This window comes from Pinus tabuliformis, chromosome 5_2 (genome assembly GCF_031772625.1).
Source record: "Pinus tabuliformis cultivar Carrire ecotype Pingquan chromosome 5_2, CPIR1, whole genome shotgun sequence".
Lineage (NCBI taxonomy): Eukaryota > Viridiplantae > Streptophyta > Pinopsida > Pinales > Pinaceae > Pinus > Pinus tabuliformis.
The window spans coordinates 818,207,547-818,495,904 of NC_142306.1; the positions used below are offsets into that span (position 1 = coordinate 818,207,547).

General features: G+C 38.3%; 1 pseudogene; it reads left to right on the top strand.

Annotated features, from left to right (window-relative positions):
• The first annotated feature begins 58,944 nt into the window (after positions 1–58,944).
• Positions 58,945–221,566, top strand: LOC149161816 (uncharacterized; annotated as a pseudogene).
• Positions 221,567–288,358: the final 66,792 nt, after the last annotated feature.

Here is a 288,358-nt window from a genome sequence, read left to right on the forward strand (position 1 = left end):
CACACACTCGGGTTCATTCTATGAGCTTGTGTGAGTCTTTACATTCACCTTGCTTGTTTATTACACTCAAGTCTCTACATGTTGATGTCTAAGTCATGCTTGTGACCGTGTTCTAGGTATGCTCAAAGTCTTTGCTTCGTATGTGTTTGTTGTGTTCGCCATGAAGTCATCTGTCGCACTCACACACGGAGTCATATTCATTGTCGCGCAAGCGTCATCTTGATCATGAACGATCAATCATGAGTGTTGTGCTTGTCGCTTGCATCGTCGGTCAGTCATGTTGAACATGTGTGTCCTGATGTTTTGGTCGTTTCATCGTCAAGTCATGCGAGTGTGTGTATGTATGATCACCTATGCATCTATCGATTTTTCACACACTTAGTCATTTTTGCTGAAATTCTGATGACCAGACTCCTCTTGGATAGCTAGACCACACCCTTGCTTTCGACTTGATCGACTGTCAACCAGAACAATGCAGAAGCACCAAGCTAGTTCTTTCAATCTGTGCCGCCCGCAGGCAATTCAATCAACACTCATGTTGGCCACCCGAACAGTCGACCAACTATTCATCTCAGAAATTTCATAGTGCTCATGAGTTGGCCTCCCGTTGCCCATCAATCAGCTCAACTCATAAATTGCATAGAGATGATCAGCAGGCCAGCCTCCCGGCCTTAATGCAATTTTCCTAGCCAGCAGCTCCCAACAACAAACTGCCTGTTCCCTCTAGGAATTGTGCAGTTTCTACTGCCAGTGACTGAGCATCCAACTATCAGTTCCCTTTGGGAATTGTGCAGATCTGGCTGCCAGTGACCCTAGCAGCCAACTGGCAGTTCCATCTGGGAATTGCGCAAGTCTGGCTGCTAATGACCCCAACAGCCAATTGGCATTTCCCTCTGGGAATTACGCAAGTCTGGCTACCAGTGACCCCAACAGCCAACTAGTAGTTTCCTCTGGGAATTGCATAGTTCTGGGTGCCAGTGACTCCAATAGCCAACTTGCAGTTCCCTCTGGCAATTGAACAGTTCTGGCTTCTAGTCTCTCAGGAAATTCCTCAGAAAAATTGCACAATCCCTGCCTGCTAACCCCTCATGCAGCTCGACCCATTCCTCTGGAAAATTGTGCAAATTTGGCTGTCCAGCCCCTTCTGACTATTCATTCCGGAAAATACACAGATCATGCCTACCCTGCCCTCCTGCAACCCAGACTGCCCCTCCTAAAATTTGTGAAATTTTTCCTCCCAGCCGACCCAAACCTTATAGACAATCACTGTCGATTGAGATCATCTGTCTCCATCCCTTAGTGACTATTGCACAATTTTCATCAACAGTTGGCCAGAGCCATCATCCCACATCACAGCCCTGCTACCTCTCCTGGTCACCTGCATTCGAATGATCATGTGTCATGGTAGACTAGGAGGTTTTAGATTTGATGTCGTCTCGTCATGAGTGACTGCAGGTACAGGTACGCCCACAAACATGTCAAGACAATGAATGAGATGAAAGAAGGGAGCACATGCAGATGGACAGGTTCACCAACAGATGAACGAACAAAGCACGTGAAGCGGACGAATGCGATGAACATATTCCTTTGCGAATAGGTGAGCGTGTCAAGCCTTCAAACATGAAAGCAAGGAACAACACGTTAGAGCTTCATCAAGCGAACAAAGGACCATCGAAGACTCCACGCACTTCGCCATGCAGAGGTGAAGCTGTGATACACCATGAAGACATCCATTACCTAGTAGCACTTTAGCTCAACATGCACTCCAGCAGTAGCACAAATGTACCAGCATTGTCTTGTCAAGTCATGTCGAGTCAAGTCATGAGTCATGTTACCCACATCTCCACTATGGGCTTGTTGTCAATCAATGTGATGTAACGTGGAAGTCCAAGAGACCCACTTGTTGAACCTAGAGTCATGTAAGTCGGAAATTCATGGAATTCGAATGGTCATGAGGTTAGTCGAATAGCCACAAGGGTCAGTTTCACCCTTGGCTATAAATACCCCCCGCATTTGTACATTAAGGGACTTTTCACCTCATCTCCTCCAGCATAGCCAAGAGAGTTTGTAATCTTTTCTTTGAGGAGTAAGTAGTGGCTCCAATGCCCCGCTGACGGGGTTAGTGATGTATGGTGTAACGATGTGTCTTGGAACTTTTGCTTAATTCAGAAGTTTGTCAACAAGCCAGCACATTTTCACACATGTATTGTATTTGTTGTGATACTGATCTTTAACACTTGTAATGCATGTTGTTTTAACCATGTGTTCTACATCTGAACTGATTCATTTGTTGTAATGCATAATCTATTAATGGAAATGTGTTGTATATGCTGTTAATGTTGTCTCGTTCGTGTCAACTACTCTGCCGGACATCAGACAGACCTTTCACATGAACCTTGTTGTAACAATTGTTGCACTTATCTCAGACTAATCTGTGAGTGATGTATGTGTTATCTTTCCTTGTATGTTGTGATTGTCGCATTCAAGTGGACTGCTCCACCAAAAGTTGTGTATGTCCTTTGTGTTGTGTGTTCCTAGCCGAGTTGGGATTGATCCCTTTCAACCTGGAACTCATCTTCAACTTTTTCCCCTCATAGTGAAAGAACCATTGGCACAAGTACACTTACACTCACTAGGGACGTGAACCTTACTACTCGAAGACAAAGCGAACCACTCTCTTATGCTGACAAACAAGAGTTGAGGCAAATCCTTAAGACAATGGAAACTAGGCCATCATATTGAATGGAACTCCCACACCAAATGGTGTGAGGTCTAGTTGGGACTTCATATCGGGGTGATCGCCTAAATGTTGGCAGGTCCGGCACCGTCAACAGGAACACAAAGTGATAATGCCCATACCTAGTCCAAAAAGTTGTCTTGTAGATGTCCTCTTCTTTAATTCGTACTTGATGATATATGGATATCATATCAATCTTCAAGAACATTGTTGCTCCCTTCAGTTAATCGAACAAGTCATAAATTCTTGGTAATAGATACCTATTCTTAATGGTCACTTTGTTCAATTTCCTATAGTCAATGCATAATCTAAGGGTACCGTCTTTCTTCTTCACAAACAGTACTAATGCACCCCATGGTGATACACTTGGCCTAATGTATCCCTTGTCCAAAATTTCCTTCAACTGCAACTTCAACTCTACCAACTCATATGTACTCATCCTGTAAGGTGCTTTTGATGCTAGAGCTACCCCTAGCACTAACTCAATAGAAACATATTCTTCCCTTTGAGGTGGAAACTCTGAAATCTCTGCGGCAAACAAATCCTAAAACTGTTGTAGAACCGGGTACATGCTTAAAACACCTACATCCTCAACTTCCTTACCTTTGTCACTAGATATATGTAGGCAAGATAACACACACCCTTTTTTTCGACTATGCTTTGCCTGCATAGCTGTCACCATACTAACTAATGTCGCTTTCTTCTTACCTCACAAAACTCTTTGCTCCCCATTTTCATCCAAGGAATCAATGACTTTGTCATAACAATCCACCTTGGTTCTATGAAGGAACAACCAATCCATGCCCAACAACATATTGCATGATCCCTACAGTAATACATTCAAATGTGTTGAGGTAGGTATAACATTCAAATCAAATGCACAAGCTCTTACCCAATGGTGAACTCACTTCTTTGTACATATAGCTAGCTGCACTAACCAATACTGTGCATGTACTTCTTTATTCAAACCACACTTATCCACGAGGTCAAGACTAACATAAATATAATTAGATATAGGGTCAATCAAAATAGAAACAACTTGATCACAAAGCTTATCATCTATCTCAATGATAGATGCCTGATGGTCTACCTGTTTGTTATCTAGTGTTGCATAGATAAGAGGAACAGTATGACCAACATCCCCAATAGTCTACACCTCCTGCACACTATATATCTAAGGCCTACCACCCTGATTTCGCGGATAATCTCTCCTGTGATGATCTTTGCCACAAGTCCAACACTATGTAGGCTTCCAGTCTGCATCCTTTTTCTTCTCCTCAGATCGATGTCCATGTCCTCTGTCAGATGCATTCAACTTCCTAGATGGTGAGAATTCTCTTTATTACCTAAATCATGAGGTCTTGCTCGCTTGTTTTCCCAGTTTCCTTTGTTCTTTGCATTACCTTTCCAATCCAGTTTAGTCTTAGATCTGCACTTCGATTTCTCATAGCAATGCTTTAGCTTTCAGATGGCCTCCTCCAATGATCTAGGCTCATCAAACTCAATCTCGTCTTTAAATGAAATCGATAAACCACTAGTGAATCTCTAAATCTTGGTCTTCTCCTCCTTGAGGTAAGGCACATACCTCAGTAGCTCTAAGAACTTGCTAGTGTACTCTTCATCTGTCATCGATCCCATCTTTAGCTCATTGAATTCATTTTCCTTTTCATCAAAGTATCTCTCTGATAGGTACTTCTTCTTGAATAGTCTCTCGAACTCACTCCAAGTCAAGTCCTCCTCATGAATACCTATGACATTCTTCACATATTCCAACCAAATATATGTTTTACCTTTAATACTGAATGTATCTATTATGGCTTTCATGTTCTCTAAATAATCATGCAACCCGAAGAACTTCCTCATACCAAGCAACCATGCCTCTAAGTCCTATGATTTCTTCATTTCTCGATCAAATGTAGGTGGCTTTGCTTCCTTAAACTCATACAGAAAATATCCCCTTTTGCTCCTCCTCTAAGGATGATAATGATGTCGACCATCATGCTTGTCAGAAGCAAAACTAGAATAATTCTTGTGTCTATCAACTCTCTTATCTGGAGTATCCAACAATTTTCCATCTCTAACCATGTCATCTCTATCTGACCTATGACCACCATGAGACCTACTGCCATATGCGCCATTAGTTTTGTCCTCCTACTCATGATTGATCTGAAGTGGTCCCTGTCGCTACAATTATGACAAACTCTGAAGTATCTTTGCATTTACCTCTGCTTGTTTCTCCTATGCCTGTATGAGTCTGTCATTGTATGCTTTACAACTTCTTATTTCTTCCTTTAATCTTATTAGTGTGTCTACCAAATAAGAAGTGTACCTAACACCACACTGCTGATCTGATCCATAGGGAGAGTCTCAGGAAATGTAGTCTACCATCTTGATAGTCATCTTTGATATTCTTCCTGCATGGTATATCATGTCAGCTAAACAAAATCACAATAAACCAACGTACCTTAACATAATTTGAGGAGGATAAGTTGTCTGCAAGATCAACCAATCAGTGTAATACATGTATAACATATTCATGACATCATGTAGAAATATAACACATAAGCATATAACCATATAACCACTATTCTAGCTAAAGCCCAATCATCAATGCATGACCTTATCAACAACACATACCACGACCTCATGCATGACAACAACCACCAAATCACTGTACACTTGACCACATATGAATACTATCATGCTCAAGCAATGCATAATCAACCATACACTCACGATGACACACTCCAAAACAACACCATCAACTTCCCATGGCAACATCACTACAACCATGACCCATACCATACAAATGCAACAAGCACATGGTCTTACAATACAAGAAACACATATGCAACTGACATGAATGCATGACCAACACACACCCCATCTAGTCCAAGGGATGAACCATGCTCTGACACCACTCTGTAACACCCTCATCCCACATCTACCCAACTAACTGCCAATCGGGGTAAACATGTGACAATAAGTTACTATGATATGATTCGACATCCTAAGTCACCTTAAGGAAATGGAACAAATGGAAACACACCATATAGACCTTCCATATCAAGACATGACTCCCAGGAACCATCCCAACATCTCTAAGAAGCAGCCCCTGGGTCCCACCATATTTTTAGACCAATTAACCCCCGGACGCTCCCATGATATGGGCATGCATGCGTCCAGAGGGCTCTAGACGCTCCCATAGCATGGCTTGCCAGCGTCCAGGGACTTTTCTGCCCATTATTGTGCTAGCGTCCCTAGGATTTGAGCCACTTTTTAAGGCCCAGAGTCCAAGTCACTGCCCAGAATTAAATGATACCTTCAGAACAAAAAATATAACAATAGAATGATGATACAAATGCAATTACTTAAATAAGCCCTTCACTGGACCCCTACTAGCCATTACAATAATTCCGTCAAAAATATAAAAAATATGTAATCTACAAGTGTAAACAACAAATATAAGAATAAGGGTCTCACACTTATCTGAGAATCGCTAAGAAGCATTGATGCCTCAACACATTAGCTGCAGTTTCATTCATTACGCCATAAATACATTGTTCATTCATTTACAAGTAAAAACATGATGAGATCCATACATATCCACTATCATAATACATGTTCATAATCAACCTAATAACAACAAAAATGCTAAAGAAACAACAATCATATGATCTACATATAAATAAATACAATACTCATAAAATAACAAGGGGAAATAACCTCGTATTAATGATGTAAAGGCCAACCAGTTGTGGGATTTCCACGAACCACTCGACCGTAGACATGGCTATGCCAAACTCTCTTCAGCTAGTCACCCCGTGCCATATTCTAATCATGAATGTGGGATCTCATAAAACACATCAATCCAAAACCATCCAAGGCTTCCAGAGACCAACCACCTCAACCCATCAATAATGATTCCACCTCAGAGTTGGACATCACAAAACCATCATCAGATTGGTCTCTTCCCAATCCTTCCAGGGCTCTAGAACATTTGTTCCAACCAAGGCTTCCAAGACTAGTAACTCAACCCACCAAGGGCTTCCAAAGCATTTTTCCAACCAAGGATTCCAGGACTAGTGACTCAACCCAATCTGTTACAAGGCTTCAAGAGAGTTTTTCCAACTAGGGCTTCCAGGAACTAGTAACTCAACCCAAGCTAAAGGAAACATGAGAATCAACCAAAAAACAAAGAAATAGACCCACAACACCATGGTTATCTAGGAAACGACAAGGCTAGGAAAATCCACTGTCAATCAAGGCAATCCTCCATTCCAATGATAGATCATAACCAATAAACCACATGCATATTCCATGCATGCCAAAACTAGTGAGGGAAACATACATACAACTTGGTACTTGCAAGCGAAACCCACTGTAGATGTTGATCCCGATGTCCTCTTGCACTTTCCTGCTCTTCCTTTGCCTTCTTGCTCCAAAACTCTAAGTATGCCACACTCTCCAAGAGTGCTCCAAGAAAAATCTAAGTGTCCAAGAGTATGAGAGAGAGAGAATAGAGAGAGAGCTCCAAAACTGAATTGGAAAAAGTCCGTGAACTGATCCTCATAAGCCTTTTTATTAATGAGGCCTCTATTTTCTTCATTTTCCATTATTTTCCTTGATTTTCCTCCTCACATGCAACCTATGACCTTTCACCTCCCTTTTCTCCTAATTTCCATTATTTTCATAAATAAATGTGCCAAAATGCCATTTTTCCTTTCCAAAGCCTTTGCCATTGCCTTTGCCAATTTCCTTAGCCATTAATCAACCACAAGTGATCCCCATCACTATGTTTTTTCCCAACATTCAGCTTGGAATAAGTTTCCCATCAACCGTGGTTATTATTTTTCCTTTATTAACTTTTATTACATGGAATTTTCACCAAGGTTGTTACACTATTTTGATTGACCCTAGATTGAATTATAGTTATGTTAATCCTGACCTGGTGGATAAGTGTGGTTTGAGAAAAGAAGTGCACACAAAGTCTTTGTTGGTGAAGTTGGCTACAGGTACTAAGAAGAGAGTTCATCATTGGGTAAGAACTTGTGCATTTGAGCTGAATGGTATGCCTACAACAATACATCTCAATGTGCTTCCATTGGGATCATATAATATGCTTTTGGGTATGGATCAACTGTACTTCCATAAGACCAAAGAAGATTGTTACGGCAAGGCTATTGAGTGCCTAGATGATAATGGTGACGATGGTTACAACTATGCAGGCTAAGTGTAGTCACAAGAAGGGGTGTGTACTATTTGCAATCCATATTTCCATTGACAAGGGTAGGGATGTTGAGGATGTGGAAGTCCTCAAGGGGTACCCTATATTGCAGCAGTTTCAAGATGTATTTCCAACAGATATTTCATAGTTGTCTCCCCACAGGGAGGTGGACTTTTCTATTGAGTTGGTACTAGGAGAGACACCGATATCAAAGGCACCTTACAAGATGAGCACTCCCGAGTTAGTGGAATTAAAGTTGCAGTTGAAGGAAATTCTTGATAAGGGATACATTAGGCCAAGTGTATCACCATGGGGTACACCAATGTTGTTCGTGAAGAAGAAGGATGGTATTCTTAAATTGTGCATTGATTACAGACAAATGAACAAAGTGATGATCAAGAACATGTATATGTTGCTGAGGATCGATGAATTGTTTGACCAATTGAAGGGAGAAACAGCGTTCTCAAAGATTGATCTGAGATCGGGATACCATCAGGTGCACATTAAAGAAGAGGATATCTATAAGACTACTTTCGAACCAAGTACAGGCATTATGAGTTTGTTGTGATTCCTTTTGGTTTGAATCATGCACCAACTACTTTCATGTGCTTAATGAATAGTGTGTTGCATCCTTATCTAGACAATTTTGTGATAATATTAATTGATGATATACTCATATATTCTAAGAATGAGGAAGATAATGCAAAACACCTGGCAGTAGTGTTGAGATTGCTAAGAGAGCACCAGTTATATGCCAAGCTTAGTAATTGTAGTTTATTTCAGATATAGGTACATTACTTGGGATACGTTGTCTCCAAGGAAGGCATAACAATGGACCCATAAAAGATAAGAGCTATATTGGAATGGGCAACTCCTAGTAATGTGGATGAGATCAAATAATTCATGGGGCTAACAGGTTACTACAAGTGGTTCATCAAGAACTTCTCACGGATTACATATCATATTACATCATTAAAAAGGAAAGGACAGGCATTTGAATGGATAGAGGTATGTGCAACAAGTTCTGAGCAGTTGAAGCAGTTGCTTACAAATGCTCCAGTTCTAAAGATTGCAGATCTAGATAAAGAGTTTGTGGTGTGTACAGATTCTTGGAAGAGAGGACTTGGTGGAGTCCTGATGCAGGAGGGACAGGTGGTGTGCTACAAGTCAAGGAAACTAAATGAGCATGAGAAAAACTATATGACTCATGACCTTGAATTGGGCCTTGAAGATGTGGAGGCATTATCTTCTTAGCAGGAGGTTTATTTTTATAGGTGACCATAATGGACTGAGGTATCTATTTGAATAACCTAATTTGAATTTCAGGCAATCTAGATGGTTGGCTACCCTCATTGAGTTTGACTTTGAGATTAGATACATTAAAGGAAAGGAGAACAAGGTTATAGATGCTCTCAGTAGGAGAGTGCATGTAAACCATGTTGCAGTTGTGAGCTCTTATGGGACAAATTTACAGGATCAAATCTTACAGGTAGGACAACAGGATGATAGGTATCAGCAACCTAAGCACAGGTTACAGAAGTGGGGTACAGGTAATCAGGATGTGGATTATCATCTCACAACAGATGGCTTGGTGAGATTTAGGGAAAATGATCTATGTGTCAGATGACAGTGAGCTCAAGAAGCTTATCTTGCGGGAGTTTCACGTCAAGCCATATTCAGGTCACCCATTATACTCTAAGATGTTGACAACTATGAAGAAGTTCTATTATTGGCCAAATTTGAAGAAGGAAGTGGAATAGTTTGTTACTAGATGTTTGGACTGTCAACAAGTGAAAGCTCAGTGTAAGAACCCAGCTGGTTTGTTACGGCCTATTCCCATTCTGTAGTGGAAATAGGAGGCTATTTCCATGGATTTCATTACAGTTTTGTTGAGGACATCGAAGCAACATGATTCCATCATGGTTGTGATTGATAGGTTGAGCAAGGTAGCTCATTTCATTCCAGTGAAGACTACCAATTCAACCAGCGAGGTAGCTCAGATCTTCATCAGGGAGATAGTGAGATTGCATGGTATTCCTGAGAATTTCATATCAGATAAAGATGCCAAGTTCACTTCCAGGTTTTGGAAGGAGTTGTTTATAGGTTTGGGTACAAAGTTGGCCTTCAATACAACTTATCATCCACATACAAATGGATAGACAGAGAGGGTCAACAAGATATTGGAGGATATTCTGAGGCTGTATGTCATGCATTAACAGAGGAGGTGAGAGGAGTATCTTTTGCTGGTGGAGTTTTCTTACAACAATGGTTATCAGGAGTCACTGAGGATGAGTCTGTTTGAGGCACTCTATGGGCGGAGTTGCAATACTCCCACCAATTGGAGTGATCCAGTGAATAGGGTATTAATTGGACCAAACATGGAACAAGAAATGTAGGTTATCAAGAAGCATCTAAAGGCAACATAGGATAGACATAATATTTGTGCAAATCAACACATAGCATTCAAGGAGTTTCACGTTGGGGAGCATGTGTACTTTCACATCAAGCCCAAGAAGAGCTCCTTGAGGATTGGGTCATGTGCGGAGTTGGCACCTTGGTATTGCAGGCCTTTCAAGATCTTTGAGAGGATTGGATGAGTGACCTACAGACTTGCACTACCTCTGATAGTGAAATCCCATGATGTTTTCCATGTTTCATTCCTTAAAAGATATGTGAAATATGTTGATCATGTTATTGATTGGTATGTATTGCAGGTGGAGATAGAAAGAGAATTATAGTCAGAACCTTAGTGCATAATGCAGCGGAAACAACTCATGCATCAGAACTGAGCAATCAAGTAGGTTATAGTGCAGTGGAAGCACTTTGGGCCCAATGAAACTACATGGGAGATGGTTGATCAAATGTAGGATATGTATCCTTCATTATTTGTCAGTGTAGGCAAATGAGTTTTGGTATATGTACATATTTATGTATGGTTGTTATTGTAAATACCAAAATGAGTTGTGTTATAAAGCTCCAATAAGTGGTATGGTTTTCAAATTTTCATGTTTGTTGTGGTGGTTTTGCTTTTTAGTAGGTTGTTCAATGTAAATACTACAACAAGCTAGGTTATAAATCTCCATGGGTAGTATGTTTTTCTTTTCAGCGGTCTTGTTGGTCATAGGTGCTATAGAACATCAAGGGTAGTGTTCCCTTAAGGGGGAGGGGTCTGTAACAACCCTGGGTTAAAAGTTCATGTAATAAAGTCGATAAAGGAAAAATAAGACCAAGGTCACGGGACACGTATTCCAAGCTTAACGTTGCGCAAAACATCCTAGTGGGCATCAATTGTTGTTTATTATGGCTAGGGAAATTGGCAAAGGCTTTGAAAAGGAAAAAAGGCATTATTGGCATTTTATTTATGAAAACAATGGAAAATAGGAAAAAAGGGAGGTGAAAGGTCACATGTTTCATGTGAGGAGGAAATTAAAGAAAAATAGAGGAAATTGAAGAAAATAGAGGTATTAATAATAAAAAAGTCTTCTGAGGATCAGTTCACATCTTGTCAACCTTTTGTAAGTTGAGTTTTGGAATTTCCCTCAGAGAGGAGATGAGCACCAAGAGGATAAAGAAAGAAAGTAAGCAAAGGAAGGATAAGGAAAGCAAAGGAAGGACAAGAAATCAAAGGAATGCAAGGATCAAACAAGGAAGAGTTGGATCAAGCGACTTCAATCGGAATACTTGTAGATAACAGGTTGCATATATGATTTCCTAGCTGGTTTTAGCATGGTACATGTATGTGTGTATTTGGTTCATTTGTTGTCATTGCCATGGGTTTTGTCTAGTTTAAAAATGGTTTCAGCCTTGCCTTGTGTTACACTAAAAAATGTCACCTTGACTACTTACAGTTAGTATGGCTCAAATCAACAGTCATGCTACCCTCTTAGGCAAGTCTCATGCCTCTGTTATCCATCTCAAACTCAAAGAAGAGAGAAAGTCTTGTAAAAACTATGTTTATCTCTGGGGTCGCAGGTTCTCTCTAGCCTTACCTGCGGGGACGCTGACCATGTTCACAAAATCTGCGTCCATGGACGCTCTGTATGTTAAGGGACAGGTGCGTCCCTCTGTAAAAGGCAAAATGCGCGAGTTTTATCTTGAAAAAGTTACTTGTGGTTACTTCTAGAACATTCTAGAGGTCGGTTTGATGAAATGGATGCGCCTCCAGTTGGTTCATGTATCTCTATTAAGGGGGAACTTATCCCATCAATAAGGGAGCTATCCCACCCATAGAGGGGGATGATCCCATTGATAGTGGACCTGAATAACCTCTTTACAGCACTATAAATAAAGGCATTGAGCCAGAAGGAGAGGAGGTTGGAGCTATACATTTTCTTTGGGTAAATGCTGCAGGATTTAGGTCTTCCATTAGAGCCTTTGTGAGGAGAGATTGTCTTCACTTGATTCTACTTGGGAGAGGGTGAGCTTTGTCAAAGTAGAGGAAAACCCTTGATGGACCCTGGGAGGAACTTGCACAACACCAAGGCCAGGTTGTAAGAGTTTCTTTGTTTCGTTATTAATACAAACTGGTTTATTTTTCTCAATAGCTTGTGTTAATGAGTTATTTCATGTGTTCCTTGGTCTGCATGTTGAATATATGTTTTATTATATGAAATGCAAGTGCTTGGTAATTGTTTGATTGTTTGTGGTTGCAGGAATTGACTTGAAGGAGGAGCTCATCCGGATCGTCAAGAACGGACTTCAACAACAGCGTTTTGGAATAAGGTAAGCCTAAACACTTGTAGTTTTCATGTTGTAAAAGGTGTATTTAGAGAAAGATCACTCCATTTTGTCTTGTTTGTCATTAGAATGTCTTAGACTTCTAGGAAGGTCAGTCGTGTCCGCACCCTTGACAGATTCCGTGTGACAAATTGGCGACTCCGCTGGGGAATCCATTAATGAGAGAGTCTTTTCCTTTATATGAACTTTGCTTTGAGAAAATCATTTTTATTTTCTGGTTTTTGACTGTGAGAATTAGTATTTGGGTGGCTTAGCTTTAGATTTAGTTAGATTTGGTTTTTCTTCATTTTCCCAGAAGGACGCAGTCTCTGAGTACTGCACAGTGCGTCTTTGGACGCGCTGTTGCCGTCTGCACAGAGCGGGGCCGCACCTGTGACAACGGGTTGCCTGCGTCTTCCTGTAAAACTTAAGAAAATTCCATTTTTGCTTTAAATTACTTTTAGATTTTGTTTTTCCTTAGTGTTTTCTGCCCAGATCCTTTAGTACCCTGTCAAGAATTTTCACCTGAACTTGTTTTGTGAGCTTTGAGTGTTTTAGTGGTTTTCAACGAAGTTTAGACCTAGGGTTTGATTTTTGGAAAGGCTTTGTAGTGACTTTGATAGTAGAAAGTTGTCCAGCCTTAGATCTCTCTGGTTAGTCAACCTTCTTAGAAGTCGGGCCTGTCGTAAAGTCTCCTTTTGTGAGCAACTTGCCATTTGAGTTGTTTTGGGTCAAATTTCGAATTACTTGTTTATAAAGTATTGATTTCCATTTTACAAAAAGAACAAAAAGATTAGAGTTTTGTTTTGGCTAGTTTTTGATTCTGCAATAAGCTAGTCCTTGATTTGATTGTGATCAAGTAAAACACCTTAGAAATAATCATTGTTAGTTTTGGCCTCGTTAAGATTGCTTAGAGTAAATTTGCCTTTAGTTTGCTTATGAGTGCATTTTCATAGATTTTAAGAGTTGTTAAGATTGATTTTTTGGTTACATTAGATTTACTTGCTTTATTAAAAGAAAAATACAAAAACATCTTCTTAAAAAGTCTTGTTTCAAGTAGCTTTTTGTTTTCAAAAGAAGAAAAGAGTTTTTTCGTGCATGTAAAGAGAAGTTATGTTTTTATGCTTGGAAAAGAAAAACGAATTGTTTCTTTGATTGTCTTCAATTAAGAAGTTGCTTTTATAAAGATTGCATTCTCTCAACTTTTTAGTTAAGCAATTCATCGAAAAAGTAAAGTAGTGGATAAATCATTCTAGGTGCATTTTGTAGTGGTTTCGAGTCGAGTCAACACACCACTGGTTTCACTTCCATCACCTTTTGACTTAAGAAACAACCTTAAAAGTAACGCTTAAATTAAAATCAATCTAGTAATCTTTATTTTTCTAGGGCTCTGAAGCACCAACATAGCTTAGGCTAGGGTCTTGGAGTAGGTGAGTACTTAACTCTCCAAGACTACAAAACCAAACAGATAGTCTATCTTGAGTAGAACAAATCCAATTGTTTCAGTTACATTCTGGGAAAGCTCCTCTTAAAGGAGAAGCACGAGCTCGTGTCCGAACCAGTGAGGGGATCATTCCTCCCTCGTTGGGAACGACGCCAGGCAGTACGTATTACAAACGGTAAACCTCGGATTAACCATTGTCGAGGAGCCAGGGGTCACTTATCGGTAAACCTTGGATTGTTGTCAAGGAGCCGGTAAGGGGATTGGAGCTTGCTACTCTGCCCTTGCGTGCTGTCGGAGTTTAGACTGTTCCCCCAGGTGTAATTGTTGTGATTGGTAACCTTAGTGGCCATAATATCTAGGATTCTACCCAAGGTGACGGTGGAGGGAAGGTCCCACTGTACCTGGAGCAGACGTCGGTTATACTCACTTGGATTTTCTGGGGGGTTCGCTTCACTTCGAGACGGTTAAAGTGGAGGAACTTGGTCCAGTCTATTCATTAAGCAGGTTGCCGGGGTAACTGTTCCACCCACTATTTCTGTACTGAATCCTGCGAGGTTGGGCCTAATCACCAACTAGCGTTTTTGGTCCGGAAGACTACTGTTTGTGTGTGGTTTGACGCTCTAGATTATTTAGGCGTGTGCTTCAAATTTGATTGGTTCTTTAGAAGACTTTAGGTGGTTTGATTTGAAATTTTTTACTTTGTTTTCGTGTGTTGTAGTTAAAATCTTTAATTGTGGCGGAATTACCGAGAAGGTCCCGTCGAATTGCGGGCCAGTCTCCTGAAGTTGTTTCTGTGGCCGAATTGTTGAGAAGATCCCGTAGACTTAGGGGATCCCCTCCTCGAGACGACCCAGGTAATTTAGAAGGGTTAAAGGTCCTTGTAACTCCTCCTAGTGGCAGTAGAGTAGGATCACCTGAAGAAGGAGAATTTCCTTGGTAGTCCATCCAGATTACCAAAGTTTAGAAACAGGTTACAATCCCGAAGCTGTTACAGTTTCCGAGCTTGCTGGTAGTTTTTCATCTGCCAGTGAAACAGGCGAAGAACCTGAAATTTCAGAACCTGTTACTCCAACTCCTAGTGTTCCTGATTCACCAAGAATAGAAAGAATTATCACCGAAAATCTTCCTGTTGGATTAATTGCTATAGAAGAACTTGTTCCAGAGGAAGAAATAGGCGTTTCTGATTCTGAAGATCTAATTACCCTTGATCTAAGGGAGCGTGAATCCATCTTTTACAGTCCTCCTAGAAGTGAATCTTGGTACCTTGCATTAACCAATTTTTTAGACAACTCAGTAGGTTTTTCTACACCTCGTACTCCGGTTCCACCTAGAGGAATTCATTCTCCTGTAAATATGTCTGGTCAGTCATCTGTGTTTTCACAAAGTCCTGAATCATTTTTACATGGCGGTCCTTCTGTTCCTACTGGGTATCAATCACTTTCTGGTACCTTTGCGGGAGCATCTCCTCAACCCATTGATCATGGGTTATTAGTTGGAAACAGTGGTAATGTACCATTGAGTATAGGTGAAGTTTATATGATGTCAGGTTCAACTCCCATTAACCAACCTCAAGGTGGCCAATTACCGCCTGGGGGGCAACCTCAAGGTACTTCATTTGTGACTGGGGGGCAACCTCAAGGGTATCAACCCCAAGGGTATCAACCCCAGCCTCAATATGTACCCCAAAGTCAACCTCAGTATCAGTATCAACCTCAAGGATGGCAACCCCAAGGGTATCAACCCCAAGGGTATCAACCTCAAGGATACCAACCTCAAGGTCAAGGTCAACCCCAGTATTCGTATTTACCTCAAGGTTATCAACCTACGGGTCAATACCCTGGTCAAGGTTATCAACCACCTCAAGGGCAATCATATGGGACTGCACCTTACAGTTATCAACCCTATCCTCAATACGGCTATGGATCTCAGTATCCTCAACCTGTTACGAGTCAATACCCTGGAATGTTAACATGGGATCCGTCACAGGGTCAACAGATGTCGCAACCAAGTATACAGTCGGTACCTCAAGCAGGACAACCTGCAGTTCCTGGTCCACCCCAGCAACCGCAACCTGTCCAGTCAAGTGTTCAGACCCCTGTAACTTCTGTAGTTACTCAGCCGCCAATTGCACCTGGTACTCCACCTCACACGGCTGCAGCAACTACCGCTTCATCTACCATGCTTACTTCTGGAGTATCGGCAGCTCCGGTTTCTACTGTCCCTGTAACCACTCCTCAGACATCTGTACCGTTGTCTGGACCCACGGTTCAAACCACAGTCCAGATGCCTGCAGGCCAACCTGGTACAAGTACGGTTGTTACTACTCAACCTCAATTTGTTCAACCTCCGTACCAGGGACAGTATCAACCTGGGCAAGCTGCCCAACAACCGGTTTACCAGTATCAACCGTATCCTGGGTACACTTATCAACCACCTCAGCAACCCCAGTACGGTCCGGTTAATCCTGGTTTTCCAGGAGGATATAATATCCCAAATGCGACTCCTGTTCCTAGTTATCCTGGATATCCTCCTCCTGGGGCTGGTATTGTGACTCAGAGTTTTAGAGATCCTAACCGGCAGTTACCGTTTATTGCGACTTTAGATTTACCCGACTTGACGCGCCTAACGAACGATCCAATTCAATATCTTCCGTTCTGGCCGCCAATGCCAAATAAGTTGCCCAGCGATATACCCAAGTTCGAAGGTAAGTCTGGAGAGGATCCGTCTAATCACGTGATGACTTACCACCTCTGGTGTGCATCAAATTCCATCTCAGATGATTCCATCCGCTTACGTCTTTTCCAGCGTACACTCATTGGTCTCGCAGCCAAGTGGTACATTGAGTTACCACGGGCCTCTTTTTACAACTTTAGCCAGTTAGCTACCTCGTTCTTAACTCATTTTCAGTTACCAGTCAGATACGATAATGGTACAGAATTATTAACTTCGCTAAAACAATCGACATCCACGTACATTTCTGATCACATCCATGAGTGGAGACGTCGAAGAAGATTAGTGAAAGTTTTTATCCCGGACCAAATCTTAGCTGAATGGTTTGTCAAATCATTATTACCAAGAATTACTGAAGATGTAGCTAAGGCCGGAGTAGTTACTGAGGAGCAAGTCATTGCTCAGGCACAATACCTTGACTTAGTTTACACTCAGTCGGGTACGTTACACGAGAAAATTCCGGATCTTCCAAAGTCAAACCAAATCGCTGCTGCTCCTTCGGGATCTCATGCCGCTGATGGTATGATCGGTATCGTGACTACGAAGAGTAAGAAGAAGTCTTCCAAGACCTCCAATACTCCAATTATCACTTTGCCTGATTCTCCGACAGGAGAGTCTTCTCCTCCTGAACTTACCGCCGACATTCACGCTGTAGAGTCATCTACGGCCAAATCCAAAAACGGTGGAAAGAAGAAGGCTAAAGCAGACAAGGCTCCAAAGGAGAAAACGGAAAAGTCGGAAACCAATGACGAAAAGCGCAAACCTCGATATCCTTGTCTTATTTGTGAAGAAGATCATTTTACGAGAGACTGCCCTCATCGGGCCGAGGTAGTGAAAATAGTCAAAGGTTCTCCCACTCCTGCTGTGTTAAAAAATCCATTTCCAGAGCAGGAGAATAAGATGATAGGTTCTTCTTCGAATGCCAGTGAAGAACCCATTTTGATGATGTCTCATGTCAGGATTGCGACTCGATCGCAAGATTATGGTAGTAAGGCTCCTGTTGATGGTAAGGAAGCAGAATCTTCTCACTCTAACCCATCAACCTCAGCTCCTGGTTCCGATCCACTACAGATCGAAAAACCTAACCCAGACTTAGTGATTAAGCCGCCCGCCAAGGGTGTACTTCGAAGGTCTGCTTTCAATCCACATGCGAGAGCAGCCCAGAATTACAACATTGTTGAAGACTTAGCTGTTTCACCTTCAGCAATGTCGGCACTCGAAGTGCTGCAATCATGTCCAGCGCAACGAAAATTGCTTTTGTCGGCTATTGGAGCTGTCGATGTTCAGGACCCGAACCTAATGATCTTTGATCTAGAAAGTAGTACACCGCGTCTCCCCCATCAAATGGCTTTCCAAATTCCAGTGATAGTCAAAAACAGGCCTATTCATCGGACTGTGATTGATGAGGGAGCTTCTACGTGTATTATGTCGATTCAATGTTGGAGATCGCTTGGTTCTCCTTCGTTGAACCAATCCCCCACCATCCTTAAGGCCTTTGATGGCCGTGGGTTCCGTCCGTTTGGTATTCTACAAGAATTGCCTATAGGGGTCGAAGGTAAAACCGTTAGTCTGGATGTGGAAGTGGTTGATGCCCCTCTAGACTACAACCTTCTTTTGGGTCGAAGTTGGTCATATGCTATGACAGCGGTCGTTTCATCGGTCTTCAGAGTCATTAAGTTTCCACATAACGGTAAGATCGTGACTATTGATCAGCTGACATACTTTTCATCCGACCCAACCTCTTTAGAAACTATCCAGCATGTTGGTAAAACGACAATCCCTTATAGGGACATTGGTGTAGGTTTAGTTAAGGATTCCGGTTTACTGGGAACTTTTCCTCTCCCTCCACTCAATGCAGACCCTTCGTTCGCAACAATTCATATGATCACGTCAGAAAACATTATTTATGATGATCCTTGGTATGTTCCCTCTGACTCTGAGCTAGACTCACTCGGTGATGTTATGCCGTTGAGTCCGTATGAGATTGCTTATGAAGCTCTTATGTCTTTTACCGACTTTCATTCAACCGACCAAATGAATGTGGTCAGTGAAGAGTCACTTTTCACCTCACCCTTAGAACGGATAACGTTTCCCGAAGAAGTGTCATCTGACGAACAACTTCGCGAAATCCTAAGTGTAGATGATCTACCATGGGAAGATCTCCATCACAGATCTTCGTTTTTACCTAAGGATGATGCATTTGAAAATGATTTTTCATCTATCTTTACCGCTGAATATGTCAAAGACGCTCAGGATCCAACGAAACATTCTGATTCAGAGCTGAATTTAGGGAATATTTCTCGTACTATTCCCATTGATATTTCAGTGAAGCCCGGAATCGAGGAGAACATTCATATAGGTGCCGCATGTACTGAAGAAGAAATCCAAACTTACAAGGCCCTATTCCAAGAATTCCGCGACGTGTTTGCCTGGTCTTACGAGGAAATGCCGGGAATTGATCCTGCCATTGTTGTTCATGAAATCAAAACCTACCCGGATGCTAAACCCATTCGGCAACGGTTGCGTCAGATTCACCCTCGAAAAGCGGCTGCGATTAAAGCAGAAGTCGAAAAGCTGTTGAAAGCAGGTTTCATTTATCCGATCCCGTTAACGGATTGGGTATCGAATATTGTTCCCGTCAATAAAAAACAAGGAACAATAAGAATCTGTATCGACTATAGGGATATCAATCGAGCTTGTCCAAAAGACAACTATCCTACGCCTTATATCGATCAAATTATTGATGATTGTGCCGGAAGTGAGATGTTTTCCTTCATGGATGGTTTCTCAGGCTATAATCAAATCAATATTCTACCTGCCGATCAACCAAAAACGGCATTCATTTGTCCATGGGGGACATTTGCTTATTGCAAATTACCTTTTGGACTTAAGAATGCCGGGGCCACTTTTCAACGGGCGATGTCTTATGCATTTCATGACATCAAGCACATTGTGCAACCCTATCTCGATGATTTGCCTGCTCATTCTTTACAACGAGCTGATCACCTTGTCCACCTACGAGCAATCTTTATGAGGTGTAGGCATTATCGAATTCGGTTGAATCCCCACAAGTGTGTTTTCTGTATAGAAACAGGTCGATTGCTGGGATTTGTTGTTTCAAAAGCCGGCATTCGCGTCGATCCCTCGAAAGTCGAGGCTATCATCAAATTGCCTCCTCCTTCGAGTTTGCGCCAACTCCAAAGTTTGCAAGGGAAAGCGAACTTTTTACGCCGATTCATCCCAAACTACGCCGAGGTCACTAAAGGTTTTACACGGTTGTTGAAACAGAACGCACAATTCTTTTGGGACGAGATTGCCCAACAATCTTTTGATGCACTGAAACACGCGTTGACCCATGCACCGTTATTGCATCCTCCCAACTACAACCAGGACTACTTCTTATACCTCGCAGCTTCGCATTCCACCATTGGAATGGTGTTAGTTCAAGAAGATGAATTCAAAGCAGAGCATGTGATATATTATCTTAGTAGAACCTTAAATCCCACTGAGTTAAAATATTCGCATGTGGAGAAATTGGCCCTGGCAGCCGTTCAAGCTGTCCAGCGTTTTCGTCACTACATTCTTCTCCGCAAGACTACAGTTATTTCGGATTGCAACCCTATGATTTATATTTTGACAAAACAACTGCTAGGGGGCAAGTACTCTAAATGGATTGTTATCCTGCAAGAGTTCGACTTGGAGTTCGAGAAGTCCAAGTCTAAGAAATCTTTAGTTTTTGCGGAATTGATGTGTGATTTCCCGAGTGCTGACACAGAGACTGTGGCAGAGGAGTCCATTGTGGACGAATCTTTGTTTCTTATTAGCACTTTAGATCCGTGGTATGGGGATATAATCATCTATCTCCAAACCCAAACCTTTCGGCCTGAAGCTTCCAAGGAAGACCGTCGAAAAATTCGGTTTCGATCCCAGCAATACAGAATTATTGGAGATACACTTTATCGCCGGGGGCAGACTTAGTTTTTCGACGTTGTTTAACTCACGAAGAGGCTGAGAGAGTTTTGAATGATTGTCACTCTGGAGCATGTGGCGGTCATATGTCTGGGTATGCCACAGCTCAGAAGGTGTTGCGCGCTGGCTATTTCTGGCCGTCTATGTTTAAAGATTGTATCCTTGCTGTCAGAACATGCCACAACTGTCAAGTGTTTGATCGAAAGATGCGCGCTCCACCTGCTCCTCTCCACCCTATAATTGCCGCTGGTCCATTCGCCAAATGGGGCATTGACTTTATTACTTGTAACCCTCACTCGGCCGGGGGGCATGCGTATATCATCCTCGCGGTTGATTATTTTACAAAATGGGCCGAGGCGATGCCTACATTCGACGCAAGCGGCAAGACAGCTGCAGTTTTCGTATTCAATCATATCATAACTAGGTTTGGTGTCCCACAAGCAATCATTACTGACCATGGGAGCCATTTTCGAAACGTCATGATGACTGAGCTTACAAGCCAGCTTGGTTTGCGCCACGATAGCTCTACTCCTTATTATCCGCAAGCCAACGGTTTGGTTGAGTCAATCAACAAAGTTCTAGTCATCATGATTCGACGGATCATTGGTATCCATCGAACGAATTGGCATAACATGTTATTTTCGGCGCTATGGGCATATCGAACTTCAGTGAAAAATTCAACAGGTTTCACCCCTTTCCAGCTAGTTTATGGCTTAGAAGCTGTGTTACCTATTGAATGCGAAATCCCATCACTTCAAATGGCTGTCGAATTACTTCCAGCTACTTCCGAAGAGGAGAAACGGTTATTATACTTGGCTAAATTAGATGAGACTCGACGTGACGCTACTTTAGCTATCGAGACTCACGCGAAACGAATGAAAGCTCAGTACGATAAAAATGTAACCCCTCGAAGTTTTTCGGAAGGAGACCTAGTACTATTATATGATCAAGCTAACGATAAGCTAGGTGCCGGAAAATTCGTTCCCATGTGGCATGGGCCCTACATTGTAAAGCGAAAGCTAGCAAAAGGGGCTTATGAGTTAGTTGATTTTGATGGGGACTCTTTGGGTAAACCCAGAAATGGACTTTACCTAAAGAGGTATTATGCTTAAAATGATGGGTATGGAGAAATTTTTAGATAGGTTAGATTTTCTTTCTAGCTAGCAAGTGTGTTAGTTTAGTCAGTGTGCTTAGCTTAGCAAGTGTGGTTTTTCGTCATTATTCTGGCTTATCTTGGTTTTACTCTTGATATTGTAGATGTCGACGCCTCTCCAAACATACATTGGATTTGCTGATGGTGCTTGTCGTAATACACGGAATATCTCTTCCGCAGCTTGGGTTATCTATTCGCCCTCTGACGAGTTAGTTTCTATGCATGGGGTAAGCCTCGGTCAAACAACGAATAACATTGCAGAATACAGTGCAGTGGTTGAATTATTATCCGAATCTATTTCATTTGGAATTCGACGTTTGATAGTGAGGTTAGATTCTGAACTTGTTGTATTACAGCTTAATAGAGTTTATGCCATTAGAAATCCTGTGTTATTAAGGTTGTTTTTGAGAGTGCGTCTCTTGGAACGTGAATTTGATTACATTGAATATCAACATATTCCAAGGTCTTTGAATACATTAGCAGATGCAATTGCTTCTCGAATGTTGGACAGACATTTACAATAATCATGCAAGTAAATTTAAAAACATTTCATCACATATGTTAAACAAGATAAGCCGGTAATAGTGATATATATAGATAGAAGTGTGTCAAAAAATATATACATCGTCTTCGATCATAGGTTTAAAACACCTTATGATCGGCAAAATGATAGTACAAAAAGTCAAAAATGTCACATGTGACTACAAAAGTGACTAGTCAATCACTGGTGGTGCTCTCTGTACGACACCACTGCGCGGGCTACCTTACGCAAAAATCTCCTAAACGGTCCAGGGACCGCGACTACGAAGCGCTGAAGCCTGATAGGAATGTCGTCCATAGTAGTCTCAGGTATATCTGCCGTGAGACGCTCTAGATCATGCTCCAACTCAGCTAGTACTTCTGCTGTCGCATCCTGTGGGGCCGGTACCGGTGCAGCTGGATGTAGTCTATCATAAGGCCGGAGGTTGGCTGGACGCTGTGGACCAACATCTGCATTTTAAAAGATTTACTATTAGTTTTGAGACGATATATATAAAAAATACAAAAAATACATAACTAGAAAACTTGTGAAAATAAAAAGTACCTCTGTCGTCCCATTGTTCTCCCTGTGGAAGAACCATGTCCGGATCACCTCTGAAATCCATTCCGGCATACGGAAAGTCCTGTATCACAAAAAGCTGGCCCTCTAACCAGTCAAAATAACTATCTGAGAATCGAACTACTGTCGCGCCCTCGTCAGGATGCCGGGCCATCACCGCAACCCATCGTATCAGCTTTGGCTGCTGAGGACCCAAGATATCAACAGTGAGTTGCTGAGGGATCAGCATTGGAATTCTCTCCAAGGCAAAGCTCACGACTATAGGCCCATATCCAAAAGTCTTTAGTCGTCCGTTCTTTGCCTTGGTCAGTTGGCTCTTCATATGAGCCGACACAGCTTCACACCAGTTGAAAATGGTGCCTTGGTAACAGTCAATTGCCATCCGCATTTGGGATCCGGAAGCAATGTGTAAAGCGGCCGCGCCGCAAATTCTGGTAACCGTGAACGCTATGACTTTGAGTTCCGGTAGAGTGATGTGTTTTATCTCTATGCCTTTTGAATGGTGAGCCCCAGGTGTGCACCAATTCTCGCGGAGACTATCAAGGGATTGGCCACCCGGCCTAGTCCCCGCAAGACTGAGTTGCTCACCTCTGTTTGGCAAGCCAGTGAGAAAGTATACATCCGAGGGCTCTATCTCGAGCTGGTGCCCTCCTATGTAAAAGCATTGTTCTTGTACGTTCCATCGCTCAACCAGCCATTCCAAGAATCTTACCTGGCCCCTCATGCCCGGTATGGTCCAATATTTGTATAATCCGCATGCTCTTAGGGCATCCAGGGAAGGTTGATGATTTATTGCAGCTTCATCTTCCTCTACATGCTCTCTTTCTCTCCAGTCTAACATGATTAATGCCCTGCATATCAAAAATAGCAATTAGAAATTAATTTGGGAATTTTTGGTGGTTTTTTGAGAGAGTTGGGGTTTTGAAATGCGCGTTTCTCGGAGGACGCACCCCGGCTTTGTAGCACAGGGCGCCCGGACGCAGCTGGCCTGAAGGCGGGCTGCGTCTTCCGACCGTTTTCCCGTATGAGAAAAAGTCGGGGGACGCAGGTCACCCGAAGGGCACCTGCGTCCGCCGAGAGGCGCATTCCAAAACCAAAACCCCCCCAAAAAATGAAACTAAAACCTAAAAATTGATTCTAAACGGATAGAAATGCAGAGTAGGATGTGTAAAATACCTGGATGAGACGGCGTTCGATTCCAACGGTCAGATTTTCCGCAGCGACCACGGGAAGTTTCTTGTCAAAAGCTCCTTTTTCAACCTCAACAGTGAAACGGTAAAAATGACATGGTAAAAGGTCTTTTTATAGGTTTTTTGGATGAATTAGTTCATTTTTTACCATGAAAAGATGTTTTTGAATGTATTTTTGCCTATTTTAAACAGGTATGAGTAATGTGTCGCTTTTGTGCAGGACAAAGGGATTTCGAGGGAAATTGTAATTTTTCACAAACAAAATTTCAGAGTCATCTTTTAAGCCCTTTTCTGACTCCTAAAACATGAAAAGATCGCCGAGTGTTTCTTTTTCACTCGTTAAAACGGAATTAAAAGACGGTCCCCTTTTAGCTCTTTTCTGACCGCAAAATCAGGAAAAGATTGCCGGGTTTTTGTCGTTTCGAACTCGATAAGGAAATAAAACGACGTGTCCTTGATCGCTTTTTACTTTTCAGGTTAACGACACTATTATGAAAGTACTCCTTGGTCGCAAGATCAAGCGGTTCCCCCAGGTATTATTTTATACTTTTTCGGGCTTGAGGGACACAAATATACGAAAAAGTTCAACGTGGAGTCTCCTTTAGTTTTTTCAGACTCTCTAAAATTGAAAAACGCCGAGTTTCTCCTATACTGGGCTCGTTAAACTTTTACAGTAGAGGACCTGTTCAATTACAAACAGGAACGAACCACTCCTTCCTAGGGTTCGAATTTAAACTAGGTTGGACTCGTCCGAAGGATGAGCTTATAATCAAGCATATGTTATCCTCCTCAAGCTTGTTAAAAATAAAGAGGTACTTGCCAGAAATGGTGGGGGAAAAAAGAGAAGAATGAACCTATTTGTCACCTTTTGTCTCAGAAGAAACTTTATTACCGCTCTTGAACACGACACTTTTCATTCACCTGGGTTGGGAAATCTTTTACCTCACAGTTGACCAAATCACTTTGAAAGTCTTTAACCGGGTTCCAGGGGTTAACTTTGAGTTATACGTCACCAAGCCATCTGTTGTGTCGTTATGTGTTCAAGAGGTCTGCAAGAAAAAACTTTCATCTGCAAAATACTTGTCATCCATTTGACCATCCCTGAGTCAGTCCTTACAGCAACATTTCTTCAACTTGAACAATGATTTCGTGTTGCGGGCTTGCCTGCAACGGGTCGCTTTCTATCGACATCGACACATTATCTAGAAAGATGACTTAGGAATCGACAGTACCTTGAAGTCTGCATGCATCAATGGCAGGTTTCTCGCCTTTGACGTCAGTTTACATCATTGACTTTCGATCAGAGGATTCCGTGAAGTGTTCGACATCAAAACATCTATTCACATTTCACGGGTTGTGCTTGGTACTTTGAGAACCATTGACATTACTGGTGGTTTCTCTCACGCTTGTTAACAGTTTACATCATTGACTGGTAATCAAGTGGTTTCTACCATGTTCGACATCGAATCATTTAATCACATGGCTAGAATCGTACCAATTCGGGAAGTAGAAGTGAAGACCCTGGATCTAGTTTCTACCATCCAGGCTGCGAGGAGTTTTGTATTCATTATCTATGTAGACTAATCATAAACAGATGGCTGCGTCCATACTGTGTCTACAAAAGTCTATAAAAATGATGTACTGCAAGATCATTCCTGTATCAGAATAGTTAGTCCATTAGTTAAAGTTTTGAATCTGAGTATGGGAATGCCTACCTCAGTGATGATATAATCTTATCCATGTATTTTGTGTTGAAAATTGCAGGTTCCAACCAGGCCATCCACAAGGCAATCCTTGAAATGATAAAGCGCTTCACCCTTCCTAGAATTACAAAACCCTATTCTATTCCAGGCTTCGCACTTTAGGGGGCAATCTGTTACACTAAAAAATGTCACCTTGACTACTTACAGTTAGTATGGCTCAAATCAACAGTCATGCTACCCTCTTAGGCAAGTCTCATGCCTCTGTTATCCATCTCAAACTCAAAGAAGAGAGAAAGTCTTGTAAAAACTATGTTTATCTCTGGGGTCGCAGGTTCTCTCTAGCCTTACCTGCGGGGACGCTGACCATGTTCACAAAATCTGCGTCCATGGACGCTCTGTATGTTAAGGGACAGGTGCGTCCCTCTGTAAAAGGCAAAATGCGCGAGTTTTATCTTGAAAAAGTTACTTGTGGTTACTTCTAGAACATTCTAGAGGTCGGTTTGATGAAATGGATGCGCCTCCAGTTGGTTCATGTATCTCTATTAAGGGGGAACTTATCCCATCAATAAGGGAGCTATCCCACCCATAGAGGGGGATGATCCCATTGATAGTGGACCTGAATAACCTCTTTACAGCACTATAAATAAAGGCATTGAGCCAGAAGGAGAGGAGGTTGGAGCTATACATTTTCTTTGGGTAAATGCTGCAGGATTTAGGTCTTCCATTAGAGCCTTTGTGAGGAGAGATTGTCTTCACTTGATTCTACTTGGGAGAGGGTGAGCTTTGTCAAAGTAGAGGAAAACCCTTGATGGACCCTGGGAGGAACTTGCACAACACCAAGGCCAGGTTGTAAGAGTTTCTTTGTTTCGTTATTAATACAAACTGGTTTATTTTTCTCAATAGCTTGTGTTAATGAGTTATTTCATGTGTTCCTTGGTCTGCATGTTGAATATATGTTTTATTATATGAAATGCAAGTGCTTGGTAATTGTTTGATTGTTTGTGGTTGCAGGAATTGACTTGAAGGAGGAGCTCATCCGGATCGTCAAGAACGGACTTCAACAACAGCGTTTTGGAATAAGGTAAGCCTAAACACTTGTAGTTTTCATGTTGTAAAAGGTGTATTTAGAGAAAGATCACTCCATTTTGTCTTGTTTGTCATTAGAATGTCTTAGACTTCTAGGAAGGTCAGTCGTGTCCGCACCCTTGACAGATTCCGTGTGACACCTTGCCATTTCTAGATAGCCATGGTGTGATGGGTTTCATTCTTGGTTGAGCTTTGGATTGCGAAAAAGTTTTGGATTCGGGTGAGGCAGTCTTAGGAAAATCCCGAGGGTTGGGGTTGGATATGGTTTTCTCCGGGAAGCCATCAATAGGTGGGTGGAGACAGGAAAATTCCTCAAGGGATGGTGAAGGAATTATGATGCATCCAAGCTTGGTTTGGTTTTGTGATCTCGGGACCAGTTTAGGAGGTTGGTTTAGGAGAGATCATGGTAGTGTGAGGGTGAACATGGTTTAACCTCTTGATTCCATTGGTTTTTTATGTATTTGTTTATCCCATGAGATCCCACATTCATGCTTAGAATATGGCACGAGGGTGATTGGTTGAAAGAAAGATTTGGTTCAACCCAATCTATGGTCGAGTGGTACGTGGAGGTTCCTAACTTGGTTGGCTTTTGCATATGTTAATAAGAGCTATTTTCCTCTTGTATTTTATGAGTAAATGTACTGGTTATGCTTTGAATTTGATGGATGTTCTATCATTGTTATTTATCTGGTTATATGTTGGTTATAACCATGGTTTTATGACAGATTCCAGTTATGGCTCTTATCATGTTTTGATTGGTAAATGAATGGTTATTGAATGCATGACTTAATAGAGGTTATTTTAGGTATTGTGAGAGGGCATTAGGCGTTCTTGATGATTTTCATATAAGTTTCAGATCTCTATGTTCAAATATGCATTTATGACCTAGAGATTTAATGTTCTCAATGTGTTTGACGAAATTACTATCATTGTTAGGCCAATTTAAGTCAATTCCTTGATCATGTTTTGTGTTAAAGAATTTTTCATAGTGTCATTTATCATTTCTAAAAGTCTCATTAAGTTATGGGTAGTGGTTGGGGGTCAGGCCCTAAAAAGGTGGCTCAAATTTCGGGGTTGCAAGCTCAAAACTAGGAAAATCTAGATTACAGTAGCTGGGAGGTAGGCTTATCAGAGTGACTGGGGGTTAGAGTCACTGGATTTCCTTTTCATTAGAGTGACTGGGGCTCCAGATCACTAAAAAAGAGAGTTAACTCAGGGTTTGGGCACCTAGAGTTGTTGTTTAGCTCTTGGGGTTCATGTAGCACTTGAGGGAAGTCAGTAAAGTTTCATATTGTCGAGTCCACTTCCTTAACTATACTAAGGGAGTTGAGTCATGTCACAATAGCCCTAAGATCATGTTGACCCTAGCAGCCTGGTGAAAGTGGGTAAATGTGGAAGGGATGGTTACAGGGTCCTCTAGATATGATCGAAAGAAATATGTGTGAAAAAAAGTTACTTTTTTTAGTAATCTTTTGAAATAGAGGGAGACATGTGAAATTCTTGATAGTTGTAGATCCCTTCATCCAAATTATGACATTTAGGGAATCACCATATGTGTGAAGAGAGTGAACGTCATATTTCTAAGCCAAAAGTAGGGTGACATATAAAACAAAGAATTATGCATAATTGTTTGAAGCATGATCAATGTTTGTAGAGAAAGAGAGATTGTGAGAGGCTGAGATGTGTAGAATCCCCCCCACCCCTCCCATAGAGGGGATTCCCTAGGTTTCTCTATCAAATAAGACCCCATGATGTGTCTATTAGGATTTTAGTTGCAGAAGAAGAAGTGGCAGGTCTAATGGTGGAAATATGGTGTAAAAGAATTTGCAGTGGCCAAGCAAGTCATGGACATCTTTGTAGTATTTAGAGGTCTATTTTAAAAAATGGATGTGTATCTCTCTAGCTAAATACCCCAATAGATGCATAGCAGGAGATATTTTAGATGTTTAGGGAGAGGATAAGAGACCCAATATTATAAACAAATGTTTATGTCTTTTGCTTCCCAACAGGTGGAAAGATTTCTAATCTTTTTGGTACTAGCCCAAACTGCCTGAATGAAAGGGAAAGTAATGTAGAGGTGGGAGACACATTTTGATTCCTTCCAGCATTGAGGATAGATGCTAGGACCTTGGAAGGATTTTTTATAAAGATTGTCCCAAGTATAAAATATGCTCTCAGGCATAAGCCACATGAATAACATAACTTTTGGAGGGCAACTGAGTTTCCATATTTTTTCCCCCCACCATGGGGGGTCATCTATATGTGTAATTTGTGAGAGATATCCATAATTTGGAGCATAAACACCATGTGGCATGAGAGTCCAGATTAGTTGATCTTCCAAGTCTGAGAGAGTGACATTTGAAAATTTGAGAGCATGAATTCATTGATCCTAGGCTTTTGCCACTTATCCTAGCAAGAGAAGGTCATCTGAGGATATTCGAGCTTGGGATCCATTTGGAGGTTGATTTAGGGGAACTTTATTCATAGTAGTAAAACCTACTTCAAATAATAGTTGGATAAGCGGGTCGAGAAGATGATATTCGTGTTGACTGCAAATCCATGGATCTTTACTTAAGGGAATATTCATGTCATTTCCAATTTTTTAGGAGAGGTGATTACCAATGACAGAAAAATCCTTTATGATCCCTTAAGATGGATCTAATCCATTCAAGAGTTGACAAGGGTCACATGTATTTATGTTGCATCAGGTGAGACCAAAGGCCTTCCCCTTGAATGATTTTCCATGCACCCTTAGTTGCAAGGGCCTTGGAAAATTGAGTCAAACATTTAATTCCCTAGCCACCTTTTGATTTTGGGAGAGCAATTGAATTTGACGCAGTCAGGGAAATTTATTTTTTTTGCTTTTCATAGACCATAAGAAGCGGATAGGAAATTCCTTTATCTTATGGAGGATTACCATAGGAATCCATGCCAAGGAAGCCCAATAGATACGAATGGCTTCAACCATTGATTTTGTTAGGTCCCTATAATACTAGTGATTACCCCATTACTATTGTAGTTGTATCCCTTATTAATATTTTTGTGCCCCTATTGTCCCCATATTGTTATTACAATGCCCCATAGAATCCCTCTATTGTTATTTTTGTGCATTTATATTATTATTGTTAGGTCGACTAGGTTATATTGTGACTCCTTAGACTCCTATATATAGAAAGGAGGTTTTGTCATTTGAATCATCAAAGAATCATTTGTTTGTGTAATTTAAAGGAGATGCCCCCTCGAAGAGGCTGAATTCTAGGGCGTTGATCTATCTTTTCTATCTTTTTGTGCACTGGTTTCATAACATTTGGTATCAGAGCTTTTGGATTCTAGGGTTTCACTGCTCCAAATATGTCATCGTGTAATTTTCGCTATAACTTTTTTCCTGTGATATTTCAGAAGAAAAAAAAACAACCCATTTGAGATGAAATCACACTGAACCTCGGATCCAAATTTAAGAGATTTTCACACTATATTTGCGAAGATATGATCTGAGGAAGTTGGTCTTTTTGCAGACTCCTAAATTACATTCCAAACAGGTGACCTAGGGAAAATCGTCACAACTTTCTCTATGAGCATAAAATTGAAATTTCGTAAGAAGGTACAGAAAGAGGATGGACTATAGTTTCTTGCATATATTTTTCAGAGCTAAAGGTCGAAACAGGGACACGTGGCACATCGTACAAGTTTTCTCTACTGAACTAGTCTATAATCAGGTCATTGTGGGAGATTTGGCATAACTCTTCCTTGAAGAATCCAATTTGGATCAGACTGGTGGCATTGGAAAGAGGACACAGAGGGATATCGCAGGTAACAATTTTAGAATTGGATGATCCAAAATTACAGAGATACATTAGAGGCAATATCGAGCTCCTACAAAGTGAAAAACGGTGTGTAGATTTTTTTAAATTTTTGCGTAAGCTTGGTTTGAAAAATTATTTTGAAGGAATTCAAAGGGCATAGTAGAGCATTATTATCGGTAATTGATGCCCTGAGGAAAGAAAATGCAAACACATAGTAAGAAACCTGAAATCTCTAGCATGACTCATGAAGAAGAGGAAGAAATGCTACATGATATATCAAAATTACAAGACCAAGTGCAACAAATGTCACTCTCACAAAAGCTAACAGAAGCTAAGATAAATGGTGTGGAAGCTAATATAATGGAATGGAAGCTAAGATGGACAATTTGAAGATAGATTTGAACACAAATTTGAAGACAGGCATGGCAGATTTGAAGACAGATTTGACAAATTTTCTACAAGAAATACTTACTAATGGTGAAAGGGTAGTAAAGGAAACTCATGATGCAAACAAAAGAAATGTTAATCATGATTTCATAGACTTTAATGTTGGATTGAAGACCCACCATATTCCAAAAATTGATATGAGGAAGTTTGATGGCAAGGATCCCGCAACATGGATATTACAGATGGAGCAATTTTTCGATCTCAATAATGTGCAAAACACACAAAAGGTACGTATTGCAACTTTATATTTGGAATCAAATTAGTTTGTATCGTATCAATGGCTTTGCTCTCGTAAACAAATTATCACTTGGGCAATCTTTACGGAAGAATTGACAGCACATTATGAGGATACAAAAAGCAACACTTTTTTTAGCCAATTGATTAGTCTCAAACAAAAGGGTTCAATAATGGAGCACATTGAGGAGTTCCAAAAATTGAACATAAGGGTAAAAAATATTCCAGAGGAGCATAGGATTGATGTGTTCATAGGGACTTTAAAGGATAATATCCAACATGATGTTCGCCTTTGGGAACCTGATTCATTAGAGAAGGCATTTAGGTTAGCAAGAAAAATTGAAAGCAAAATTATGGCAACCAGGAAGCATACCACTCACAACTATAAAGATGGAAGTGTTGTTGCCCCTAGTCTTCCACAACCTATAAGGCTGACACCACAACAATTGGAAGAAAAAAGAGCAAAAGGGCTTTTTTATAGTTGAGATAGCAAATACACTAAAGGTCATAAGTGTTCTGAGAAGAAATTATTCGACATAGATTGTGAAGAGGAAAAAGAAAAGGAGCAAGAAAGGTCAAAAGAAGAGGATATACTCCAAGAACAAAGCCTAGATAAAGAAGAAATTAATCCAACCATATCTTGTAATGCATTGGCTGGAATTACCACTCCTCAAACCATCAAGATAGAAGGACAAATCAAGAAGAAAAAGGTAATAGTGTTGATTGATTCAGGAAGTACCCACAATTTTATTCATTGTAAGGTAGCAAAAGAATTGAATTGCTTCCTATATCTAGCACCAGAGTGTCAAGTGATGGTTGCAAATGGAGGAACAATAAATTGCTCTGGAAAGTGCCATAATATCAAGCTATCCATGGGAGAATATGTATTGACTAGCCCAATGCTTTCCATTCCAATGGGAGGTGTTGATGTTGTACTAGGAGTCCAATGGATACAATCCTTAGGTACAATAGCTTTTAATTTTCATGAAATTTTCTACGGAAGGAAATGAAGTTGAATTAAGGGGTATTGTAGGGAAACCGGGAAAGATAATCAGCTCTAATGATATGACCAAGCTTCTAAAAAAGGAACAAAGAGGTGTAATTGCACAATTATGTTCGCTAGATGTTTCCACATCGAAATCATCTATTTCTCTAGATCTCCAAAAAGTCTTGGACAATCATTCCAAGGTATTTGAGACTCCCAAAGGTCTCCCACCTATTCGTGATCATGATCATGTTGTTCATCTGATTCCAGGAAGTGTTCCTCCAAACATCAGGCCATACAGATATCCCTATGCCCAAAAGAGTGAAATTGAACGTATGGTTGCAGAAATGCTAGAGGCTAGTATAATTCAACCTAGTCAAAGTTCTTTCTCTGCTCCAGTAGTATTGGTGCACAAGAAGGATGGATCATGGTGCATGTGTCTGGATTATAGGGAGCTCAACAAGCTCGCTATTAAAGATAAGTTTCCCATTCCTGTCATTGATGAAGTACTGGATGAATTGCATGGATCAATTTACTTCACCAAGTTGGATCTTCGTTCAGGATATCATCAAATCAGAATGAAGACTGAAGACATTCCAAAAACAACATTTAGAACTCATGAGGGTCATTATTAATTTTTGGTCATGCCTTTTGTCCTTACCAATGCACCTTCTACATTTCAAGGTTTGATGAATTCCATTTTCAAACCCTTCCTTAGAAAATTTTCGTTAGTATTTTTTGATGATATACTAATCTACAACAAGTCTTGGAAAGATCATGTTAAACATGTTGACAGGGTGCTACAACTATTGGAGGAGAAACAATTATATGCAAAAATGTCCAAATGTTTCTTTGGAGTACAAGAGGTGGAATATCTGGGTCATATTGTATCTCATGAAGGAGTTAAGGTAGACCCTAGCAAAATTAAAGCCATTTAGGAATGGAAAATCTCCACATCCATAAAGCATCTACAAGGATTTCTGGAGTTGACAGGGTATTATCGCAAGTTTGTTAAGAATTATGGGAGAATAGCAGCACCTCTAACAACATTATTGAAGAAAGATGCATTTTCATGGACTTTAGAAGCAACAAAGGCCTTCGAACATCTTAAAGAGGCAATGTGCCAAGCACTGGTCTTAGCTACACCGGACTTCACAAAAACCCTTATTGTGGAATGTGATGCTTCAGGAAATGGAATTGGTGCTGTTTTAATGCAAGATAAAAGACCCGTTGCTTTTGAAAGTCGTCCAATCAAGGGAAAGTTTTTACACAAAGCTATTTATGAGAAGGAAATGTTCGCAATACTACATGCACTTAAGAAATGGTGACCCTACCTAATGGGAAGACACTTCAAGGTAAAAACGGATCATGATAGCCTTAAATACTTTTTGAGAACAAAGATTATCCTCTGAAGAGAAACAAAAGTGGGTCACAAAGATGTTGGGTTATGACTTTGAAATCATCTACAAAAAAGGGAAGCAAAATGTGGTGGCTGATGCATTCTCAAGAAAGGATGAGGATGTGGAAGCATTGTTGTGCGCCATTTCTATTATCCAACCAAATTGGATATACGAAGCAAGGGAGGAATGGAAGAATGATGAAGAACTGTGGGCACTTATTCGAAAGTTACAACAAGATTCCAGTACATCTGATACATTTAGCTGGAAAAATGATTTGTTATGGTACAAAGATCGCTTATACCTCTGTAAGAATTCCCAACTCAAGCAAAAGATTCTTATGGAATTGCACACCTCCCTTAGGAGGGCACTTGGGATTTTTTAAAACTTACCACAGGGTTAAGAAGGAATTTTTTTGGGATGGCCTTAAATCGGATATTCAAAAGTTTGTGGCGGAATGTTTGGTTTGCCAACAAAATAAAGTTGAAACAATTAAGACCCCGGGTCTATTACAACCTTTATCCATTCCAAGCCAATGTTGGGAGGAGGTTTCAATGGATTTTATCACAGGTTTACCCAAGTCTAAGGGAAAGAGTGTCATCATGGTGGTAGTTGACAGACTTACCAAGTATGCACACTTTTGTGCATTATCACATCCAATTAAATCCAGTACAGTTTCTACTGCATTTATGGAAACAATTCAAAAGCTACACGGAAACCCAAAGATTATTGTAAGTGATAGAGATCCCATTTTCACTGGAAATTTTTGGACAAAATTATTTTCTTGTCTCGATACTCAGTTAGCTCATAGCTCATCTTATCATCCTCAATCTGATGGGAAAACTGAGATAGTAAACAAATGTTTGGAAGGATATCTTCGTTGCTTTGTATCTGATAAACAGACACAATGGTCAAATGGTTGCCTCTGGTTGAATGGTGGTATAACACTTCCTTCCATACAGCAACAAAAATGACCCCATTTATGGCACGTTATGGATATCAGCCACCATCCATCACATCAAATTAAGAGAAAATTCTAAGGTTCAAGCAGTGGAACATCACATCGAGCATCAACAACAAGTCCTACAACTCTTAAAGGATAACCTCGTGTTGGCACAGGATAGAATGAAACAACAGGCAGATCAACATCACAGTGAAAGAAGTTTTTATGTAGGTGATTGGGTATTCCTACGGCTACAACCATATAAAAAAATGTCCCTCAAGCAAGCTAAGAAGGATAATAAATTATCACCGAAGTATTATGGTCCGTACAAGGTGTTGCAAAATATTGGTACTATGGCATACAAATTGGAGCTTCCTGCAGCTTCTCGAGTGCACCCAGTTTTCCATGTTTCATGTTTAAAGAAGGTTATAGGAGAAAAGCTCCCAGTTCAGACAATATTGCCAAAACTTGACGAGGAAGGAAAAATTATATTGGAACCGGAAGCAGTCACAGAAACAAGAACTTGACAGCTACGAAATCGATCAATTTCGGAGTATCTCATCAAGTGGAAGAACTTATCCGCTGAAGATTCCGCATGGGAGGATAAGAATTTTATACAAAAGCATACAGAACTACTCAAGCGTTGAGAACAACACTTTTTTGAAGGAGAGGGGCATGTTAGTTCCCTCTAATACTAGTGATTACCCCATTACTATTGTAGTTGTATCCCTTATTAATATTGTTGTGCCCCTATTGTCCCCATATTGTTATTACTGTGCCCCATAGAATCCCTTTATTGTTATTTTTGTGCCTTTATATTATTATTGTTAGGTCGGCTGGGTTATATTGTGACTCCTTAGACTCCTATATATAGAAAGGAGGTTTTGTCATTTGAATCATCAAAGAATCATTCATTTGTGTAATGTAAAGGAGGTTTCCCCCTCGAAGAGGCTGAATTCTAAGGCATTGATCTATATTTTCTATCTTTTTGTGAGCTGGTTTCATAACAGATTTGCAAAGAACTAATATCCTTACTATGTATGGAGAGCCATATGTTGGCCCAGAGTCTGATTCTTTTTTCAAAATTTTCCAATAACTAGGACCGATCTAAATTTTTATAGTTACAGTCTTTAAAATAAGTCCCAATTATTTTATGTTATGGCTTATTTCCGAGACAAAAGAAGAGAAAATTGTTTCAACTGTGCTTTTCTCATCTCCTAAAAAGCCTCAATTGATAATAGAATATTTCATGTCTTTTATTTGCATTCTTATGGCCTGACAAAATAGGTTCAATATTTCTTTAAAACACAGAGGTGTGAGTAGAGGCCATCAGATAAAATAAGGACATCATCCACAAAGAGGACGTGAGTTGGGGAATAATGGGGGGGTAATGTTAATACCCTTAAACCTACCCCTTTAAACTATTATTTAAATGAGCTTTCTTAAGCCTTCTGCACCTAAAATTAAGAGGATAAGGGTTAGTGGATAGCCTATCTCACAATGAAAGAAAAGGGTGGGGGTGTGGGGGGTTGCCCCCTTAGTTAAGATGGTGAAAGAGGATTTGGTGATATAGTTCATAAGCAAGAGATAAAGGAATGATAGAACCCAAAATGGATCAACAAAAGTTTGAGGTATAACCATTGCACCCTATCAAAGGCTTTTTAAATTTTCACTTTGAAGACTAATGCTTTTTTACGCTTGGTACGAACAAAGTGTAAACCTTCGTGGGAAAACCCAATAAATTTATGCTGATAAGAACCCAAATTGTTCAAGGGAAATGTTTACAGAAAGGACCTCCTTTAATATGAGGATTATTATATTTGAGATTTTTTAATAGATGGAATTGTAGAAGGACATGGGTTTGAATAAGTCAAATGAATAAAAAAGTCATCTTTTGGGATGAGGGAAATGAAGGTCGAATTGAAATGGGCAAGCATTTGACTAGTGGTCCTTAAGTATTCAATAACCGAGAAGAGGTCATCACCAATAAAATCCAATCAATTGGCATAAAATTCAAAAGGGAGTCTGTCCAAACTAGGGATTTTTCCCTTTTGAAAGCTATGGAGAAATCTTTCAAGCTCCTGTGTTGAAACCTTTGCCATTAGGGTGTCATTTCTCTCTTGATCAACAAACTTGAGGAACAACCTAGCTATAGCCAAGAATTTTTCTGTTGTGACAATATTTTCTTAGCGGAAGAAATCTTTGAAATACGAGCAACCCTCTATCGTAGAAAGATGTATCTAAGGAACCCTCTAAGTTTTCAATTCCTTAGATTGTATTGATGGATTTTCTATGTTTTTCCACTCAATGCAGGAACTTTATATTTCCATCACCCACTTGTATCCAAAGGGCACAAATTTTCATTTTCCATTCCTTTTTGTTTAGGAGGATCTTCCTTCTGGTCTTTTCAAGGTTTGAAATTCTATCCTTTAGGTTCTCAAACACTTTTAGAGACAGTTGTAGTTCAAAATAGGATTGTAAATTTGATTCAATGTCTGAGAGGGATCTATAATCTGCCTCCCTTTTTCATTTTTCCCATTTGATGATGATGCCCTTAGATCTCTTGAGATTTCATTAGAACAAAATGGTAGGGGATTCTTGGAGATCTGAGCAGTAGTGTGACCAATTTTTTTAGCAATTCTAAAAGGGATGGTTCTTCAAGCTAAGAATGATTTAATTTGAAAGTATTGGGAGGTTTTATTGGGAAGGGATCCAATTCCAAGAATATTGGGGAATGATTTGAGCCTTCCACCCACTGAGTTCCATTCTTTGACATTAACACTGGTGTCGAATAAAGTATCCGAGATAAGGAAATAGTCCAAACATTTGGAAATTATAGTTGATTTGTATCTATTGTTTATCTAAGTTGGAAGAAATTTGGGGTGGGGGGAGGATGTCACCGAGACCTAGATAAAGAAAATACAAGAGGGGATTAGGTCTAGCTGAGGGACCCCAAAATTAAGAATTTCCCAGAGTGAAATTTAAATCCCCTCCAAATCAGAACCTTCCCTAAGTTAAATTTAGGAAGAGAAGAGAAAGCAATGCAAAACCCCTTCCACTCACCATTTGGTCCATAGAGATTGATAAACAAAAAATACATGTCCAAATGAGAGCATAAAAGTCCAATGCTAGACCCAACCTAATAGACCAGGAAGAGGAGATTCAGTTTTGACGGGTGTTCGAACCTAAGACGAGACCTCTCGATTTGCCAACAACATCCATTGCCATAAAATCCTAATCCAAAAGAAGTGGTTTAAGGATGTTTATGACCCTATCGCCTTCCTGCATAATTTATTGTAAGAGAATGACATATGGAGAGTAAAGGTCAATAAGTCCTTTGATTTCTAGTTTCCTTGACAGGTTCACAATACCCTTGTAGTTTAGAGAGAGTAGCTTCATTTGAAAACAAAGAGAGGGATTGATACTCTAAGTGCCCTAAGAATCAAGGATTGCTTGCCTAATTGGATTTCAAAATAGGTGTGGCTCTCTGCTTGGGAGTGAATGGATTTGTATCCTCTATAACATTTTGGATGAGAGGGTTCCACTAGGAAACCTAAGCTCTCATCAAGATCTAGAACTGAGAGGTCGGAGGAAGCAAAATAAGGGTGGGGGGGTGAGGGAGTGGAACAACTCTAGGAATGAAGATTATAATGTGGCAAGGAAGGGGGATCCATGGGAGCATAAAAGGGGAAGGATGAGAGCAGAGGGAGAGGGAGTCAATGAGGTAAAATACAGGGGAGGGGAAGTAAGGGAGAAGAGGGGAAAGGAATGGGGGAAGAGATACCTGTAAGAAGTTTCAGGATTCCATATGAGATGTTCTCAACAATTGTACAAGGAATTGAGCCAATATGAAAAGAACCATTCAATAGAGAATAAAAAATGGAGAGAAACTCAGGAATTTGTTTAATCTTACCTAAGGAGGGAGGTTGTTTGAGAGGGTTTTTGCTACACGTTTCGCAGAAGAAGTCCGTTTGAGAGAAACCTATATAAGCACTAGTTCCTTTGGCCCTAAAGAAAAAGGAGGTGGCTAAGCATTGCTTCCTTCAACCCTAAAGAAAAGGGATGTGCCTAAGCACTGCTTCCTTCAACCCTAAAGAAAAAGGAGGTGGCTAAGACTCCTTACAAGTTTTGGCTTCCAACAAATTCAAGCTCGAAGAAGCATCCAAATTCAACGGACTAGGGGCTGCTTGGGGGGATTCTAGAGAGGTCCGAGAAATGGGAGGTCATGGTGGAGGAATTGAGTACAAAGAGCCTTTGTGCAACCATATTTTCCTTTCACTTCAACCAATTTCACAATCCTTGATTAGGTGACCATGGACATGGTAGCGAGCACACTTAAAAGGAATTCCTTCATAGTTAATGTTCCGGTGATGTGTAATGTTTCCCAATCTAATATAAATGGACTCCAAAATCCCTAGGGTAAAATCAAGGCTAACCAGTATGTGGGAGATAACCATATAACTAGTTTGTTGAAATGAGAAATATGCATCATAATAGAAACCCAATGTATTGCCTACCTCCTTTAAAAAATCCTCCAACTAGAAAATGGAAGGTAGTCTTGGAAGTTGGACCTATGTATGAACTATGTCAAGCTTCTTTGAGTGAGCATCAAAACGAATAGACCATTTTTTCATGAACAAGGAATGAGAGCCCTAGGAACATTTTGCGTTTAATAGTTTTTCTGCATCCTCTTTTGAAGAAGTGATCCAACCCATCTAGCCCTTCACTAAAATCATACATCTAGGCATGTAACTTAGCAGCCTCTAGACATTTTTCTCTATCCATTTTCAAAGCACTTCCATGGACATGCACTTACCAACAAAATTCCCACCACTACTAATTTATCCATCTTGTGAATGTCATTTAGTTGGATGTTCTTACCTAGCACCAGTTGCGACTCCTCGATCTTTCTTTTAATGCACTTACGGTTATGTTTCTATGGCTAGTTGACATGGGAGCTAAGGGGTTAGGCAGTTATTGAGAGAGCCCTATGCCGCTAAACATTTCCAACGTAAGGAAAATGTTAAGGAAATAAGAAGGTGGGGGAGGCATAAAATATAGGAAAATGCAAGGGAGAGAAACCAACTAGACTTGGCAAGGGCCCTGAGCATGGTATCTTAACCAGAGTTTGTGACAATGTGGAAAGGTCAGGGAAGGGGGGAGGCAAACAAGTAAGGAAGGAAAAAGGGTTTGGGGAAGAATAACAGGGAGGCACGTCATAAACCATAACATATATCATTTCAAGGTAAGGGTCTAATGTCATGGAGAGAGCCTATAGGGGGGCTTGTGATGGCCAGACTGACATCAACATGGTCTGTGCCACCACCACTAAGCATTGATCCATGTCAATTGAATAAGACAATGAGAGAATAAGACAATAGGCTTGGTCTAGATAGTCATGCCTTCCCATGGGTCTGGGAAAGAGCCAATCAAATCCTCATACATTTTGAAACTGTTGATGTAGGGATGGGTTCTCACTAGCTATTGACAAAGGGCCTCATGGTTGTAATCATGTCAAGCCTGCAAACCTTACCTAAAACAAAACACTAGCCATTTGAGAATTATCCCTTCCATTCATATGATTATAGTAGCACAATATTAATACTTACATCAATAGATGTATTTCAAAACATGCATGCTAGTCATCTAACATTATCAATATTAATTACATATCACAAAAATTGCGGATTAAAAGGGGGTGTTACAAAAATTTGCAAAAAGTTTTGTGACATCAACTAGACCTTTTTATGTCTTCTATGAAAAGCATAAGATGAAGAGACATCTATTTTCACATAGATTGTCTAAGCACCACGACAACGCTCAGACCGGGGGCTGTCACCCTGATCCCCGATCTCTCCATTTAAGTCGTCTCCCTATAGAAGGCTAAGGGGGGTAGACCCTATGGGATAAAGGAGAACCAACTGGCAATTAGCCGGTTCGGGAGACATAGCGAAGCAATCGAATACTTGATTAAGGCTTAGCAAGACTTAGAACTTGGCTAAATTTCGAATTGATTACAACCAGTGCCTTATGGAGTCAATGATCTAAGGTAATCAATTAGCTACTGCTGCTTATGAAATAATTAATGATTGCTTTGAAAAATTTGAAAAATATCTTATATGTAACGAGTATTAAATAATCCAAGCAATAACGAATGATTTTCTATAGAAACACAATGTCTAGCAATTAAATTTCAAGAAATGCAAATGTTTTAAATAACCACAAAATTTAAATGCTAACCAGCTAGTACTTAAAATGATTATGCTTGAAATTCCAAATCTAGGAAATTTATCATTTTCCAATAGTTAAACTCCAGATAAAAAATTAAGCACATTTAACCATAGTAAAATGATGAATATTGATACCACAATAGAAAAAAGACATCAAAAGGAATTTCCAATTTTTAATTAGTCTTATTCAAAAAAAAAAAATTATAATTTTTTATTTACTCAAAAAAAAAGAAAAAAAAAAGGAAAGATTTTTTACCTTTTTTATTTTTTATTTTTATGTATTATAAATGATCTATCAACAAAACATAAATTCATAAGCTAAAAGAATATATATATATATATACAAAACCTAACTAGAAGAAAATAAAAATGAAAATTGGTCCTAATCATAAAATAGACCAATGTCTAAATAAAAATCGAACTTAAATGTATATATTTATTAACCAAAAAATTAAACGAATATACATGAAAAAGAAAAGAACTATCTATAGATATACCTGATATACAGCCTAACGTAAATCAAAAGACTTTCGATTATTTTATGTTTCATTGTTTGATATGCAGGTGAACGCAGGGTTGACGGAAGGGAGGAGCTCGAGCAAGGGGACAACATTGGATAGTAGCAGCAGCTCAAGTTAGATGCAAGTTGGAAAGGTTCCGGATTGAGGAAGCCACAGACTGGATGGGAAAAAATCGTGGGTGAGAGTGCAGGTTTGGAGCAGCGAATGAGAGATAGGACCGCGTGAGAGCTGTGTGAGGTAATACGCAGGTAAAAAAGAAGACAACGCAGAGGGAGAACCTTAGTTGAGCAATGAGGAAGAGGATGTTGCATGCTGATAGAGCGATGGAGCTGAGTGAAGGAGAAAAGCGTGGAAGAGCAATTTGAAGCTATGTGGAGAGGGTTTGATGGTACAACAATTGGAAGGAGACTATGGGTTGAAGGCGTTGAAGAGAGTTGAATTGACAGTGTGGAGGCTGCGTGGAGGGAAGGAGAGTATGCAGGTAGGAAGATAGCATGAGCAATGTGTGAAAAATTGATGAGGAGGCAAAGTGAGGGAGGGGAAGACACGGACAGTGGAAATGAGGGTCGAGGAAGAGCAGCGTAGAAGAAAGAAGCTGGCCGAAAAATGTGTTTGGAGGTAGCAAATGAGGAGCGGATGTGGGGCTTGTATGGTTGTGTAGGGAGATTGAGAATGAAGCGTGAAATATATGGAGAGTCTGTTGCATGCCCAGGGAAGCATTCACCCTTAAAAAAATTTCGAAATTTTCTTGCAAAAATGAAACCCCAGGCAACAGTAGACAAATGGCTTAGAAAACCCTCAAATTCCTGCAAAAAAACCCTGCAAGAGCTGATCTTGAGGCCAGATCTTACCCTCCAGGGCCTAGATCTGGCTTCAAACAAGATATCCTCTTCAGACCTGCAACCTGCAATGGCAAAAGCAAAATGCCCAGAAATAATATTGTTAGAAAATTATATATTACGGAGCAATGGAACACATAAAATATTGCAAAAATATAAACACAGAAAATGCACAAAACAAGAGAGACACAGATATACGTGGTTCACCCAGTTTGGGCTACGTCCACCCCGAACAGCCAGTCCTTCCTTTCTATTATCAGCAAAAATGAAGAGACACAACCTACAGCAAATCCGCTGTAATATCCTTTGTTTTCTCTCACAGTCTCACCTCTCTGTTTCTCGCTCACAGAATACACATCTATATCTCAGCCTCCAATACAATGCCCTCATACAAAGAGAGGGGTTGCCTTCTAGGGAAAAAATACCCTAAACTAAACATAAGTTCTACCGTCAGATCATCCACCTAATGAACGGCTCAGATTGACTAGAAATGACTATACTTTTACAAGGCAATTTTACATTTGTTTTTAGTTTCGGGGGCGCTGCCCACGAGCCCCCGCCGGGGGACCGCTGGCCCCTGGACCCCCCAGCCAAGGGGGATCGGCGACCCCCGCGGGGGGGACAAGTCCCCCTCGCACCCCCCCCCCCCCCCCCCCCCCGCGTGGAGGGGTGTACAAACTTCCTGGGGTATACATCCGGCTGAAACAAAGACCTCTGAACAATCACGCTCCACACACAACAATCTCCCACTTGGAGAATGATTGTAGAAACTCCACCGTTGCTTCATTTGCTGGACAATGACTCCTCTTTGGACTTGGTTGTTTCTCATCTTCATCGTCATCCTTGAAGACCAATTGAAACTGAGCATATTCTTAGTTTCTCCCTGGTTACAACTTTTGTTAGCATATCTGCAGGATTCTGGCTAGTGTGTATCTTTTCCAGCTTCAACTCTCCATCTTCCAACACTGATCGTATGAAATGGTACTTGAGCTGTATGTGTTTAGTCCTAGAATGAAATGCTGAGTTCTTTGCAAGATGAATGGCACTTTGGCTATCACTGTATAACGTGCCCATATCATGCTCCTTACCCAATTCACCCATAAACCTTTGTAACCAAATCATTTCTTTACTAGCCTCTGTAGCAGCAACATACTATGCTTCTGTTGTTGAAAGTGCAACAACACTTTGGATTTTTGAAATCCAACTGACAGCTATTCCACCAACAGTAAATACATATCCTGTAGTGCTCCTCCTGTTGTCCCTGTCACCTGCCATATTTGCATCAACATATCCGTGTAGAGAAATGTTTGCACCACCAAAGCATAATGCTTGATTTGTGGTACCTTTCAAATATCTGAGAATCCATTTCACTGCCATCCAATGTTCCTTTCCTGGATTGTTCATGTACCTGCTTACAACTCCCACTGCATGTGCAATATCAGGCCTTGTGCAGACCATTGCATACATTAAGCTTCCAACTGCTGATGCATATGGAACTTTAGACATATAATCCATGTCTTCTTGCGTCTTTGGGCACATTTCCTTACTAAGTTTGAAATGGCTAGCAAAAGGTGTACTAACTGGTTTTGCATTGTGCATATTAAATCTTTTCAACACCTTTTGTATGTACTCATTCTGAGACAATGTTAATTTGCGATTTTTCCTGTCTCTAGTGATTCTCATACCAAGGATTTGTTTTGCAGCTCCCAAATCCTTCATTGCGAATGAATTTGCCAATTTTCTTTTGAGTACATTTATTTCCTACATGTTAGATCCTACAACAAGCATGTCATCCACATACAATAACAATAAAATATAGCTACCATCATTTTGCTTTTTCAGATAAACACAATGATCAGAGTGACATCTAGTATAACCTTGTTTAGACATAAACTTGTCAAATTTTAGATACCACTGCCTTGGAGCCTGTTTTAAACCATACAAGCTCTTCTTCAACCTGCACACTAGTTTCTCCTTCCCTTTCACCTCATATCCTTGTGGCTACTGCATATATATCTCTTCCTCCAAATCCCCATGGAGAAAGGCTCTCTTTACATCTAAATGCTCAAGATGCAAATCTTCATCTACTACAAGACTTAAAATAGTTCTGATTGAAGTCATTTTAGCAACAGGAGAAAATATTTCATCAAAATAAATACCTTTCTTCTATGCAAACCCCTTCACCACAAGTCTAGCTTTGTACCTCTGTTTTCCTCCATCTTCTTCCTTCAGCCTGTAAACCCATTTATTCTTCAATGTAGTTTTTCCTGCAGGCAACCTGACTAAAACCCAAGTCTGGTTATGCATTAAGGATTCCATCTCTTCTTCCATGGCTACCTCCCACTTCTTCCTGCTTTCAACCTGCATTGCTTCTTCATAACATTCGGGTTCACCAGAATCATTCAACAATAAATAACATAATGAAGGAGAGTATCGTTCAGGGGGTCTACTTATCCTGGTAGATCTTCTAACACCACTTTCAAGTGTTTGGGGTGCCTGTTGTTGTTGTAGTGGTTGCTGTTGTTGTGGTTGTTGATTATTATTATTTTTAGGTACCTTTCCTTTTTCAGTGATTTTATCAAGAACTGCGTATTCCTTGTTTTCTTTTTCGTGTTTCCTTTCCTGCAACTGATTCTTATACAAGACCTTTTCATTGAATATTACATCTCTGCTCCTAATGATTTTGTGATTTTCGTAATCATATAAGCGATAACCAAAATCATTAACACCATATCCAATAAAGGTACATTTCTTTGACTTTGCCTCAAGCTTTGTTCTATTTTCTTTATCAATATGGACAAAGGCCTCACAACCAAAAGGCTTTAAAAAGGAGTAGTTTACCTTTTTACCTGTCCATGCTTCCTCCGGAACACCACCATCCAAGGAACTTGAAGGCCCTTTGTTTATTAGATAAACAGCAGTATCTACAGCATCTGCCCAAAACTATAAAGGCAATCCTGCATGCAATCTCATGCACCTTGCACGCTCCATGATTGTTCTGTTCATCCTTTCTGATACACCATTTTCTTGTGGTGTTCTTGGAACTGTCTTCTCTCTGCGAATTCCATGCTCTGAACAGTACCTATGAAACTCTTTGCTGCAATATTCACCTCCATTGTCTGATCTAAGACACTTCAATTTCTTTCTTGTCTCAATCTCAACCAAAGCTTTCCATTTCTTGAAAGTATCAAATACATCAGATTTATTCTTAATACAATAAATCCAAGTTTTTCTAGTTGCATCATCAATGAAAGTAACATAATAACGAGAGCCGCCGAGAGATGATACCTGAGCAGGTCCCCATACATTTGTATGCACAAGTTCTAATTTTTCATTCTTCTTTTCTTTCCCAACTCTGAGAAATCTGACTCTCTTCTGTTTTCCATAAATGCAATTCTCACAGAAGTCCAAATCAACATTCTTCAAACCCGGCAACAAATTCCTTGAGTGAAGAATCTTCATCCCCTTTTCACTCATGTGTCCGAGCCTATGATGCCATAATGCTGCATCTGCTCCTTTGGAAGTTAAAGCATTAACAGAGTTAGAAATACCATTGCATAAATACAATGTACCAACCTTTTCGTCTTTTGCTATTACCAAGGCTCCTTTGGTGACCTTCCAAGCTTTATCTGTGAAAGTTTTCACACAACCTTCACCGCCTAACTGCCCTGTTGAAATCAGATTTTTATTTAGATCTGGAACATGCCTTACCTCCTTTAATAGCCATTGGTTTCCATTCTACTGTTTTACAAGAACCTTACCCATTCCAACGATTTTACAGGGTTTATCATCACCCAGACGAACTTGTCCAAAATATCCTTGAACATAGTCATGAAAGTATTTCTTATCAGGTGTGGCATGGAATGAAGCCCCTGAATCTACCACCTAGGAATCAGTAATATTTTCTAAAGAAAGAATCAAAACATCTTGTAACACCTCACCTGTCACATTTGCTTCATGATTGTTTTCTTGTTGTGCATCTCCTTCTTTTCCCTTCCGAGATCTACAGTCTTTCTTTAGGTGTCCTTTCTTTCCACATTTCCAGCACACTATCCGTGATCTGGACTTGGATCTGCCTTTCCTTGATTTACTGCGATATCCTGAGCTCTTTCCTCTTTCCATTTTTCTTCCTCTAGACTCTGCACTCAAAGCATTTCCTGATGTCTCACCAGAGCTTTTCCATCGCATTTCCTCGCTAAGGATAGCACCGACAACATCATCAAACTTTAAAGTACTAGATCCAAAAACGGAGTTACTAATGGCCATTACCAAACCATTCCAACTTTCTGGTAATGAGCACAAGAATAACAGAGCTCTAACTTCATCATCAAAGTTTACCCCTACAGAACTTAACTGACTTGTAACTATATTAAAATCATTTAAATGTTTTGCAACAGATCCACCTTCCGACATATTCATATTAAATAAGCGTTTCATAAGAAATACCTTGTTTGAGGCCGAGGGTTTTTCATATAGTTTCGATAACGTCTGCATCAAACCCTTTGTCGTGGTTTCCTTCGAAATGTTGAAGGTGACTGACGCAGCAAGGCACAACTGTATTGTTCCGAGTGCCTTTCTATCGAGAAGGTTCCATTCTTCGTCTTTCATACCCGTCGGCATCTTTGTTTTTCCGCCCAATGGTAGGTACAGATATTTCTGATACAGATAATCTTCCATCTGCATCTTCCACAGCGAGAAGTTTCGATGGTTAAATTTCTCGACCCTAAACTTACCATCTTTCGCCATTGCTCCCACTCGAACCAGGAACCCTTCTTTCCTGCGCGTTTATCAGCCAAATAGACCTTCGGATCTGATACCAGTTGTTAGAAAATTATATATTACGGAACAATGGAACACATAAAATATTGCAGAAATATAAACACAGAAAACGCACAAAACAAGAGAGACATAGATATACGTGGTTCACCCAGTTTGGGCTACGTCCACCTCGAACAGCCACTCCTTCCTTTCTATTATCAGCAAAAATGAAGAGACACAACCTACAGCAAATCCGCTGTAATATCCTATGTTTTCTCTCACAGTCTCACCTCTCTGTTTCTCGCTCACAGAATACACATCTATATCTCAGCCACCAATACAATGCCCTCATACAAAGAGAGGGGTTTCCTTCTAGGGCAAAAAAACCCTAAACTAAACATAAGTTCTACCGTCAGATCATCCGCCTAATGAACGGCTCAGATTGACTAGAAATTACTATACTTTTACAAGGCAATTTTACATTTGTTTTTAGCTTCGGGGGCGCTGCCCCCGAGCCCATGCCGGGGGACCGCTAGCCCCGGGACCCCCCAGCAGGGGGGGATCGGGGACCCCCGCAGGGGGGACAAGTCCCCCCCGCACCCCCCCGCGTGGAGGGGTGTACAAACTTCCTGGGGTATACATCCGGCTGAAACAAAGACCTCTGAACAATCATGCTCCACACACAACAAATACATGCAAGGATGAAACCTAAAAGACCCAAAAATCAGCTAAATAATTACAATATACACAGGTTAAAGACTCTAAGCAGCCAGATTTGTCATTATGCCACACATATATTTTTAAATTATGAATTTAAGATGAAGTGCTTCAAAAAACCCTTCATGCATCCACAACGAAAGTTCTAATGATATGCCCGGAATCAAAACCAGCTGGGCTCTTCAGAAAATGTTATCCAAGAGTTGGCTGGTCCAACTGAATACTTCTCTGAATGCTCGGTAATCTCAAAATCAAGGATTTCCTGCACAACTTAATTCAACCATTAAAATAGAGAGAGAAAACGATAATAAAATTCATATCTAATGGCGATACCTGCCATTATATTCAAAAATTAGACTATCATTCAAACCCGAGTGACCAAACAAGATACTTGTGTTTAAATCACTCTTCATAAAGCTATCATCAATGGCTGAAATTAAATCTATGCATGAAAATAAAACATCTTACAACATTTTCCCGAAGAGTAACACCAGCAGAGATTAACCCCAAAGTCTTTCTTTATTGCACATGAAAAACGATTACAAGAGAGCTTTCCTTGGCACACGAATCAAAGGTCGAATGATCTCAACTGACCACTGACCTCCTATTTAAAGAAAAAATTCCCAATGGATAGTTCAAGTGATCCTTGTCAAAGTGATCTCGACCATTGATGAGGATCAAAAATCTTTTAATTTCATCCGTCGAAATTAAAATAATGAGGAAATTCGAAATTATCATTTAAAAGAATTTTAATTAATTCAAAAATTTAATTTTTGAATTAATTTCCTCTAAATTTTGACTTTGACTTAACCCTAGGGACCAAGGTCATAAAATTTAGCAAAATAATCATTTAACCTTAGTCCCTGGACCTCTTAAAAATTTTTTTTTTTTAAGGACCCTCAAACTTAGCCTTTGGAAAATTTAAAATTACCTAGGACCTAGGACTTAGGACTTGGGACTTAGGACTTATGAGGGGATAAATTCTTTTTCTAACCCTCAATACATTTTACATCATGATTTTTACATTTTTACATCTCAAGGGGGAAAACCCATTTGATATAGACTCCCACAGACTACCCAGTTCTGTGATACAAACATAACCTAGCAGATCAAGCAATTTGTAATAAAATAACCTAACCAAATAGTTAGGATTAATCCCAAATCACTTTTACATAGATTCGATCTAGCACGCTAGGACTCCCCTAACATTCTAATGACAAAACCCATTCCGGCTTTGGGGTTAGGCTGAAGGAAAACTCTGCCGATCATGGATCGGTGAGACAAAAAACCCTCCGGAATTTAGATCATCACTAGAAACTTAGGCTTACCTAAGCAATTACATGCATGACACAGATCTACCAAGATTATTTACAATTTACACATGCAGACTAGGTTTACAAAATAACATGATCAGGCTGATGATGATAGTCGGACAGCATAGACACATTGATCAAGCGCTATCCCTTTTGCGAAAAAAAGGGGGTGTACTGCTATGGGTCGTTGACATGTAGTGGTCAACATCTGGCTCTACTTGGGGACACGGTGCTGCACTGTAGGAATGTGAGAATCCAGAATCTGCATCCATGCAACACACAACAAAACATAAGTAGCGCCCATCCAAAAATCATCATATAACATTAAGCACAGGAAAGATAGAAGCTCTTCATTTATTAACTATCTAGTAACATGAAAACTAAATTTAATCCTAAAACAGAAATGCAATGCTGAAAAGACAAGGAGTAGGGTTAGAAATACAGAGGATGCCCCATAGCATCAGATACATTCAATATAGTTATACTGAGCATTTTCCTACTTTTAGGCAAATCTGTCGGCTGCTTCTCAGATGTGCCATGTCCAATCTTGCATATGGTAGGACTTTTTCCTATCTGAAAATCAAGTTGCTTACGACTATCTAATGCATCAAATCACTTTCTCGTTCTCTTTCTCTTGATTTTTTTCTTTGTGGCAGGGTGTATCACTGATGCCATGGAACCTTCTACTTCAGAACTCTCAGATGAAGTATGTAAGATATGCGTGACATGTCTTTCGTCATCTTGCATCTGATTTTTATCGTTTTCAATTTTATCCGGGTCACCTTCAATTAACCACTTTTCAGTGGAACAAATGACCTTCTCATAATAAGATGGAGCTTGTTGCAGCAAATAAGGAGGTTTCTAATCTATTGACGTCTCCTTGTTTCTTTCATCCTCTGATCGATGTTGTACCTGTATTGTAATAGCATCCATCTGGCTAGAGTGTTCAAGCTTCATAGCACTGACTTCCTTGGCATGGTCTTCCTCCATGCTCAATAACTTATTCTGAAGACATATCTGACTAGCTTCCATATCTTTTATTACTTTATCGTTCTTTTCCTTTATGGTCATCAAGCAATGTTGCATAGAGTTTATCTCTTTCTTATGATTTGCTTGCATGGTAGCCAACTGATTATTATAATCGAATGTCATGATAGTCATTTCTTCATCCATAGTTAATAACTTGTTTTGCATAGAATTAATTTCCCTATCATGATTAGCTTTCATGGTTTCTATCTCCTTTTCTTTCTTTTCTAGGTGGGTGTATAAAGTTCTCATATGATTGACATAATCAGTTGCCAAATTTTCTTGATTAATCTCCATATTTTTTACCAACCGCATTAGTTCTTCTATAATTTGCTTCTGATTTTCCCTTTCATTGTCGACACTGATTTGACAATTTGTCCCTGCTTTTCCACTATCATGGATTTGATCTGCAATGGTACAGGTGGATGGCACATTCTTATATGGAGAATTGTCTTGAAATATTTCATCAACAGTTGAATCCTTCACAAAATCACTTTCATTTTGTTGCATAATTTTAGGGGCATAAGGCGAGCCATCTTGAAAACCATATCTATCATTAAAAGCATGACTGATATCTTGTAAAGAAGTGAAAGAATCTTCAGGACAATTATTAAACCAATTCAAAGCATCTCCCTCTAAAGAAAAGACAAATAAATTCATTTTGACATCTTCATGATCATACTGGGGAGAACTACAATATATGAGCATTATACGAGAAAACCTGCATAGATGCTTTCTAACAGCAATTGAATCACCACCCGAAAACAAAGACAATTTATGAATGGCCACTTCCGGAATATCATGGAGAACATCAGTAAAATGTCACGGGGTAAATGAATAATCCATGATGAATAATGAGGGACCAAATGGATGATAGAGAGAGACCTCTGGTCAAGAAATTCAAGAGATGGAAGAAGTGGAGTCGCCACTTGTACATGAATCAACTCTCATATCCAAAAGACAACAAACAACCGGATATAAGGGGGGCTTCTTGTCTCAGAAAAAATAAATGAAAAGAAATGGAGTTGCCACCCAAACAAGAAACGAACCAAGGTTTCTAGGTGCTAAAAGTACAGATGAAACGATTAACGAGATGACGAAAGATAGGACAATGAAAAGAACAAATGATGCCAGGAAATGTTGGCCATTTGATAGGGTAATGAATGGTGGAAAAGATGAGATGTGCCAAAAAATGTTGACTTTGCCAGCTCGAATGAGAGATGAGAAAGATGAAAGATGAATGTCGAGTAAATAAAGGACAGAACAAACTCTATCCCCGGCAATGGCGCCAAAAAATGTTGTCGTTGCCGGCTGAAATGAAAAGATGAGAAGTGAGAAGAATGATGAGGAAATGAAAAGTCGTTGAAACACCAAGAATAAAATATCCCTGGCAACGGCGCCTCGACAACGCTCAGACCGAGGGCTGTCACCCTGATCCCCGATCTCTCTGTTTAAGCCATCTCCCTATAGTAGGCTAAGTGGGGTAGACCCTATGGGATAAAGGAGAACCAGTTGGGAATCAACCAGTTCGGGAGACACATCGAAGTAATCGAATACTTGATTAAGGCTTAGCGAGGCTTAAAACTTGGCTAATTTTGAATAGATTACAACTAGTGTCTTATGGAGTCAATGATCCAAGGTAATCAATTAGTTGTTGCTACTTATGAAATAATTAATGATTTCTTTGAAAAAATTGCAAAATATCTTATATGTAACGAGCATTAAATAATCCAAGCAATAACGAAAGATTTTCTATAGAAGCACAATGTCTTAGCAATTAAATTTCAAGAAATGCAAATGCTTTAAATAACCACAAAATTTAAATGCTAACTAGCTAGAATTTAAAATGATTATGCTTGAAATTCCAAATCTAGGAAATTTATCACTTTCCAATAGTTAAACTACAAATAAAAATTTAAGCACATTTAACTATAGTAAAATGATGAATACTGATACCACAACAGAAAAAAGACATCAAAAGGAATTTCCAATTTTTAATTAGTCTTATTCAAAAAAAAAAAATTATTTTTTTATTTTTTATAATTTTTTATTTATTAAAAGAAAAAAGAAGATAGATTTTTGACCTTTTTTATTTTTTTTATTTTTATGTATTATAAATGATCTATCAACAAAACATAAATTCATAAATTAAAAGAATATATATATATGTATATATACAAAACCTAACTAGAAGAAAATAAAAATGAAAATCGGTCCTAATCATAAAATAGACCAATGTCTAAATAAAAACTGAACTTAAATGTGTGTGTGTGTGTGTCTATATATATATATATATATATTAACCAAAACCCTAAATGAATATACATGGAAAAGAAAAGAACTATCTATAGATATACTTGATATACAGCGTAACGTAAATCAGAAGACTTTCCATTATTTTATGTTTTGTTGTTTGATATGCAGGTGAACGGAGGGTTGACGGAAGGGAGGAGCTCAAGCGAGGGGACGGCGTGGGTAGTGGCAGCAGCTTGAGCTAGCTGCAAGTTGGAAAGGTTCCGAACTGAGGAAGCCGCGGACCAAATGGGAAAAAATCATGGCTGAGAGTGCAGGTTTGGAGCAACGAATGAGAGATAGGACCGCGTGAGAGGCGTGTGAGGTAATACGCAGGTAACAAAGAAGACACGCAGAGGGAGAACCTTAGTTGAGCAGTGAGGAAGAGGACGTTGCATGCTGATGGAGCGATGGAGCTGAGTGAAGGAGAAAAGCGTGGAAGAGTAATCCGAAGCTGCGTGGAGAGGGTTCGATGGTACAACAATTGGTAGGAGACTATGGGCTGAAGGCGTTGAAGAGAGCTGCGTTTGACAGTGTGGAGGCTACGTGGAGGGAAGGAGAGCACGCAGGTAGGAAGATAGCATGAGCAATGCGTGAAAAATTGATGAGGAGCTGCAGTGAGGGAGGGGAAGACACCGACAGTGGAAATGAGGGTCGAGGAAGAGCAGCGTAGGAGAAAGAAGCTGGCCGAAAATGTGTTTGGAGGCAGCAGATGAGGAGCAGATGTGGGGCTTGTATGGCTGCGTAGGGAGATTGAGAATGAAGCGTGAAATGGATGGAGAGTCTATTGCATGCCCAGGGCAGCGTTCACCCTTAATTTTTTTTTGAAATTTTCCTGCAAAAATGAAACCCCAGGCAAAAACAGACAAATAGCCTGTAAAGCCCTCAAATTCCTTTAGAAAAACCCTGCAAGAGCTGATCCTAAGGCCAGATCTTACCCTCCAGGGCCTAGATCTGGCTTCAAACAAAATATCCTCTTTATACCTGCAACCTGCAATGGCAAAAGCAAAATGTCCAGAAACAATACATGCAAGGATGAAACCTAAAAAACCCAAAAATCACCTAAATAATTACAATATTCACAGGTTAAAGACTCTAAGCAGCCAGATCTATCATTATGCCACACATATATTTTTAAAATTTTGAATTTAAGATGAGGTGCTTCAAAAAACACTTCATGCATCAACAACGAAAGTTCTAATGATAAGCCCGGAATCAAAACCAGCTAGGCTCTTCAGAAAATGCTATCCAGGAGTTGGGTGGTCCAACTGAAGACTTCCCCGAATGCCCGGTAATCTCAAAATCAAGGATTTCCTGCACAACTTAATTCAACCATTAACATAGAGAGAGAAAACAATAGTAAAATTCAGATCTAATGGAGATACGTGCCATTATATTTATAAATTAGACTATTATTCAAACCTGAGTGACCAAACAAGATACCTGTGTTTAAATCATTCTTCATAAAGCTATCATCAATGGTTGAAATTAAATCTATGCATTAAAATAAAACATCTTACAGCATTTTCCCGAATAGTAACACCAGCAGAGATTAACCCCAAAGTCTTTCTTTATTACACATGAAAAACAATTACAAGAGAGCTTTCCTTGGCACACGACTCAAAGGTCGAATGATCTCAACTGACTAGTGACCTCCTATTTAAAGAAAAATTTCCCAACGGCTAGTTCGAGTGATCCTTGTCAAAGCGATCTCGACCGTTGATGAGGATCAAAAAATCTTTTAATCTCATCCGTTGAAATTAAAATAATGAGGAAATTCGAAATTATCATTTAAAAACATTTTAATTAATTCAAAATTTTAATTTTTGAATTAATTTCCTCAAAATTTTAACTTTGACTTAATCCTAGGGACCAAGGGCATAAAATTTAGCAAAATAATCATTTAACCTTAGTCCCTGGACCTCTTAAAATTTAATTTTTTTAAAGGACCCTCGAACTTAGCCTTTGGAAAATTTAAAATTACCTAGGACTTAGGACTTATGAGGGGATAAATTCTTTTTCTAACCCTCAAGACATTTTACATCATGATTTTTACATTTTTACATCTCAAGGGGGAAAACCCATTTGATATAGACCCTCACAGACTACCCAGTTCTGTGATACAAACATAATCTAGTAGATCAAGCAATTTGTAATAAAATAACCTAACCAAATAGTTAGGATTAATCCCAAATCACTTTTACATAGATTCGATCTAGCACGCTAGGACTCCCATAAGATTCTAATGACAAAATCCATTCCGGCTTTGGGGTTAGGCTGAAGGAAAACTCTGCCGATCATGGATCGGTGAGAGAGAAAACCTTCCAGAATTTAGATCATCACTAGAAAATTAGGCTTACCTAGGCAATTACATGCATGACACAGATCTACTAAGATTATTTACAATTTACACATGCAGACTGGGTTTATAAAATAACATGATCAGGCTGATGATGATAGTCAGATGGCACAGACACATTGATCAAGCGCTATCCCTTTTGCGAAAAAAGAGGGTTTGTACTGTTATGGGTTGTTGACACGTAGTGGTCAACAACTTCCAAGGGATTAAGAAGAAGAAAATAAAATCCTCTTATGTTGTGAGAGGCATGTAATTTGGTAGCTTCTAGTTGCTCTATCCATTGCAAAACTTGGATGTTGGAGTTGCCTTGGTTGAATTTCTTGTAGCCTCAACTTAGAACCATTATTCCTACTCCCCCTTGGTGGCATCATAACCTAGTTAGAGGGTGGTTTTCTATAGTATAACTACCTACGGTTGGGTGGAGCTTGCTTACCCTACTAGGTTTTCTAATTGTCTTTTTCATATTCAAATTATTTTGAATTTCTACCTCTTTTTGTTTTTTGTTTTTTGTAAGTTCGGCCACAATGAGGCTACATCATGGTCATGTCCAAGAATAAAACCCGAATAGGGTGGGGAATTGAACCAATGACTTAACATTTAGGAGTGCCTTAACAACGCACCCCATCACCATTTATTATCCAAGGCCCTGTAGACAATTTCTACCTCTGTTGATTTGTTATATTATTTAGGTTACAAAATTTGAGTACGCATCTTAAGATTTGAATTTTGGATTGATTTACGTGTGCATTTCTTTGAAGCCCTCCTTTCTAGTTATATCCCAAGACCATGGCTTTTGCTTCTAGGGTGTTGTTGGGCCACCTCCCTCCCCAGTCAAATATTGATACCTTCAATCATCTAGTCTTAACTTTATCACATCTAGCCAAATTCCTTCCTTCTTTATTTATGAGAATATGGCCATCACCAAGAACTTTGAACTTCTATATTGACAAAAACTATTGCCCATTAATGAAAGGGAAGCTCTTGTTCTCATATGGTGGCCAAGGTTTCTTCACCTTCCTTGTTGGAGAAAATGTGCATTATCACTTAATATTCCGAAGTATAACTTATTTCCTTTAAGCCTAGGGCTTGTATCTTAATCGTTGGAACCCTAACTTCAATCCTGAAAAGGACATTCTGTTTGCAATTCTAGTATGGGTTAAATTACTCCATCTTCCTTTGTACTGCTGGAATGAAGACACTTTCGAGAATATTGGCAATTCCTTGGGTAAATATATTGATTATGCAAAACCTCATGATCACATGTTTGTTAGTGCTAGAATTTGTGTTGATGTAAATTTAGAGAAAGGACTCTGTGGAGCAATTCAATTGTCTCTAGATAATTGGAATTTGATAAACCAATCAATTATGACTAGATCATGTTTAAGTGCAAATCCTCCCATGACTATGTTTATTTCGCCAAAATTGCCCTAAATCAAATCAAGAGTAAATTCAAGGAGAATAAAGGGAGCATTCAAGCAACCTAAGAGAAGACAAGGCCTTTCTATATAGGAAGTCCCCCCATGAATCCTATGTTTCCAAATGAGGCCCCACAAAACCCACCCCAACCCACCCCACATGCAGAAGTCTCTCAAACTCATTCCAATAACAAAGATTGTGTAAAAAACCCCTTGAGAAGATAAAAACCACTAGTTGGCTCATAATGTCAAACTTATGAAGAACATAAATGAGGTGGAGAAAATTAGTTGAAATTCCACCGCTTGAAGACATGGATGCTCACACTTAAAAGACAATAATGATCCTAAAGAATAATTCTATCTCTCGATGACTAACACCCAAAACCCAAATCCCTATTTTGAATTTGTTTAGGCAAAAAAATATCATATGGTGAAATAGAAAAATGCATAATGATAGGAATATTGGGGAAAAAGTGAGGGGAAGACCAAATCAAGATCAAATCAGGCCAAAGGAGAGTAGTCTTACAAAGATATTTTTTAATTAACATAATACACTATTATTGTCCGTTCCTAAACATTGTTGAAAGGATTCCAAAGGTATGAATTTTTCTTACCAACCCTTTAGATATTATTAAATAAAATTAATATTGAATCAACTAACCTAGTGAAGAAGCTATATTCTTTCTAATTTAATTATTTTCCATTTAGGTTGGATTCCTTATAGTTAGTTTGAGGTCATTATTTAACTAATTTAATAAGATATCTATTTTAATTTTTCTTATTTCATATAGGTTTTATTCATTTAAATAGTTTTAATAATATTAAATGTATCTATTAATAGGTTATGGTTCTTGGTAATTAAATACAAACATTTATTTTTTAGGGTAATAAATATAATAACTAACCCTTAAATTAATTAACTAACTATTTGTCTATTTAGTTTTAGTAAAAAGGCCCATTAATAGATTATTGCTCATCTTTAAGGTAATAATGATAAGAAACTAACTTACAAATTATTTATTTTCCTCATATGATATATGTTTTATTCATTTAGATGGTTTTAATAATATTTAATGAACCTATTAATAGGTTATGGTTCTAGACAATTTAATAAATATAACAAAATAACCCTTAAATTAATTAACTAACCATTTGTCTATTAAGTGTTAAAAAAAGGCCTTTTAATAGATTATTGATTCATTCATATGATAATAAATATAACTAAAAATTGAATTAACTAATTAATTTTTCCTTTTCCTTGGTCTTGTTGCCCAGTCAATCATAGCCATTAATTACTTAGTAGTTATTGGTCCAGTCTAGTTGCCTAGTGAAATTTAGCCATTGGATGACCTACGCTCCCTATTTAACATGCAGCCTTGATCTGGTTCTTCAACTTGTCCTAATAATGAACCACACTTGTTAAAAGTGTCCGCAATATGAATTATAATGTGATTTTCGCTAAAAAATTATGAAGATAATTTTTTTGGAACGTTAGACACGATGGAAGGAAGGTATAATAGAGAGGCAAGGCCTCCCTCGAATCATAGTGGTTTAAGCAATGAAAGTTGTCGCCTACAATTGCAAGGCAAAACTCTTCTCACCGCAAGTATTTTAAGCACAGGAGTCTTTCCTCAAAATTTTGGCCAACTTTGCCATGCAGAACATACAACTACTTTTTTTTGAATTTGCCGAACTGACACTTCTATGGGTTCTGTTCTTGTTAGAGGGTGAGGATGAACACAGGATCAGATTTTCCTAAGGGTTGCAAAGTAAGTTTTTCGTGAGGAAAAGAAACCCCTTTATTGCTTAGATTTTCCTTGTTCCGTTCACTGGCTGGGGTTCTGAGATGTTTGAGGTCACATCTGCAACGATTCGAAACCGGTTTTCATTCTCATACTGGTCCTCCGAAGGTACTAACTGGTGGTTGAACACACCCTCTCTCTGTGATAACTTTCTTTCAAGCATACCTCCAGGTAGAAGTAGGTTCGATGTGGAGGAGGTATCGCGGAAGCAGTAATGAGGCAATCTAGAGCAGCGAAGAGTTGTGGTACAATAGGCCCATAGAACTGCAGAGACACGTTCATCCCTATCATCTAAGTTAGCAGGTCGTAAATAACTCTAGCTAGCTCTATAGTTGTTGATCTCCAATCGAGGACTAGTGTGTGTTTGAGCTGGTTTGGATTTGTGCTTCCGGTCTTGTTACAGAGAATTGGGGGTTCCAAGCAATTGCTCTATAAAGTAAGGATAATTGATAGTTTATTGAGAGAGTTGTTATTTCCTAATAGATGTGAGAAGCCTGTAGGATCCTTCCCACAACAGTGGATTTCCCAGCAAATAGGAGGTCCTTATTTTGAAGGGTTTCTCGAAATTTTTGGTCAGCCATTAGCCACCGGTCTTGTCTTTTTGGAAACCCTAGAGAAAGTTATGGATTGTAAACTCGTTATCAGTTTTGATTGGATAGTAAATGAGAGATAGTAAAGCTGCCCATTTGGAAGACAGAGAAAAATCTTTTATTCCAAACACAAAAACTCTCTCTGCAGAAGGGGTAATTCCTCTAAATAATTTAGGTGGAAAAACTAACAATCAACCCAGATGCTGCAAACAAAAAACAATGTCTGCAACAAAACTTATAGAATGTGATGTTTCAAATAGAGATGCAGGTGATGTTGGGCAACCCTTGAAGGATCAAGAACTGAACGAAAATGTTAAAGATAAAAAGATACAAACAAAAAAGGGAACATCAAAAAGTGGGAAGTCTTTGGATGCTGCAAAGAAGAGGTTCTCTCAGAGTACGACAAGACATCGTAAGCGTGGTAAGTCATGTGGTGATATATTTGGTGAACAGTTTTTTGCTATTTCTAAATTTTAGTCTTTAATTGTATCTTTTAAACATAATTTACTCTTGACTGTTCCTATTGCTTGAATGGAAAATTCTCTAAAAATATATATTCCTTGCAGTTCAAAAGCATTTTCTTGACATCCCTAAAGGTGATCTTCACTATTCAAAGCTGGCCGTGAAGGATTTAATCTGTCTTGCAGAAGAAAAAGAAAAGGAATTGGTATTATTTTCAACTGTTGTTCAATACCTTTTTCTATGTGGAATTGAATAGAGCATAGGAAGTCTCTCCCTGCGTTTCCTTTCGTTATTTTCCTCCTCAAACCTTCCTGCACCATTGATTTTGCGAAGGGGATAACTTTCACGCAGATCCATCTCTATTCAGTATTGCAAACAAATAGACCATGTTAGTATTAGCTTAGATTGTTGCATGATTTAACATGCAGAACTTGTTCCTGTACTATATTCAGTCAATAGTAGCTTCATTGGAAATCATACAATTCAAGATGATTCCCATAAACTTTGTTTATAGTAGCTTTGTTGACAATCATATAATTCAAGAGAACAATGTTCATTCCATTTCAAAGAGAACAGTACACTTGCTTGAAATCTGAATGCTCTGGTCAAGATCCTGGGTCTCTTATTTCCTATAGAAGCTCGAGTGTCATAAGTTCTTTTAGATGCTTTTGTTTTGCCAATTTATAAATTTATAAATATTAGAATAATTCTGTATATCCTCATATTTGCCACGATTCCTTTCAATACCATGCAAGCATGGAAGGTAACCAACTCTAATGCTAGTTGATTTTTATACTTATTTGTGTTGCCTATAATTATCTGTGGAAAATCTTCGTGCATAATCGAGTAATTTATCTTTTGTTTTATGCAGAACAAGAAAAAAGCAACAAACAAGAAGTCATGTTTATCCAAAACAACTCTCAATTCCAATGCAAAAGAACCTGGCAAAGAATCACAGGAAGATGAAGGGTAATAAAAAGTTTCTGCTACTATGTTTGATTTAGTTTTCATTTTGTTGCCTGTCTTTTCCTTAATCTAGTCTAGTTTGTTCTATGTTGGAAGTTTAAAACAACATCCGAACAATTGTGCAAAATACAATTTATTTTTTTAAGAATCTCTAAGCAAAATCTGAAACAACGTTGTTGTGGTAAGACACAAGAAATCTGTGATTAATGAAGTGAAACATCTATAAAAACAAGGCACTAAGAGCAATGATCATGCAGCCTTGATCTAAGACAAGGTGTTTGGTCAATTTAGTGTGTTCTAAATTGCTAATTTAAATGTCAATCCGGGATTCGTAAACTGACGAAGTGAGGTGCACTATATGTACAAGATAACCATTTTCTTAGTCTTTTGTCGTTTTTGAGTTTTTTAGTTTGTTTTTGGGTTTATCTTCTATGGATTCCCTAGTGTGTGATGGCGAAATTGAAAGTTAAGTATGGATGGTAATGGTGATTTCTACAGTGATTTTCCAAACTTAAAAGTTTTCAAAAAGAAAGCTCTAAACTGACTGTAATGAAATCAATTCTCAAAAGGAAGTAAATGTACCAAAATAGTGAACTAGTGACAATGGCCCAGTATCCTTACTGCTGTATGAAAAAGAAAGTAAAAACTGAACTTAAAGCAACTCAAAGACTAAAAGCAAAGCAACTAAATCACACTACTTCAACCCCTGTTCTGATCCTTCACCTTTCAACTCAATCTGTCTATAGGAAGTAATCATAAACAAGCTGAGTAATATGATATCTAAATTGCAGGAAATTAAATTGCATAAAAGGAAACTAAGATTTAACTACTCATTCATATTTCAATTCTTGAAAATGACATAAGTAATTCAATCTCTAACTTGCAGGAAAGCAAACCAAATCATACTACAATAAGTAATATCCTGATTCCTTACTAATAGAGTCACTTGATTATAGAAAGGAAATCATAAACAAATGAGTAATATGATGTCTAAGTAGCAGAAAAGTAAATAAGCAAAACGCAATTTGAAAAATGACAGTGCTGGAATTAAACTCAGGAAATGAAAATCAGCAGAAAGGACAAGATGATCTCATGTCAGTAGTTATCAAAAAAAATATGTAAATCTGCCCAGGCTACCTACAACAAAACCTGTAAAAGAAGCACTGATCAGCTAACAGTTATAAAAGAAAACATAAAGGAAATATAGACAGCAATGAACATCAGAACAGCACAATATATATACAAACAATGATTTAAAAATAGTAAATGAAAGCAAGTAAGAAACTATACAAAGCTTTGGTGTACAGGTGCCCTCTACAACCTCGGCCAGTCAATCACTTAGTCACAAATCAGATTCAGAAAAGCTGTCTTCTCATGTATTTAAAGTGCAGTAATAGAACAAAGTGAAACACAGTACAGTGGGCGGATGACAACAGTCAAAATTACACTTCCAAAAGCTAACTATTCATCGTATATCAACGCGTTATTTATAAGAAAAGGTGCTGCAACTAATTCCTAGATTTATGTTGCCAAGAGACACGTAAATCTCCTTGACCCAAGATCTAGCGTGATGGTCATCATGACAGTTGAATTCATGGAGTGGTGGCTGCTCGATTCAGTTCACGGGCTGCTCTCCAAGTGTACCATTACCTCCGAAAACTAAGGATCGTGCCACGCAAACCTTCACATGGGAAAAACAGAGTCGTGCCATCGTAAAACTCCTCATTTGGCCCTTCCTTTGACCATCGTTGACCGCGACCATTTATGAGTGATTTGGCTGATCTGAGGGGACACACTCCATGTACACGTCACTTGCAGCTTACCCATGTGGCCGATTTCTCCATTGGACACCTGTAGCATAGCCTTTAACAAAATGGCTGCGGAAACTTGGGTTGGCTGCGGAAAGTGACAAGTTTCCGCAGCTGCTTGAACAAAAATCTAAATCAAACAACAATCATAAACATAGTTAGGAAACCATTTCATAAGCTCTTTTTAGACTAATATGCAACAATTTGACAACTTGGTGGATGAAGTAAATGGAAAAAGAAGGCTGAAAGGGTATATAGGGAAGTGCAGGTTTGGGACTCAACATACCCCCACTGTGAAGGTGTTGCATGTCCTCATGCAACCAAAATTTAGTCACCCCTCTCTAATCCATATGTTCTGATGCTTCTGCTAGGACATCTAGCCCTCTTTTCTTCTTCTTTGGTGCTACCACCATTCTTGGTTTCCTTATTAGACATCTGAACTTGAGATTGATCAATGCTCTGCTCAACTTTTTGCACTTTTTCTTCAGTTTCTTGTTTTTCTTTTGCAATAGTCCTAAATGGAGCATAGTGTTATCATGAATAATTTTATCTACTTAGCATAGTGTTATCATGAATAATTTTATCTACTTTGCTCTGCTCTTTGAGTGCTTCATTTTCCTACTTGATATGCCTGTTTAGGACCTCTAATTCAAATACCTCCTGTTTTAAGGACTGAACTTGTGCATCTAGTGGCAGAGTGGTACTTGGACCTGTAGCTGATTTTTCTAATGATTCCAAGTAGTCATATACTTCCTGTTAATTGGGGTCTACTTCAGGTGTCTTTCTTGGATTGGGTTCAAAATCTGGTGGAGGAGGAGGACTGCTCTCTAGCTCTGGCCGAGAAGGGCTTTCATCATGTGGAGGACTGGTTTCAATGCTTGGCTGAGGATGAGGTGGACTACGGCCAGCTGGAGTTTTCTCAGGTGTCTCTCCACCCAAGTCAATGAAGTGGGGCTGTTTTATTTGTGTTTTACTCCCTTTTCCTCTTAACCTTGTGCTTCTCCTTAAGTATGGTGGACTAGTACTCTTTTCTTGTATACTCTGTTTTCCTTTTGCCTTTTTCTTTGCTATAGCAGTAGCCTGAAGATGTACTAATCTTTCTGACAGTGGTTGATAATCCTCCTCTATGGATTGCTCAGGTGATTGGTAGACTTCTTGGATGGTCCTTTTTCCTTTTTCTTTCTTCTGTTTCTTGTCTTTAGTTTTGTCTTCTTCTTCTTTTTGACCAATTTCTTGAGTTTCTATAGTAGGGGAGTCTTGGACTGTAGTGCTCTTTTCTCTTCTCCTACTTTTTCTTGGTGTCTTTGGTGTGCTACTTTCAGAGGCCTCAGATGGCTCTTGGAAGTAGTTTCTTATCAAGAATTGCTCCCATGTATCTTTGTTTTTCTTTAAGTGGTCTTCAATAAGAATTTTTATAAGTCCATGATGGTATAGATGAGGGTCTATATTGCCTATGTGTTTTTGGACTGTAATGCTCATCTTCTTCAAACTCAAGAGTAAGAAATAAGGCAAATTAAGAGTCTGATTTTCTAAGAAATTCATCAACAGTCTAGCATGGTACATGTACATCGAACCAAAGCGTCCTTCACAAGTGACAAATTTTTGGATAACTAACAGCAGACTAGCCCATTCTTCCTTCAATGCATGAACAGGAATTCCTTTAGTAAACACGGTGGTGTCCATACCTGGGTTTCTTAGCATAATTCTCCATGCCTGTTCATCCACGCTTTTATTTTTGAACCACCTCTCACCTTCCTGAGGTAAGCCTGTGGCAGCTGCTACTGTTGTTTCGGTCACCGTGAGCTTCAAATCTCCAATCTCCACTTTCTGACCATCAAATGACCGTGCAAAAGCCTTGGTTACTTCTTTGTTATAGCCTTTAAACCTTTGAATGAACCGTAACCATTTGGATTTCTTTAGTAAATTTGGCTTGAGGGTAACCTTCTAGATATTTCGGTCCTTCTGGCTCTGCCCTTAGTAGTTTTCCCATTCCTTTCTCTGTTTTAAATTTCAACTGAGGATGCAATTGCGTATGAGGATTTTAGCAGAGGAAAGTAGCTCGGTTGCAGGGTTTATGGTAAAAGGAAATGGTTGCAATCGATAGCAGGTAACGGGAATGCTTCAGATTATAGGCGGAACAGAGGATAAACAGTAGTGAATGGGTTTACAAATTGAAATGTGTGTGTATGAAAAGGAAGGTCTTAAATGAAATGGTAAGTGAACGGTAGTGGAGGCGAGATATTTTTTTGAATTAATGGCTGCGTACGGGAGATCACACGTTTTAATAGATGGCTGCAGAAAATACGGTGAAGAAGAGCCGTAAAGAGATTGGTCACATCTTATGAGCGCAGGTGGCAAATGAAAGTGCAGTCAACTTGAGTTTAAACCCGAAAACCCATCATGAGACCGTTAAGAAATGAATGCATGGTGTATGGAGTAATATCGTGGGATAGGAGTGGGTAATGGAGCTATCATATCGAATCATTGCACATAGTAGAACTTTTCATGGTTTGATAACTATGCATAATCATGACTTTAATTGCTATTTGATAAAAAAAATTGCTCATAACTTTGGAAAATTTGTCATTTCTTACCCATAGCTTTTAACCAACTATTCTTTCTTGATGTCTTGGAGATGCTCCATGTCTTCATGGCATTTTCTCACTTACACCTGCATTTTCATGATTTTTGTACTAACATTTTCACTATGAATTTGAAAAACAGAGTGGTGGTAGCTGCGGAAACCGTTTCTGGCTGCGGAAACTGTTTCTGGCTGCGGAAACTGTTTCTGGCTGCGGAAACTACTTCCAGCTGTGGAAACTGGGACAACACCCACTTAGCTGAACAAATATGGTTAGAAAAGAACTAACTGAGTAAAAATAGTCCTGAAAGGAACTTTTATTGATGAAATGAAAATGAAATGAGTGGAATGGAATGAAAATGAAGCGGAGTGAATTGAAGAGAACAAGGATAATTTTAGGGGCGAATGTTCGCCCTTTGGCTAAATTAAGGGGTTTTAAATTTTTAGTGGGCGAATATTTTGTATCATAGTACATTTTTACAAATCACCTCAAATAGCCCACCTTATTTTAAGGGAGAGGGTAAAAAAGGTAAATTTAGCCCTTGAAATTAGGACTTACAACCTTCCATTCGCCCATTTTCAAGAATAGGTTTTATTTAAGTGAATCCATTCGCCCATTTTCAAGAATAGGTTTTATTTAAGTGAATCCTATGGGCCAAATACCATATTTATAAAAGAGGTATGGTAAATTAATAAAAATATAAATAAATGAGAGGTATGGTAAATAAATAAAACATTTTTTATATTTACTCCATAAGTCACCTTATATACATGTAAGGGTGTAAACAAATAAAAATATAAGTAAAGTGGAGGTATGGTAAATAAATAAAACGTCTTTTTATACTTACTCAAAAGGTATGGTAAATAAATAAAAATATAAATAAACTAGACGTATCGTAAATAAATAAAACCTCTTTTTATATTTAGTCCATAACCCTCGTTCTATTTATGAAGGCTCAAGAAAGAGGTTTTATTTAAGTGAATCCTATGGGCCAAATACCATATTTGTAAAAGAGGTATGGTAAATTAATAAAAATATAAATTGTTAGGTAAACTTGACTTGAGATAGAGTCAAAGTTGACCAGGTTAAATAGTGATGGTTTTGGGGCACATGGTATTGTGCACCCATGGTATTCTGCCGTGGTATTATATGTAATGGAGCTTATAAAAAGCTGGAAGGACTTCATTGTAAGGAAAGGCCTGGAGGTGAGTGGTGAAGGCTCACTTGGTCAGATTGGCCAGGGTTTTGGCCACTGCTAATGAGATCTTATTAGGTTGGGTTTTTCCCTGGATTTGGGGTTTTCCCGAATAAACATGCGTGTTTATGTGTTTATGGTTGTTGCTGGTTTTTTCTTATATTTATTCCTCTCAGTAATTATTTATGTCATGCAGTAAATTTCTTAACAACTGGTATCGGACCCAGATATTGGCTTCAAAGGGATTCTTTGATGCCAGGGGTTTATAGTGGCTGATGAGATCAATGCAGCCATTTTACAGATCTAGGTCTAGAAAATAATGGTGGAACAATCGTACGCGGAAGAACCTCGAGGAGAATTTGCGATATTTACTGGTTTGGAACATGCTGACGAATTGTTCGGGATTCATGCGGCTATTTAAAGAAGGTTGAGAAATACCTTTGGTAATATTAAAATTCAAGGCTGATTTTGTTGGGAGCTTTTTCGTAGAGAATCGATAAGGGATATTCCCTATGTGTTCTATGCCGTGTTGAAAGATGGAGTAGGCGTGGGCTGCATGCAGGTCATCAGAAGAAAATTGTTCACGCAACTTCGAAAATTGTTCGTTTTCTGCTACGTTTTTCTGCTACGTGAGGCGCCACCAGTGCTGGAATCTATGAGGTTCTCCCAGTTGGAGTGGTTTGATAGAAGTTTTTGAGCAAATCAAATTGAAAGAGGATGGATCGCAGCATCAATAAACAAAAAAAAAATTAATGAAGTCAAAATTATTGCATGTAAATGGGCATACTACTGTAAGACCTGATAAGGCATGTGTACCCCTCGGTGATCACCGGTAAAGTCTGGGTTAAACCTAGGTGATAGAGGGGATGTCGGGTTAACAATACCCCAGGTAAAAACTCTGAGGGGGGTAAGAGCTAGAGTGAGTAGGATTGTCTCACTTAGCAGGTTTGGCTGGAGTTAGTCAAGGAACCCCAAGTCAAGTTTAAGAGGGGAATATTGTTAGGTAAACTTGACTCAGGATAGAGTCAAAGTTGATTAGGTTAAACAGTGATGGTTTTGGGGCACATGGTATTGTGAACCCATGGAGTTAGTCAAGGAACCCCAAGTCAAGTTTAAGGGGGGAATATTGTTAGGTAAACTTGACTCAGGATAGAGTCAAAGTTGACCAGGTTAAACAGTGATGGTTTTGGGGCACATGGTATTGTGCACCCATGGTATTTTGCCCATGATATTATATGTAATGGAGCTTATAAAAGGCTGGAAGGACTTCATTGTAATGCAAGACCTGGAGGTGAGTGGTGTAGGTTCACTTGGTCGGATTGGCCAGGGTTTTGGCCAATGCTAATGAAATCTTATTAGGTTGGGTTTTACCCCGGATTTGGGTTTTCCTAGATAAACATGTGTATTTATGTGTTTATGGTTATTGCTAGTTAATTTTATATTTATTCCTCTCAGTATTTATTTATGTTATGCAGTAAATTTCTTAAGGTAAACAAATAAAACATTTTTTATATTTACTCCATAAGTCACCTTATATTTAAGAACACTCAAAAAATGGGTTATATTTAGGTGAAACCTATGGTCAAAATACTATGGGACAAATACCATGGACTAGATTGTTATTAATACCATGCAAAAAACCATTATTAACCCTAATATTAGAATTAATAAAAATAAAAATGGCACATGGTATTGACCCATAGTATTCACCAAAATGGCACATGGTATTGACCCATGGTATTCACCTGGAGTGTAGCCTATTTAAATGGGGGAATTAAACCAGCATGTAGCCTATGCTAAGATTCACTAGGACTTTTACAAAGTTTTATTATTTAGTGAAAGACTCGCCAAGATCTTACAAGATTTTATAATCGAGTAAAATATTCGCCATGCCTGGTGAGAGATTCGCCAAAAAATTATATATACATATTATATTATTGATAAAATCGCCTTTCATTTTTCCTATATACCATAGAGATTCGCCCATTTATTATATTTATAAATTTAGGGGGGGTTCTTAAAATTTTCCCTGGAAGAGAAAATGTGAATGAGATGGAGATGGAGTGGAATAGCAAATGAGGTGGAGTGAAGATGGAAAGAGAAGGAGAGGAGATTTTTTTGGAAAATATAGAGTGTCAAGTGTCCTTGATTTTCACTCTATATTTTTTGTATAAGACTGCCAATCTATGATTGGTTTTCAGGCTTATACAATTTTTATTTTTTTTTTAACTGAAATAATTAAAGGCTAGGCTGGCGGGGAAGAAGGATTCTTCTCCACCAGCCTTATTGCAGAATTCTCTTGGAACATCTTGACAAATTCTTCTTTTGAGAGTGGCTTATGATAAATTTTCAATCGGTGGCCATTCACAATAAAAGAAATCTGAAATTCATCAATGGTCTTGATTCTTACCGCTCCATTGTTAAAGACTTTGTCAATTTCATATGGCCCAAGCCAATGGGTCTGAAATTTACCTTTAAAGTCTTTGAACTTGGAATCAAATAGTAATGCCCAATCTCCCTCTTGAAACTTTCTCTCTTTGATGTATCTGTCATGCCACTTAGCTCTTTGATGTTGAACTAGATCAGTCTTTAAAATTGCTTCTTGTCTGATCTCATCTAGCTCGTTCAACTGCTCCATTTTGTGCTTTTGGGCTTCTAATAGATTCATCCCCAACTGGACTGCCATCTTGAAAGTTTTGACTTGAAACTCAATGGGGAGCAGGACTTCTTTCCCATAAACAAGTTCATAGGGAGAATGTCCTGTTGTATTCCTCCATGTAGTTCTGTAGGCCCATAAGGCTTCAGGAAGCCTTTCTGCCCAATCTTTTATGTGTAGATGAACAGTTTTGGTGATGATTCTCTCAAGAACTTTGTTTGTAGACTCCACTTGGCCATTTGCTTGCGGATGGTAAGGAGTAGATTTTCTGTGCTTGATTTTGTATTCTTCCATCAGCTTCTCCATCAAGTTAGATGTAAATTGACTTCCCTGATCTGTCACAATTTCTATTGGGACACCAAAACGAGTAAAAATATCCTCAAAAAGAAATTGAACAACTGAATTTTCAGTGGCAGAAGGCAATGCTTTGGCTTCTACCCATTTAGTGACATAATTAGTGCATACCAATATATACTTTTTCTATTTAGATGGTGGATTAATAGGTCCAATGAAATCTAAAGCCCATTTTTCAAAGGGTTCAATGAGTACCTATGGTTGTAATGGCATTTTATTTGAAAGAGTCGGTCTCCCAACTCTTTGGCAGCTATCACACCTTCTGACATATTGTTTTGCATCTTTGAAAAAGGAAGGCCAATAATATCCTAAAGAAAGGATTTTATAGGCCGTCCTTTTGTCAGCAAAGTGTCCACCGCATGGTTCATCATGACATGCCTTGAGGATGTCAGGCATTTCATCTTCCCGAACACATCTTCTGATCACACAATCTAGCCCTGTTTTAAACAATTCATTAGAAATCCATGAATAACTTGAACTCTCCTAAATAATTCTTCTTTTTTCACCAGGAAATAAATGTGGAGGTAACTTTCCTGTAACCAAATAGTTAGCAATATCTGCATACCAAGGATTCTTAGTAGTTATTGCAAATAAATACTCATCTGGAAACATATCCTCTACAGGAGAATCTTCATTAGTATTTTGGATTCTAGACAAGAAATCAGCTACTGTATTTTGTTTCCCTGGTCTATCCAACACAGTAATATTGAATTCTTGTAAAAGTAAGAGCCATCTTGTAACTCTGCCATTAGTAACAGGTTTATTCATGATATATCTAATTGCAGAATGATCAATATGGACAAAAGTTTCATAGCATGTTATATAGTGTCTAAACTTATTGATTGCATGAACAACAGCTAAGAACTCTTTTTCAGCCACAGTATAGTTTAACTCAGTGGGAGTCAAATTTTTACTGGTGTAGTAAATGGCATAAGGAACTAAATCCTTTTGTCCCAACACAGCTCCTAGAGCTGTATCTGAAGCATCTGTGGAAATATGGAAAGGAAGTTTCCAATTTGGCCCTCTCAAAATGGGCGCTTTAGATATTCTTGTTTTCAAAGTTTCAAATGCAGATTGACAATCAGGATCCCATTTGAATTCACAGTCTTTTGTAAGTAATTTGAAGAGTGGAGATGCTATTGGTGAAGTTTTCAATAAATCTTCTATAGTATCCAGTAAATCCAAGAAAACTTCTAACATCTTTTTGACAATTTGGAATAGGCAACTTGGAGATGACTTCAACTTTTGATCTATCAACTTTAATCCCATCCCCTGAAATATGATGTCCTAAAAAAATCCCTTCAGTAAACATCATAAAGCATTTTTCATGACTCAATGATAGGTTTGTTTCTTTACATCTTATAAGGACTTTTTCCAAATTCTCTAATGCCTCTTCAAACGAATTACCATAAACTGTAAAATCATCCATATAAACCTCTACACAATCATGGATTAGATCAGAAAAGATTCCTAGTACTGCCCTTTGAAATGTTGCGGGTGCATTACATAATCCAAAAGGAAGTACTCGGTAAGCAAAAGTTCCCCATGGACAGGTAAATGTGGTATTGTCCTGATCTTCAGGTGCTCCCTAAATCTGATTATAGCCACTAAAACCATCCAAAAATGAAAAATACTTTTTGCCTGCTAAAGTATCTAATACCTTATCGATAAAGGGTAAAGGAAAGTGATCCTTCAAAGTTGCTTTGTTCAGTTCCCTGTAATCAATGCATACCCTCCATTTACCATTCTTTTTAGGTACTATAACCAAAGGAGAAACCCATCAGCTATCTGAAATTGGATAAATGAAGTTTACATTGAGTAGTTTTTGGAGTTCTTCTTTCACTATCTCCCTAAGGTTTGGATTCATCCTTCTCTGAGGTTGTCTGATTGGTCTACTGTTTTACTCAATGTAGATGTGATGAATGCAAGTATTAGGGTCAATACCTTTCATATCAGTATATTCCGATGCAAATGTAGTAGAATGTTTTTGCAAGATTTTGGTTAGTTCTTCCTATTGTGATCTTTCCAAATTTTCGTTGATATTCAATGTTTTACCTGGAAATATCTCAATGGCGGAACTACCAAACTCTTCCATAGAGAAAAGAGACATTTGTCTAGATGATAGATACTCAATGTCAGAATCTAACTGAAATTGTGTGTGGTCATATTATGAAGATATTTCAAATTTTTCTAATGTGTTCAGAATTTGACTATCTTCACTGACTTCAGAAATGGTAAAGACAGGTTGTATAGTATCCTCATCATCAATCCACTCATTATCTCCTATTTTTGTAATTGCTTTTGCTGGAGGATACAGATTGAATTTCTTTGTTGAATTACCATCAGAAATATACATATCCCCAGACCTACAACTGATGAAAGCATCAGCTGTGGCTAGCCAAGGTCTTCCTAAGATGAGAGGGTGTCCTCCTAAATTACTCTTGGGAGTTAAAATCATGAAATCTACTGGATATTCCCAAGAGTCTAAGGAGACCGAAATGTCTTCTAATACACCATCTGGTTTGATAATTGATCGATCTGCAAGTTGCAGTAAAGTAGGTGTAAAAAGAAGATTAGGAAGTTTCAGCTGTTCCATAGTCTGTCTACTCATAATGTTGATAGCAGCCCCTAAATCAATCAAAGTATTTGGAATTTCTACCCCATTGATATGTGTTTTGACAATTGGACTACCGGGATCTACATACTTCTGCATAGTAATTTTTCCCATCATGATATCTGCAATTTTTCCTACCAGGTGGATTCTTCTTGTATCTCTAGGTTTCCTTCCTGGTCTTTTAAGACTCAACTCCTTTATTGTTTTTGCTAGAATAGGAATCTCTCTAATGGCTTGTAACAAGGGAATCTTGATATAGACATTCTTCAATTCATCTAGAAAATCATAGTCAGGCAACAAGATTTGTTTTTCCACCCCTTTGTCAATTTGTAATCTTTCAGGAAAAGGAGGTGTGGATGAAGATGCAGGTTGCTCAACTATAGGAGTTGTGGGGGTTAGCTCTTTTTCTTTCTGAGTGCTTGGGTTTTGAAGAGATGCTTCAGAACCTTTATTGGCTTCAAGAGAATCTTCCTTAGAAATGCTTTGCTTTTGGGCATCTATGGAAGGTTTATCTAAAACTCTACTAGATCTGAGTTGTACATCATTGAGAGGAACAATCATATAGGTAGGAAATTGTTGACCTTCTACCATGTAAGCATTTTGAGGGTTTTTATTATTGGGGTTCAGCAATGGCTGGGAAGGAAGTTGATTTGACTTCTGTTGGAATGGAAGCAAGAGTTGAGAATTTGGGTTCTGTTGAGAAGGTTGTTGTTGTTGTTGTTGTTGAAATGGCAATGATAGTTGTGGATTTTGATTTGGAAGTTGTGGAGCTTGTTGGTTTTGAAAAGATGGAGGATATTGATAAAATTGAGCAAATCTCCCATAAGGATTTTGCATGCCTTGTACCCATGATTGAAAAGGATTTTGAGGTTGGGACCAAGGTTGTTGCCAAGGATTCCAATTTGGTGGGGTTTGAAAGTTCATAGAGTTGTTAAACCCTTGGTTTTGTTGCCCTTGCCAAGGTCTCCTTGCAACAAAACAGAGAGACTCGATTGTATTTGGATCTTCTTGGAAGATAGCTTTGAGCCTAGGAATTGAAGGACAATCCTTGGTCTCATGATTCTCTGAACAAATCGGACATGTTTGCACAACTTTTGCATCCAAGGGACATTCCCTGAGAGCATGTTTCTTTCTACATTTTGGGCAAAAGATGGCCAAAGCTTCAGCTTCTGCTTTCCGCTTATTGTGGATCTTAAGAGTGTCTAGTTATTCTCTAAGACTCCCTAAGATATCAGTTTTGAATTCATCAAGCATATTGCCAATCTCAGCCCTACTTACTGATCCAGTTGTAGATTTGTTTGCTCTGATGAGAGAAGGATCTCTAGGCCCTTTTCCAGTTTTAGATTTTCCTCTTGAGAGATGGACACACAGCTCTGCTATATCATGAAGTGGAAGTTGAGATATGTCTCCTTTTCCCATCATGTTCAAAATATCTATCCATTCATCTCTAATGGCTTTTAATAGAAGGGCTTTCAGGGTTTCCTCATCTAAGTTACTCATTTTTGCTCTTTTCAGGTTGTATTGGAATCTTTCAAGTAAATCCTCCAAGTTTTCATCTTCTCTTTGCACCATTTTAAATACTTCATCCTTGTGGTTGGTGGGCATACAATAGTCCAGGTATCTATCCAAAAATGTTTGTTTCATATCATTCCAAGTCCTAATAGATTGAGTGAGTAATCCCATGAACCATTTCAAAGCAGCTCCTTTCAATGTTGAAGGAAACAGTTTGAGTTTTTGAGAGTCTTCCAGATAATCATAAGTTCGACACACGACCTCAAACTCAAATAGAAATGTTTCAGGATCCTCATTTCTTAACCCATGAAAGTTTGGGAGGACAGATGGTGAAATATTTTTCATTGTTGCTCGAGAATCCTCATCGACTATAGGAAATCCGAATGAGTTATCTCCATCCCTATTTCCCCCATTGTTACCTCTACCTCCTCCATTATTTCCTCCTCCCCCTCCTCTACCTCTACCTCTACCAAATCTGTTAACTACCTCCTTTGTCATGATAGCTTCCTCAGAGATTTTAGAGTCCTCTGGTTCCTCTACTAATGGCGAACGAGGAGGAATTTCTCCCTCTTCTTCTCAAGTGATTCTACTTCTTCAATTACAATGTGTCTCCTTGTAGAAGGAAAGAAAGGATCTTTTCCTAATTCAGATTCGATGGATGGTGTGGAAGAGTCTCCTAACTCAACTACTGCCTCTTGAATTCCAGGAATACTAGGGCTAGGAGTGTGGGTTGGAGATGATGGAGGTGTCTCTTGTCTATTCCTTGAAGTAGATGGAGTTGTGAAAATCGAACTCTTGGCTCTAGCTAAAAACCTTCCCCTAGAATCTCTTGCTCTATGCATGCCATTTTTATTTTTCTTCAAGTCAGGCTAATAATTCTCTTTCTGATCTTCCAGATCACTCTAGGTGCAAGAAGAGAGCATATTCAAGAAACTATTAAACCAATAACTTTCTCTTTTCTGATTCTCCAGGTCACACTAAGTGCAAGAGGAGAGCATACTTTGAGAGGTTATCAATTTTCCTTTCTTGAAAAATTTTCTTATTAATTTTTTTTAAGAAATTAGCTACCTAGTTTCACTTCCCCGGCAATGGTGCCAAAATGTTTGGTCAATTTAGTGTGTTCTAAATTTCTAATTTAAATGTCAATCTAGGATTCGTAAACTGACGAAGTGAGGTGTACTATATGTACAAGATAACCATTTTCTTAGTCTTTTGTCCTTTTTGAGTTTTTTAGTTTGTTTTTGGGTTTATCTTCTATGGATTCCCTAGTGTGTGATGGCGAAATTGAAAGTTAAGTATGGATGGTAATGGTGATTTCTACAGTGATTTTCCAAAGTTAAAAGTTTTCAAAAAGAAAGCTCTAAACTGACTGTAATGAAATCAATTCTCAAAAGGAAGTAAATGTACCAAAACAGTGAACTAGTGACAATGGCCTAGTATCCTTACTGCTGTATGAAAAAGAAAGTAAAAACTGAACTTAAAGCAACTCAGAGACTGAAAGCAAAGCAACTAAATCACACTACTTCAACCCCTGTTCTGATCCTTCACCTTTCAACTCAATCTGTCTATAGGAAGTAATCATAAACAAGCTGAGTAATATGATATCTAAATTGCAGGAAATTAAATTGCATAAAAGGAAACTAAGATTTAACTACTCATTCATATTTCAATTCTTGAAAATGACATAAGTAATTGAATCTCTAACTTGCAGGAAAGCAAACTAAATCATACTACAATAAGTAATATTCTGATTCCTTACTAATAGAGTCACTTGACTATAGAAAGGAAATAATAAACAAATGAGTAATATGATGTCTAAGTAGCAGAAAAGTAAATAAGCAAAACACAATTTGAAAAATGATAGTGCTGGAATTAAACTCAGGGAATGAAAATCAGCAGAAAGGACAAGATGATCTCATGTCAGTAGTTATCAAAAAAAATATGTAAATCTGCCCGGGCTACCTACAACAAAACCTGTAAAAGAAGCATTGATCAGCCAACAGTTATAAAAGAAAACATAAATGAAATATAGACAGCAATGAACATCAGAACAACACAATATATATACAAACAATGATTTAAAAACAGTAAATGAAAGCAAGTAAGAAACTATACAAAGCTTTGGTGTACAGGGGCCCTCTGCAACCTCGGCCAGTCAATCACTTAGTCACAAATCAGATTCAGAAAATCTGTCTTCTCATGTATTTAAAGTACAGTAATAGAACAAAGTGAAACACAGTACAGTGGGCGGATGACAACAGTCAAAATTACACTTCCAAAAGCTAACTATTCAGCGTATATCAACGCGTTATTTATAAGAAAAGGTGTTGCAACTAACTCCTAGATTTATGTTGCCAAGAGACACGTAAATCTCCTTGACCCGAGATCTAGCGTGATGGTCATCATGACAGTTGAATTCATGGAGTGGTGGCTGCTCGATTCAGTTCACGGGCTGCTCTCCATGTGTGCCAGTACCTCCGGAAACTAAGGATCGTGCAACACAAACCTTCATGTGGGCAAAACAGAGTCGTGCCACCGTAAAACTCCTCATTTGGCCCTTCCTTTGACCATCGTTGACCGCGACCGTTTATGAGTGATTTGGCTGATCTGAGGGGACACACTCCATGTACACATCACTTGCAGCTTACCCATGTGGCCAGTTTCTCCATTGGACACCTGTAGCATAGCCTTTAACAAAATGGCTACGGAAACTTGGGCTGGCTGTGGAAAGTGACAAGTTTCTGCAGCTGCTTGAACAAAAATCTAAATCAAACAACAGCCATAAACATAGTTAGGAAAGTAAATGGAAAAAGAAGGCTGAAAGGGTATATAGGGAAGTGCGGGTTTGGGACTCAACACAAGGCACTAACTCTGGCTCATGCATTATTACAAGAGTGTTTTAATTATCCGCGCTAGCAAATATTATTGTTGGCATCACATAAAAAGACATCTAGACAGGCATCGTGTCTCTTGCATGTCACAATTACATGTAGCCATAAAACATTTTTGTAGTTCTGACAAGAATTTGTTAAAGCAATCTGCAACAGTGTGACAACACTTTGTGATTTTTTGTTCATGGATCCCATTATAGCCCACAATTTAGATTGTGGCTCCTTAGTTTTGTGGGCTCCTATTGTTTAGGAAGTTCTCCTAATTCCTAGCACAAATTCCACATGGAAATTCTCTCTCTAAAACTACATATAGGATTCTCCTTACACGCTCTCATAGCAAGAAGCTCTTTCTCACACAAATTCGTGCTCAACAATAATTTACAAAGGTGCCTTCATCCTCCTTTTATGCAATTCAATCATGCTATAACTAGAAAATACAATTTTAGAACCACAAGTTGAGTTCGACTTGTTAACTAAGTCAACTCCTAGTTCAACACATCCTTGCTTCAATCAAGATTGAAGCTCATCAACTTGTCTTTTTCTAAATATGAACTCACACTTGGATAGCCACATAACTGACCCTCCATATCTGCGGATGAACAAACCAACTAGTCCACTTCAAGAACTTGTACTTGACAAAAGGAAAACAAATTGAAGTCTTGCATTACTAAGGCACAAGTCAAGAAGACCTTCTTCGCTACTATTTTCAACAAAGTGAAGCCAATTTCAAGACGGTTTCAATCAAGAAGTGAAATGGGGTAAGCCTCAAAGTCTATTAGAATAATGGGTTGGGGAAATTTCTGTTGCATTCGATGATGTGGGGAAGCATGAGGGCCTTAACTCTCTCTGTCATGGCTAGTCCCACTCATGAAAACTGAAGTGCTCTATCAGTGAAAGGAGAACAAGCTCAAAGCAACAAGGTAAATAAACTAACACATTTTTCCATGCTTCAAAAGTTTCTTTTACATAAGCTAGAGATGAGAGAGAGGTTCTATCTTTATCATTTTTTTCAATTATTACTAAAGCACTTATGAGTAACTTAATGCACTATCATTAAGTTAACATAAACTAATTAAATAAAGTGCTAGGATTTGGTGAGAAATGTCCCTAGTTTCTCATGTATGTTACAATATTCTAGTTCAACTTCTTACTCCTTGCAAGTTGATAAATGAAATGACAATATGCCTCTGTATGTTTGGTGTGCTCATGAAATATTGGATTCTTTGCTAATATCAGAACACCTTGATTGACAAAATGATTGGATCTATGGGTGATCCAAAAATCAACAACTTGTTATGTGTTTAGTCTTGGAACATGCGTGGTTTCAAGGGTTAGCTAGAAACAACATGTAGATTCACTTTCTTCCACTAAGGTAAAGTACGTGGTAAGCATTAAAGGGGCATGTGAGGCAGTTTGACTTAGGAGAGCACTTGCATATTTATTGATTAAGTAGACCATGGCAATAATTTTTGTCAACAAAGAGTCAATTGAGGAAGTGCAACTTTTTATCTTGCATATGTACCTTCACATTTCTTTTACTTGCAATTTTCTTTTCTTCTACATGCCAAAAATCATACAATCAGAACCTATCTTATTTGCTACAAACACCAATCCTTTTTGTTAGTGATATATTGTGATGCATCAAAATCAATATACCACTCAACTTTATTCACGTTGGCCTATATTCCTAGTGACAAAAAAGTTAAATTGCTCGTCTTCTTTATGCATAGCTACATTCGCCTGCTTCTTCTTAGTTTGATTTTGGAATTGGACCCTTGACTGCCAATAGTGGGTGCACAGTGTTTAGAAGAAAGTATTTGCTTGCACTTTATTGGTTTCTGCCTCTACAACATGTTGGGGCCTACAATGATTGATTATTGATCTGTCATGGTTGATATTGGAGCACTCTTTGTATGATGTTACATTTCAACATTGTGGTGGCATAGTTGATGTATTAGCTTGTTAGTAGGAGGGGTGTTCCACATGGCCCCCCCTTCTGATTATGATGTTTTAGGCTTTAGCCACTACATGACTAGGCTTAGACATTTTTTTGTTGTAACTTGAAAGTTGATGGTACAATGACTAGGAGATATGTTCCCTAGCACATGGGGGTGAATTTTACATATGGATCACACCTTGGTATGACTGACATTGCACTTAGGGAGTGATTGGCTCATGTACCCATTTTCACATGGATCTAGGCATTTCAAGGTTTTTATTTGGTATGGCATTGCTTGTTTTGAGCTTCCTAGTGTGAGCTTCCTAGCCCATCAATTTTTTTTTGACTCATATCAATTTATTATGACATGGATCATTACCTCTAATAGAGCACTCTTGTTCTTGTAAGTATGGGTTATTTGACCCCCTTTCAACAGCTAGCTTGACCTACCTTTGAATTTATTTGTGGCTTATCTCGTAACCATTATTGGTTATGTGGTTGGTTTTCACACATGGAGTGGTTTGTTATGATGTGGGCCATGATATAGGATGAAGCACTCACACTCATTAGCACACATGTTGTTGCATCTTCTCATATATTGTCTTATGTTATTGGTAGAGATTGGTTCGTCCCCTTCCTCCATGGAGTGAGTTAGTCATTTACACATAGATTGATGATACTGTAAATGGGTTGACTCTACTTATGGGATATGTTGTTGCAAAATCTAGTAGGTCTTATAAAGGGGTGACCATTCAAGGAAAACACTAGACTAAGTGACAACAATGAGGTGTGGCCCACTATCACCACAACCACTATCCCCTTCTCTTTATGGATTTTCGCTAATGGGAGGATTCCTAGTATGTAGGTCACCTACAAGATATATTCTAGGCTTAGGGTTTAAGTTGACACAATAATGGGAGGAGTTCGAATATGCAAGTCACCTACAAGATATATTTTAGGCTTAGGGGTTTAAGTTGACACAATAGGCTTCCAAAGGATGGCTCTGCTTAGGAACACAACACAAACAAGGGGATGAGGCAATTATCATCCTCTAGAGAAGCCTAATTAGGGCACACTAGACCTAGGGATTTCTTGAAATTTGGCAGCTCGGGGAGAAATTCCCTCGTTTGGGAAGCCTTGCGCATAGGGAGAAGACCCTACTAGCCCTTGGAAGAATTTAAGTTGCATAAGGAAAAATATTATTTTCAATGTGAAACCCACTTCTGCACAAAAGTACAAGTCGGCCTTGGCAAGTAAAATCCACCTCATCAACCACATTTAAATAGACCACATGTACCATCACTTGGAGACATCATTCACACATCACATCTTCTCTTGAATGGTTTGTACAACTTTGAAGTTGTAGGTTAGAGCTCACATGTGCGAAGGGAAAGAAGACATTTTTGTTTGCTACGTTGACTTTCAATTTTGGGCCTTTGACCAATGTTGACTTTTGGGATTCTGGGCATGGTTTGACTTTGCTTGATTTGGGATTTTGGATTTGTCTTGGAGGCTAAATTCAAGAGCAAGGAGATCGAACTTTTTTTAGCACTTTGACCTTGTTTGACTACAGACCTGAGGTTTCTCTTTGACCACAAGGTTGGCTTTGATGTTGACTATTTTCAAAGGCGTATTTTGGAACTGTTTTGACTGAGGTAAAGAGGCTGACTTTTTTGTTGCCTTGACCAAAATTTTTGGAGGCTGATTTGACTGTTGACCAGGATTGCTTAAGCGTTGTTGATACTATTGACTTTGACCAAAATTTGCAGATTTAACTTTTGACCAGAGTTGACTTTTTGGGCTCATCTTTGATTGGATATTGGATTGTTATTTTTGGTAGTCAATGCTTTGACTCTTTGTTGATGTACTTGAACATTGTATCTCTCTACTGAACATTTGATGACAATCTAATAGAAGAAGAATTTTGAAAGGGTTTTCCCCTTTGTGAGGTTTTTCCTTGGTCTTTGACCAAATTGCAGTGTCTCTATTGTTCTTGGCTATCTTCTATTGTGCATTTGATCTACTATTCTATCTACAGTTGTTTATTATTGCTGGAAGATATTGAAAATTGATTGTTAATTGAATAAGAATTGGAATAAGTGATTGTGTTAAGCATGGAATTCTGGAAAATTAATAGACTTGAGTGATAGTGTATGAAATGGAATGGCCTAAAGTTAAGGTGATATGAAAAGGTTTCCAACAATGAATGAAATCAAGGAAAAGGTGCATGAAACCTTTGAGAAGTCCCAAGTTGAGGCTTAACCCAAGTAGGGTTTCTCCTAGGGAAAAACATCTAGGGCAAGAGAAATTATGGAGAAAAATATAGAGATTGGCCACCAAGACGAGTGAATTTGAGGCAACCACTTCTACTCTTGATGTTGAAATTTTGAATCCTTCTAATGCCAAAAATTCCCTTCCTAGGCTAATTCGAACTAAGCCCTATATGAGGTTGCTTAGGGTTGAATTCAAAAAGAGAGAGAAGGAAAAATTCAATTTGTGGATAAAATTCAAATTGATCACCAACTAGACATGGCCAGTGCCTAGTCCTTGGGTTTATGGAGTCTATGGATGCTAAAGATTATCTAGATCTTGCAAAAGAGTAAGGATACTTTGATGCCCTAGCAACAAAACCCTAACTATTACCTTTGTGACGGATCCAAGGCACTTGAGAGAGCTACAACAAGATTTCACCAAGGGGGTTACCATTCACATTCCATATAAGAGTAATGCATACAATAAGGCTATTTAGATTCTATATAATTTATCTTCAATAATCAATGGTGCAATAGAAAAATCGTAGATAACCATGACATACCATACAATAGGCATTAAATCAAAATTATTCAACAACAAAGCTCACTTAAAAGATGAAATGCATGAATAATCCATCATGGATCCAAGGTAACTTCTCCAAAGACAAGAAAATAGCTCCAATATACAAAGTACTCCATAGATCACATCTTGCCAAGATACAAAGAGGCTGAAATTCTCCAAGAGAGGCTGAATTAGTCCAAGTGAGGCTTCTAAAGATACCTGTTGAATTTTGGACAAATATGGGACGAATTTCCCATAGAACCCATAAGTCCCAAATAGCAAGCCCTATTGTCCCAATGGAAAACATTATTAAAATGAGAACAATATTAATTGGGCATGAAAAAAAGGATATATATATTTATATTTGAATTAAATTTGAATTCTTCCCTCCAAATTATCTATGTCGGCCAAATTTCAAAAGGCACCCATGCGATTGGAAAACCTCTATATATATTCTCAATTAGTTGATCTCCGAAAATGCACTTGTGAATAGTTCAAATGGCTTATGTGACTCTGAGGTTTCGATGGCAGTTCGAATGGTCTGTTGCTCAAGTTTGGATGGCTCTTGGTATATTTATGATGGCTCATGGTCATAACTCATTTTGGATAAAAGGCACATAAGTATGGCTTGTTGATGGCAACAATTCGAATGGCAATTAGTTTTGATGGGTTCCACAGGTCTCTCACATCTTTAGGATTAATATTACTCACTCTATAAGATTACTCTCAAGCCACAAGATTATGCTCTCAGGAATACACTCTCTTGCATGCTTTGTTTACTCTGTTCCTTTGGCCCACTTACATTGGAATATTGGAAATTGCTCAGATTATGACATCACACTACAATTATTAGTGACATGTTATTTTTTCATCTACGAAACTAGTTTGCATTACGACTTGCATCTTTATTAGATATGGTTTTGTTTCACTGTGATTAGATATAGCACTCACATCTCTATTGGATAAGGTCTCGATATGATTGCACATAGTCTCGCTCTTGGTTACAGTCTTTTTCATATATAACTATCTCATACATACATGTCTATCACATGCATACGTACAAGACTACTCTCTATTATGGCACAACTCTATTATATTCTTTCATATTGGCATCATTCACATTGGCATCTCTGCGATATAGTAGGCATCAATTCACACAGTTCCTCTGATGGTTCCCCTGCGGTCATATGTACAGTTCTTCTCAGTTATATGTATGGCATAATTACAGTAAAGAGCAGTAATGGTATTTATTCATGGCATCACACATATATATTGCAACAGCAGTGGCATCTATGTTTTTCCATCAATATTCAGTTATACATGGACTATTCTTATCTCTGAGACCTTGCCTCCAATACTCCTAAAGAGAAACCCTAATAAAGTTCAAACATATATATAGAGACCCTATTGACTGACATGTTTATAAGATATGATCGATGGCAGGAACCTTGAAGAAGTCTTGGCAATATATCTTTGATAATTGGCAGTACAACTTCCTGAGATGATGTTATGTATGCTGTTAAATCTTTCAGCCCTAGGAAGTCAGATATAATGATGTATGTCTCTCTTTATGTACTTTGTATCTTAGCTGGACAGTTGATGAAATCTAATAGAAGAAGAAGAATTGAATTTTGGGTTTTCCCCCTTGTGGGGTTTTTCCCTGGTCTCCGACCAAATCCCGGTGTCTCTCTATGTGCATGCTTTTCTTCTGATGTTCCTTTTAATGTTCTGCTGCATTACTGTTGATGTTGTTCTTTCTACATAATTGCATATGATGTAATGATGTTATAATGTTGTGGGGTGAATTCAATGTGTAAATGATATAATGCAATTATCTTAAGCAAAGAACAATATAGCCCTAAGAGAAAATTAACATGGTTTCAGAGATGGGTTAGAAGAAAAGTCATTGAGATCACCCCCCTTGAAGACACCGATGATGAAGAAGTGAAGAAGTTGGAGACCTAAAAGATTGTTAGGGTTTGATGGAAATCCTAGGAAACTCTTGATCGTTCAATGGGGGTTAGGGTTTGTGAGAAAACCCTTAGAGCAGTCTTGGATATGGTAAATTTGAATCCCTATAGTGAAATCTCTATGATATGATATGATCCGTGAAAATCCTATGTTCTTACAAGTCGAAGCTAGGGAAACCTAGGTGTGGCATTGATATGAAAAGAGGAGCTTAAGTTTGATTAATATCATGATATTAGGGTTTGGGAGAAACCCTTGTTGCATAACATGAGGTTAGGGTTAGATTAGCTCACACATTCAAAGATTTTTGTTTTGTTTTGTTTATGGCCGCAGGGTTGGAATGCAGAACCCTTGGCTATAACTGCATGCTTCATAGGGTACTTCCTGCGGCCCAAGAGCTACAGCTATACCCTTGGTCACTAGCTCTATGCGATTGTGACCTAAGATATTTTTTTGACTGTTGACTTTGACCATTGATCACAGGCTTGGAAACTGCAATCTGGATCAAATCCATTTATTGGGTTCATCTCTTGGATATTGTTTGGTTGGTTTTGCTGGATGGTCTCTTGAAGACTCAGTGTACCCCTAGATGGGATAGTCCCAGTTCGACCTAGATGCTGATGTAGAAAATATTGAAGTCAACATTGATATATAGCGATTACTCTTGAAGGCTGGTTCAAGAGGGAGCTGATCACCTCTCATTAAAGATAAGTACCTTGCAAGCTTATGCTACTTCTTTATGTCTGCCTTAGAATTTAGATTACAACTTATCCTTTCATCATGAATATTTGAGTATTCGGATGCTTCTAACTTCTTGATGAAGATGTTATAAGCAAATCTTGTTCTATTCTTTCTCTAACCCACACTATTTTGTTTTGGGTTATACAGTACTGCGGTACCTTTCTTGGTTCCAGCTTCCTTGCAGAAGTCTTGAGCTCTTATCCACTTCATGTTCACTCAAGTCATGGGATGCTCAACATCTTCCTCAATCTTGATACAAATGTCTTGGTTCTCACATTCGTCAAACATACCTGTTGATCCTAGAACAAGAGCAAGATCAATAGTAGCAAAGTAAATAAACATAATGAAAGTATACCTGGTGATGAGGCAGGTCTTTCTTTCTTTTTTAGATGTGAGAGTGGCTCCTTCATTATCCTTGCACCAACTTTCTCTTGGAGTTTACTCTTCCCGCACTATTATGTACCCTGATGATCTTTAGGATCTGCTTTTTTTATCGCATCCTCTTCAAGAAGTTAGTGAAAGAATCATTCAAATACTCATTTAGGAAGAATAACCAATGATCTATAAAAATAAATCTAAACAAGAGTAATGACATAAAGAAACAACATAAGACTTGAAAAAATTTATTTTTTAATGGTTATCGAAGGAAGTTGTTAGCTCCCTCTTGACCCAACCTCTATAAGTTACCATTATCCATCAATCATATTTCATTGGTAGAAGAAATGCATTTTCTTGAACACCACTTGGAAAGCTCCATCATGATCCACTCTAATCTCAGGCATTTAAGAAACCATCTTTCTCACATGAGGTAATGCTTTATAGTGAAAATGAGTGAACTTTCGGTGCCAAAGTTTATATTGATGATTATTTATCATGAATTAATGCACGGATAAGTCTTCCATTGATTTTATAAATATCTTCAAATATTTATCTCAAAGTGAATACATGTAATAATAATTATACATATTGACTTCATTGCCTGCAATTATATTAGTTATAATCTTTCTTTGATTGTTGCAAAAGATGTTAGTTTAGAAAACTATCATTACATCTTTTGCAAAAGTCATGATTATTACCTACAACCACTATTTTTAGTAAACTTTAATATCAAAATTACAAAACCCATATGATTATGACCTTTCTCATATAATGTGAGAGAGCCAAAATCCCTCTATCTTCAACATTCAATTTCTATCAGTGATTCTTTCATAACCTCTATGCATTATACTTCTTTTCAAGACAACACTTTATTGCATATGCATAAACATAAGTAAAACTACTCTTTACTTTCGCATGCATCAACAAGTACCAAAACCATAATTATCAATCTCATGTGACACCTTAATTACTATCTGCAAAATTACTATCATATCTTGGGTTCATTGAAATCTTGGAAGAATGGTAGTAGTAAAATTTTAGTATCATAATTTCAACAGTAAAATTCAGCAGTAACTAAAGAAAGAGTGACAACTCTTATCTTCTTGGGCTTGTCTTCACCAAAGATTCGATACTATGTTGAAATTTTGGTGTTCTATGTTGTAACAATCACTTATTACAAAATTTATTTACGCTGCAATATTAGATAAACAATTGTAGATAGAACATTAATCAAATGCACAATAGAAGACAACCAAAAATAACAAAATGAGACTCAGAGAATTAGATTTAATGTCCAAGGCAAAACCCACAAGGGGAAAACTCAACCAAATTCTTCTTCTATTAGAAATCAATTCTTCAACAGAGATACAAAGTACAATGAGAGATCAAGAGAATGAGTAAGTTCACCCAAATCTAAACAAGCTTAGCATGGAGATCACTAGTAGCAACAACAAATGCACACTCTGAATTGACCTTCCCTTCAACTGAATCAACACTAAAACACTAAAGCATTGAATCAACTTTGGCTCAACAAGTTCTGCTCTTACTCTCCAAGTCTCTCTCTCACAATCTTCTTGGAAAGAATGTGACACATATATATAGGAGGAGCAATGAATCCATGCCATGCAATGTTGAAGAATCTAGGGCATTAGTAGTGTTGTGGTGATTCTTCGTTATTTGATAACAATTTGTGGAGTCTTTTTACTTTTCTTGATAGCTTATGCTTCTTCTTTTTCTTATTAATGCATATGTGTGTACTTCATCAAACTGCTACCAAAACAAGATAACAAGAACACAAATTTTGGCTCTCTGTCGGGGACAAACCATCTCCACTCTTGAGAGGAAAACCCTTTGTAATATTTCTCTTATTGAAGCTTCTTATTTGAACAACTGCCAAACCCTAAACCCTTGACTAGGATATCCTCCAAGCATAAGTCAAATCCTTCCTCTTTCTGCACTGTCACTTCCGACACTTCTTCCGGCACTTTCTCTTCCAGCACTTCGTCTTCCAATTAGAGTCTTTTTCCCTTTAGAGAGATGGACTCTTTTACTAGGCTTGTGAGCCTTTGGAGGTTTGATCTCTTATCCAAACAAAGGATGGTTTAGCTTGTTGTCATCCTACTACACCTCGCAAGTGTGACTGTTTCTAACCCTAGAAACAATCCTCTTCTTTCTTGGCTTCCTTCGTTTGTGAGGGTATCTTCTTCGCTCTAGAGGGAGGCCTTGTAGACCTTAAATTCCAACCCAAACAGTGATGATACTTGGACTGTTCTTCTTTGCTGCTATGGTCGCAGTCAAACCTTCATTCCTCCTCATGTGTGATTGTTTGACCCCTATAGACAGTCTCTTAAACCTTCGTTGTTCTTCCTCCTTGCTTCGCTGTCCTAACAAACCCTTTACCTTGGCTTTTCTTTGTCCCTCTTATCTCCTCTTGCTTGCGGATTTCAGAGCTTGTGTTGTACGTTGAATGAGGAGCTTGACAACCTCTATAAATAAACGTTGTCCCTCCTCTTCCAGCTGACATGATTGTCCTTAAAGCTGACTTGACAGTTTGCTTCATAATTCATTTTTATTCACTATTTTATTGCTTGTAGACTTCGTTGGTGCTAGGAGAGGATTCGAACATGCTTGGAGGTGTTCTCATGACCTTGTACGTTGTCATACATGATGTAACATGCCCTCAAAGGGTTTCATCATAATTAAATTTTGACTTTGACTCCCTAGAAGCACTTTAAAATGTGCTTGTCCTATTTTCAATGAGCAAGAAACTCATTGTCAAATAATATCAAAATAAATTCTCTTTTCTTAAATAAGTACAAATATCAAAATTACATTTATGAAGACCAAACCTAGTTACATTTCCTTCAACATACAGGAGGAGTAACTCGCATGGCAAGAGGGAGAGTAACATATGGCCATTTAGGAAATGTAACTCATGCCATTAAGAAGATACACATGCCTTTGTAACTTATGCCATTAAGAAGGAGAGTGTAACATATGCATTAAAGATTGCGTAAGAGGAATCTTTCATGACATGCTTTAATGAGGGCATAAGATGAATCTTTTATGATGAAATTTTATTGTGTAAGAGTGTAAGAGCATTAATAAGAGTGTAAGAGGAATATGCAATGCCAATAATGAGAGTGTAAGAGAACATTATTGAAAGCCATGATTGAGTGATTTTATTTTTTTAATAATAATGACGATGATGATGAGTAAGTTGAAATTGAACTATTAGGATTGATTGATGATAGAGGAATCTTTCATGACATGCTTTAATGAGAGCGCAAGAGGAATCTTTTATGATGAACTTTTTTGAGTGTAAGAGCATAAGAGTATTAATGAGAGTGTAAGAGGAATATGCCATGCCACTAATGAGAGTGTAATAGAACATTATTGAGAGTCATGATTAAGTGATTTGATTTTTTTAATAATATTAATAATAATGATGATGATGATGATTAAGTTGAAATTGAACTATTAGGATTGATTGATGATCAGAAGAGATTTTCCATCAGCAATACTTGATTACAAATTGATGAAAGGTGATTTACTATTTTTGGAAAGTCATGCTTAAGACTTTCTATTTTTAGATTTTCTATTTTTAGAAATTCTATTTTAGACTTTATTTTTAGAAATTCTATTTTTAGACATTCATCCCCGAGCTGCCAAATCTTCAACAAGAAGAAAAGAAAAAGTTATTATTATTAAATCATGTGTTTCATGCTTCTAAATGATGGTCTTCTAGGTAAAAGCATGTTCTTCATGCTTCTAGGGTTTGTTAGGTCTTAGGATTTATTGTCATGAGTCAAAGGAGTCAACATAATGTTTATAAGACCCTTTTGGACAAAATGTAACTAGAAAAAGAATTATTTTTGAGTCTAGAAAGTGCTAGAAACTCAAAAAGTACAAGTTGGCCCTGACAACCTCAAGTCAGCCTAAAGAAGGGAATTCTACCCCTTGGAAAGGTTATATAAAGGAGTTGTTCAACCTCATTTGTGACTCACCCACCAAGAAGTTCGATCTCAAGGAAAAAGTTTGATCTATTGCTGGGAAGCAAGAAGAGAAGAAGAGAAAAGGTCTAGAAGAAGAAAAAGACTTTTTTTGGGTTGTCTCTCTCTCTCACACGTGCAAAAATATATGGTTTTTGTAGATATTAAGGTGGCCAAATTGTAGATCTGAGTTGTAGTAGGACGAAGTATAGTCTCTTGTAACTAGAAGGAAAAATACTCTATCTTGACCTCGTTGACCTTGGGAGGAGCTATCTTGCTCAAGGAAGGTCTTAAGAGGACACTAGATTAGGGTTTTCTACAGTGGCCATAGTGGCCAAAGTTATAGATCGAAGTAGCAGTATTGAAGTTGGTAAGCCAAAGTTGTAGTTTGAAGCTGGTTGATGCTAGATCAAGGAAGGACTTGTTAGAAGGTTTGACTTTGTACTTAGAGAAGGACTTGGTCTATGGTTTGGGTCTTGGTTGTCTCACTGAAAGCAAATTCTAGAAGAAGAGGAGTTTTCCATGATTTCCCCTTGGAGGGGTTTTTCCTTGGCTGAGAGCCTAATTTTTGTGTCCTTTGTTGCTACTATTTTGTTCTTGATATTTGTTTTATGAAAAGATCTAAATAAAGAACATAAGAAGACTAACAAAGTTCACAAGCAAATATTAAGGTTATGGAAAATCAATTTTATAAGTTGCCACTTTGAATTTTCCAGCATGGTATTAGAGCTAAGGTGAGCAAGAAGGCGTCTGGAAGGATGATCTTAGACACAATGAAGGGTTTCCTTGTCAAGGGGAACCATTTGTGGAAGAAAAGAAGTAGAAGACCTATTGATCTGAAAGGAGGGTTTCTACATTGAAGAAGATCAAGACTACATCAAGCTCTCATCAAAGGAAGACTTGAGAGGAAGACTACACGAAAGGTTGTCTCTTGGAGATCTATTGAAAGGCATTTTAAAGGAAACATCAAAAGGATCTTGGTATCATTCATCACTCTTGAAAGTTGTTGTTGGAGGAATTATAGGAAACATCTTTCAAGAACATTGTTAAAGTTTCTTCAAAGGTCTTGAGGGCATCAAGAAAAGATTGGAGACATCATCAAGGAAGAGGAAAATCTTGGTTATCAAGTAAGTATTTCTATGTTTGAATCTACATGTCATATAGGTCCTTTATGCAAGGAGAGCAATAAGCTCGTTGGAGCATCAAATTACCTAGCATGGAAGAAAAGGATTGACTTGGTACTTATAGAACATGAGATAATGGAATATGTTACTGGGGAAATTACTGAACCAAGCAAAGACAAGTCTCAAGAACTAGCGAAGTGCAAGAAAGGGGAAGTAGGGGCACAAAGGATCATAGTTGAATCCATTAAAGATCCTCTTTTTCTATTTGTTGCAAATCTAAAAATATCCAAGGCCATGTTTGACAAGCTAGTACACTTGTACTCTGTAAGTACATTAGGACAAAATATGTCTTTGTGGAATAAACTATACAAGATGAAGAATTCAAAGGATGAGGACTTCACATCTTTTCTAATGAAGATCTCTCAATTAAGAGATCACTTGCAGGGTCTCGGAAAAATGATTTCTGATTCAGAAATAACCATCTGTGTATAAAATTCATTGCCACTAGAATGGAGCAGCTTTGCAACAAGCATCTACTCTAAGAAAGATTCAACTCCTTTTGATGAGTTGTGGGCTCAATGCATTTTGGAATAATCTAGGGTCAAGGTAAAAGATGACAATGGATCAAATGAATAATCTCAATCCTTTCTAACTCGAGTCAAGGATCTGAAGAAGGGAAAGTTTGGGAAGTCCAAGAAGAAAGATATGTCTGAGGTTCCATGCTTTTAGTGCAATGAATATGGACACTATAAGAGGAACTGTCCAAGCCAACAAAACAACAAAAGAAAGGAAATAAGCGAGGCTCACGTAGTTGAGGAGATGGGAGAACCTAAGAAGAAGTTGAAGAAAAAAGATGTGAAAGATATTTACTATTGAAGAAGGCACTCTGGTTATCAGGTTCTCTAGGAAGATTAATCTTTCTTTTAGGATAACATGCATTGTTGTTTACTTTAAAAGGAATCTTGATTTTGCATAACATCATAGAGAGAAGCATGTGGTAGTAGCATATGTAGAGTTTACTTGGTTAAGTTGCTTTGTAGCAATCATCTAGTCTTTTTAAGAATAAATAGATAGACCATTTGGCATATTGTTCATCCTGGCATTATCTAACATTATGTTTGAGGCAGTCATCTTGCTTAGATGGAACATCATGATCCTGGAACAACCATCAATTTGGAAGGTTCATGGGAGAAGCATTATGACAAGGTTAGCATACATTCCATGTAATGTGGGAACAATACTGTTAAAGGGATGAAGGAATGCAATTGGCCTGGATGTAGGCTCTTTATGAGACATATAGCTAGATGATGGAATAAGAGGCATAAGGATACTCATTTGATCCAGGTGGATATTGATGGCCACCTGCCAAGTCCACCTGGACCCCCACCATTGTCTTTCTCAGCATTTTCAGTTTCCTTAATTATAGCACAACTTACTATTTTTAGCAATTTTTCGGGTCCTGAACTTCCGGAGCCGTTTTGAGGCCCTAAACGACGTTTTTTGGGGAATCCGGGGGCAACATGGGGACCGATGTTGCCCGTTCCAACAATGGTAGTGCTCGGATAGATCTTTCTAACGAGCTATTGTACGCGTCCAACGGAGATCGTATGCCAAAGTTACGACCTCGGGAAGTTGATGTACCAATTTACCCCAAACGGGGCCCACAGTTTGGCGTTTCATCTCCTAGGGTTAGGTTTTGGAATGTTAAGGGTTTTCCATTGTTTCTCAACAATAAATAGGCCTTCGAGCCTCATTGTAACACAGTTCAGAGGCATGTAGCCACCACATCTCTTCTCAAAGATAAGCTACCATCGCCCTAACTGGTTTATTTCCATTTCTGGTTGTAAGCATATTTCAGTATTTTCCATTAATGAAATGAAGTATTATTTCCGCTGCATCTTTGTGTATATGGTTATCTCTGTAATTTGTTGCGTTACTGTTTAAATCCGGATCAGTGGTATCAGAGCGGTCTGCTTTTTCTCTGTTTTTCTTTGCATGTCCCCAACAAGGTCGGGATATAAGGAGTTAGGGCTTGAACTGGTTGAACCTTTGCAAGACCAGCCTCGCAAATCCTGACGGCCTCCCATGGCGGATGAGAAGAAAGACGAGGGAGCAGGAGATCCCATCAAAATCTTGCTCGAAGAAGCCCTCGAGCGACAACGGAACGCGATGATGGACAGCTTTGCCCAGATCCTTCAGCGGCTACCCAGAAGCGACGCATCGGCTTCCAGCAGCTACTCTGGAAACGCCACACCCTTTAAGGTACAAGTTAATTTTGAAATCCCCATATTTGAGGGTCAAATAGACGCAGAAGCCGTAGATAAATGGTTAAATCTGCTAGAGGGTTATTTTTCTGTTCATGATTTTTCGAGTCGGGAAAAGATTGTTTTTTCTCTTCTCAAAGCAGCCCCCCACGTCAAGGACTGGTGGGAAACCTACTGCGAGCAGAAGGATGAAAGTACTGGCTCACTATTTTCAGCCGCACCCACCTGGAATTCATTCTGGGATGCCATCAAGGAGCAGTACTACCCTGTTGGAAGCTATGAGGATGAATACATAAAGTGGACCACGCTACGGCAGGGAAGGGACCAAGACGTGCCGGAGTTCACCAATCTTTTCCATACCCTTCACGCAAAGTTGGGTATCAAGGATTCAGAGCAACATTTGATACTCAAATACCGTGGCTGCCTGCACAAGTACATCTAGGAAGAAATATAATTCCTGAACATCTCCTCGCTCGGCGCAGCATACCGATATGCCGTCAAGGTCGAGCAGAAGTTAAACAAAAGAAGCGAGATTTTGGATCTGCGAATCCAAAGCAGGGGAAAGGTGCCCCTAAACCACAGAACAAAGGACAAATCCAAGGCAGGACAGCCCAAGACAACCAGCCGAAGCTGCAAGCAAAGAACAGCGCCGCGAAGCCGAGAAAGGACACTGGAAAATGGTGTGAGTTCCATAAGAGCTCCACTCACAACACAAGTGAGTGTCGGGCCAAGCAGTCACTGGTCGCTGAGCTAAAGGTTTCAGAATCAGATGCATGTTCCGACTCTGAGTCAGAACCCGATAAGGGGAATGAAAAAGGGAAGCAGATCATTGATGCGGATCCCAACGCCACTGTTGCTACCACCAAGATCCAAAAAAATGAACCCGAAGATCCAGAGGAGGAGGAGCGTCTCTTCCACTCCCAGATGTGGGTAAAGGGCTCCCCGATACAGTTCATTGTTGATAGCGGGAGTCAAAAGAACCTCATTTCGGCAGAGGTCATGAAGCGGTTGGGCTTACCGACCACAGCACATCCACAACCATACACCATTGGGTGGCTTCACCAAGGACGAGATCTTCGCGTGAGCCAACAGTGTCGCCTTCCATACAACATCAAGCCCTTCACGGATGAGGTATTGTGTGACATTGCTCCACTTGAAGTTTGTGATGTATTACTAGGACAACCATACTTGTGGAAGCGACATGCTATGTATGAATCAAGGCCCCGTGCTGTTATTATTACATTGGGAAATAAGTTGTACAGGATACCAGAGGTAGCACCACCTACCACCATCTCTTTGATTACTGCAAAACAATACAGTAAGATCATTTCCAAAACCAGGAAATTTGTTTTCCTGATGATACGCCCTCAAGGAAAGAAGAAGACAGTGGCCGCGGCATCCAGACGAGGTCCCTCTGCACGACAACTACAGATGGACAAGGTTGTGGAGGAGTACGAGGACATCTTCACCTCCCCTGCAGGGGTTCCTCTGCACTGTCAAGTCAAGCACTCCATCGATCTGACCCCAGGTGCGCCGCTACCCAATGGACCAATTTATCGGCGCTCCGTTCTGGAGAACAATGAAATCAAGAGGCAGATTCAGGAGCTCCTGCAGAAAGGTCACATCCGTCCGAGTTCATCGCCTTGTGGGAGCCTGATCGTGTTGGTACAGAAGAAGGATGGGACGTGGAGACTCTGTATTGACTATCGGGCGCTGAACAAGATCACTGTCCGTAATAGGTACCCGATCCCGTGGATTGATGACCTCCTAGACCAACTAAAGGGGGCGAAATATTTTAGCAAGATCGATCTGAAGTCAAGATATCACTAGGTACCAATCGAACCCTCTGATGTGTGGAAGACTGCCTTCAAATCCAAGGAGGGCCTTTTCGAATGGTTGGTTATGCCTTTCGGATTGACGAATGCTCCGGCAACCTTCATGAGGCTAATGGATGAAATCCTGTGGCCATTCACCAACTCCTTTGTAGTAGTATACTTGGATGACATTCTGATCTTCAGCCAGAGTTGGGAAGAGCACCTCCACCACATCCGACAGGTTCTCCAAACACTGCGGCAACACAAGCTATGTGCCAATTTGGAGAAATGCACTTTTGGCATGACCCAGGTTCAATATCTGGGATACATCATTGATGAACAGGGGTTGCATGTCGATCCAGCCAAGATCCAAGTCATTCGGGATTGGCCCTCTCCAACCACTCTAACAGAGCTCCGCAGCTTTCTAGGTCTTGCCAACTTCTACCGCAGATTTGTGTTGGGGTTTTCTCATATTTCTTGGCCCTTGAGTCAAGTCACCAAGGGAGGGGTGAAAGCAAAATTCTTTTGGTCTGAATCTCAACAGAAGGCATTCATGGAGTTGAAGGATCGCCTCTGCACGGCACCAGTGCTCGCGTTACCAAATTTACAACAACCATTTGAGGTCGAGACAGATGCCTCTGACTATGCTATTGGGGCAGTCCTTACTCAACATGGACATCCAGTGGCATATCACAGTGAAACACTGTCAGACACAGTCCGGAAGTACCCCACTTATGATAAAGAGATGTATTCCATTGTACAGGCCTGCCGACAATGGAAGCATTACATTTTGGAGAAGGAAACGGTCATCCACACAGACCACCGACCCCTGCAGTTCATACAGACCCAAGGGAAATTGCAGAATGATCGCCATCAGAAGTGGTCTACATACCTGCAACAGTTCCACTTGAATATCAAGTATAAGAAGGGCAACACCAATAATGTTGCAGATTGCCTCAGTCGACCACCGATCATGGCGTTAACCACTGTGCTCAACTCTTGTGGGCACGAGACTTCTGATTGGCCACTTCTCTACAAAAGCGACCCAAAATTCGGCCACACATACCAAACACTCTTGGAGGGTCGGCATGTTCCAGATTTTCACCTCTAGGATGCCCTATTATGCCACCTCGGTCACCTTTGTGTTCCTTCAAGCGAGCGTGCCAAGATGATTTGGGAAGCACACTACAGTCGGGCTGCTGGGCATTTCGGGGTTGAGAAAACAGTGGCAGTACTGCAAAATTATTTCTATTGGCCGAATCTTCGACAGGATGTTGGGAAGTACATCAGATCATGTACTGCCTGTGCCATTGCCAAACCGACCATTAAGAAGCACGGCCTCTATACCCCGTTGCCTACCCCTAGTCGACCTTGGGAATCCATCTCCATGGATTACATGTCAGGCCTTCCTTCCACTAAGCATGGAAATGACTGTGTTTTTGTGGTCGTCGACAGGTTCTCGAAGATGGCCATTATGGTGGCCTGCAAGAAGAATATCACAGCAGAAGCCACTGCTAAACTCTTCTTTGAATGAGTGTGGGTGCACTTTGGGATCCCACAGTCTATCATCTCAGATCGGGACAGTTGGTTTCTCAGCACATTTTGGTCCAGTCTCTGGTCAATGCTGGACACCAAACTCACGAAGTCCACAGCCTTCCATCCTCAAACTGATGGCCAGACAGAGGTTGTCAATAGGATGATTGTGCACATTCTGCGCATGTATAACTCAAAGCATCCACGCACATGGGACGAGAGCCTCCCCTATGTTCAGCACAGCTACAACTGAGCTCTTCACAGCTCCACTGGCCATAGTCCTTTTTAGGTGGGTTTGGGATTCCAGCCACTATGCCCCATTGATGTGGCCATGCCACTTGCAGCTACTCACATAAATTCAGCTCATGTCCAGTCCGAAACAGATAAGGCCACCAGCTTCATTGAGCGCATCCAACATATTCGCCAGCAGGTCCATGACATCCTTAAGAAATCAAATGCCAAGTACAAGCAGCGACATGATCAACATCGGGTGCCACACAAGTTTCAGGTGGGCGAAAAAGTCTGGTTGAATTTGCAAAAGGAACGCCTTACTGGAGCCTATCGGAAATTGAGACCACTCCAATATGGTCCTTACACCATTACTAAGGCTATGGGAGACAATGCATTTGAGCTCAGCATTCCTCCATTCCTTGGCCTGCACCCAGTGTTCAATGTGGACCGCCTTCGGCCATACTTTCCACCATTGCTAGACACATCCGACATTGCAGAACAGCTCAAACCCACAGAATTAAATCCAGATTGCATGGAACAAGCTGCAACTGATCGGATCATGGACACACAGATCAAGAACACTTGCCAGCAGAATATCCAACTGTATCGAGTTGTCAAAGCAGGCCAACTCCTTCAGCAGGGCAAGTGGCTCACTAGGGAACAAGTTCAGCAAAAGTTTCCTCATCTCATGGAGGAGCTCAACGCAATGGGGACCATTGCTTCCTAAGGGGGGAGGAATGATCCAGGTGGATATTGGTGGCCACCTGCGAAGTCCACCTGGACCCCCACCGTTGTCTTTCTCAGCATTTTCAGTTTCCTTAATTATAGCACAACTTACTATTTTTAGCAGTTTTTTGGGTCCTGAACTTTCGGAGCCGTTTTGAGGCCCTAAACGACGTTTTTTGGGGAATCCGAGGGCAACATGGGGACCGATGTTGCCCATTCCAACAATGTTAGTGCTTGGATAGATCTTTCTAACGAGCTATTGTACGCGTCAAACGGAGATCGTATGCCAAAGTTACGACCCCGGGAAGTTGATGTACCAATTTACCCCAAACGGGGCCCACAGTTTGGCGTTTCATCTCCTAGGGTTAGGTTTTGGAATGTTAAGGGTTTTCCATTGTTTCTCAACAATAAATAGGCCTTCGAGCCTCATTGTAACACAGTTCAGAGGCATGTAGCCACCACATCTCTTCTTAGAGATAAGCTACCATCGCCCTAGCTGGTTTATTTCCATTTCTGGTTGTAAGCATATTTCAGTATTTTCCATTAATGAAATGAAGTATTATTTCCGCTGCATCTTTGTGTATATGGTTATCTCTGTAATTTGTTGCGTTCCTGTTTAAATCCGGATCATCATTGGAAGTAACTCTTGAATAAGATTCATATGGATAAAATCTTGTAACATGCTTAGTTTGATTGTATGATGTTTAAAAGAAGAATTTGACTTACTTAAGGATGTATAAAAGATTAAAACTTTCTCTAGAATAGTGATTAAACATCCAGTATAATCTCCAGAAGAAAAGGTTGTAACTTGGTAATCAAGTTCGATCCTTGGGCACTCTGATGCATGAAGGAAGATTCATATGGAGATGGACCATGAGGATGTTGATGGAACGAGAAGATGAGGTAAGTCTCATTTTAATTATTGTTGTTTATTAGGTTAACATCTTATTTTTCTACCTGGAAGAATGTTTCGGGAATACATGATGACAATTAGTTCAACTGTATGAATGAAAATGTATGAAGAATGTTGAGGGAAGCTCAATAGTTGGTACTTGGAAACTATGAAATCAAGATGTGTCCATCTTGGGATTGAAAGGTAACAATGTGAGAAGATAACCTGAAGGTCAAAGGAGATCACTTTCATAAGGAAGCTATGATCAACTTTAAGTTTGGAAAGGCTCAATGCAATGCCTTCATCTATGATGTCGAAGATGAAAATGATAAGCAAAAGGAATGACCTGGACCCTGTCACAAGATTGAAGAGTGAAGATGGCTCCATGATACCTCGAAAGGAAGCAGGCTCGATATGATGAGATGCAAAGAAAAGAGGGAGCCAGGCAACTATGAAGAATTAATAGCTGATACTCTTATCAAGACAAGCTAGAAATCTTGTGGATATGACTTCCCAAATAGAAAGGAGGTTTGGAATATCCTCTCGTTTTGAGGAGCAAAGGGGTCTCCTTCAAAAGGAGCAAGGATCTCTTTCCTGGTCAAAAGGGAATAGGGATATCCTCTCTAGTTGAGAGGGACTGACCTTGGACATCACATGTGCATTCTCTTCTTCGGGTAATAAAAAGAGAATGGTGGAGGATTGGATAATCATATGTGGTTTTCTTGAGGATATAGAATCCAAGAAAGGAAAGTTATCGACACTCTTTGAGGATAGGACAGGTATCCAAGAGAAATGTGGTCGAAGAGGACTGATATCCTTTGAGGACTTAGGATTGGAGATCCAAGATAAGAATAGTCTTAAAAGGACATGCCTTGTGAACATTTGGATGCGGTATGTGCCTTGTAGAGGTAGTGCGGTATCAATTATCACACGTAAAGCCTCCCCACATAATGCTCTCAAATAAAGTTGAGCTCTTCCTTGCTCAACTAGCTCACACACAAAACTTGTGCTCACTATTGTCTTGTCTCGCAACCTTGTGCTCACACAAAACAATGATCCAATTTTGTGCCGTCGTCCTCCTTATAAGCAATTCACATCAGCTAAATCTGGCAAGCTTATTTTGGGAACTCAGACTTGTGATTGTTAAGTTAACTGAGTCTAATTGACTCTTGCAACTCATCCTAGCCACAAATAACGTTTGAGATTTTTTCACTTGTCCTTTTCCAACTCTATCTCGCACTAGGAGACAAACAACTGAGCCTCCAACTATACACATGAGTTAAATTGCTTCATGAACCCATCTTAACTTTTAAGAACTCGTCCTACCTTATATAAACATTGTTTGTTGTCTCTCTGACTAATGCACAAGTCAAATAAGACCTTACTCACTACTATTTTCAACACTCCCTCTTAGCGAGGAAGGTGCTTCTGGAAGAACCTTGTCCACTTGGATTTGTCTCCAACACTATCATGTTCTCCACTGCTGCAACTGCTCCATATGAACTAGAAGAATTCCTTGCTTTATTATGTGGAACCTAGTCTGAAGACCCGTTCTTTCCAACCATGCCTTGTGAGTCCATCACTTAAATCATAAGTGCCATGTACCCTGTGTACCTCTGTGGATGCTTCCTCTGACTGAAGGTCATACTGGAAGATCCAACTCTCTCATGATCTCTCGTAAACAAATCCTCTACCCACTTGGCTCAAACTCTCCCTATACTAGGAGTCACTGACTGAGTGGCTACCTCCACCCACCTTGGGCTCTGCTCCTCAGCATCCTGTTGGTCAACCCAACTGCCAACTAGCTTAGACTCAAACTAAGATACTTGTTGAGGCTCCAACTTGAGTAGCTTCTTCTCCAGTACTCTAATCTGCTTTTGCTCTAAGGACTCCCTTTGAGTTTTCCTCTTGCTCTAAGGACCCCCTCTAAGTTCTGCTCTTGCTCTAAGGACTCCATCTGAGTTTTGCTCTCCTCAATCATCATTTCTCTACTCTAAGCTCTCCCTACCTTGCTGCTCAAGGCTACACCCGTCTCTACCTCATTTCTCATTTCTCTACCTATCTGCTTCTTACATCTAGAAGCTAAGTGTTGGAGGTAAGCCTTACCTTTGCTGAAGATTACGTCATAACCCTTGTTCTCAAGGGTAGCTACCGAAACAAGATTTTTCTTTTAATTTGGGAATATAGAGGACATTTCTAAGATGAAGAGGATTCCCTTAATCCCTCTGAAAACTGGCAATACCAATTCCTCTAGCTGCATATATGTCATAATCTCCTAGCTCAATCTGAAACTGCATGTCCTTCTCCTTTAGGTGGCTGAAAATATTCTTTTTTTCTGGTCAAGTGGAAGGATTCTCCTGAATCAATATACCACACACTGCTGTCTCCTGAGCTTTCCATGCAAGCAATCAATGAGAAATCTTTCTCAAACTAGGCAAAAAATGCATCTACCTCCATTGATGTAACTACATGGTCCTCACTAGACTTCTTCTTCCGCATAGGACATTTAGTGGCATAGTGTACAAACTCATGGCAATGGAAGCACTTGATCTTGCTTAGATCCTTCTTCTTGTCCTTCTAACTGGACTCGGCCAATCCTTGGCCCTCCTTGACCTTGGCCATGCTACTCTTGCTTGCAAACTTCCTAGTATCATTGGTACTCTGATATAGATCTAAAATAGTTTTGAACATCTCAAAAGAAGTCTTCTAATGGATATGAGGAACTATATGACCTCTGACCCCTTATAGAATAATTCTCCTTTCCTTGATTCTTAGTATTCTGGGCCAATTTTTTGGGATCTTGTGGTGGACCGTGGTGGTATAGCCTGCTTCACAAATTCTCGCACGCCATTATCTTCCAACACTATCATAATCAGTGTTGATAATATCGGTATCGGGAAATTATCGGCGAGGGTCCAGAAAATATCTTATTGGCAATATTGGCGAAAATATTGGCAAAATATCGGCAAGCATAAAAATTGCATAATATATTCATTTTTTTCATATTTTTAAACATATAAAGCGATAACAACATGAAATAAACACATTGCCACATAAATATGAAGAAAACATTGATATATATTATGTCAAATAGAAATGATACATCAAAGGTGATACCAAATCCTGCTGATCCCTGATAATTGTCCATTCAAGGACTCAAATGTGGAGAACCAATACAAAATAACATCACATATATAAAAGTATCTCATCATCATGAGTTATATGTAGCATAACAAACAAAACTAGCAACTATCTATCTAAATTCACTGCCCTCTCCCCCTTTTACGGGAAAACATGATGGGCTATTTGCCAGGCCTGCCCCTAGTAGTAGAAGGCCCTAACCCTACCTCTGTACCTAATGTCAAATAATGAGTGCTAGGTATGGGGCTATGCTCTCCTATATCTATAGTAGATGGTGTTGATGCTGATGCTCCTGTAGTGTCCTCCTCCTCCTCCTCCTGCTCCTCCTCTAAATGTTGCTGCTCCTCTGACTCCGAGTCCTCCTCTTGCTGCCCCTGTTCTAATGGATCATCTGCCACTAGCTCTAACCATGAAGGTGACTCCTCCAAGATGGGCTCCTTAGACTCCACCCTCCACGGAGATAATACATCAATATTGTCTAAGGAAATGGCATCTGGATCCATTGGTGATTCTATTTGCCTCACTCGAAGTCAGATGTTGTAATGTACATACACCAAATCATTGAGGCGTGCGAACTCCAACCTGTAAGAGTGTCAAAAAAAGTAATGAGTCTTGACTTTTGACACTTGAAAGTCATAAATTAAAAATTAAAAATTACAATAAGTGTAATTGCTCAACTGAAGGCTTAAGCTCAAAGTTATACATGTTGCGCTTTTTGGCGTGTATTTTCTCAAATACACTCCAATTGCGCTCACACCCTAAAGAGCTACATGTTTGACTCAAGATTCGTATAGCAAATTTCTGCAAATTTGGTGCCCTTGCACCATAGCTTCGCCACCAAATATCTACAACAAAATAATGAAATAAAAAATTCAAAAACTTAAAACATAATTAAACTTTCAAATAAAAGTTACATAATTGAATTAAAAAAAATAGAATTATAAGTAAGGAAATTCTAAATTGAAAATTCTAATTTCTAATGAGTGATGACTTGTCACTTACGTGGCATGAAGAGGGTCATTTCCCTAATAGCATCATCAAAGCCAAATAGGCCAACACAATCCCGATAATACTGTATCTCACGATTGATTTTGCTACGAAGCTCAGGATTAGGTACCATCCTTTGGATACAGGAATGGAGCCCTTCCATCACCTCGCCATCAAAATCAAAGTTGCATTTGTATGAAAATGTGGGGTTGAGGAAGAGTGCTGCTGCATGAATGGGTCGATGAAGCATCCTTGTCCACCGACCATCAATCACATCCCATAACATCATCTGCCTATCAAGGCCAACAAAACCCTTGTCTACATAATAGGAACGAATGGCCTCCTTGGCCCTATCCATGCCCTCATAAAAATAAGCCATTGCAGGCTTCTCCCCATCCACCAATCTAAGAACATTTACTATAGGTTCACTAACTGCACATGCTTCTTCTACTCCATGCCAAAATGTCTCAGAGTACATCATTTTTGCAATGGCTTTCCCGTCATGTCTCCTGCTGTATCTATAATTACGCCAATCATCAGACACAAACATTTGCTTCAACTCGAACTGACATCGAAGCAAACACTGAAGAGTAATAAAGTTTGTGGCAAAACGTGTGATGGCAGGATGCCACAACTCCTTATTTCTAGTGAACCTCCTCATGAGGCTAAGAACAAAAGCATGGTTATAAATAAACTTGGGGATGCTCCTAGCCATATCAACCACCTCCTTGATGAAGGAGAGTTTCCCCATATCCTCATGCAACAAATCGGACAATGTGCTACACACGAAGTCCAAAACAATGTGGGATGCCTCTCCATAAGCATTTTGCCGGAAAACACATAATTAGCTGCATTGTCTGTTATGACTTGCACCACATTCTGCACACTAATCTCCTGAATGAACCCATCTAACAACTCACATATCGTTGCTGCATTTTTGATATGTTCTGATGCATCCAACGATTTAATAAAGATGGTACCTTTAGGACAATGTACTAAGAAATTTAGAAGGGTCCTACCCTTCCTATCTGTCCAACCATCAGACATCACTGTGCATCCAGTAACTTCCCATGTCTTTTTCAATTCCGCCAATCTAGAGTTGATGTCCTGCTTTTCTGCTTGAAGAATTGGCCCCCGCAACTCCTCATATGTGGCCCTTTTGTACCCTGGGCCCACAACAACAATAGCATCACACATTGGCTGCCAAAATGGATTGGTTTTGGTGATGCCGAGAGGTAAGTCGCTCCAGAAAATACACCTCCCCATGACTCTATCTGCTTCTTGCTTCTCCTTCTTTTTAATAAGCGATTTTATGCCAAGTTGTGCTCCAGGTCCTGTTTGTGGAACAAAAAATGATGACCTTGCAGTCGCACTAGCAGTAGAAGATGATGGTGTGCCAGCTGTGGAGCCCCTCCCACTAGGGCCACTACCCTCAACATCAAAATTAGGAGAATATATCCCCAAAGATCTACCTCCACGTTCAGCATTGTTTCTTTCTGTGTGTTCCTTCTTTCTGTCATTTTCATCAATTGCCTCAAGAGCTTTTTGTATAAGCTCCGAACTAGAAACTGTACAAACCCCAACATCATGTCCACTGAGTCTAGCAAGATGGTATTTCAGTCGTGTAACTCCACCTGTCATCCTGGCCCCACACAATTTGCATGTAAAATATGCATGATTTGTCCCACCATCAGGGTTCCCATAATCCCAAAATGGGTCCAAGGCTTTTGGCATATTTGTATTTTGTAGTGGGCTATCTCAAACCTAGGGCATCAAAAAAAAAATTGGAATTAGTAACTTAATAAGTAATACTAATAACCACATCATTTTACAAAACAGTTCTTTTGCTACATTATTTGCAAATTTTCAATTTTGCAATGTGAATTGAAAATTGAAAATTCATAAATTCATTTGAAATTTCATAAATTCATACATAGAATTTATTTTTAGAAATAGGCAAATGGTAAACCTACTTCACTGTTCACAACTTCACATTGCACAATAAGAAACTAATTTCTAAGGTGAAGAAATTTTATAGAGATGAACCCCTAATATATAATAAAATTAATAAATAGCCTCTGCAGCTATGAACTCAAAAAAATGGAGTTTGCTCTCCAAATATGGAGAAAATTTGAAAACTTAAAAACTTAAAACCCTTGCATTTGCTCATGGGCATGAAAATCTTTTCAAATGGAAAAAAAAATCAAGCAAAATGATTGTATGCAAATAGGCAAGCAAAAACAATCCTAAAACTAACAAAAAATTCATTAAAATAGGAGTTTATTTGAACATACCTGTTAATGGAAGAAATGAAATTGTCTCATTGTTCTTGAAGCTTAGATCAATGAAATCTTCGTTGTTGGTGGCGATAATAGCTATGGAACGCTCAAACCCTCCTTGGCAGCAAGCACATAGCTCTCCCCTTTCTTCTCCAACAATCGAAAATGAAAATGATTGAAAAAAAAAACCAGAATCGGACTTTTATAACCCGTGCGGAAATTTTTGATTATCGCTGGACGATATTTTGGATCGTCGCGTGATATTTTGCCGAAATATCAGCGATATTTCGGAAATATCGGCGATATTTCAGAAATATCGCAATATTTTCTCGGCGATATTTCGGCTCGCCAAAAACATCATGATATTTACGAATTCAACACTGATCGTAATTATCCCTTTCCAAGAGACAAAGTTAGAGGCTCCCTCTAAACAATGGTCTGCTCTCAATCCTTGGTACACCATCCTGCTTCCCAGAGAGCTCTCCAACACCTGCCCACTAACAACCTTGTAGTCCTTCACAATAGGCTGAACTTAGGGCACAAATCAGCCACTAACAACCCTCCACAATACTGTACTATGACTGATCTACAAGCTGTCCAACCTGGACACATCAACCTAGCAAAAAAAAAAAACTTGGAAGGACACAATAAACCTCTGTTTGGATGACGATTTCTGCCCTAGAAATCTCCTCGGCCTGTGCACTGTATTCTGAGTTTTTCTTGGCTCTAGTTAGGGCTTCTGACAGTCCACGTCAACCCTAATACTATGCCCTAAAACTCCTCATACAACTGCGCAATTCCTCCACTTCAAGGCTCCTACACGTGTTGTTGTTCTATGTGATTGCGGCCAAGGTTTAGCCACCTTCTAGGCCTCTCGGCCCTCCCAAAAAGGAGATCTGTCCACCTGCAATAACACAGAGCAACCTGCGGCCTGAACAGAGAAAGAGCACCCTAAACTTTCACAGCAAACTTGCCCAGATTTGTCCTCAAACACTTTGGCCTACCCTCTGCCTATCTCGGCCTCCCAAACACAGAAAAGATACTTCAGATTTCGTCCTTTCTTCTCTTGGCAAGACTCCTCTAGGCTGCGGCTCCCTTATCTGTCCTTCACCTTACGATATTTGCACTTGTGACTTGTGTTGGTCTTTATTCTGTTCCTTGCTCTGATACCATGTAGAATTTCCTTGAAATTCTGCTACTGCTTGAATGAACAAATCTGAAACTAATTTGTAACCCATGACACAAAATTTCTCTACCAATTTGCAGTAGAATAGAACATAAATAAAACACAGTTACACGATAGCAAAAACACAAAAATTTCTAGGGAACCCAACTAGGAAAACCCTCTGCTAGCTGTAGAAATTTTATTGACAAATTTTGAGCAAATAGAATTATTACAAGGCAAAATTGTTTCTCTAGAGAACAATCTCGTTCTCTCTGCTAGTACTTAGCTTGAAACCCTGCTTGCAAGAACCCTGTCCTTAGCTCCTAAATCCTTGCGTTGGCCTTGGAAATTCCTCCTATTTCCTAGCACATACCAGCAAGAATTTCCTTTGCCAAAACACTGCGTATAGGCCTCTCCTTCACGCTCTTCCTAGCTCTGCTAGCTCACACACAAAACTCGTGCTCTCTATTGTCTTGTCTCACAACCTTGTGCTCACACAAAACAGTGATCCAATTATGTGCCTTCGTCCTCCTTATAAGCAATTCGCATCAGCTAAATCTGGCAAGTTTATTTTGGGAAGTCGAACTTGTGATTGCTAAGTTAACTGAGTCTAACTGACTCTTGCAACTCGTTGTAGCCACAAATAACTTTTGAGACTTTGTCACTTGTCCTTTTCCAACTCTAACTCGCACTAGGAGACAAACAACTGAGCCTGCAACTATACATATGACTTAAACTGCTTCATGAACCTGTTCTTCCTTATAGGAACTTGTGACTTGTGCATGCTCAAGAAATACTGCTTGTGGTCTCTTTGACCAAGGCACAAGTCAAACAAGGCTTTACTCGCTAGTATTGTCAACATTGCGACATCATTACATGGCTTCTTCTCATGGTGTCACACAGGCTTGTGCTTTGGCAATTTCCTTAGCACTGATGACACATGGCCCTGACAATTTCCTTTATCGAGATGACTCACATAGTGTTCATAGCGTTGTGGGATTTTGAGAATGGCTTTAGCAACTCCTAAGTAGTCATCATCAAGACTTTTCAAAGATTCACTTTTTAATAAAAGTATTCCTCTTATAGTTTTGTGCCGAATTCGTTTCCATCTAATAGTGATATGTGTTGTTGCAGTTCCTCGAACCATCATTTAAGTAACCAGTGCCTATGTCTTCCTTTGTTGCCAACCTCTACTTCTCAAGTGTGACTCTGATACCAATTAGGTTTTCACAAGAGATGAGTGGGCAGAAAAAACAATTCCATATCATTCCATATTATTCAATATCTCAAAAGTTTTGTTTACATTCATGAGAGACGGGGGAGAGAGGTTACATAGTTTCTTTCTTGTTTGTTTCAAATTATTATAAAGTACTTATTAATAACTTATTGCACTTTCTTTAAGTGAACTTAACCTAATTAAATAAAGCACCAACGGACCATTGATTAAGTAATTATGCTAAAGAAAATGAAAAGGAGTAAACTTAGAACATGAAACATCTGGATAGATATCTTATAATTGGAATAGAACTATACTTTAACCAGTTATTTCTTATTTATCTCAGCTTTTAAATTGTAATGCTTCATTGACTTTGTTTGCCACGTTATAGAAGTTATGTTTTGTGAAGTTGTCATGTTCTTTTTTTTTCGCCAGGGTTTCTGTTTAAGACCCTTGTTTGGTCATTTGGGGTGGACCTACACTTACCAGTGCAAAGTTTAAGGTTAAGGTTTTTGTAGGCTAAGTTTTTATTGCTATTTTTATTTTCCAGGGTTGTGCTTGCTCCTCAAGTTCAAGTTATAAATGGTCAGATCATTATCAATGAAGAGAGCCTTGTAGTTTCCCATCGTGAGTTGAATGTGAATGATATTCAAACATATCGCAGAGTTGAAGAAACTAGTTCTAAACTGAACTATCATACCTACATGAATCGGACACCTGTGGAAAGATGGTCCAAGTCAGACACAGAACTATTCTACAAGGTAGAAGAGAAACGACCAGATCTGGGCATGCTAAAACTTTCGTTAGTCACTAAGTATTAGTTTGTTTCAGTATCTGTTTATATAGAAGCCGAATGTAAAGAGACTTTAAAGGGTGCCACTTGTGATTATTTTCTCATTAGTTTTTATATGCTTTACGGAGGAAATATATGAGACTTTCAAAGGGAGTTTAACAACTAAAAAATTATTCACTCAATCCTGTTTAAACTGCTGCATTTTTTGTTTGTTCAGGCTATGCAACAGTTTGGAACAGACTTTGGAATGATTCGGCATCTTTTTCCTGGCAGAACACGCGGTCAAGTTAAAGCAAAATTTAGAATAGAAGAAATGAAACATCCTTTGCAACTTGCTAATGCATTATTTCATAGGCCACAAGGTGGGTGTTTACTGTCATTGGCAAATGATTGTGTGTATGATTGGTATAATGATTTTTTTCTGACCTTTTCCCTTTTCTTAATAATAATAATTAAAACTGAGACTTTATACATTCAAAATAAAGGAATGACATGGAATTCATACAGCCCTTTCTGATTGTTACTTTCACATTTATGCTTTGGTTATGGAATTATAATATATCGACTATCATCTAGTAAAGTTTATGCAACACTGGGTTGAAATAGGGACAGTGATAGGAAGTCTATTTCAAGATTGTCAAATAATTTACTGAATTGCTAGCTGAAATGCTTCCATATTAACTGCAGTTTTAAAAGCTGACAGCAACCATTCTTTAATGGTTGTGGTATAGGTGAAAAAATTAAAAATAGCGCTATCTTGAGCTCTGGTACAACATGATAGTGAAAATTAATATCAACAAATCCTTTCCCTATATCTATATTCATAACTGATTTTTCAATTTTTGTGAGTCTTCCTGCTAAGACATCACGAAAGAAGAAATAATATAACCATAAACTGCTGCATAGACAAGCATTAAAGACATTCTTGAAAATGAAAGTGACATGGAAGATTAAAAATGGAATAATCAACTGAAATAAATAAGAAACGTAATTGAAATATTCAGATTGCCCTAATAAGAAGAGCAAAGCATATTTACATCCCACAGCACCATTAAAACCTCCTTAGCTCTACATGCTCCTTTTTATTTTTATTTTATTTCTTTTTCTCTTGCATGTGAGCAAGAATGAGATATTCCACATGGCTTATGTAGAGTCTCAGTCAACAGTTCGCTCACAAAGAGAGAACATGTCATTAGTGGGAATTTAAATTGGGTGGTAAGGATAACAAGTCCTCCTCTCAACCATTCGGGCTAGACCGAAATGATAGCTCTACATTCCCCTGGTGAAACTGTTGTGGACAATCTTTTCTCAACTCAGCTGTAAATGACACCTCCTTACCCTACTATTATCCCTTGAAGTTTGAACAATTCTGGAAACTGATTGGTCCACAATACAGTTGTGAACTTGGTGGGATGTCATGCTTGATGGTAGGTGGATACTAACCTCATTTTCCATCTGTGTGTGAGGCTTGAGCACTAACCATTATACATGGGAAAGTGCACTGGCATCTATTATGGGCCAGAGTTCTAACACAAACTGTCCTAGTGTGAGGGCACTGATTTTGTGAAAATTTCAAGCCTTAGGTGACTAATGTCCATATGATCTCAATCAAACAAGTAGATTGCTGAATTTAATTAATGTTGAAATTAAATTTCATACCATCACATCAATCACACAATAGCTAGAAATTAAATATTGAAAGTATACAAATTAATTTCACACATACAAGTAATTACTCCTTCAAATTAACTTTTCATTCCTTTGAAAAATTTACAAGGAAACCCCCTCACACTGCCCCAAAAACAACATTGCACATGTTGAAAATAGCATCATCGAAAGTCATTCTCCAATGAAAGGCCTTAAATGGCCACCTTGAGGCTATCCAAGGAAGATTTGGAGAAGTCACTGCAAAAGTCAAGGCGAAGGTAGAAGCCTTGTGAGCTTTGACAAGAGCCAGGATGAAGGAGCTGCTAGTGGATGCCTAGTGAGCCATGTGCAAAATCCAAGGCAATGTCTTGTGAGCTCTTTGAGCAACAATCAAGACTAAGTCTAGCAAGAGTCAAGACGAATGAAGAAGTCCTGAGCTAGTACTGGCATGTGTGATGGACTCCTTGGCTTGTTGTGATGTGACTACCTAGAACCTGGCCCCTCCTAGGCTTACTCCAACAAGTGTCCAAGTTGTAGTACTAAATGATCACATGGAAAAGACCTTCTTCTTATTGTTATCTTGAACATAAGTACTTAAATGTAATTGCAGGTGAATGGACCATGCTGGTTGAGAGAGTGATAAAATGTCTATATAAAATGTCTATGTAAAAGCCTTGAGTCATGTAAAAGTGTTTGTCATGTAAACTCCTAGTCCTAGTGACTAGTTGAGATGTTATAATGTAATGTTATGATGTAAAGGCTAAAAGCCTAAGTTTGCCTAAGTTTATAAAGACATTATTATATTAAAGATGTCAATGTAAAATTAGAAGAGAGGGGGGCGCACTTGTGTCTAGGGAGAACAACTTAAGTTGATAACCCCTCTCCCATGGAGTCTTCTAGAAGGATCATGAAGCTTATCCAATGTCAATTCAAGATTAGATCTAGGCGCTCCATTCTAGCCAAGAGAAATGATAAAAGGACCAAGAGAAAGCAATTCACTATACAAGTTCTTTTTCTGCAGTTTTTCATCTACTCTCCAAGGCGCACCTATCCCTCTTGAGCGCCCAAGGTTTCAAGTTCTCAGTTGTTAGATATAAGCATTCAAAGTTCAACAATCATTTCGCCTAGATCTGGTCTATTTTTTTGCAATGCGCCCAAGTAATCTTCAGATCTACTTCATACAAGCTCAGATCTAGTCTGGGTTGCTTCAGATTTGACATCTTTGGCTCAAGGCGAGTTGATCTAAGTCATTTTCACCTGCATGCAAGAAGTTTCAAGTCAGTTAAGGCTTCATTTGTCTCCAGTCGTCCTCTCTCCCAGCAAACTGTACTGTAGCACCCTCAAGAAGGGTTTTGTACTTGCAAATTTGTTCAAGAGCAATAAAGTAAGAAGGTCTTTGTTGGGGTTTTCTCCCTTATTGGGTTTCCCCAGGGTAAATCTTGTGTATTGATGTGTTTGAGTATTTTAGCAATTTATTTCAATTACCTATGCATGTTGATATTCAGATCTAAAGAATTTAAATTACTTACATTCATATCTAGCAGTTAGATCTAGCAGATCTAAGTGAACAACAAGCAAATCGAAGTGAAAAACAAACAGATCTAGCAAATTTGAGTGTCTAGAAAGCTGAAAACCTCAGTTTTGAGGTGTCCTTATAAGTTCTTTTGATCGTTTACAATAAGCTGATTTGAAGAACAAAATTTAATGTGTACTTGAAAAGTTAGTTTCTGTTGTTTATATTTTCAACTATATATGTGACTGCCACAAGTTCAGAATTTTAATTCTGTTATTGAAGTAATTCGAGATCTAGGTTATTTGATAAAGAAACATAGGACAACAGTCATCTTGAGGTAAGAAAATTTTAACAGCACAAATATCAAAAACACCTTGAAATGAATGAAACAACTGTTGTTTAAATGTACGACATGTCTGTATGAACTATATGGACACATGTACATACTGTCTGGATGACTATATGGAACTGCCGTATGAGACTGTGTGTTGTTGGAAACATCATTTTCATGGCTACTTGTTCCCTCTCCCTCTTTGTGGCTCAAATTTCTCAACTGCTAACTGTGTTTAAAGCCTCTACGTTGCCCTGTCTCTATACTTTTAGCAAAGAATCTATTCTGAAGATAACTCCTAATCTAAATCATGCATGAGATACAATTTTAGACTCAAACTTCTAAATATAGGGCTTAAATTTTTATTTATTTATTAAAGTTAATTACAAAATAGAATTACTTTTTGAAAATATCTCGAACTACTACTTACACGCTCACACTGAACTTGTTTTGAAGTTCCTGTCTAAGTTAAAATTCTGAACACTTCCTCTTAACGAGTAAGGAATTCTACACCAATCCAAGTTTGCCTTTGAATGCCTCAAGCTTCCATTTTGGCCAAGGACCTAGGCAGAATATCAACTAACTACAATCCGTGGGAATATGTTGGAGCTTCACTGGTTCCTTTTAAACCCTGTCTTGTATGAAGCGATATCTAATCTCTATATGCTTGGACCTATCATGAAACACTGGATTTTGAGAGAGTTTGATAAAACTCTATTTATCACAGTAAATGGCAGTAGGCTCCAACCCCTGATCAAACAATCCTATAAGTAACTGTAATGAACAAGGTTTGTTATAGCAAGTTAAATACTCTAGAAGACTTGGAATATGTAGATTCTCTATTCAAGATACAAAAATATATAGTAAAATTGGATGAAATGAGAATTATCATACAAATGAGAGTGAGGGCCTACTTATATACCCTAGGCAGGTACCCTTTCATGTACGGTCATGTCCTTAGTGATATACCTCTTCATTATTTTTTTTGCTGAAGCAAGAGTCGTTCCTTCTTTTTCATTAAGCCAGAAAATAAATTACATAATGTACAACCATCCACAAGGCACTGTGGACCCCTGAAAATTTAAGTGCTAACTGCCAAAGGCATGAACCCCCAACCTTACAAATATAATCTCCAAACCCTTAGAATACAAACAAAGTTCGGGCAAAATGGTCAGAAGAACGTGCAAAAATCCATGAATCCTCCTGCGCATCTGCTCACCAGACTAGCATTTTTAATCATAACCGTCCATTCTCCACGCTCAATCCAACGACAGAGGAAGAAATCGCACCGTGAAGTCATTCGGTGATTAACGACCCAGCCCCACCAAACTGCACGATCATTCCTGTCTGTTGATTCGCCCAACAAAATCCGATGGTTGAGAATAATATCGCTACACGATCATTCCTGTCTGTTGATTCGCCCAACAAAATCCGACGGTTGAGAATAATATCGCACAGTGCAAGGGCTCCGAACATTAGCGTGCGATGAGGGCGGTATTCGTTCCCGCCCCCCTGCCACGTGTAGGTAGATGAGTGGAATCGCTTCCAATTCGCGAAAACCACTTCCCGCTTGAGAGTCATGCGATCAACCGAAAACCACCAGGGGAGCGGTTTTGCATCCCGAAAAGGGAAATCTAGGGTATTACGGCCACCAGAAAAGTCAGGATTCCAGTCCCTCACATCCTTACCTCTACGCCTGAACCTGAAACCATGGAATGTGCTGATCCTTCCCCCTGGTCGACCAACTGAAAAACTAAGAAATCCGAGCAACATACTCCGGGGATTTCTGAAATCGTAATTACCAGGGCTGCTGAAGCCGACAGTGGCCTGCCTCCCACCTAAGACCTGTCTGATAAAAAAATAGTGGATCATAAAGAGATCAAGTCATTAAGAACTTGCCTCCTTGGCTCTGTTTCGAAACACCTCCTTGTCCTCTTCCGCTTGGTCGTAACAAAGTGTTTTTAGTCTGCACTGAGGCAACTCCTACCAACCCATTGAAACCCTGCATTCAGTACAGCTCACACCTTGGTTGGCCAGAATATCCACCAGTTTGTTGGCCTTTCTGCGTACATGGTTGAAACTTACTGTGCGAAGTCCTTGGAGGTGACCCTGAATTCTTTGGAAAACCTGGATTAGCCTCCAGTGTTTTGAGACTTTCTCCGGCACCGTTCCACAACTAATTCTCTTGACCGAGTTAATGATTAACTCAGAGTCAGCTTCTATAATCACATTTAGGCAGTTATCCTGCTTCAGAAAATCTAAACATTGCTCCATAGCCATTAATTCCGCCATGTTGTTAGTGGCTCTACCTAAATGGCAATGGAAGATGAAGAGAATGCTTCCTTCTTCATCCCTTAAAACCCCTCCAAAACCAGCAGTACCTGGGTTGCCTTTTGAAGCCCCATCAATGTTGTATTTCAAAAAACCTTTCGGGGGAGGATGCCAGAAATCCTTCTCAGTTTCCATTATGATTACTTTCCTATCCAGGCCTTGAGGAATAAGCCCCTGCATACCCAGCTGACTGAGAATTCTCATTTCAGCCACTGAGGGTGGATTCTTAGGGTGATTACGCACAGTGGTGCCAACCGTCTCCTTAAGCTGTTTCAAGATCTGCTCAAACAGGCGATGAGAGGGATTCTTTTCATTTTTGAAGATTCTCTTGTTCCTTTCTTTCCAAACATTCCAAATAATGAAGCTTGGCGTTAGAGCCCAAGCAGAGCTAAGAAATTCATAATCCGAAAAGTTTCTTCTCCAATTGTTTAGGGCGGAAAATGTGTCCCATAACCTAGAGGTGAAAATGCAGCTATTGAGTAGATGTTCCATTGTCTCCTCTTGAGCTTCACAGAGCTGGCATCTGGAAGGCCCCAGAACACCCCTCTTCCTAATATTATCCCAAGTCAAAATTTTCTTATGATGAACCAGCCACATGAAGAGTTTGATCTTCATCCACCCTTGGTGCCTCCATAGTTTCTGCCAACTCCTATCCGGAACATGGGAATCCAGCTCAAGGAGAATACCTTTTGCTTCCTTAAGAATAAAGGTGCCCTCTTTATTGTTGCCCCATCTTAGTTGGTCCTACCCCCCTGTTACTAAAATCATCCTTTGTTCCAACATTTTCATGAGTGCCTCTACTTTTGTTTTCAAGGGGCTATCATCCTTGCAATCTATGTTTCTCCAGGTTCTCCACTTTCCTGTATTGTGAGTATGATCCCAAAAATCTTTTACCTTAGTTAATCCTTGGGTGTCTGTCTCGTACTTAAGGCCCAAAAAGTCCTCTTTTAACAGTTTTGGTTCTTGTTGCCATTTGTCCTCCTAGAATAGTGCTAGATCTCCCTCTCTGATTTCCCAGAAGCTATTTTTTTGTACTAAGCCTCTATTCTCCCAGGCCTTATTCCAGATGTATGAGCCCTTTATATTTCTAGACATCCTTATGAGATCATTAGTTTGCCAAGAGCTGGCATATTTTTCTTTCCAGATACTTTCCCATTGAGCCCATGGATTTTTAACCCAACGCCACCATAGTTTGGCCCCTAAAACGTTGCTGAGAATCTCCAGATCATCCAAGCCTAGGCCCCCGTGGTTCTTGGGTCTACAAATTTTTTCCCATGATACTAAGGCCCATTTCTTACTTGTCTCCTCCTTACCCCAAAGAAAGTCTCTTTGGATGGTTCTGAATTGATGTAAGACTCCTTTTGGTGCTGGGAGTGCTGATAGCATGAAAACTGGGATTGATTGAAGCACAACCTTTGTAAGCACCAACCTACCAGCCAGGTTTAAAGATCTGATGGTCCATTTTCTGACTTTATCCTGCATCTTATTAACCAACGGTTCCCAAATGCTCTTGTGCAAAGGTTTAGCAGTTAGAGGAACTCCCAAATATATTGAAGGGAGGGAATCCCTTTGAAAGCCTAGAATTCTGGAGATATTTCTCTAAATAGCAATGTTGGTATTAAAGAAAAAGATTTTTGATTTGGAGAGATTAACTTCCATACCTGTAGCCATGGCAAAGTCATTCAGGATTTGTTTGTACGCTAGAGCTTCTTTGACTGTGGGGATTCCCTGTAACATGGTATCATCTACAAATTGTTGATGAGTCAATGCCTGACCATTCTCAGTTAGTTGTAGGCCCTTAATCTTACCCGTTACTTTAGCATGCTTGATAGATCGACCAAGTCCTTCCATCATGAGGATGAAGAGAAAGGGAGAGAGTGGTCTCCCTGCCTGAGGCCTCTTGAAGGAATAAAAGTCTCGGAGGGAGATCCATTAACCAATATTGAAAAGTTGGAGGAAGTTACCAGGGCCATAACCCATCTGACCCAGTTATGATCAAATCCAAAAGCAATGAGAACTTTCCTGATATAGGTCCAGTTCACCTTATCATAAGCTTTGGCTATGTCCAGTTGCATGATCATTCCAGCCTTCCTCTTGCTAGTCAACGAGTGCACCACCTCGTGAGCTTGAATGATGTTATTTAGAATTTGTCTGCCTTCCACATAACCGGATTGTTCCACAGAAACTAGTGTAGGAAGCAGAGGTTTGAGTCTGTTGGCCACTACCTTGGATATTATCTTGTATACCACATTACATAAAGCTATGGGTCTATACCTGTCTGGTGTTTGAGCGTTGTCCTGTTTAGGGATCAGGGAGATGAAGGAGGTATTGAGCACCTTCAAAATAGTTCTATTCAACCTGGAATCCTCCACTACATTCAAAATATCCTGTTTAACAATATTCCAGCAAGCTTTAAAAAAATCCACATTGAAACCATCAGGGCCTGGAGCTTTGCCATTCTGCATATCTTTGAGGACCTCACTGACCTCCTCTTCAGTTACTGGTCTGTTAAGGTTGAAATTGTCCTCTCTAGACACCAGCTTAGGTATATGTCTAGTTAAGTCCCTGATAAAATGCTCTCTATCTGAATTGGTTTCTTGAGCTATGCCTCGGAAGTGCTGAACTAACACAACTTCTATATCCTCATGGGAGATAAGAAGATTCCCATCCTCGTCCTTGATCGAAGAGATCTTGTTGTGAGCTCTGTTCGCCATGGTGGATCTGTGGAAAAATCTAGTGTTACACTCTCCTTCTTTTAGCCATTGAACTCTAGATTTTTGTCTCCAAAATATTTCCTCTTGTTTACACAAATTCTCCCAATCTTGATGATGTTTATCAACTTGATCACTTTTGACTTTATCAAAGCCTTCCGTGATCAGGGCTTGGTTGAGTTCCTGCATTTTGTTTTCAACAGATTTTTTTCCAGCAAAAATATTGCCAAAATCATTCTTGTTCCAATCTTTAAGCCTGAGCTTGATGTGCTTTAATCTTTTGTGTAGAAGGAACATTCTTGTTCCCTGAATCTGCAAATCTTCTGACCACCATTTTTCAATATTGCTGATGAATTCTGGGTGGGAAAGCCAGATGTTCTCAAATCTGAAAGGTCTATTCCTAGGGGTACCTATGCCCTGGATCTCCAGTTGAACCGGCCAGTGATCTGAGCCTCCAAAGGGGAGAACTCTCGCTATTATTTCCTTGTCTATGAGCATAAGGTCCTCTAAAATAATGAATCTATCTAACTTGGAGGCTACATGAGACTCTCCTCCTCTTTTATTGTTCCAAGTAAAAAGGCCATTGTTCGTATCAGTGTCAACTAACTTCATATTATCTGTAAAGGTTTGAAATGCTAAAGAGTCTTTACTTAGAGCTCTGGTTCCCCCTTTTTTCTCCGAAAGTGATTTGATCATGTTGAAGTCCCCTCCCATGATCCAAGGTATTCCTACATGTCTGTCCCTGAGATCCACAAGGGAATCTAGAAACCTGAGTTTATCATCCAATCTTTGAGGGCCATAAACATTCGTGACTAGGTAGGTATCCCTGTCTCCTACAGGCTGAATAACCACTGATAAATAATTCCTAGATGCCTCAGCATCTATTATGCCAATTTTTTGGGGGTTCCAAAGAGTGAGTATGCCCCCTGCTGTATTCTCTGCTTTGACTTCTAGAAACTCAAATCTACTGAGCCATTTGCTATGTATTTGTCTTAACTTTTGAATGGAACATTTCGTTTCCTGGATAAATATTATATCTGGATCTGCTTGTTTCATTCTATTACTGAGCATTCTCTATTTTCTTTTACTACCTAGACCCCTGATATTCCAAGATGTAAATTTCATAATTAAATATTTGTAAAGGAGTAGCTGGCTAGATCTTTCATCTTACCTGAATCTATCATTAGCTTTCCACATTCCATCAATAGCTCATTCTGCTTTTTCCTGCCTCTTTTCTTTCCTGGGTTTCTAGGTGCTAATCCTGGTGTAGTTTTCATCGTTTTCACACCATCGTTACCCTGCCTGTCAATGTTTTTTTTCCTCTCCAACCCCTTAGCCTGAGTTTTCCATAAAAACAACTGTTGTATTCTATTGAACTCTTCTTGAGGTAACGATTCTACCCCTCCCGTGGTTCCTTGTATCAAGAACCCTTCCAGATCTAGGTGTTCCCTGTCAAGAATCTCCTGTAGCTCGTGGTCCTCCAATTCCATCTCACTCTGGGACATTTCCTGGTCCATCTCCAGTTCTGCATCGCTTATCATAGTCTCTTTTTGTTTATCAATATCTTGTGTGTGTTCACGGTCTTCTTCTTTCTCCTTCTCCCCAGGACTTCCTCCCATTGCTTGATCTTCCTTTGTTATCTCTTCATCCTCTTCAAGAACTTGGAACTTGTTCTGATTGGCCTGTTGCCCTTCATTTTGATGTTGCTTTGGCCCTCTTTTGCCGCCTTTTCCTCTATGTACCACTTTGTGAAAGCTATCAGTGTCTTTCATTGTATTAGCTTTGCTCTTGTTCTCTACTTTACTGAGAGGGCAGTCTCTGAATAGGTGCCCATGTTCATGACATCTACGACATCTGAACGGAATATGCTCATAGTCTACTGTTTGCACCCATTCTTCATCAAAAACTTCCAAGATTACCTCATCCAGAAGAGCTCTGGATAGATCCATCTCCACACATATCCTTGCAAAGGAAGTATATTTTCCCCTTCTTGTGGCTTCAGAAGCTTTGACAAAATGCCCTAATTTATTGCCTATGGCAGCTAACGATTCAGTTTGCCAGTAATCAAGAGGTAGAGAATAGAGTCTTACCCAGACCGGGACCGAAGTAAAAGTCTCACGCTCCGGGACAAAATTCATCATCCATGGCCGCATATAGAGGCCTGCTGCTGCATAGAAGTAGGGCCCTCCTTCAAACACTCTGTCTTTATCTTCAATATTTGTGAAGACCACAGTGAAGAATCCCTTTGACCCAAGATGTAGGTCAATGCTTCCTTTAGGTTTCCAGTGGAATTTAATCCACGTCTGTAAAGCTTTTTCAGTGGGCCATAATCCCATGAATTTACAGATGATAGCATAAGTCTGCATGTGATCCCTGTGCGCCTGCAGAGCAGGATCATTTAATACTACTCTGGGTGTGATCTCAGTTTTGGGTTTACAAGGTCCCTTCTGTCTTTTGTCTTTTGTTCCCTATTTTTTGTCTTCTTCCTCCTTGTCTTTTGTGCTATTATTCTCCCTTGTTTTGGTGCCGTCTATCTCCTCTTCCATATTCCTGTTTCCTTCCTCAGCAGTACCTCTGGCATTTTCTAGAGGTTTCTTGCCTCTTCTGGCCACGGCCTCCTTATAGGAGGGAGTGGAGCTCCCTCCTCTGCGTCCTTCCATGGAGATCAACCCCTGCAACAATCTGAAACCCTAGCTGTTCGCCTGTCGTTCGCCTTCTCTAAAACTAGTATCTGATGGATTGCCTCTTCATTATTAACTACTAGTTAATTAATCATTATTTATGATTATCATTATTTACATTTTATTATTTTTATATAAATTATATTCATAACATTGCCTCCCTTCTCAAAAAGCTTTGTCCTCAAAGCTTGTCACTTGACAAGGTGTGTCATCTGTTCTTTGTCTCTGTAATCTATTTGCATCTTTTTGGAATTCTTCGATTTATCATCTTTTTTGATACAATATGATAAGATCCTTGAAGTGATAAATAAAATTGTTGAATTGAGAAAGGATCCGACCATCCTAAATCAATATTTTGAGGAACTTTTCAATTACTTGATCGCTGAGATAAATTGTTATCATTAAACTGGATTGTACTGAAATCATTATCCTTTAGAACATAAGTCTGTTGTTTCTGTTTTGAGTCATACAAATACGCAGACTGATTGAGTTGTCTGCTCTTGTGATTTTAATGTCGATAAGGAATTCTGTTGGTTTGTCTTCCCCTTATCAAATGTGTGGCAATTTTCTAATTTACTTCACGTATTGAGGTTGTTAAGTTGGCTACTAAGTCATCACATGGAATTTCCATCGTTTGAACTACAACTTCTAAATATGTTTTCCCTTCAACTAGGTTGTCATCTTCTTGAGTTCCAATATTGACTGGCTCGGTATTTGTTCCCTTTTCTTCAACTTGGACGGTTATGTCTGGAGACTTTGATAAATCTTTCGTGTTGAGTTCTTCTAGTTTGTTTTTCAAGGATTTCTTGTCATTTTTAAGTTTTTTAATTTGTGTCAATAACTTCTTGCTGTGGTCCTTGAGGCGAGTAACTTCTTCATTTTTGTCAACAACAACTTTGTCAATTTCCTTTTGCATATTCTGTATCACTTTTTTACTTTCTTGAGAAATTATTTTTGAGATGTCTTTTATGTTTGTTGGTGTTGTTGAATTTGGCTTCATTGTAACATCTTGTAGTGTTATTTTTTTCTTTTTGTATGAAAATGTCGAAAACTTCTTTTTTGTGTCTAGGATGAAAGACCCTAGAGATTCCATCCAAGGTGATCCCAACATAATGTCACCTTGATCATTCCATAGGGATTGAACTGAGAATTGCAACATAAATGTATAATCACCGTTTAACTGTAAATCAGTTATTTTGTATTGTTTTTTGTCCATTAAGTCTAATTTTTCGATTATATTTGACTCAAGAATCACTAATTGATTTGCGATTTTAGGTTTTATATAATTTTTATTTTCAGCGGGTCAGATAGAGATATTAACATCTTTTCCAGTAAAAGACCCTTTTATTTTAAATAGCATTGAAGCACAATTATATGCAGTTTCTAAAAATCTTTTATTACTGCTCTCCATTTTTCTTTCTCGGAATGGGTTTTAGGGTTTTAAAAAATATTCCTCTTTTATACTTTCAAGAATATCCCTTATGACCTTAGAAATAAAATAATTATTTCCTTTAATTTTATAAATAATTTCACAATGTCTCCCTTATCCTTAATACCTTTATATATATACCTTTATATATATAGTACTTATAAATACCTCTCCACTTATAATTATCTTCACTTCAATGTGCTTGAATACTTTTAGTATCTCTTTTTCACCTTTTAACTTAAAAGGGTTTCCCGCTTTTATAAATAATTTTGCTTAAAAAATTTAATATTAATTTTATTTCATTTTAAACTTAGATAATTCCTTAAAATACGCTTTATTTTTTGAAGTATAATTTCCCTAATATAATATAATGGATTTTACTCCTTAAATTTTTTAAACCTTTCAATTATACAACAGATAGGACCATTCTTTAAAATGGTGGCGTTTTAGGGCGGTTGTACGAAATAAGAGTTTTCTTACGAAAACCTTATGGATGTTAATTGGACGGGTGGAATTTCAGGGAGTCGAGCGGTAAAAATGTGCTAATGTATGGACACAGTGGATATTGCACGGACAAATAATTGGTACTATAGATAGTGGTAGTGAATTACGTAAATGAGGGGAAGCAGATGATGACAAAGTTGATGTACAATGGGTCCACAGAGGAGAAGATAGTTGTTGTTGTGGTTGAAACTGTGGCTGGGGACATTAAAAATAGTTGCAGCGCGCAAGGGAATAAGACAACAAGGAATAGCGATAATGGCAGCAGCAACTGTGGTTGTGGTTATGTACGACAACCCGTTGGCCAAGGGTTCTCTTTAATAAATTCTTTTTTTTCTTTCTTTCTTAAATCCCTTGTTTTTAATATAATTTTTTAAATTTTTTATTTTTTTTTTTAAATATTATATTCTTTGTTTCTTTGTTTTTTCCAAATATTTTTGAACTTTTCTTTTATATTTTGATTTTTTATTTGCTTTTTAAATAATTTTATAATTTTTTAAACTTTTTTGTTTTTTTTTTTTAATATTTATTTTTTTGTAACTTTTTTTTTACTTTATTTTTTTCTCAATATATATTGACTTTTTTTTCCTCTTTCTTTTACGGCCAAAGACGTAAAATGGCGAAAACCGATTGAATGGAGAAACTTCAAACTCCTGTCGCGAAACGCTTCAACGACAACAAGTTTGATGAATTTTGACGGCCAAAGACCTGGATTAGAGAACATGACTTTGTGCAGCAGTTCAACCACCAGAGGATCGAACTACTCTAATACCAATGTAACAAACAAGGTTCGTTATAGTAATTTAAATACTCCAGAATACTTGGAATATGTAGATATCTATTGAAGATACAAGAATATATATTAAAATTGTATGAAATGATAATGATCATACAAATGAGATTGAGGGCCTGCTTATATACCCTAGGCAGGTACCCTTTCACGTACTGTCATGTCCTTAGTGACATGCCTCTTCATTATTAACTACTAGTTAATTAATCATTATTTATGATTATTATTATTTTTATAAAAATTATATTCATAACAGTAACTTGCGAATTCAAATAGCTTCACAACTAGCAATATTAGTTGCCATGTATTATGCCTTTACTGAGCTAAGTGCCATGTAACCTAGATCTAATCTAGCAGATCTCGCTGAGATTGGTGCTTGATCTTCTCTATAGATCTAGATCTCCAGTTTCTCTGCACTCCCTCAGTTGTAGCACATTGGTCATTGAGATGCCTCTAATCTTGTGCTATTGTAGTGTGTCTTTCTCCTCTCCTAAGTTAGCCTTCCTTTTATAACCTTACATTGAGCTAAATCCTTAACCCTTACCCTAATCTTCAAAGTGATCAACGACCGAGATTAGATCTTGCCCCACCTGAGATCAATGGTTAGACTTGGGCTAAGTTACATTAGCGACCTTGCTCACACTAGAGCAAGTACCTAAGGAGACTATAGGTGGCTTATGCGCGCCTAGACATAGGGCTTGTTTAGAGGTACTTGTCTTAGCTACAAACATCAACACTCCCTCTTGGAAAGGGAGGTACTTCTACTACCTAGAATTGGCTCCGACCCTGGACCTACATTCGTTGCCATGGCTGCTCCCTTTAATATGGAAGACTTCCCTTCCATCATCCTCGAAGACTCTCTACCTATGAACTTTTTCTTAGTAGCCTCGTGCTCCTGAACATCCTGTAAGGGCATCACATACCAAGAGACCACCTTGATAGATTGGGAGGAATTTGTCGATTGTTCTCCCCTCCTGACCTTGAAGGTTGACCCCCTCTGGGCTACTCAACCTTTGGAGATGCTTGCTTCTTGTTCTTTGTCATGACTATGCTTCGTCCCTTTGCTCAAATAGGTTGGCTCTTTAGCCTATATAAGTTGCTCTCCCTAACTCCAATGACGTGGCCACCGTTTGAGCCAGTTCTCTCGACTCCGATTAGTGCCTATCCTTCCTGGAATGTTATACCAAACCCTTTATTCTCAATCATTAGGACTGCGAGCAAACTACACCTGAGTTATGACACCCATAACATGTCTTTTACTTCTATTTTGCCTCTTGACTCAAGTTGAAATAACAATGTTCCAACCTCTCTAACTGCTTGCTTTGTATGGTGGTCATGATGGTGAACTGCTATCGTGCTCTTGTCATATGTCTTGTGCCTCCACTATCTAGTGACCACACATTCATTGGTAATGTGCTCGAGATAAGGTAGGAAACAAGTGTGAATTTTGACTCAAACTTTCAGGCAAACTCCTCAACTTTTGCCGATGCAGCTACAGGTGGCTGCATACCCTTTCCCCCTTCTTCTTCGGACACTGTGAGGCATATTGTCCCATATTTAACAAGAGAAATACTTGACCTTAGTCAAGTCCTTCTCCGACAGTTAGGCTGATGCTCGAGCCCTTTCCTTTGCCTTTTGCAATTAGAGCCACATTCTCGTCATCTACTTGCTTATTAATCTTTCCCTTTGACTGTAACCTGATTTCCTCTTGTATGCAGTCATCCCTTAGCCTATCAAATGTGGGTAGTTTATCTCTAGTACAAACTCCTTTGATGAATAGATCCCATGCCTTTGAGAACCCGTTCAACGTCACGTTTATTAGTTCTGAGTCCTCTACCTTTTCTCCCAACACTGCAAGTTGATCATGAATCTGCGTGATCTTCATTAGATCATTGAGTCAGATTTGGTCATCTGTGTAGTCTGGAGCATATATTTCAATATCATCTTCCCGATTATTGTCTTTCTCCGGTATAATCCTAACGATGCTTTGAATATATTCTTGGTCGTCTTCTTGTCGATTAAGTGAGTTATCAAATGATCTTGCATGACATCCATAAGTGCCCTCTGCGCTTTTATCTCCTTCTTTGCTAGAAGGGTCTTCTCCTAAGTATCTAATGGCTCGAAGATCTTTGTCTCAATCTCCTAGAGATCGTTTTCCCTGAGTACCAAGGTGACCCTAGCCTTCAAAGGTAGGAAGCTTGAGTCTCTTTCTAGTTTCTCTTCATATGGAAGGCCCACTGTAATGATCTTGACCTAATCTCAACTAAAAAAAACTACCCAATCCTTTAGGCACACCTAGAAATTAGTTTGTTGCCAAAACTTTGACAACTTCAACTTACTCACAACCCGACTGCTATAGTCCACTGCCACTCTGCCCCAACACTCACTATGTTTTTTGCCCTTATTGTTTGTAACAATTCTTTGTTGATCCTATTGCTCATGTGCTAATAGTAGGTTGGCCTTTGCCTATTGTCCCGTGACCTCTGGTCTTTTCACATCAATTTTCCTACGCAGTCTGCTATTGGTGATCCATATCCATTGTCTTAGTGGTTGTTTACTTGATTCTAGCAACCTTTTTGTAGTTTTTCCTACCAACCACTCACCTGGGATGCTACTATCTCCACCACTCTTGTCCCTGGTCAGATGCAGATTGATAACTTTAGTCCCTTGAACCTTGCATGCTGAACATGTTTGCAACTGTTCTGTTGGTCTTGTGCTCCGTTTGTGGCCATGTTATCTACAGTCACCCCTAACGCACTGTTGGGTATGTCTCGTTGCGAGATCGTTCTACTCCAACGATGACGTGGCAAGATGGTGGCTTTTTTTGGCTCGAGCTTCCTCTATTGTTGCCCAATCCTTTGCACACGGGCCCTGGTAAGTCAACTTTAATAGTCGATCAGTTCACTGCCTGTCACACTGTTGGTCTCCTTTGTGGCCTATGACTTGGATCTTCACCACTGTCACTTGCTTTTCCTTGACTTCCCCGTGTAGTTTGTGGTGGCTGGTGTGGCGGTTGGGTGGGTTGTCAAACCTGTCAGCCAACTAGTTGGCCCCCTTCTTTTTATTTTATTTTTTAAATATCTCAAAAAATCAGCCATGCTCTGCTCTTTCTTTTTCTTTTTAAATTTCCCTTGCTAGGCTGTATGGCCGATGCCTTCGACCACTTAATTTTTTTTTCTTGCCTTCGTATGATTGCTACAAGATCTAGCTCTCATGATCCAATTGAACCTAGCTCTTGTGATTCCAAGATAGATTTAGAGTTTATGCTCTGATATCTTGTTACTTTCCATTGAAACTAGCTCCCATTAAATCATTAACCTTGCAAGAAGCAGATCTATGAAATAATTTACATAGCTAGTTTCTTATCTTAGTTAGCGAAAGCAAAAGATAAGCAATCTCATTAAAAAAATACAACGCTTAGGCTCTGCCCAACAAAGTTTTTTATTGTTCATCTAAACTTACGCGGGCTTCCATCTTGGGATAATCGCCCAATTGATAAAATACATAATACAAATAAAGTTGGATCTAATCCAACAAATCTTCCCTAGATTGATGATCAATCTTCTCTGCAGATCTATATCTCTAGCCTTTCTGCTCTCCCTTGGACCCAACACACTGCTCACTAAGATGCCTCTCTCAACCTTGCGTTGTTGTAGTGTGTCTTTCTTCTCTTCTTAGCCTTACTTTTATAACTTTACATTAAGCTAAATCCGTAACCCTAACCCTAATTTCCAAAGTGATTATTGGTCGATATTAGATTTCAGCTCACTTAAGATCAACAGTTAAGTTTAAAACTAATCACTAAAGTAAAATATTTACTTTTCCTAAATTTCTTTTAGCTCAATAAGCCAACATAACAATATATGCTTTTTCTTAAGTTAGACTTAGGCAAAGTTACATTAGCAATCTTGGTGACACTAGAGCATGTACCTAAGGATACTATGGAAAAATTCTGCATGCCTAGACACAAGGCCTGTGCAGAAGTACCAACCCAAGCTACAACCATCAACATAGAAGTGTACTTCTTATTGAACTAGGATACCATCACTGATTCCAATTTAAAGCAACAACCTGAGGTGCTCTTCCTCTTTGTTCCACTACTTTCCCAATCTTTAGTTTGAATAACCTTGCAACTTCACTTCACCATCTCCAAGATATCTCAAATGATACTCCATTGTGCCTCTAAAATACTTGAGCATATGTTTTATTGCTATGCAATACTCTTGCCTCGGCCCTGCCATGAACTGACTCAAGGTTTTATGTAAAATATATATTTGGCCCGGTGTTGACCAAACACATTAAGGAACCTATTAGTTTCCTATACACCTTGGGAGTCACGAACTCTGAGTATGATGTTGTCGCCTTCTTCATATTAGTAATCGTGCCTATTGCTATATTTTCTTATCTTGGTACTTGTTGTCACTCAGATTTTACAAGCATTGTGACAAAGACTCAAGGCAGGGGCTGTCACTTTGATCCCTGCCCTCTCCATTCTAGCTGTCTCCCAACAGCAGGCTATGGGCGGTGGTCCCTATGGAAGATGAGAATGCAAGACTCGTTGGCAACCAACAAGTCTGGGAGACACGACTGAATGGCATAGCCACATGGTTGATTTTAGCAAGATTATAAGGTTTAGATTAGATTTATTTGTGAGACCAATGCCTTGTGGGGTCAAATTCTTGCTTTATATTGATTAGAGACCAAGTAACCGGATGAACAACCGCTGCTTAAGTTAGTATGAGATGCACGATGGTATAAGATAACTTGTAGAAATGGACAATGTACTTCCACCTTAATGAGATAGTGATGCTACAAGATAAGTGACAAGTGCAAGAAAATTACAACTTTGCAAGCATATGAGAAATGACAATGCTTCAACGAAATAACAATGATACCGTAAGCTTCAATAGTCAATCAAAAGATCAAGATCCACTTAAAGCAATAGATGACAGACTTGTAATATGAAGCATGAAATTATACTCAGTGAGGTATTAGGAGACAAGTTGAGACAATTTCATATGCCCTTGTTAGTTATTAGTGCTTATGAAGATAATTTCACCTGTAAGCTAAAGTAGAAAAAATAAACTTTAAATTCTAAGCACTATGAGGTAGATGCCACAAGGACCAAATATTGTTAGCAAGAAAGCAGTAAGATGAAAGGCTGGCAATCGATGGAATTATCAATCTGTTGTCCAATGCCAATAGATGCACAAGATAAACTCACTGTAACCCCTGATTTGTATGTATTAGCTCGCCATAAGTCTAAGATGTTGAACAGTAATTGATGAAGAAAGGAATCACTGACAATAGAGACCGTGTTTGTTAGGAAGTACCTCACTCAGGTAATATGTCAATCATAGCCAACTGAATCTTCAGAATTATATAATTGACTGAATTGTGAGATTACTAACAATGTTTTTTGATGGTTGAAATGCAACAATAAATTAAATGATGTAATGCAACTCAAGACGGAAGAGAAACAAAGAGCAAGGGGTTAGCAATCTAACCAGAAGACAACACTATCCTCAACACTGAGTATGTAATCAAAGGTTCAGAGTTGTTTTTTAGGCCACAATAATGAAAGCACCAGACCTCAAAGATATCACTGTGAATAGACTGTTGTAGCCTTCTTTTAAGTATATATCAGTCCTTAAATGAGCAAGATCAGTCACAAGATTGCCAGGAAATAGAAGCACGTATAATGTTTGATGCCAAACACCTTCAAAAATGTTGTAGCTTACATCAAACTTTCAACATTAAAGGGAGCCATCATTCTTCAATCTAAATCAACTACCAGTTTTCGTAAGATAATAGCCAAAACATTTGTGACTAATATGCACTTGCTATGTGTTAATTCTTTAGTGCTTGGCACTGATTATTGTTAATGTTCCTATTATGTGAAAAATTAGTTAGTATTTAATTTTAGGTTAATTAGACGAAAGGGCACGATCATAAGATCATGCCCTTTCCCCAAAGGGTGCCATGGCGATATATAAGCCATGAACCCCCACAGTAAACAATCATCTTCAGTCAATTAATCATTAATACATATACATATATATATATATATATATATATATATATATATATTTTTTTTTTTTTATTATTTATTTATTTATTTATTTATTTTTTTGCATATCAAGAAGTTTTCACTTCATCTAGTATCGGAGCCAGCCTCTGCTGCAACTTTGTTCGTTGTTCTTTTCCATCAACGTTCCATCTGCCCGTACGTCCACTGCCACTCTGCCTGTGTCCCCATTCTTCCTGACCAGCCATTCGACTGTTGCCCTATCCTGCCAAATCTTCCGCTGCCTGCGTCTACTTTCACTGCTGTCATCCTCTCTGCCATCTGCTGTCATCCTCTCTTCTGCTGCTGCTTGCATCGCCCTTGTAACTGCCCTGTGCGTGTCCACTGTCATCCTCTCTGCCGTCTGCTCGTTGAATCCCCGAACAATGTGCTAGCCATCCGCATTAAACCACCGTTGAATTGGCCGCATCGCTCTTCCGTAGCCACCTATTCTGTGGGTCTCAATTCATTGTGTCATCCAAATCCGTAGCCTGTGGTGATATTCGATAGTTTTTTGAACAGTCAAAGGTTCCCATCAGTCAGACGTGACTGTTCGGGATAGTAATATATAATATATATACTATTTATATCATTAATTTATATATATATATATATATATATATATATATATCTATATATATATATATATATATATATAACTTATAATTAGATTATAACTTAATCTAATTATAAGTTATATATATATATATATATATAACATCAATTTAATTAATTAATTAAAAAAAATAAGCTGGTAGATAAATACACGCCCCCACAAACTCACTCAATGTCGACAATGACAATGGCGGATTTCCAAAAAAAATTGGTTGACGCAGAGCATAAGATAAATAACAACAACGGTGAGGTAAATAAAAGATTAGATGATTTCCAGATCAAGCTTAAGGGGCAGGCTAACAATATCAAAAGTCTTCAGGATATGACAAATTGAATAGAAATAAAGATGGAAAATCACCGTGTCTAATTAGAAGTGGATCACAAAGAGACCTTAACATTGCTGAAACTTCTATGTAAAAAGATGAATTATACACCCGCACAACTACTACAAGGAGATGAATAAAATCAAGAGCACAACTCATTAGATTCAACGAAATCAATAGGCTCTCATGAAAGAGATTAATCCCCAAAAAAAATCAGTGACACCCCACCAAGAAATGAGTAACGCGAATCTTACAAACAAGCAACTCTGGGATACCTTTACCAATCAACACCCCTTTTTCGCTCAACCATTAGTGACATACCAGCGAAGGGCAAAAGTCGAGATGCCTAAATTCGATGGAAACGAAAAAAACAATGTTGCATGGATAAATAAAGCACAAGAATACTTTGAGATATATGACATCAATGATGATGACGAAAAGTTCAGGCACGCATCCATGAAAATGGAAGGGGAAGCATATTATTGGTATATGTGGTGGAAAAAGACAATACACGTCATTAGTTGGAGAAAATTTAAGGATGCATTCTTTAAAAGATTCCAAGGTGTAAAGGAAGAAGAGTTCTTTTCAAAACTCATCAAATTACGACAAAAAGGAAGTGTGGATGAATACACTCAAGAATGGGAGACCTTAGTAACATGAGTACCTGGGTTATCAAAATCTTGTCTAATTCAATCATAAGTCTCGGGACTCGAACCCCATTTACAAGTAGAACTTGAGCTGCATGACATTACATCAATAGAAGTAGCAAGACGAAAAACAAAAACAGCCGAAAAGAAATTCGAACAAATATTTTGGTCAAAATCGGAAAAAACATATTCAAGACGAAGAATACCCCAGTATGTGGACTCAAATAATACAAGATATGTTCCACCACATCGTTGTGAAGATGAAAAATCTAATGTGGAAATGTAAAGGATAAAAGAGGGTAAATGCAAATGTTGTGGTGAGAAGTGGGACCCCAAACATAGATGTGCTAAAGGAAAAGAACCAAAAAACCTATATAATTGTGAAGCAACCAATGATTCAAACAGTGAAGATTCTGACATAGAAGAAACAAAAGATGCCCTTGAATTTTCACCAGAATTAGATGACGAGAGTATTCCGCAAGTGTCACTATCAGCTATGACAGGTATATCACAACCTCAGACCTTAAAGTTAAAAGGACACATAAAGAAGAACAACGTAGTGGTTCTCATCGACTCTGGTAGCACACACAAATTTTTAGATGCAACCATGGCAAAGAGACTCAATATTTTTTCATTTCCCTTACCAAACATGAAAGTAATGGTAGCTAATGGTAAGAAGATTGAAAAGGTGGGGAAATTCCATAAGGTCAAATTGCAGATTCAAGACTTTAATTTAGAGTCTCCGTTCTTCACGGTATCGTTAGGAGGAGTAGATGTAGTCTTAGGTATCCAATGGCTACGAACTTTAGGTACTTATGCCGCCAACCATCAAATACAATTTATAAAATTCAAATGGGGAGGTCAGAAGTACAAATTACACGGATTCCAAGCACCAGAGAATCAAATTGTATCATCATCTCAGATGATGAAGATGAGTCGAAAAGGAGCACCCGCTTATGTAGTACAATGTCACCAATTAGAAATGTTATCTGCAAATATGACCAGTGAAGAGTCACCAGAGATACAAGATCTAATTCAGAAGCATGAAAAAGTATTTCAAGACCTACCTATGAAAATGCCACCTAATAGGGAAATTGAGCATACAATAGAAGTCAAGGCAGGGTCAGACCCCGTCAACATCAAGCCATACCGATATCCACATCACCAAAAAACAGAAATTGAGAGATTAATCCAAGACCTTTTAAAGTGTGGGACCTTGATCATCTTGGAATATTTGATCAAGTGGAAGGACTTACCCGAAGAAGACGCTTTGGGAGAATGAAGCATTTTTCCAACAACATCTGTCGTTACGTATGCTTTGAGGACAACTCATTCTTTCGAGAGGAAGGCAATGTTATGTAAAAAATTAGTTAGTATTTAATTTTAGGTTAATTAGACGAAAGGGCACGATCATAAGATCATGCCCTTTCCCCAAAGGGTGCCCATGGCGATATATAAGCCAGGAACCCCCACTGTAAACAATCATCTTCAGTCAATTAATCATTAATACATATTTATATATATATATATATATATATATATATATATATATATATATATATATATATATATATATATATATATATTTTTCTGCGTATCAAGAAGTTTTCACTTTAGTTCCTATGACTTCAGATTTGATGCTAATGACAGTAGAAGAAACAGGCTCTCAAATAATGGAATGATATCCCTACGGTCACAAATATTAGCTTTTAAGTCATACAAGCAAGGAGTCTCTTAGTGATCAGATACAAGGAGAATTAATCCCAAGTCACAAAATGATGATAAAATCCTTCCAAAAAATAAGATGGGCACCCTGCAACCACAATGTCTTAGCCTGAAGAGAATGAAGCTAAGAAAATGCCATAAACAACCTTGAGGCTGAGCTAGAATTATTTTGCAAAAGATTAGATCGGAGAAGCCTAGTCATTGGTCCAAGAACAAATGACAAAGCTCCTGCAAAAATGGTTATGAGCCTCACATATTTTGCTATTGATAAAACACTTGTACATGCCAAAATTATGCTCAGAAATTTATTTCAAACCCTCTTAAACTTTCTGAGTAGAACCTCTGCAAGACTAATCAAGGGTTAGCATGAAATTTAAATACAAATTAAAAAGGCATAAAAAGCTAGCAAGTAGTAAAGAGGAGCCACAAAACTATGACGAAATCTCTCCAAAACATCCTTAAAGCCTGCGGCTAGCCAAAGGAGGTGATCATTGCAAAACAAGAGGTCAGTTGAAAGATAATGGATGAAAATTGTTTCAGAAAAAACCCTGAATCAAATTATATATGGATACAGCAAAGCCTTGGGAGACAAAAAGGGTCTGCGACCTAGCAAAATTAATTCAAGAGTCCCTGTGAGCTTAAATAAGAATTCATAATTTGGCAAAGGCATGTCAAACGCTATGATTCTCTGAAGATTTTTCTTACTAGGATTCCCTTGTATATCTCTGCAAACAAGGGTTAGGATGAGAAAGGCAAAAGAAAAATAAATTCTCCAAGCCCTGCACTTATACCAGTAGATTTCAGAGAAATTATGGATCTCAACTTTGGAAGGAAAAATAAGCTTTTGGTTTCTTTAAAATATTTCCCTTTATGACCAATATAAAATACCTTTCCCTCCTCGATGGGGGTGAGAAACATAGTAATAAACCCAACGCATGGAGGATGATGCTAGACACTTGGCCGATGATGTGGGGGCCGACAAACCCGACCTCTCACGGTGATCTTCGTATAGGGGATGTTAATGCTAGGCGTGCAAACCATCCATCAACCTTGATGGGAGAGGAAGCGGATGAGTGACGTTGGTATTTGGAAGGTGGCGAACATATGCTTTGGTAAATGTTGTGGCTATTGTGGCGGGTTGATGGTCGAGACTGAAGCTCGGGCTACAGAGGGCACTCCTGTGTTTGGCATCTTGAATGGGACTAGTGGCGATTCTGCCATCAGTGCCTTTTCCTTAGCGTTGGGAATATTGAATTGGCTACTTTCTTTCCTCGTGGGTGGCTACTGGCTTCTCAGAGAAGGCTACGGGTTCGGCTCACTACAACTAAGGCGACTTGTGAGCTTTGCTTGGGTGGTCGGGTATTCGAGCTTTTGGCTCTCTTCTGGCTCTTCAGGGTTGCTGGTTTATCCCTTGAGTATCCATATAGGTCTCTTGTGGTGGGGAGGGGGCAACTCACAGGGTGTTTGGTTAGATTTTCATCTGCGAGGTGTTGGTGTCTGCAATTCGCCAGCTAATAATCTCCTTGTCGGTCTGGGTTCTTTGCGTTCGATACAATGTTGCACGAAGCGGGGACAACGTGGGGATGTTTTTTTGAAGTGGGGACGTGAAAGCGTCATTTTCCAAAAATCTAGGAAGCGAAGCGTCTGCGGAAGCATCTGCTATATATATATATATATTTATATTTTTTTGCATTTATACTCAAAATAAACATCCCAAATACCAAATTAGTTGTAGAAGACGTATGAAAACATGCATATTTTTGCATAAATCAAGATATATATGGCATCCATGATTCCATTGTAGTTACTAGTATGTACATCAACCATCTATATTCTAGCGATTACAAACATACATCAAATTTTTAAGCATATTATAAAACATAAAACATTTAAGCATATTATAAAACATAAAACATAGAGCATATTATGATTTATCTAGCAAGTGAGAAATTGTCAACACTTGTCATGTCCAAAATTCAAATAATAATGTTTACAAAATATGTCACTTGGTCACCGCCAAGACAAAAAAAGTTCAAAATTCAAATTCACAAGCCTACAAGTCTAATGAGTAATCTATGACAAAAGTAGTAAATTGTGAATATATCTACTAATCTCTCCTCCTTCCACCATGAAGAGAACATGGCTTTATTCCCTTCATTCCTCACCCTAACCTCACCCTAACCCAAGGTGGACCCACCCCCTTTATGCCAAATCAGCTAAAATTAAAAAAAAAATTAAAAGAAAATCGCATTTCTTCCCTTCGCGCGGCGCTTTTCCGGAATCGTACAAAATCGTACGCTTCACCCTCCGAAGTGCCACGCTTCGTACGACCGAAGCATGCTTCGGAGGAAAGCTTCAGAAATTTCTAGGAAGCATCCAAAACAGGCAAAACCGCACTTCCAAATTTTGGAAGCGCGCTTCCGGGGACGCTTCCTGTACAAATCCGTATGGGACGCGCTTCGGGCCTTAGAACCGGGGGGGGGGATGCTTCCTGCAACATTGGTCCGATAGTTACCATAGTTGGAGCTAATAGTCTCCTCGTCGGTTTGGGGCCTTGGCATCTAGTAGTTACCATTGTCGGACTGGGTATTGCTCTTAATGTGGGGTTGGGAGGTTTCCCTAGAGTCATAATTCGGGTGTGGGATAGTCTCTGTTTGCTTGTTTTGTCTTTTCCTGGAGAAGGTAGTACTACTGTGACGTGTCTGGAGCCACGCAATGCTCCCTCCCTCCCTCCGACCAAACGAATGTTTGCCAAGCCGGGAGGTTGGGGCTCTTATTTGCAGGTGGCAATGACAGTGAACACATCTCCATCCTTTGGTCGGGGCAGTCGCATCGCTGGCAGAGCGTGTCAGGCAACTTCTGGGGGTCGTGGGGGACGTGGTGGTTCAATGGCTAGTTGCGGTGGTTGTGGTGGTTCTTCGGTTGGTCGTGGAGGGAGAAACCTGTGAACTCCAAAGACAACGCGACGACCTTGGCATGGAGGCATGGCAGAACAACATTGTTATCTGGATACCTGTCGGGATTTGATTCAATCTTTGCTAGAATGTTTGGAAACTTCGGAGAGGGTGTGACAGGAAGAACATGTCGCACTCATTGCCACTTTAAACAAGATGCATTGCTTCCAGTGTCATGTTCGAGAACATATCGTGGTGGTCTGACGTGGCCAAAATTTTATATCAGAGAAGGTGAAGAAGTCGGAGTCATGAATGGCGCACTTTGAGGAGCATATCCATTGTTCCTTCCGCCCTCCTCCTCCTTTAGGGACTGCTTCAGACAATCCTGCCTCAGTTACTTCAGATGACTGATCATGGTTACAGGGGTTTTACTTGTTTTATATGTTTTCTGGTGCTTTTGGCCTTCTAAGTTGTGGATTGTGTCTCTCGTTGTTCTTTTGTTTCTTTTTCATCTGTTGATCGCAGTAATCAACAAACCTAGGTAGGGTGAGACTACCTGCATTTTGAAACTGATGTACTCCTTTTTTGTTGAATGAATAGAACTTTGACATAATATATATATCTATATATATATATATATATATATATATATATATATATATATATATATATATATATATATATATATATATATATATAGATATATATATATATATATAGATATATATATTAAAATAAACTTTATCTTGAGCAAGGAATGAAGACTTGGAAGACTACGACTAATTAATAATTTCAAGTTAATAAGCCTAGCTATATGGAAAATGGAGAGTTTATCCCTCAAAAGAAAACTTAATTTGTTCTTTTTATTTTGATGATAGGCCCACCTACCAAATGAAGCAAAGGAAAAAACCCTATTAAAAGGAAAAAATTTAAATTTAAATAATAGGTACATACACGAGGAAATCAAAATATAGTCGAGGGTTAGTAATAAAACTATTTACAAAATAAAATTTATCTACAAATTATTTGAATTTACAAATAGAACTTTAAAACCCTTCAAGAATATTTAATCTAATGGAAAATATTTTGAAATTTAATTCAAAATGAAATGAAATAATTATATTACATTATAAAAGTACAATAAGAGGGTTAGTATATTTATTTACAAAATAAAAAAAAATAAAAAAAAATAAAACAGAACACAAATGTTAGATAAATCTACAAAATTTATTTACAAATATATTTACAAACATACAAATGTCCATTGCTTAGAAGAATTTTTTAAAATAAAGTTTTTGTGGATGTTGACAATGACTAAATGCATTTCGAATTATAAATGCTAAACCACAACCGTAGCGAAGTTAGAAAACCATATAAAATATTCAGGATCAAGGTTACTTAGCAAGAGCGAAAGCGGGGAGTGGGGAGTGAAATTTTGTATAATATATATTTTTATATATTTTGATGCATATATGTCAACAAAAACATGTAGAATGATGAATTAGATATAAAAAGCATAAAAACATAGATAGAACCGTATAACGTCAATCATCTAGAAGTTATAATCTTCATTAACCACATCCACAAGTTAGTAACATACAACATATCGAGTCTCATGATTCATCAATCTTAAAGTTTCAAGCTTTCAAAATTCAGTGCATAACATTTATCATCATCGATCACGAAAATTATATAAAATTTCTAACATGAAATGAAATGTTATAAAATGAAATGAAATGAAACAACTTTCAACTTTCACGAAGCATCATATTCATAATTCATTACCAATGAGTTATAATTGCCAATTTCAAACTTCAAACTTAAATTGTCATATATTGTTTACAAAAAATATCATAATAAATATGAAAGAGTCAACAATTATAAAAACTACTAGAAACTAGAAAAGACAAGTAAATCTATTATTTATTGCTAATGCTTGGGCCTCTTGCCGCCACGAGAAATGTCTAATTTCTAAGCAGGTCATGGTGGTCTTCTAGGAGTCTCCTCCCACATAGTCGCATGACCAAAACCAAAAGGCACATGCCCTCCATGTGAGGATGTAGATGGAGGTAGCGATGATAAAGGAAAAGTTGTTAGAACTCGAGCACTGCCACTGGATGGTGGGGGTGGCATGGCTCTTGTCGCTTCATCATCATCTTTCAAAAGTTCTGCTTCCAGTTCTTCTAGATGTATAGTGCCATCCTCCAAATTATTGTCCTCTAGGTTGTTGTCCCAAGTTTTATATGATGTAAGCTCATAAGCCCGATTACAATAATGACTCAACAACCTCAAGTTGTAGTGCACATAAACCAAGCTTTCTGCCTAGTTTTCATTGACTCTATTTCTTCTCACATTATGGATGAAACTATGCTCCAACACCTCTTTGCAGAAGAAGTATTTACAACTTGTGAGAGCACTTTTTTGCCAATTTTGGTAGAAGTCCCTGTTATCACCCCAAGAAACTCTCCTAGGTTGTATCTCAGAGATGCTTGGCAACATTACAAACTCAACAAAAATGTTGGAAATAGGTGGATGAATGGAAGGAATGATGCATATTCAAGCCAGATAACCACTTCTACTATGCTTAACCCCAGACATGGGTGAACACCCCCAGACTACAAGGCTTTAGACCACCAATTACTCACAGTTTGAGGATTGAGTGAACATGGAGAATACTGACCACACCAGCAGATGTGCAGGACCCTATGATGGCCGGTTGCAACCAGTAAAGAGGTTTGCAAATCTATTTCCTAATGCACAGATAGGATGATAGCTCTATGGCATTAAAATAACAGAAACCTGCACACAACTTCAATGATACATACTAGATTCTAACACAGAGGTGGGATGACAGCCCCTCTAACGCTAAACATCAAGTGCACATGAAAAATGCATAACAGGCACAACATGGAATAAAGAAGAAGTGGAAAGTAAGCAATTAACAGCAAAAGAAGCTTGTATTAGTTGAAAATGAAGACTAGATGGTGCAGGTATCACAGTAGTTACAGTCTCCAGAAGTTGAACCTTACATCAAAACAATATCCATCAACCCTCATTACATCTTGTTTCTGGGTATATATGGAGGTTGATTACAAAAATATCTGCTATCCTATGCGTGGAGGGGTCATAATGGACCACCAACCACCTTAACTATCTAATATGGGTCTCTGCTACAAACTGTGTGCTTTAATGAACAAATTGACCTTTTCTGGTACTCTGTTGTACTCCTTGAGCAGGTGAAGTGTTGACTGAAAGGAGCTCCATAACTGATTAACGCTTTGATATGCTCGAGGCCGTCCTTTTTCTTCTCGGCCATCCTCTCTTGTTAAATGCAGTTGTTGAGGATTTATTGCGCAGAGAGCTGAAAAACTGGCCACCTTCCTCCCTCGGGTACACTGGACAGGCTATGGACACAGGCAGCATGGCGGAAGGCAAATACCAGCCGTTGGATCGTGCGGATGAACAGCTGAGATTGATTTACAGGGGGTATCGGGAGAAAACGCGGATGGAGAACATGGGCCGTCGGATCGTGGTTGGGCAAATCCGACGGCTATCGAGCGACAGAGATGTGAGAATGTTAACGAGAGGGGGGACGTACGAGTAGGTGGTTAGCGGTTTCCCTGCACCGCTTATGGGAGGCAGTGGTATTTGTACAGAGGGGTCACGATACCACTCAGGTGTTGACATGTGGTGGATGTGACTCGCGGGAAACCACTTTCCCTGCTGGCTAACAAGCATGCAGGTTATGGGAGTGGAAGCTGCGGATGCCGTCTGATCATGGCAGGGGTTGATCGGACGGTGGGGAGATGAACATGGTTTAGGGGGATTGATGTGACAGGGACAGCCGTGGGTAGTGATTTTTGTGAAGGCGCAGTCATATGGGTTTAACGCCATTAGCGCCTGGGGGCCTGGGGAAAATGGGTTTATAGAGGGTTTTGGGAGGAAAAACAGGGATAACGGGGTTATGGGAACGTAGAAAAATGAAGGAGGAGGAGGAAACGGAGGTAGCGGGAGTTATAGAGTTATAAAGAAAATGAAGGAGGGAAGGAAAACCAACTGCTACGACCACCTTTTTTATCATAGACAACTGATCAAGCCTGCGTTTGACCTTAAAATGTTGAAATTAATAGCAGAGCTAACAATCCATGGTTGCCATATGCTTCCCACCGTGTGAGAGCATCAAATCTGTGTCTATCTTCCATTGCATGCAAAGAACAAAACGAACCAGTGTAACTAAAGTATCTGCCTAATTCAAGATGCATATTAGCACACTCCTCCTTGTTAATGACCAACTTGTATAATGCTTCCATATATCCTTTAGATACCTTTAGATCTGTATGGGGTTTGATCCTAACCCCACCCCAGGTGCAGGTTGGCCCAACCAAGATGGAGAGTAGTATTTTGGCATAAGGATATACACCAAGGCATGTAGTGGAACATTAAGTTTATTTCATCGTGCACACAAACAATCGTAAATCATTATATACAAGTTGGGATCATTTTCATGAACAATATCTTTTATTTGCCTCAACATGCTATCCATCTGCTCATACACCTCCCCAATCACTAGTTTATCTGTATCTGCAAAACGAATCATGCTATAAATGGGCTTGGTGAATTGCAAAACTTCCCTCACACGTGCCCAAAACAAACCATCAAGAGCAGTCTCCTCCACCTGTTCAAAACCTTGCCTGTCAATTGCGGTTGGAGCCCTGTCCTTTAATACCTGCCAGTGTTGACTTGATACCATGCTAGCCAATGACTCTCTTACCTTCAAAAGGTGCCTGAAGGTGAGGTAATAGCTAGCAAATCTAGTCTTCGCAATCTTCAACAACTCCAATCTTGAGTGACTACGAGAAAGCCCATGGGTATTTCTATGATTTGTAATAATTTTTATCATTTTTTGCCTCTCTTGTACAAATCACCAATCCATTTGTATTGATGGTTTTTGTTCTTAATAATATCATGCATCAAAAGGTTCATTGTGTGAACCAAACACCCAAACCAAAATATGTTGGGGTATTAATTGCTCCCGCTACCTTACAATTAGAAGCATTATCAGTGATGACTTGGATGACATTGTATGGCCCAATACGTTCAATTGTTTCAAGTAATGATTCTGCAATGTTGATGGCCATCTTGAACTTTTATGAGTAGTCATATGCTGAAAGGAAGATTGCACCATTAATAGACACAACAAGAACACTTATTAATGGCTTCCCTTTTGCATTTGTCCATCCATCAGATACAATGGACACTCCATGCCCATTCCAAGAATTTGTCATTTTACCCAAAGAATGTGCTAATTTTTCTCTTTCATGATCAAGTCCCACGTCTCTAGCCTTGTCATACCCAAGGCTGTTGTATCCTTTGGGGGCATCATTAATGGAAAAAACAATTTCATGCTCAATAAGGTGAGCAAAGCACATTGAATGGTATCCCACATGCATAGAGAAACTTGTAAATTTTTTAATCCACATCATTCCTACACCCTTTGTCAAGGAAATCTAATATGGTTCTACGCCTTAAAGAGATGTGTGTTCTTGTGCCTCCATATCCATTGCCATGGGAGGACGGTGGCAAAGTTATTTGTGCATGTGATTGTGGGTTATCATGTTCAAAGGCACCCTTCGATATTTTAGATCTGTATTGGGCTTCTACCTCTTCCCTTGTGTATTTGGCTCTTTGTGTTGTTGACACATTTAAACAAGTTTTGATTCCTATTTGTTTATATCCATCCCATGGCCTTTTCCCACAGAGGTTCCTTTTGGCACGGGTGTATGAACTTGTGTAAGTGTTTTTTCAATGGAGGCATGTAAATTTAGTGGTTCCACCCCCTTTCCCTCCTTTAGGCCTAGAAACATATTTCCATAATGGGGTTTGGTATGGTTTGGTTTTTGTACCCTCATCATCTCCACTCTCCTCTTCCTCCTCACCAAGGTACTCCTCCTCTCCAGGGTTTTCATCAAATCCACTAAAACCCACTTCTTCATCCTCTTCATCATGATCAACCCTCCTTCTTCTACTCTCCAATGTCGTAATAACAAAAAAAAGAACCAACAACAAGAGAATGCCGAGCCATATAGCGATGATGTTTGAAGTTTTGAGCCTGCAATAAAATGGAGGAATGGGAATGGGAAAGAGAGGAGCATTTTCATTTAGCAATGAACATATTAAAAAACAAATGCTAGATTAGAGTGTAGATCCTACCTCTTTGGCCTTCAATCCCAAGCTCCAATCTCCCTTGCAAGCTCCTCAAGCTCCCAAGCAATCCTCTCAATCTCCCTCCTCAACTTAAGCTCCAAGTCTCCAATTCCAAAAGCCCTCCCCTCTTGCTCTCTCACTGTGGTGAATAATGGGAGGGAAGGAGGGCTTTTTATCTTTTCCCCCTTCCCCTTCTTTGCCCATTTGCTGCCTGCCCGTCACACAGATTTTTTTGCCGGTGGGAGCAATCAGGGAGCGGCCGCTCCTGACTACTAATAGAGAGCGTAATTTTTTTAGGAAGCGCACTCCCAAGGTCGCTCCCTATCTGTTCCTAAGTGAAGGGCGCTCCGGGAGTAGTTTCATGGAGGGCAGGGATGGCTCCCCCGCAACCCTGTTCATGATCCAAACATAGTCAGCCCGTGCCCACAGTTTGTGAACTTGGAGCCCAAGGGTTGGGGAACCTACAAACGCTATATAATTTCTCAAGTATAAACCGTTAGAACAACAATGAATCAGATCACCTAAGATAAGCCCAAAACTTATCAATAAAATGTTCCTATAATCTATAATGAAATGACGATTTAACAAAAAATATTAAAGCATAATATAGGAATGTCGTTCCCAACACATACCACAAATCAGTAGACAAAGACACCATTAATTGCACCCCAAAGACTTTTATTATGATTATTCAAAACGTTCCTAGTGGGATAGTAGCTTTACATCAACTTTTACAAAGTTATCTTAGCCAAAGATCAGATGGCTTGAGACACAAATGACCTCTAATTCATAGATAAATCCTCCAAGTGGAAAATAACGACTATTTTGGCTTGATCCTTGTCAAAATAATCTTGGCCGTTGATAAATCTTTGATGATCTTTTAATCTCTGATGTTGAAATAATTATTTTGGAGGAATTTTGGAATTTCTCATTAAACCCATTTTTTATTAACTCAAAAATAATTATTTTGAGCTAATTTCCTCAAAAAATTGACTTTGACTTAACCATATAGGTCCAAGGTCCAATTTTTCTTGAAATTTCCAATATTCCCTTAGTGGGGGACCTCTAAAAATTAATTTCTTTAAGACACGATTTTTTCCACTTGGAGAATTTAATTTCTCTAGCATTTTAATTTTTGACTCTAATTAATTAATTAAATTTTTTTTTTTTAGAGGAAAAACCTGTGAACAGATTTGAAACCAACGTTTCGGACTAGCTTAGTGAGTCCATCATCAGGGCAATGAGATTTGTTTTTGAGAAGAGAGAGCGTGAAAATTACGGAGCTTATTAATAGTTATTTGAAAAATATTGTTGTTGTCTTCATTAGTAGTCAGCTTATGAATGGTATTTTAATTAATACTTATTTAATTTATTTATTTAGATAGCTATTTATTATATTTATTAATATTTATTTATTTAATTATAATTTTATTATATTATTCTTTATATATATATATATATATATATATATATATATATATATAATTTATTATTTAAATTTCAAATAAATTAACTCTATTATCTGTTTATTATTATTTTTATTATTATTATTATCATTATTATTTATTTATTTATTGATTTATTTTTATTTATTTATTATAAATAAAAAATAATCTAATAAATACCTATTTATTTAGATAAGTATTTATTTTATTTATTATATATTATTATTGTTAATTTATTGGGTTATAATTTTATTATATTATTGTTTATATATATATATATATATATATATATATATAAAATTTATTATTTATATTTTTAATAAAATAAATCTATTACTTATATATTATTATTTTTAATAAGTACATATTTGTTTAGATAGGTATTTATTATATTTATTATATATTATTATTATTTATATATTTAGTTATAATTTTATTATATTATTGTTTATATATATATATATATATATATATATATATATATATATATATATATATATATAGTTTATTATTTAAATTTCAAATAAAATAAATCTATTATTATTATTTTTTATTATTATCATTGTTATTATTTATTAATTTATTGATTATTTTTATTTATTTACTATAAATGAATAAAAATAAATTAATAAATACCTATTTAATTAGATAGGATTTTATTAATTATTAAATAGGTATTTATTATTATTAAATAGGTATTATTATTATTATTATAAAAATCTATCTAATTAAATAGGTATTTATTAATTTATTTTTATTCATTTATAATAAATAAATAAAAATAATTAATAAATTAATAAATAATAACAATGATAATAATAAATAAATAATAGATTTATTTTATTTGAAATTTAAATAATAAACTATATATATATATATATATAAATAAACAATAATATAATAAAATTATAACTAAATATATAAATAATAATAATATATAATAAATATAATAAATACCTATCTAAACAAATATGTACTTATTAAAAATAATAATATATAAGTAATAGATTTATTTTATTAAAAATATAAATAATAAATTATATATATAAATAAACAATAATATAATAAAATTATAACCAAATAAATTAACAATAATAATATATAATAAATAAAATAAATATCTATCTAAATAAATAGGTATTTATTAAATTATTTTTTATTTATAATAAATAAATAAAAATAAATCAATAAATAAATAAATAATAATGATAATAATAATAATAAAAATAATAATAAATAGATAATAGAGTTAATTTATTTGAAATTTAAATAATAAATTTTATATATATATATATATATATATATATATATATATATATATATATAAAATAATATAATAAAATTATAACTAAATAAATAAATATTAATAAATATAATAAATAGCTATCTAAATAAATAAATTAAATAAGTATTAATTAAAATACCATTCATAAGCCGACTACTAATGAAGACAACAACAATATTTTTCAAATAACTATTAATAAGCTCCGTAATTTTCACGCTCTCTCTTCTCAAAAACAAATCTTATTGCCCTGATGATGGACTCACTAAGCTAGTCCAAAAGGTTGGTTTCAAATCTATTCACAGGTTTTTCCTCAAAATAAAAAAAATTCTATCAGCCTGTATGGACTCCCTCTTTAACATAATTAAATTTATGTCTTAGGATTTAATTTTATTTTTGCCAGAAAAATACATTAATTGACACTTGAGGGGATTAATTGTTTTTCCACCCTCAAATATTTTAGCCATGCTATCTAAGTATGAGGGACCATGCACTAAAATAAATTTTTACATAAGATTTTACAAAATTCAATCCTCAAATGGCGAATACCCGTTCGTTATAGACCCTCAAAATACATATCCAATTTTGCGACACAATATGATCTAGTAGACCAAGTGACCTGTAATAAAATAATTTAGCCAATTAGCTTAAATTATTCTCAAATCACTTTTACAGAAGACTCGACTAAAACACTAGGACTCAACTAAGACTTTGACGATAAATTCCACCCTAGCTTTAGGGTGAGGTTGGAGGGAAAAACTCTATCGATCATCTGTGTTTAGAAACACAGATGTATCAATGAGACGAAAACCTCCTAGGATTAAATTCGTCGCCAAAATAATATGCTTACCTAGGTTTTTATATACATACACGGTCTTACTAGCATCATTTACATTACAGATTTTGCATAATGGGTTTACAATGACCCATAAACTGATGGTTGATGATCTTGATCCTTGAAAATTTTTGGTACTACTGCTTCCTTGGAACTTTGACAAAATGTGTGAAACAATACTCAATTAGTTGCAAATTGAGATAGTGAGCACATGTTTGGAAGGATATCTTGATTGCTTTGTATATGATAAACAAACACAATGGTTCAAGTGGTTACCTCTAGCTGAATGGTGGTATAACAGTTCCTTCCATACTGCAGGAAAAATGACCACATTTATGGCACTTTATGGATTGTCGACCTTGGTTGTCATTGATGTCAATATGGCAATATTCTAGATACTAGATGATCCATGAAGGGGAAGCAGAACAAATCCATGAAGAGACAGAAGCAAGGCCATCAAGATAGCCAAGCCATGAGCAAGAGTCTATTAATGGAGGAGTTAACAAAGGAGGCATATCAAAGCTATCGCTTATGCTTAAGAGTATTGCAGAATATCAGAGCAAGAGAGGCATATCGGAAAAGGTAGAAGCCATCAGAGGAGGTCATTGCAAAGCCAAAGGAAGACATTGGAGCAAGAGGAACCACATCGGAGGAGCATTGCATGTAATACATACCCAAGAAGAACCGAGAGGAAGAAGTCATCAAAAGAGGAGTTAACATGCCAGAGGAAGCAAAACAAAGCTTTCAGAGCTACAGGAGGAGCCATATATATATTTCATATATATATATACCAAAGAAAAACATATCGAAGGAGCAAACAGAGCTATCGGAGGAGCAAATAGAGCCATCGGAGCCATATCAGCCTATTGGGAGTAATATATGCAAAGCAGTCTTATCGAGAGTAATACATACGAAAGTGCCAAAGAGTGGAATACATATATACATATGCGGAAGAGTTAAAGGCAGAGGCGAAGCAGCATATAACATATATATGCAATTTACACTATCGGAGGCGGAAAACATAGTTATATCGGAATACACTATCGGAGCGAAAAGATATATATATATATATATATATAGATATATATATATAGATATCGGAGTATAGAGGCGGGGTATATATATATATATATATATATATATATATATATATATATATATATATATATCGGTGATATGATAATCGGCGGGTTCGGTTATGTGCCACTACCCAAAACCCCTGATTGCGATATATGTGTGTGTGTGTGTGTGTGTGTGTGGACCCACGGACCATTACAATGTGATGTAACATAATATTGGCAGAAATCAAGTTATGGGTTAAGTTAAGAGTGGAGGAGTATATACACAGACCCGAACGGGTTATAGCAACAACCCTTAATAACATCGCATCCGCCCATCGGGACTCTCACATCGCAATGTATAAAGGGTTGTCACCCCCGAACCACCGATTGCGATATATATGTATGGACCTGACAGAGGCATTAAAAACAACCTATAATAATATCACATCCGTCATATCGGGAGTTATGTATTGCATATATTGCAAAGCCTTGTCACTCTATAAAGCGTCGATTGCGATATATGCTGCGGACCTCCGGAAGCTGCGACTGCCGATTGCGATTACACTGTGGACTTGATGTAGGTATAGATGCGGGTGTAATAAATTTGAAGTCCCTTTAGCATTTCAGTCGCTTTTTTTCATATATTTCTGTGTATTTCAAAAATTGTATTGTGTGGGGTTTGAAGGCCAAAATGCATAAAAATGCACCCGATAGTTCAGGAGGCCTGAACGACGGTGATTGCGAAATGTGATGGTGATGTGGCAGGTGGGGCTACCTTGTTGGTATTGTCTCTCCAATGAATTCTCTCCGTGAACAATAAAGACCTATGTTTGCATATTCTTACAAAAAAAAGGGGCCTCTGTTACAGTTTTTTATGCAACAGTTTTCTCTGTGTATTCGGTCCTTGCCGTTGAATCAATGTGTCCCAGGAGTGCTGGTGAGCACGAAGAGACTGAGGAAGCTGAAAAGCTGGGAAGCCGAAGGACAAGCTGTGGAGTACTGAAGAAGGTATGTTTTATTGACTATTTTGTCATCTTTTCTTTAGAACTCGTAACATCTTTGCATCATGAACTAGGTATATAATAGGAAATCATGACAAATCTATAAGATTTATATGCAACACAAAAAAACTAATAATTGCCATTTCTTATGCAGGAAAAGGGAAAAACTAAAGATTGCCGCTCCAAAGAAAAAAACAGGGCCAAGCTAATCGTTGTCCCTTTGGCGGGGAACCATATGCAAACAAGACGATCTAAATTAAAACATTTCAGCCAAGGAAAGGAAAAGGAGATATCGATTCGACGCAAGAAAACGACCAGATAACTGAAGATTAACAGCTTGGCGAATCCATCAGGATCCTTTGATCCTGAAGGATCACTGCTTTAAACTATTTTCGCATCCTTGATATCTCCGCTTCAGCTGTTATAAGTGTTATAGACATTTTTGTGCCTTACAGCATTGAGCATGAAATGTCCATAATCTTAGGGATCCAAAGTCCCTAAACATGTTGTTCCTACCCCTAGAGGAACAAGGCTAACAAACCACAGCAATTCACAGAAGTTCTCCACCTGAAACTGCTCAAAAACAAGTCAATTCAGGATCATGTCAACTGCTCCACTGACCATCTGCGCTAAATGTCAATGGCTACACTGGCTACCTGCGCTGAATGTCAACTCCAACACTGGCTACCTGTGCTGAGCAAGATTGGACATGTGGCAGGCTCATTCCTCAAGGTGTCAAAACTCAGGAAGCTTCCAAAATGACACTTGCCGTAGGGAATTCGACTGGTGATGAGTAAGAGGTTCCAAATCTCCAAGTGGAAGCAAGAACCTCCAAGTGGACTCAAGAACTAACAGAGGGAGAGGACACTAGTCAGATCTCAAGCTGACTCATCCTCTCTCCAAACATCTATATATGGATCTCTCCTCCATGAGATCCAGAGGCTGGAATTTTGTTATTGCAAAGAATTGATGTTGGTTTGAGACTGGAATCATTGGGTGCTTAATGCTTTGAAGGGAGGTGAAGATAGGAATTCCATTCTGCTGGGAAGGAGATGCTGGATTGGAGCCCTCTGGGTTGTATCTCTTCCTGAACCTTGTTATTTATCAATAAAGCTATCTTGGTTTTCTCCTATATACTGATGTATCTTTGATGTATGATTGCATTAGTGTATTTGATTTATTTCTAATCCTAAATCATTTATGAATATGAATATTTGCCTTTGTGTTGTGTTCTTCTCTTGTCTCAAGTAGCTGTTCTCTTGTCGCAAGTAGTTGTTCTCTTGTGATCTTGCAGGAAGGCAAGTAGCTGTTCTCTTGTGGTTTTGCGAGGAGGCAAGTAGCTGTGAACATCCAAAGGAGAAGAGGATCTAGATCGAGGGACAAACAGAAGACACCGGTAAGTCCATTGATCTCTCTTCTTTCCCATTTCATAAAGGAAGAAACCAGAATAGCTGTCTCTGTTTGTTGCTAAGGCACTGTCACACCTTAGGTGGATAGGATCGTCCTGCATAGGCATTTTTCCCCACAACAAATTGGCGACTCCACTGGGGAAATTTGTTTTAGTCATTTTATTTGTGTTTCTATCATTGTTTACCTCATAGACTCAACAGCAACAATCGAACTGCTTCTTCTATTCTCAGTTGCAAAGTAGACAGTTGCTGCCTTGATCCTTCACTGGATTTTGTCTATGATCTGAACAATGGACTCACAAATGACTTAATGATCCTTTGTGATAGATCTTAGTACCCTCTCAAAGCATCCTTTGATTATACCTTGCTTGTGTTTCTGATTTGGCCTGAAACCGTTGATTTTTGAGCAATTTGTGACCCAGAACCTGTGAGAAACGAGAGTTTCTCCTTCAGCGCAACTGCTGTGAAGGCATTCTGCATTTCAACGTAGTTCCCGTGAAGGCTTCCTGCATTGAATGTCAAAACCACAGTGTTGAGGTTGCGCTGAACCAGTCTTACCTTGTGTAGCTGGGGTTCTCTGCTCTCTGTTGCCCTGTTTTTGATCTCTGTTTTTTGTAGCCTGTAACCAGCATAGGTACCAGTCTGATAACTCCTTTTCTCTGCTTAAATTCCGCCTCCTTTTGTACAAAAAGACTGTGAGTGTTTTTATGTGTTTGTGGCATCATTTACAGTTTTCCTTTGCATGAGTGAAATAATCATCCTGTAGCCCTTGATTCAGATCTGTTGATTGTGATCTTAGGAGAGAGTTCATTGGCTGTTTGCAGATTGATTATACATTTACTCTTGCTTATTGGTTTGAATTTGTCTCTTTTAAAGTGTCAAAACAAAAGTTTATTTCGAAAATCGTTAAGTGTTGTAATCTCTTCTACCCTTTCTGATTTCGAAAAAGTAAACTTGTTTGTATTTGTCATTTAAAAGCAAATTCAAAGTTGTACAAAAAACTTTCTTTGTAGGCATCAATACTAAGGAAGCAGAAAACAAACACCTGCATTGTGCATTTGCATTTTGATAAGTTTGCATGCTTGATTTAGGAACAGTGCATTAGAGTGTGCTGATTTCTCTTTGAGAAAAGATGGTGTCTTTCTTTTCCCTTAGTAGCTAGGATTTTCAAAGTTGAAAAGATATAAAGCTTGCTTATCATCTTTAGACTGCATTTAGGAATTTGTATCATACATCTCGTGGTGAACCTTGAAAGGCAAACTTCTAAAAAGATCAACTTAAAATAAACTGAATGAACCTAACAACGCTTTGCAACATAACGCACAACATAGAGGTCTAGGCTAGAGACGTGTTCCAGCGTCGTTAAGCCTAGTGACTGTCGATCTCGTGGAAGGTGGGTGATTCCTCCTGAGGGACGATAGCGCTAGTACGGATTGTGCTCCCACGTACTGTCGCGTATATATTGGGAGACCCCTATAGGCATATATCCTTTATCCGTAGGAAGCCGTGTCGGCCGCCCTACTGATCGCAATGCACTGAACACAGCATTCAGGAAGATCGACCGCCCATACCCTAAAAAGTATTCTGCGGTTTTGCGAAAAGTTTGGCACACCCTCTGCCTAGAACTCCAGAGCAGTTCCTTTTGGCCTTTTCAGACTTTATAACAGAAAAAGTCCATCCGAGCATTTGTCACTTCGGGCTCGTTAAAACATCGAAGGAGACTAGAGTCATCTTTTGCTTTTTCTCGACTCTTTAAAATTGAAAAAGCAGGTTGTGTCTAAGCATCGTTAAAATTTATTTTAAACGGAATAATCACCACCATTCCCTTGTTGATCTTCGAAGTTAGTCTCTTTTCATCGTAAGTTCTTGTAGAATCGCTAGAAAATCTTTTGGATAGACTAGATATGTCTGAACAACCGTCGACATCCAGGACTGTATCATCCGACACAGCAGCGGCAGAGCCTCCTGCTGCTAGCCCAACGATGTTCGATGGTATACCATCTGTCCCGGCAAGTTATCAACAACAAGCCGGAGTCCCATCAGGGACTGCTTCGACGACATGGTTAGTTCCAATTTCTTCATCCAGATTATCATCTGGTATTTCTTATGTTGAAACTCAACAAATTGATCCAATGTGTCTTCAAAGGCCAATCTACCCTTTAAGTACTGGATTGCCACCATATGGAGGGCAGTATGCTTTTTCATTGTTTCCCCCCGGAGAACAAACATATGGGAGTTTACAACAAAGTTCAGGTCAAACTGGAATTACATCCAGCGGTTGGGTACCAATACTGCCTCAGCAACCAAGGGTTTTATATTCAACGCAACCAGTCCACCCTGTGTTGAATATTCCCGCTATACCTGCTATGGCGACTGCGTTGCAAGTACAAGCGCTACCTGTTGTATGTCAACCCCAAGTTTCTCAGGTTACAATACAACAGCCTCTTGTCTCAATGACTCAATCACAACCTCAGGTTAGTGACTCCTTATCTGGAACGACTCAAGCTCAAACAAGTACTATGACTCCTCATCTTGGTCAATCATCCAGTATTGGACAACAGCAAATGGTCCAACAACCAGGGCTGGTTCAATCTCAACAACCGCCGTTCAAGCAATCATATCAAGGACCTGAGCAACAAGTCTTTGTAAGTAATGGGCAACCATATTATAGTGGTTATGCCCATCAACCTTGTCAAGGTTGCCAGCATTATGCTGGTATGCAAAGACCCACTGCTAAGACGATTCCATCTTATCCTGGGTATGCTTCGCCTAACCTGAATCAACAGTTGCCCTTTGTAGCAACTCTAGAATTACCAGATCTAAACCGGCTGACGAATGATCCAATTGCTTATGCCCCTTGGTGGCCAGCGATTTCGCATAAACCTCCATCAGATATTCCTAAATTTAATGGAAATCCAGGTGAAGATCCATCGAATCACGTGATGACATTTCATCTATGGTGTTCATCAAACACCCTAAACGATGATTCGATAAGGCTTCGCCTTTTTCAGGGGACGTTAACGGGTCCAGCAGAAAAATGGTATATTGAATTGCCTAGAGCTTCGTTCGACAACTTCAGTACCTTAGCCACGACTTTCTTAACCCATTTTCAATTACCGATAAGGTATGAAACGGGAACAGAACTCCTAACCAACTTCAAACAGACAACGGCCACTCACATATCTGATCATATACATGAGTGGCGACGTCGTCATAGGATGGTAAAAACGTACGTTCCCGATCAGCTATTAGCTGAATGGTTTATCAAGTCGTTACTTCCCGCTATAACGGAAGATGTGGCGAAGGGAGGAGTCGTAACGGAAGAGCAAGTTATCGCTCGTGCACAATATCTAGACTTGGTCTATACTCAGTCTGGCACGCTCTACGACAAAATACCTGACGCCCCTAGACCGGAATTCTCAATTCCTCCTCCTCCTAAATCAAACAATGACTCTCATGCCGGTGATGGCGTGATTGGAAAAACAGATACGAAATCGACAAAGGCTACATCTAAAAAGGCCTGTAAGATTTCTAGTCAAAATGCAAATGAGGAACTTCTTGCCTCAGAAGTAAATGCCATGTCGACCGACAAGGGCAAACAACTGAAGCAACCAGGGGGCAAGAAGAAAAAGAAAGGGAGAAAAAGGAAACCCCCTGCGGGGTGTCATATATGCGATGAGGATCATTGGACGAGAGATTGTCCACATATAGCTGAAGTTAAGAAACTCTTTAAGAATTCAAAAACCCCAGCAGTATTGACTGATCCGTTTCCAAGCCCGGGAACCAAACTAGTTGCTAATCAAAATGCTTCCCGATCCCAAGTGCTTATGTTGTCTACCTCAAAGCAGCAGAATGATGCTTTGACAAGGAATAAAGATTATGGGAATCCACAGCTGTCGAATAACAAGGCTAATGAACAACCTAGTAGTTCGACGACAACTTTGACCGAAGTTGTGCCACCCATCATTCCTGAACCAATGATAAAGTCGCCAAAGGGAGTAGTACACAAATCGACATTTAATCCTCGTGCCAAAGTAGCACAGAATTATAATATAGTAGAGGACCTGGCCCAATCGCCGTCTGCTATGTCGACACTTGAGATACCGCAAAATTGCCCCTCCCAAGAGAAAGCTTTATTATCAGCAATAGGTGGGATTGACCCAATGGATTCCAATCTTGTGGCCTTTGATCATAAAGGATATGACCCTCAGTTACCAGTTCAACTAGCTTTCCTTATTCAAGTGAAAGCCCTCAACAAAACTGTTCATCGAACGATTATTGATGAGGGGGCATCTACATGTATTATGTCGATGAGTTGCTGGAAAAATTTAGGCTCACCACCCTTGTCGAGATCGTCAACGACGTTAAAAGCATTTGATGGACAATCATACACTCCATACGGGATTTTAAGTAACTTGCAAGTTGAACTAGGGGGCAAAACAGTAGAAATTGATGTTGAAGTAATTGATGGAAAACTCGATTACAACATCCTACTGGGAAGGCCCTGGATATATGCCATGGCTGCAGTTGTGTCGACCTACTTCAGGAAGATTGCATTTCCCTTTCAAGGAGGAATTACAGTCGTCGACCAACAAACTTTCCTCCCCGACAGTTCACAAGTTACGAGAAGCATTCCAATGATCCATGGAAGCAATCATTCGCTTCAAAATATTGGAGTAGGTCTCCTAAAAGACCCTCCCTTAATGGGTACTTTTTCCCTACTGCCTGAGAGTAATCTGGCAGAAGTAGCCACAGTGGAAACCTACAATATGAAATCTTCTATATCTAATGGATTCGGAAGATTCCTAAACATTTTGTCAGCATGGATCATCGCCCTAATAGAAATACTGTAAATACAGTGGGCACCGAGGACGGTTCTTATCTCGTGTCAACCTCGTTAAAAAATGAAACAAGGAGTCATGAGGATAGTTCTTCTACTGTGTCAACCTAATAAAAAAATGAAACAAATCCCCTTTCCAAATCTCAAAGGTAAACCTTCATTCCAACCACCGAGTTGAATGCAATGAAGCTTGGGGGGCATGCACCTCGATTTGCGTTATTATGCTGGGGGCATGCAAACTTAAATCGAGCAGTTTTAGCACAAAGTTCATGCTCGTTAAAAAATAAATGCAAGATCCGAGCAGTTTTAGCGCATAGTTCATGCTCGTTAAAAAATAAACATAAGTTTGAGCAGTTTTAACGCAGACTTCATGCTTGTTAAAAAATAAACATAAGCACCACCCGGTAAATAACCACTGTGAATGTAACTCTATCAGACATTAAAGCCTTGGTCGTGTTTGCACCGTCACCTCCACTTTTCATTTGGCCGATCGTTCACCTCCATATGATTGTTTACCCATTTTGAGGAACAACTGCGAAGAGTGATTTCACCTAGCCATCCTTGTGACACTGCCGTGATTGGAAAATTCCAACCTGTACCTGGAATCAACTACTAACCCTGTTTATCACTCGTTCCTCAAAAGACGAGTCTTCTTTAAGCTCTTTTCAACTGACTCGTAAAATATGAAAAGATTGCCAAGTTTTGGCCTTCGAGCTCGTTAAAGCGACCGGAAGTGCTATCCCTCCTCTAGATTTTAATCTTTTTGGACCTGAGGGATTATTGCACAAAAAGATCGAGCGCTTGTTTTGTTCGGCTCGTTAAAATGATCGAAAACTCATCCCTTCTGTATTGTTTTATACTTTTTCGGACTTAAGGGATTAGATGACGAAAAAGGAATTTTGGAGTTAACTTTATGTACCTTTTCAGACTCTCTAAAAATGAAAAGAACCGAGTTATCTTTGTCGTTAGACTCGTTAAAATCATTAAATAGCGACAAACTTGTCTTTAGACGAGAACGAGTTTCACTATCGCTAGGCTCATTAAAACATAGCGATGGGCTTTCCCGAAGGGCAGGTTATAGAACAAGCATATGTTATCCTCCTCAAGCTTGACAAAAATAAAGAGGTACTGGTCAGCAATGACTGGGGAAAAATTGGGAGAAACTAAAGAAAACTTTGATGGTAGCAAGTCGCTCTTGAACATGACACTTTTCCTCCGTACCACAATCGGGTTGGGTTGTTTCATTCACTGGTCACATCACCATGGTCTCGCCATACCATCCATATTTGGGGTAATGCTACCAATCCATCGCATCAGTGTCGCCATATGTTCAAGAGAAGTCGTTCAGAAAGAGTCAACCGGGTCCCATCCACTACCATACATTATCCTTCATCCATTCATGACCGCCACCCTGAATCATATGTCACATATCGTTTTCACCTCCATCAAAATCATTAGCTCCGTTCCGTGTCACTGATGTGGGATTCATTAAGGCCCTCCTTTGACGGATCACTTCTTGTCGACATCAACTCATTATCCAAGAAGTTGATCTAGGAACAACCCCTTCAGTACTTTGAAGCTTGCATGCCTCAGTGGCAAGTTTCTCACTTCCGGCGACAGGTATACATCAATGACCTTCGACCAGAAGATTTTGCGTGGTGTTCGACGCCAAGTCCTTTATTCACACCACGTGAATTGTACTACAGTACCTTGAGGGTCATTATCATTATCGGTGATTCCTCTTGCGCTTGTTAACGGTTTACATCATTGACCGGTAATCAAGCGATGTCTTTCCATGTTCGACTTCAGAACAATTCTCACATGGATCGACTTGTACTTAGAGTGAAGATCGAACGAGTTTGAAGACCCCGGATCTAGTTTCATCCATCCGGGCTGCGATATATGTTCGGGAAAGATAAAGACATTTGACATGTACATCAATGCAGCAGATGATCATCCTACTCAAAGGATGATAATTTCATCAAAATTATCAGTCTACCATCAGACGATTGTCTGTTCTATGTACAGAAAATGAATTTATAAAGCTGAGCATGGGAATGCCCACCTCAGCTAGATCATGAAAGCAGTATGAAAAATAATGTATTGTATTGTATCTTATTACAGGTCTCCTCCCAGCAATTGGATGAACTTCGGACCCTCCTGGATAAAGCATTTCACCCGATAAACGGCCTCATACTTTAGGGGGCAACTGTTATAGACATTTTTGTGCCTTACAGCATTGAGCATGAAATGTCCATAATCTTAGGGATCCAAAGTCCCTAAACATGTTGTTCCTACCCCTAGAGGAACAAGGCTAACAAACCACAGCAATTCACAGAAGTTCTCCACCTGAAACTGCTAAAAAACAAGTCAATTCAGGATCATGTCAACTGCTCCACTGACCATCTGCGTTGAATGTCAATGGCTACACTGGCTACCTGCGCTGAATGTCAACTCCAACACTGGCTACCTGCGCTAAGCGAGATTGGACATGTGGCAGGCTCATTCCTCAAGGTGTCAAAACCCAGGAAGCTTCCAAAATGACACTTGCCTCAGGGAATTCGACTGGTGATGAGTAAGAGGTTCCAAATCTCCAAGTGGAAGCAAGAACCTCCAAGTGGACTCAAGAACTAACAGAGGGAGAGGACACTAGTCAGAACTCAAGCTGACTCATCCTCTCTCCAAACATCTATATATGGATCTCTCCTCCATGAGATCCAGAGGCTGGAATTTTGTTATTGCAAAGAATTGCTGTTGGTTTGAGACTGGAATCATTGGGTGCTTAATGCTTTGAAGGGAGGTGAAGATAGGAATTCCATTCTGCTGGGAAGGAGATGCTGGATTGGAGCCCTCTGGGTTGTATCTCTTCCTGAACCTTGTTATTTATCAAGAAAGCTATCTTGGTTTTCTCCTATATACTGATGTATCTTTGATGTATGATTGCATTAGTGTATTTGATTTATTTCTAATCCTAAATCATTTATGAATATGAATATTTGCCTTTGTGTTGTGTTCTTCTCTTGTCTCAAGTAGCTGTTCTCTTGTCGCAAGTAGCTGTTCTCTTGTGATCTTGCAGGAAGGCAAGTAGCTGTTCTCTTGTGGTTTTGCGAGGAGGCAAGTAGCTGTGAACATCCAAAGGAGAAGAGGATCTAGATCGAGGGACAAATGGAAGACACCGGTAAGTCCATTGATCTCTCTTCTTTCCCATTTCATAAAGGAAGAAACCAGAATAGTTGTCTCTGTTTGTTGCTAAGGCACTGTCACACCTTAGGTGGATAGGATCGTCCTGCATAGGCATTTTTCCCCACAACAATAAGTAGGGGCAGCACTGCTAGCCCGAGGGAGAGGAGAGACTGTTAATTTTTATGTAATCTTGCTTTGTATTTGAAACTTTGATCATTGACTCTCGTTGAGAAGTGATCCACTATAACTCTGTTTTAATGCTTTAATATAAATTTGGTTGCTATTCTATCGTTGATCCTGGAATAATTTCAAGCGGTGTGTCCCTGGAGGCTAAGGGCCTGACCCTGGTGGAACACTTGCTCCTATACCATTACCTTTAGTTCGTGTGTGGTTTGCATTATCAGCTTTAATCGATAATTTGGTGTGTTCTGTTATTTCATATCACAGCTCTGTTATATTTACAATATCGTTCTCTACAACAGGAAAGTCGTATTATTTATTCTGACCTTATAACGTATTGTTATTCCTTTAAAGTCATTAATGTAACATTATTGTTCTTTACAGAATGTTATTGTTGTTCAATTGCAGGGTAATCGAGTTGTAATATCCTTAAGTTAGTATTACTGTATTCGTCTATGGTTTATACTTCATACGATTGTTGTTCAATTGACATTGTTGTTCCATTATGAATTGTGATCGTTATCCTTTCTAATTGAGATCAATATTTGTGGTATTAAACTCAGATTACTGTTTCTCTTAATACCTCTGTGTGCTGTGTGTGTGATATTTATTTCGGTACTATATATTCAAAATTTACTCTAAGCGCTCTTCTATATTTCATTGGTAATTGGTTGTCGTTCCGTTTCTATTTGCTGTACGATTTACCCTTTAAGTAAAGATTTCCATTTGATTTCTGTAGGGTAAGATTACTGCACTTGTTCTTGTAGATTATGGTGTTGCTATTCATCAGACTTAGTTGCTATTACATTTTCTAGTTGTTGTTCCATTTCTTAGTTACTGTTCCATTTCCTGTTATTTTCATTATTGTTGCTTTGTTATGCAGAACAATCTGAAACTGTAGAGGGCGTTGGCATTTGTTGTCTAGTCCCCAGATTGATGATCTATTCCTTGATTACTTTTAGTTACATCAGCTTCCAAAGGGATGAGTTATTGTTACTAGACCTTTGACTGATAAATTGCTTAGTTTTCCGAGTGCATGATTTAGTTTTTGAAGTATTTGGCTATAAGTAGATCTTGTTTCAAGCATCTGTTTACTCTTGTATTTTCTTGAGCTATACTACTAGCATTACTCTGGCAAATGACAGCCTCAAACTGAATACACTCTTTGAGATAACAAATCGTTCCTGTATTGATAAGTTAATGTAAGGTAATTAGAGGTGAAAAAGACCCTTTCTACGACTCGACATTTTGGCGCCGTTGCCGGGGAAGAGTGTAGCCATTTGTTTCTTTTCAGACTAGTGAAAGAACCTGTTAGGAAGGAACTGGGTTTTAAAAACGGAAGGTAAGAACCTGCGTGTGGAGTATGTAATAGCCCTGCTCCCCTGCCCGCTTTCCTGCAAATTTGTTGCTGTTTTGTTTAGATAGAACGTAGCAGTTGATTTGTGTGCATGACTAAGCAGAAAAAGCCAAAAAAGAATCCCAAACCTATATCCAAGCCTGATAAAGCTAAGGGGCGGTGACCCTTGGCCGATCGACCTTTATAGACGAAATCCTTAAGAAAGCAGAATCTCAGCCTTTAGTAGGACCTAGAAAAGTTACTTCTAGACAACCTACTAGTTCCCTTCAGGCCACAGGATCACCATCTGTAGCCTTTGCTGAGGTGCATAGTCAAACCGAAGAACAAGATTTTCAAGAAATTGAAAATTCTAGCCCAAAATCATTGCAGGAAGGGAACCTTAGCAATCTCTGTGAAGGAAGAGGAGAAACAGGAGAAGATGAAGAACCAAAATCTCCTCTTAGGGTAATTCAGCCATTAAGCAACCCAGATAAGGGAAGTGCTAGAAAAATCATTTATAACGAATCCCCCCAGACATTAGGCACTCTCATCATCCCAGATAAAGGAAGTGCTGTCAAGGCCATCCCCATTAGAGCCATTCCCCCTCGACAACCTAGGAATACCCTCCTAGATATCCCAGAAGGCTATTGGCATATATTTGACCAAATGGCCTAGAACCAGCCAAACACCCAAACCTCTACACTGCAATACCCCATTGTGGATACTGCCGCTAATGCACCTATGAAAACAATTCCTCTCCAGCATATCCCTACATTCCATGGCCTTACTTCAGAAGATTCGGATCCATTCCTGTTTGAATTCGATGTGCTGTGTAGAGGATATGACTATACCATCGATCCCCAGAAACTGAAATTATTTCCCTCTACATTAAAAGGAGCTGCTTTAAGATGGTTTATGGGATTAGGTGGTGGTGTTATAAATAATTGGGATCAAATGAAAGAGTCTTTTCTAAAAAAATATCAGGACTATTGCAGGTCTTGAGAGTTAAAAGATGAAATATTTCAGATGGTAGCTAAACCAAATGAAACATTAGAAGAGTATGTTGAACGTTTCTAGTATAATCTTCAAAGATCTCCTTATGCATCATTACCCTTACCTGATAATGTATTAAAAACAACATTAATTAGGGCAATGAAGGAACAATGGATTGAGACATTAAACATTATGGGGAAGGAGATATTTATCAGGAAAAGTTTGCTGACATTATTGATTTATGTATCAGGAGCTCGAGAGGCAACACAAGACTAAAACCAGCAGAGCATGACCGATTTGTAAGAGATAATAGAATTTCAGCAGAACGAGTAACTCGTGTAGAAATTGGAAATTTATTAGAAAATTTTAAAACTGACATATTGGGGACGCTAACAACACAACTTGATATTATGCAGGCCAAACAAAAGCAAGCAGAAGCAGAACAGAATTTGGCAATCTTCTGTCCCAGATGTAGAAAGAAACACAGCCACAAGGAGTGTCCATTAGATGTAGTTCAAGTTTGTGCCATTTGTACAAAAGACCACTCCACAGAGAGCTGCCCCTCACTCCCTAGATTGAAAGCAGTATACAAGGAAGCAGAAGAAGAGCCAGAATCGGTGTATCTACTTAATCAGCGCCGTCAATGGCAGCCGCGACAAACAGGTATGTTTTCAGACCCAGCTTCTTCTTTCCAGCCTCCACAATATCATGCTCAACAATATAATACAATGTGGCAAAATCAACCTCCCTTCCCAAATTGGTCACAACAATCATTCCCTTCATCATCTCCATGGCCGAATCAAGCAAGCCAACCCAATTGGCCAAATTTTCCCTATACCCCACCATATTGGCAAAATAATGTTTTTCCACCACAATGGACTCCTCCTACTTCACAGAGTCAAACCTGGCAGACAAACTGGCAAAGACCGATGAATCAGCCAGTAGGAACTATCCCGCTCCCTCAACCTACACTGCCAGCCCTACAACAAAACCCCCGTCTAATTTAAGGCCGCAACTCCCAACCCAACCCAACCCCAATCCGAATAACAGACCGGTCCAGTCCATTCAAATAATCGAAACACCAGAGATAGGAACCAATCTAAAGGAGTGTAATGACCTTCAATTAAGATCTGGGCGTATCATTGAAACAGAGGGAGATAAAACAGTTCAAGTTGAAAATCAGTTACCTGTAGAACAACCGTTACAGGAAGAGGACATGACCAGACAACAAATTCATGATCCAGCAACCACATCCTCTCCTCCATTCCCAGAACGCTTAATTATACCTCGACCTATACAATATCCTGATTTTGACATTCTGGGAGAATTACAAAACCTGTACATAAAAATCCCACTCCTCCAAGCCATTCAAGACATCCCGATATATGCAAAGACTATCAAAGAACTATGTATAAAGAAACCAAGGAGGACAATAACAAATAACCCAAAAGTCCAAGTAGTTGGCACTTTATCTGACTTATTATCAGGAAAAGAAACACCCGTTAAATACGAAGACCCAGGAAATCCAATAGTAACTGTACAAATCTATGGTCAAACCTTCTCAAATGCCTTAGTTGATCTAGGAGTTGCAATTAACATCTTAACAACCACTACTTGCCAAAAACTGGGCATTACATCAGTAGAACTGACCTCCACTTTATTAGAACTGGTTGATCGATCTGTAGTTAGGCCAGAGGGCACACTACATGATGTTATGGTATCTGTTGACTCCTGGGAGTATCCAGCCGATTTTCTGATAATAAATCCCAAAAACCAACTTGATGGACATCCATTGATCTTAGGTAGACCTTGGCTCGCAACTGTCGATGCTTATATTGGCTGCCGACAAGGTAATATGACCATTACTAGGGGGACAAATATTAAGAATCTAGCTTTATACCCCCCAGTGCAGCCAAGTGTCACAATAATAAAAACTAACAAGCATCCTGTATCATACCTCACCGAAAATATTAGATCTCCATTAACCATACAAGAGGCCCTCGATTTCAAAGACCAAACAAAAGATGATGCCATTAATAATTTCATTAGCCAAGTTGAACCCAGATCCCATGTACAATGTCACATGATAGAAGCAGCATTTGATAATGAATTAGAAGAGGATCTTCTTAAAGATACACATGATCAAACAATACCTACTACCTCTGTTTCGAATAGCAAAATTGTGGAAATTGAGCCAGGAAAGACTTTAAACATTAATGCCAACCTGACTTCCAAACAAGAAAAGAAGCTCATCCAATTATTGAGGAAACATAAAGAAGCATTTGCATGGGACTACCCTGATATGAAAGGAATTGATCCCCAGTTATGTACACACCACATTTATATAGAAAAGGATGCAAGACCTGTTCGCCAACCACAAAGGAGACTTAATCCTCATCTAAAAGACGTTGTAAAAGCTGAACTTCAAAAACTTTTAGATGTTAACTTCATCTACCCTATCTCCGATAGTAAATGGGTCTCTCCACTTGTTGTGGTACCAAAGAAGAATGGAAAGTGGAGGATTTGTGTAGACTATAGAGAATTAAACAAAGCAACACAAAAAGACCACTTTCCCCTTCCATTCATTGATCAAGTATTAGACACTCTAGCAGGAAAGAAATTATTTTCTTTCTTAGATGGCTTCAGTGGATACAATCAGATTTAGATTGCCCCTGAAGACCAAGACAAAACCACTTTTACTTGTCCTTGGGGAACATTTGCCTACAGAGTCCTACCTTTTGGCTTATGCAATGCTCCTGCCACATTTCAAAGAGCTATCCTCAGCATTTTTTCAGATCTAATAAATGAGGGGCTCAAAGTCTACATGGATGATTTTACACCATACGAAGATGATTTTGACCCAGCATTGGACACACTGGAAAAAGTTCTGCAGCGCTGCATTGCCACTAGGCTTTTCTTAAGCGATGAAAAATGCTATATGATGATGACTGAAAGACTTATTCTAGGCCATTATATTTCAGCAGCTGGCATATAAGTAGAACCAACCAAAATTCAAATAATCTTGCTAATTCCCACTCCTATCACTCAAACAGAGGTACGCAGTTTTCTCGGATTCTTTGGTTATTATAGAAGGTTTATAGAACATTTTTCACATATTGTTGCACCTCTATATGCACTGACAGGTAATGTTGACTTTCTTTGGACAGAAAAATGTGACCGTGCTTTTTAGGATCTGAAGAAGTTTGTCCACAGCTCCAGTCCTTCAAGGACCAAATTGGGACCTGCCATTCCAAATTTCATCAGATGCCTCAGATACAACTATTGGAGTAGTCCTTGGGCAGGAAGAAGATAAAAAACCATATGCAATTTATTATATTAGCAAGAACTTATCCCCTGCTGAATTGAATTATACTGTTACTGAAAAGGAATTTCTAGCTGTAATACATGCTGTCAATAAGTTCAGGCATTACATTACTGGATATCCTGTTATTTTGTATACAGATCACTCTGCCATAAAATATTTAGCAAATAAACCAATCACAAATGGTAGAATAACTAGATGGATGATTTTATTGCAGGAATTTGATATTACAATCAAGGACAGACTTGGAAAAGAAAAACCTGTAGCTGACTTTCTCTCGTGAATGCCAAAACCAATGGACGCAGTAACAGTTGAAGATCAATTTCCAGATAAGCATTTGTTTGTTGTCATTGTTAAAACACCCTGGTATGCTTATGTTGCGAATTACTTAGCAGTAGGTAAATTACCAAAACATCTGGCCCCCAATGAACGAAAACAGATTGTCCAACGAAGTGCTCGATTTTCCTGGATTGGGGGCTACTTGTTCCATACAGGAGCAGATATGCACATCAGGAGATGTGTCCAGGAGGATGAAATTTTTGATATTTTGAAATCTCGTCACGACAGACCATGTGGTGGACACTTTTTCGATAAGGGAACTAGACATAAGGTGCTGCAAATAGGGTATTATTGGCCTACGATCTTCAAAGACGCAAAGAAGTTCGTTCAAACTTGTGACAATTGTCAAAGGGTAGGATGCCCTAGCCAGTTCGACAAAATGCCCCTGAACCCACAACTGGTTATTGAACCATTCGAGCGATGGGCACTTGATTTTGTTGGTCCAATTAACCCATCCTCGAACTAGAAAACATATATTTTGGTGGCAACAGAATATGTCACCAAATGGGTTGAAACAGAAGCATTACTGAGAGCTACAGAGGATTCTGTCATACAATTCCTGTTTCATATATTTGTGCGATATGGGCTTCCAAGAGACATAATTACAGATGGTGGACCACAGTTTGCTGGTAATAAGATTGCTGCAACACTTAAAAACTATCATATCCAGCATAAAATTACTACTCCATACCACCCACAAGCAAACAGTCAAGTAGAAAGCAACAACAAAATAATAGAAACAATCTTGACAAAAACCATTACGTCACATAGACGCAATTGGGCTGCAAGACTACCAGAAGCCTTGTGGGCCTACAAAACAACATGGAGAAGCACTACCAGCTATTCACCATACCAATTGGTGTTTGGAAAGCAACCTATTTTCCCCATAGAATTCGAAATCCAAACACTGCGAACAACACAAGAAGTAGGCCTAGATCTAAACGAGGCATAGATTAATAGATTACAACAGATCAATGAGTTAGATGAAATCAGGCTCTCTGCCCTTCAACATACTGCATTAATCCAACAACAGTGAGCTAAATGGCACGACGCTCTCATTAAAAGAAAAGTCTTTTGTGAAGGAGACTAGGCGCTCTTATACGATTCCAGGTTTCAGGATTTTCCCGGGAAACTTCAGACTCGCTGGCTAGGGCCATATGAAATCCAGAAGGTACATGATAATGGCACCCTAACTCTAGTCACTATTGATGGATCTAGACATACCTTTAAAGTAAATGGCCACCGAGTTCGATTATACCGCAAACCACTTACTCGGGAATCCTTCTGTCAGCATCTACGCGAGGACTCCGATATGAAAATTCTACAGGAGGAAGAGCAATCTTCCTCACCTGTGATTCATTAAGTGATTCACCTTTTTATACTTTGTACATAATTTCTTTGTTCTGTATATATTTTTGTATTTGCATTTTTTTCTGCTGTTCCTTTTTCAGAAGAAACAACACTGTCATTTTTGCTGTTCCTTTTTCTGAAGGGACAACATTTGTGTGCACTTTTGTCATTGCTGCTGTTCCTTTTCTAAAGGGACAACATTTTTGTTTGTTGTTCCTTTTTCAAAAGAACAACACCTTTTGTTTCAGCCGTTCTTTTTCATTTTCATTTTTGCTGTTTTGTTGTTCCTTTTCCAAAGGAACGACATTTGACTTTTCTGCTGTTCCTTTTCCAAAGGAACAACATTTTTTATTTTTGCTGTTCCTTTTCCAAAGGAACGACATTTGAGTTTTTGCTGTTCCTTTTCCAAAGGAACAACACTTTTGATTTTTGCTGTTCCTTTTCTAAAGGAACGACATTTGACTTTTCTGCTGTTCCTTTTCCAAAGGAACAACATTTTTTATTTTTGCTGTTCCTTTTCCAAAGGAATGACATTTTAGTTTTTTGTTGTTCCTTTCGAAAAGGAACAACACTTTTGATTTTTGCTGTTCCTTTTCCAAAGGAACAACACTTTTGATTTTCGCTGTTCCTTTTCCAAAGGAACGACATTTGTGTTTTTGCTGTTCCTTTTCCAAAGGAACGACACTTTTAGCACTTGCGTTTCTGTTTTTCCTTTTCCAAAGGAACGACACTTTCGGTTTTTGTTGTTCCTTTTTCAAAAGAACAACACTTGTATTCCTTTGCCCTTCCTTTTTCAAATGACAACATTCTCGTATTCCTTTTACTTACGACTAAAGAAACCTTGTTGTTCCTCTTGTTTCAGGTCTTTTGGAGCACAACTATACACTCATGCGATGGATACAAAGCTAGAGCATACTGAAATCATCAAATTATATAAAATCACTACTTTTACAAGAAATTGCTGTAAATTGATAAAGAGGAACAAGGAAAGGACACAATTGTTCATCACTTTTGCTGTCATTACCCTACTAATACTGACATGATTGGTCATCTTTATCATGCTGGTTCTTTTTAAATTCCCATAATCTTCTTTGATAATTATTAAGGAATAAGAAAAAAGGGTTTATATTTTTCTATTGAGATGTTAAGACTTCTTCCACCATTCCTACTCTTAAGGAGGGCCGAACCACCCTTTGTGTATAAATAGGAAAGCATTTTATAAAAATAGAAAAAAGAAGAATGTTTTGAATTGTCAAATGCAGGATAGGGGGTCTCATCAAGAGCCAGCCTACCATGATCATAAGGAAGAAAGTGAAGTGGCATTCCCACTATGGCCACCACACCAGGGATATGGTCCAAGAGGCACATCAGAAAAAATAAAGAGTCCTTGGAACAAGAGGTCTCATCACAAGCCGGCCTGCCCACCTTTCACTCCTTCCTGGTGAATGGCATTATGATTTAACTGGTTACCAAGCCAGCATAATGACCTCCATTTTGACACTGAACAATACTTCCTAGGCATACACAAAGGATCATGGTTCCATGGGTGAAACAAACAACTCTACCAAGGTTATGGACACTTGTCGGCAGCAGAGCTCTGTTAATGGTATTGAAGTCACATTTCTTATACACCAATAGTAATCATTAATACCCTTCTCTGTCTTATACCTTTGTAATCTGTCAAATAAGATTATGCATATCACTTCCCCGAACCATTAAACACATGAAAATCCATCATAACCAATCATGACGGGAAAAGTAGACAGTGATCGCATTACACTCGTTGTGCATGTCAGTTGTCCTATCCTCCCAGCCTCGCATCATGTAACTGCATTTTCTTATTTATTAAGCGATCCTATTATACACCTCGATTTCGGTAACCTGCTCCTTTTTGTAAACATGGCATCTTGGCATATGTTGTTCCTTTATGACCCTGTACCAGAACAGATCAGCCCGCCGCTCCTTCATTTGACGGCCGAGGATGGCCTATCACATTGCGGGGGGGATGATTTCATAATTTGCTGACATACGTGTCAGGCTATTATTCAGAAAACTATTAGTCAGGAATAACAAGGCTTAATGGTATCTTGTTTTTCAATTTGCATGCCTTGCTGTTCCTAAGATATTTCTGTCTATAACAATTAGTACGATTTGAATGAGCCTTGCGATTTTGCTATTTTCTCTGTGTTTCTAACAGTTTGAACAGCCTGTTGTTCCATTACCGCCTCTGTGTTTTTACAGTGAGCTAAAGCATGGGAGGAAGGTCAATTTGAAGAGAACCATAGGTATTGACAGTTTCTGACACTGCACGAGAAATCCCGACAAGGGCAGGATGGTTAGTCTATCTTAATCGTTTACAAGAATCCAATGAGACGTAGCAATAGAATTCTTGCAGAACTTCCAAGAATACCACTCCACAGTAAGGGAATAACACATAGCAGTTACCAATGATGTAATTGCAGAGGTCTCGGGATTGCTAGCCACTGGACCTGTGTGGACTCTAAAGAAGGAGAGACTGCAAAAGATCATGAAGATCTTCCAGGATGAAGGCCAGAACCTGACAGTCGGAGGAAAGGGAGTCCTATCAGCAGCATTAGGAAATCCATGGGCAGACTTGGCGAGGATCATCCAGAGCTACATCACCTGTGAAGGTAGGAAAGACGTGGTAAGACCACGACACCTTAAACTCTTAGTTGTATTAAAAGAGAAATGCTCTGAGAACCTACCTGCATTTTTAAATTCGTTACTTCATGATGTTGCCTGAAGCATGAAAAAGTCACAACATGTGGAATTGGTAGTAAGTCACCATGGATTGATACGGCTGATAGTTAGCCACAGTCTGGCTCAGCAACAGAGCAGTTGGGAAGAGCTAATTGCTACAATAGATGGGGCACCGACTCTGCCAGCCCCAAAACGCAAACATACTACCAGTACACCAAATAGACCATCAAAACGGAGGAAATTAGTTAGATTGGCATGGATTAGAGGGAGGTTGGAAAATCCCCAAGGGAGTACCAGCCAACCTATGGAGATAGACGACTCAGGGGACGAGCAACCCCCGCAATTGGAAGGAGAAGAGAATGAGAAAGAATTGGGAGGAAATGAGGAAGGAGAAACAGAGGAGGAGACCGAGCAGCCTGAGCAGGTGGAGCCGGAGACAGAGCAACACGAAGAGAGTCCATTGCAGAATCCATTGCAGGAGGACGAATTGGCCAAAATTCTGGCCAATATGGGCGAATATGCCCAACCTCTTAGCCCGCTAGGCCTCCAGATTGAGGAAGAACCAAAAGAGCATTCTGCTCAGGATAAAAACGCACCCGAAGAATTGCACGATGAGGAGGAAAATGAAGAGAATCATTCTGTTCATGATGTAAGCATGACAGGAGAAGGAAATGATGAAGACATAGAAGGGGAACAATCCACTCCTAGCCAGACTACACCAGAAGAATTGCATGTAGAAGAAGGGATGGACAAGGAAGTTACCCAGGAAATAACAGAGCCAGCTAGGGTTTCTACTCCTGAGCAACCTAAACAAAATAGTGAAGGAGCACCCCAAGAGGAAAACCAGGGAATTGGTCAAGATGACAGTTCAGGCCCAAGTAAACAGACAACTATTCCTTCCACGGAAACAGAAGAAATTAAACGATTACAAAAATAATAGCAAAGATTACCAAATGTGATAGCTCGACTTCGACAACAAATCAGGGTTTTGAGAATGAGAAAGAGAGCGAAAAGAAATTTAGGGGGAAGACATGCGGCCACTCCGGCGAGACCCCCCAAGAAAAAGGTTCGAAGGACCCCTGTTCAACCTGTTGTTCAAAACCTTGTCAAAGAATAGTATGTTGTTCAAACCGCTGTTGAAGAACAGTCTGTTGTTCAAACCCCTGTTGAAATGCAGACTACTGTTCAAAAGAAAAAGGAACAACATTCCACTGTTGCCCATGTTGAAGTGAAAACGGATGATATATCGGCCTGTGACAAGGAAGTTCAGACAGAGGCACAGTCCTCTGAAGGAATGCAGATTATAAACATGAGGTGACGCAATAAGAAAATTCAAGTAAATCTTCCACTGGCCACCACTATATGGGACAGCGATCTGAGGACAGTAACCCTATGAGAGGGTTTGATGCAAGCTCAGCAAGCAGTAGAAAAACTCACCGAACAAACGGTTTCTCGAGAGAGGTATGAGAAGTTACAACAACAGCTAAGGAATGTCAATTTATCTGAAAGCCAGGCCTTTGAAGGATGGTGAAAAGAACAAGAAAAAGTCACTAAGGTAACTAATAGATTAGATGTAGTTATCAGACAGATGGATACCTTATGCTCTTGTACACTGATGTCCTAGCATGTAGAGCCCCTGCCAAGAATTATGCCTTGTTTTTAATGGAACGATATTTGCAATTCAAAATTAAGGCCGTCAAAGCATGAGCCCCTATACAAATTAATACCATTGATGATTTTATAAATTGTTGTAAGCACTATGGAGTAAAGGTTCAAAGACTACTATGTGAATTCTATCTGCATAACCTCATACTAGATCAGGACACAGAGCAGAACCCTGGCCCTTTCATTGGGAATATCCAACTGCAGGCATTTATTTCATTTGGAGTTAATCAAATCAAATGGCTTAAAGCCTATAATGCCTTCCAAAGACAAGAAAACGGATTAGACTTATGGGTAAGAGCTGAGCCTAGAGATCCATTACAGTTATGGAACAAACATAGGAGCCTCATGAGGACTCCGGGCATGATTGACACGTTAAAACCCATTCATACAACAATCAATCAACAAGGGATAGAATACTTCTTTACCATTAAGGACCTTGCCATTGCAGCTGCTAAATTTCGATATCAAACCTCTAATCCGAACATCCAACTCAGGGAACCATTTAATTACGAGAACTTTAAGTTAGCCGCTGATCGTTTGAACCTCTATGGCGAAATTATCTTGAGGGCAGGGCCATCTTGGTTAGGATATAGGTTTTGGAGTCCGATTATTTGGCACCCTGCACCTGGATACCAAGCCCTGTATGAAATGCCTGAGGGTCAGACAGGCCATCTTTTTGAACACCTAGTTAGGCATCATGGCTATAGACCACCACATGAGATCCCATCTCCAGCCTACTCTCTCACTGCCTTACATGTCAACTACAATGTTTTCATGAGGGCATGAAAAAGGGTAAGCAGGGGGGTGTGTGGAGTACTAAAGAAGGTATGTTTTATTGACTATTTTGTAATCTTTTCTTTAGAACTCGTAACATATTTGCATCATGAACTAGGTAGATAATAGGAAATCATGACAAATCTATAAGATTTATATGCAACACGAAAACACTAATAATTCCCATTTCTTATGCAGGGGGGTGTGTGGAGTACTAAAGAAGGTATGTTTTATTGACTATTTTGTAATCTTTTCTTTAGAACTCGTAACATATTTGCATCATGAACTAGGTAGATAATAGGAAATCATGACAAATCTATAAGATTTATATGCAACACGAAAACACTAATAATTCCCATTTCTTATGTAGGAAAAGGGAAAAACTAAAGATTGCCGCTCCAAAGAAAAAGACAGGGCCAAGCTAACCGTTGTCCCTTTGGAGGGGAACCATATGAAAACAAGACGATCTAAATTAAAACATTTCAACCAAGGAAAGGAAAAGGAGATATCGAATCGGTGCAAGAAAACGACTAGATAACTGAGGATTAACAGCTTGATGAATCCCTCAGGATCCTTTGATCCTAAGGGATTGCTGCTTTAAACTATTTTCACATCCTTGATATCTCCGCTTCAGCTGTTATAAGTAGGGGTAGCAATGCTAGCCTGAGGGAGAGGAGAGACTGTTAATTTTTATGTAATCTTGCTTTGTATTTGAAACTTTGATCATCGACTCTCGTTGAGAAGTGATCCACTGTAACTCTGTTTTAATGCTTTAATATAAATCTGGTTGTTGTTCTATCGTTGATCCTGGAATAATTTCAAGCGGTGTGTCCCTGGAGGCTAAGGGCCCAGCCCTGGTGGAACACTTGCTCCTGTACCATTACCTTTAGTTTGTGTGTGGTTTGCATTATCAACTTTAATTGGTAATCTGGTGTGTTATGTTATTTCATATCACAACTCTATTATATTTACAATATCATTCTCTACAACAGGAAAGTCGTATTGTTCATTCTGACCTTATAACGTATTGTTGTTCCTTTAAAGTCATTAATGTAACATTACCGTTCTTTACAGAATGTTATTGCTGTTCAATTGTAGGGTAACCGAGCTGTAATATTCTTAAGTTGGTATTACTGTATTCGTCTATGGTTTATACTTCATACGATTGCTGTTCAATTGACATTGCTGTTCCATTATGAATTGTGATCGTTATCCTTTCTAACTGAGATCAATATTTGTGGTATCAAACTCAGATTACTGTTTCTCTTAATATCTCTGTGTGCTATGTGTGTGATATTTATTTCGGTACTGTATATTCACAATTTACTCTAAGCGTTGTTCTATATTTCATTGGTAATTGGTTGTCGTTCCATTTCTATTTGCTGTCCGATTTACCCTTTAAGTAAAGATTTCCATCTGATTTCTGTAGGGTAAGATTACTGCACTTGTTCCTGTAGATTACGATGTTGCTGTTCATCAGACTTAGTTGCTGTTACATTTTCTAGTTGCTGTTCCATTTCCTGTTATTTGCGTTATTGTTGCTTTGGTGTGCAGAACAATCTGAAACTGTAGAGGGCGTTGGCATTTGTTGTCTAGTCCCCAGATTGATGATCTGTTCCTTGATTACTTTTAGTTACATCAGTTTCCAAAGGGATGAGTTATTGTTACTGGACCTTTAACAGATAAATTGCTTAGTTTTTCGAGTGCATGATTTAGTTTTTGAAGTATTTGGCTGTAAGTAGATCTTGTTTCAAGCATCCGTTTACTCTTGTATTTTCTTGAGCTATACTACTAGCATTACTCTGGCAAATGACAACCTCAAACTGAGTACACTCTTTGAGATAACAAATCGTTCCTAGATTGATAAGTTAATGTGAGGTAATTAGAGGTGAAAAAGACCCTTTTTACGGCTCGAGACAAGCTAGCGCAGAGGAAGCCAAAGCGCCGAAGAGGACAAGCTAGTGCAGAGGAAGCTGAAGTGATCTGAATTTGAAACTACTTGAAATTTGTTTGCAAGGTATTCAATTCAGAATTAAACATGTTTAAAAGATTTCCATGTCTTGCAGAAAGAAAACACATGAAATTTTCAGTTGTTCATGACCCATTTAAGCATAGCAGAGTTATTTCCTTTTACTGTTTAACACATTAAAACGAATTTGTTCTGCAAAATAAATCATCCACAAATGCAAAAGAAGTTGATAAAGCAGTTCACCCCCTCCAGGGCTACGTCTGCTGGGTCCAAAGCTCCCAACCGGGCTTGTCCTTGTTTTTATTAAATGCTCAAATTGAAAATACAGCTGAATGGAAGCATCTACAGGAGAAATAGATGGTAGAAATGGATTCAAAACACTTGAATGCTTCAGGATTGACTGTTGGATCACCTCCAATGGGTACTTGCAACCCTGTACAATCTTCCCAATACTGGGCCCTTGTGGCTCCTAGAACTTCCATGGCTTCAAAATGTCTGCAAATGACCTCTGATGGCTGTAAGACCTACACCAATGGCTTCAGAAGGTCGAAAATACCCAAAATCAAAAAAAAAATTCGTCCAAAACCGACTTTCCTAGCCAAAGTTATGGCCATTTAATGATCCCCTCCAGTTTAGCCTAAAAACACTCCAGCTAACTGTAGTGGAGGCCAGTTAGCCCCACCAAATATGGCGGGACCGCCAAATTTGGTGCTCTGCCAATTCCGCCGCCAACTTAACTGCAGTCATATTAAATGCTTGCCTCGGATTGCGTGCCCGACGGTTAGTGTGCTGGCGGTTAAATGGTTGGCCCACGGTTTTGGGGCTGTGGTCACATGGTGTGCGGGGGCTGGCCCCCTTGGTTTCCCGCCCAGCACAATTTTTAACCTTTTAAATAATTACCACCACTTCTCATTCAACAACCGACCATGTGGTGCAATGGTAAGTTAGTTCGCTTGTAATATGGAGGTCGTGGGTTTGATCCCCCATCCGACCAAACTTTTAAACGCACCCAAAAACCTTTTCTGACGTCACCATGGGCCACGTGGCACCCTCCGGGCCTGCCACATGGAAAATTATGATTGGTTGTTGCAGAGGGAATATTCCCTAGAATATTCCAAGGAATATTCTGTGAAATATTCTTTTTTTATTTTTATTTTTTTTAAAATTAAATTTTCTAATGTTTTGGACAAATTATTCTTTTTGCCATATCTTCCTCATACGGCGACCGTTTTTCGAACCGTTTGCGGCGCCGGAATTGGGAGGACGAGCACTTTCTAGTTGTTCAACTTTGAACCAGTTCTGAGCACTTTAAATTTTGAGCTTTTTTACGACACTTAGGACATGAGCACCTGATCACGCCTCCCCATTGGGAAGCTTTTGGACCCCAAAAGCCTTCAACTACCTGTTAAAGAGGTGAGGGTACAGCTCCCTCACTCTGTCCACCTCTATCCACTTTGCCTTGTTCGGTTTGCTGCCTTTGAACCCAACCCGAACATAATCTACACTGCCCCTTCTTGAAGTGCGTGTCCTTCTGTCAAGGATTGTATCTTCTTTCAGCTCATCTAAGAATTCTGGCGAGAAATCTTCTATAGATGGCAGCTGAACAGCACTTTCATGATTAGCAATCAAAGGAGGTTCATACAAACGTAAGTTCTCCACATTGACAACAGAATACATTTGCATGTAGGAAGGCAAATCTAATTGAAAAGCATTATTTCCAACCTTCTTGAGGATTTTGAATGGACCATAATGAATAGGCTTCAGCTTTTTACCTTCTCCTTGCATCCTTTCCTTACTAATGTACAGCCATACCTCATCCCTTCTTGAAACTTGTGATCGACTCTATGCTTGTCGTGTCTTTCCTTGTACTTGCCTTGACTCTTCTCAAGCTGTTCTTGAATTTGCTGATGTATTTGCTGAATTCTCTCAATGAATGAACGAGCTTTGTCAATATCACTATGTCCCTCAATGGCAACATCTTTCTCAAGAATGAAATCAAGAGGTGATTTTGGCAAGTAACCAAAACAAGCTTCAAACGGTGAGGTGTTTGTGGAAGAGTGCTTGGCACGGTTGTAAGCATGCTGTATGTAGTGCAAATGTTCATCCCAAAGCTTGGGATGCTTGCTACAATAACCTCTCAAGAGGTGCACAATGGTTATGTTCACAACTTCGGTTTGTCCATCTGTTTGCGGATGGAAAGCAGTACTTTTCTTCAACTTTGTGTCCATAATCTCCCATAGGTTGGACCAGAAATTCCCCACAAATCTGGAATCCTTGTCACTAATAATGGAAGTAGGCAAACCAAAGTGAATCCATACATGATGAAAAAATAATTCAGCAGTTTGTTCAGCAGTTATAGTTTTCTTACAAGGCATAAGTATACTTGCTGAAACGATCAACTACTACATATAAATAATCATGCTGCTTTCGAGATTTTGGCAAACCTCCTACAAAATCCATAGAGATGCTCTCCCATGGTCTAGAAGGTACCGGCAAAGGAGTATACAAACCAAGCTTCCTATTGCTAGGCTTGCTTGTAGCACATAATGAACAACCTCTTATGAACCTTGAAACAGAATCTACCATGCGAGGCCAATAGCAATACCTCTGTAGATGTGCAACTGTTTTGCTCACACCAAAATGGCCAGCAATAAGAGAAGAATGAGCTTCTCTTATGACATTTATCCTCTCCCCCTGTGGTATACACAACTTGCCCAAATGAAACAGCAAATTGTTATGCATGTGATAATCATTTTCCTCTACATGATTCCCTTTACTCAAGTTAGCATACACATCTTTAAAGTCATCATCAGATGCATATTGTTCTATGTAACTATCATGTACAATGGAATCATTCTTAAGTAAAGTAACATCACCAATAATAGGCCTCGAAAGCATATCAACAACCTTATTCAAAGTACCTTTCTTGTACCTTATTACCAAATGGAACTGTTGCAAGAAGCCCATCCATCTGAAGTGTCGTGACTGTTGTAACTTGCTTTGTGATTGCAAGTACTGTAAGGGCTGATGGTCGGTATGTATAACCGTTTCTTTGCCCATCAAATAGTGTTTCCACTTTTTGACTCTTTGTACCAATGCATACAACTCCTTATCATATGTAGGATAATTTACAACAACACCATTAAAAGTTTCAGAATGAAAAGCAATAGGCTTACCATGCTGTAGAAGAACTGCACCCATAGCATAATCACTAGCATCAGTTTGTATCTCAAATGGCTGTCTCAAATCCGGTAATGCAAGGACTGGAGCTGAACTAATCTTCTCTTTCAAAGATTCGAAAGCTTTTTGCTACTTGCCTCCCCATTGGAAAGCATGCTTCACACTTGTCACTACATGCATAGGAGCTGTTATAGAAGAGAAGTTAGAGATAAACTTCCTCCAATATTGAGCTGCACCCAAAAAACTTCTTACCTCTGTTATGGATTTGGGAGTAGGCCACTTCACAATAGCCTCAATCTTAGCAGGATCAATTCTCAAAGCACCTCCTCCTACTATGTGTCCCAAATAAACCAAAGAAGTCTTTCCAAATTCACACTCTGACATTTTAAGAAATAAATGATTCTTTTTCAAAACATCAAGTACTTTCTTAACATGCATGACATGATCTTCTCTAGACTTGCTGAAAATTAAGATGTCATCTAAGTAGACAATAACGAAATCATCAAGAAAAGGACGCAAGACATCATCCATTACCCGCATGAAAGTTGCAGGTGCATTGCACAAACCAAACGGCATCACAAGCCACTCAAAGAGTCCTTGTTTGGTTTTAAAGGCTGTCTTCCAAATGTCACTTTCTTCAATTCTTACTTGATGATATCCACTGCGCAAGTCTAGCTTAGTGAAATATCGAGCATCTTTCAGCTGGTCTAGCAAATCATCTATCCTTGGGAGTGGGTAACGATTCTTTACCGTTATCTTGTTCAAGGCCCTGAAATCAACACACATACGCCAAGTGCCATCTTTCTTTGGAATCAATACAATCGGTGACCCACATGGCGAAGTACTTGGCCTTATGAAACCCTTGTCCAACAAGTCCTTGATTTGCTTCTTTATTTCAGCATTCTCCATAATAGACATGCGGTACATGCCTATGTTTGGAAGAGGACAATCTGGATGCAAATGGATTTCATGCTGAATCTCCCTCTTAGGAGGCAAACCTGTTGGCTCCTGAAACATCTCATGATATGCATCAACTACATCATATAGATCTGATTTAAGTTTTGGATCACAATTTTCAAATGACTCATGATTCACATCAACCTTGGGCTTAATCATAAGAAGAACAAAATTCTTACTTGAATTGACCAGCCTTTTTACCTGTCCTGCATTCACCATCGCTATATTTGTCTTCTTGCGATGAGTTCTAACAATGAACTCCTTGCCATCTTTGAACAAATGATATTTGTTTTCATGGCGATGAAAGATAGATTTCCTGTCAAACAAGTAAGGACTTCCCAAAACAATTCCTGCTATATCAAAAGGTACCACATCAAGTTCAACTGTGTCAATAAAATGTGCAGTAATTGCAAAGCGCAATGTGCACTTTCTTGAAACTTGTAAATTTGCATCCTTGCAAATCCATCCAAGTGGATATGGCTTCGGATGTGGAACGGTCTCAAGTTTAAGCTGCTTGATCAAGTCCTCTGATATAAGGTTTTCTTGTCACCTACTATAAAAAAGTGTGTCAATTTTAGTATGTTTTGAAATCACCCTCACATGAAACAGTTCAATTCTTTCTTCCTCATTAGGAGCTTGTACATGGCAGTTTGAGGTATTAGTGCTGGCTTGAGTTTCAATTTATTTTCCCTTCAAGTTTTTCAAACCCATGGCTGTAATTTTGGTTTCATCACCTGAATCTTCCCCTAAATCTTGTGGTGTAGATGTAGTAGCAGCAGTTTTCTGTTTCCCTTTGGATTTGTTAAATTGAGGTCTTTTTTCAGGATATAATTTCCAGCAGTTTTTCTCCTCATGACCTGGTTTAGAACAGTGTTTACAAATCACTTTCTCACTCTCCTGTTTGACAGATGCATTCTTTCTTCCCTTTCCCTTGGAGGTTTTCTCTTTGTTTTTCCCCTTGGGGGGCTTGTTTCTACCCTCTTCAAATGTGTTTTTTCCCCTTGCCTCTAAATGGGTAGCTTGGACACAAACCTCGTCCAGGCTAGTAGGGTTAAACATCAAGATGGTGTGTCTAAGGTAGCTATGCAAGCCACTAATGTATTTCAGCAAGGTTTCCTGGGTCTGCAAATCTACCCCTAACAAGAGAGCTCTTCTCCTGAATTCTTGGGTGTAGTCTTGGACACTCTGACCCTTAAGTTGTCTGAAATTTTTCCAATTCATAATGGCCTTCTGCATGTGAGCAAGAGGATAAAACTGTTTTTTAATGGCTAACAGAAATTTAGGCCATGTTAAGGTAACCTTACCAAATTTCTTGATCTCCTCTTTAGTCTTGGCCTCCCACCAGACCAGTGCTGCTCCATCCATTCTCAAAGAAGCCAACTGAATCTTTGTGGCATCATCATGCATATTCTGGATCCTCAAGTAAACTTCCAACTGCCTAATCCAGTTGTCAAGCTTTTTTGCATTTACTTCACCATTAAACATAGGTAATTCGAATTTTACATCAAGCTTCAAAAAAGGACTTTTCCCAGAGGATCTATGCTTATGAACAGAAGAAGACGAGGATGAAGAGGAAGAAGGTGAAGATGGGGGTGGTGGATCACCATTTCCTCCATGTCCTTTCTTGGAATGATCATCATCCTTCTTACCTCCTGAAGAGCCCTCTCCTTCATGTGGATGTTTGGACCCTTCTCCAGCCAATTTCTCATTTCTTTCTTGGTACAATATCCTCACCATTTCAGTGAGATCTAAGAAAGCCTTTCTGAAGACTCTTTCTTCTTCTCTTGGATCTGTCTCTATAGGAATTTCTCCTTCATGTTCAGACATCCTTGAAGCTTCTGCTGAGACTCTTGAGGGTGAAATTGAAGGCGGACGTGATGGATCTTTGGCCTTCCTTGACTGAGGATTCTCTCGTTCTCTAGTCAACTGTCCTTCCCCTCTTTTAAGTTTCAACCTGGTAAGCATCAATACTTTGCAAGACAGTTAGAAGATCTTTGCACAAAACCCTGGGCTCTGATACCAACTTGATCTGAATTTGAAACTACTTGAAATTTGTTTGCAAGGTATTCAATTCAGAATTAAACAAGTTTAAAAGATTTCCATGTCTTGCAGAAAGAAAACACATGAAATTTTCAGCTGTTCATGACCCATTTAAGCATAGCAGAGTTATTTCCTTTTACTGTTTAACACATTAAAACGGATTTGTTCTGCAAAATAAATCATCCACAAATGCAAAAGAAGTTGATAAAGCAATTCACCCCCTCCAGGGCTATGTCTGCTGGGTCCAAAGCTCCCAACCAGGCTTGTCCTTGTTTTTATTACATGCTCAAATTGAAAATACAGCTGAATAGAAGCATCTACAGGAGAAATAGATGGTAGAAATGGATTCAGAACACTTGAATCCTTCAGGATTGACTGTTGGATCACCTCCAATGGGTACCTGCAACCCTGTACAATCTTCCCAATACTGGGCCCTAGTGGCTCCTAGAACTTCCACGGCTTCAAAACGTTTGCAAATGACCTCTGATGGCTGTAAGACCTACACCAATGGCTTCAGAAGGTCGAAAATACCCAAAATCAAAAAAAAAAATTCGTCCAAAACCGACTTTCCTAGCCAAAGTTATGGCCATTTAATGATCCCCTCCAGTTTAGCCTAAAAACACTCCAGCTAACTGTAGTGGAGGCCAGTTAGCCCCGCCAAATATGGCGGGACCGCCAAATTTGGCACTCCGCCAATTCCGCCGCCAACTTAACTGCAGTCATATTAAATGCTTTCCTCGGATTGCGTGCCCGGCGGTTAGTGTGCTGGCGGTTAAATGGTTGGCCCACGGTTTTGGGGCTGTGGTCACATGGTGTGTGGGGGCTGGCCCCCTTGGTTTCCCGCCCAGCACAATTTTTAACCTTTTAAATAATTACCGCCGCTTCTCATTCAACAACCGACCATGTGGTGCAATGCTAAGTTAGTTCGCTTGTAATATGGAGGTCGTGGGTTCGATCCCCCATCCGACCAAACTTTTAAACGCGCCCAACAACCTTTGCTGACGTCATCATGGGCCACGTGGTAGCTTCTGATTGGTTGCTGCAGAGGGAATATTCCCTAGAATATTCCAAGGAATATTCTGTGGAATATTCTTTTTTAATTTAAAAAAAAAAAAAATTAAATTTTCTAATGTTTTGGACAAATTATTCTTTTTGCCATATCTTCCTCATACGGCGACCGTTTTTCGAACCGTTTGCGGCGCCGGAATCGGGAGGACGAGCACTTTCTAGTCGTTCAACTTTGAACCAGTTCTGAGCACTTTAAATTTTGAGCATTTTTACGACACTTAGGACATGAGCACCTGATCATGAAGTGAGTGTTGAGGAAGCCGAAGGGGCAGCGGAAAGAGGAAACCGACGGTCAGAGGCATTAGGAAGATACAAAAGAAGAGAACAAGGAAAGTGGAAGTTTTTATTGAAAAAAATGGAGGAAACAGAGGTAGCTGTAGGGTCCAGTAGATCAGAAAAGGGCTGAAGGACCAACAGGACAGGAGGCATTCGAAGGTAGTCAGCAGAGAAGCAGTCATGCTGAAGCATTTACAATTACAGTAAGAACAAATTCTTGAATAGAAAGTTGGTTCTTATGGAGAGTTTAATGCAACTAATAGTAGACTCACTAAAAGTTGTGTGGAGACATTATCAAAGGTCATGAAGGCTATTGGAGACTCTGTGTGGACAGTATGAAGAGTTGTAAAGACTCCTTCATAAGAAGACTGGTTTTCATTGATGCTGTAGCATGGAGACTACAGTGAAGGTGTAAACAGACAAAACTCAGTAAAGAAGAGTTCTGAGAGCAGAACATTACTATCAAACATGCTTTGACAAGATTGGGTTGGAACCCTTGGGGTTGGTGCCTTAGAAGTAAGAAGGATTGGAGTCCTTGGGATTGGTGCCTCAAAAGTAGGAAGGATTGGTGTCCTTGGAACTGGTGTCTCAGGAATTGGAAGGATTGAAGTCCTTGGGAGTTGGTGTTCCTAAGTCCAAGATTGTTGCCTTGGCAAAACAGAGTTGGAGCTCTGGAGGTTGGAGCCTCACAAAAGTCCAAGTTGGTGCTTGACCACTGATTGCAACCTTTTATATATTGTATCTATTTTATTGCAAAGATTATATAATAAAAGCATTGATACTTGTTGTTCATCTTGTGTTCTGAATATAAATGTTTTAACTGGTAAAATAATAGTTGAAAAATAAATATTGATTTACCCCGCCTCTCAGTATTTCCAACAATGGATATCATCCACCATCCATCACATCATCTTTAAGAGAAAATTCTAAGGTTCAAGCAGTGGAAGATCACATCGAGCATCAACGAGTTCCCCAACTCTTAAAGGATAACCTCACTCTGGTGCATAATTAAATGAAACAACAGGCATATCAACATCGCAGTGAAAGAAGTTTTGATGTAGGCGACTGGGTATTTTTATGACTACAACCATACAAACAAATGTCCCTCAAGCAAGCTAAGAAGGATAATAAATTATCACCCAAGTACTATGGTCTTTACAAGGTGTTGCAAAAGATTAGTACTATGGCATACAAATTGGAGCTGCTTACATCTTCCCGAGTACACCCAGTTTTCCATGTTTCATGCTTAAAGAAGGTTATCAGTGACAAGCTCCCAGTTCAAACAGTGTTGCTAGAACTTGACGAAGAAGGAAAAATCATATTTGAGCCTGAAGCAGTCACGAAAACAAGAACCCGACAGCTACAGAATCGATTAATTTCATAGTATCTCATTAAGTGGAAGAACTTACCCGCTGAAGATTCCACATGGGAGGATGATAATTTTATACAAAATCATTCGAAACTACTCAAGCATTGAGGACAAAACTTTTTTGAAGGAGAGGGGCTTGTTAGGTCCCTATAATACTAGTGTATTCCCCTGATTGTTATTGTTATTGTAGCCCCCTATTATTATTGTTGTGCCCATTTATGCCCCATGTTGTTATTGTTGTGCCCCCATAGAAGCCCACTACTGTTATTGTTGTGCCCTTACATATTTATTGTTATGTAGACTTTGATTATATTGTGACTCCTTAGACTCCTATATATACCAAGGAGGTCTTATCATTTGTATCATCCAAGAATTTTTCATTTATGTAATGTAAAGGAGGTTCCCCCCTCGAAGAGGATAATTTTTAATTCGATCTATATTTTCTTATGCTTTGTGAGCTGGTTGCATAACATCCTTGTCATATCCAAGACTAGTTCTGTGCTTGCTGTTGACAAGCTCTTCCCAAGGTTTGATGATTGACTTGGGAAGGGCAACTTGAATTTTTGCATCTACATCCAAATCTGCTCTCTCACTGGTTTGATGAGTTTTTGGCAACTGATAGGAGTCCGTCTCACACTGAAACAAAGGATTATTTTGAACAAAAACAAGTTCATAATGATGTATATTTTGCTATAACTCATCTTGCTGAAGTTGTGACTCAAGCTGCAAAAACTCAATATTTTCTTGTGCATTTTGCAAGCAGGTTACAATGTCAAAGAGAGTGTCTTTACTGATTTTTACCATCCCATCAACAGTGGAATGCATCAAGGTATTCAGTAACTCTAATACATTATTAATTCGAGCCATTTTTCAATCTCAAGAATCGAAAGCTTCAACTAGAATTGCACTACTATTTACATAGAAGCATTATGCAATTCCACAGTTTATAAATCCCACCAAAGCAATTCACCTTAAATTCTACTTGATTTTTGCCAAACAACTGTTAACAATGTTTGGATGCTTACTAATGAAATTTGGCTTCCTTACCTGAGATGAAGGCCAAAATATCACTCAATCCATCTCATTGAAAATAAAATCATCAAAGTCTCCACACAAATTGAATGAAAGTCGGATTGAGAATAATTCATGTCAACATCAAAGGTTGTTTATAAAAAACACAGCTGGTTTATGACGCTAATATTTGACATGTGTTCTCCCATTGATAATACTTCTTTGTCGCTTCTTAACACATATCCATATACATATTTAGACCAGTGTTTTAAAAACTGGCCGGTTCACTAGCTATCTGGGTCAAAACAGCAAAAAAACCTAGTTTGACCCCTCCCTTTCGCCAAAAAATTAGAAAAACTGGTCCTAATCGACCAATTTAGGACGGAACTGACCGATTTATGGTCAAACTGGCCGGTTCTATCATAAACCGGCCGGTTTATTGCTAGGGCAGCTATAAACCCCACAGAATGCATTTTTGTGAGTTTTGAAGCTGTTTTGAGGGAAATTTGGGGTTGTTTTCCTCCAAAAATAGTCCCTCCAAGAAAAACATGCCTACCCTCTCATTTTCCTGACACATCTCAACCCTAGCAATGTTGGCAATGAAATTTTCATTTTCATCCTTTTACTTGAATTTTTAACATTACCATGAAATGACTCAGGATGTTTGAGATTCGTTTCGACCTCATTGGATTTCATATAGAGAAACTAGAATTTTAGATTTCACTCAAAATTCAGCAGACTTAATGGTTTTTAGGATTTCATGGTTTGGGCGTTTGCAATGTTTTCCATTTGATTCTATGTGTGAGGGTATGAGATTGGCATTTGATCAAGAGCATGAAGCCCTTTAAGAACCTTGATGTTGGCGACATTGATTGTTGAACTCCTCTACCATGGTCTTAACAAGAATTCACTCTTCACTGAAAGGAAAACAACTGGCTACACATGCTAATCTTTTTCTGCCACATTATAAGGTTGAGGAGATGAACCCTTCACTCAAACCAAAATCATTGGTTAGGCATGTTAAACCTTTTCAATTTCTATCATGTTATAAGGTTAAGAAATCCAAGTCTGAAGACTTTGAGCTAGATGATGTTTATGTATTTCTAGTAGCGTTGAATCAATGATGAATTTCATGAGGGACCATGTTGATAAGTGATTTGTAGTTTTGATGTCTATTTTTGCTACTACTACTAAAGCTGTAGAGGAGTTTAAGGAGTCCTCAAACTCTGAGCCATATTATTTATGTAGCTCATGTTGATGATATCTTGTCTAGTAGTGGTGATGAGTTTGATCATGATGAGGAGTGAACATGTTGTTGATCACTGATATGTAGACTTGTAGTAGTTCAGTGACCCCATAGCTTAGACCATTGTTTTTAGATTCTAGAAGCCATTTGAAGCCTCATTGATTATGTATTTTGTTGCTGATATGTATTGCACTCGATGCCATTTTGATATATTCACCTTTACATGGTATATAGATGAGCAAACCTTGCATATTTTGTCTCTATTGGTTTGGAATCATGGTTTTAAATCTTAAAAATAGTTTTTTTTATTATTAAAAACTAATTATTTAATGTATTTTTTATGGACTCGTTCATTTAGACCTAACCAGTCCCGGTTTGAAACCCGATTTATTAGGTGGACTGGCCTGGTCATCGGTTCTGGTTTTTAAAACTATGATTCATACACACAAAAAGCTATTGTTCATGAAGTTCATGAACTCGTTGTTCCCATACTTGCTTTAGTGGTAGGAAAATGCCAACTGTGAGATTGACAGGAGAATTATTGGCTCAGAAATCGTCTGGTTAAGAGCAGGCTTGTGGAGATGCTGCTTGGATTGTTGTAGAATAAGAGAAGCGAGCAAGGTGCCAGGTCGATTACAAAACATCGATAATAAAACTGTTGAGATTTTCTGTTTTACATAAGATAGGCAAAATCTCAGTTGATGACAGCAATAGGAATCAGTTCCTAGATTAGCTCCAGGTTGTTGGGAGATGATTAATGCCTCCTATATTTGATGTGAGTGAGTTAATGAGGTTGTTAGATTCTCTTTGCTATATAACAAGCAACCATTCGGATTGTTTGCTATGAGGGTGTGAGAGTTTATGTAATCTCCTGTTTGATTAATAAGATTGCCAATGCCTATGTTGTGTGGACGTAGCCCAGATTGGTTGGGTGAACCACGTTAATTCCTGTGTTTTATGTGCTTGATTTATCTGTTGTGTATTTGATTTAATTCTGCTGTGCATCTGATCTCCAACAAGTGGTATCAGAGTGAGTTGGAGGAGCGGCACAGTTGGAGGTGGAGCGCGTGCTCAAGCTGGAGCGCTGGCTGCGTTGTTTGAGCTGGAGCGCATAATTGCTGGTTCAGAGACACACAGTGCTGTGGAGTGTGTTGGTTGTCTGCTGATGGCGCAAAACCGATTATATTAAACTCTAATCGCCCAACCAACCAGCGCGTTGACCAGAGACGCTGCGTGGAGCTGGTTGAGCCTGCGTGGAGGCTTGAAATTGCTGCATTGCTGGAGGAGGTCGCGGGTTCTGCAGTGGATTAGCGTGTTACCTGATTGCTGTTACCATCCATTGGTGGTGCGTATTGCTGTTACCGTCCATTGGTTAGTATTGCTGTTACCGTCCATTGGTGCGTATTTAATTAAGTGCTGGTGCGGTTTTGGTGCTTGATCACTATGCGCCCAGAAACACCATATTGATTGCTGGTGCTGCGTGAAATGGATATGCTATAAAAAACTACGTGGATACATATTTGAAACCACCGTGGCGATGAAGTATAACACCTGTGTGGCGATGAATTATAACTCTGCGTGGTTGTAGTGCGTATTCCAGTTTTTTGGTGTACAGCGTGGTGCGGGGATCTGATTTTGTGTTTAAATCGTTTTTTTTTATCAACCGTCAAAGGTGTGTAATGCGCAGAACCGACAGTGATATTATTGTCTTTTTTTTTAATTGGCGCGGATAATTAAAAATCAGTCGCGCCAGCCACCTGAATTAGCGCGAATCTTATTTAATTAAGTGCGCCAATGCGCTAATGAGCCGATTGGCGCGCATATGAGTGGGATTCTCGCGCCAATTTGTCATCACTTACACCATTTTTTAATAGGCGCGGTTCAGGTGCTGATCAGCAAGCGCCATTTGTTTTTTAATTTGAAATTTGAGGTTTAAACAACAAAAGCACCGAGGGTTGTTGTTTTTTGTTTTAAAAAGGAAAAAATAATCTGAGGCATAGGAATATATTGAGATTCAATTTTGTTTTTTTTTTGTTAAATTGAAATTGGAGATTCTTTGTTTTAGACGAGATGGCGAAAACTCAAAGTGCCCGATTCGAAATCGAGAAATTTAATGGCAAAAATAATTTTGAGATTTGGAAGGTAAAGATGCATGATCTGCTGGTACAGCAAGGTGTTGCAAAGGCATTGTTGGGCAGGTCCAAACTGCCTTCCCCCGTGACAGATGATGAGTGGAATGAATTGGATGGAAGAACCTTGAGCGGAATTCGGTTGTGTTTGGCTGATGATGTTTTATTTAACATCGTGTCAGAGAAGACTGCAGCTGGTTTGTGGACGAAGTTGGAGAAGCTGTATATGACGAAATCCTTGACAAATCGGATTCTCCTGAAACGGCAGCTTTACGGTTTGCGGATGAAAGAAGGTACCTCGATTACTGATCACCTGAATGTTTTTAATACCTTACTGGTGCAATTAGATAGTCTAGATGTGAAATTTGATTCAGAAGATAAGGCAATAACTCTATTGTGTTCATTGCCCAAATCCTGGGATCACTTTGTTACTTCCATAAGCTTTAGTACAGCGGACATTCTTGAGTTTGACGATGTTGTTGGAGCCTTGTTGCCTGAGGAGGTGAGGAAGAGGTCGAATGCAGACACCTCTACGTCAGAGGTAATGATGGCCAGAGGTCACTCAAGAGAGAGACACTCCAGGAGGCCGAGCGACTCACGTTCAAAGTCGAAAGGGAAGAAGAGTAAGCTAAAGTGTTGGTTTTGTGGCAAATCAGGGCATTTAAAGAAGGACTGCTGGAAGCGACAGCAGCAAACTTCACAAGCAGATTCTTCGACAGAAAAGAAGGAAGCCAATACGACAGATACAGGTTCGACATCTGGTTCAGGTATGAGTGATGAAGTATTATCAGTTAATGTGTCAAATCATGGTCAACATTGGTTGTTAGATTCCGGTGCATCAAACCACATGTGTATCCATAAAGAATGGTTTAAAACATATAAATCAATTGATGATGGTGTTGTGTACATGGGTAATGATGTAACATGTAATATTGTGGGAATTGGGAGCATACAACTGCAAATGTTTGATGGGACAACAAAAATATTAACTGATGTGAGGCATGTACCAGATTTAAGGAAAAATTTGATTTCATTAGGAGCACTTGATTGAAATGGATATAAAACTGTAATTCAAGGTGGAGTAATGAAAATTTACAAAGGTATTTTACTAGTTATGAAAGCTAAGAAAGTAGGAAATCTATTTCAGTTAGAAGGAGGTATAAGGTCAGATTTTGTGTCTACTGTGTCTGAACATGACAGTAGTTCCATTCACTTATGGCATCAAAGATTGGGGCATATGAGTGAAAGAGGATTAAAAATTTTGGCTGATCGCAAGTTACTTCCAAATCTAAAGTTTGGAAAGTTAGATTTCTGTAAGCATTGTCTGTTTGGAAAACAAAGTAAACAAAAGTTTAAAACAGGCAAACATACTAGTAAAGGCATACTTGATTATATCCATTCAGATGTGTGGGGTCCAACTCCTACAACTTCATATGGTGGTTCGTCTTATTTTGTATCATTCATTGATGACTTTTCTAGGAAAGTGTGGGTCTACATGTTGAAAAGGAAGTCTGATGTTTTTTCAGTTTTCAAGCAGTTTAGAGCATTTGTAGAAAACAGCACTGGTAGAACAATAAAGTGTTTAAGAACTGACAATGGTGGTGAGTTTACTTCCAAGGAGTTTGACAGCTATTGCAAGGATGCAGGGATCGAGAGGCATAAGACCAAGGTTTATACTCCTCAGCAAAATGGAGTTGCTGAACGCATGAACAGAACTCTTCTAGAGAGAGCAAGGAGTATGCTGAGTAACGCTGGGTTGCCGAAGGAGTTGTGGACAGAAGCGGTGGCAACAGCTTGTTATGTGATAAACTGATCTCCATCGATGGCCATAGACTGCAAGATTCCGCAAGAGGTATGGAAAAGACACCCTTGTGACTATTCTAAACTCAGAGTGTTTGGTTGTGATGCATATGCTCTAGTGCCTAAACATCAGCGAACTAAATTAGATCCAAAGTCTAAAAGGTATATCTTTGTTGGGTATGGTGTTGGAACAAAGGGATATAGATTGTGGGATCCTACTACCCGCGAAATCATCATCAACAGAGATGTAAAGTTTAATGAATCCTCTCTTGTACAGTTAGATGTAGATAGTAGATTGAAACAGGATGATGTATCTGATTTTCAGCACATTCAGTTTGATAGCATTTCTAATGATAGTCATGATGACCATAGTTCAGATACTAGTCATGAACAGGTTTCAGAATCAGAACATGAACAGGGTTCAGGTTTAGATCATGAACAGGTTTCAGATATGGATCGGCAAGAAGTTCCTACAGATGGTAGTCAGCCAATCGAGGAAGCGCCAGAAACATCCTTAAGGAGGTCGACAAGAATCAAACGACCACCGAGAAGGTATGATGATTATGTCACTTCTGTTGCATTTACTGCTAATGACGATGAACCTCTGTGCTATCAGGAAGCAATAGAAGGTTCGAAAAGTGACAAGTGGAAAGCAGCCATGAAGGACGAAATGATGGCCTTAAGTAAGAACGGCACATGGGATCTGGTTGAGCTTCCGAAAGGCAGGAAAACTGTGGGGTGTAAATGGGTTTTCAAGCTGAAACGGGGTGTGAATGATACGGAAGACAGGTACAAAGCACGGCTGGTTGCAAAAGGGTTTTCTCAGAAAGCCGGTATTGACTTTCATGAGATTTTTTCACCAGTGGTTAAAATTGTTTCAATTAGAATTGTGTTAGCATTAGTGGCTTTGCTTGATTTAGAGTTGCAGCAGTTAGATGTTAAGACTGCATTTCTACATGGTGACTTAGATGAGGAAATATATATGGAACAACCGGAAGGGTTTGTTCACCATCGCAATGAGAAATTTGTTTGCAGGCTCAAGAAGTCATTATATGGCATGAAGCAGTCGCCTCGGCAGTGGTATAAGAAGTTTGATTCTTTCATGTTGAGTCAGAAATATGTTAGAAGTGAATATGATCATTGTGTTTATTTTAAACAGTTGAATAATGGCATATTCATTATCTTGATATTGTATGTTGACGATATGCTTTTAGCAAGCAAAAGCATAGAAGAAATCAACAGGTTGAAGGCTCAGATGGCAAGGACATTTGATATGAAAGATCTAGGAGCAGCAAGACAGATTTTGGGCATGGATATTTTCAGAGACAGGAGCAATGGTAAGCTATGGCTATCACAACAAAAGTATATTGAGAAAATACTTTTGAGGTTTGGTATGAATAATGTGAAGCCTGTTTCAGTCCCTTTAGCTTCCCATTTTAATCTTTCTTCGAGTTTATGTCCTAATACAGATGAAGAAAAGGATTATATGTCTCGAATTCCATATGCCAATGTAGTAGGGTGTTTAATGTATGCGATGGTTTGTACTCGACCAGATATTTCACATGCAGTTGGGGTTGTCAGCAGGTACATGGCAAATCCGGGTAAAGAACACTGGTCAGCAGTGAAATGGGTGCTTCGGTATCTGAGAGGCACAAGTAGTTATTGTATCACTTACAATAAGAGTAGTGAATTTGTTTGCGGATATGTTGATTCCGATTTTGCAGGTGATTTGGATAAGAGAAGGTCAACTTCAGGGTATGTCTTTACTCTTGCAGGTGGAGCTATAAGCTGGATGTCAAAGCTACAGAACATTGTCGCTTTATCCACTACTGAAGCAGAATACATTGCTGCTTCGCATGCTTGCAAAGAGGCGGTTTGGTTGAAAGGTTTGCTTGGTGAGTTTGGTAGGTTACAGGACAACATCAGGTTACTTTGTGATAGTCAAAGTGCAATACATTTGGCTAAGAATCCGGCCTATCATAGTAAATCAAAGCATATTCCAATTAAGTACCATTTTGTAAGACAGGTTATCACTGAAAGGGGAGTCTCTCTTGAAAAGGTGCATACAAAGGAGAATTGTGCAGACATGTTCACGAAACCAGTTTTGTTAGAGAAGCTACGCTGGTGTTTGGCTTCTCTTGGCTTGCAGAAAAGATAAAATAATAATAACAGGGCATCAGGCTAATTGTTGTCAAGGTGGAGATTGTTGAGATTTTCTGTTTTACATAAGATAGGCAAAATCTCAGTTGATGACAACAATAGGAATCAGTTCCTAGATTAGCTCCAGGTTGTTGGGAGATGATTAATGCCTCCTATATTTGATGTGAGTGAGTTAATGAGGTTGTTAGATTCTCTTTGCTATATAACAGGCAACCATTTGGATTGTTTGCTATGAGGGTGTGAGAGTTTATATAATCTCCTGTTTGATTAATAAGATTGCCAATGCCTATGTTGTGTGGACGTAGCCCAGATTGGTTGGGTGAACCACGTTAATTCCTGTGTTTTATGTGCTTGATTTATCTGCTGTGTATTTGATTTAATTCTGCTATGCATTTGATCTCCAACAAAAACTACTAGCCATCCTTAAAAACAATGCTTTGAGAGCATGGGCCTTCGAATTCTCCAGCGAAAATCGAAATGGAGATAATTATGAAGTTAGCTAGGAGTATGACTTCCTTGTGAATTAGAGTTGGAAGCCAAATGTAAATGTGGAATCAAAACTGGAACAACCGAAAGCACCTTCGGTGGGGGGGCTATGCTGCTTGGTCTTTCACTGTTGAAAGGAATGTTGTGGACTATGAACAACAACTAGCTCCGTGACACTAAAGAGGAAACCATTGGCACCCTCAAACCTTCTGTCGACACGTTTACCATCTTGTTGCACGTTTTCAACAAATGTATTTGTGACCCTTGCTATGATAATACAAGGTAGAATCAGTGGTATAAATTTTTCTCCATTAACGATGACCGCACACTCCAGACTACGAAGCAAATTATGTTGAGGATGCAAAGAGTAGCTGGAATTCGTCAATGTCTCCATACATGGCCACCATACATCTTCTCACGTAGATGATTTCACATAGTGCATACAACCACAATATATAATGTATACAAGTGGCTCAAATTCGAAGAAGTGCTTGGAATATTTCATGGTTCTCCAAGCTGAGATGCAAAAGCCCTTAATGTGTAGAACCAATCACCAGATTCTGCAAATAATATGGGTATACCTCCATGCGAATTGCTCTTTGGTGTCCTTTCTTTCGTCCTTCTCTCTAACCCGCTCTCGTTTTTTTTTTTCACAGACATACAATGGTTCAAAGAGCGTAATGCAACTATGGTGAATGGAGAAGCTCGAACGAAGAGGTTGTTAACTGAAGCAAATTCACAAGATCAACATAATACTAGTTCGCATGGAGAATGGAGGGTAATGTTTGAAAACAATAGTGACAAAACTCAGGACTGTGCAAGCTGGAGAAGGAGATATTATAGGAAACAACTAACCTGTGGATAGAAAAACGAGCGGTCAGGTGTTTCTAATTGACATGGATGGCAAGACTGGATGGTGCGTCAAGTGCGTAGAGAGCGTTATGTCTTAAATACACCACACTTAAGGACTCTGTGAAGAAACGATCATATTAGAAAGGTAACACGCATAATAGCAGAGTGCTTAATACATGCAAGACCGCAAAACAAGTTGACAATGTATGGCAACAATTCCGATGAACAGAGCCCAAAACTAACACATAGAGAAAGGCCACACACATAGTGGCTCACACTTGAGCAGGGCAGAAATTTGCCTGCTCTGATACCATGTTAAACAACACAAATGGAATGGACCATTTGTGAAAGATAATCACAAATTTCATTTTATTAACCAGATTTACATATTTATACATTTCCTTGTGACCCTTGGTCTTCATATACCAAGTGGGTCTCTTGGACTTCGGTGATTATTCACATTCCACACCAACCCTTAGCACATTAGGTGTCCAACAAAATTTATATTGTCAGATAGCCCTTGATGAGTAGATAACGATGGTGGCCTCATAAAAGAGGTTTGAGATCGTTTAAGGAAGAGGATTTCTATATTTCCATTTCTTAAGGTACCCTAAAGGTTTGAGTCTGGAATAGAGAAATGAGTACTTAGTTAAGTAATATTGAATCAAGATCTGCTCTCCTCATCGGGCGACTGATTGGTTGGCACAATGGGATGTTATCCCCTCCATGTAGTTTCAAATCCCACAGGGAAAATATTTGGCCCATTGTGATAAGGCCCAAAGAGTAGGCAACCCCACCCTCATGAAGTCTTGGCTCTTTCTAAGTCATAAATTCTTGATATATTTGGCTATGGGCTGTTCGGTATACTCTTTGTGTTATAGTGGCCTTATTTCCATTACCTCCTCTTTGTTTGCATGTGCAAGGGTATAATGTGAATTTTAATATGTAGTCAAGTGTGTATAAGGTTCAAATGTCATGGGTGGTGCCAATGTGATATATTCCCCCCTTTTTTAAATTATTTTTCCTTCCTTCAAATTGAGTCTTAAATTGGCTTGTTCATTCACTTGGCATTTATGTTGTTGCAAGACTTGGGAAAAATCTATGGACCCAATTTCCTTTAACAATGATTTTGTTTTGATGATGACGCAAGACAATTTTGTATTATGCTGTACAATTTTTAATGGATATGACCAATGAGTATTGATGAATCTCTTACCATGATTGTGTTTTTATTCCCTTCTCTTTTAGCAAGGTTAGTCCTTCAAAGAACAATAGGGTGTCTGCCACATTATTTGATTTGATACCTAGATCCCATGCATAGGTAAGTTCTTGTATTTCTCTAGGATCTAGGATGATCCCCCTTGTGCTTGGAAAACCTAGGTTTCCTTGAGATGCTTTGTTGGAGAACATATCATGTTTCCTTTTGTTAATTTTCCATTAATGAAATTTGTTTCTTGTCAGTTGGATTTGTCAAATATTGCTTTGTTTTGGTCTTCTGATTTGAGATTTAGGTAGAACTGGTTCCAGTCATATGAGTCCCTTTAACGAGCTGCATTCTTCCCTTTAACGAGCTGCATTCTTCTTCTTCATATAGGCTGACAATGAAGACAAGAATACCCTTTGCTTGGAGCATCTTGAAGAGGAGTTCTCTCACTTGGATTGACACTCCTCTTGGAGATGTGACCTCTTGTCTAATCTTTATTTAAAATTTTACAGTAAAAGGGTTATCTCCTAGTTCATAGACCTCAATACTTAAAAGTAGAAATTTTTCAATACTAAAGGGGAGAGAACAATTTCTATTATTCTTAGATAAACTCTTCTCCAAGCGACGCTTTACTATAACAATTGAGGGTAGTTTTGTACAAACTGTATTTCTTGGTTTATTTGTACTTCCATTGTTTCTGTGCTCATCTGGACTTTGACCATTACTAGCTCATGGCTATTTATTACTAAAAGGAAATTATATATGTGTGTGTGTGTGTGTGTGTGTGTGTGTGTGTGTGTGTGTGTGTGTGTTTTAAAACTCTGACTCGGGTTTGGAACTGGCCGAGGGTCGGCTCTGACTCCAACTTCGACTCAGTATTAGCTCGGCCAATTTGATTTCAATGACTCGGTCGTTGTAAAAAAAACATTAAATTTTTATATTTTATTTTATTTTTATGAAAAAACATAATTTTAAAGATTTTCATACATGTTTCCAAATGCAAAGCATTAGAATATAGAGAGAAGACAACATATGATCGAAGTAGGCTCATGAATATATCCATTATATCAAAATGGCACTTAGTGCACTGTCCAATACATACATGATATAAAACTTAAAACAAAAAAACATAACCAAGGAGGCTCTAAATGGCCTCTACAACAAAAGTAAACTGTAAAACATCACTAGTCACCAGTACTACTGGCTACTGCTAGAGAAGCGACAACATCATCTGGCTCAGAATCTGAATCAGAGTCAGACAGGGAAACCCATGGCTTCTCCTCCTCCTCATCACCATCTCCAACTGCAACTATAGAAGTAGTAGCACTAGCAGGCACAACAATTGCATGCTAAGATAGACGAGATACGCGCTTTCGTCATGGCTGAGTAGAGGAAGTACCTGCAACTAGAGGACTTGGGGTTGGTCTTGGTACAATTGGATCTGCATTCAATTGAACATTATGTTCAACTAATGCCTCCGCCTGTAAATTCAAATCAATACCAATATCCTCATCAAAATCAAACTCTGTTGGATGACTCTCCACTACCCAATCTGATGTTGGATCAATATCTTCCAACACAATGGGATCTGTATCAGGTATTTTGTTCAACAATTGGTTGTGTCTTAGCCGGAGGTTGTATTGGACATAGACTAGATCATTTAATTTTTTTTGTTCCAAATGGTTTCTCTTCTTCGTGTGAATTCTCTCAAAGACAAACCAATTGTGCTCACATCTAGTGGCACTGCAAGTTTGACTCAAAATATGGATTGCAAACTTCTGCAATTGAGGACAATGGCTACCAAATGCCTCCCACCATTGTGCTACAAAAAACATAGTTGTGTAATGAGTTAGCTCAAAAAATTATATCCAACTTTCAAATTATAAACAATTTAACAATAAGGATTTGAAAATTGAAATTGTTTGTTTACCTGGCTCAACTACTTCCCTTACAATCCTTGCTAGGTTCTTGCCAAATGTACTTGTGGCTCTGTTGAAGCAAGTGATATGTTGGTGTATCTCTAGCTGATCACTCTCCTTAGGGACCACGCGGTCAATGCAGTCAATCAATCCATCTCTAACCTCCCCAGTCAAAGCTTCTACCTCCAGAGATTTATAATGATACATTGGGTTTAGAAAAAACTCAGCTGCATGTATAGGGCAATGGAGTTGATTGTTCCATCTTTGATCAATGATTTCCCAAATGGGCCCATACTTAGCTCTATCCTTGTATATTGCATTTATTTTATCTTGCTTGATCCATAGCCTCATAAATGAAGCCCATAGCCAATCTTTCCCCATCCACCAATCGCAACACCTTAACCAGTGGCTCAACAACCTTCACAATCTTTCCTGCCCTTTTCCAAAATATTTCTTTATTAACTTTCTTTCTCACATCTTTGCCATCCTGTTTGCGAGACCATTGGCATTCATTCCATTCATCACTGGAAAACACCCTTTGCAAGTTTCCATGTTGGGAAAGCATAGATTGCAATGTGAAAAAATGAGTTGCAAATCTAGTGACGGCAGGCCTAATAATATCCCTGCCCCATGAGTGTTTCCTCATCAAACTCAAAATCCATGAGTGATTGTAAATATATTTTGTTATGCTCTTGGCATGCTCTACAGTGTTCTTGAGCCAATCTATTTTTCCAATATCTTCAAGCATGAGGTCTATGCAATGTGCAACACATGGGGTCCAAAATATGGTTTTGTGTTTTTCCTCTAACATTTTACTAGCAAGAACATAGTTAGAGGCATTATCTGTGATGTTTCAAACGACATTAGCCACCAATACCTCTTCAACAACCTCATCCAAAAGCTAAAACAACAAGTGTGCATCTTTCACCATATTAGATGCATCAACTGATTTTAGAAACATGGTTCCTATGGGCAAAAGATAAGAAAATTTATGATGGTACGATTCCTTTGATCAGTCCATCCATCTGACATGATGGTACATCTGGTTTCTTCCCAAGAACTTTTGAAATTGTTCAAATATTCATCAATGGAGGAAACTTCTTTTTGCAAAAGAGATCCCCTTAACTCATGCATAGTAGGGCCTTTGAAGCCCTTTCCAGCAACAAATATGGCATCAAACATAGGTTCATAATATGGTGAACGAGAAGCATTGAAGGGGATATCAGCATCATACCACCATCTAGTTATGTAATCACAGGCAGTCTCTCTCAATTCTTTCTTCCAATGGTCATCTAAAGTGGGCTGCATTTGACCTCTATTAGCTTGAGGACCATGTGCACTATCAGAGGGAGAGGAGGGTGTGAAATAACTTTTGATATCACCCTTCTTTTTCATTTTACCCTTACCCTTTTCTTGAATAGACTCCAAAGAGGGAGGAACATAGCGAAAGGGGTTGGATGCATCAGTGCAAGGGATAGATGAAGAGCCCTCATAATCAAAATTGGGGTTGACAGCCATCATTTGTTTTATACTCCTCTTCCTCCCAATTTCAGCCTCTATTTCTTTTTGCCTAGCTTTTTCTTGCTCAAACTTCTCAAAGTTATCTAGCAACTCCTTCCTAATCTCCCCAATTTGTGCTAATGGTGCTTCACATGGAGTAATTTGGCCTCTAACACCGACCAAGTGTTGTTTCAGCCGATGAATGCCCCCTCCACCCCACTTAATTTTTCTATGATAAAATTTGCAATGCATTTGATTATCAATTAGTTCAACATATGCCCAAGCAACATATTTCATTCTAGGAGCCATTTTTCTAATATTTGGACTTCTAAATGAAAGGAAAAAAATGAAAATGAAAAAAAAAATGCTTCAATGTTCATTTCTTTTACAAAAATTACTCTTTTCAATATCTAGATTTGCACAAAAAAAACAAGCAAAAACAGATTTTAGAAGTGAAAAAAAATACCCCTAGGCACAAACCACCTCCTCAATGCTGCTTCAACAAATCAACTCCTAAATGCTACTCCAATGGCTGCCCAAGAAGCTCCTCACTGTTGCTCCAATGATTGCCCAAGAATCCTCACTGTTGCTCCAAAAACAAACTCCACAACTCTTCACAAACTCCTCACAAATTCTCACACAAATGCAATGAGATCGCTGCGAGGAAATGTGAGGGGGTTGGGTAGCTTTTACAGGCTTGTGAGAGGTAAATGGCCTTAAAGATAACCTAAAACCAAATTAGAATTATGTTTAGGGTCCGTTTTCCCCTCCAAAAGATATTGCTGGGTGTCATTGGGTGTCGTTGGCCGGTTCGGCTGGTTTAACTTGGGCTCAGCTGAGCCGGCTGGTTTGTTACTGAATAGGCCAAGTCGGTGACCGGCTCGGCCGGTTCGGTAGCAAACCAGCCACCGGACCAGTTTTTCTGTTGAGTCGGACTAGCCAGGGGTATGGCTTGGTCAGCTTCAGCCAAATCTGAGCCAACTAGGTCATTTTTTAAAACACTGATTGATATATATATATATATAGACTGTTGCCAAAATATTTTCAAGCCATACAATTTTCTGCTATACCAATCACTATAGCAACTGCTATCGCTGCATCGAACTTTTCCCTCCAGACTCTCCACCTATTGGCCTAGAATTTGTTTGTTGCCATACAACATGCACCATAGCCTCTGTACAGTATGTGCATTCGTACCATCACCCTTGTAACTTCCTGTCATACATTATTGCTGCTGTCATACCAAACCGCTAATCTCTTTTGCCACCTGCAGCCACCGCACTCCATTGAGCCTCATATAGCTGTACGACTATCATTGTACCTACTATCGCTTTCACTACCGCCTTACTTGTAGCCACCTATGTTGTTGAATAGCCATACGATTCCACTTTACAAACTGTACCTATCAGCAAACTTATTCGGTTGCAAATTTGCCACTAATTTTCCATTCATCGTACCAATTGTTACTGAACACCATTGATTTTTTTTTTTTTTTGTACACCACATTGTGATAGTCGGTACACAATCTGTACCATCAGTACTATATTCTCCCACATTATTTTTCGTACTGTCACGTCATTTCATTAGAAACTTTTAGCTTTTAGAAAAGGTTCTAAACCAAGAGTTCAAATGAATTATTAGTAAAATTCAAAAAATGAATTATTAGTAAAAGTCAAAAAGGATTTAAGAAAAAAATATTTTTGAAATTTGCGAATTATGATAGTAAAGTATTTTTTCATTTGAGAAAAATAATAATAATTATAATATTATTATTATCTTGACAAAGTTATATATATATATATAGAGTGTAATTATTAAAAAAATAGTTATAAGTGGTGGAACCAAGAGAAGCGAAGAAAGAGCTTAAATTCAATACATGTATAAAAAATAGATACTTTGAAAATGAATGAAAGAAGATTCTCCTATAATAGTTGTCCAACTATATGTTGGGGATTGTTCACCTTAAAAGGGAGTATTCAAGGAAAAAAAGTTTTATATCATTATGAATGCGAATGAGAAGGAAAATTACATTAATATTGATTTGACAAATTAATTATCAATTTCAGAGTCATATAGATGAAGGAAAATATTTTTTTCAAGAAAAAATAGAAAATTAAATATTTGCAATTGACAATTGATGATTATGAATGCATATCTCAATTTAGTGTTATGACTATTATATAAAAGAAATCAACATAATTCTCAGTTTGCCATGGTTTGGAAAATTGGGTTCCATCATATTAAATGTGGAGAAAAAGCTTTTGGCTTTCCCTTTTAAGAAGTAGAAGGTGACACTTGATCAAAAGACCTCAATTATAAAAGGTGATTATTCATGAAATAAGTGAATATCAAAGATGCAAAATTTTTTTAAGAAATTTGTTTTTTAAGAAATCACAATAAAGACTACCTGCACAATTCAAGGAGACAAAGGTTACATAGCAATATAATAAAAAATGGAACAAGAAAAGGAAGATCTCGTGAAAAAACTCAATGAATGCATATCAAAACAAGATGAAAAAATTTCTCATTTGAAGAGCCTTAATCAAAAGTTGCTGGAAGAAATTAGAATATTAAAAAATAAATTCGATGAATTAGAAGATAAGGAACTTTCACGTCTCCAACATCATAATCAAAATCTACTTACACAAATTAAGAAACTTAAATTAGAAGAGTTTATCACCTTTTTCTTTATGCAATGCTAAAATACCTTAAACAGTTACAGTGACAAGAGGATACATATGGCCTTGGAATCAATTAAGTTTCAATCTTATTAAAACGAGTCCTTGACGTGGTTGATTCGAGATCAAAATGTTGGAAACCATCACTTCAACTTTGAACTTGAATGATTAATTGGTTTAATATTATTTAGCAGTTAAGTCAGTACAAAGTAGTTGAGAATTAGCTTAATTAAATATATAATTAGGCTGATATCAGTGAGCAAACTTTTATTTGATTAGTGCTATCATAAAGTTAGTTGTAGAGATCAGGCTAAAGGGTATTAGAAGCCTTTATTGTAAAAACATTTAGGTTCTTTGGGGCATTTTTGAAATGCATTTTGGCCTTTTGGAAGTGAGTTCCATTGTAAATATGGACAACATCGTCGTATATATATTTATGGGACATCTTATAACAGTTTTGTTGTAGTGCATTTCATCGTGATATGCAAGACCAGATTGAGCATGACATGTTTTGATTCTTGGGTTTACACCTTAAAGTAGATGGCTTGCCTTCTACTAGGATCTTTGTGTACTTACATGGTCTAATAACGTCATGAATGTTGGGTGTATTGGTCCACCTTGTTGGTCACAACATGTTTACCACGCATGCATTGCAATAAATCCAATTTAGCAGGGCACAATTTAACTTTTAAGCATAATTTAGAAGGGACTGTATTACCCAGTGTTGTTAAAATCGCGATAATATTGCTTTATCGCAATTTTTTACCAAATCTGATATTATGCGAGTAATTTTTTCGAAAAAAATCGTGATTTTTTCCCAATTTATCGCCGAGGGCCAGGGCAGTGCGGTTTTATAAGGGATGCTAAATGTTCGAAATGCAATTTTTTTTGAAAGAAACAAATAATTTTCGAGTGGGGCAGCTTAATGATATTCTATTCATGGTAATGTTAAATTCTTAAAGTAAAAGGATAGAATGATCTTTTTCCTTAAATTTTTAACATTACCATGAAATGACTCAGGATGTTTGAGAGCGGTTCCGGCCTCATTGGATTTCATATGGAGAAAGTAGAATTTTAGATTTCATTCAAAATTCAGCAGACTTATCAGTTTTTTAGGATTTCAGGATTGGGAGATTGTAATATTTCCAGGTGACACCACCTGCCCGGGCCACCCCTGCCACCAGTATGGTCTACCTCCTATAGCTCCTACTTCTATTTCTTCAGCTTTTAGAGCACAACAGATTCCATTGCCAACTCCACCAGCACCAACATCTACATCTAGAGGGAAAGGGAAAGCTGTGGCATTTTCTCGCAAGAGGGGAAGAGGAGATCAATAGGATTAGACTTTAGTTATTTTCTTCATTTTATTGTATATGACATTATGACATGATGAGATACATTATTATATTTTTTGTTGATATTTTGAGGCTGAGTTGGGACTCAGGAGTCAGGACTTACTATTTAGGACATGATTCAATGTTATGTGTGATTTTAGCACTAGAAATGATATTAAACATCTTATATATTAGTTCTTTTATCATATTTATGTGTCAATGTATTTATATTATGTTGTAGATGGTTTATATATTTAAAAAATAGAAAAAAAATAAAAAAAAATGAATATTTTTGTACCAAACGATTTTTTCCCGATTATTTCCTAATAATTACGTTTTTTTCTGATTTTTTCCTTGCGCCGATATTATCCCGATAACGATTAATGCAACATTGGTATTACCTCATAGTCAATTAAGGTTAGCTTGCCCACCTGGCAATGTTTTCTTGCTATTATGATGCTGTCAAAATCCATTATCCATTGGTTATTCATGATATGGAAGGTCTATTACTATTTCCTACTGAACCATTTGTGGTATATCGGATATCCCATAGATAAGATAATTGCAGTTGGAAGGGGTTCCGAGAAAGTTAAGACAACAATAATATGGAAAAATCGACTATGCGAACTTGTAGTGCTAAGTGAAATAATTGGGATGATGTAGATCATTGTTTATTGATTGCATTGGAATCAATTTGATAAATTGGAGATTTTCTCATCTATGGTTTATCCGTTCATGTGTTTTCTGTATTTTTTTTCTTCAGTTTCCTTCTTTTGTATCATTCAATTATTGGCTTTATTATTGTTGCTAGTTATACTGTTGGAATAACTGGAATGGTGTATGCCCCTGCTGTATTGCAAATTGCCGTTTACTTGTCTATGTACCATTAAGTCATTTCCATGGTGACATAAGGTAATAAGAACGATTTATCTTGTCATAACAACACCAACTTTGTTTTTAATTTAAGTAAATAATAATCAGGAATGTTCAAAGTATATTTTTGGGGTCTTCCAGATTTTTGTGGTCTATGCCCAAATTTTCCTTTTCAATTCATAAAAGCATCTGCTCTTGACAGGACTAGATAAGGTTTCTGACATTCTATTTTTTGTCTTCCCTTGGAGAAGCTTGTATGATGAATCAGGAAGTATGAAATGGAAATATTGAAAAAATACTAATACATTTCGATTATGATGCATTTGTTGATTTCTTTGGCAGATCACTCTCATTTTGAGATGCTTATTGATCGATTAAAGATCTCATCTGCACCTGTGGAGCATGATAATAATGACCAGAGTAAATTTGAATCCATCGGTTTGGACAATGTGCCAATAGAGGTAACATGAAATTGATGTGTAATGTGTCTCGCAACTAATTTTACTTGCATTAGGTGTAAATGCTTCAAACCAATTTTTGAATGGACATAAATTATGATGTATGCATCAACATTTGTGATCGTTATCTTTGTATGGCATGCTTGATGTTATATTGTCATGTGAAGTTTTTCCTATTGGTTGTTCTGTTCCACTAGTTTGCTTGCAATAATGTGCTAACTGTTGGAAAATGTAAGTAGTTTAGGCCTTCATAATTGTCAATGTACTCAAGTCATTATGTATATCTTATGTTACAAGAAAAAGAAAGAAAAATATTATTATAAGCATGGGTTTCATGCTCCATTTTAATGATCATCTAGGTTAAACATGTTCTTCATGCTTATAGAGTTTGTCATGTCAAAAGAATATTTTTCTTGTGTCAAGAGAGTCCTTGTCATTTGTAGAAGACCCCATTGGGCAAGTTTTAACATGTAAAATATATCAATTTTGAAGAAAGTACTATATTCCTCCAAGCACAAGTTGGTCCTAGTCAAGGACACATAGGCCTAGAGAGGGCTAATTTGACCCCATGAAGAAGATATATATAGAGACATCTTCGACTTCATCTAAAACACCAACCAACAAGTTTGGTCTGCAATAGAAACAAGAAGAAAAAGAGAGCGAAGGACAAGAGTCAAGGAGAAAACTCTAGCAAAGGAGAAAAGAAGAAGTTTTGATATTTTTTGGTCACATGTGTGAGAATATTAGGGATTCTGATCTGCTGTAGGAGGCTGAAAATCTGAAGTCATTGCAGATTCAAAGTATTGAGATTGCATGCCGAAATTTGAGTTTGGATGCAGACTTGAAGTTGGTTAACCTTTGTTGACTAGAGTGGACTTTTGACCTCTTGGAAGGGTTTCTTTGGAGGGCTGACTTGGTGCTTGTTGGAGGAATTGGTCTAGGGTTTTGGGTCTTGGTTTTCTCATTTGATGCAGATTCTATAAGAAGAGAAGAGATTTTCTATGTTTTCCCCTTGGAGGGGTTTTGCCCTGTGCTTGGAGCCTAATTTCTGTTTCCATTGTCTTTACTGTTTTTGTTCTTGGTAATTGTTTGATGAGAAGATCTAATAAAGAAACATAAGAAGATAAAGTAAAGTTCACAAGCAATTATTAAGGTTAAGGAGAAATTGTATTAATAGATGTCGTATTGCATTCTCCAACATGGTATCAGAGCTAAGGTGAAAAAGAGAAGGCATCTATAAGATCATTTTAAAGGATTTGCAAGAGAAATCATTTGCAAGAGGATACAAGGAAAGAAAAAGATCTATTGACCTAGAGGGAAGAGTACTACCTGATCATCAAGCTTCCATTGAAGGAAGGAAGGACAAGTCTTTGTTGAAGATTCTCTAGTGCATCATCTTGAAGAAGAGGAAGCATCAAGGAATCTTGGTATCATCTCTCACTCTTTGAAGTTGTTTGAAGACACCATTGTTGAAAGAATCCTATAAATCATCATGCTAGGGAAATTTTGAAATCTTTTTGAAGGTCTTGAAAACATCAAGATAGTTGGAGACATCATCAAAAGGGAAGGACTCTTGGTTGACGAGTAAGTGTTATATTATTTTCTCTGTCTCAATCTACAAATCATATGTCTACATTTTGCAAGGAGAGCAACAAGCTTGTTGTATCAACAAACTTTGTAGCATGGAAGAAGAGGGTTGACTTGGCACTCACAAAAAATGAAGTCATGGAATATGTCCTTGGTGAAGTAGCTGTACCTGACAAAGAGAAGAATCAAGAGTTATCAAAGTCCAAGAAGGGATAAGGAAGGGCATACAAGATCATTGTAGAATCCATTAAAGATCATCTTGTTCCCTCTATTGCTGATTTGAAGTCATCTAAGGCTATGTATGATAAGCTGGTAAAATTGTGCTTTATAACTACACTAGGCAAAAGATATTGTTGAGGAATCAACTATATATAATAAGGAAGTCAAAGGATGAAGACATGGCCACTTACCTTATGAAGATCTCACAAATAAGGGACCAGTTGCAAGGGCTTGGGTGTTGAGAAATGTAACTAGTTTCAGTCTTCATAATCATTGTACTCATTTCAATATGTATCCTATGTAACAAACAAGAAAATAAGAAAGACAAATTATTATTATTAAAGCATCGGTTTCATGCTCATTATTGATGGTCTTCTAGGTAAAAGCATGCTCTTCGTGCTTCAAGGGTTTGTTAGGTCTTAGGATTTATTGTCATGAGACAATGGAGTCAACATCATGTTTATAAGATCCTTCCGGGCAATTTGTAATTGTAAAAAGAATTATTTTTGAGTCTATAAAGTCTTGGAACCTCCAAGAGTACAAGTCGACCTAAAAGAGAGAATTCGACCCCTTGAGAAGGCTATATAACGAGCAAGTCGACTTCATTTGGTGACACACTTACTCACAAGTTCAATCTACAAGAAAGAGTTCTATCGGTAGTTGGGAAAGGCAGAAGGATGAGAGTGAAAGTTTGGAAGAAGCTGGAAGGAAAAAAATTCTTGTTTTTGGGCTCTATCTCTCTCACACGTGCGAAATTCTAGGGTTTTTAGGTTGCAGAAATAGGATCAAGTTGTAGGAGCGAGTGGCATTAGGACGAAGTGCAACATCTTGTAGCTGGGAAGAAGGAAACTATGTCTAGACCTCACTGACTTTAGGAAGAGCTGTCTTGCTCTTGGAAGGTCCCAAAAGGAGGTTGAGTTAGGGTTTCTTTATGAGCTACAAGGCCGAAATTGCAGATTGAGTAGCGATATTGTAGCTGGCATAACGAAGTTGCAGTGTGTAGCAGTTTTGGTGCATATTCAAGGAGGACTTGAAGAAGGGTCAACTTGGTACTGGGAGAAGGACTTGGTCTAGGGATTAGGTCTTTGTATCTCATTTGAAGCAAATTCTAAGAAGAGAAGAGTTTCTGGGTTTTCCCCTTGGAGGGGTTTTGCCTTGGCTAAGAGCCTATATTTGTGTCCTCTTTTTGTTACTGTTATTGTTCTTGATATTGTTTGATGAAAGATCTAACTAAAGAAGATAACTAAAGATTCACAAGCACTATCAAGGTTAAGGAAAATAAGATATAATAGCTACCGCTTTACATTTTCTAACATTGGGGACACTATTTTGGACTCTGAAATGATCGTTTGTGTATTGAATGCTTTACCACCTGATTGGAGCAGTTTTGCAACTAGCATCTACTCTAAGAAGGATACTACACCATTTGATGAGTTATGGGCTCAATGTATCTTTGAAGAAAATCTAGGATCAAGGAAAAGGATGACACCGAATCGAATGAAAGTCTCAAGCCTTTATTGCAAGGACCAAGAAGTTGAAGAAAGGGAAGTTTGGAAAATCTATGAAAAATCTAGATATGTCCAAGATTCAATGCTATGGATGCAATGAGTATGGACACTTTAAGAGGGATTGTGCAAACAAGAAAAGAAAGGAAAGAAGTGAAGCTCACATAGCTTAAGAGAAGGGAGAACTTGAGAAGAATTTGAAAGGAGAAGATCCCAAGGAAGCTCCATCCTTGTCAGGTTCTTTATGAAATTTGTCTTTCTTTTATTAAGTAGTAAGTATAGTGGTATGCATTGTTGCATTCTCTAAAAGAAGTCTTGATTTTTGTAAAAGCATGGCATCATCAATAAAAGCATATGATAGTAGAGAAATTAGAATCTACTTGATTAATTGATTTGGGAAAGATCATCTAGTTTAAAAGGAATGAGAAGATAGGAACCATATTGCATATAATTGTTCATCATTTCCTAACATCATGTTAGAGGTAGTTATTTTGCAAAAAGGGATCATCAAGATCCTATAAGAACCATCATTTTTGGAAGGTTCTTGGAAATAACATTATGACATGACTAGTATATATTCCATCTAGTATGGAAACAATACTTTTGAAGGATGAAGGAATGCAGATGGTCAAGTTGCAGTGTGAAGGGCATAATGAAAGTATTTCTACTTCTGGGAAAAGAAATCTATAAGAAGAAAGCCCGTTCAAGAAAGGATGACTAGATGATTATATGTAAGCAAAGATATGTATATTTTAAGTAAATCTTCTCTAGGGTAAGGTTCATATCTACAAGAATCTTGTAAAAAGAGTTGAATATCAAAGTGTGCTCGGTAAGTCTTCCATATGGCTGCATAATGCTTGAAAGAAGAAATTTGACATGCTTTGGAATGGATGGAGATCAATACTCTCTCACAAGATTGCATGACATAAAAATGACAAAATTGATCAACATCAAGTATAATCTTCAGAAGAAAGAAAGGGAGTCAACAATGACAACTCATTGGGAGATATTGTAGCTTGGTAATCAAGTTCGATCCATGGGCACTCTAATTAAAATGAATACATGGAGAAGGATACTTGTACTATATGGAGATGGATCATGCGAAAGGATGTTGATCTCAAAGAACTCAAGTAAGCTGATGCTTTCATGAGAAGGCCATCATGATAAGGTAAGTCTAATATTAATATTTTGATATTGGTTATCTGGTTAACATATTGTTTTGCTACCTGGAAGGATATTGTAGGAATACATGATGACAATTGAGGAAAGTTCAATTGTTGGTGTTGAACTCAATTCAAAGAACATATGGATTGAGTATATGGTTTTGGCAATTATGTAGTCAAGATGTTTACATCATCATCTTGGGATTGAAAGGTAGCAGTGTAAGATGATAACCTGATCACTTTCATGTTTAAAGGGAGCAATGATGCACTCAATATAGTGCCTTCATTGATGATGAAAGGAAAGTGATATGTAAGATTGATGGTCTGAACCCTGTCAGAAGATTAAAGGAAGAAGATGGATCCAAAACATGCAGAAAGTAAGAAAGATCAATATGATGAGATACAAAGGAAAGGAGACATGCAACTATCTCCATGAAGAACTGGTAGTTGATACACTTATGGAAACAAGCTAGAGAGCTTGATGTTATGACTTCCTAATAAAGTCTCCTTATTATTTGTGAAGGAGCGAGGATCTATTCCCTAAATCAAGTGGGAATAGGGATCTCCTCTCTAGTTGAGAGGGAGTGATGATAAAAATAACATTTGTATTCTCTTCTTCATATGTCATGCACTAGGCCATGACTAACAACCATACGCTAAGTGAAGGCCATGGAGAGAGAATGGTGGATGGAGGATTGGATAAGCATCTATGATTTCCTTGAGGATAGAAAATCTAAGATAGGAAGTGGACTGACACTCTTTGAGGATTGGATATGTATCCAAGATAAGAGTGGTCGAAGAGGACTAATATTCTTTGAGGATTGGGAATCCAAGATAAGAATAACCCTAAAAGAACATACAAAGTGAACATTCAAATGGGGTATGTACCTTGTAGAGCTATATGGTATCTCATGTAAAGCCTCCTAGCATTATGATCTTGGATAAGAAAGAGCTTGTCAAAGTCAAGGCCTTACAACGTTGACACTGATGGTCATGATGTTTGATGCTTAAAGATGGCTTACCAATTTGACTCTTCTTATGAGAACTCTTCAGTTTGAGAATAACCTTGTACTAGGAGTACAATTATGAATACCTCCCTTGTTAAGAGGAAGTGTTGGAAAATGTAACTAGTTTTGGTCTTCTTAATTGTCAATGTACTCAAGTCATTATATATATTTTATGTTACAAGAAAAAGAAGAAAGAAAAATATTATTTTAAGCATGGGTTTCATGCCCCATTTTAATGATCATTTAGGTCAAGCATGTTCTTCATGCTTTTAGGGTTTGTCATGTAAAAATAATATTTTTCTTGTGTCAAGAGAGTCCTTGTCATTTGTATAAGACCCCATTGGGCAAGTTGTAACATTTAAAAGATATCAATTTTGAGTCTAGAAAGTCCTATATCCCTCCAAGCACAAGTCGGCCTTATTCAAGGACAAATCAACCTAGAGACGATTAATTCGACCCCATGAAGAAGGTATATATAGAGACATCTTCGACTTCATTTGAGACACCAACCAACAAGTTTGATCTGCAATAGAAACATGAAGAAAAAGAGAGCGAAGGATAAGAGTCAAGGAGAAAACCCTAGCAAAGGAGAAAAGACAAAATTTTAATATTTTCTGGTCACACATGCGAGAATAATAGGGTTTTTGATCTGCTATTGGAGGCCAAAAACTTGAAGTCACTGCAGGTTCGAAGTATTGAGATTGCAGGCCGTAATATGAGTTTGGAAGTAGACTTGAAGAACGCTGACCTCTTGGAAGGGTTTCTTTGGAGGGCTGACTTGGTGCTTGGAGGAGGACTTGGTCTAGGGTTATGGGTCTTGGTTTTCTCATTTGAAGTAGATTCTATAAGAAGAGGAGATTTTTTGGGTTTTCCCTCTGGAGGGGTTTTGCCCTGGCTTGGAGCCTAATCTCTGTGTCCATTGTCTTTACTGTTTTTGTTCTTAATAATTGTTTGATGAGAAGATCTAATAAAGAAACATAAGAATATAAATTTCACAAGCAATTATTAAGGTTAAGGAGAATTTGAATTAATCGCTGCCCTATTACATTCTCCAACACTAACAATGAGTGATAATTATTACAACTTTTTAGGGCAGATATTAAATGCATTGAGATTGTTGTAAATTATCATATTGTTAAACCAACAATTATCAAAAAGGGAAATGTGAAATTCCTCTCCTTGTGGTTGTGCAACTTTAAATGAAATCTTTGTATCTGAAGTACTTCATTAAATTTTGAAGTAATTAGTTTCCAAATATTGCAAAACTTATGATAATTAAACATTATTTGTGAACTTGAACTTGTTCTTGTTGCATTTGTACCCTATTTGAATATCCAAATTGTAGTTATGTTCATGCATCTTAGGATTTGGCTGTCATTCTTTCACTTTAAGATATTATGGTATACCCTGACTAACTTCTTAAAATGTAATGGGGGCATCAAATATAGATGGTAGAAATTTTGACATTATCTTCTCCACTTATTTTCTAGACCCAGATTGTATCAAAAATATTGCTTAAGTAGTTTCCAATTATTGCAGAACTTATGAATAACAAACATTATTCGTGATCTTTTCAAACCTATTCTTATTGTACCTGTACTTTATTTTGATATCAAAATTCCTAATTTTACTTATCTTCATGAAACTTAGGATTTGGTTGTCATTTACTCACTCTAAGATATTTTGTGATCACCTTGACTAACTTTTTAGAAGTTAATGGGGACAACGAATGCAAATTTTAAAAATTGTATTTCTATATTCTCCACTTATTCTCCAGTGCTAGTCTCCTGATACTTCATTGTTGTCTTATCATTGCCAAAATTTGAGAGCTATTATTATTGTATTGCATTTATTTGGAGAACCGTATTTTCTCATGTTAATTTTCTTGCTAACCTAGTGCACGACGATCCATTTACCTAGAATATTATAGATCTACTGAATGAATGCATAGCTACGTTCTTAATATTAATTAGTGGAAGAGAAAAAAACATAACTAATCTCACTAAAATGACAGAACAAATTCTGCCAGTCAAATCAGTTCTTCATTAAAAAAATTTAGAACCTACTTGGGCTTCCATTATGGGATAATAGTTGAACTGAGTAAATTACATGTACAACAATTAGATTTGATCCAACTAATCAAGCTCTCGTTGGTTTATCTGGATCTTGTTACATCCCACTTCCTCAGACCTAACATACGAGAGTATCACACTCCTCACTGAGATGCCTCTCTCAATCTTGTGTTGCTGTATAGTGTGTTTTCTTCCTCTCCTTAGCTTTGCTTTCATATCTTTTTATTGTGCTAAATCTCTAACCCTAATCTTCAAAGTGATTGACGACTGAGATTAGAACTTGCCTCACTTGAGATCAAGGGCTGAGATTAAAACACAATCATTAAAGTAAATATTTTAATTATTCAAATGATTGTTTATCTCAATCAACTAACATAATAATTATGTGCTTTTGAATACATCTTCATATCCATTGTCTATAAGTTAGAATTGTGACCTCAAGAAGGCCCAATTAGGTGGAATTTGGTTGAGGCTTGCTATAGGTTTTAATATTGAACAAGTAATTTCTTTAATTAACAATTGAGTTGTGGTAGGGTAGGTGTGATGCGTGGTGCAAATAGGAAGAGCTAGGAAAAACAATACAATGAATAATGAGGAATATAATAAAGAGATGTGTGCATGTAGGGAAAGGAATGGTTGTCGTAATGATGGTTCCACATTTTCTGACATGTCTGTTTCTAGTCAGAATTAGAAACTCCTGTGCTATTCTTCTTATAGAAGTATCTTACAATTGAAAGATACATTCTTGTAAAACACATGACACCAAAAGATTGTCTTCATGCTTCTAGGGTTTGTGATGTTAAAATAATATTTTTCTTGAGTCAAGAGAGTCATTGTCATTTGTATAAGACCCTATTGGGCAAGTTGTAACAAGTAAAGGATATTAATTTTGAGTCTAGAAAGTCCTAGAAACATCCAAGCACAAGTCGAACCCTGCAGTGACAAGTCGGCCTAGAAGAGGCTATTCGACCACATGGAAAGGCTATAAATACAGGCATCTTCGACTTTCATTTGGACACCAATTCGATCTCTCCCTCAAGAAGCTTGATCTGAAGCCAAGAACAAGAAGAAAGGAAGAGAGGTGGTCTAGAAGAAGAGAGAAACTCAAGGAGAAATCAATAATCTAATTTTGACCATCTTTCTCTCACATGTGCGAAGGATTTAGGGTTTCTGGTGCAGCTACAAGGCCAAAATTGCAAACCTAATTGCAAGTCTGAATCTTAGTTGCAGGAAGGAAAATAATTGAGGCTTAAAAGTCTTAAGGAAAGAAGCAAGCTAGATCGAAGGAAAGAAGCCTAAGATTTGACATCATCTTCCCAGACAAAGTGGTGCTAGGGGTTTTGCAGATCGAAGCTGGGTGCCGAAGTTCAAGTTGGAAACTAGTTGAAGTACGAATGATCCTCGTTGACTTGGTTGATTGTTTGACCTAATGGGAAGGGCTTTAGGGAGGGTTGACTTGGTGCTTGGAGGAGGACTTGGCCTAGGGTTTTGAGTCTTGGTTTTCTCATTAGAAGCAGATTCTATAAGAAGAAAAGAGATTCTTTCTGGGTTTTCCCCTTGAAGAGGTTTTTCCATGGCTTGGAGCCTATATCTTGTGTCCATTGTCTTTATTGTTTTTGCTCTTGATAATTGTTTGATGAAAAGATCTAATAAGGAAACATAAGAAGATAATTAAAGTTCACAAGCAATTATTAAGGTTAAGGAGATTTTGAATTAATAGCTGCCCTACTGCATTCTCCAAATTGGATTCAGAGCTAAGGTGAACAAGAGAAGGCAACTAGAAGATCATCTTGAAGGGTTTGCTTTTCAAGGGAAATCATTTGCAAAATGATACAAGGAAAGAAGTAGAAGGTCTCATCATTGAAGAAAGGAAGGGCAAGTTCTTATTGAAGATTCTAGTACATCATCTTGAAGAAGAGGAAGGATCAAGGAATCTTGGGATCATCATTCACTCTTTGAAGTTGTTCAAAGACACCATTATTGAAAGCATCCTAGAAGTCATCATTTTAGGGCATCTTTGAAGTCTCCTTAGAGGTCTTGAAAACATCAAGATAGACACATCACCAAAAGGAAGGACTCTTGGTTGACAAGTAAGTATCATATTGTCTTCTCAGTCTCAATCTGCAGATCATATGGCCGCATTTTGCAAGGAGAGAAACAAGCTTGTTGGATCAACAAACTTCCTAGCATGGAAGAAGAGGATTGACTTGGCACTCACATAAAATAAAGTCATGGAATATGTCCTTGGTGAGGTAGCTGTACCAATTAAAGATAAGACTCAAGAGTTGGAAAAATACAAGAAGGGAGAAGTAAGGGCCCAAAGAATCATCGTTGAATCTATAAAAGATCATCTTGTTCCCTTTGTTGCTGATTTGAAGACATTCAAGGCTATGTATGATAACTTGGTAAAATTTTACTCTAGGTACTTCAGGCCAAAAAATATCCTTTAGGAATCAACTATATCGAATAAGGAAGTCAAAGGATGAAAACATCACCACTTACCTTATGAGGATCTCACAAATAAGGGACCAGTTGCAAGGGCTTGAGGAAACTATTTCAGACTCTAAAATGACCATTTGTGTATTAAATGCTTTGCCACTTGATTGGAGCAGTTTTGCAACTAGTATCTACTCTAAGAAGGATACTACACCGTTTGATGAGTTATGGGCTCAATTTATCTCAGAAGAATCCAAGATCAAGGCAAAGGATGACACTAAGTCAAATGAAATGTCTCAAGCCTTTATTGCAAGGATCAAGAAGCTAAAGAAAGGGAAGTTTGGAAAGTCCAATAAGAAGTTAGATATGTCCAAGATTCAATGCTATGGATGCAATGAGTATGGAAACTTTAAGAGGGATTATCCAAACAAGAAAGATAACAAAAGAAAGAAAAGAAGTGAAGCTTACATAGCTGAAGAGAAGGGAGAACCTGAGAAGATGCTGGAAGGAGAAGATTCCAAGGATCGTTACTATTGAAGGAAGCTCCATCTCTGTCATGCTCTTTATGATTTGTCTTTCTTGTATTAAGTAGTACGTAGAGTAGTATGCATTGTTGCATTCTCTAAAAGAAGTATTTATTTGTGTAAAAGCATGGCATCGTAGATAGAGCATATGATAAGTAGAGAAATTAGAATCTACTTGATTAATGGATTTGGAAAAGACCATCTAGTTTAAAAGGAATGAGAAGATTGGAACTAAGTTGCACAATACGGGGAAACGACTTAGGTACGAAACATGACACCCCCAAATTTTGGAACGGGGAAACACAATATATATATATATATATATATATATATATATATATATATATATATATATATATATATATATATATATATATATATATATATATATATATATATATATATATATATAAGGAAATTTAAGAAATATGAGCAATCATAAACCATACATGATACATTATAAATTATTACATTATGATTAAATTGTACAATGTTAATGCATAAACTATAAGTCTCTAAATTTACGTCACATTTACTCATGAATGATCACATAATGAAAATAGCAATATCCAAAATCAACCATGAGAAATTTCTAATTTCTTGTCTCATGCTTGATTGTGAGTCTCCACCTGCATAGTCAAACGACCTTAGTGCTCTTGATTAAATACAAGTTCCATATCCTAGTACCCTAAGTGCTCTTGATTATTGGGAGTCTCCCCTGCATAGAGGGCTTGGTCCTCTTGGTTAAATTCAAGTTCTATACCATATTACATGACAACATCCAATGGAAACATTGCAATCCCCCCAATCCTGAAATCCTGAAAAAATGATAAGTCTGCTAGATTTTGAGTGAGATCTAAAAATTTACTTTCTCCATATGAAATCCAATGAGGGCGAAACAACTCTCAAACATCCTGAGCCATTTCATGGTTAAGGAGAATGTCACTTTTACTTTAAGAATTTAACATTACCATGAACTGCATATCAACACTAGGGCCATAGGCCTAAACATTAGGCTGACCATTCAAAAAAAATTGTTTCCAATCTTCAATAACTCTCTTTATCACTCCTAAATTGGTAGAGAGCGAAAATAAAAAATAAAAATGAAAAATCAAATGAAAAAACTGAAGAAAAAAAAAATCACTTTATTGCTGAAACGTGGTTGTACTATCTGGAAACACTTTTCAGGCCGTACTGGGCCACATTTCCCCCACGTGAAATGTGGTGGTACAACCTGAAATGTGTTTCCAAGTTGTACCAAACGCGTTTCCGTGTCGTTTCTGCCTAGAAATGGGCTCCAACCCAACGTTTCCTGCAACATAGGATTGGAACCATATTGCATATAATTGTTCATCCAAACATTTTATAACATCATGTTAGAGGTAATGATTTTGCAAAGAAGGATCATTGAGATCCTATAAGAACCATCATTTTGGAAGGTTCTTGGAAATATCATTATGACATGACTAGTATATATTCCATCTAAAATGGAAACAATACTTTTGAAGGATGAAAGAATGTAGATGGACAAGTTGCAATTTGAAGGGCATAATGGAAGTCTTTCTACTTCTAGGAAAAGGAACCTATCTTTGATAGGTACAAGAAGCAAGCTCGTTCAAGAAAATATGGCTAGATGATCATATGGAAGCTAAGGAATGCATATTTTAAGTAAATCTTCTCTAGGGAAAGGTTCATATCTACAAGAATCTTACAAAAAGAGTTGGATATAGAAGTATTCTCGGTAAGTCTTCCATTTGGTTGCATGATGCTTAAAAGAAGAAATGCTTTGGAATGCATGGACATCAAGACTCTCTCACAAGATTGCATGAAAATGACAATATTGATCAACATCAATTATAATCTCTGAAAGAAAGAAGGGGAGTCAACAACGATAACTCCTTGGGAGATATTGTAGCTTGGTAATCAAGTTCAATCCATGGGCACTTTGATTAAAGTGAATACATGGAGAAGGGTACTTGTACTATATGGAGATGGATCATGCGAAAGGATGTTGATCTCAAAGAACACAAGTAAGCTAATGATTTGATGAGAAGGCCATCATGATAAGGTAAGTCTAATATATTTTGATATTGGTTATCTAGTCAACATATTGTTTTATTTCCTGGAAGGATATTGCAGGAATACATGATGACAATTGAGGCAATTTCAACTGTTGGTGTTGAATTCAATTCAAAGAACATATGGATTGAGTATATGATTTTGGAAATTATGTAGTCAAGATGTTTACTTCATGATCTTGGATTGAAAGGTAGCAGTGTAAGAAGATAACTTGATCACTTTCATGTTTAAATGGAACAATGATGGGCTCAATATAATGCCTTCATTAATGATGAAAGGAAAGTGATATGTAAGATTGATGCTCTGAACCTTGTCATAATATTAAATGAAGAAGATGACTCCAGAACATGCAGGAAGAAAGAAAGCTCAATATGATGAGATACAAAGGAAAGAAGGAGCCATGCAACTATCTCCTTGAAGAACTGGTCGCTGATACACTTATGGAAACAAGCTAAATACCTTGTGGTTATGACTTCCCAATTGAATGGAAGTTAAGAATCTCCTCTATATTTGAGAGGAAGTAAAAGGACTCTCCTTGAATGCATGAAAAGGAGCGAGGATAAATTCCCTAATCAAGAGGGAAAGAAGATCTCCTCTTTGGTTGAGAGGGAGTGATGACGGACATCACATTTGTGTTCTCTACTTCATGTGTCATGCACTTGACCACGACTAACAACCGTACATCTAAGTGAAGGCCAGGGAGAGAGAATGGTGGTTGGAGGATTGGATAAGCATCTGCGATTTCCTTGAGGATAGAAAATCCAAGATAGGAAGTGGACTGACACTCTTTGAGGATTGGATAGGTATCCAAGATAAGAGTGGTCGAAGAGGACTAATATTCTTTGAGGATTGGGAATCCAAGATAAGAATAGTCCTAAAAGGACATACCTAGTGAACATCTATATGTGGTATGTACCTGTAGAGGTAGTGTGGTATCTCACTTAAAGCCTCCCAGCATTATGCTCTTGTATAAATAAGAAAGAGCTTTTCAAAGTTAAGGCCTTACAATGTTGACAATGCTAGTCATGATGTTTGATGCTTAGAGATGGCTTACCAATTCGACTCTTCTTATGAGAATTCTTCAGTTTGAGAATAACCTTGTAACATGAGTACAATTTTGAATACCTCCCTAGTTAAGAGAGAGTGTTGGAAAATGTAACTAGTTTCGATCTTCATAATTGTCAATGTACTCAAATCACTATGTATATCTTATGTTACAAGAAAAATAAGAAAGAAAAATATTATTTTAAGCATGTGTTTCTTGCTTCATTTTTGATAGTCATCTAGGTAAAGAATGTTCAAGATGCTTCTAGAGTTTGTCATGTCAAAAGAATATTTTTCTTGAGTCAAGAGAGTCATTATAATCTGTATAAGACTCTATTTGGAAAGTTGTAACAAGTAAAAGATTTAATTTTGAGTCTAGAAAGTCCTAGAAACCTCCAAGCACATGTTGACCTTGGCAGTGACAAGTCGGCCTAGAAGAGGCTATTTGACCTCATGGAAAGGCTATAAAAATAGGGAACTTGGACCTCATTTGGACACCAATTCGACCTCTCAAGCAAGAAGTTTGATCTGAAGTCAGGAACAAGAAGAAAGCAAGAGCGAAGGTCTAGAAGAAGAGAGAAGCTCAAGGAGAAACCGAACCTCTGATTTTGTGACCATCTCTCTCTCACACGTCAAAGGATTTAGGGTTTCTAGTACAACTACAAGGCCGAAATTGCAGACTTAATTGTAGGTCCGAATCTTAGTTGCAGGAAGGACAAGAATTGAAGCTTAAAGTCTCTAAGAGAAGAAGCAAGCTAGATTGAAGGAAAGAAACCTAAGATTTGACATCATCTTCCCATACGAAGTGGTGCTAGGGTTTTTGCATGGCTGAAGATTGCAGGTCGAAGTTGAAGCTGGAAACTAGTTGAATCAAGATTGATCCTCGTTGACTTGGTTGATTCCCGACCTAATTGGAAGGGCTTCAGGGAGGGCTGACTTGGTGTTTGGAGGAGGACTTGGTCTAGGGTTTTGGGTCTTGGTTTTCTCATTTGAAGCAGATTCTATAAGAAGAGGAGATTCTTTCTAGGTTTTCCCCTTGGAGGGGTTTTTCCCTGGTTTGGAGCCTATATCTTGTATCCATTGCCTTTATTATTTTTGCTCTTGGTAATTGTTTGATGAAAATATCTAATAAGGAAACACAAGAAGATAACTAAAGTTCACAAGAAATTATTAAGGTTAAGGATAATTTGAATTAATAGCTACCCTAATGCATTCTCCAACATGCCACAGGGTTGACACTTCATTCTTTAATCCCAGCGTAGGTAACTTGTGCTAAATTCTTGATTCTTGAGCCACTGCACATGAATAATTTTCTCTGACAGCGTGCTACTAACAACATTATTCCAACCTTGAGTTTGTAGCCTTAGACCAAGTGATTCTACTTGAGTTTCGACTTGTTCCTCACCTCCGAACTTGAGCTGGAGTCTCCTCAATTTGATCGCTGTAATTTCCTAAAAATGCGGACCAGACTCTCCTTAAATCTCGAGCCTGAAGCTCCTAAAAATTTGCCTCGAAATTTGTGGTGAGGCTGTTATAGGACTTGGAGTTTTAATGTTGATCCTTTCTGCTATGAAACTCGAGCTGGTAGGTGATGTCACTTGCTATAGGTTTATCCTCTCCTTTAGCAATCACTGCTCTCACAACCTCCTCCTCCTCTTCTTGCTCTCCTTGCTCTTCTCTTCAAATGCATATGAAGAATAGGGAGCTCTCATGCCTTTTTTGTCCATTTTAGCCTAACCCTTTTGATCTATGGATGAGATTAGATCTTAACTCTCGTAGATCAATGGTGGAGATCTAATCTTCACTTGACCCCCTTTTTTATGTGCCCCCCCATTAATTTGCTCCTTAGTCACTTTAATTTTGTTGTACCTTGTACCTTTTTCACATAAACTCAACTTCAAAAAATAGCGACTTTAATAATATAAAGTACATAGTACTAACGTACCTCATAAAGTGACTTTTAAGTCACATGACTTTAATAACTCAAAGTCACTTACTAATAAGGTGTTTACATGTGTTTTCCTAGGCAAAAGGCAAAAGCACTAGGAAATACTGCCTTGGTACCTTTTCTCAAAAGTCCCTCTTATCGAGGAAGGTGTTTCTCACCACTCCCATATTGTCTTTGAGATACACATGCTTGACACTTGGCAATGACTTGGTGACAATATCGACAACTAGCTCCTCAGTGGATATGTACTCAAGCTTCAATGCTCCTCTTTGAACCCAATCTCAGATGAAGTGGTACTTGATATCTATGTGCTTTGACTGATCATGAAATACTGGATTCTCCTTGAGTTTAATGCAAGTCTTATTATCATAGTATATTGTAGTCTGTCTCATCCTTTGACCAAATTATCCACACAACAACTTGTGAAGACAAATAGCCACCCAACTGGCTTGACTAGCTGCAATGTGCTCGACCTCTGCGGAATTTAGTGCCACTGATCTCTGTTTCCTACTGAACCATGACACAACTGTCGAACCCAACCTAAAACAAACGTCTAGAAGCACTCTTCCAGTCACTAGCACTGCCAGCCTAATCTAAGTCTGTACAACCTGTCAACCCACTCTATCCCCTTAGATACAGTCTAGTCCACAATCCACTGTGCCTTGAAGATACTGTAATACATGTTTTGTAGCCACCCAATGCACCCTCATGGGCTCCATCCTAAACTGACTCAATGTGTTGACTGCGAAACAAATATTTGGCCTAGTGTTGACTAGATACATCAATGAACTGATCAAATGATGATACATAGTGGGGTTCACCAACTCAGAATCTGAAGCATGTAGCTTCTTCTAGTTGGTGATCATTGGAGTAGCCATAGGCCTCCAATCCTCCATACGAAATCTCCTCAGTATGCCCCATACATATTTTCCCCGACCCACAAAGATATGCCCATCCTCTTGCCAAGCCTCCAACCCCCAAAAAGTAATGCATCAGTCCCATGTCGGTCATATCAATCTCTTGAAGCAAGGCCCCTCTTACTATGCTGAATGAGTCTCTCCTCTCTTGTAATAAAAAAATCATCCACATACAGAACCAAAATGAGTGGATCCTCACCAACCATAATGAAATATAGGTTCGAGTTTGCATCACTCTTATGGAAACCCAACTATTACAAGTAAGCATCACTCCTCTCATACCATGCTCTCAGTGCTTGCTTCCATCCATATAATGTTTTATTAAGCCTACACACATGAAACTCTCTCCCATGCACCTCAAATCCCTGTGGATTCTCAATGTACATATCCTGCTTTATCTATGGCATGATCTGTGGCTATGAGGAAAATGGAGTTTGGTGGAGTTGATTGTGGCCACGAGGAGACAGCGATTGCTGTTTTGAATAGCGTAGAGGGTGAAATTTCTTGGTGTTTGTGACAGTGAGATTGGAGAGCTCTCCTGAGGCAACAAACAATTGTTTACGACTACAAACATATACTGCATGCCAACATAAGTTCCTTGTGCATCAAAAGTTGGGGTGCTATAAACTGAGTTTAGTTGTAAGGTCAATAGTATTAATATAGTAGGTTCTATTGATGCAACAACATTAGTTATAAATCTAAACTATAGTGTGATATTGGAAGAGTTTTGGATTTTTAACCTATTATGTTTTGTTGAATCTTGCCTTTCTGTATAAGTTGTTGGTGAAGTCAACTATTTTGAGTATACAGTGTCGGCACTCAATATTATCTCTACTTGAAAAATTAAAGAAATATTGTTATATGAATTTAGTTTACAATTTTTCATGTGCTCTTTTTGACCCTAAGGGATATTACAAATAATAGCTTCTTAGAAGTCTCTTGCCCACTCATTGGTCCAACTCACCCACTTGATCATAATGATCTTCCAATGAAGGTGTAGGTCAACAACCATGGGGTACTTTATCCATTGTTTCATACAAAGTGCTTACATTCAATGCTTTTGATATTTAGGTAAGTGTCATTGTTTGAAATTAGATAATGAATCATGATGCTCGATAGTTATAGTTGTTGCTTCATTTCACCTTGATCATCATCTCATCCTTCTAGTAAAGTGAAAATTCCTTGGGGCCTTTCTCTTGTTGTCTAGGAGGGGCACACATAGGAGGTTGTGATTGATGTAGTGTGTCCACATCCCTCCATACTTAACACTTACCATTTATCCTTGATCCATTATCCATTCTTTTGTTTGGTTGTCAGTTGCATGTACTAGTTCCCTATTTGCCTCATCTTATAAGGAGACGAGCTGGAAAAATGTCTAGAGGTTGATGCCGCTGCAAAAGAAAGAGTGTTAAAAACGTATCCTAATTTAAAATGAAAAAAAGTGGCAAGGGATAAATGGTGATTAAAAGCCAAGTAATCTGTGCTCTACCCTCCCATGTGAGGCCATCACCCTAGTCCCATGCATATCACACCTATCAAAGTAAAAGGGACTTGAAGAAACATACCAACCCTTATGAGCGATAAATTGCCTATGCGAAAAGGGGATTAAAATGAAATGAAAGCTTGCCAAGCAAGCCAAATTTAAGCAAAGAAAAAGGTTAAGTAATGGGTGGAAAAAACAATGCCGAGGAAAGGGTAACTCAAGTAATGCAAGTGATCCCTCCATAAAGGTGGTCATAGATTATGGTCTTAGATAATCCATGTATAAGACTATAATGCCTCTCATGAAATACACCCCAAACAATATCACTTATAACTCACGCCTATTGATTGAAGGGTCGGCCTAGGAACCTCTCACCCCCCTAGGGATGGAAGCATGTGATAGGGACATTTGATGATCCTCCCATACCTATATCTATCAACTTGTATAAGGCTATAAACTTTTGTGTAGTTATGATACTTCATGTGATATATGAATTTGACATTAAATGTGGTCTACTTTTTATGCTTCAATGACTCTTATGTCCATACTAGAAGACCTTACGTGATTCTTTGGATCTTTCCTTTGATGATGATCCATAGTCTTTTGGAAGACGTTGATGATGCCTCCCTCATACTTTGTGGATGTTGATGACATGCCCTTTGGATGGATTTGCACCATACCTTGGAAGATTGCACACTGGTTGATGGATGTTGAGATTGATGATGACTTGGCATGTACCCTAAGACACTCCTCCATCTTCGACACCTTGGAGCTAGGGCATTGCTCACTGATGATGACATGACATCTGATGTGGGCTTAGTACTTTTGATGTTGCGACATCCGATCTGATGGGGAGACATGCCCCTTGACCATTCATTGGACCTCTTGATGGAGAGACATGTCTTTTGAGGGTGATATCACCCTTTTTAAGCCTATGCACCCACAAAGTGGCCTTTTTGAGGGGATTTTTCATGTTATTTCATTGTATTTTCACATTTGAGGTGATATTGGGGGTTAACTAATTGGACTAAACCTCTTGGTTTCCCTCATATAAATAGGGGAGCACTTGGTTCATTTCATCATTGTACAACTTGAGAGATGCACATCTCTTGGACTGTATCTATTTTCTCTAATTCACTATGGATGTGGATTTGATCTCTTTTCATGGATTTTTATGGTGAAGCTTGGATGAATGCATGGTAAAACAAGTAGGTTAACTTCTTTTATCTTGGTTTCATGTTTTATTGGATGGATGATGCATGTATTAAGCATGTTAGCATGATATTTGTTTCATGATCCTTGTTAAACTAACCCTTCTTCCAAGACTTTGAGGAAGTAGCATGTTAGTTCCTTCCCTTAATCTATCTTTGAAAATTTGAGATCCTTGATTGAACCCCTAGGGTAAGTAGATTAACTTATATCTCTTTGAAAATTTGAGAGCCTTGACTCAAACCCTAGGGTAAGTAGGTTAACTTGCCCAAGCTCTTTTGAATCTCGTTTCTACTCTAAAGTTGCCCTAAGTAGTATGTTACTAGACCCCATTAGCCCTAGGTTGAGAGGACACTAGTATTCTTTTTTGTGACAATCCATAAAACCCTAAAAATCATTATAAATAAAGAAATTATTCTAGGGTAAATTAGCATTTATTTACAGTAAGTTCACACATTTTTTACATTTATTGATTTGGACATTGATGTCTTAGGATTAGGAATTGTCTGGAATTGATTGGATAAGTACAAATGGCATTCTATGTGCAACTTCCAACCATTAGTTGGCGTTGATGTCTAGGGTTTAAGTGCTATTATGTGCCCTTCTGGCCATAGAAACTATTGTAACGTAATCTCTTATTTACTCATAATTTCAGCCATCATTTTACATTTTATTATCACAGTTTTTGGGGCTAAATTTGCTGCTGTTATAAACTATTGTATTGCTGCAAATTCTAATTTAAAGAGCTAGTTTATGACAGCCAAGTGTAATTTCTTGATTGTGTGTGTTTGGGAACCTATTTGAGCCTTTATTGGTTTACCTAAGCCTTTAGATTGAACCATAGGAACCTTTGAACTATAATCTTGAAATTAGTCTCAAATTCACCCCAAACCCTAGTTTCCTATTCTTGGCTAGAAATCATTCAAAGACCCTTAGTTTCACTTAGCTTAAGGTAATTGGGTTATTTAGTCCCTAATACCTACTAGGGAAACCTTTCTTATATTAGATTATGTCCATCACTAAAATGAGGGGAGTTGTTGCTGATGTGAGAGTGGTGACACTTCCATTGTTGCACTTGATCTAGGTTGCCTAGTGAGGCTTTGCGCTAGGATGTTAGATTTTGCTGTAATAGGATAAATAGGTGCACAAAGGAGTAAAGAAAATAAATTAAAAATTCCAAAACTACTCCCTTTTGTCATTTCCTAGTGTGTCCGACCAACCTTCTGTTGTAGTCGTTACAACACCACCCAAAATTCTAGCCTGTACATCTAAAATTTGGGCCCCCCTTTATCTTTTCAAGGTTTTCATGGATATTTCCTATTGTATCACTTGCCTAGCTATCACCGGAGGCCAGGGTTGATCATGCTTGCATCAAGATATGCATGCTACTCCTCGTCCTTGCCCTCATCTTACATAAATTCATTATGGTCTACAACTCATATAGTCAAGCAACCTTACAAAATCCTTAGCCTTGCTCTTGTTTTGGTTTCACATGGATTAACTTCTCTTGATCTGTCTCCACCAGTATTCATTATGGTTTTTACCGATCTTGCGGGTATAAATATTGTGTTATCCTACATCTTCTAGAAGGAAGCAGAAATGTTGTTCATTTTTCATCTTTTTTCCCACATGAATTTGCTCTAGCTTTGTCAACTATTGGATATAGTGGAAGCCTCATGTGGTAGTATGGGGATTATATCAGTGCTAATGACTTTATAGTAAGCATTGAGAAAGCAAGGGTAGATCTTCATTCTCAAGAAGTGTTATCAAATTTGGTCTCACTCGAGCATGAAGGAAAGTGTGACCTTTTCCAAGGAAAATGGGTACATGATTCTCATGGGCCTTTATATAAGAATGATTCTTGTCCAATATTGACACAAGCAAAAAATTGCCAAGGTGATTCAGTTGTCGGAAATCAGATGGAGTCAATGATGTGCATAATGTGGCAGGATGAAACTCCCAAAACAAGGGAAACAAAAAAATGCAACACTGGGTTTTTTTCATTCTTAGTCTGTCACAGTCATCCGCATATGGTCTGCATGGCTGGTACACACTTCATCAGAAGCCTTCCAATTTGCACCAGAGGGTCTTACCAAATTGCATCTTGACAAAATTGATGAAACATTTATGGATTATCTTCCTACATTTGATGTTTTAGTTATATCATCTGGCTACTGGTTTACAAAAAGGGCAGCTTTTCTATACAAAGACAATGTTGTGGGTGGACAGCTATGGTGGGAAAAAGGCCACGAACGCAAAATTGAAAATGCTGAAGCATTTGCTATTGCCACAGAAACTGCATTGAAAGGCATTGTTTCCCATCCAGATTACAAGGGATTAACAATTTTCTGTACCTTTTCTCCCGATCATTATGAAAGAGGTGCCTGGAATACTGGAGGCTCTTGCACTGGTAAAGTGAGACCTTTTATAGATAATGAAGTTGTTGCCAATGGTTTCACTGACTTGATGAAATCACGCCAACTATATGCGTATGAGGAAGCCAAGAAAAGTTTGAAAAATATGTCCAAATTGATATTGGTGGACATAACTTCTATTATTGCGTTTAGAGGAGATGGGCATCCAGGACCTTACAGGAGTCCTGACCCTAATAAGATAACAAAAAGAGGTCCAAATGGACGACCCCCGCCCCCAGGATTGTCTACACTGGTGTATGCCTGGCCCTGTGGACACCTGGAATGAGTTTGTCTTTGAAATTATAATAGATTTCATCTCACGTGATAAGCTACTTTGTCTCCTTCCACAAAATTCTAGCCTCATCGCAAATTGCAATTTCCATTTGCAGTGGCAGTCCCACTCAATGTTGCACGAAGCGGGGACGTGAAAGCGTCATTTTCCAAAAATCTAGGAAGCGAAGCATCTCGAAAGCGTCTACTATATATATATAATTATTTTATATATTTTTTCATTTATATTAAAAAACATCCAAAATACCAAATTAGTTGTAGAAGACATGAAAACATGCATATTTTTACATAAATCAAGATAGATATGGAATCCATTGTACATCAATGATTAATTAATCCAGCATCAACCATATACAATCTAGATTCCTCTTTTCTTGTCTAGCCTTTGCCTCTACTTCAGTTATATATATAATATGGTAGAGAAAGCTTAACAAGCCTGATCAATAATTTTGACTTGAGTGAAGGGTACATAATTGCTAAGACCATGACAAAGGAGTTCAACAATAAATAACACCAACACTGAGGTACATATAGGTCTTGTTGCTCTTGATTAAATGCCAATCACATGCCCTCATACATGATATAATCCAATGAAACACCACAATCCCATTGATCCTGAAAATTGTTCAGTCTGTTGAATTTTGAATGGGATATGAAATTCTATTTTCTCCATATGAAGTCTGATGAGGTTGGAATCACTCAAACATCCTGAGTCATTTCATGGTAATGTTAAAAATTTAAGTAAAAGGATGGAGATGAAAGACAAAGAAGAATGTCACTTTTACTTTAAGAATTTAACATTGCCATTAGGGAGCATCTAGAAAGTGTCTAGGGAGCATCAAGGGGTACCTTGGGAGTATTCGGAAAGTGTAGTTCCTCATAGAACAGTTCGAAATTTCCAAAAACAAAAAATCAAAAAAATCCCCACGGAACCGTCCACCTTCTCTTGGATCTGCTCACGATCTGTGGTGGATACACGCCCGAACCTCCACAGATCCGCACCCGATCCTTTCCGAATCCATGGATTGGGAAATAGGAACTGCAGATCGGGTAGTAGGAGCCACGGATCGGGTCCCCACGAATCCAAATTTGCAGGAATCGCCAAAAAAAGGCGGAATCGCGGATCCGATTTTCCAATCCATGATTCCGCCGAAGAATCGGTGGCGGATCCGTACGGGACGCGGATCTGCCTTTGGATCCTGGGGGGGGGGACGGTTCCTGCAACACTGGTCCCACTAGCCACTACAAAAAATATTTGTGACCTCCTATAGGCACTTTTCATTGTAGGTCGCAAGTCGCATTTTGTGTTTACAATGATTCCTCATTGTGATCTTCAAATGCTATTTGTGACCTCACTGAGCCTTTAAGTGTGATAAATCTAACGCACACCTCCTAGATGCGACCTCTTGGTAAGTAATGGCTGTCCACTATAATTATTGTTTCTTGCTCAATTGCCAAGCATTCAAATCATTTCATTGCCTTACTCTTGCTTCCTTATATCTTTAAATACAAGTTCTCTTCCCTGCTACCTTTGCGCCCAACCATCAAACTCTTGCTTTTGACCTCTCATCAACTCATGAATTTGTTCTCTAATATAGTCATCAACCCTCCTACTATTTCCAAGGCTTGACTCTCGCGATTTTTCTTGCATAAACCCTTGTCTTCCGAGTTATTTACAGATACCCCTAATTGCATAGATGCATTTCCTCGAGTTTTGTAATGTTTTGAAACACATATAGTCTTATTGAAAAGGGCTTTATGTATTATGTATGATGGTCGAGTCACGTACTGAAACTGTGTAAGTCTCCTTGTTGGCATAGATTCTCTACACTCTGTGGCATAATCCCTTTGTGGCATAATTCCTGTATCAAGCACATTCAAATACTTACACCTTCCTCACAAGCTAAACTCACTGTCTTTGCACCCGCATCCTGAACCACAAGTTTTAAACAAGTCGCAAGTCACTAAGATCACAATTGTAAATGCGACCTGCGATAAAGCAGTGGAATTCGACCAGATTTAGATCACAAGTCGCATTCACAAGCCTCTTTAATTAATGGCTGTAGATGTGATTCACACTAATGAAATGAAGTGTGACCTGCTCTGCATTTTAAAATTGCGACTTGCACTTCTAATGAAAAATGTGGCCTGTCCTGTGAGTGAGAAATGCGACTTGCCTGGACTTTCAATCTATCATGCAAAGGTGCTGTGATAAAAGGAGCGATGAGCCATTTAAACGACGTATTGAAAGACCATTGAAAATGGTTGCGTTGAAGGATATATTAAAGGCAACATTAAAGATCATGGTAAAAGACCATTCATGGGTGCGTTGAAAATCATTTAAAGACCAACATATAGTTGCAGTGAAAGGTAATTTACCAACATACACAATGATTATTAGGTTCGTTAGAAATCCTCAAACACCATGGTAGTCATCGATGATTTAATGAATTTTGTATGTGGATCTACGAGTGGACCAATGATGTATTGGCACACTTAGTATTCGAGAAGGTAAGTGCTGGTAAAGTAACATATGTCGTGGGAGAAAATTTAGTATTGGAGAAGAAAGTGTTTGATCGATGTTACTTGCTGAGGGCTTTAAGGCACTTGATAAACAATTTGGAGGGCCAACATTATGGTTGGGGAAAAAGCATTTTCCTCATGGATCCCAACTTGGAGTGCCTACACATCGTGTAATTCTCCCACAACCTCTCTGAGAAATGGATCAAGGTGTTCAAAAACTTCTAGATATTAGATTTCATCCTAATGGATTGGCTCAGCTTTTCTGCAACTCGAATGAAGCTCCAAATGAATAATCTAATAGTTGGAACGACAACAGAATTGGTTGGCCATGATTGTCAGACACAAGCAATCAAATATGCTGCAGGAGGTGCAAGCCTAATATCTTATGGTGGTAATCTAGTAAAGGTGCATGATTCAACTTCAGGAGCTTGTCTCTATACATTGGGACTTATGGCAGATAATGTGGTTTTTAAATTTTTAGTTGGACATAAAAGGAAAATGAAAGAAATGGCTCTTAATATCTGGCAATCTTGTCTTTTGGAAACAAGTGTTGGTGAAAGTGATGCTCAATTTCTTCTATGGAACGTTCTTTCAAGAGAACTTGCTATTGATATAAATGTCAATATGAGGCAAAACGATTTTGTTCTTCCCTCTGATGATGCTATGGAGTTCATTTTAGCATTTTTGTTGCTTCCAATCTGTATAGGTTCTTCAAGATCTAGAAGTTAGATTCATTGTTTGTTATAGCATTTGATGGAGTTCTTCCATGTGGTCTAGGATGAATTAAGTGGTCGAACTCTCATAAGAACTCAAATGCTACTTGAGGTGATAAATTTCTGTTCCTGCTCTCCATCCTTGGTTGCAAATGTGTTGTAGTATGTTGCTACCTACAAAGCAGACAATATTGATGTAAACAATCCAGAAGAACCCAATACTGATGTCTCTGGTTGGAGGATAATATCTCTCAGTACTAGCTCAAAACATCAGAGTCACGAGTGCAGTCTTGGGGTGTTGATGTTAGAACTTACAGCTTGACAGCTTAAAGCCAAGGATAGAACATTAGTAAGCTTAAGTCAGAGCTAGTCAGCCTAATTCAGAGGTTGGGCCTCCAATGTCTGATGGTGCAAATTTTGGTTTAAACTTCATTTGATACAATAGGTGAATTCTCAATAAGAGAGGATCAAGTGATGGACCCTTGTTTCATATATCTCAAGGTAGCACTCTCATGAAAGGATGGCATGTGGCATGAATAAATGATCCAAGGACAACTTGAAGGAATATTTTTAACCATCCAAGGAGGTAGCAGGCAAATAGACATGCAATACAACAAATGAACATTGCAACCCTGCTCATCAACTCATGCAAGTCTCCATGACTTTGCAACAACATTGGAAACAAGTACTCTAGGGTTTCCAATAACCATCTTTATTCTCCTCATAACTTCTCTTCTATCATAATGTAAATATTTCTCATCATAATGCCAACAACTATGCAAAAATCATTTGAGCATGTAATAGTTATTATACATTAGAGAGTTGTTAGGAAGTTAAAGGGTCATGAGGGTGGGCGAAAGGTTACGGTAGGTGAACGATCAATATACCCTCATGCCTCATTTGAAAAGGGGGAAACTTTAGCACTTGAGCTAGGGCTAGTGTAGAGCTATAAAAAGGGTCTCTTTCACCTCTAATTACCTCACATTAATATGTCAATCCGGGAGCATTTTGTTATTTCAAAGAGTGTCTCAGTCTGAGGCTATCATTTGTCAGAGTAATGCTAGTAGTACAATGTTCCAAAAATACAAGAGTAAATGGATTCTTGTCTATAACTAAGTTACTTTAAAGGAATAAATCCCACACTCAGAAACTAGGCAACTTATCAGTCAAGGGTTCGGCAGCGATAGCCCATCCCTTTGGAAACTGATGGAAAGGAAATCAGAGCATGGACCACAGGTCTGGGAGCTAGACAGTAAATGCCGAGGCTCACTACAACCACAGATCGTCTCTCACACCAAAACAACAAATGTGAATAAATGAAACGACAGATAGAAAAATGGAACAACAAATAAGAAATCGAACAGCGAATCTGGAATGGAACAACAATGCTAAAATGGAACAGCAAATATGAAATGGAACAGCAATCAAACAACTAAGTCTCGCGAGCAATAATCAAACTTAATCTACTAACTCAAATGCACTCATCATAATCAAACAACAATCTTTCATTTTTAAGGCAAATCAAGCAGCACACACTAATAGAACAACACTAATTTATGCTAAGTTATGGAACAGCGCTTGGAGATCATATACACGCATGACACGCTTGAAGAGTAATCTGATCTAGCATCAATCTTAATTAACAGGAATACGACTGCATTTCAAAATGGAACAACATTACTCCTGAATCGTAAAGAACACAACTTTCGGATAAATTCTATAACATGAATGTACAGCACAAAAGCTCTGTAACAGAACAGTAATAATATTTGGTCAAGACTAATAACATTCAATCAACTTTGAAAGGATCAGTAATATAATGCAGAGTCAATACAACAGTTCTTTCCGTAAAAACCTTAATGAATTAATCTTAACAGAGCATGTGATGTCAACTTATAAAGCATATCAGATTACCAAATAACGACGATAAGCAAACCACGCAGAAATCAAATCGTAGTGATACAGAAGCAAGTGTCCTCCGGGGCCGGGCCCTTAGCCTCCAAGGGTACACCACTTTAAGTTAATCCAGACGCAGAGATAAGATAATCACCAAGTTTATATTAATGCATAAAACAAAAGTACAATGAACCAGTTCTCAACGAGACTCGATGATCAAAGTTTGATCTTTAACAGAAAATTACATAAAAGCATAATCCCCCAAAGCTAACAGTGTTGTCCCTTTATATAAGGGTGATGGCAGAGATGTCTAAGTAACAAGATAGATAAAGCAGCGATCCCTCAGGATCAAAGATCCTGAGGGATTCGCCAAACTGTTAATCCTTAATCACTTCTTTTCTCTTCCGCCGAGCTGGTGTCTTCTCCTCCTTTTCCGAGCCGGTTTGCTTCGATCTGCTTAGCCTTGTTTGCACTCGTTCCCCCATCAAAGGGACAATAGTTACCCTGTTCTTGTCTTTTTCTTTGGAACAGAAGCCCCTCGTTTTCACCCTTTCTTGCATAGGAGAATGACAACTATCAGCGGTTAAGTCTTGCATATTAATCCCACATGTTTTATTATAATCCTTTATTGTTTTCCAAGTTCATGATGCAAAAAGGTTCACAAGTTCCACTGAAAAGCCACTGAAATGATCATCAAAAACATACCTTTTTAGTACTCCACACACCCCCCTGCTTACCCTGTTTCATGCCCTCATGAAAACATTGTAGTTGACATGCAAGGCAGTGAGAGAATAGGCTGGAGAAGGAATCTCATGCAGAGGCCTACAACCGTGGTGAGTGACTAGGTAGTCAAAGAACTGGCCTGTTTGACCCTCAGGCATCTCATACAGGGCTTGATATCCGGGTGCAGGGTGCCAGATAATTGGACTGCGGAATCTATATCCTAACTAGGATGGCCCTGCTCTCAAAATGCTTTCGCCATAGAGGTTCAAACGGTTGGCAGCTAATTCAAAATTCTCATACTTAAACGGTTCCCTGAGCTGGATGTTTGGATTAGAGATTCAATACCGAAATTTGGCTGCATCAATGGCGAGGTCTTTGATAGAAAGAAAATATTCTAAACTTTGTCGAATGAGTGCCTCATGCATGGGTCCTAATGTTTCAATGACACCCGGAGTCCTCATGAGGTTTCTATGTGCTTTCCACAACTGCACTGGGTCCCTAGGCTCAGCCCTTACCCACAAGTCTAGGCCATTTTCCTGCCTCTGGAAAGTATTATAGGCTTTGAGCCATTTAATCTGATTAACCCCGAATGAGATGAATGCTTGCAATTGGATGTCTCCAACAAAAGGGCCAGGGTTCAGCTCAGTCTCCTGATCTAGCACGAGGTTATGCAAATAGAATTCACACAGCAATCTCTGGACCTTCACCCCATAATGTTTACAGCCATCTATAAAGTCATTGACAATGTTAATTTGTATAGGGGCGCCTGCTTTAACAGATTTTATTTTTAATTGTAAATACCGTTCTAGTAAAAACAGAGCATAGTTTTTGGCAGGGGCCCTACATGCTAAAACGTCATTGTATAAAGAACACAAGGTTTATTTCTGCTTGATAACAGTATCTAGCCTACGAGTTACCTTTGCAACCTTCTCTTGTTCCTTTCGCCATCCTTCAAAGGCCTGGCTTTCGGATTGATTGACGTTCCTTAGTTGTTGTTGGAGTTCTTCATACTTCTCGTGAGGGACCGTTTGCTCTCTAAGCCTTTCTGCTTCTTGCTGAGCCTATTTCAATCCCTTACGCAAGGTCACTGTCTTTGGATCTCTTCTCCATGCAGTAGTGGAGGCTGGGAGTTTTACCTGAACTTTCTTATTGCGTTGTTTTGAGTTCAAAACCCTTATCACCCCTGAGGGTGGTGCCTCCGTCTGGATTTCCTTGTCACAAGTCATCATATCATCCATTTCTATTTTAACATGAATATCAGCTTGCTGTTGTTCCTTTTCAAATGGAACAACAGTCTGTTCCTCAGCATCGTTTGGAACAACAGCTGGATTTTCAGCAGGGTTTTGAACAGCAGGGCGATTTTTAGTCCTCCGCCTTTTTGCCTTGTGGAGTTTTACTGGAATGGTCACCTTTTTCTTCCCTGCGGTCTTCCTTACCCTCTACCTTGCTTTCAGGATCCTGATCTGCTGGTGGAGTTGGGCTATTATGCTCAATAATCTCTACTGTTCCTTTCGCAATTCCTTAATTTCCAGTGTTTCATTAAAAGGAACAACAAACTGTCTGATGCGATTTGGGCCGTGACTAGTCCTTGGATCTTTCTCCTAGGGTGTTTCTTCACTGTTCTGTTCTGGCTGTTATGGGGTAGGAACCTTAACTAGTTCCGTCACTTCCTGGGCAACTTCTTTTTCTGCTCCTACTTCCTTCGGAATTTCCTCTGGTGCTTTAGGAATGGATTGTTCCTGTTCAGTATCTCTTATCTCTTCTTCATCATGAATAGGCAGATTTCCTTCTTCTGCCTCTTCTGCATGTGGTTTTTCAGATGCAGTTTCCTCTTGGGGTTTGTCGTGGAGGTCTGCTGGACTGGAAGGTTGGCCATACTCACCCATATTGGCCAAAACTGCGGCCAATTCATCTTCTCCCACTGGGTCCTGTGGTGGGCTACCTTCCTGCTGTCCCATTTCCTCCTCCTGCTTGGATTGTTCAGCTTCTGCCTCAGAATGCTCAGCTTCTATTTCAGAATGCTCAGCTTCTTCCTCATTTTCCTCTTCAGATTGCTCGGCCTCTTCTTTCTCTTCTCCTTCAGCTTGCTCTACTTCTACTTCTGGCCATGAGGATTGCTCGTCCTCAATTTCTACTGGCTCGCTGGTGCTTTCCTGGAGCTTTTCCATCCTTCCTTGTATCTGAGCTAACTAGACTGATTTTCTGTGTTTCTCTGGTTGTTCGGGTGTACCGGTGGCATGCTTACGCTTTGCCGATTCTTAGCGTGTTTCTAGACGTTCAGATGTACTAGCGACATGTTTTTGTTTTACTAGTTCTCTGCATTTTTTCGGACGTTCTGGTGTGCTGGTAGTATGTTTACGTTTTGGGGATGGTGCTGTCGCCCTTCCCTCAATTATTGCAATTAGCTCTTCCCAGCTGCTTTGCTGTTGGGTGAGGCTATGACTAATAATTAATCAAATTAACTCGTGGTGACTGACAACTGACTCTACATGCTGTGCCTTTTTTAAGCTTTGTGCAACGTCATGAAGTAATGAATTCAAAAGTGCAGGCAGATTTACAGAGCATTTCTGCTTTAGAACAGCTAAGAGTTTAAGATGTCGCGGTCTTACCACGTCTTTTCTCCTCTCGTAGGTGATGTAGCTTTGCATGATTCTTGCTAATTCTGCCCAGGGTTCTCCTAGAGTTGCTGGAAAAACTCCCTTCCCTTTAATCGTCAAGCTCTGGCCTTCGTCTTGGAAGATTTCTATAATCTTCTGTAGTCCTTCCTTCTTTAGTGTCCATATAGGTCCGGTGGCTAGTAGTCCCGAGACTTCTGCGATTATATCATCGATGATTGCTATCTGTCTCCCCCTTACTATGGAGTAATCCTCCTGCAGATTCTGTAGGAATTCAATTGCCACTGTTTCGTTAGACTCCTGCAAGCGGTTGAGATAAGTCAGCCACCCTGCTCTTTCCAGGATCTCCCAGGCAGCAGCGGAGACTGTCAACACCTGAGGTTCCCTTCGAATTGCCCTTCCTCCCATGGTTTCACTGTGGATTCTCAATGGAACAGCAACTGCTTGTGCTGTTTGAAACACAGAGAGGGTAATAATCACAAGATTTCGAAAAAACACAGAGTATGCAACAGAAATGGCTTATGAACAACAACTTGTGTAAAAAATAGAAATATCATGCCGTTAAGCTGTGCCATACCCTAGTACACTATCTTTCCCGAATAGTGAGCTGACACATAATCTGGGGAATAATGAGGTTAACCTCCCCCCCCACAATGTGATAGGCTGTCCCAGCCGTCAAAGAAAGGAGCAGCACCCGATCTGCAACAGAGTCATAAAGGAACAGCGTATGAAAATATGCCATGTTTAGAAAAACAACGAATTACCGAAATCGAGGCATAAAGTTGCATTGTGTATTTCGTAAGAGGCTGCTGTGATATGATGCGAGGCTGGGGGATAGGATGTCTGTCGTACTTGCCAAATCTCAAGTGGTCATTGTCACCTCCTTTGCCATGATTGGTGGTAATAAATGTTCATGCGATATATAAGTCGGGAAATAATGTATGATTAGTTCCTAGGATATAAGGAACAAAAGAGTATTAGTATCTTACCTATTCGTGTAACCAATGTGACTTCAATACCATTAACAATGCTCTACTGCCGACAGGTGTCCATAACCTTGGCAGAGTTGTTTATTTCACCCCTGGAACCATGATCCTTTATGTGCATATTAAAGAATGTAATTTCAAAGTGTAGGCCATTATGTTGGCTTGGTAACCAGTTAGCCATAATGCCATTCACGAGGAAGGAGCGAAAAGTGGGCAGGCCGGCTCGTGATGAGACCTCCTGTTCCAAGGTTTGTTTATTTGATATAACTTTTGGATCATATCCCTGGTGTGGTGGCCATAGTGGGAATGTCACTTCACTTCCATCCTCATGATCATGGTAGGCTGGCTCTTGATGAGACCCCCTATCCTGCATTTGACAACTTATAATTCATCTTTTTACTTTTTTCTTTTTCATAAATCACTTTTCCTTATTTATACACAAAGGGTGGTTCAACACTCCTTAAGAGTGGGAATGGTGGAAGAAGTCTTATCATCTCAATAGGAAGATATACACCCTTTGCTCTTATTCCTAAATAATAATCAAAGAGGATTAAGAGGAATGTCATGATAAAGATAACCAATCAAAGCAAAATTAGTAAGACAATGACAACAAAAGATGATGAATAAGTGTGTCCTTCCTTTTGTCCTCTTACCAATACAGAGCCTTATAAAGATAGTGATTTATAATTTGTAGATTTCAATATGTTGTGATTTTGTGTTCATTGCATAAGTGCATAGCTGTATCTTAAAGACTTTGAAAGAACAGGAGCAAAGAGCATCCTTAATTTAGGTCAGCAAAAGGAATGACCTGTTTCACAATGAGAGAAAAAGTATGCTAATGGTGTTCCAACAAAGGAGCATAGATAGAAGTGCAGATGCCGTTCCTTTTGAAAAAGGAACAGCAGAACACACCATTGCCGTTCCTTCGAAAAAGGAACAACAAAAATTAAAAAAAAAATGCTATTTTCTTGGAAAAGGACAACAAAGCACTCGAAATTAAGTTCCTTTTGAAAAAGGAACAGCAGTCATTAAAAATGATGTTCTTTTGAAAAAGGGACAGCAAAAGACACAAAAATGTCGTTCCTTTGAAAAAGGAACAACAGAAATAAAAAACATGCTGCGCCTTTGGAAAAGGGACAACAAACACACCGCAGTGTCGTTCCTTTTGAAAAAGGAACAACAAAAATCAAAATGTTGTTCCTTTTAGAAAAAGAATAGCAGAACAAGCAAATGTCGTTCCTTTGAAAAAGGAACAACAAAAATCAAGAATGTTGTTCCTTTTGAAAAGGAACAACAGAAAACCAAGAATGTTGTTCCTTTTGAAAAGGAACAACAGAAAATCAAGAGTGTTGTTTCCTTTTGAAAAGGAACAACAGAAAATCAAGAATGTTGTTCCTTTTGAAAAGGAACAGCAGAAAATCAAGAATGTTGTTCCTTTTGAAAAGGAACAACAGAAAATCAAGAATACTGTTCCTTTTGAAAAGGAACAGCAGAAAACCAAGAATGTTGTTCCTTTTGAAAAGGAACAGCAGAAAACCAAGAATGTTGTTCCTTTTGAAAAGGAACAGCAGAAAATCAAGAGTGTTGTTTCCTTTTGAAAAGGAACAGCAGAAAATCAAGAATGTTGTTCCTTTTGAAAAGGAACAGTAAAAAATCAAGAATGTTGTTCCCTTTAAAAAGGAACAACAGAAAATCAAGAATGTTGTTCCTTTTGAAAAGGAACAGTAGAAAACCAAGAATGTTGTTCCTTTAGAAAAGAAAAGGAACAACAAAAATCAAGAATGCTGTTCCTTTTGAGAAAGAAAATGAACAACAAAAATGACAGGAAAACGTTAGTTCAAACATATGTACAAGAACGACTCAAAGAAAAAAACTTATGTACAAATTGTAAAAAGAAATGAATTCCTTAATGAATTAGAGGTGAGGAAGACTTCTCTTCCTCTCCTAAAATCTCCATATCAGTGTCTCGGCGTAGCTGCTAGCAGAAGAATTCCCGATTAAGTGGTTTATGATAGAGACGAACTCGGTGGCCATTTGCTTTGAAGGTATATCTAGAACCGTCAATGGTGATTAGAGTAAGGGTCCCATTGTCATGTACCTTCTAGATTTCGTATGGTCCCAACCAACGAGTCTAGAGTTTCCCAGGGAAGTCCTGAAATCGAGAGTCGTACAACAGAGCCCAGTCTCCCTCATGGAAGACTTTGTTTTTAATGAGTGCATCATGCCATTTAGCTCGCTGCTGTTGAATCAGTGTTGTATTTTGAAGTGCAGAGAGCCTAATTTCATCCAACTCATTGATCTGCTGTAGTCGATTAATCTGTGCCTCGCTTAGATCTAAGCCAACTTCCTATGCTGTTCGTAATGTTTGGATTTCAAATTCTATGGGAAAAATGGGTTGTTTTCCAAACACTAATTGATAAGGTGAGTAACCAGTGGTGCTCCTCCATGTTGTTCTATAGGCCCAGAGTGCTTCAGGTAGTCTGGCAGCCCAATCACGCCTATGTGACGCAATGGTTTTCGTTAGGATTGATTCTATTACCTTATTGCTGCTTTCTACTTGTCCATTCGCCTGTGGGTGGTATGGAGTAGTGATTTTATGCTGGACGTGATAATTATTGAGTGTTGCAGCTAATCTATTCCCAGCAAATTGTGGTCCTCCGTCTGTAATTATTTCCCTTGGAAGGCCATAACGTAAAAATAGATGGAATAAGAACTGTATGAAAGAGTCCTCTGTGGCTCTTGGCAATGCTTCTGCTTCAACCCATTTGGTGACATATTCTGTTGCCACCAAAATATATGTTTTCTGATTTGATGATGGTTTGATGGGTCCGACGAAATCAAGAGCCCATCGCTCAAATGGTTCAATGACTAACTGTGGTTTCAGAGGCATCTCGTCAGCTTGACCAAGACGTCCTGCTCACTGGCAGCTATCACAGGCTTGGACAAATTTCTTTGCATCTTGTTGGGTCCCTATAATACTAGTGATTACCCCATTACTATTGTAGTTATACCCCTTATTTATATTCTTGTGCCCCTATTACCCACATATTGTTATTTCTGTGCCGCATAGAATCCCTCTATTATTATTTTTGTGGCTTTATATTATTATTGTTAGGTCGGCTGGATTATATTGTGACTCCTTAGACTCCTATATATAGAAAGGAGGTTTTGTCATTTGTATCATCCAAGAATTGTTCATTTATGTAATGTAAAGGAGGTTTCCCCCTCGAAGAGGCTGAATTCTAAGGCGTTGATCTTTCTTTTCTATCTTTTCTTGAGCTGGTTTCATAACATTTGGTATCAGAGTTTTGGATTCTAGGGTTTCGCTGCTCCAAACAGGTCATCGTGGCATTTTCGCTATACCTTTTTTTCTGTGACGTTTCAGAAGTCACAAAAAAAACCCATTTGAGAAGAAATCGTGCTGAACCTTGGGTCCAAATTTCAGAGTTTTTCACGTGATATTTTCGGAGATATGATCTGAGGAAGTTGGTCTTTTTGCAGACTCCTAAATTACACTCAAAACAGGTGACCTGGGGAAAATCGTCATAACTTTCTTTCTGAGCATCGGATTGAAATTTCGTAAGAAGTTACAGAAAGAGGACGGACTGTAGTTTTCTTTTATATATTTTTCAGATTCAAAGGTTGAAACAGTGACACGTGGCACGTCGTACAAGTTCGCTCTACTGAACTAGTCTATAATCAAGTCACTGTGGGAGATTTCGCATAACTCTTCCTTGGAGAATCCAATTTGGGTCAGACTTGTGGCATTGGAAAGAGGACACAGAGGGCTACTACAGGTCACAAATTTAGAACTAGATGATCAGAAAGTACAGAGATACATCAGAGGCAATATCGAGCTCCTACAAAGTGAAAAAAGGTGTGTAGATTTTCTTTAATTTTTGCTTAAGCTTGGTTTGAAAATTTATTTTGAAGGAATTCAAAGGGCATAGTAGAGAATTATTATCGGTAACTGATGCCCCGAGGAAAGAAAATGCAAACACCTAGTAAGGAACCTGAAAGCTCTAGCATGACTCATGAAGAAGAAGAAGAAATGCTACATGATATATCAAAATTACAAGAACAAGTGCAACAAATGTCACTTGCACAAAAAGCAACAGAATCTAAAATGGATGGTTTAAGGAAAGATGTAGAAGCTAAGATGGACGGTTTAAAGAAAGGTTTAGAAGCTAAGATGGATGGCATGGAAGCTAAGGTGAATGGCATGGAAGCTAAAATTGATGGCATTGATGATAAGATGGATAAGTTGCTACAAGAAATGGTCACTAAGGGTGAAAGAGTACTAAAGGAAACTCATGATGAGAACAAAAGAAATGTTAATCATGATTCCATAGACTCTAATGTTGGATCGAAGACTCACCATGTTCCAAAAATCGATATGAGGAAGTTTGATGGCAAGGATCCCGCCACATGGATATTACAGATGGAGCAATTCTTCGATCTCAATAATGTGCAAAACACACAAAAGGTACGTATGGCAACTTTATATTTGGAACCAAATCAGTTTGTATGGTATCAATGGCTTTGTTCTCGTAAACAATTTATCACTTGGGCAATTTTTACGGAAGAATTGATAGCACATTATGAGGATACAAAAAGCAACACTTTTTTTAGCCAATTGATAAGTCTCAAACAAAAGGGTTCAATAATGGAGCACATTGAGGAGTTCCAAAAATTGAACATAAGGGTAAAAGATATTCCAGAGGAGCATAGGATTGATGTGTTCATAGGGTCTTTAAAGGATAATATCCAACATGATGTGCGCCTTTGGGAACCTGATTCATTAGAGAAGGCATTCAGGTTAGCAAGAAAAATGGAAAGCAAAATTATGGCAACTAGGAAGCATACCCTTCACAACTATAAAGACGGAAGTGTTGTTGCCCATAGTCTTCCACAACCTACAAGGTTGACACCACAACAATTGGAAGAAAAAAGAGCAAAAGGGCTTTGTTACAATTGTGATAGCAAATACACAAAAGGTCATAAGTGTGCTGAGAAGAAATTATTCTACATAGATTGTGAAGAGGAAGAAGAAAAGGAGCAAGAAAGGTCAAAAGAAGAGGATATATTCCAGGAACAAAGCCTAGATGAAGAACAAATAAATCCGACCATATCTTGTAATGCATTGGCGGGAATTACCACTCCTCAAACCATCAAGATAGAAGGACAAATCAAGAAGAAAAAGGTAATAGTGTTGATTGATTCAGGAAGCACCCACAATTTTATTCATTGTAGGGTAGCAAAAGAATTGAATTGCTTCCTATATCCAGCACCAGAGTGTCAAGTGATGATTGCAAATGGAGGAACAATAAATTGTTCTGGAAAGTGCCATAATATCAAGCTATCCATGGGAGAATATGTATTGACTAGCCCAATGCTTTCCATTCCAATGGGAGGTGCTGATGTTGTACTAGGAGTCCAATGGCTACAATCCTTGGGTACAATAGCTTTTAATTTTCAAGAACTTTTCATGAAATTTTCTGTGGAAGGAAAGGAAGTTGAATTAAGGGGTATTGCAGGGAAACCAGGAAAGATAATCAGCTCTAATGGCATGACAAAGCTTCTAAAAAAGGAGCAAAGAGGTGTAATTGCACAATTATGTTCGCTAGATGTTTCCACATTGGAATCATCTATTTCTCCAGATCTCCAAAAAGTCCTGGACAATCATTCCAAGGTATTTGAGACTCCCAAAGGTCTCCCACCTATGCGTGATCATGATCATGCTATTCATCTGATTCCAGGAAGTGTTCCTCCAAACATCAGGCCGTACAGATATCCCTATGTCCAAAAAAGTGAAATTGAACGTATGGTTGCAGAAATGCTAGAGGCTGGTATAATTCAACCGAGTCAAAGTTCTTTCTCAGCTCCAGTAGTATTGGTGCACAAGAAGGATGGATCATGGCGCATGTGTCCAGATTATAGGGAGCTCAACAAGCTCACTATTAAAGATAAGTTCCCCATTCCTGTCATTGATGAATTACTGGATGAATTGCATGGATCAATTTACTTCACCAAGTTGGATCTTCGTTCAGGATATCATCAAATCAGAATGAAGATTGAAGACATTCCGAAAACGGCATTTAGAACTCATGAGGGTCATTATGAATTTTTGGTCATGCCTTTTGGCCTTACCAATGCACCTTCAACATTTCAAGGTTTGATGAATTCAATTTTCAAACCATTCCTTAGAAAATTTGTGTTAGTATTTTTTGATGATATACTAATCTACAGCAAGTCTTGGAAGGATCATGTTGAACATGTTGACAAGGTGCTACAACTATTGGAGGAGAAACAATTATATGCAAAAAGATCCAAATGTTTCTTTGGAGTCCAGGAGGTGGAATATTTGGGTCATATTGTATCTCATGAAGGAGTTAAGGTAGACCCTAGCAAAATTAAAGCCATTAAGGAATGGAAAATCCCCACATCCATAAAGCATCTGCGAGGATTTCTTGGGTTGACAGGGTATTATCGCAAGTTTGTTAAGAATTATGGGAGAATAGCAGCACCTCTAACAACATTATTGAAGAAAGATTCATTTTCATGGACTCCGGAAGCAACAAAGGCCTTTGAACATCTTAAAGAGGCAATGTGCCAAGCACCGGTCTTAGCTACACCGGACTTCACAAAAACCTTTATTGTGGAATGTGATGCTTCAGGAAATGGAATTGGTGTTGTTCTAATGCAAGATGAAAGACCCATTGCTTTTGAAAGTCGTCCAATCAAGGGAAAGTTTTTAAGCAAAGCTATTTATGAGAAGGAAATGTTGGCAATACTCCATGCACTTAAGAAATGGCGACCCTACCTAATGGGAAGACACTTCAAGGTAAAAACGGATCATGATAGCCTTAAATACTTTTTAGAACAAAGATTATCCTCTGAAGAGCAACAAAAGTGGGTCACAAAGATGTTGGGTTATGACTTTGAAATCATCTACAAAAAAGGGAAGCAAAATGTGGTGGCAGATGCACTCTCAAGAAAGGATGAGGATGTGGAAGCATTGTTGTGTGCCATTTCTATTATCCAACCAGATTGGATAAACGAAGCAAAGGAGGAATGGAAGAATGACGAAGAAGTGTGGGCACTTATTCGAAAGCTACAACAAGATTCCAGTACTTCTGATACATTTAGCTGGAAAAATGATTCGTTATGGTACAAAGATCGCTTATACCTCTGTAAGAATTCCCAGCTAAAACAAAAGATTCTTATGGAATTGCACACTTCTCCCTTAGGAGGGCACTCAGGATTTTTAAAAACTTACCACAGGGTTAAGAAGGAATTTTTTTGGGATGGCCTTAAATCAGATATTCAAAAGTTTGTGGCGGAATGTTTGGTTTGCCAACAAAATAAAGTTGAAACAATTAAGACACCGGGTCTATTACAACCTTTATCCATTCCAAGCCAACGTTGGGAGGAGGTTTCAATGGATTTTATCACAGGTTTACCCAAGTCTGAGGGAAAGAGTGTCATCATGGTGGTAGTTGACAGACTTACCAAGTATGCACACTTTTGTGCATTATCACATCCATTTAAAGCCAGTACAGTTTCTACTGCATTTATGGAAACAGTTCAAAAGCTACATGGAAACCCAAAGATTATTGTAAGTGACAGAGATCCCATTTTCACTGGAAATTTTTGGACAGAATTATTTTCTTGTCTTGGTACTCAGTTAGCTCATAGCTCATCTTATCATCCTCAATCTGATGGGCAAACTGAGATAGTAAACAAATGTTTGGAAGGATATCTTCGTTGCTTTGTATCTGATAAACAGACACAATGGGTCAAATGGTTGCCTCTGGCTGAATGGTGGTATAACACTTCCTTCCATACAGCAACAAAAATGACCCCATTTATGGCACTTTATGGGTATCAACCACCATCCATCACATCATATTTAAGAGAAAATTCTAAGGTTCAGGCAGTGGAACATCACATCGAACATCAACAACAAGTCCTCCAACTCTTAAAGGATAACCTCGTGTTGGCACAAAATAGAATGAAACAACAGGCAGATCAACATCGCAGTGAAAGAAGTTTTGATGTAGGTGATTGGGTATTCCTACGGCTACAACCATATAAGCAAATGTCCCTAAAGCAAGCTAAGAAGGATAATAAATTATCACCAAAGTATTATGGTCCGTACAAGGTGTTGCAAAAGATTGGTACTATGGCATACAAATTGGAGCTTCCTGCAGCTTCTCGATTGCACCCAGTTTTCCATGTTTCATGTTTAAAGAAGGTTATAGGCGACAAGCTCCCAGTTCAAACAATATTGCCAGAACTTGACGAGGAAGGAAAAATTATATTGGAACCGGAAGCAGTCACAGAAACAAGAACTCGACAGCTACGAAATCGATCAATTTCAGAGTATCTTATCAAGTGGAAGAACTTATCCGCTGAAGATTCCACATGGGAGGATGAGAATTTTATGCAGAAGTATCCAGAACTACTCAAGCGTTGAGGACAACACTTTTTTGAAGGAGAGGGGCATGTTGGGTCCCTATAATACTAGTGATTACCCCATTACTATTGTAGTTATACCCCTTATTTATATTGTTGTGCCCCTATTACCCCCATATTGTTATTTCTGTGCCCCATAGAATCCCTCTATTGTTATTTTTGTGGCTTTATATTATTATTGTTAGGTTGGCTGGATTATATTGTGACTCCTTAGACTCCTATATATAGAAAGGAGGTTTTGTCATTTGTATCATCCAAGAATTGTTCATTTATGTAATGTAAAGGAGGTTGCCCCCTCGAAGAGGCTGAATTCTAAGGCGTTGATCTTCTTTTCTATCTTTTCTTGAGCTGGTTTCATAACACATCTCCGAAAATTGTGGGCCAATAATATCCTATCTGCAATACTTTATGTCCAGTTCTACGCTCAGCGAAGTGTCCACCACATGGTCCATCATGACAGGCTTTTAGGATGTCAAAGATTTCATCTTCTCGAACACATCTCCTGATATGCATGTCTTCCCCTGTGTGAAACAAATAGCCCCCAATCCACGAGAATCAAGTACTCTTCTGAACAATCTATTTGCGTTGATTAGGGGTTAGGTGTTTTGGTACTTTACCTACTACGAAGTAATTGGCAACATCTGCATACCAGGGTGTTTGAACGGCAACAGCAAACAGGTGTTTGTCCGGAAACTGATCTTCAACTGTTGCTGCATCGATTGGCTTTGGCATTCTTGAGAGAAAATCGGCTACAAGGTTTTCTTTGCTAGGCCGATCCTTGATTGTGATATCGAATTCCTGCAATAAAATCAACCATCTAGTTATTCTCGCATTTGTGACAGGCTTATTTGCTAAATATTTTATGGCAGAATGATCTGTATACAAGATAACAGGATAGCCTATAATATAATGTCTAAACTTATTGACAGCATGTATTACAGCTAGGAATTCTTTTTCAGTAACAGTGTAATTTAATTCAGCAGGGGATAAATTTTTGCTGATGTAATAGATAGCATATTGTTTTTTATCCTCTTCCTGCCCAAGGACTGTGCCAGTGGCTGTATCTGAGGCCTCGGATGATATCTGAAATGGAAAATACCAGTTTGGTCCTTGAAGGACTAGGGCTGTGGATACGAGCTTCTTTAAATCCTTGAAATCACGCTCACATTTTTCTGTCCAAAGAAAATCAACGTTACAAGTTAATACATATAAAGGTGCATCAATGTGCGAATAATGTTCTATGAATCGTCTATAATAACCAAAAAATCCAAGAAAGCTGCGTACCTCTGTTTGAGTAGTAGGAGTGGGGATAAGTAAAAATATTTGGATTTTGGTCGGGTCTACCTGAATGCCGGCTGCTGAAACATAGTGTCCTAGGATAAGTCCTTCAGTCATCATCATGTAACATTTTTCGTGACTTAAGCAAAGCCTGGTAGCTATGCAACGTTGTAGGACTTTTTCTAGGGTGTCTAGTGCTAGATCAAAATCATCTCCATATGGTGTAAAGTCATCCATGTATACTTCAAGTCCATCATTTATTAAATCTGCAAAAATGCTAAGGATAGCCCTTTGGAATGTGGTAGGAGCATTACATAAGCCAAAAGGTAGAACCCGGTAAGTAAATGTTCCCCAAGGACAAGTAAAAGTAGTTTTGTCCTGGTCTTCAGGGGCAATCTGAATCTGATTGTATCCACTGAAGCCATCCAAGAAAGAAAAGAATTTCTTTCCTGCTAAAGTATCTAATACTTGGTCTATGAATGGGAGAGGAAAGTGGTCTTTTTGTGTTGCTTTATTTAGTTCCCTGTAATCCACACAAATTCTCCATTTCCCATTCTTTTTTGGTACCACCACAAGTGGAGAGACCCATTTACTATCAGAAATAGGATAGATAAAATTGACATCTAAAAGTTTCTGAAGTTCAGCTTTTACCACATCCTTTAGATGAGGATTAAGTCTCCTTTGCGGTTGACGAATAGGTCTGGAATCTTTTTCTATATAAATGTGGCGTGTACACAATTGGGGATCGATTCCTTTCATATCAGGGTAATCCCATGCAAATGCTTCTTGATATTTTCTTAGCAAATGGATGAGCTTCGTTTCTTGTTCAGGTGTGAGGTTGGCATTGATATTTAAAGTCTTTCTCGGTTCAATTTCCACAATTTTACTATTTGCAACAGAAGTAATGGGTATTGTTTGGTCATGCGTATCTTTCAGAGGATCTTCTTCTAATTCATTATCAAATGCTGCTTCTATCATGTGACACTATGTGCAGGATCCGGATTCAGTTTGACCAATGAAATTGTTAATGGCATCATCTTCTGTTTGATCTTTAAAATCAAGTGCCTCTTGTATAGTTAATGGAGATCTAATGTTATCAGTAAGGTATGATACAAGGTGTTTGTTAGTTTTAATTATTGTGACACTTGGCTGCGCTGGAGGGTATAGAACTAAATTCTTGATATTTGGTCCTTTGGTTATGGTCATATTTCCTTGCCGACAACCAATGTAAGCATCGGCAGTGGCAAGCCAAGGTCTACCTAGGATTAACGGGTGTCCGTCAAGTCAGATTTTTGGATTAATTATCAGGAAATCAGTTGGATATTCCCAGGAATCTATAGAGACCATGACATCATGTAGAGTACCCTCTGGTCTAACCACAGATCGGTCAGCCAATTCTAACAAAGTAGAGGTGGGTTCTATAGATGTAATGTCGAGCTTTTGGCAAGTAGTGGTTGTTAAAATATTAATTGCAGCTCCTAGATCAACTAAGGCATTAGACAGGGTCTGACCATAAATTTGAACAGTTACAATTGGATTTCCTGGGTCTTCATATTTAATGGGTGTTTCTTTCCCGGATAGTAAATCAGATAAAGTACCGACTACTTGGACTCTTGGATTAGTTTTTATATTCCTCCTTGGTTTCTTTATGCACAATTCTTTGATAGTTTTTGCGTATATAGGAATGTCTTGAATGGCTTGGAGGAATGGGATTTTTATGTACAGATTTTGTAATTCTCCCAGAATGTCGAAGTCAGGATACTGTAAAGGTCGAGGTATGACTAATCGTTCTGGGAACGGAGGAGAGGATGTGGTTGCTTGATTATGAGTCTGCTGCTTATTTACATCCTCTTGTTGCAACTGATGTTATCTTGGTAACTGATCTTTGATATGAACTGTTTTATCTCCCTCAGTTTCAATAATCTGTCCAGATCGTAACTGAAGATCATTACACTCCCTCAGGTCGGGTCCTATTTCTGGTGATTCTACAATTCGAAGAGATTGGACCGGTTTGTTATTTGGATTGGAGTTGGGTTGGGCTGGGAGTTGCGGTCTCAGATTAGACTGGGGATTTTGTTGTAAGGCTGGCAGAGTAGGTTGAGTGAGCAGAATAGTTTCTACTGGCTGGTGCATCGTTCTTTACCAGTTTGTTTGCCAGGGTGAACTTTGTGAAGTAGGGGGAGTCCATTGTGGAGGATATGGGCTATTTTTCCAATATGGTGGAGTGTAAGGGAAATTCGGCCAACCAGATTGGCTTGCCTGATTCAGCCACGGGTTTGAAGAAGGAAACGACTGTGGTGACCAGTTTGAAAATGGGGGTTGGGACTGACTTTGCCACATACTATATTGTTGAGCATTATACTGTGGAGGCTGAAAAGAAGAAGTTGGGTTTGGAAACATACCAGATTGTCTCGGCTGCCACTGGCGACGCTGGTTGATCAAGTACACCGATTCTGGTTCTTCTTCCACTTCCTTATATACTGCTTTCAATCCAGGAAGTGAGGGGCAGCTTTTCGTAAGGTGGTCTTTTGTATAGATGGCACATGTTTGGACTATATCCAGTGGACATTCCTTGTGACTATGCTTTTTCTTGCATTGGGGACAGAAGATCGCCAAATTCTGTTCTGCCTCCATCTGCTTCTGTTTAGCCTGCATAATATCAAGTTGTGTAGTTAGTGTCCCCAGAATATCAGTTTTAAAATTTTCCAATAAATTCCCAATCTCTACACGTGTTACTCCTTCTGTTGGTATTTTATTATCTCTTACAAACCGATCATATTCTTCCGGTTTTACTCTTGTGCTGCCTCTCAAACTCCTAATACATAAATCAATGATGTCAAAAAAATTCTCTTGATAAATATCCCCTTTTCCCATGATATTTAATGTTTCAATCCATTGTTCCTTCATGCCCCTTATCAATGCAGTTTTTAACACATTATCAGGTAAAGGTAGTGATGCATAGGGAGATCTTTGTAGATTGTGCTGAAAACGTTCCACATACTCCTCTAATGTTTCATTCGGTTTGGCTGTCATTTGGAATATTTTGTCCTTTAATTCTCTAGACCTACAATAGTCCTGATATTTTTTTAAGAAAGATTCTTTCATTTAATCCCAATTGTTGATGATCCCACCACCTAGTCCCATAAACCATCTTAAAGCAGCCCCTTTTAATGTAGAGGGGAATAATTTCAATTTCTGGGGATCGGTGGTGTAATCATATCCCCTGCACAACACATCGAATTCGAATAAAAATGCATCTGGATCTTCTGATGTGAGACCGTGAAATGTAGGGATATGTTGAAGAGGGATGGCTTTCATGGGCGCATTTGCTGCAGAATCCACTATAGGGTATTGTAATGTAGAGGTTTGAGTGTTTGGCTGGTTCTGAGCCATAGGATCGAATATATGCCAATAACCTTCTAGGATATCTAGGAGGGTATTCCTAGGGATAGTTTTAATAGCACTCCCTTTATCTGGGATGATGAGAATACCTGATGTCTGAGGAGATTGGGTTCCTTCAACAATGATTTTTGCAGCGCTCCCCTTATCTGGGCTATTTAATGGCTGATTTGTTCTGATAGGAGATTTTGGTTCCTCGGTTTCCCCTGTCTCTCCTTCTCCTTCACAAAAGTTGCTGAAATTCCTTTCCTGCAATAGTTCTGGAGTAGAATTTTCAAATTCTTGAAAGTCCTTCTCTTCAGTTTGATTATGCACCTCAGCAAAGGCTACAAATGGTGATCCTGTGGCCTGAAGGGAACTAGTAGGCTGTTTAGAAATGATTTTCCTCGGGCCTACTGATGGCTGAGATTCTGTTTTCTTATAGATTTCGTCTATGAAGGTCGTTCAGCCAAGGGTCACCGGCCCCTTAGCTTTTTCAGGTTTGGGTGGAGGTTTGATATTCTTTTCTGGTTTTTTCTGCTTAGTCATGCACTCAATTGAACTACTAAATTCTATTCAAACAAAGCAACATCAAATCTGTTAGGAAAGCGGACAGTGGAGTAGGGCTTTTACATGCTCCGCATGCAGGTTCTTACCTTCCGTTTTTAAGATCCAACTCTTCCCTAGCAGGTTCGTACACTACTCTGAAAAAGACAAATGGCTACACTCTTTCCCCGACAACGGCTCCAAAATGTAGAGCTATAAAAAGGGTCTCTTTCACCTCAATTACCTCACATTAATATGTCAATCCGGGAGCGTTTTGTTATTTCAAAGAGTGTCTCAATCTGAGGCTATCATTTGTCAGAGTAATGCTATTAGTACAGTGTTCCAAAAATACAAGAGTAAACGGATGCTTGTCTATAACTAAGTTACTTTAAAGGAATAAATCCCACACTCAGAAACTGGGCAACTTATCAGTCAAGGGTTCGGCAGCGATAGCCCATCCCTTTGGAAACTGATGGAAAGGAAATTAGAGCATGGACCATGGGTCTGGGAGCTAGACAGTAAATGCCGAGGCTCACTACAACCACAGATCGTCTCTCACACCAAAACAACAAATGCGAATAAATGAAACGGCAGATAGAAAAAAGGAACAGCTAATAATAAATCGAACAACAAATCTGGAATGGAACAACAATGCTAAAATGGAACAGCAATTCTGAAATGGAACTGCAATCAAACAACTAAGTCTCGTGAACAGTAATCAAACTTAATCTACTAACTCAAATGCACTCATCGTAATCAAACAGAAATCTTTCATTTTTAAGGCAAATCAAGCAGCACACACTAATAGAACAGCACCAATTTCTGCTAAGTTATGGAATAGTGCTTGGAGATCATATACACGCACGACACGCTTGAAGAGTAATCTGATCTAGCATCAATCTTAATTAACAGGAATACGACTGCGTTACAAAATGGAACAACATTACTCCTGAATCGTAAAGAACACAACTTTCGGATAAATTCTATAACATGAATGTACAACACAAAATCTCTGCAACAGAACAATAATAATATTTGGTTAAGACTAATAACATTCAATCAACTCTGAAAGGATCAGTAATATAATGCAGAGTCAATACAATAGTTCTGTCCGTAAAAACCTTAATGAATTAATCTTAACAGAGCATGTGATGTCAACTTATAAAGCATATCAGATTACCAAATAACGACGATAAGCAAACCACGCAGAAATCAAATCGTAGTGATACAGAAGCAAGTGTCCTCCGGGGCCGGGCCCTTAGCCTCCAAGGGTACACCGCTTTAAGTTAATCCAGACGCAGAGATAAGATAATCACCAATTTTATATTAATGCATAAAACAAAAGTACAATGAACCAGTTCTCAACGAGACTCGATGATCAAAGTTTGATCTTTAACAGAAAATTACATAAAAGCATAATCCCCCAAAGCTAACAATGCTATCCCTTTATATAAGGGTGACAACGGAGATGTCTAAGTAACAAGATAGATAAAGCAGCGATCCCTCAGGATCAAAGATCCTGAGGGATTCGCCAAACTGTTAATCCTTAATCACTTCTTTTCTCCTCCACCGAGCTGGTGTCTTCTCCTCCTTTTCCAGGCCGGTTTGCTTCGATCTGCTTAGCCTTGTTTGCACTCGGTCCCCCGTCAAAGGGACAGTAGTTACCCTGTTCTTGTCTTTTTCTTTGGAACAGCAGCTCCTCGTTTTCACCCTTTCCTGCATAGGAGAATGACAACTATCAGCGGTTAAGTCTTGCATATTAATCCCACATGTTTTGTTATAATTCTTTATTGTTTTCCAAGTTCATGATGCAAAAAGGTTCACAAGTTCCACTGAAAAGCCACTGAAATGATCATCAAAAACATACCTTTTTAGTACTCCACAGCTAGCATTAGATAGTTGATTTGTGCTTGAGGAGCTAGAGGCATTCAACTCTTAGCAAATAATAGATCAGTTGTGGTGACGTTAGTGTTTTGCTTTAGAAGATGGTATGAGCAGCCCATGTTCCACTACTGGGCTTTGATGGACCTGCTGAATATGTACTTGAATTTGTAGCATGGATAATGAGAAGTTCTCCACTTTCGACATTGATTCCTGTGCATATTTCTGGTGGTTGCATTCGCTATCCTATATTTCCATTGTGTTTGTATGTGTGCTTTCATGTGGGCGATATGTTAATGAACTAATTCGTGGCTTATGGCCTACATGTTTGCTTTGAAACTTTGTTATCCTATTTCATGCTATGCCATTAACTTATTGTGAACTAGTTTGCAATTAACATCTAACACTTTCTTGTTCATGCATGTTTGATATAGTTTTAGCTCATTAACTCTTTCTTGAGGCATGCTTATTCTCATTGTTTTGCTTTTACATTCTTGTATTCTGTTTTATAGGTTGTCATTCGTGGGTTCACCTTGTTCCCAATTTCTAAGCATTTCTTTCTTGCCCTCACTCTAATGTCTTCACCTTCAAGAGAAAAACATTCCTGGTGGCAGCTGTGCCCACACACTTGATGGGGCTCCTATCCCAAATGGTGTGAAGTCTAATTGGGACTTCACACCGGGGAGACCGCCTAACTATTGTCGGTACATTTTTTCCCAGTCAACACCTTCCCACCATTAAACCCTAAATCAAATCATATTCACCATTTTCTTTACAGTTTGTCAACGCCGGGTGTTCATTGAGAGCTGAAAGCTCACAATGATGGTTGATTTTTCAAGTGTATCATTGTATATTATTTTGTTTATTCTTGTACAATTCAGTTTTGTCTATGACATGAGAAATACAAAGATTCATGAGATATCAAAATGTGCAAATGGCCCAAGTGAATTGTGATGTTATCATGTTATTGTTTATGTGGTTCTCATTGTTCAATGCTCAATATAATATTTAGTTTGAAACTTGAAAGTTTAATCATTAGTATACTTTTATATTTTTGGGGCAGGTTCCCCTATATTGTAAACCCTCGCTGTACATTGACATACAATGGAATTTGGGGGGAGGGGGTCTCCACATGCATTGAGTACACATACACACATACCAAGAACTTGGTGTAGCATAGTTGATTTATGAAGTGTTAGATTTCCTTAAAACCCAACAACTAATTTGTTATTTTCTAAGTTTGTAACCATAAATAAATTCAAATTGTTGTTTTGAACTTAAATTAGAAATACATAGAGTTTTCTAACTATGGCATGCACAATGGAAATAAATAAAGCTAAAGAAAATAAACACATTCAACACATAAAGACACCAGAAATGCCCAGGAAACCCCAACTCCAGCGAAAACCTGCAAACAATGTGTGTTTTCTATTAGCTTAGCAAAATAATAATATCTAGAAATTAATACAACAAACGAAAACTTCCCTTCTACAAGAAATCCCTCTAAATAGTCGATCCAAGCAAAAAAAAACAACCCGTGCGCACTCATGTTACTGTACGACCATGTAGTATGACCTTTCCATGCGCACACTGGCTTCGCTGCACAATGACAGTAACTGTAGATCTATGTTGTTGCCAGGAAAGTGGGTTTCGGGATGGGGACAATTACATTACTTTTTGAAACAAGGTGTGGGTTCGTTAGGGGTATATATATATATATATATATATATACATGTATGTATGTATGTATATATATATATATATATATACATATCTATATATATATATATACATATATGAATTTGTATATTTTCCAACTTTAAACAAGAAAAATAAAATATTTATGATTTAAACTTTAAAGATTTAAACATGCACATCATTGAACATTGAAATTTCATTTACCGGGGTATATAAAACCTACCATGTATTAAAAAAAGGGTATATAAAACCTACTATGTATTAAAAAAACACATTACAACATGCGTAGTTGTAAGCTAACAAGGACCGGATCACTCTCCATTGTTATGAATTACTTTATATATTTACTTAAATTCACACTATTTTATTAATCCCAAGTTGTAAATAATTATCAACGTACGTGCAAGCCCTTTAAAAGACGTGTTCACTTGGCAATTTCTTTCATTAAAGCGATTTTAATGTCAAAAATAAAAACACCAATACTCCCTATTAAATTTTATATAGTGTAATGCAATCATGTATCCAATTATGAGTTGTAAATTTCTCGAAATGTGTTAATAAACCATTAAATAAAAATGATGATATCTCCAATGATCAAATGGATATGTTTTGACGCAGCAAAAGCCTCCGCATTAACACCAAATAGAAAAAGCAAGGCTTTTTGCTTTGTTATCTCATATTCATATCCATAAATCATTATTCTCACTAGATTTTCCATTGAATTTTTCAAATAAAAAAAATGTGTTTTAATTTTGAATACAATCGGTTGTTTAATTTCCAGTGTGAAGGGGATGCATTCATTTGGCATACCAGGTTACCAGAACATAACCTCAGTTGCGAGAACATCAGACTGAAGATGTAACATGCAATACATACATCATACCAGGCATTTCATATTTCAGTTCAAATTTTTAATTAAAAAACTATATTTCCCCGATTTTGGGGTTCCACGCATCCGTCATCTGGGTTTGGCACACCCAGTTAGACAAAAGAACCCAAATTTTGGTTGATGAGAACCTGATTCTTACTTGGAGAACCTAGTTCTTTTGGATTCATTTTGGAAGCACCCATACCTGAACCCTTTTCTTGGGGACAAGAACCTAGAACAGATTCGCGAACCTCACCCCGGGGTTCACGAACCCATGCAACAAAAATGTAGATAGAACATAAACAATAAATTGCAAAGGACAAGCCAAGACAACAGAACACGAGAATTTGGCTCAAGCTAGGGAAAAAGCCCCAAGATGGGGAAAACCCTTGATCAATTCTTCTTATTATAAATATCAAATGTTTGACAGAGAGTACAATCATACAAAGTCAAAGTCAAATTGACTTTCCAATTTGATGTTCTAATACCATTGTCCAAATGCCAAACAAACAGTCCAACTAAATTTGCAATTTTTGCACTTTGTCAATAGCAGTCAAACTGCCCTAACCAGTGGTCAACGATGGTCAATGAAACAACAAAACAATCCCTCTTGAGCTTGGTCAAAGTCAGAGTAGCTCGGCCTTCTTTGGAGGTTAAATATTAGCAAAAACAATCAACTTTGGAGTTGTCAAACCTAGTCAAACAAAAGATCAACTCTGCGGTCAAATAATCACTTTAAGAGTGCGGTCAATGCAGTTCAACCTGCCCAGAAATCCTCGTAAATTGTGCCAATAAATGCGGCTTGGTCAAAAAAAATTAATCCTCCAAAAATCGTAGTCAAAACAGGTCAAAGGAGTCTTGGTCAACGTTGGTCAAATTTGGCTATATCCATTCATCTTCCAATATCCATCCATTATCATGCCACCTGATCATCATGTACTATCATTGCATCCCATCTCATCTTTGTTGAAGATTGATATAGATAATAAGAAGGATCGATCGAGAGTGAGTCACAAGACCTTAACACTCCCCATAGACAAAAGTAAATTCACATAACCAGGGGTAGAACCCCAATCGGACTTGATCCTGAGAGATCAAGTTGTTGAACATCATGCATCCTAGACATAGGGAGTATGACAACACAATGCGTCCATCGGTAGTGCTATGGTCCCTAACCACTTTTCCCAACTCATTGGCCAGATGAGAGGTACTTCCCATGAGTCCTGGACTACATGGGTAGGATGTATGCTAGGGCAATCGCAGGAGAAGGTGAACCACTCATGCTGCCTGTATGCCATAAGAGAAGGTGAACCACTTACCCTATGCATATATCATCAACCGTAGGAAGGTGAACCACTCACCCTACACACATATCAACCACCATAGGGGAAGGTGAACCACTCACCATATACATGTGTCATCCGCCAACATATATGTATATATCATATTGGGGTATATACTAGTGATGCGAACATCTTGATAACATGCCGATTTTATCTTGAAATCACGATTTTTTGGCCTAGTCGATGTTTGTCGATTTTTACTGATATTTTCCTGATTTTGATGATCTTTTGGTTTTACAGACCATTGTTGATTTTATCTTGATGTCGATGTTCGCAACTTTGGTATATACTCAAAGGGGAAGGATGAACCACTCACCCTGTACACAACGAACCTACAAGGGAAGGATGAACCACTCACCCTATAGTCGCACATAGCTCCAAAAAGTACCCCAGGAGCTCCCAGAGCTCAATGTTCATCTAGGACCCTCATATTAGGGTCGTTCCATGACTCCCAACCTCTCTTTGAAGGTAATATAACCTTACCAAGAGGCTTTGTAAGGATGTCAGTAACCTGCTCATCCATCCTGAAATGATGGAGCTTGATTGCTCCCTGTTGTACCATATCCCGAATAAAGTGGTACCTGATGTCAATATGCTTGGAGCGGTCGTGGAACACGAGATTCTCTGTAAGGCGAATCCCACTCTGATTATCACAATATATATATATATATATATATATATATATAACAGTGGTATCCAACACGTGCTCAAATAGCTCACTGAAGAGCTTCCTCAATCAAATGGCTTCACAATAAGCCATGCTCACTGTTTTATATATTCAGCCTTGGCACAGAACAACAAATTTCAGTGTTTTGACTCATCAAGAAATAGAAGTGGATCCAAAGAGAAATAACATACAAATGTCCTCTTTCTATCCACCACATTGCCAACCCTGTTAGCGTTAGAATATCCATGGAATCTTAGATTCCCAATAGTGTACCTCATACCATAGTTAATTGTATCACATAGATATCTCAACAAGCAACAATCCAATGAATGAGGCTTAACCATAAATTGACTCAATGTATTCATAGCAAGGCATATGTCCAGTTGGGTGTTTACCAAGAATACCAAGGCCCCCACAAGTTGTCTATATCCGAACCAACAACTTTTCCCTTTTTTTTCCAGACCTTTAAGCCTAGGAAGTAGCGCATCAGGGCTAGGTCTTTCATCTTGACTTTAGAAGTCAACTCCCTCTTACCTTGATAAATGAGAGGATCAACATCTGTTAGAAAGATATCATCAATAGTTGCATCTTCACAAACCAATCATCATAGCTCGACCATAGCTCCCTCTGAATATCGGGAAAGTGACCTTGCCAAAACATGACCATCAAGCTATTTTCAACCTGTTGCCTTTTCTGTCATTAATACTTTGGTCCATGTGCCAAAGACATCTTTTCAGGAAGCAGAGATATAGCAAATTATCAGAGTTAAACATCAGAGTCATCGGATCATAATGAGCTATCATGTCTTGCCTTCATCAACATCCTTTTTCATGGACTTCCTTCATGTAATAAACATCAAGCTATTCTGTTAGGGATTCTATAGCTCCCTCTGAAGTCTTACTTTAGTTGGTCATCTAGCCTTCATCAATCTTCTCCTCATTCAAAAGATGAGATTCTATCATGCTGCAACTGTATCAGCAAACTTCTAGGAAGCTTGCTTCAAATCAGAGAGATTTCTATTTTTTATTTTTTATTTTTTATTTTATTATTATTATTTTGTTCTGAAATATCATCATGGTCCTTCTTCAACCAGAGTGAAGAATCCTCCCATGAGATTATCCAAAACCAGCTGCTTTATTTCTCCATTGCTAGATGACTACTACCAATGCATCAATTTTCCCAATCCATTATTCATAAGGAGGTCCTTCTCATCCAGGAATCCATATCCATATGACCATTCTTCATAAAAATTTGGCTTTATGCATCAAAGTGTCCAAGGATCCAACCAAGATACCAAATTCAGGGTCCTCATAGTTCCCTCTTTTCATTATGCTTGCCAAAACATAGGATCTTCCTCCTTCCAATGCTTTCTTCATGAGGCACCTGCAATGATCAATGACAAGCACTACCAAGCACAATATGTGATAACAAAAGCATGATGTCAATATAACAATCTAGGGTTTCTATGCAACAATGGAGGATGGAATCCTAGGGTTTCCAAATACAAACCCTAGATCTAGATAGAAATAAAATCATCATCCTCATCAATCATGCCCTAGATTCTCCACAAACCCTAGAAATCAAGAAGTAGGGTTTTCATGAGGGAACTGGCAAAATAGGGTTAGGGTTTTTATTTGGCTAGGGATTTCCACATACCATCTAGAGTTTACTTTTGGATATCAGAAATTTCAATACAACAAACCCTCTATTATATAAACATCTATCCCTCTATTATTTCAGACACGTTGACAGAAATAAAATATATTATACATACCTCAGGGTTTCCATACCTCTGTCCTTCATGATCATAAGGGTTGCTACAAGACCTGCAACAAGATGCCATGCTCTTCTTACTGCTTGTCTTCAAGAATAAAGACCTCAAGGGTACTGCAACCCTTATCCAAGATGCCAAAGTCAAAGGGTGCTGCATTTTCTTCAAGACATCTTTCTTGCATACTTCTCTTGCCAATGAAGTGTGTATCTGGACAAACATTCCTTGCTTCAGGCTTGCTTTAAATAATACAACTGCTATTCTTGACTTATATGAGAGACAACTATAGGACTTCAGGGAGGTCTTCTATTGTTCCTTTTCAAGGATCTTCTTCACCCAGAAACAAGTTTGATGTCCTTCAAGGAGACTAATCTTTCTCAACCTCAGAGACACGATTACATCCGCTACTAGATGTTTGTAGTTTCTCACTATCTTCATTGTAAGAGAATCTTCTTACTACCTCTGTCCTCAAAATTGACCTTAAGGAACTTGAGATGACCCTTTAGTTAGGGCTTTCAAAAAAAAATGATATGTGAGCTCAGACTTTAAAATAAAGATATATAAATATGCTTAGAACAATGATGCAAGAGAACCCTCATATACTCAGAACTACTTCACAAGATTGTTCTCTCTCCAAAGTTGGCTTCAATGGGACTGTTCAAACTTGGCACAATAGTATATATGAGTGCCTTAGGATTGTGTCTTTTCTCCACAGGTTCTTGGCCTCTTTACAAACATACAGAACTACAAAATGTACCTTGATGAATGCTCTTGCAAGATAGTGCTAATGTACCTCCAATCAACTCGTTCTAGGATTCTTATGTGAACATGACTGAAGAAGGGATTTCGACTTCTTCTTTATGAAGTGAAAACTTCTTGATAAACAGAAATATATATATATATATATATATAAGTATATTATTAATAAATTAATTTACAGATGATGATTGTTTACAATGGGGGTTCCTGGCTTATATACCGCCATGGGCACCCTTTGGGGAAAGGGCATGATCTTATGATCGTGCCCTTTCGTCTAATTAACCTAAAAATTAAATAATAAACCTAAAATTAAATACTAACTAATTTTTTACATAACATTGCCTTCCTCTCAAAAGAATGCTTTGTCCTCAAAGCATAAGTAATGACAGATGTTGTTGAAAAAATGATTCATTCTCCCAAGAAGCATCTTCTTCGGGTAAGTCCTTCCACTTGATCAGATATTCCAAGATGATCAAGGTCCCACACTTTAAAAGGTCTTGGATTAATCTCTCAATTTTCGTTTTTTGGTGATGTGGATATCGGTATGGCTTGATGTTGACGGGGTCTGACCCTGCCTTGACTTCTATTGTATGCTCAATTTCCCTATTAGGTGGCATCTTCATAGGTAGGTCTTGAAATACTTTTTCATGCTTCTGAATTAGATCTTGTATCTCTGGTGACTCTTCACTGGTCATATTTGCAGATAACATTTCTAATTGGTGACATTGTACTACATAAGCAGGTGCTCCTTTTCGACTCATCTTCATCATCTGAGATGATGATACAATTTGATTCTCTGGTGCTTGGAATCTGTGTAATTTGTACTTCTGACCTCCCCATTTGAATTTTATAAATTGTACTTGATGGTTGGTGGCATAAGTACCTAAAGTTCGTAGCCATTGGATACCTAAGAGTACATCTACTTCTCCTAACGGTACCATGAAGAACGTAGACTCTAAGTTAAAGTCTTGAATCTACAATTTGACCTTATGTCATTTCCCCACCTTTTCAATCTTCTTACAGTTAGCTACCATCACTTTCATGTTTGGTGAGGGAAATGAAAAAATATTGAGTCTCTTTGCCATGGTTGCATCTAAAAAATTGTGTGCGCTACCAGAGTCGATAAGAACCACTACGTTGTTCTTCTTTATGTGTCCTTTTAACTTTAAGGTCTGAGGTTGTGATATACCTATCATAGCTGATAGTGACACTTGTGGAATACTTCCGTTATCTAATTCTGGTGAGAATTCTAGGGCATCTTTTGTTTCTTATATGTCAGAATCTTCATTATTTGAATCATTGGTTGTTTCACAATTATATAGGTTTTTTGGTTCTTTTCCTTTAGCACATCTATGTTTGGGGTCCCACTTCTCACCACAGCGTTTGCATTTACCCTCTTTTATCCTTTGCATTTACACATTAGATTTTTCAACTTCACGACGATGTGGTGGAACATATCTCGTATTATTTGAGTCCACATACTGGGGTATTCTTCGTCTTGAATATGTTTTTTCCACTTTTGACCAAAATATTGGTTCAAATTTCTTTTCGGCTGTTTTTGCTTTTCATCTTGCTACTTCTATTGATGTAATGTCATGCATCTCAAGTTCTACTTGTAAATGGGTTTTGAGTCCCGAGATGTATGACTGAATTAGACGAGATTATGATAACCCAGGTACTCGTGTTACTAAGGTCTCCCATTCTTGAGTGTATTCATCCACACTTCCTTTTTGTTGTAATTTGATGAGTTTTGAAAAGAACTCTTCTTCCTTTACACCTTGGAATCTTTTAAAGAATGCATCCTTAAATTTTCTCCAACTAATGACGTTTGTTGTCTTTTTCCACCACATATACCAATTGTATGCTTCCCCTTCCATTTTCATGGATGCGTGCTTGAGCTTTTCGTCATCATCATTGATGTCATATATCTCAAAGTACTCTTTTGCTTTATTTATCCGTGCAACATTGTTTTTTTCGTTTCCATCGAGTTTAGGCATCTCGACTTTTGCCCTTCACTAGTATATGTCGCTAATGGTTGAGCGAACAAGGGGTGTTGATTGGTAAAGGTATCCCATAGTTGCTTGTTTGTAAGAGTCGAGTTACTCATTTCTTGGTGGGGTGTCGCTGATTTTTTTGGGGATTCAGCGTTTTCATGAGAGTCTGTTGACTTCGTTGAATCTGATGAGTTGTGCTCTTGATTTTCTTCATTTTCTTGTAGTAGTTGTGCGGGTGTATAATTCATCTTTTTACACAGAAGTTTCAACAATGTTAAGGTCTCTTTGAGATCTACTTCTATTTGGACACGGTGATTTTCCATCTTTATTTCTATTCGATTTGTTGTATCCTGAAGACTTTTGATATTGTCAGCCTGCACCTCAAGCTTGATCTAGAAATCATCTAATCTTTTATTGACCTCGTCGTGGTTGTTATTTAATTTATGCTCTGCGTCAACCAATTTTTTTTGGAAATCCCCCATTGTCATTGTCGACATTGAGCTAATTTGTGGGGGCGTATATTTATCTGCCAGCTAATTTTGTTTGTTTGTTTGTTTGTTGTTTATTTGTTGTTTATTTAATTAATTAATTTATTTTAAATAATTAAATTAAATTAATTATATAACTTTTTTTTCTAAATTAAATTAAAGTTATCTATATATATATATATATATATATATATATATAAACTTTTAATCAATTAAGTCACGTACGAATGTATGAAAGTCACGGTCGAATGTATGAACAGTCACGGTCATGTATGAACAGTGACGTCAATTAAAGTCACGTTATTGTTGACCGCACGACCGTCGACCCTTGTGCGGATATCACCGCAGAGCCCACCGCAGGTCAGCGCAGATGGTCACGACGGCAGAAGTCCTCCGCTGATGGTTCGATTTATCACCCAGCGTATCACCTCCCGATGTTGCGGTGTGGTTAGCTGGTGTGAAATTGTCCGTACGTGGTTAGCTGTACGTCCTGCAAAAAACCTGCGCTTGGTTGTTGTTTAGCCGCAAAGCCTATAACAACCACACTCCAGGCAGAGCACGAATAGCCCACACACACTGTTATTTTATGAAAAACTCGTAGGGCCTGATGGCCAGCAGAACTTGTGGGTGTCACCAGTCTCGTGTTGGCTCTGATACCAGATGAAGTGAAAACTTCTTGATAAACAGAAATATATATATAAATATCTTATTAATAAGTGAATTTACAGATGATGATTGTTTACAATGTAGGAACTATAAATTGCTCAAGGAAGTGCCATAATATCAAGCTAACCATGGGGGAATATATATTGAATAGTCCAATGTTTTCCATTTCAATGGGTGATGCTGATGTTGTATTGAGAGTCCAATGATAAAAATCTTTGGAGATGATAACTTTTAATTTCAAGAACTTTTCTTGAATTTTTTTGGGGAGGAAAATAAATTGAATTAAGGGGTATCATACGAAAACTAGGGAACATAATAACCTCGAATGTCATGACAAAGATTTTGAAGAAAATACAACAAGGCGTAATTACACAATTATGCTCACTTGATGTTCAAACATCAAAATCATCCATTTCTCTAGATCTCCAAAGAGTCTTGGACAATCATTTCAAGGTATATGAGGTTTCCAAAGGTCTTCCTCCTATTCATGATCATAATTATGGTACAAAGATCACTTATATCTATGTAAAAATTCCCAACTCAAATGAAATATTCTTTTGGAATGGCACACCTCTACTTAAGGAAGACACTCAAGCTTTTTAAAAACTTACCACAGGGTCAAAAATGATTTTTTTTGGGATGGCCTTAAATCTGATTTTCAAAGGTTTGTGGTAGAAGGTTCAGTTTGCCAACAAAATAAAGTTGAGAAAATTAAACCCCATGTTTGTTACAACCTTTAGCCATTCCGATTCAGTGTTGGGAGGAGGTTTCGATGGATTTTATCACAAATTTGCCCAAGTCCGAAGGAAGAGTGTCATCATAAGTATGCACAATTTTGTGCACTATCTCATCCTTTCAAAGCCAATATAATCGCTATGACATTTATGGAAACATTTGAAAAGGTACATAAAAACCCAAAGACTATTGTAAGTGATAGAGATCCCATTTTCACTGGAAATTTTTGGACAAAATTGTTTTCTTGTCATGGTACTCAATTAGCTCATAACTCATCTTATCATCCTCAATCTAACAAGAAAATTGATAGAGTGAACAAATGTTTGGAAGGATATATTCATTTCTTTATATATGAAAAACAAATACAATGGGTCAAGTGGTTACCTCTGACATAATGGTACAAACAATGACCTCATTTATGGCACTTTATGGATATTATCCACCAACCATCACATTGTTTATAAGAGAAAATTCTAAGGTTCAAGAAGTGGAAGATCACATCAAACATCAACAACAACTTCTCCAACTCTTAAAGGATAACCTAACTCTGACACAAAATCGAACGAAACAACATGCAAATCAACATCACAGTGAAAGAAATTTTGACGTAGGTGATTGAGAATTTTTATGGCTACAACCATATAAACAAATATATCTCAGGCAAGCTAAGAAGGATAATAAATTATCACCCAAGTACTATGGTCCTTACATGTTGTTGCAAAATATTGATACTATGGCATAAAAATTGGAGTTCCCTGCATCTTCTCGAGTACACCCATTTTTCCATGTTTCATGCTTAAAGAAGGTTATAGGTGATAAGATTCCAGTTCAAACAATATTGATAGAACTTGACGAGGAAGGAAAAAATCATATTGGAGCCTGAATCAGTCATGGAAACAAGAACCTGATAGCTACATAATCGATCAATTTCAGAGTATCTCATTAAGTGGAAGAACTTACATGCTAAAGATTCCACATGGGAGGATGGGTATTTTATCCAAAAGTATCCAAAACTACTGAAGCATTTAGGACAACACTCTTTTGAAGGAGAGGGGCATGTTAGGTCACTATAATACTAGTGTAACCCCCATATTGTTATTTTTTTGCCTCACATAGCTGTTGGGTGTAGAGCTTGATTATCTTCCTGATTGTTCAGAAACATTTTTGTTTCAGTCGTGTTGGGTCCATGTTCCTATTGGGGCGGCAATTCCGCTCGCATGATCGCCATTAGGGGGTCCAAGCGGGGGCACAAGCAACGACGACTAAAAATATATAAAAAATTGCTTTGTAAAATATTGTAATTTCGTAGTCAATTTGGGTTGTTCATTAGGCGAATGATCTAACGGTAGAAGTTATGTTAATTTAGATTTTTTTCCTTAGAAGACAACCCTCAATTTATATGAGGGAATTGTATTGTGGTTGTGTATTATTATTCTGAGCGAGAAAGAGAGAGGAGCTATGTGAGAGCAAAGAGGAAATTACAACATATTTGCTATAAGTTGTATGTCTTCATTTTGCTAGATAATATAAAAGGAAGGATTTACTGTTTCTCCGTGGCCATAGCCCAAATTGGGTGAACCACGCATATATGTGTCTCTATTGTTTTATGTGTTTCTTTGTTTGTCTTTATGCAATATTTTATGTGTTTCATTACTCCCTTAATTAATTTCTAACAACTGATGTCAAAGACGAAGGTGTATTTGGTTGATAAGATGAAGCATAAAAGTTGATAGCTTGTAGGCTTGAATATAAAAAATACACAAGAGGTATTTGTAATAATAATTTATTATATATAAAAATGTATAAGTGATGAATGTTACAATGAGGACCCGCATATATATACCTAAGTAGGCATCCTTTCATGACTAAGCATGTCTTTTAGACATGCCTTTTCACTTAACTTAATGACTATTTAACATAATGAATATTTAATTATTTAATATTTACATTTTATTTATTTATTTACTTATGAATTATATTCATAACATATCCCCTTCCTTCAGAAGCTTTGTCCTCAAAGCTTATTGTCGACATGTTTCCTTCAATTTGCATTTGTCATCTCGGCATATGTAACTTGATGCCATTGGTGCCTTTGCCTATATAATTCACTTGGTAACACTATCTTGAATCTAGGGTTATCAATTTTTTTTTAATAACTCTATTTTTTTAAAACTATATATATATATATAGATATTAAACGGTTATAATTTATATATACTATGTAATTATATAAACTTTATACGTATATAATTTAAAAAAAAACCTTATTAACAAATGAACATGTGTATGACCAATAGTCACATCGTATTAGTGGGGAGTTGATCGTATTTATGAAAAGGGGATCTCCGATCGATCGCTAATCAGCAACGACAGCCAATGATCCACATCATGGAGCATAGTTCCTCCACCCCACGGAGCCAAGAAACCCCGCAAATGCCTATTATCGATGGTCAACGGTCAATGCGAATTGTCTTTTGAACTTGATGTTGCTGGAGCCACAGGCCACGCTTGTTGACGGGGTTCTGACCTCAGACGCGGCTTAAGCATGTTCCACAGGAATGGTGAACAACGAGAATGGGGAAATGGGTGAACGGAGAACTAGCGGGTAGTGGCAGCCAGATTATGGGCCATCTGCCGCTGTATGCGGATTATTGATGTGTATGCGACAAAACGTGACAGAGCACGATTACAAGGATTGTATTAGCACAAACGGGTGAGGTTGCCTCAGTATTATCATCGCAAAGATTTCTGTTCCGATTTGGCCTTCCATCCCTGTTCACTAGAATTTCCCTCTCGTCTGTGAGGGGATTGCAAACATTGATGGAGTGGTTGAATTTGTCTTCTTGAATTACAAAATCTCCAACATGGGGGGGTCCTCATGTTTTCTCCTTCCAATTCCATTTTATTTTCTCTGGTGGAAGGGACGGAAATAGAAACATTGTTGTGTCAGTTTGATCAACGGAGCAATAGTGTGATAGGTCGGTAGTTGGGAACAACGTAGCAGAAGGGTGGATTTGATGGTTGATTGCGTGGTTGTTTTCTCCAGTTGTGTCTCTGCAGTGTTTCGATTTTACAAAAGATTTTTCGGCGAAGATCACATGAGACATCATTTGTCGACGCGTTTCGAACCAACCAGTGTGGTTCATCGTCAGGACAAGTTGAAGAAACAGATCCAGCTTAGCAGGTTAAATAGACAGAGCAAAGCCTCCAACGGCTAAAAAGACTAACAGCTACTTTTGACTAGGTACCGGGATCAAAAACCTTATTTTATAAAAATGTTACCCTAGGGGGACCAGTCCTTTAAATAAAAATAATATTATGATAAAAAATATTAAAAATAATTAAACAGTTATGTTCAATTATTACCTAAAAATAATTCATGTTAATAGTTAGTTAAAGACAAATAATTAAAAATTATATCTAAGGGGAAAAATTACCCTAGAGGGGGACCAGTCCTTTAAATAAAAATAATATTAGATAAAAATATTAATAAATAATCAAAATTTTAAAAATAAATAAACAATTATGTTCAATTAGTAAAAATAATTCATGAAAATAGTTAGTTAGAGATAAATAATTAAAAAAAAAAAATTATATCTAAGGGAAAAAATATATTTTAAAAAAAAAAAAATTATATCTAAGGGAAAAAATATATTTTTTCCCTTAGATATAATTTTTTTTTTTTTTTTTTTTATCTCTAACTAACTATTTTCATGAATTATTTTTACTAATTGAACATAATTGTTTATTTATTTTTAAAATTTTGATTATTTATTAATATTTTTATCTAATATTATTTTTATTTAAAGGACTGGTACCCCTCTAGGGTAATTTTTCCCCTTAGATATAATTTTTAATTATTTGTCTTTAACTAACTATTAACATGAATTATTTTTAGGTAATAATTGAACATAACTGTTTAATTATTTTTAATATTTTAATTATTTTTAATATTTTTTATCATAATATTATTTTTATTTAAAGGACTGGTCCCCCTAGGGTAACATTTTTATAAAATAAGGTTTTTGATCCCGGTACCTAGTCAAAAGTAGCTGTTAGTCTTTTTAGCCGTTGGAGGCTTTGCTCTGTCTATTTAACCTGCTAAGCTGGATCTGTTTCTTCAACTTGTCCTGACGATGAACCACACTGGTTGGTTCGAAACGCGTCAACAAATGATGTCTCATGTGATCTTCGCCGAAAAATCTTTTGTAAACTTGATATGGATCACAGAAGCCTAAACTCTACTAGTGTTTTGATTGTAGAGAAAAGTAGCTGGGGTTATATTCACTGGATCCACAGCAGTACTCATACTCACAATGAATTGATATTCCTTCTTCTCACACTCGACTTATTTCATCTTAAAATGGTTCTCACTGTAAACTATATTTTCTGTAAGAGAATTCCTAATTTTTCTTCTTCCCCTCTCCAGTAAATGTCTGTCCTAGGCTTCAACAGTGCTTTCTTGATTGCACTTATTTAGATTCCCCATGAATTGATTTCCCACCCTTGGTTCATTCGACGTGATAGTCAGATTACATGGGATACTCAGTTGAATCATTTCATCCAGTGAAGTCCCTTGGTGTGTCTCATAGCTCGAGCCAAGAAGGACTTGATTGAAAAATACAGTGTTATGTGGTTTTGAAACATAGACAACTAAGGGAGGCTCACTGGTGAGAATCATTAGCCTCCAGCTGGAAATTATTTGAAATATAGTAACCCATTTTGGCATAATGGCATATCTCAATCCACCCTATTCAAGGAAAACACCCTTCTGTAACATTATATCAACTCCCTTCAATGAGCTCATATCATTTTCCTTATGAAACCAATTTGCAAGACATGAAGAATGGAATAGATGTTGGAAGCTATGTTCCAGCTAGATTTGGGTAGAAAAGAGTTTACAGGTATTCTATTCTCTGTAGTTTTATCAAGCAAACTAATTTTAGGAGGGAGCCAATGAGGATGGCTATTCTGCGTTGCATTTGATATGTCATGTGCAGTCCTATCTAAGGATTCATTGTAAGCATGGATGCAATTGTTAGGTATCACTTCTAAGGGCTTCATTTTTAAGAGGACAACCAAATAGTTATTCAAATACTTCTGAACAAGTCCTCTAAGAACTGAGGGATATACAATTGGTTGCACATGAGCTTGAGAGGCAAGCCACAACAGACAATCTCTTAAACGACCATCGTTAAAGAAGCCTCCTCTAGCACCACCAACCTCATTTTCTGTGATAGAAATTATTGACAGGTTGCCAATTTCTGTCCTGTCCAAAGAAGAAACCAACTCCCTTTCTATATTAGCATGCATAGATCCAATTAGCTGTTGATTTTGTGGCATGCTCTCTTCACAATTTTTGGAGTTGATGATGAGAAGGGGAAACATCGAATTGGATTGAATAGTATTTACTAGACTTTGCAATTCGTCTCGCTCAACATCCCACTGAACATCTTCAAGCAACAGAAGAATAATGCCACTGGCCCCTAAACATGCGTCCTCTCTTTCCACATCAAGATCAACTTCATCTGGAGCATCATCTTGATCTATATCAGCTTCATCGGAATCATGCTCAGACTTCACATATTTTGTTTGCGTAGATTCTTTAGGATGAATAAATTTGCTAGTAGGCAGCAAATTGCAACTTTCTTTTGAACCTCTGGCCAATGTATTTTCTGTAGCTCCTTTTGGCAATATAGATACCTCATGACTTAAAGGTTTTCCATCCTCAAAATCATCAATGTCTTCTTTAGCATTTTCCTCATTGTTATGATATTGTTCATTTTCTTGTTTTTTAAGATAGTTTCCATTCATATCATCATTATCATCTTCATAGTCATCTCTGTTTTTAAGATCATATTCATTCTCATCATAATATGAAATTGACATAATCTCTTTCTGATCTTCTGTAAATGTGGTGATTCTTCAACAAAATTATTTTCTTCTTCCACTTCACCTTGTTTCGTTTCTTCACCATCGCTATCGTCTTCCTCTGCATAATTTTTCTTTAGACATGTTGTAACTTCTGCACATGACTTTTGTTATCGCTAAAATTCTTCTTGAATTTTACTAAACTTCTCAACGCATTCAGGACGTGAACGTAATGGCACATTGTGCGGTGAACAATGTTTAAAGACCCACATGATTATATTGTGCGCCATGGCTCTGATACCATTGAAGCATAAAAACTGATAGCTTGTAGGCTTGAATATAAAAATACACAAGAAGTATTTGTAATAATAATTTATTAGATATATAAAAATGTATAAGTGATGAATGTTACAATGAGGACCTAAGTAGGTGTCCTTTCGTGACTGAGCATGTCTTTTAGACATGCCTTTTCACTTAACTTAATGACTATTTAACATAATCAATATTTAATTATTTAATATTTACATTTATTTTATTTAATTACTTGTTATGAATTATATTCATAACATAAACTCACAAGAGACAAGGGTTCCTAGTTCAAGTGGGAGCAATGGAAGAATATGGTAGTTTTAGAGTAGAGAAATTTAATGGCCAAAACTATAAGCCGGGGAAGATGCAAATGGAATATTATATGTATCCGAAAGATCTGTACCTACCATTGAGCGAAAATCAAAGAAATTGACGAGTATGACGAATGAAGAATGAGATCTTCTCGACATAAAGACACTATGAACAATACCGTTGTGTCTGATAACATTGGTGGCATTCAAAATTTCAAAGGAAATGACAACCAAATGTTTAATGACAACACTGGCCAAATTATATGAAAAATCCTTGGCTTCAAATAAGGTATTTCTTTTGAAGCGTCTATTTAATATGAAGATGTCAGAAGGTGGATATGTTGTTGATCATTTAAATGAATTTAACACGATTACCAGTCAATTAAGTTCTATAGGGGTAAATTTTGATGATGAAGTTAGGGCTCTATTATTTCTGTGCTCATTTCCAAAAATTTGAAATGGATTAATTATGGATATTAGTAACTCTATCTCTGGATCTAGTACTTTAAAATTTGATGATGTTGTTAGTGTTATCCTTAGCGAGGAAATGCGAAGGAAAAACTTAGGTGAGACATCAGGTAATGCTTTGAATGGAGAGACTAGGGGAAGAAAAATGGAAAGAGGAAATATCCCAGGACGTCGCAATAATTCAAGGAAAGACAAATCCAAGTCCAGATCGAGGATAATATGCTGGAAATGGGGAAGAAATGACACATGAAGAAAGAATACAAGTCTTGAAAGGGAAAAGAAGGAGATGGACATCAAGAGAACAATCAAGAAGTGAATGTAAAAGGTGATGTGTTGTAAGATGCTCTGATTCTTTCATTAGAAATATTATTGATGCTTGGGTAGTAGATTCAGGGGCTTCATTCCATGCCAAATCTGATAGGAAACATTTTCATGACTATGTTTAAGGAGATTTTAGACATGTTCGTCTGGGTAATGATAAACCCTGTAAAGTAATTGGAATGAGTAAAACTTTTCTAAAGAAACAAAATGGAAATAAGTGGATACTAAAGGAGGCAAGGCATGTTCCATATTTGAAAAAAAATCTAATTTCAATAGGGAAATTTGGAGGTGAAGGCTGTGTAACTACATTTACAGACAAAACATCGAAGGTCACAAAAGGAGCCTTAGTAATAGCAAAAGGAGAGAAGGTTGGTACATTGTGTTTATGCACTGATATTTCTAATTTTGTTAATTCTTTAACCTCCATAGGAGCAAATATAACACTTTGACATCATAGGCTTGGGCACATGAGTGAGAAGGGGATGCAAATTATTCACTCAAGGAATTTGTTGCCAGGTTTGAATCATGTTGATTTGGATTTTTGTGAAAATTGTGTTTATGGAAAACAAAAGACAGTCAAATTTCTCACAATTAGGAAGGAAAATAAGAGTGAAAAATTAGATCTTGTGCATACAAGCGTATGTGGACCTCATCAGGTATCATCTCTCGGTGGCTCTCATTATTATGTTATTTTTATTGATGATGCAACTAAGAAAACTTGGATTTATTGTGTTCAAAATAAATATAATGTATTTGATACTTTCAAGAAATGGAAAGATTTGGTTTAGAATGAGACAAGAAAGAAGTGAAGTGCCTCAGATCAGACAATGGAGGTGAATAATGTAGTAAGGGGTTTGATAACTATTGTTCAGAGCATGGAATTTGTAGAGAGAAAACAGTTCCAGGAACACCACTGGAAAATGGTGTGTCCAAAAGGATGAATAAGACAATCATGGAGTGTGCAAGGTGCATGAGATTGCATGCAAGATTGCCTTTACAATTTTCGGCAGATGTTGTAGATACTGTTGTTTATCTAATAAATAGAGGGCTTTCATGTTCCTTGCTTGGTGGTATTCCCGAAGAGGCATGGACAGATAAAAAGGTAAAGTACTATTTTTTAAAGGCTTTCAATTGTGAAGCTTTTATCCGCATTAATAAAGACTAGTACAACCACATTAAAAATATTAATGTGGTTGATATAGCCTAGGGCTTCATAAATATAACAAAAAAAACTATTGCAACAAAAAAACTATCGCAACACAAAGAATACCTTACCAATTCACATATTTACCTAATTAACCATGTATAAAAACGTTATGTGTCAACTTTAACTTGAGAAAAAAAGGAATTACATATCTATTGTAAAATGGACCATTTTACTAAATAAAAATTGCTTATATATTAATTTCCCCATCTAATTAGAATATGAACTTATTAGAATTGGAATAATTTCAAATCCATAGAAAATTTGTGGGCGGGGAGCCACTTAACTTGAGAAAAAAAAAATTACACATCTTATTTTAAAATGGACAATTTTGCTAAATAAAATTTACTTATATATTAATTTCCTCATCTAATTAGAATATGAACATATTAGAATTGGAATAATCTCAAACCATAAGAAATTGGTGGGTAGGGAGCCACGTGACACAAATATATTTTTTTTTAATTTACTAAAAGTCATTGCAACCTAACAAACTCCGTAACACACTACAACTACAATCGTTGATAAGCATTCAGACGAAGCATATGATGAGCATATTCCCTTGAGAATCAATCTAGGCCATCAATTAAAAAAATAAAAAAAGTCAACAAATCGTCATCCACCTTAAGTTGAAATAGGAAGCCTTCGGTAAAAATAAAACAAAGCTTGAGGAAAAATCAAAGAAATGTACCTTTATTGGATATGGTGTTAATTATTTTCGTTATCACTTATATGATTTTGAAAATCACAAAATCATTAGGAGCATAGATGTCATATTCAATGAAGAGGTCTTGTATAAGAATTAAATGCAAGGAAATAAATAGGAAAAGGAAAACAAAGAATACACAGTGCTTGATGGGATCACAGAAAAAGTAAAGGTGCTTGAAAGTCATAATGATCAACAATAGCAACCACAACAATAACATGCACCTCAAACACCTAAAAGTGGTGTTAGAAGATCTACCAGGATAAGTAGACCCCTTGAACATGTTAGGGTCCAACCATAACCTCTTTATTTATGTAATAAGCCCAAGGGTCCTCGTTAGAGTCATAGTTAGTTAGTTGAGTCAATAACCCATAAGCAGTTATCCACATTAATAATAATTGTAAGTGGTTGACCCACATTATGGAAATGGGACCACAATTAGTTATAAAAGGGCCATAATTAAAAAATAAAGTGGTTAATCTATATTATGCAAGGGGCCACTTGTAGTTAGGGTTTTGGATGTCATAAAGCTATAAATAGTCTTAGATAGGAAGGGAAGAATCATTGAGTTTTATTGTAATTGAGCTCTGCTCTGTTGGAGGTTTCCCCCTCAAAGAAGCAAGTGAACATTGTATTATGTTTAAGAATAATAAAATATCTTTGCAGCTTGTCTTAAGCCATGTGATCTCTCTGTGTTTCTGGCAATATTGTTTCGTATTTCTCGCATTCTTTTATTCTTGCAGGTCAAATGCAAAACAATTTGTATCAGAGCACTTTCTAGGGCCAATTGTATCTCCAATTTTGGCAGATTTTTTTAAGCTAGAGACATGTTCCAATGTATTTAAACCACGAGATTTGTTGTTGAGCGCAGAAACCTACGGATTTAGGGAAGCATGAACGTAGAAATACAAGAGGTGGTCACACTTGTTGGACTCCCTTGTAACCCTTGAGGGTACCCCTTCGAGCAGTAGCACATCAGACAGAACCACACACAAACTGCACTTCCACGTACCCTTAGGAATATCGGAAGCCCCCATAGGGTAACCTGAAACCTAACCATAGATAAGCCGTCGAATGTATTTCTACTATAGTACACTGAGAACAACACTCATGGAGATTACTCGCACGTACAATAGGGTATTTGGGTGGCACGGCTAACGCTATGATCGATCCTCTTTAGAGCGCTCTAAAATATTTGGCTGAGTACTACTGTTGGACCCTTGCATATATCACGATTTATAGCACTTGAAATTGCTTTGTGACCATAGTTCCCTCAGCTATATGAAGATCTTCCCCTACCTTTTCATCTAAATCATATCCAACAGTTGGGGTTTAACTACCGCTGTACAAATTAGGTCCAGCAGTTAGAGTTCTACCACTGTCATACAAATCAGATTCAACAGTTGGGGTTTTCGCATGGCAGATCAGACTCTTTGTGAAGTAAAGGTTTTGGCCGCTATAGCTCATATCAGATTGTCACAGAACATTTTGCAGTTCTGAGACTTTGGGGTTTCTGCTCCTAGAGTCCAACCTGGGGGTTTGACAGTATCAAGAATTTTGGATTTTGGCTACTGTAGTATTGATAAACTAGGATTAAACCATCATGGGATGCTTACAAGAGACATATCCCATCAGATTCAGGACGACGAGCTGATCACAGTGGTACCATTCCCTTGTAAGCCCCCCAATTTTCATCCGGTCCCAAATTTTTCCTAACATGACTTCAAGTGATCCACATCACTAGACTCCTGAGCTTGCCATCTTTCTAACCATATTACTATTAAGTAATCTCAAAATTTGACTAGGGCTTGTGCATGTACAATACGACGTCTCAAGTTATGGCTTCAAAGAAAGACGAAGCCCTCGAGAAAAAAATCAATGACTTCAAGGTGTCTTTTAACGACAAAGTCACACCAACACTATTGGAAGCCCTGAACAAGTCTGTCATATTGGAAGCCCTAAACAAGTCTTGCGAACCCATGGGGGAATACCATAGTGTTGATGCCCACGTAGAAGGCGAATCTAGCCATCACATTCATTTCCATGGAGGTAATCAATATTCGGACCACTAAACACCCAAGATGGACATGTAAAAATTTGATTGCTCTAACCCGACATTATGTGTGGCACAAATGGAAATATATTTCCACATTAATAATATATGTGATGATGACACTAAACTACATGTGGGAGAATCTTTAATTGGACCAAGAGTGATGGAAGTGGTGGAAATGGCATCAAAAATGCTATCCCGGGAGGCTAACTTGGAACATGTTCTCAAAATCCATTTATGACTGCTTTGATCGAGAATCTCACTTTCCTGGTTGTCTCACTAAGCTCAAGCAAACTAGTACAACATGGGACTACATTTTAGCCTTCGAAAAATTGGCCATCTAGAATGAAGGACCAGGAGATTCCTTTTACTTGGAATGCTTCATCAGTGGCCTAAATGAATCCATCTAAGCCAATGTCTGAATGCATCACCTAGCTACTTGGTTCGAAGCATGCTGCAAGGCCTTATATGCAGAAGCCACTTTAAATGCCCAATCTAATCATCCAAATTTCATTGCACAAGAGTGTCCCACCCCAGCTACGGGCCCCACCCAAACACTTAAGGTTCAAAAGGTGTCACTAGAAAATATGGCCAAAAGAAGGAAACAAGGACTCTACTACTATTGTGATGACAAATACTCCATGAGACATAAATGCAAGGAACCAAATTTATTTCAAATCGACGCTACTAATAATAGTTCCGTCGATGAAGCTCCATCCAATGAAGTACCTGAGGAGGAAGAGGGTGAACCCCAAACAACCCCAAGCAATGATACTACAACTACGCTAGATGATCCGATTATCTCCCTCCATGCCTTGGACGACATTTCTTCTCCCTAGACTCTCAAAATCTGAGGTTTTATTAAACATTAGCCAATAGTGGTGTTGATCGATAATGGAAGAATGCATAAATTTGTTCATAAGCAATTAGTAGAAGCCATTCATTGTTTTGTCAGGGAAGTATCTAATTTCCAAGTCCTTATCGTTGATGGGGGGATCATCAAATGTGAACGACACTATGAAAATATTAAGCTTTAAATGGGGGATTATCACCTCAAAAACCACATGTTTTCAATTGAAATGGGTGGTTGTGACATTTTCCTTGGTGCTAAATGGATCCACACATTGGGCCCTATCACGATTGACTTCCAGGAGTTATATATGAGATTTAAGCAGAAAAACCACACTCATACAGTAACAATACTCCAGGTAGGTGCTCCTATTATCATCAACTTGCATCGAATGGAGAAGCTTTTAAAAAACTGCCATCATGGGATAATAACAAAATTTAATGCCATCCATGCCATTGAATACACCCCACATTGAATCCACCCATCCCACCATTCATCCTAATATGCAACAAGTATTATATCACCTCTAGTGGGTCTTTGAAAAACCTAAGGAGCTCCACCCTCTAGGGTTGAACATGATCATGGTACCCAACTGCCAAATGTCCTCCCCTTTCGATATCCTTTTGCACAAAAGAATGAAATTGAGAAAATCATCAAGGAACTCCTCGAAGCCGGTGTTATTTGTCCCAACACCAACCCTTATTCATCTCTGGTGGTCATGGTTTTAAAGAAAGATGGTGAATGACACATGTGTCCAAACTTTAGGGCCCTTAACAAGCTCACTATCAAGGACAAATTTCCTATTCTAGTAGTTGATGATCTTCTTGATGAATTGCATGGTTCCAATTTTTTTACCAAGCTGGACCTATGCTTAGGCTATCACCATATATATATGAAGGAAGTTGACATTCCCAAGACAACCATCTGAACTCATGAAGGCCATTATGAATTCTTGGCCATGCCATTTGGTCTCTCTAATGACCCCATCCAATTTTCAGAGCCTCATGAACCACCTTCTGAAACCATATCTCAAAAAATTCATCCTGTATTTTTTGATGACTTTCTCATCTAAAACCTAACATAGGACTCACACATTCAACATGTTCACGAGGTGTTGCAATTTCTACAAGATCACAAATTATTTCTAATATTATCCAAGTGTTCCTTTGACATGGAAGAAGTAGAATATTTGGGGCACATTGTGGGCTGCGAAGGAGTGAGGGTTGATTCGAAAAAGATTCAGGTAATGTAAGATTAGCCCCAACCAAAAACCTTGAAGAGTTTGAGGGGATTCTTGGGTCTCAAAGGCTACTATTGCAAATTTATACGAAATTATGGGCGCATTTCCCGACTCCTCACTAATCTTCTCAAGAAAAAATAATTTCTATGGACTGACCCAATTCAGTAGGCCTTATTAGCTCTCAAGTAGGCCATTTGCTCCGCTACAATATTGGCTCTACCAGACTTCAACAAATATTTTGTGATTGAATGTGATGCTTCAAGTACGATAATTAGTGCAATATTAATGTAGGAAGGTAGACCATTAGTTTTCACAAGTCAACAACTCAGTGGAAAGCATATGGGTCAATCTACATATGATAAAGAAATGGTGGCCATCTTTCATGCAGTAGACACTTGGAGACCATACTTATTGGGGTGTCATTTCCAAATCTGCACTGAACATCATAGCCTAAAATATTTCCTAGAGCAATGTATATCATCACCACAACAAAATAAATGGCTCAAAAAAATGTTGGTATATGATTATGAGATAACTTACAAGATGGGGCATGACAATGTAGTGGTTGATGCCTTATTATTCCAATTTGAGGAAGAGGGCACCCTTTTATCCTTCTCTTCGCCCATACCAGATTGGATTGAAGAAGCTTGTCTGAATGGTTCTCCCACCCCTGTTTGTCCCAACTCATTAACATATTATGGGAAAAATACTAATTTCTCAGAGGATTATTCTTGGAAGGATGATATTCTTTGCTATACGGATTAGGTAGTGTTATCTCCGACCTCCACCCTAAAAACATGCATCTTGGAAGAGTTGCACTCCTCTCCAGTTGCAGGACATTTAGGATTTCATAAGACTTTCAGATGAACGTGTCGCTGAATGCAAAGTATACCAATGAAACAAAGGGGAAATGATCAAGCTACTAGGAACCTTAAAACCCTTTCCCCTAACTTCTTCTCTCTAGGAAAATGTTTCCATGGATTTCATTACAAGTCTCGCAAAGTCAGGCAAAAAATCATTCATCATGGTGGTTGTTGACAGAATTTTGAAATATGCGCATTTTTGCGCTCTACCGCACCCATTTACCCCAACATTGGTGGCTCAAGTTTTCCTGTGACTAAAACCTTATAAGCATACCTCTCTCAAAGAAAAAGGATGCCAGAAACTAGCCAAAATTCTATGCACTTTATGAGGTACTTCAACGTATAGGAGTAGTCACTCACAAACTAGCCCTGCCGACTACTTCAAACATCCACCCAGGCTTCCATGTATCCTGCCTCAAGAAAGTTGCAGGGAATAATGGGAGGGTTCAAATATGTCCGCTAGAATTGGACGAGAAAGGTTCATTTTGGCTCCGACCCAAACAAGTCCTCGATACTTGTGAAAGACATTTCCATGGTTGCACAATCAAGGAAGTCCTCTTTAAGTGGAAATACACCTCTCTAGAAGATGCGACATGTGAACCAACCACTATTCTTCATCAGTTTTTGCAGCGTCAACCTTAAGCACAAGACTACTTTTGAATGGGAGGGGCATGTTAGGGTCCAACCCTAACCCATTTATTTATGTAATAAGGCTAAAGGGCCTTGCCTGAGTCATAGTTAGTTGAGTCAATAAATCCCGTAAGCGGTTATCCACATTAATAATAATTTTAATTGGTTGACCTGCATTATAAAAAAGGGACCACAACTAGTTATAAACATGCTACAGTTAATAAAGAAAGTGGTTAAACTGTATTATGAAAGGGACCACTAGTAGTTATGGTTTTGGATGTCAAAAAGCTATAAATAGTCTTAGATAACAAAGGGAGAATCATTGAGTTTTATTGTAATTAAGATTTGCTCTGTTGGAGGTTGCGTCCTCAAAGACACAAGTGAACATTGTATTATGCTTTTGGATAATAATATATCTTTGTAGATTGTCTCAATCCATGTGATCTCTTTGTGTTTATGCTAATATTGTTTTGTATTTCTGGCATTCTGTTATTCTCGTAGGTTAGGTGCATAAAAGAACGATACTCTCCTTCATTATATTATGTATTGTTGACTGATTCTGGTGAACTAGAAATGTTGGGTTTGTGTTATATTCTTTCTATGACAAGTTGCACATGCGAGGGGGGTCATACGGGGGCGATAGCCCCGTTGCATAGGGTCTAGGGTAGTGCCCCGAGAACTTTTTTTTGGACCCTATATTAGGTGGCAAACCTACCTATGGTTTTGTGAATGGGTTTTACACATGGTTTTGGGAATGATGGTTTTCTGCCCATTGTATTTTGTAGATCTGGTCAAGGGAACTACTGTAATGTTCTAATATAGGGTTAATGGATTGGGGTTTATGAATGCTTCAACATGTATATATATGTATTGTAACATTGAAAGGAACATAATGAAATATCAATTTGGTAGTCCTGGTTTTGGGATATAGGGGAAAACTTTGTGTATTTGTAATCTGTTTCTCGCCATTGTATATTTTCTGTTTTTTTAAGAATTTGTTTGTAGGTAATTTCTACACAGGGTTAAAATGTACAAGAAAGATATGAAGAAGAAATTCAATTAGAAACCATGAAGAAACGGGAGCAAGCCATGGAAGAAGAGATGGACTCCTTGATGCATAACCAGACTTGGGACTTAGTCAAGTTGCCTGCAAGTAAAACAACATTGCAGAATAAATTGGTTTACATGTTGAAGGAAGAATATGGAGGTAAACAATGATATAAGGTTAGACTTGTGGTGAAGGGGTTTGCACAAAAGAAAGGTGTAGACTTTGATGAAATTTTTTCTATTCTCTTTAAAATGACTTCAATCAGAACTATTTTAAGTGTAGTGGCAACAAAATATTTGCATCTTGAGTAGTTAGATGTAAAGACAACCTTTCTCCATGGGGATTTGGAGGAAGAAATATATATGTAACAACCACAAGGGTATGAGTTCAAAGGGAAGGATACGTTAGTGTGAAAATTGAAGAAAAGATTGTATGGCTTAAAATAGGCTATAAGGCAGTGGTATTGAAAATTTGACAAGCTTATATTTGAACAAGGTTATACTATATGTCACTCTGACCATTAGGTTTATCTTAAAAGGAAAAATGATTGCAACTATATTATATTGCTATTGTATGTGTATGCCATGCTTGTTGCAGGGTCTAACATGCAGGAAATAAATGTGCTCAAAGGAAAATTGACAAATTAATATGCAATGAAGGATTTGGGTGTTGCAAAACAAATGCTTGGTATGAGAATAACTAGAGACAGGAAAAATCACAAATTAACATTGTCTTAGAGTGAGTGCATAGAAAAGGTGTTGGAAATTTTTAATATGCAGAATGCAAAACTAGTTAGTACACCTTTGTCTAGCCATTTCAAACTAAGGAGATGTGTCCCAAGACCCAGGAAGAGATGGATTATATGTGTTAAGTTGCATATGCATGAAAAATTTGAAGCTTAATGTATGTAATGGTTTACACAAGGATTGACATTGGACATGCAGTAGAACTTGTAAGCAGGTATATGAACAATCCAGGAAAAGTGCATTGGATGACAGTGAAGTGTATTCTTAGGTATTTGAGAGGTACCACAAATCAAGCATTATGTTTTGGAGGTTCTATCATTGTTCTACAGGGATATGTTGATGCAAATATGGCAGGTGATAGAGATAACAAGAGGAGAATCACAAGGTATGTGTTTACTATAGGTGGAACAATTGTTAGTTGGGTTTCAAAATTGCAAAACATTGTTGTAATTTGAATAACAGATGTAGAGCATGTTGTTGCTATAGAGGCTAGTAAAAAAATGATTTGGTTACAAAGGTTTATGGATGAATTAGCAAAGAATTAGGAGATCGGAACGTTATACAGTGACATCTAGAGTGCATTCCAAGGCTAAACATATACAACTCAAGTACCATTTCATATGATTAGTGTTGGAATATGGATAATTGGAGCTAGAAAATATGCACACTATCCAAAATCCTGTAGATATGTTGACAAAGGTTGTAACCAGGGAGAAATTGAGCTTTTGACCAGTTTAAATTGGCCTTCAAGAATGATGATGAATATGAGAAACAACGAGGTCCAAGTGGAGTCATTTTCTAGCAATTGAAGCAATAATGGAGTTTATATAATTAGTCTCCAAGTGGGAGATTGTTGGCTGTGGAGCTTGATTATCTTCTCGATTGTTTAAAAGTTGTTGGAATATGGATAATAGGAGCTAGAAAATATGTACACTAGCCAAAATCCTGTAGATATGTTGACAAAGGTTGTAACCAGGGAGAAATTGAGCTTTTGACCAGTTTAAATTGGCCTTCAAGAATGATGATGAATATGAGAAACAACCAGGTCCAAGTGGAGTCATTTTCTAGCAATTGAAGCAATAATGGAGTTTATATAATCAGTCTCCAAGTGGGAGATTGTTGGGTGTGGAGCTTGATTATCTTCCCGATTTTTAATTTTTAATTTTTAATTTTTAATTATTTTTTAATTTTTTTTCAGCCACGTTGGATCCCTATTCCTAATGGGGTGGAAAATGCAGCTTGTATGGTCACCATCAAGGGGGGGGGCAGCGACGATTTATGAGCCCCCCCTAGCAGGGGTTTGGAGGCAGTGCCCCGGAAGCTAAAAATAAATGAAAATTTACCTTGTAAAATATTGTAATTTCAGAGTCAATCTGGGCCATTCATTAGGCAAATGATATGATGGTAGAAGCTATGTTAATTTAGGGTTTTTTTTCCATAGAAGGAAACCCTCAGATTATATGAGGGAATTGTATTGCGGTTGTGTATTATTATTCTAAGCGAGAAAGATAAAGGAGAATGTGTGAGAGTGAAGAGGAAATTACAACAGATCTGTTGTAGGTTGTATTAGTTTATTTTGTGAGATAATATAAAAGGAAGGAATGAATATTTCTCGGTGGATGTAGTACAAATTGGGTGAACCACATATATATGTGTCTCTCTTATTTCATGTGTATATGTGTTTGTGTTTATGCAATATTTTATGTTTTTCATTGCCCTGTTAATTAATTTATGACAGTAGCCCCCATATTATTATTATTGTGCCCATAGAAGCCCACTATTATTATTGTTATTCCCTTACATTATTATTTTTATGTAGGCCCTAGTTATATTGTGAACCTTTGGACTCCTATATATACCAAGGAGGTCTTGTCATTTGTATCATCCAAGAATTGGTCATTAATGTGATGTAAACGGATGTTACTCCTTCGAAGAGGCTTATTTTCAAGTCGTTGATCTATCCTTTCTTCTGTTTTGTGAACTGGTTACATAACATTTAGAAACATGTGACCATTTTAGAAGCATTTGCTACTTCATTTTCCTTTTTTTCTTCTTTTGTTGCTTTAGTTTTTCGAATTTCCACTTGCCACTACATCTTTTATTTGTGCCTAGATTTGTGTGTGAATTTTTCTATTATTCTCTTTTTTCTTCTATCTTCTTCTTTAACTTCTTCTCATCTTGTTTTTTCGCTATTTATGTCTAAATATGCACCCCATTCCATTTCATTTTATTAAGATTTTGTCTTTTGCTTCTTCAATTTTTTTGTCTCATCTTTGTTCTTGTTGTCTTTTACTTTTTGCAAAATTCTTCATTTGATACCTCCACTAAAATAGTTGCATAAAACATGTTTTTTTTTTCATATTAGAATCAAATTTGGATTTTTTGTATCAAAGGACTCTCAATTATCAATGTTTCTAGATATTTGTGGAGTTGAGTTAACCTTTCCCTTTAAAAAGAATTAACATATAAGGTTTGTATCAAAAGAAGACCTTTTTTCTTTACATTGATTTCGTATAGGCAACACCATTTATGACCTTTATTTTTTCAACTTATAGAAACTTAAACAAAAAAAACTCCTTTTACCCAATTACATAAATATATTTTGATTCAAATTTTTTTCTTACTTCATTAATGTTAGTAACACAATTTCAAGGATTTATGTCTTCTAGTATACCACTAGTGACTTTTAACGACAAGGTTGCACCATTGGTTAACATGAAGTTTTGGTTTTTGTCATCATTTTTAGATCAAAGATGGTAGGAAATTCCATGCTAGATCTCTCGATTTATTTGAATGCTTTGTTCATGAGATTGATGCTCTTAGTGCATGTTGATATATTTTTAGACTTTCGTTATCTACAAAAACTACGACCAATGCAAAGACATATTCATGCATTGATTTCAATAAGAAGAAAATCTCTTATTGATTTTCATAGGAGCCCATCTCTCTCTTTCTCTCTCTATATCTCTCGTTCACATAACAACATCATAATTTTTATTCATGTAAAATCCACGATTAGGTTTGTACACCTTATACAACTTGAGTGGGATTAATGATTGAGAGCATGCGTTTTCTCTTGAGATGTCACATGCTCAAATCCAAGGAGTAGAGTATGTACACATAACACTCAATATCATTGCACATAGAGATTCCTTGTTCCAAAAAAAATGTCCCATACACCAATTTGGTGTCTAGCTTTATTGTGACCTTAAAAATATATTATTATTATTATTATTATTATTTTAAATAAAATGGGTAGATTTTTTCATTAGATAAATTGGAAATGGGCTAGGTCCCATACCTTCGTGGAGAGCAATCTCTTAGAGTTGTTCATCATTTTAACCAGAAGAAGGACCCTATTGCTACCAACATTATTTACATTCAAGCTTTTAACATAACTTATACTATAGACCTTCCAAAAGCCTCGACCATACTCTATTGGTCGACAAACCATATATGTAACTTAGAAAAGAAAACTGCTACTGTTGCTACTAGGTTCAATTTCTCCCAAGGCCTTTTCCGAAGGCGTGACCAGTTCTTCTACACCTCCAGCCCCAGGTTCCAGGTCCCGAATTGCAGCACCCACGACAACTTCAACATGAGGGACAAAGCAATCCCCAAATCCAAAGACTTCTTTCAACACCCCAACCGTGGCTGTCTCGACTTTGACTTCGATGTTTTCCACCTTGTGAACTAGGCTCAAAATGTCTATACTCAAAAATTGTATGGTTTTCTAGAGAAATTCCATGTCTTTACTAAGACCTGACAACTGGGCATACAAAACCACCATATTTTCATCAATTTATTTCACTATTTCCTTTATCACTTGGTTACAGGTGCTATCAACCATGTCCTCTAAGTTCCTGCTATGACCAAACCCTTCCTCACCACCACTTCCATTCCTAGCATATGCCATTTTCTTGGAAATTATTCCTTGAACTAAAAAGATCCTATGGTTAACCATCCACAACCAACTTCTATAAATAATAGCCTGGTTCATCCTGACATGCATTCCTATCTTTTCTTCCATAAATGAGAATCGATTCTGCATCATGGTGAAACAACTACCCTCCATCTCCACCACCAACAAAACATGCCTGGAACGCATAGGGATGGTACCTGCCCAACCCAGAAATGGAACTATAATAAATATCTAAGTAAATAACTGAGGAAAAAAATCCCACCTGTCACAGATCATGGCCTCTGAGCTTCGAATACCACACATGTTCAATAAATTCCTACCAACCGACCCTGCTCCCAACGCACTACAGAAAGCCATCAAGATGATGTCCATAATAACGGCTTGATTGAGGTTCTCTAGACCCGTACACTAGGTGTACTGCACTGGTCTGATAATTTTATACCATATCAAGGGATATGACATATTTCAATTTAGTGGTTAATTCGTAAAGAGCCTTTCTCTAATATCACCCTAACGTTGGCTTGCTTGTCTGCCGCTTGGTTGTTGACATGCAATACATGGAACATTTTAACAATTTCATTTTTTTTAAAAGATAAATTATCCTTATAATGATTGGGGAGGTTCCAGTTTCGAGGAGGTTCTCATGTTCGACAAGCCTCAAGCGTTTTTGGATTACCATCATAACGTCACTAATAATTATCAGGTTCTTGATACCCTTAGAGACATTGATCTTCAATGCCTGCCAAAGAGAAAGAGATTTTGCTTGATTTTTCATGGCATTTCCTAGTTCCCATGAGAACTTTAATTTAGTTTTTTCTTCGAGGTTTACTATTACCCTTCCCACTCCAGCCTCCCCATTATTATTATTATTACTATTATTTCACACCACAATTGTTGCTAGTCTTTTCATAGTGCTATCACTCAAACAAATATACATCCTAGACAAAGACCAAATATAAGCATCAACTAACAACACATCATTTAACTTCATAATACTCCATTAAAAATGTGGGAACCAACACACCAATTTAACACTAACTCTCATTGTAGCTTAAGATTATTAAAAAAAGAAAGAACAATAACCTCATTACAACACATTAAAAAAAAAGTTCTCTATTTTAAAGTACATTCCAACATGCCTATCTAACATTACCTAATGCCTTTGTGCTTTGATACCAACAATGGATCACAACCATAAGCTCTCAACCTAAAGCCTAAGAAATAGTTATTTTATACTTGCTCTCCTTTTCTTTAATTTGGTAGCTCAGGGAACAATTTCTTCCACTGGAGATTCCTCCTCATCTGGAGAAACCCCTACTATCCCTTGAAAGAATTTAATTTGGTTAAGGAAAAATATTATTTTTAATGTGAAACCCACATGTGCACAAAAGTACAAGTCAACCTTGTTATGCAGAATTTACGATTGCAAACAAAAGTATATTCCCTAGACCTAGTGGGCTAGTCTAGAACAACAGAAAGAAAAGAATATAGGGTTTCCCTTATAGAAATTGAAGAATGGGAAAGAAGATTACTTGGAATCTGTCGAAATATTTAGTTTCCTCCCATATTATAAGCTCCAATCGTAGCTCCGATTGCTATAATTAGAACCTGCACATACATTCATAACAAGCCAAATATCCACAACATCTACGTAGCATAATTCAATTACTCTATTCAATGGATCAACAAAGCATTGAAATACATGAATGTAAATGTAACATAACACATATAGGAAAATGATATACTCTTTGTATTAATAGAAATAGGAGAGATTTTACAACGAAGAATAGTAGCTGATTTTGTAGATATCTCCTCAAGTTGACTTGTCCTTCCTTATCACAAAGCATACCTCAGTGTCACCCTAATGCATGAAAATGATGACTCTCTTTGATTCAAAGAAGAAGCACGAGGGCATGATCAATATCCAAAATCCAACCCTGATGTTGTAGATGGCAGTAAATTTATATGAGAGGGATGGTATTTTATGAATTCTTTTCCATTTACCAATCTAGGCTTGAGATCGACTTAAGATGGGAGGATGAGTTCAACAGATTAGAGGTGAATTTTCCAAGGTAGGATCAAATAGGACTCAAGCTTCTTATCCAAGGAAAATGGTTAAAACAACCCTTAGAAGGTTCTATAAGAGGAAGCTTCAGGATTCTTTATAATTTTCCCGAATTTCTAGAATCGACGCACCCCCAGCAAGGAGCAAGCTGTTGCTGATCAACGTCAGTGCAGAAAGGAGAAACATGTTGTTGAACGCAAGTCTCTAAATGGGCAGGGTGCATTGGGGCTTAAAAGCATTGATTTGAAGTAGTTAGACCCAGAAACTCAATTATTTTAAAGGGTCATGCTTAAGAATTTGTGTAGGGATGATGACAACATGTTCACAGATGATGGTTTATTTGGTTTGTAGTCCTATTGGCCATATGTAAGAAAATGGCCTTTAACATACTTCCCCCAAAGTGCAAAGTTAGAAACGGTAGTTGATGATTGAAGTGCTTTACCTTGTGACAAGTTCAGATCAAGAACAACTAGTCAAGATCATCATCTGTTACAATACATTTTCATCATGATATCTCTGCTAAGGGAGGCATACCCATGCTCAACACATAAGCTAACATTACATGTACAATGATAAAGAAATCATGTCCATTGATGAAAAAGTGTGGACTCGTGATTAGATGATTTTTTTATATGATCATAACCATCATGATTTGTGATCTTGCATTAATCCTGAAATCACAACTTGGATGGATGGAACTAGATCTGGGGTTTTCTATCTTATTCACTTGATCATCCAATGTACGAGTCTAACCATATGAATAAAGGAGCTGGAGTCGAACATGGAAGATACCATCTGATTACTAGACAATGATGTAAGCCATTAACAGACATGAGAGAAATCACTAATGATGTTAATGGATCTCAAGGTACAACCATACAATCCATATGGTGTGAATGAATGAGTTGAAGTCGAACACCATACAAAATATTTTGGTCAAAGGCCAATGATGAAAACATATCGCTGAGAGCAAGGAAACTTTCCAGTGATGTATGAAAGCCCCAAGGTATTGAAGGGAGAGTTTCTAAGTCAACTTCGTGGATTATGGGTTGATGTCGACAAGAAGTGACCCATCCCAGAAGGGCCTTGATGTTTCCCTCATCAATGACGTGAAACACGTATCGAGATTTGAGACATAATGAAATTTATGTAGAAATGATTTAGGAATGACAAACATGGAAGGCTTAAGATTATCGTAGCATATATAAATTGAATGAATTCTCTTGAACATATCAATGACACTAAATGGATTTGGAAGCCTTGACCCAAAACTGAAACCAGTGGCTTTGATATGATGTGATGAACCAAAAATACAAGCATATTTTCCAACCCAACAACCACAGAGATGAAGTGAAAGTGTCATGTTCAAGAGTGACTTATTGCCATTAACAGGTGGAGTACCCTGTTTTCCCAATTTCCCCAACCACTTATGGTCAGTACCTCTTTATTTTTGACAAGCTTGAGGAGGATAACATATGCTTGATTTGTAAGTTAATTCTTTGGATTTATCCCTCTGAGTATATTTAACGAACCCTGAGAATGAGTGTTTTGGTCTCGTCATGTTTGACGTGTCCATCATTGTTTGATGCTTTTATGAGTTTAGAAAAGGCGTAACTCAACTCCTTTTTCATGTTTAAAGATTTTGAAAAAGATGTGAAAAAGAAAACTCCAAAGATTCCTTTTCGTAAATAGTCTCTTGAGTCTGAAAAGATAGAAAATAATAATTAGGAGAACCTCTTAGCCATGTTGAACTAAGGTATTCCTTTTTCATAAATATTCTATCTCAGTTCAGAAAAAGGTTAAACTTATATTGAGTAGACATCATTTCATTTACTTTAATGAGTTTGAAAAGACAAGTGCTCGAAAATATTTTCATGTTTAGGGAGTTTGAAAAAAGCTGAAAGAGGACTCCTCCTAGAGGAACAAGTGCTATAACGAGTAGAAACTAGTTCTGGTCATGATGGAACTACTCAAAACATGTAGAGGTTAAGAGGAAGGATAACCAGATGACTCATCGCAACTATTCCTCAGGAAAGGGTAAAACATTAAGTGAAAGTGTATGATTTACCAAACAGATGGTGACGATGGAATGAGAAATCCAAGGCTCGTATGGTAAACAAGTGGTTTCATTTTTACACAAGATTGAAACAAAGGAAAACTATGCTTGAGATAAGTTTGCATGCCCCCAACATATTGACTCAATTCTAGGAACATGCCCCCCAAGCTTCATTTCATTCACCTATGTAGACTATTGGTTACTAATAGGCAAATAGAATGAAGTTTCATTTACGAGATCAAGTGAAAGACTCGACTGGGAATCTACAAGATCTAATCAAAGACTCAAATTGAAACGAGATTTGTTTCATTTTTTAATGAGCTTGACACAGTAAAAGAACTATGCTTATAAGACCTTATTTCATTTTTTTAATGAGCTTGACACAAGAAAAAGAAATCTGCTCTGGGACCTTATTTCAGTTTTTAAGGAGATTTACACAAGAAAAGGAACTCTGCTCCATGAACTTTGTTTCATTTTTTAAAGAGCTTGACACAAGAAAAGGCAATCTCCTCCAGGAACCTTGTTTCATTTTTTAATGAGCTTGACACAAGAAAAGTAACTCTGATCATAGAAACTTGATCATGGCCCACAAGAGGCCATGGCTTCCAAGAGGTTCTCATCAGATGGGAGGACTATGCTCTGGAAGGAATCCATATCTAGCGGTCAAATAAAAATATCAGGCTCCAATGCCCCCAGTAAATGATGCACCATATCACGTACTAGATCTAGGTCAAAATAAGTTAATCAACCAATGGTAAGCTCTTCTTCATTGGTAGGTATGGGCATCGAACAAGTTGCCACATAATTTACCCATGGCGGCTGAGATACCACTTGCATATTAGGAATTTCTAGGGAAGTTAGATGATTGGTAGTCAAATTAGGACCAACGAATGAAAGATGATCAATGGTCATAATTATCCCATCATGAGGGAAGCACATTGTTAGGTCCCTATACTACTAGTGTAACCCCTTATTGTTATTAGTACAACCACCTTATTATGTTGTTGTGCCCATGCAGTCCCCATATTGTTATTATTGTGCCCCATAGAAGTCCACTATTGTTATTATTGCGCCCTTACATTATTATTGTTATGTCAACTCTGATTATATTATGACCCCTTAGACTCCTATATATAGAAAGAAGGTCTTGTCATTTGTATCATCCAAGAATTGTTCATTTTTGTAATGTAAAGGAGTTTCCCCCCTTTAAGAGGCTTATTTTGAAGGCATTTATCTATATTTTCTATCTTTTTGTGAGCTGGCTTCATAACATTTGGTATCAGAACTTTGGATTCTAGGGTTTCGCTACTCCAAACAGAACATCGTGGAATTTTTGCTATAACTTTTTCTCTAAGAAGTTTTAGAAGCTAAAACAAAAACCAATTTGACCTAACATTGTTATAAACCTCTAGTCCAAACTTAAGATCTTATCTCACTATATTTTCGGAGATATGATCTGAGGATGTTAGGGTTTTTGGAAACTCTAGAATTCCATCTCAAACAGGCTATCGTGGAATTTTTGCTATAATTGTTTTTCTGCAAAGTTTCAGACTCAGCAATTAAAACCCATTGGAGCTGTAATTTTGGTGAAGCTCAAGCCCAAATTTCATATCTTGGTTTGCTATATTTTCGGAGATACAGTCGAAGAAATTTAGAGTTTCTATAGGCTCCTGAATTACATCCTAAATAGGTGACCTTGGAAAAATCATCATAAATTTCTCTTTGAGCATCAAACTGAAATTTCGTAAGAATTGGCAGAAAGGGGATGGACTATAGTTTTTTGTGTATTGGTTTTAGGTTCTAAGGTTGAAACAATGACACGTGACACTTAGTACAAGTTCGCTCTACTGAACCAGTCTATAATCAGGTCATCATGGGAGATTTGACATAACTCTTCCTTGAAGAATCCGATCTTGATTAGACTTGTGGGGTTAGAAAGAAGACTCAGAGGGCTACTACAAGACTCTATTTCAGAACTTGGAGATTTGAAATTATAGAGTTACAATCGTTTCAAGATTGAGCTCCTAAAATCAAGAAAGGGCGATATGAGGAAGTTTGATGGCAAGGATCCAGTAAATTGGATACTATAGATGGAGCAATATTTTGATCTACATGAGGTGCAACTGTTACAAAAGGTACGTATTGCATCTTCATATTTAGAACTGGATCAATTTTTATGGTATAAAGGGCTTTGTTCTCGTAAACCACTTATTACGTGGTCAATTTTCACGGAGGAAATGATATCAAATTATGAGGATACAAAGAGAAACACCTTCTTTAGCCAATTGATAAATCTCAAACAAAAGTGTTCAATGGCAGAGCCTATTGAGGACTTTCAAAAATTGAATATAAGGGAAAATGATATTCCAAAGAAGCAGAGGATTGATGTCTCCATAGGGACTTTAAAGGATAACATTCAACATGAGGTTCGTCTTTGGGAACCTGATTCATTGGAGAAGGTATTCAGGTTGGCAAGAAAAGTGGAAAGCAAAATTATGGAAAAAATAAAGTCTACCCCTCAAAACTATAAAGATGGAAGTGTTGTTTTTCCTAGCCTTCCACAACCTACAAGGTTGACACCACAACAATTGGAAGAAGAAAGAGCAAAAGGGCTTTGTTACAATTGTGATAACAAATACATTAAAGGTCATAAGTGTGTTGAGAAGAAATTATTTTACATTGTTTGTGGAGAGGAGGAAGAAAAGGATCAAGAAATGTTAAAAGAAGAGGATATACACCAGGAACCAACCCAAGAGAAAGAAGAAATGAATCCAACCATATCTTGTAAAGCATTGGCAAAAATTACCACTCAAACTCTGAAGATAGAAGGACATATCAAGAAGAAAAATGTTCAAGAAGTGAAATATCACATCGAGCATCAAGAAATGAATCTGACCATATCTTGTAATGCATTGGTAGAAATTACCATTCCTCAAACTCTTAAGATAGAAGGACATATCAAGAAGAAAAATGTTCAAAAAGTGAAAGATCACATCGAGCATCAAGAAATGAATCTGACCATATCTTGTAATGCATTGGAAGAAATTACTACTCCTCAAACTCTCAAGATAGAAGGACATATCAAGAACAAAATATTCTAGCAGTGAAAGATCACATCGAGCATCAATAACAAGTTCTCCAACTTTTAAAGGATAACACCACTTTGGTGCAGGAATTGAATGAAATAACAAGCAGATCAACATTGCAATGAAAGAAGTTTTGATGTAGGCGATTGGGTATTTTTACAGCTACATCTCAAGCAAGCTATTTATGAGAAGGAAATGTTGGCAATATTACATGCACTTAAGAAATGGCGATCTTACCTAATGGGAAGACACTTCAAGGTAAAAATGGATCATGATAGTCTTAAATACTTTTTAGAAAAAAGATTATCTTTAGAAGGATAGAAAAAATGGGTCACAAATAGGTTGGGTTATGACTTTGAAATCATCTACAAAAAAGGGAAGAAAAATGTTGTTGCAGATGCACTCTCAAGAAATGATGAGGATGTGGAAGCAATGTTTTGTGCTATTTCTGTTATCCAACCAGATTGGATAAATGAAGCAAGGGATGAATGGAAGAAGGACAAAGAAGTGTGGCCACTCATTCAAAAGTTGCAGAAGATCCCAGTTCAAACAATATTGCCAAAATTTGACAAGGAAGGAAAAATCATATTGGAACCTGGAGCAGTTATAGAAACAAGAACTCGACAGCTATGAAATTGATCAATTTCAGAGTATCTCATCAAGTGGAAGAAATTACCTGTTGAAGATTCCACATGGGAGGACAAGAATTTTATACAGAAGCATCAAGAACTACTCAAGTGTTGAGGACAACACTTTTTGAAGGAGAGGGGCATGTTAGGTCCCTATAATACTAGTGTAACCCCTTATTGTTATTAGTAAAACCGCCTTATTATATTGTTGTGCCCATGTAGTCCCCATATTGTTATTATTGTGCCCCATAGAAGCCCACTATTGTTATTATTGTGCCCTTACATTATTATTATTATGTCGACTCTGATTATATTATGAACCTTAGACTCCTATATATAGAAAGGAGGTATTGTCATCTCTATCATCCAAGAATTGTTCATTTGTGTAATGTAAAGGAGGTTTCCCCCTCGAAGAGGCTTAGTTTGAAGGCATTTATCTATCTTTTCTATATTTTTGTGAGCTGGTTTCATAACACACATCACTCAAAAGAGTGTGGACATGACAACGTTCATAGCATAAACATAGTATCACCCCAAGAGAAAATTTAAATCCAAGGGGCCCGTGACTACCATAACATCAATACATACAATTTTTCCTCCCAAAGTAATACGCAAATGAGGAAGGATCCCTAAAGGTTGACTAGTTCTTTTGTTAAAATCTAATAGATTCAGAGCGATAGACACAAGTTGTGGGGAACCCAAAGCTTTCCAAGCAATGGAGGATAGAATGCTAATAGAGGCACCCTCATCAATAACAGTGTGAAATGTATGTATTATAAGCCTTCACCATGACCTGGAAGGGCATGTAAGAAGGGAGACGAGTTATTTCAATTGACTACAATAAAAGGAAATGGCATGTTTTCTTGGAGGAGGTTTTGTGGGAACAAGAGAAATGCTCCCCTGTGCCATGGGAACGAGAGAATTTTTGTCTTGTGCCGTGTGAACAAGATGATTGTTCCCATATACCATTGGAATGGGAGGATTCCCCCCATTTAATTAGAATATGAAGAAACGAGAAGAACCTGAGCAGTATGAATTTCACTCTCTATGGGAAATATAAGATGAATTGAAGGTGGAATCGAGTCAACCATTTTATCAAACAATGGTTGGTGGGGAAAGACTCATGTGATTCACATCCAGAGAGAGTGGGATTGACTGGAGACAGATTCTGATCAGTCACTTCATCAACTAGTGGAGGATTGGGAGAAAGAATTCGATAACCAACCGAAACACGAGGTTGAGAAGTCGTAAGGTTTTCCAACACTTTTGAGGATTCATACATATAAGGAAAAAGGTGAATAGGGTGGTTTCCTTCACATAACCTACATGGAAACTTGACTTTACCCTTTTTCTCATGGATCTTACTATCACTAGTTAAAGGTTTTTCATAATCATGACCTCCATAAGATGACGACATAGGTTGAAGTGAGTCGGTGGACCACATTTGTAATACTTTGGGAATACCAGTATAATATTTAAGAAGGTGGTCATCCTTACATAACTTGCAAGGGAATTTAACTTTATGGGGCTGATTGGAAGGTTTTTCCATACTAGTTGCATTGGTAGTAATGGTTTCTTAGCTACCCCCTACTTATTTTTCTTCTTCTTCTTCTTAGCTTCCTGGTTACTAGAATCAAGACTTTCACAAGGTGAGGAGGAAGAAATGGGTGAAGAAACAACAAATGAAGAAGAAAAAGGGTAAACTTTAGGATCAATTTGAGGTTGATCTTGTTTAGGTGGAGGAGAAATTGGTTGAGGAGCATTTTGGACATTCAGAACCATAGTGGTCGAAAAAAACCAAATTGGAAAACCAATGGTAAGTATGGGAAGGTAAAAGGTTTCCATATAAGGAGCAACAATATTTCCAAAAGGAGGAAAAGAACCAGGGTTCCTGTCCGAGGGTTTTCCTTGATTGGTGGACTCAAGAATTTTTGCTATTAGTCTCAACCTAAGATCCACTAAGAAGTTGTTCCACAAGGAGGATCTTATTCCACGATCAATTAATTGATTTTAGAAATTAAAGACACAAGATCAAGATAAAAAGGGGTAACTGGGCAAACGGGTTTACCAAGAAACTGTGAAATAAAATATACCACCTTGGAAAACCACGGATTTACGTATGGGCAGGAAATCTCCATGAATGTTATGTTCAATGTATCACAGTGTACAATACGACCAAGTCAGTTACCTATGGTGGGATAGAAGCCTAGTGGGGACTTCCTACATGGAAGCGTAGTCCGTAGTAGTGTTGTCTAATGCGTAACCGTATGATCAGAGAGTTCCCATATAATTTTCATGCATGGAGTGCCATTAGATATACCCAAAGGTACGTGGCGAAAGGTCCAATACACTTACATATGTGGAACGAGATATCACACACAGATTATAACACTGACAAGAAATGATAACTCGTATGTTTAAAGATGTCGGGACACGCCTCTATCCTAGACCTCTATGTGTGTCGTTAAGTTTCAAATTATCCTTAGGTTAATTGAGTGAATTTTAGAGTTTATCTTGAATTATGTTTCGACTTCAAGGCACAAAAACCGATGTCACCTAAAAACACCTATAATGTAACTAATATGACGAAAATAACTCTTTTCTTTTTCCTTTCAACAATGGAAGACCTAACTAAGTAGGGGAAGAAGAAATCAATCAATAATGCCACAAACAAGTGATGCAACATTCTATTTCCTCAACTTCACTATCCCAATCAAAATCAAATCCCTATATGCAATGCAAATAATGTATTTTATTTTAATGTTTCAAATACAAAGAAACATATGAATGCAACTTGATTGCTGACAAAAAGAAATTACACAGAGTTTAACTATAATGTAAGAGTTAATTTTCAAATTCAACAATCAATCTATGCATACAAACCCTAATTGACAAGAAGAAAGAAAAAAAAAACAAAATCTTATAAAAAAAGATATTGACACTAAGAGGTGATTAACACTCATACATAATTCAGCTCCCCCCGACTATTGAGGGGGATTTGTTTTGCAAAACTGAAAGAAAAAACACGCAATTTCACACAAGGGATTGGCTTTACAGAGACAATGACAAACTTAGTGAGATAAGAAAAACTTGTTGGACCAAATAAAATCAAATCGCAATGTAGGGGAAAGAAAATTTTTGCGTCTTTTTGGATCAACATAGGTGTAGAAAAAAAGATAATGCACTACAGTGTAGGTGAAAAACATGATAAGGTGCACTACAATGCAAATAACACTAGATCAGTGTAGGTGAATAACATGAGAAAATGTGTTGTAGCACAGGTACACAAAAGGAGGGAGTGCACTACAGTGCTCTGTCTCTAGACTAGGGGGTGCATTGAGGTATATTTGGCCAATATACGACACAAAAAATCAATCCAACCTTAGAGAAAGGTCTTCCTAGTGTCAATCAATATCTCAGTGAGACAATGAAGGTCTATTCAAGAGGTGAAACAAGTGCTAAGGTCGAGGAAACCACAAAGGCAAATAAACTATCCCTAGTGGAGTCACCAATTTGTTATGCATAATTTACTATTGTGGACAAAAGTATCTTCCTTAGACCTAGTGGATTGGTCTAGAACAATAGAAAGAAAAAAATATAGGGTTTCCCTTAGAGAAATTGAAGAATGGGAAAGAGGCTTACTTGGAATATGTTGCAATATTTACTTTCCTCCTGGCTTATAAGCTCCAACCATAACTCCAATTGCTATAATTAGAACCTGCACATACATTCATAATAACCCAAAGATCCATAACATCTATGTAACATAATTCAATTACTCTATTCAATGGATCAACAAAGCATTGGAATACATGAATGTAAATGTAACATAACAAATATACGAAAATAATATACTCTTTGTATTATTATAAATACGAGAGATTTTAAAACCAAGAATAATAACTGTTCTTGTAGAGGTCTCCCCAAGGTCACTTGTCCTTCCTTATCATAAAGCACACCTCAATGTCGCCCTAATGCATGAAGATGATGACTCTCTTAGATTTAAGGCAACAACATGAGGGCATGACCAATGTCCAAAATCCAACCCTGATGTTGTATATGGTAGTAAATTATAGGAGAGTGATGGTAGTTTAGGAATTCTTTTCCATTTACCAATCTAGGCTTGAGATCCACTTAATAGGGAGGATGAGCTCAAGGGATAAGAGGTGAAGTCTCCAAGGTAGGATCAGATAGTAATCGAGCTTATTATCCAAGGTAAATGGTTAAAATAACCCCTGGAGGCTTCTGGAAGAGGAAGCTTCAGGATTCTTTTTAATTTTCCCGAATTTCTAGAATCAACACATCCCTAGCAAGGAGCAAGCTACTGTTGATTAGTGCTAGTGCAGAAAGGAACAACCTATTGTTGAACACAAGTATCTAAAGGGGCAAGGCATGTTGGGGCTTAAAATCATTGATTTGAATTAATTAGACCCAAAACCTCAGCTATTCGGAAAGGTCATGCTCAAGGATTTGTGTATGCATGATGAAAACATGTTCATGGATGATGATTGATCCAGTTTCCAGGCCTATTGACCAGATGCGAAAAAATGGCCTATACCAAGCTTGGGCAAGATAATTTGACCCTTTGAGACACATATAAATAGAGCACATGCCACATCACTTTGGAGCATCATCATGACATTCATACCTTCTCTTCTATGGTTCATACAACTCTGAAATGACAGGTTCGAGGCCACATGTGCGAATGAGAAAGAGGGAAGATTTGTTGATCGAGTTTGACTTTTGTTTGGGACTATTTTGACTAGCATTGACCTAATTTTTTTTACCTTGTTTGACCAAATTTTTGATATGTTTTAGAGGCCAAGATGACTGCTAATTTGACCGAGATGTTTTGAGCTAGTCTAACTAGTGTTGACTACAATCCTACAACTAGGGGTTTTGCAGGTCAAAGGTTGACTTTCATTGATTTTTTGTGGGTAAAATTTGGACTATTTTGACTGAACTTTGACCAACAAGGAAGGCCACATATTTTGACTATTGACCGAGCTACTTTGAAGAAGGTTTGACCGTTGAACTTTCTATTGGTTAGTGTTGCTATTGTTGCTGTTGACTTTGACCAAAATTATGGGTCCATGAAAAGTATGCAACATGGGTGCTCCTTGGATGATGAATCAAATTCTGAATCCAAAGAGTGTTACCGCTCGAAATTTGAGTAAACTCAGAAGGAGATAAGTTGAAAATACGAGTTGAAAAAATGGTTTTTTCTTTTTTACCTCTAAAATTTGATGATGTAATCTAATCTTATTTTATTATTTCCATGATTATTTTATAATTTCCTTAGGAGGTCCATTTTAGACCTCAAAAATCCCCTAATGGGATTATTATTTAGTAGTAAAGACAATGAAATACATATCGTGCAAGGGACATTTCACAAGTTAAATAGTTATGAAACCCTTGAGGGGGAAATTGTATTCAATTGTTGGATTACATGTACTTTTATTATATAATGGTTATGTTATATAATAACATGTGACCATAACAATTATTTCATAGTTAGATATTCAATCCATTCATCTCCCTAGTGATCTCCAATGATATCTCCTTAGGTCTCTCAAGTGATTCTATGAGATCCTCCTCAACTTCTCTCCTTGTCCCCACCTTTTATTTATATGTAGGATTTAATAATGGTATACACTATT